At 43.0% G+C, this 285,356-nt stretch overlaps 13 protein-coding genes, 1 long non-coding RNA gene and 1 pseudogene across 29 annotated transcripts; 6 read left to right on the top strand and 9 right to left on the bottom strand.

Moving 5' to 3' along the window:
* Positions 1-8,793: 8,793 nt before the first annotated feature.
* Positions 8,794-28,023, bottom strand: ZFP37 (ZFP37 zinc finger protein). Its single transcript, XM_061201024.1, has 4 exons — positions 27,892-28,023; positions 17,071-17,197; positions 16,629-16,763; positions 8,794-10,304 (listed from the first exon to the last, which is right to left on the bottom strand). Exons 1-4 carry the CDS (start codon positions 28,021-28,023, stop codon positions 8,794-8,796), a joined length of 1,905 nt encoding a protein of 634 aa, XP_061057007.1.
* Positions 28,024-32,072: 4,049 nt separating this feature from the next.
* LOC133097284 (uncharacterized) lies at positions 32,073-39,046 on the bottom strand. Its single transcript, XM_061199180.1, has 3 exons — positions 38,996-39,046; positions 33,459-33,663; positions 32,073-33,146 (listed from the first exon to the last, which is right to left on the bottom strand). The coding sequence occupies exons 1-3, from the start codon at positions 39,044-39,046 to the stop codon at positions 32,719-32,721; spliced, it is 684 nt and encodes a 227-aa protein (XP_061055163.1). The 3' UTR covers positions 32,073-32,718.
* A 63-nt stretch (positions 39,047-39,109) lies between these two features.
* LOC133097283 (uncharacterized) lies at positions 39,110-40,836 on the top strand. Its single transcript, XM_061199179.1, has 3 exons — positions 39,110-39,166; positions 39,230-39,434; positions 39,747-40,836. The coding sequence occupies exons 1-3, from the start codon at positions 39,110-39,112 to the stop codon at positions 40,172-40,174; spliced, it is 690 nt and encodes a 229-aa protein (XP_061055162.1). The 3' UTR covers positions 40,175-40,836.
* Positions 40,837-41,485: 649 nt separating this feature from the next.
* LOC133098263 (poly(rC)-binding protein 1-like) lies at positions 41,486-42,859 on the bottom strand. Its single transcript, XM_061201023.1, has one exon. It carries the CDS (start codon positions 42,842-42,844, stop codon positions 41,741-41,743), a length of 1,104 nt encoding a protein of 367 aa, XP_061057006.1. The 5' UTR covers positions 42,845-42,859; the 3' UTR covers positions 41,486-41,740.
* A 14,940-nt stretch (positions 42,860-57,799) lies between these two features.
* Positions 57,800-61,281, bottom strand: LOC133098262 (uncharacterized). Its single transcript, XR_009702131.1, has 3 exons — positions 60,963-61,281; positions 58,957-59,128; positions 57,800-58,123 (listed from the first exon to the last, which is right to left on the bottom strand). It is a non-coding gene; the product is annotated as an uncharacterized LOC133098262 (long non-coding RNA).
* A 10,779-nt stretch (positions 61,282-72,060) lies between these two features.
* Positions 72,061-73,246, top strand: LOC133097282 (heterogeneous nuclear ribonucleoprotein A1-like 3; annotated as a pseudogene).
* A 5,359-nt stretch (positions 73,247-78,605) lies between these two features.
* Positions 78,606-87,753, top strand: SLC31A2 (solute carrier family 31 member 2). Its single transcript, XM_061201022.1, has 4 exons — positions 78,606-78,662; positions 82,493-82,559; positions 85,463-85,652; positions 86,745-87,753. Exons 1-4 carry the CDS (start codon positions 78,657-78,659, stop codon positions 86,911-86,913), a joined length of 432 nt encoding a protein of 143 aa, XP_061057005.1. The 5' UTR covers positions 78,606-78,656; the 3' UTR covers positions 86,914-87,753.
* A 2,426-nt stretch (positions 87,754-90,179) lies between these two features.
* On the bottom strand, positions 90,180-144,678 carry FKBP15 (FKBP prolyl isomerase family member 15). 3 transcript variants are annotated; one of them, XM_061200091.1, is made up of 28 exons: positions 144,510-144,678; positions 136,033-136,148; positions 131,180-131,264; positions 130,664-130,733; positions 126,834-126,908; positions 126,259-126,357; positions 124,563-124,712; positions 123,605-123,673; positions 122,140-122,286; positions 119,510-119,652; positions 118,969-119,026; positions 114,658-114,765; positions 112,140-112,242; positions 111,548-111,654; positions 109,953-110,067; positions 108,447-108,556; positions 108,030-108,137; positions 107,411-107,505; positions 106,452-106,554; positions 103,028-103,199; positions 100,975-101,111; positions 97,462-97,653; positions 96,560-96,712; positions 95,448-95,576; positions 94,721-94,828; positions 93,765-94,408; positions 92,273-92,360; positions 90,180-90,815 (listed from the first exon to the last, which is right to left on the bottom strand). In XM_061200091.1, the coding sequence occupies exons 1-28, from the start codon at positions 144,560-144,562 to the stop codon at positions 90,738-90,740; spliced, it is 3,615 nt and encodes a 1,204-aa protein (XP_061056074.1). In that variant the 5' UTR covers positions 144,563-144,678; the 3' UTR covers positions 90,180-90,737. The 3 variants fall into 3 exon arrangements, with proteins under 3 accessions (XP_061056074.1, XP_061056075.1, XP_061056076.1); XM_061200092.1 differs by having other exon boundaries at positions 97,462-97,617; XM_061200093.1 differs by lacking the exons at positions 126,259-126,357; positions 126,834-126,908.
* A 6-nt stretch (positions 144,679-144,684) lies between these two features.
* Positions 144,685-175,521, top strand: SLC31A1 (solute carrier family 31 member 1). The gene is made up of 5 exons (XM_061200094.1): positions 144,685-145,000; positions 168,347-168,510; positions 169,018-169,090; positions 170,462-170,630; positions 172,211-175,521. The coding sequence occupies exons 2-5, from the start codon at positions 168,379-168,381 to the stop codon at positions 172,410-172,412; spliced, it is 576 nt and encodes a 191-aa protein (XP_061056077.1). The 5' UTR covers positions 144,685-145,000; positions 168,347-168,378; the 3' UTR covers positions 172,413-175,521.
* A 2,208-nt stretch (positions 175,522-177,729) lies between these two features.
* On the bottom strand, positions 177,730-190,399 carry CDC26 (cell division cycle 26). 5 transcript variants are annotated; one of them, XM_061201016.1, is made up of 4 exons: positions 190,223-190,399; positions 187,321-187,430; positions 186,724-186,817; positions 177,730-178,121 (listed from the first exon to the last, which is right to left on the bottom strand). In XM_061201016.1, exons 2-4 carry the CDS (start codon positions 187,371-187,373, stop codon positions 177,945-177,947), a joined length of 324 nt encoding a protein of 107 aa, XP_061056999.1. In that variant the 5' UTR covers positions 187,374-187,430; positions 190,223-190,399; the 3' UTR covers positions 177,730-177,944. The 5 variants fall into 5 exon arrangements, with proteins under 5 accessions (XP_061056999.1, XP_061057000.1, XP_061057001.1 ...); XM_061201017.1 differs by lacking the exon at positions 190,223-190,399 and adding an exon at positions 189,955-190,104; XM_061201018.1 differs by lacking the exon at positions 190,223-190,399 and adding an exon at positions 189,829-189,943.
* A 92-nt stretch (positions 190,400-190,491) lies between these two features.
* Positions 190,492-206,802, top strand: PRPF4 (pre-mRNA processing factor 4). 4 transcript variants are annotated; one of them, XM_061201013.1, is made up of 14 exons: positions 190,492-190,591; positions 191,363-191,543; positions 193,487-193,673; positions 196,451-196,538; positions 196,948-197,027; positions 197,207-197,300; positions 197,818-197,912; positions 199,377-199,435; positions 199,881-200,004; positions 201,378-201,467; positions 204,074-204,196; positions 204,307-204,414; positions 204,505-204,623; positions 205,146-206,056. In XM_061201013.1, the coding sequence occupies exons 1-14, from the start codon at positions 190,565-190,567 to the stop codon at positions 205,337-205,339; spliced, it is 1,569 nt and encodes a 522-aa protein (XP_061056996.1). In that variant the 5' UTR covers positions 190,492-190,564; the 3' UTR covers positions 205,340-206,056. The 4 variants fall into 4 exon arrangements, with proteins under 4 accessions (XP_061056996.1, XP_061056995.1, XP_061056997.1 ...); XM_061201012.1 differs by having other exon boundaries at positions 190,492-190,597; positions 191,366-191,543; XM_061201014.1 differs by having other exon boundaries at positions 190,535-190,591; positions 191,366-191,543.
* Positions 206,803-209,783: 2,981 nt separating this feature from the next.
* On the bottom strand, positions 209,784-216,056 carry RNF183 (ring finger protein 183). Its single transcript, XM_061200090.1, has 2 exons — positions 215,817-216,056; positions 209,784-210,893 (listed from the first exon to the last, which is right to left on the bottom strand). The coding sequence occupies exons 1-2, from the start codon at positions 215,941-215,943 to the stop codon at positions 210,289-210,291; spliced, it is 732 nt and encodes a 243-aa protein (XP_061056073.1). The 5' UTR covers positions 215,944-216,056; the 3' UTR covers positions 209,784-210,288.
* A 7,165-nt stretch (positions 216,057-223,221) lies between these two features.
* WDR31 (WD repeat domain 31) lies at positions 223,222-247,629 on the bottom strand. 5 transcript variants are annotated; one of them, XM_061200085.1, is made up of 12 exons: positions 247,381-247,629; positions 244,484-244,580; positions 237,454-237,594; positions 236,878-237,010; positions 235,373-235,447; positions 234,511-234,655; positions 234,311-234,411; positions 233,053-233,120; positions 231,943-232,084; positions 230,211-230,373; positions 225,618-228,284; positions 223,222-223,546 (listed from the first exon to the last, which is right to left on the bottom strand). In XM_061200085.1, the coding sequence occupies exons 3-11, from the start codon at positions 237,564-237,566 to the stop codon at positions 228,124-228,126; spliced, it is 1,101 nt and encodes a 366-aa protein (XP_061056068.1). In that variant the 5' UTR covers positions 237,567-237,594; positions 244,484-244,580; positions 247,381-247,629; the 3' UTR covers positions 223,222-223,546; positions 225,618-228,123. The 5 variants fall into 5 exon arrangements, with proteins under 5 accessions (XP_061056068.1, XP_061056070.1, XP_061056069.1 ...); XM_061200087.1 differs by having other exon boundaries at positions 236,878-237,007; XM_061200086.1 differs by having other exon boundaries at positions 247,534-247,629.
* Positions 247,630-255,164: 7,535 nt separating this feature from the next.
* Positions 255,165-280,665, top strand: BSPRY (B-box and SPRY domain containing). Of its 3 annotated transcripts, XM_061200082.1 has the most exons (7): positions 255,165-255,392; positions 258,359-258,457; positions 265,489-265,719; positions 266,913-266,938; positions 272,672-272,796; positions 274,003-274,217; positions 279,723-280,665. In XM_061200082.1, the coding sequence occupies exons 1-7, from the start codon at positions 255,174-255,176 to the stop codon at positions 279,747-279,749; spliced, it is 942 nt and encodes a 313-aa protein (XP_061056065.1). In that variant the 5' UTR covers positions 255,165-255,173; the 3' UTR covers positions 279,750-280,665. The 3 variants fall into 3 exon arrangements, with proteins under 3 accessions (XP_061056065.1, XP_061056064.1, XP_061056063.1); XM_061200081.1 differs by lacking the exon at positions 279,723-280,665 and having other exon boundaries at positions 266,916-266,938; positions 274,003-275,390; XM_061200080.1 differs by lacking the exon at positions 279,723-280,665 and having other exon boundaries at positions 274,003-275,390.
* Positions 276,359-279,939, bottom strand: HDHD3 (haloacid dehalogenase like hydrolase domain containing 3). The gene is made up of 2 exons (XM_061200083.1): positions 279,829-279,939; positions 276,359-278,339 (listed from the first exon to the last, which is right to left on the bottom strand). The coding sequence occupies exon 2, from the start codon at positions 278,162-278,164 to the stop codon at positions 277,409-277,411; it is 756 nt and encodes a 251-aa protein (XP_061056066.1). The 5' UTR covers positions 278,165-278,339; positions 279,829-279,939; the 3' UTR covers positions 276,359-277,408.
* Positions 280,666-285,356: the final 4,691 nt, after the last annotated feature.

Below are 285,356 nucleotides of genomic sequence, written 5' to 3'. Positions count from 1 at the left end.
TTCCTTTGCCTAATCCTGCTTCTCCCCCTTCCTTTCATGGGTATTGATCTTTAAGAAACATCTGAAACTTCAACTCTATCTCAGAATCTGTCTTCAGAGATCCCAACCACAATTGTATGGTGGTCAGAGAACAAACTCTGCATGATTTCAATTGTTTTAAGTGTATCAAGACTGGTGGTGTGGCCCAGCATTTCTCTATCTCGGTGTACATACCATGTGCACTTGAAAACACTGTATATTCTACAGTTGTAGAGCTAATGTTCTAGAAATATCAAGGTTTTTCATAGTGCTCTTCAGGTAGTCTATATCTTCACTAATTTTTTCTGTCTAGTTTGTTCTATCAATTGCCTAGAGGGGGATGTGAAAATCTTCAATTACGACTGTGGAATATTGATATCTCTGTTTAATTCTTTCAATTTCTGCTACATATACAGGCATACCTCATTTTATTGCGCTTTGCAGAAAAAAATGTCTTTCACAAATTGAAGGTTTGGGGCAACCTTGCATTGAGCTAGTCTCTCACTGCCATTTTTCTAACAGCATTTGCTCACTTTGTGTCTCTGTGTCACATTTTGGTAATTCTCACAATATTTCAAACTTTGTCATTATTATTATATTTGTTGTGGTGATCTGTAATCAGTGATCTTTGATGTTATCACTGTAATTGTTTGGGGGTGCCACGAACGTTGCTGTCTTATTTTCGGAAACTGCCGCAGCCATCCCAACCTTCAGCAGCCACCACCCTGATCAGTCAGCAGCCGTCAACATCGAGGCGAGACCCTCCACCAGCAAAAAGATTACAGCTCACTGAAGGACCAGATGATGGTTAGCATTTTTTAGTAATAAAGTATTTTTTAAATTAAGGTATGTACATTTTTTTAGACATAATGCTATTACACACCATAGGCTACAGTATGGTGTAAATATGATTTATATATGCACTTGGAAACTACAAAATTCATGTGACTTGTTTTATTGTGATACTCACTTTATTGTGGTGGTCTGGAACCAAATCTGCAATAACTCTGAAGTATGCCTGTACTTTGGAAATCTTTTAGGTGCATAGACATTTATGTATGTTACGTATTCCTGATGAATTGATCCTTTTATCTTTTTTAATTGGCCCTCTTTATGTCTGATAACACTCTATCAAGAAGTCTGTTTTGATTAAAAAATGGGCAGAAGACCTGAATAGGCAGAAGATATTTTTCCAAAGAAGACATACAGATGGGCAACACACACATGAAAAGATGCTCAACATCGCTAATCAGAGAAATACAAATCAAAACCACAATGAGATTTCACCTCACACCTGTCAGAACGGCTATCATCAAAAATACCACAAATAGGGCTTCCCTGGTGGCGCAGTGGTTAAGAATCTGCCTGCCAATGCAGGGGACACGGGTTCGAGACCTGGTCTGGGAAGATCCCACATGCCGCGGAGCAACTAAGCCCGTGAGCCACAACTACTGAGCCTGCGCGTCTGGAGCCTGTGCTCCGCAATGGCAGAGGCCGCGACAGTGAGAGGCCCGCACACCATAATGAAGAGTGGCTCCCGCTCGCCGCAACTGAAGAAAGCCCTCGCACAGAAACGAAGACCCAACACAGCCAAAAATAAATAAATTAATTAATTAATTTTAAAAAAAAGAATGATTAAAAAAATACCACAAATAACAAATATTGGAGAGGATGTGGAGAAAAGGCAACCCTAGTGCACTGTTTGTGGGAATGTAAATTGGTGCAGCCACTGTGGAAAACAGTATGGAAGTTCCTCAAAAAACTAAAAATAGAGCTACCATATAACCCAGCAATTCCACTCCTGGGTATATATCTGAAGAAAACAGAAACACTAATTTGAAAAGATACACTCACCCCAATGTTCACAGCAGCATTATTTACAATAGCCAAGATATGGAAGCAACCTAAATATCCATCAACAGATAAATGAATAAAGAAGATGTGGTACATATGTACAATGGAATACTCCTCAGCCATAAAAAAAGAATGAAATTTTGTCACTTGCAACAACATGGATGGACTTGGAAGGTATCATGCTTAGTGAATTAAGTCAGAGACAGAAAGACAAATACTGTATGTTATCATTTACATATGGAATCTAAACAATAAAACTAATAAATAAAAAAAAAGAAACAGATTCACAGATACAGAAAACAAATCACTGGTTACCCATGGGGAGGGGGAAGGAGGAAGGGGGAAGGGGAAAGATAGGGGTAGGGGATTAAGAGGTACAAACTACTATGTATAAAATAAATAAGCTACAAGGATATATTGTACAGCACAGGGAATATAGCCAATATTTTATAATAACTATAAATGGAGTATAATCTTTAAAAATTCTGAATCACTATGCTGTACATGTGACATTTATATAATATTGTAAATCAACTATACCTCTACTTTATTTATTTTTTAAAATTAATTTTATTTATTTATTTTTTTGGCTGTGCCACGCACCTTATGGGATTTTAGTTCCCTGACCAGGGATCAAACCTGGGCTCTCGGCCATGAGAGCTGGGAGTCCTAACCATTGGACCGTCAGGGAATTCCCTATACCTCAATTTTAAAAAGTTAAAAAGCTAAAAAAAAAAAAAGAGAGAAGTCTATTTTGTCTGCTATTAATATAGCCATTCCAGCCTTTGTATGCTTACTATTTGTATGATATGTCATTTTCAATCCATTTAATTTTAACTTACCTGTGACTTTTTAAAGTTTGGATCTTGTAGAGAACATAAAACTGGGTCTTGCTTTTTTTTCTCCATTATGTAAAGCTCTGCCTTTTAATTGAAGCTTTTAGTCCATTAACTTTTTAATTTTTATTGGGGTATAATTGATTTACAATGTTGTGTTAGTTTCAGAGGTACAGCAAAATGAATCTGTTATACATATATGCATATCCACTCTTTTTTAGAGTCTTTTCCCATATAGGCAATTACAGTGTAAGTTCCCTGTGCTATACAGCAGGTCCTTATTAGTTATCTATTTTATATATGGTAGTGTGTATGTGTCAATCCCAATCTTCCAATTTATAGTCTGTTAACTTTTAATGTAATTATTGCTATGGTTGGATTTAGATCCACCATATTATTTGTATTGTTTGTCCCCTTTGATTTTGTTCCTGTGTACCTCCTTTCCTGCTTCCATTAGGAATTTTAAATACTTATTAGAGGTTCATTTAAGTTTATCTGTTGTGTTTCTGGCTATACTTCTTTGCTTTACTCTTTAATGGTTTCTCTAGATATTGCTCTATACATCCTTGACTTTCATTCTACTTTCAATTGCTATTATTTATAGCACATAAAATTTAGAAACTCTCTACAATATAGGTCCACCCCCCTTTCTTTATGCTAGAGTTGTTATATGTACTGCATCTAAATACCTTACAATCCACATAAGGCAATGTTATAAGTTTTGTTTTAAACAATCCTAAGTATTTTAAAGAAATTAACAAGTTAGAATAGTCTTTTATATTTACCTATGTATTTACCATTTCTGATACTCTTTAATGCTTCCTGAAGAGCTGAGTTTCCATCTGGTATTATTTCCCTTCAACCCAAAGAACTTTATGGTCGTTGGGGATAAATTCTCTTAATTCATTTATCTAAAATGTCATTATTTCACCTCCATTTTTTCTTTTTTTGTCAAAATTCATTTTTATTAATAGAAAATAAACACTTATTCCAGTTGTTATACTTGAAGTTGCTAATAAAAAAAAAAGAATTTAAAATCACCACTTAATAATCCTGTTTTAACTAAGACAATGAAACTGTGGCTTAAAAAAAAAAAAAAACTATTCAGCACCATTTGCTCCACCTCCATTCTTAAAGGATATTTTTGCTGGATATAGAATTTGAGGTTGAGATTGAAGGTTTTTTTGTTTTCTACAGCATTTTTAAGGATACCGATCCACTGTCTTCTGGCCTCCACAGTTTTTGATGATAAGTCACAAATCATTAAGATTGTTTTTATCAAATATGTGTCACTTTTTCCCCTGGATTTCAAGATTTTCTTTCTTTCTTTCTTTTTTTAAAGATATTGATTTGGAACATGCTCTTCTTTTTTTAAAAATATTTATTTATTTATTTATTTTGGCTGTGCTGGGTCTTAGTTGCAGCATGCAGGCTTCTTAGTTGTGGCATGTGGGCTTCTTTGTTGCGGCATGCAGACTTTTAGTTGCAGCATGCATGCAGGATCTAGTTCCCCGACCAGGGATCAAATATGGGCCCCTTGCATTGGGAGCATGGAGTCTTGGGACCACCAGGGAAGTCCCAAGATTTTATTTCTATCTTTAAGTTATAGAGCTTGTCTAGGAAGTACCTAATCATGGTTTTCTTAATTTTCATCCTGCTTGGAGTTTGCTGAGATTCTCAAATCAGTACATTTATGTCATTTACCAAACTTGGGGAAATATCAGCCATTATATCTTCAAATATTTTGTATGTCCCATTCTCTCCTCACTCTCCTTTTGGGACTTCATCTACATATATGCAAGACATGTTTTTTTGTCCCACAGGTCACAGGTTAATGTCTTTTCATCATTTTTCTCTCACTTGTTAGATCATGTCTACTGATCTATTTCAAGTCAATGACTCTTTCCCCTGTAATTTACATTTGGCAAACTTATCCTGTGAATTTTAAATTTCAGACATTGTATTTTTCAGTTCGAGAATTTTATTTTGGTTTTTCTTTGTAGTTTCTATTTCTTCTCTGAGTTAAAACTCTTTACATTCATTTTGAGCATATTTTATTTCATTAAGCATAGTTATAATAGCTACATTAATATCTTCATCAGCTTATTCCAATTTCTGGGTTGGTTGTCTGTTTTCTTGAAATGGGGTCACATTTTCCTAATTCTTTGAATGTCAAGTAAGTTTGTCTTGTATCCTGGATATCATGAATGATAAGTTGTGGCAATTCTGGATTCCATTATATTTCTTGGAGGAGTGTTAATGTTTTTGTTCTATCAAGTAATTAACATCGTTGAACTCAGACTTTAAATTCTGTCACTGAGGGAGTAGCACAAATGAAAGCTCAGTTCAAAAGACAAAGGGTTAGGAGTTGTGCCATACTTGCATGATTCAGGGGTCAGCCAGAGACTTGTGCAGACTTTATTCACATAATTTGGGTTCCCCCCCTTTGAGTCTCTCTTTTCTGGGATTCTCCCCTCATTTTCCAGTAGCTGTGGTTGCTATGAACTCAGTCTTGTGGTTTTTCATGTTAAAAAAACCTGCATGTTTTCTCTCAAATTATCTCCCTCTACCACACCAACTTCTATCTTATGAGGGTGTCATACTTTATTTAATCAATTAATTGGCAGCTTATGTTTTATCCAACTTCTCTGTGTTCTGTGATAATTATAGTACACCCTGATTGTGTTTCATAGAAGAGATTCCTGGAAGTAGGAGTGCAAAATATTTTCAGGCTTTGATGTATACTGTCAGATTTACATTTAAATAGGTTGTACAAACTTGACTACCAAAAGCAGTGTATGAGCAATCTTGTTTCTACCTCTCTTGCAAACCTGATTATTTTTTAAATCTTGATTTAATAGAAAAATTTCTTACTTTTTCCTCTTCTGTATGTCAGAGGAGTTCAGCATCTTTCTCTCTCTTCCCACACCCTCAGATTCTAAAAAATGTATGCCTGGAATGCTCTTCCATCATATATACATGACTTGTTTTCATATTCGTCAAGATTGTGTCACCACTAAGTAAGCTTGAGCTTGTACCACCACTACCACCATATTTAAAACTGCATTCTCTTACAATTGCATTTCCCTTCCCTGTTTTGTTTTTTGCCATACCACTTGTCACCCTCTGTCATACTCTGTATTTTAATTACAGTTGACTCTTGAACAACACAGGTTGAACTGTGTGGGTCCAATTATACATGGATTTTTTTCAATAAATATATATAGTACTACATCATCCATGGTTGGTTGAATCCTTGGATATGGAACCACAGATTTGGAGGGCCGACTATGGGACATAAGTATTTGCAGATCTTGGTATCTGTGGCTGGTCCTGGAACCAGTCCCCTGTGGATACCAAGGGACAACTATATTTAGATTTACTGCCTGTCTCCCACTCTAGAATTAAGCTCTCTGAGGACAAGATTTCTTTTCTTCTTGTTTTGTTGACTGCTATATCTCTAAGACTTAGAATAGTGCCCAGCATATAGTAGATGATCAATATTTCTTGAATAAAGAAATGTTTTAAAACTGTTAATAATTAATTTTATGGATATATGCCTCCTCCTCTTCTTTATATTGAAGAAATATCTCAGGAACATTTAAAAATATTTTTAAATTTTACTTAAACAATTATTCAGATTAGTGATTCTCAAAGTGTGGTCCCCAGACCAGTAGCATCAGCATCTTCTGGGAACTTATTTAAAATGCAAATTCTCAGGCCCCATCACAGACCTACTGAGTCAGAAATTTTGTGGGTGGGGCCCATTTCTAAAGTCCATGTTTTAACAAGCCCTCCAGGCCACTGTGATGCATGCCCAAGCTTGTGTATCATTGATTTAGACTCACATCTGTATGTCTATTTTCTTTCATTGTTCACTTCTAATTATTTTTAGACATCATTTCCTATTCATTGATACTAAATTTTAATTCATTTTTTACTGCACAGGATGACTTTCAGCATTCATTTTTACTGTTCAGGTATACGTATATTCTTGACTGTCCCAGGTGTGGCACTACCATGGGTTCTCCAAGAGGTGTAGGAAATTTCTAGCCATATGTGCAACTGTTTTATTCTTCTACAAAGTGCAGATTTTCTACAGCTCTGGACAGTGATGATTCATTCTGTGCATAGTGCTAGATTTTCACCTGGTAATAAATTACTGATGGAAATGGCTTTCACATTTCATTTTCTTCCCCGACAGTAAATAAGTTACTTGGTAATGAGAGCATAATATCCGTGAGTTAATCTTTCAATACATGTATGTGCACATGTGCACACACACATGCACACGTTCCATTCTAAATATTCATACTTTTTAATTCTCCAAAATGAGGTCAAGAAGGCAGGCATTGGAATAGGAAATATTTGCAAAGATGGCATTTAATCACATACGGTTGAGGGTCCATAATTATGCCAGGCTAGTATCTAGGTGACATATTTATTGAGAAGTATTGACCATGACTAGACAAGTCTCTCCTACCAACTTATATGTTTATTCTGAGGAATAAATCAGGTAATGCAGTGAATGTGCTGTGAAAAATGTAAAAGGTGACATACGTATCAAATATTATTATTATCTTATATTACAAAACCATTTTTGTCCTTATGTTACTGTTTTTAGTGTAACAACTTAAATTTTAGAACAGTTCAGCTGTATTTTTTAATCTATGACTCATGAGTAAAAATAGGAAAATAGGTTTCCTGTGCAAACCCAAATTGATTAACAGTATCTTCTGGAATGCATGCTTAAGAATGATTCTGAGGCCAAGTCTAAATTCACTCAGAAAGAGTGCAGTGATACATTAACAAGGTCTGCTATTGGGCAAGAACAGGAAGTAGTGCCATTTGTTGCAACACATTTGAAATCCCAGATTGAGGTATTTGTGTATAAGCACTTTGAATATGAGATAAAATGGAGTGATTGTTCAGAAAATCACTTTCATTCAGCTGCAATCACAGTTCATCTTCAGTCTTTAAAAATATGATGAATAAAAGAAACACAGTGCTGAGTTATAGTTGTAATTCATTATTTTAATGAAAGAACATGTTTGATAGGAAAAGCCTTTGTGAATTCAATATCAAATTTAATACCATATCCTCATTCATGAATAAGCATAGAAACTCTTACTTTGTCAAATAACATCGTGGAGTGGGTTCAGTGAAAATTTTCATTAGTATTCATTTATACATATTAAAAGGATTTTAATTGTGAAAATAATATATGTACATGATTTAAAAATTTAAAGAGTATACAATAAAAAGGAGGTCCCCCTCCCATCCCAGACCCCATTCCTGTACTCCTGTGCCCAATGGCAACCACTAATTTTCTTTTGTATTTTTTCAAACCAATCTACTCACATATAAATATACGTATATATACACACATACATACATACATACACACAGACAGGAAAACACACACACCCTTTTGTACACAAGTGGGAACAAACTATATACACAGTTGAGCAACCTGCTTTTTTCACTCAACAATATATCTTGGATAGCATTCCCTACCAGCACCTGTGTGTTCTCAGCTGATTTCCTTCATTTTCTCTTAATTTTGTGTTAATATTTTTTTAACATAGATAATTACCCTTTTATAAAGTTTTCTGCTGATGCAGAGACTAGCAAAGACATTAAGAAAGAGCTGCATGATAGCATCAAAGATGAAACTCATACCAATGGTCACACACATTTATACACGGCAATAAACAGATATGCAAATTCAATTCTCGTATGTGGTGCTTAAGTACACAACACTCAAGCAACTCAGGAATTGTCAGAAAATGTAATTTGTTTCTCTAGTGCTCTGATTGTTCAATTATTAACAATTTTAAAAGCTTTATATTCAATCTGAATATATAGATCATTTATAGTAATTATTTTTAAAACAGTATTTTATCTAAAAGGTTTAGTATCAGGTTTAAACTCTCCATCCATTTCTTCCATGTGATGATTCATTTTCAAATTCTCTCATGTGTAATGAGGTGTGACTTCTTGTTAAAAGCTTTCTAACATTCTTTAAAGTTAGAATACTTCTAAGGTTAAATAAAACCTTTAGTTCAGATTTCCCACACTAATTTCACTCATGAGATTTCTCTTCTGAATGAGTTTTCATATGTTTAGTAAGGGATGCATTTTGTTTGAAGGCTTTTCCACATTCATTACATTGATAAGGTTTCTCTCCAGTGTGGGATCTCTGATGTATAACAAGTTGTGACTTTGCATTGAATGCTTTTCCACATTCATTACATTCATAGGGTTTCTCCCCAGTATGAGTTCTCTGATGTACAATGAGGTGTGACTTTTGGGTAAAGGCTTTCCCACATTCAGTACATTCATAGGGCTTCTCGCCAGTATGAACTCTCTGATGTTGAGTAAGACCTTCAATTTGCTTGAAAGCCTTCCCACATTGATTGCATTCAAAAGGACTTTCACCTGTATGAGTTCTCATATGGTAAGTAAGAGATGAGCTATGTCCAAAGGCTTTTCCACATTCATTACATTTATAGGGTTTCTCTTTAGTATGAGTTCTTTGATGTATAATGAGGTGTGACTTCTTGCTGAAAGCTTTCCCACATTCACTACATTGAAAGGGTTTCTCACCTGTATGAATTCTCATATGTTTAGTAAGGGATGAGCTATACTTAAAGGCTTTTCCACATTCATTACATTCGTATGGTATTTCACCTGTATGAGTTCTCACATGTTCCGTAAGAGATGAGTTATACCTAAAGGACTTTCCACATTCCTTACATTCATAGGGCTTCTCGCCTGTATGAGATCTCACATGTTGAATAAGGTTTGAGCTATGTCTGAAGGTTTTCCCACATTCAGTACATTCATAGGGCTTTTCCCCAGTATGAACTCTCAGATGGTCAGTGAGGGCATGTTTATGACCATGGGCTTTGCCACACTGAATACACTCATATGGTTTTTCTCCAGTGTGAGTTCTCTGGTGTACAACAAGGTGTGATTTTTGGCTAAAGGCTATCCCACATTCATTACATTCATATGGTTTCTCACCTGTATGAATTCTCTGATGGTCAATGAGTCCTTGTTTGTGGCTGAGAACCTTCCCACATTCATTACATTCATATGGTTTCACTTTATTCTGAGTTTTGTCACGCTTAGTAGGAGATGAGCTACGGCTGGATGATTCCTTATGTTTTTCTCCAGTTTGAATTTTGTCCCGTTCAGTATGTTTCTTGCCAGTTTGAGTTTTGTCAGGCCTATTAGATAAGCTATGGTTGGGTAATTTCTCACATTTTTTTCCAGTTTGATTTTTGTCTTTCTTTGTATCAGATAAGCCATGGCTGAATGATTTCGTATGCTTTTTAGTTACATCAGGTTTCTTTTCTACATAATTTCTTACATGACCAGGTAAGTCTAAATTCTTTCCATGTGAATCAAATTTAAGAAGCTTTTTTTTTGAAGGAACATATTTTGTACTCACATTTTTTTTCCTCAATGAACTACATTCATGGCCCTTTTTCTTAGTCAGAGTTGTTTTCTTGAAAGCAACTTCCCCAAGGAGTTTGTTTTGAGATTCCTGGTGGTTCTCTAGCTGGTCATCATCTTGCTGGACTTCTTCTAAAGTGGAATTCAATGAGACATTCTTGTGAATCTTTGCACTCTCATATTTTGGAATACAACTTATAAAGAAATGCCTTGTTGTGGGGCTGAATCTTTATTCAAGCCTAGGATCCTAAAGTGAATGAAATATCAAGTGCAAATGTCCCTGTCTTTTTGGACTTGAGGGGGAAAGTGCTGTAGTAAAAACAGGAAAAGAAAATTGACAATAGTGATTAGAAAAGGCTTTGGCTATTTATAAATATGACCTTGCAACCTGGGATAAAAGATGAAATAAACACAAGGAGCAGTGAATAAAAAACAGATGAAGTTAAAAGCTTGTAATTGTTGTTGACACTTTTTGAAGTCTCTCCTCAGCCCAAGCTGCCCAACTTTAATAACTGCCAATCCACCAATAGTATTTGGCTCTTACAGCCCATCTATATTCATCCAACTCTCCATAGTCACAGTTGGAGACAGCTGGCTCAAGCCAAGATGTCCAATAAGAGTATGTCTCCTAAAAACTTAGACTCTAGTTAGTCTCCACTGGGTGCTAAATTTAAAAATGATATAAGACAAGTACTATAAAGCCACATTTTCCCTATGTAAACAGAAAGTTCATCAGTACAAAGAATAAAGCATACATCCACAGAAAAGCAGAGATGTGAGATCATGTGTCCTCAAAGAGACCATTTGCATAATCCCAGTTCCTAATGGCTTCCCAGTACTGGTTCCAGTCCCCAGCTGAAGTATCACCCCTTAGGGTACAAGAAGCCTTATAATAAATTCCTCCATTTACTTAGGATAGCTCAAGTAAAATTTTGTTATTGCTCCCCAAAGAGCCAAAATAAGAGAAAATAAGGTAAGTCCATCAAAGAGTACTGAACGGCATACAGATGACTGAGGGATTAAGCAGGAAAGGATGTTCCACTGCTACCACCCATGATTAATATAATAATGCAATTCCTGTAGTAAAAAACATCCCACAGTTTCTATGAGTTACCTGATGTTTTTAGCATATTATAAAGTTTGATATTGGCAAATAAACTTTACACCATTTGGATTTACAGCGTACACACACACTTGTTTTCCAATAGTTTGCTATGCAGCACACCTTCCTGTCAGGTCACTCTAATTGCCAATTATAAATTTTAAGCCAATTCCCAACTCTAAGTGATTGCTCACATTCTTTCCTCCACACATTATACAATTATACATTTTGAGATATCTTCTCAATCTATGCTTCCCTTCTCTGAGACCACCACCTACACTGACAGATGTAGGCAGCCATGTTTGTAGTATATGATCCAACTTCTCCTTGAAAACAATTGATTGGACAGTGGTAAACACCAGGCTCCAGCTATTCAACAATTCTCCTAAGAACTTAGAATTGAAACTTGAAGACTTCTGTTAGCTAGATATGGACATTACATATGTAAAAACCAAACAATTTAGAAGTTAGGACTACCATTTTGGGGGTGGCCTTTTTCAGCTATGGACATGGAAAAACAGAAAAAGCTTCAGGATAGGAATCAAAGAGACTCAAAGAGAGAAGCAGATATAAGAGTCCCCATGACCTCAGAAAGAAAGAGATAAAAAGTGAATAGTTATTTTACTAGTAAAAGAACATTACATGGATAAAGTGAAAACTGAGTTCAAACAGAAAAGAGTTACGGTGTTTGAATATATAGCCAGGAAATACTATTACTTTTATGGAGAACTTTTAAGAGATTAGTTCCCATGGAGTAGATCAATTTTTATAAGTATACATAAAGTAGTGTTATACTTATAGTAGGAAGAATTGGAGTTGCCAGCTGCTTTTTCATTTAGGAAATTTTAAGTGATGCAAGCATCCTGAGAGAAAGAGTATAACAAGAACTTTTATGTAGCATGACAAGGCTGCATCTTCCAATGTCCAAGGATGCTGGGGAGAATGGAGGCAAACCTCCTTCTGGGAAGAAAGGGATCAAAACTCAAACCTTTCCCCTTGAGGTGTAACATTATAAGAACCTCTTATTATGATGATTTGGGCTGGTCCCAACTGACATTGGCCAGCTGGAAAAGATATAAAGCATCACAAGAGAAATTTACCATGAGGGAGGGGAGGAGGCTCTGAACTAATGAACTGGTATAATAATAGGGTAATACTAGGGGAGAGCTGGGTCTGGCAGAGCATGTAATTAAGGCTATAAGCTTGTCCTGAATCTGAGACAGTAACTAAGACATGAATTTTAAGCTAAAATGACTGTAACTTCAGAAACTGAAGCATGGAGCTCATTAGACCCAGCAAATCAATGGAGGGAATAGACTAGTCCTTCCCTGAAGAAACTTCAAGGACGATAGAAGAAACTGAGCCAAGAATAGAGTCACTGTAGCAATAACAAAGATGTATGTATTAAATGACTCAGGATTATTTTTCAGTTGTAACACCAAGTATCAGCGAGAAAAGTGAAGACAGCCAAAACTGGAGCCACTAATGGATGGATCAAAAACTCTATGAAGGACTTCCCTGGTGGCTCAGTGGTTGAGAATCTGCCTGCCAATGCAAGGGACACGGGTTTGAGCCCTGGTCCGGGAAGATCCCACATGCCGTGGAACAACTAAGCCTGTGCACCGCAACTACTGAGCCTGCGCTCTAGAGCCCGCGAGCCACAACTACTGAGCCCTCATGCCACAACTACTGAAGCCCGGGAGCCTAGAGCCTGTGCTCTGCAACAAGAGAGGCCACCGCAATGAGAAGCCTGCACACAGCAATGAAGAGTAGCCCCTGCTCACCGCAACTAGAGACAGCCCCCGCGCAGCAACAAAGACCCAACGCAGCCAAAAATAAATAAATAAAATAAAATAAACAAACAAAAACAAACAAACAAACAAAACTCTATGAAGTCTCTTCATTTGTCATTTGAAGGACTGGTCCCTCTGGTCTTGGGAAATTCATGGAGTCTTGAAAAATTCAACGTTAGAAGAAACTTAAAAAGATATTGTGGACATTCTGCTAATTTGGGGACTGTAGTGATATATAATAACTGAATATTTTAATGTTTGGTGGCAACATCTAAGATGAATTTTTTTTAAGGGGGGGATTTAATAATCTACCTAAGAATTGGAGCAATTTAGGTATGGGACAATATGAATCTAATTTGGGTGATATCAGTCAGAACTGAGGGGGGAAAAAAATCAGGAACTGAGGAAAGAATAGTAAGAGGGAAGGCAGAGAGCGAGGATTCATGGGAACTCCATGGCAGACAGGCCTAAAATCCGACCCTGATAAAAACAAGGAAGGTGGAAGGAAGCTCTAATTTAGAAAGAAAGATAAAGCTTTCAATTTCTGACCATCTGAGAATAAGCTATCCTGTAAGGAGGTAAAATATAAGACAAAGGAATTGAAGGTTTATCTGGACAAGATAAATTTATCTTGGAAGTCACCAGTATAGAATAAATAGCTTGTATTTACACAATAGATTATTCCTTTGAGGAAAACAGAATTTAAAAAAAGAATAGATAGTAGAAGACAAAACCTTAGGGACACTTCAACAAAGTGAGAAAGAAGAGCATCTGGTGAAAAAAATTGGTAAAGGAACACTTAAATGATAAAATCAGATTCAAGTGGTATAATTCAAGCTAGGTGGGCAAGAATTTCAGGCTGATCAAAACTATTAAAATATGCACTGGAAGGTTACCACTGCTGACTTTAAAGTCAGAAATTGTTAGAGGCATGGATCCTATGGAATTTGACTGCAAGGGTTAGGGAGAAAATGGAAATAATGTTGGTGGTATAGACCACAGGTCTAGAGCATTTCACAGTGAAAGGGGGGAAATGGAAAGTAATGAGGGGCAGGAGGATCACGCCAAGAGATCTGGATAGAGGACAGATTTAAGAATGCCTGAATCTCTAAGGAGAGAAATTTGATACTATGGGGTCTAAGAGTGTGGGTGGACGAAGGGAGAAAAGCTGAGGATATTAGGGAAAGGGAGGATAATTTTAAAAAGCATTGCTTTAGAGAGGTAAGCAGGAATGGGATTACTTAAGAAAACAGCTAAAAGGGTTCACTGCTCTTTCTCAAAACTGAGCAACAGAGAGCATGGATGAGGAAAGATGGCTATATGGAAGGGTCAGTTAGGCATCTGTTGGTCTGGTACCCAAGGTTTAGAGCCCTGTTTTTCACCTTTTTTCCTACCACAACCCCAGTGGTATGGCAGATTGTATTATTTTTCCCTGTGGATTACACCTCCCAGCCCCACTGCATGGTCATTTGAATCCTCCCTGTGAAAGGAGTATACATTCCTACCCACTTGAACTCGGGAGTGGCCAGGTGATCTGCTCTGACTAATGAACCAATAAAATGTAAGCAGAAAGAGATATCTACCACATCCAATCAGTGATTTTAAGTCATCATATGGTTCCACTCCCTCTTCATTGCCTCTGTAATGAGACCAGAATTTGCCAAATGGGGACTGCTCTTTCAGTGTAGGTCACAAGATAATGTGGAAAAGGGCTGCAGCTTGAGCAAGAAACAAATCTTTCTTTTTGTAGGCCACTAAGATTTTGGGGTCTTTCTTTAATGGGACGTAACTTAGCCTAGGCTGACTGATACAAATGGTATAAGCAAATCCCCATAAGTCACACTGGCTCCCAACTACAGTGAACTCCTATGAGAACCTCTCATGTGGACAGGTTCACAGAAGGAAGAGATATTAGAATCTCCAAGGTTGGAGAATCTTTGTAGTTTGAACTCTTTTTCCCCCAGGAGATTTTGATATTTTTCTACTGCTACTTCCTAGGATCTATAAGACGAATTTAAGAATAAATTATTCAAAGAATTCCAAACCCATGCACCTATGGTCAATTAATCTATGACAAAGGAGGCAAGAATATACAATGGAGAAAAGACAGTTCTCTTCAATAAGTGGTGCTGGGAAAACTAGACAGCTACATGTAAAAGAATGAAATTAGAACATTCTCTAACACCATACACAAAAATAAACTCAAAATGGATTAAAGACCTAAATGTAAGATCAGATACTATAAAACTCCTAGAGGAAAACACAGGCTGAACAATCTTTGACATAAACTGCAGCAGTATCTTTTTGGACCTTCTCCTAGAGTAATGGAAATAAAAGCAAAAATAAACAAATGGGACCAAATTAAACTTAAAAGCTTTTGCACAGCAAAGGAAACCATAAACAAAATGAAAAGACAATCTACAGAATGGGAGAAAATATTTGCAAACTATGCAACCAACAAGGGATTAATCTCCAAAATATACAAACAGCTCATATAGCTCAATATAAAAAAAACAAAAAACAAAAAACAACCCAATCAAAAAATGGGCAGAAGATCTAAACAGACATTTCTCCAAAGAATACATACAGATGGCCAACAGGCACATGAAAAGATGCTCAACACCGCTAATTATTAGAGAAATGCAAATCAAAACCACAATGAGGTATCACCTCACACCAGTCAGAATGGCCATCAAAAAGTCTACAAATAATAAATGCTGGAGAGGATGTGGAGAAAAAGGAACCCTCCAATACTGTTAGTGGGAATGTAAATTGGTACAGCCACTATGGAAGACAGTATGGAGGTTTCTTAAAAAACTAAGAATAGAGCTACCACATGATCCTGCAATCCCACTCCTGGGCATATATCTAGAGAAAACCAGAATTCGAAAAGATACATGCACCCCAGTGTTCACTGCAGCACTATTTACAATAGCCAAGACATGGAAACAACCTAAATGTCCATCGACAGATGGATAAAGAAGATGTGGTATATTTATACAATGGAATATTACTCAGCCATAAAAAAGAATGAAATAATGCCATTTGCAGCAACATGGATGGACCTAGAGATTATCATATTAAGTGTAGTAAACCAGACAAAGACAAATATCATACGATATCACTTATATGTGGAGTCTAAAAAAAAATGATACAAATGAACTGTACAAAACAGAAACAGACCTACAGACATAGAAAACAAACTTATGGTTACCAAGGGGAAAGATGGGAGGAAGGGATAATTTAGGAATTTGGGATTAACATATACACACTACTGTATATAAAACAGAAAACCAACAAGGACCTACTGTATAGCACAGGGAAATATACTCAATATTTTGCAATAGCCTATAAGGGAAAAGAATCTTAAAATATATATATATATATATATATATATGTATGTATAACTGAATCACTTTGCTGTACGCCTCAAACTAACACAATATTGTAAATCAACTATACTTCAATAAAAAGAAAAAATATATATTTTTAAATTAATAAATAATAAAAATGTGAAAAAAAAAGAATTCCAAAGTTACCACCAAGAAACTAGGAACTTACTTCCATTGGCTCCTATTCCCTTGGGTCTTGCTATTTCACTCAGACCACCTTGTCTGGGTCTTTTCCCCTTCCCCAGCCATGGCTCTTCTCCTTTTCCCAACTTGGCTATCATGTCTGGTTTGAGAGCTTGATACCCTATTCATGAGAAAAGATAGAAATTGAGTGTTAGAACAACAAACATTCCAGAAATCAAGCCCTACCATTTAAGATTCAGAGCTTTTAAAGCATAAAAGAACATGTGGCTTCTGAAATTTCACAGTGCAGATGTCCATGTACCCCATCTGAGTAGATCCTCCATTTTCAAGGCAGGAGCACAAGTATTCTGGCTAGTACCCAAAGGGGATTAAAACTCTTTGATTTATAAAAATTAAGGATAAACTTATCCAAGGACTTCAGAGAGAAGGCATCACAGTAGGCACACTTTGAATTACTTTGTCCTTACCCAATGAGGCTAGGTTGCTGTAATTCTCCAGCATCACATCCTTGTACAGGCTCTTTTGAGCAGGATCTAGTTGCTCCCATTCCTTCTTGGTGAAGCCCATAGTCACATCTTTGAATGTTACCGATCCCTGTAACAGCACATTCCTAGTTCAGTCCAATGTTATCCACATCAGTGAGAGATGCAGACAAGATAATAATGACTTTCTCTTACCTTGACCATTCACTGATGATCATAATGTTATACACGGGGCTTTTTTTTTTTTTTTCACACACACACACTGTATTTTATTTTTACAAGAGATAAATAGACTGACACCAAGCATTGTACATGGATGACCACAACAAAAGCAACGATGATTGCAATTACCAAACATGAAACACACTCATACTATGTCATAATATTGACAGTCAGTCCAGTAATCCTCCACTGTAACAGCTCCTTTACTTTGCAGTGAAAATTGATTTGTATATTCTTTGCCTCTGAGTCCTTGTGGGATTTTTTTTTTAATTCAAACAGAAAGTCACAAAAATTATAATCCTCCTCATCAGTTCACTCAGTCCCATGTAATTAATTTTTTTTCATCTTGATCTTTTGTTAGCACTTTTATGAGTTCATCAGTTTTTCATTAGAGTTCTGAAAATGCTTATTCATTCAGTTCAGCAGTACAGTCAGTTACCAGAAACCTGTACTTGTCAGAGTCTTTTCCATGAATTTCTTGAAGATGAAACCCTTTTATAGGAACATATTTGCAAAAGCATCAGAGTACACCCAGAACTGTCTGTAAATGACAAAAGACTTAACAATGACCACGGTTAAAGATTTGATGAAAGTTCATAATAATGCAGTTGACAAGAAAATTAGTTATTTCTAAGATATACATTTTAAAGTAATAACTAGGATTATGACTTATAACATTATACCAGAACATATAAGATTTTTAGAAATTTCATGTAATGTCTGAAACATTTATATTAACATATTTCCATACAAATAACCCAATGAAAGTTTAGTATTAGTTGTTTTGTTTGTTTTTTTATACTGCAGGTTCTTATTAGTCATCAATTTTATACACATCAGTGTATACATGTCAATCCCAATCGCCCAATTCAGCACACCACCATCCCCACCCCACCGCAGTTTTCCCCCTTTGGTGTCCATATGTCTGTTCTCTACATTTGTGTCTCAACTTCTGCCCTGCAAACCGGCTCATCTGTACCATTTTTCTAGGTTCCACATACATGCGTTAATATACGATATTTGTTTTTCTCTTTCTGACTTACTTCACTCTGTATGACAGTCTCTAGATCCCTCCACATCTCAACAAATGACTCAATTTCGTTCCTTTTTATGGCTGAGTAATATTCCATTGTATATATGTACCACATCTTCTTTATCCATTCGTCTGTTGATGGGCATTTAGGTTGCTTCCATGACCTGGCTATTGTAAATAGTGCTGCAATGAACATTCGGGTGCATGTGTCTTTTTGAATTACGGTTTTCTCTGGGTATATGCCCAGTAGTGGGATTGCTGGGTCATATGGTAATTCTATTTTTAGTTTTTTAAGGAACCTCCATATTGTTCTCCATAGTGGCTGTATCAATTTACATTCCCACCAACAGTGCAAGAGGGTTCCCTTTTCTCCACACCCACTCCAGCATTTGTTGTTTATAGATTTTCTGATGATGCCCATTCTAACTGGTGTGAGGTGATACCTCATTGTAGTTTTGATTTGCATTTCTCTAATAATTAGTGATGTTGAGAATCTTTTCATGTGCTTCATGGCCGTCTGTATGTCTTCTTTGGAGAAATGTCTATTTAGGTCTTCTGCCCATTTTTGGATTGGGGTGTTTGTTTCTCTAATATTGAGCTGAATGAGCTGTTTATATATTTTGGAGATTAATCCTTTGTCCGCTGATTCGTTTGCAAATATTTTCTCCCATTCTGAGGGTTGTCTTTTCGTCTTGTTTATGGTTTCCTTTGCTGTGCAAAAGCTTTGAAGTTTCATTAGGTCCCATTTGTTTATTTTTGTTTTTATTTCCATTACTCTGGGAGATGGATCAAAAAAGATCTTGCTGTGATTTATGTCAAAGAGTGTTCTTCCTACGTTTTCCTCTAAGAGTTTTATAGTGTCCAGTCTTACATTTAGGTCTCTAATCCATTTTGAGTTTATTTTTGTGTATGGTGTTAGGGAGTATTCTAATTTCATTCTTTTACATGTAGCTGTCCAGTTTTCCCAGCACCACTTATTGAAGAGACTGTCTTTTCTCCATTGTATATCTTTGCCTCCTTTGTCATAGATTAGTTGACCATAGGTGCGTGGGTTTATCTCTGGGCTTTCTATCTTGTTCCATTGATCTATGTTTCTGTTTTTGTGCCAGTACCTCTGGGCTTTCTATCTTGTTCCATTGATCTATGTTTCTGTTTTTGTGCCAGTACCATATTGTCTTGATTACTGTAGCTTTGTAGTATAGTCTGAAGTCAGGGAGTCTGATTCCTCCAGCTCCGTTTTTTTCCCTCAAGACTGCTTTGCCTATTCGGGGTCTTTTGTGTCTCCATACAAATCTTAAGATGATTTGTTCTAGCTCCGTAAAAAATGCCATTGGTAATTTGATAGGGATTGCATTGAATCTGTAGATTGCTTTGCGTAGTATAGTCATTTTCACAATGTTGATTCTTCCAATCCAAGAACATGGTATATCTCTCCATCTGTTGGTATCATCTTTAATTTCTTTCATCAGTGTCTTATAGTTTTCTGCATACAGGTCTTTTGTCTCCCTAGGTAGGTTTATTCCTAGGTATTTTATTCTTTTTGTTGCAATGGTAAATGGGAGTGTTTCCATAATTTCTCTTTCAGATTTTTCATCCTTAGTGTATAGGAATGCAAGAGATTTCTATGCATTAATTTTGTATCCTGCAACTTTACCATATTTATTAATTAGCTCTAGCAGTTTTCTGGTGGCAGTTTTAGGATTCTCTATGTATAGTATCATGTCATCTGCAAACAGTGACAGTTATACTTTTTCTTTTCCAATTTGTATTCCTTTTATTTCTTTTTCTTCTCTGATTGCCGTGGCTAGGACTTCCAGAACTATGTTGAATAATAGTGGTGAGAGTGGACATCCTTGTCTTCTTCCTGACCTTAGAGGAAATGCTTTCAGTTTTTCACCGTTGAGAATGATGTTTGCTGTGGGTTTGTCATATATGGCCTTTATTATGTTGAGGTAGGTTCCCTCTATGCCCACTTTCTGGAGAGTTTTTATCATAAATGGGTGTTGAATTTTGTCAAAAGCTTTTTCTGCATCTATTGAGATGATCATATGGTTTTTATTCTTCAATTTGTTAATATGGTGTATCACATTGATTGATTTGCGTATATTGAAGAATCCTTGCATTCCTGGGATAAATCCCACTTGATCGTGGTGTATGATCCTTTTAATGTGTTGTTGGATTCTGTTTGCTAGTATTTTGTTGAGGATTTTTGCATCTATATTCATCAGTGATATTGGTCTGTAATTTTCTTTTTTTGTAGGATCTTTGTCTGGTTTTGGTATCAGGGTGATGGTGGCCTCATTGAATGAGTTTGGGAGTGTTCCTTCCTCTGCAATTTTTTGGAAGAGTTTGAGAAGGATGGGTGTTAGCTCTTCTCTAAACGTTTGATAGAATTCACCTGTGAAGCCATCTGGTCCTGGACTTTTGTTTGTTGGAAGATTTTTAATCACAGTTTCAATTTCATTACTTGTGATTGGTCTGTTCATATTGTCTGTTTCTTCCTGGTTCAGTCTTGGAAGGTTATACCTTTCTAAGAATTTGTCCATTTCTTCCAGGTTGTCCATTTTATTGGCATAAAGTTGCTTGTAGTAGTCTCTTAGGATGCTTTGTATTTCTGCGGTGTCTGTTGTAACTTCTCCTTTTTCATTTCTGATTTTATTGATTTGAGTCCTCTCCCTCTTTTTCTTGATGAGTCCGGCTAATGGTTTATCAATTTTGTTTATCTTCTCAAAGAACCAGCTTTTAGTTTTATTGATCTTTGCTATTGTTTTCTTTGTTTCTATTTCATTTATTTCCGCTCTGATCTTTATGATTTCTTTCCTTCTGCTAACTTTGGGTTTTGTTTGTTCTTCTTTCTCTAGTTTCTTCAGGTGTAAGGTTAGATTGTTTAATTGAGATTTTTCTTGTTTCTTTAGGTAGGCTTGTATAGCTATAAACTTCCCTCTTAGAACTGCTTTTGCTGCATCCCATAGGTTTTGGGTCATCGTGTTTTCATTGTCATTTGTCTCTAGGTATTTTTTGATTTCCTCTTTGATTTCTTCAGTGATCTCTTGGTTATTTAGTAACGTATTGTTTAGCCTCCATGTGTTTGTGTTTTTTACGGTTTTTTCCCTGTAATTCATTTCTAATCTCATAGCGTTGTGGTCAGAAAAGATGCTTGATATGATTTCAATGTTCTTAAATTTACTGAGGCTTGATTTGTGACCCAAGATGTGATCTATCCTGGAGAATGTTCCATGCGCACTTGAGAAGAACGTACACGTTCTGCTGTTTTTGGATGGAATGTCCTATAAATATCAATTAAATCTATCTGGTCTATTGTGTCATTTAATACTTCTGTTTCCTTATTTATTTTCATTTTGGATGATCTGTCCATTGGTGTAAGTGAGGTGTTAAAGTCCCCCACTATTATTGTGTTACTGTCAATTTCCTCTTTTAGAGCTGTTAGCAGTTGCCTTATGTATTGAGGTGCTCCTATGTTGGGTGCATATATATTTATAATTGTTATATCTTCTTCTTGGATTGATCCCTTGATCATTATGTAGTGTCCTTCCTTGTCTCTTGTAACATTCTTTATTTTAAAGTCTATTTTATCTGATATGAGTATAGCTACTCCAGCTTTCTTTTGATTTCCATTTGCATGGAATATCTTTTTCCATCCCCTCACTTTCAGTCTGTATGTGTCCCTAGGTCTAAAGTGGGTCTCTCATAGACAGCATATATATGGGTCTTGTTTTTGTATCCATTTAGCAAGCCTCTGTCTTTTGGTTGGAGCATTTAATCCATTCACGTTTAAGGTAATTATCGATATGTATGTTCCTATGACCATTTCCTGAATTGTTTTGGGTTTGTTTTTGTAGGTCCTTTTCTTCTCTTGTGTTTCCCACTTAGAGAAGTTCCTTTAGCATTTGTTGTAGAGCTGGTTTGGTGGTGCTGAATTCTCTTAGCTTTTGTTTGTCTGTAAAGCTTTTGATTTCTCCTTCAAATCTAAATAAGATCCTTGCCGGGTAGAGTAATCTTGGTTGTAGGTTCTTCCCTTTCATCACTTTAAGTATATCATGCCACTCCCTTCTGGCTTGTAGAGTTTCTGCTGAGAAATCAGCTGTTAACCTTATGGGAGTTCCCTTGTATGTTATTTGTCGTTTTTCCCTTGCTGCTTTCAATAAGTTTTCTTTGTCTTTAATTTTTGCCACTTTGATTACTATGTGTCTCAGCGTGTTTCTCCTTGGGTTTATCCTGTATGGGACTCTCTGCGCTTCCTGGACTTGGGTGGCTATTTCCTTTCCCATGTTAGGGAAGTTTTTGACTATAATCTCTTCAAATAGTTTCTCGGGTCCTTTCTCTCTCTCTTCTCCTTCTGGGACCCCTATAATGCAAATGTTGTTGCGTTTAATGTTGTCCCAGAGGTCTCTTAGGCTGTCTTCATTTCTTTTCATTCTTTTTTCTTTAGTCTGTTCTGCAGCAGTGAATTCCACCATTCTGTCTTCCAGGTCACTTATCCGTTCTTCTGCCTCAGTTATTCTGCTATTGATTCCTTCTAGTGTAGTTTTCATTTCAGTTATTGTATTGGTCATCTCTGTTTGTTTGTTCTTTAATTCTTCTAGGTCTTTGTTAATCATTTCTTGCATCTTCTCAATCTTTGCCTCCATTCTTATTCTGAGGTCCTGGATCATCTTCACTATCATTATTCTGAATTCTTTTTCTGGAAGGTTGCCTATCTCCACTTCATTTAGTTGTTTTTCTGGGGTTTTTTCTTGTTCCTTCATCTGGTATATAGCCCTCTGCCTTTTCATCTTGTCTATCTTTCTGTAAATGTGGTTTTTGTTCCACAGGCTGCAGGATTGTAGTTTTTCTTGCTTCTGCTGTCTGCCCTCTGGTGGTTGAGGCTATCTAAGAGGCTTGATGGGAGGCTCTGGTGGTGGGTAGAGCTGACTGTTGCTGTGGCGGTCAGAGCTCCTAAAACTTTAATCCACTTGACTGTTGATGGGTGGGGCTGGGTTCCCTCTCTGTTGGTTGTTTTGCCTGAGGCAACCCAGCACTGGAGCCTACCTGGGCTCTTTGGTGGGGCTAATGGCAGACTCTGGGAGGGCTCATGCCAAGGAGTACGTCCCCGAACCTCTGCTGCCAGTGTCCTTGTCCCCACGGTGAAACAGAGCCAGCCCCCGCCTCTGCAGGAGACCCTCCAACACTAGCAGGTAGGTCTGGTTCAGTCTCCCCCAGGGTCACTGCTCCTTCCCCCGGGTCCCGATGCACACACTATTCCGTGTGCGCCCTGCAAGAGTGGAGTCTCTGTTTCCCCCAGTCCTGTCGAAGTCCTGCAATCAATTCCCACTAGGCTTCAAAGTCTGATTCTCTAGGAATTCCTGTCCCATTGCCGGACCCCCAGGTTGGAAAGCCTGACGTGGGGCTCAGAACCTTCACTCCAGTGGGTGGACTTCTGTGGTATAAGTGTTCGCCCGTCTGTGAGTCACCCACCCAGCAGTTATGGGATTTGATTTTATTGTGATTGCGCCCCTCCTACCGTCTCATTGTGGCTTCTCCTTTGTCTTTGGATGTGGGGTATCCTCCTTGGTGAAGTCCAGTGTCTTCCTGTCGATGATTGTCCAGCAGCCAGTTGTGATTCTGGTGCTCTCGCAAGAGGGAGTGAGAGCATGTCCTTCTACTCCGCCATCTTGGTTAATCCTCTCTCGGGGCTTATTTTTTTACCCAATTTTGCATTTTTGTTTTTGAGAGACAAAAATCATGTTAAGAAATGTCCCTATAATGGACTCAATGTTTGTGTCCAATTCATTGTTGAAACCTTGTCCTCCAATGTGATGATATTAGGAGATAGGGCCTTTGGGAGATAATTAGGATTCAATGAGATCATGAGAGGGGAATCTTCATGAATGGGATCAGTGCCCTTATAAGAGTCATGAGAGAGCTTGCTTCCTGTCTCTGCTCTTTCTGCCAAGTAAGGATCCAACAAGAATTCTGAAACCTGGAAGAGGGCTGTCGCCAGATCCCGACCCGATGTCGGACTTCTAGCCTCCAGAACTGTCAGAAACAAATTTCTGTTGTTTATAAGCCACTTAGTCTACGGTACTTTGAAAAAAAATCCTATGATTATCAGAGAGAAAGACAATTACAACAAACAAACAAACCAGAATCAGTCTTCATCTTTTCTTCTGTAACTAAAGACTATGGAGTAGTGTTTATAGAGTTCTGAGGTAGAAGAAGTGAGACCCTTGGTTTTTATGACCAGTCAAAAAATCATTTATGTTTGGAAGCAAAAGTAAGGTATTTTAGGCATGTAAGGATGCAGAAAGTATATTACCTATGTACTTTAGAAATAAAGAGAAGGAGGGAGGGAGAAACTGGGAATGTGGTAGGAAGAGGAGAGACAGGAGGAGAAGAAGAAGAAGAACGATTTTTAAAAGAAGGAAAATTGGATCAGAATAAAGATTTCAAGATTGGGAAAGACTTAAGCATATACAAGAGAGAACTATGAATAATAAAACCAGTAAAATGTCTAGTTACATCCAAGTAACTTGATAACGTTCTTGTGCAATTGTTATAAAAGTAACCTTAAAATCAAGAGGTATGATGTAAGAAAAATAAGCAGGCATATAACTGGTTGGGGACAGGGGAGAAATTAAAGCATGTTAAACTTCTCCTCTTCTTAGGCAGCTACTGGAGAATTCTGAAACTGATAAGTATACATTCAAACATGTCTGTTTAACATTTAAAGATTACCCCTGACCGCCATAAACCACCAATAAATTAGCTGCATGTGTCACCAATCTCTGACCTCACAAACGTCCAGTCACTGATTCCTATTAACTCCTGTCATTAACTGTCACTGGCCTCCCAATCACTGAGCCAGCATGGCCCTTCCTAATCACTAAGCCTATAATTCCAAAATTACTGATCCCAACAAACCTCCCAATCACTAACAGCAACAGATCTCCCCAGTCACTTGCCCCACAAATACTCTGATTACATATTCCCACAGGTTCCTCAACTATTGATACCAGTGGAACATATCAATCTCCATCTCTGATATCACCCCAAATCCTATCAATCTCCAGTCACTGATGCTAACAGAACTCTCAAACAGTGGCTTTTACAGAAACCCTAATCACTGCCAGTAAACTTCACTACACGCTCACCCTCTTTAGCCATTCCCTTTGCCTGCTTGCTTTAACCAAAACCTACCTGTCTCCTGAGGATTCTGCTCCCTTACAGTGATCCCCGTGGAGGTTGTTTGCCCACCTCCACCCCAACCCATGTACCTCAGGGCCTGAAAATGAAGTAAATTATACTTTCAACAGTTTTTGACTCATCCTTCAAAATCCCTATCTCATTTAGAGTATCACCAGACTTTAACCCATTAATAGTCTGGTTCGATGATTCACTAGAAGGACTCACAGGGTTCAGCATATAGCTGTACTCATAGCTATGATTTAGCACAGCAAAAGAATTCAGTGCAAAATCAGCTAAGGAAAAAGCTGCATGAGGTGAAGTCCAGAGGAAGCCAGGAACAAGTTTCCAAGAGTCCTCTCCCAGTAGAGTCACACAGTACATACTTCTTTCAGAAATGAGTTGTGCTAACACATGTGAAATGTTGTTTACCAAACGATGTTACTAACAAGGGCTTAATTTCCAAAATATACAAACAGCTCATAGAACTCAATAAAAAAAAAAAACCAATAAAAAAATAGGCAGAAGACCTAAATTGACATTTCTCCAAAGAAGACATAAAGATGGCCAATAGGCACATGAAAAAATGTTCAACATTGCTAATTATTAGAGAAATGCAAATCAAAACTACAATGAGGTATTACCTCACACTGGTCAGAATGGCCATCATTAAAAAGTCTACAAATAATAAATTCTGGAGAGGGTGTGAAGAAAAGGGAACCCTCCTACACTATTGGTAGGAATGTAAATTGGTACAGCCACAATGGAGAACAGTATGGAGGCTCCTTAAGAAACTAAAAATAGAGTTGTCATAGGATCCAGCAATCCCACTACTCTTGGGCATATATTCAGAAAAGATGAAAACTGTAATTCGAAAAGATACATGCACCCCTATGCTCACTGCAGCACTATCTACAATGGCCAAGACATGGAAACAGCCTAAATGTCTGTTGACAGATGAATGCATAAAGAAGATGTGGTGTATATATATATATACACACACACAATGGAATACCACTCAGCCATATAAAAGAATGAAATAATGCCATTTGCAGCAACATGGATGGACCTAGAGATTATCATACTAAGTGAAGTAAACCAGACAAACACCATATGATATCACTTATATGTGGAATCTAAAATATGACACAAATGAACTTATTTACAAAACAGAAACAGACTCAGAGACATTGAAAACAAACTTAGATTACCAAAGGGAAAAGGGGGTGGGGGAGGGATAAATTAGGAGTTTGGGATTTGCAGATACAAACTACTATATATAAAATAGATAAACAACAAGGTCCTACTGTATAGCACAGGGAATTATACTCAATGTCTTGTAATAAGCCATAATGGAAAAGAATATGAAAAAGAATATATGTATATATATATATTTTTTCACTTTGCTGTACATCAGAAACTAACACAACATCGTAAATCAACTATACTTCAATTTAAAAAAATGTTGTTTACCAATGTTTGGTAAACAACATTTTTAGGGGTTGCTCAAATAGGCACTCTCTGCCTAGCATATACAAAAGTCCCAGATTCCCAGAAGGAAATCAGGCATTCAGCATAAACCACATGGTTTACATAGTTTAGGCACAGTGAGCCACTTTTAAAATTCCTGGGAATAGTGGGAACTCTCCTGAAATCTAAGTTCTCGGATATTGGCCAGAGGTTAACCTTGCAATCAGACCTTTCTAAGGACAGCTGTTTCAGGTCTTTTATGTCAACTTTTCTGCACGGTCATCCTCCCTCATTCACTGAAAACTTTAACACCAGATTCCTTTTCACCACAGCCCTGCACTATCTCTATATCGATGCAGAAGAGCCTTTCAACATCCTGGCCCATTGTAAACCATCATCATCATCTCTTCCCTTTAACTACTGCAATAAGCTACTAACCGACCTCCCTGCACCTCTGCACGCAGCCCGGGACAATCCAGTCTAACTACCAAAGGCACCGTAATCGCTGGCTCCCCTAGACATTCCCAGTTGCGACCCCCACAGACTCCCCAATCTTTGATACACCACAAAGCCCCCATTTCTGATCCCCATGGCCTCCCAAACTCTGACTTTCCAGGGACCGCCACAGACCCCTCCCCTCCAACCACTGTCACCGCATCTCTCAAACACTGATTTCCTCAAACTGCAGCAGTCACGGACTCCACAGACACCTCCCGAGCACTACTCCATAGATCCCTGAGTGTGCTAACACCATCCCCCCACCCCTGCAAGAGGCCCTCCAGTACCGACTCCAATTCCCGAATCACCTATCTTCACAGACTACAGTAACCCTCCAGTCATTGACGTCCGATTCGACCGCCGCTGACCACCAGACCACCCCACCCCATCATCGCGCTCACCGCGGCGCTGCTCCCGGGCTCCGACACAGCCATCTCCGGGGGACACACGGCCTGTTGAGCCGTCCCTACACTCCTCCTCCGGTCCGCGGTCTCTGGCTTTGTCAGGATCAGGGCGCAGGCGGAGGCCGACATGGCGGCCCCCCAGAGCGCGGCCTCTGCCAGTTCGGCAGCTGCGATGGCGCCGCCCCTGGGTATCCGCCCGGGCGCGGCCATCTTGACCGAGTCGCCGCCGTACAGTGGGGACCTGGCGCTCTCGGCGGGCTAAGAGGTGCGTGGCTCGGCTAGCTGAGATGGTCTCGCAGCGGTGAGATGCAAGCGGGCAAAACCTGGCTCGCAGACTGCTCCCTGCAGAGTGCTTCACTGTGCCTGACAACCCACCCCGGCGCTCAAAGGTTTCAACACTTGAGGACAGAATTTGGAGTTGCTTTTCCCAGTCAGTGCAGCCAGCTGCGGGGAAACCGGGAATCGCACTGCCTACCGCAGACTCCAGAAAGCTGGGATAATGAGAGAAATTGGAGGGAAAAAGAAGAAAAAGCCCAATCGGGCAGATGCCATTGTTTTATAGAGAGAGAACGCTAATCTTTGAAATATATGTCTTTTCATTTATGGTATAAGAACAATGAGAAAACATGAAGCATCAGATTAAGTGAATACATCAATCCTCAGTGAGAACCAGAGTTTGATGGTGATGTTTCAGCCAAATAATCAAGCCCAAATAATCAAGCAATTGGAGTAGACATAGTTTCTCAATGGGCCAGTTCATGTACAAACTTCATTCATTTAACAGTTATTTGTTGAGTTTTATACTATATGCAAGCTAGGTTGCTTGGGTTTGCTAGGTAATGACAAAACTGTAGATTCAGACACAGCCTTTGTTCACCCTTGTGGAATTTACAATGAGGCAGAGGGCTGGTAAAGTTATCACAAATATATTGTTCTTTTTTCCAGAGCCAAACATACCCTGTTTTGCACCTTCCACTTATATGTGCTAAAAAAACCCAAAATACAATGGAGTAAATTAGAAGATCTAATTGGCTTTATTAAACGATTCATCAATGGGGCAGCATCCTATCTAGCAAACAGAAAGGCAATCTGAGGAGCTGTACAAAATGGGGAGCTTTTAAAGGCAGAAAGGGGCTGGGACAGGGGAGTCAAAAACAAAACAAAGGATTATTTCAAGCAAGGTCACTTTCCTTTGAGGGAAAAGGGGGGGAGGGGTGTCCCCAGGCCCAGCAATGCTTTCCTAGTCTTCTGACATCAACTCTAGGGCTTAGCAAAGTATGTTGTAAATATTATGATGCATAGAATCCTAATATGGCCCCCATTAACTCTGCTCCCTAGTGTAATACCTTTGTGAGATCTCCTAACTTTCAGTGCAGGAGGAACCTGTGGTTTGATGGAATATTACTTCCATGATTAGATCCCAAATCAGTTGACTTTGAGTTGATAAAAATGGAGATAATCATGGTGGGGCTGATTTAATCGGGTGAGCCCTTAAAAGTGGCTAGACCCTTCCAGAAGTCAGAAATTCCAAAATTCCAAATGTGAGAAGGCCTGTGGAAGGAGCCACATGGCAAGGACCTGAGAGCAGCGGCTGAGGACTGAGAGTACTTTTTGGTCTACCACTAGCAAGACAACATGGACCTCAGTCCCACAACTGCAGAGCAAATGTTTCTGACAAAAACCTCAGGGAGCTTGGAAGGATATCTTTCTCTAGTGGAGCCCAAGATGAGGACACAATCACCCAACACCTTGATTTCAACTTTGTGTGCCCTTGAACAGAACCCAGCCATACAATGCTCAGACTTCTGATGTCCTGAAACACTGAGATAATAAATTTGTGTTGTTTTAATCCAGTAATTAGTGATAATTTGCTCTGCAGCAATAGAAAACTAAGGACTCAGCGAAAATTGAAGGATAATTGTGATTGAGATTCCTCTTCATCTACTGGAGACACAGCACCTCCCCTGTGTCCCTGACAGAGCATCTTTGAGCCTCACCTTCTGGGTGTGAGCAGTTGACGCCCATCCTCCTCAGATAAAGTCCTGACTTTGTCCTTACAGTACAGTCCAAAGAGGTCCATTACTTACATTAAAAAAAATAACTCTACTTTCTATCTGATCCCAGCTAGTTGTGAGAAAAGAGAGGCAGTCCAGTTTCTCCAGACTTTGCTTTAACAATATCAGTGTTTCCTCACCAATCCAAACAAATCCTAAACTATCTATAAACAAAATGCTGTTCTCTATTGTAACAGCTCTCCAAGCCCTTGATTCTAGTAATTAACTAATCATCCTCATATGGCCCTTAGGAGGCGGTATTCAGAGACAGAACTGGGTGGAAAAGCATAGGAAAGGCAGGGTATGGATATTCCCTGCACTGAAGAGGAGGAAGGGAAGCAAGGAAGAGGGGAGAGAAATGAAGACGATGAACAAGGTTGGTGAAAATAGGTCATGGAATGGTGACGAGGAACTTTCAATCTACCAGAGAAGTTCCATCATTTCTTGGCATGCCAGAGTCCGTCAGTTTCCAGGCTCAGGATAAACGGTGAAAGAGTGAATCTTCTCTTTTTCTTTTCCTTTTGGCCACGCTGCGCTGCATGCTGGATCTTAGTTCCCTGACCAGGGATGGAACCTGCGCCCCCTGCAGTGGAAGCGCGGAGTCTTAACCACTAGACCGCCACGGAAGTCCCAAAAGAGTGAATCTAACACTTGAATCAATTTTGTCAAGACTGTAAGGATCAGTGTGTGGGTTGTATACTTACATGTGAGTTTTTGTGTATGTGCAGACATTTTCAACTGAGTAAAACAATTGTCATATCAAAGAAACCCCAGGAAATTGTCTCTGCTTTCGATGATCTCTACTACCTCTTCTGGTCCCATGACATTCTACCATCTGTACAATTTTAGGTACCTGACTTAGAAACTCTGTTCCCTCCATTAGCCTGTAGTCTGGCTCTTGACTATGAAGACATTCTTACAATAGTCTCTAGGAAATGTCCTACCAACGGACCTTGTGTGAGACTTGTCCAGAAAAGGAAAGAGAACTGTGTAATCCCACCTATCAATGTTTTCTCATGCACGCATTCAATAATTCATTTTCTACCTGTAGATATCTATTGAACATCTATAATGTGCCAGGTACTAGGCCAGGTATTGTGGATACAATAATGGGAAAAATCTTGAAACATGGGTCCCATTCAGGGAGCTTAGGATGCAGGGGAGGAGACGAGTATTATTCAAATGAGCACACACAAAATTAGGACTATGATAAGTGCTTCAAAAAAGATACATGGTGCCATGAGAGCATGGATTCTAGACTTAGAATTATATAAATTACCAGGAAGAGAGGACATTTCAGCTGACATTTGAAGGATGAACAAGAGTTAACCTTTACAGCATTACAGATTGAATAACTGCATTTGCAAAGCCTAGTGCCACCTCCCAACTCTAATCTTCACAAAGAAGAATCTGGAACCTTCCTTATCTCCCCTAGAGCCCTCCTGGGTCTCAAGAACCTCCTTTGCTCCATCCATTATTGGGTCCTCATTCTTCTCCTTTCTCTTTAAGGGACAGGTTCCCTTGGAGAAAATGCCTTCATATTTTCCGTGTAAAGGACGTTGACTCTCATGGCTCGCATTGCCAGGGCTCTTGCCTTGCAGCCCATCCCAAGTCATCCATGCATATCGTTCTATATTATTCAGATGCTGAAGAAGGGCCATGCCGTGCAAGTGGACAACTTTATGGATAGGCACAATACGTCAAATCAGTGAGACACAAAGCTCCATATAATGTCCAAAGGAATTGCTTTTCAGAAAGACATGAGTTCAGATTTTCAGGTTGGTTGGTATAAAGATTGCAAGGTGGCATGACAAATATTCTGTGTCTTGAGGGTGAAGTGGTGGTAACATGGGTTCATATACATTTGTGAACATTTGCTTGATGTATGCACTTACATTGCTGTGGAATCAAGGTTTGTAAGTAAAATCTCTTTAAGGTGGATACAGTGGAGAAAGGAAACAGGAAAGTGAAGGGTAAAGGAAAGATTCAGGACACTACCAGAACACTTGTAAGCACATTCACAAAGTCACACTGAAGAAGGACTGCCAGAGTAAAAAATTTATTGCAGTACATGGAAAACACAATGGTCCATAATAAGTAAAAATGTAATTTTACTTTCAACACCAAAAATCTACAAAGTCCCACATAGAACCCAGATTGCTCATCTGATATAAAGGTTTGTTCAAGGTAGGTTTCTAAGCATAACCTCGAAGAAACCCAATCTCGGGTAAAACGCAAAGACAGAAATTGTTCTTTGCAGTGGAACCTACACCGGAATCGATCTGTCTCTACCTCTATCTATCTATCCATCTATCTATCTATCTATCTATCCATCTCGTCCTGCTCCTCCTCCTTCTTCTCCTCATCCTCCTTTCCCCATCTCTCTCTCTCCTTTCATTTTCCACATGAAACAGGAAAATATGGAGGGATGAAAAGGCACAAATCACATCACTAAGGTTCGCAGTCGGAACCGCAGAAGAACAGAAGTGTTTTCCTCTGAATGCACATCCTGGCAGCCTGTCTTCTGGACACGGGGACACACCTCCCTGAGCTGGGATGCGGCAGGAGCTGATGTCTGTCTAGTGCGTGCTGAACACCGTTCCCGGGACAAGTGGATTTCTGTCCGCTGTGGGGGAAGCTCGTCGCCTCCGGGTACACGATGCTGCCGCGGAGCCTTGCACGGCGAGGCGAGGTGGCGGCGCAGAGTCCGGCTGGCTCTTGGGCGGAAGGGACCGGCCCTAGGAAGGGCGGGGAGCCACTGGGTGCGCCCCTAAGGCGGTGGCGCCCAGGGCGGGGAGGGCTGCGGGCCGGCGGGCCCGGAGCGCGCGGCGAGCAGGGAGTCGAGCGCCGCCAGCGCCCAGTGCAGGGCCGCGCCCGCGTGCGCCAGCTGCCAGGCGAGCCAGGCGCGCTGCGAGGCCGTGGGCTCCGTGTGGCCGGTGGACAGCGGCAGGAAGGCGCCCCCCGGGGCCCGCAGCTCGTCCAGGACCACCTCCAGGGCGCCCATCTGGTTGTAGAGATTGGACGTGAGCGCCGCCAGGGGCGCGCGGGCTTCGGGCCACAGGGTTCCGCGACGGCGTTTGGGGGAGGGGGGCCCGGCCTCCGCCGGGCTGTGCTGGCAGCGTCCCCAGCTCCTGACCCACACCGGCGATCGGGACCGGGTCCTCCTGCCGCGGAGGCGCCAGGGAGTGTGGGCGGAACCTGCGCGGGAGACAGAACGGGAGGGATTCAGGTGATGCGCGCCGCCCCGTGGGTCAAGGTCACCATCGCCCCTTCCCTGTCTCCACTCCCCCACCCCTACGCCCCACACCCCACCACGCCTGACTCTGGTGGCCTCTTCCAGGATCTGCTGGCAACCGGGGCCAAGTCCTGGATGCCTTGCTCTCAGCCCTTCTGCCTTTAGGGGCATCTCACCAGGGTCAGGGTCTTTCTCCGCACCCTGGGGGCTTGGCTTGCCCCTCAGGTCCTTCCCTCACATCCCCACCTCTGCCGAGGCCCAGCCCAGACACCTGCCTCCTCTGCGGTAAAGTCCTGCTCTGGAGGAGTCGGGCGGCTTCTTAGCTCTCCGGTGGGCTGGGGGTGGTCGTCCCCTCACCTTCTCTTCTCCAGGTCCGTTTCCTTGGGGGCGACTGTCAGGGGAGCCATCGGGGCTTCTCCCCCGCTCGTGCCTGGTGACCGCTGTGGGTGGAGAGGAGGAGAGGAGTGAGTGTTCCCTGACCTACCTCTGGAATGTGGGGGAGGGTGGATTAGAGCAGATTCCAAGTCCGACCGCTCCGCCCACCTCCATTCCACCCCGTCCCCCAAACTCTGGTTTCCTCCTGCTCCCCACAGCCTCCATGGGTAGCTCCCTAGGGCCGGGCCTTTCCTGTCACTGTGGCAGTTCCTGAGCTGCCTGGCGGGCATGCGCCTGGAAACCCTCCCTCAAGTGCAGCCCCCGAGGATCGCACAGCTGGTAGAGAGCCCTGGATCACAAGGAATCCGGACTTCACCTTGGGTTTCTCTCACCACTTGCAGTGGTGTGAATGTCACGTCTGGCACCTGTTCCTTTGCTCCTTAGCCCAATATCTTGTGTCTCCCAAACCCTCTCAAGCATCACTCAAAACAAATGTCTGCAAAAAAGAACCTAGAATTTTACCTCCTTTGCTCTGACAGCCCTCTCGGGTCTCAATGCTTCCTATTGCTCTCCGTCTTTCTGAGGGATGTGCATCTCCTCCCTTCTGTTTTAGAGACAGGTTCTCCTTGGAGGAAAGCCTTCCATTTTCCCTGTGGGAAAGACCTTTTCTCTGCTGGCCAGGCCGCCTGCGACTTACTGCCCCTGCCATTTCATCCAAGCCTCCCGGCTGAGCCACAGGTCTGGAGGCCTGGAGAGTGGTCCAGGGAATGACTAGGCCAGCCGAGGACGTGGCCTTTTATGGCTTCCCAGCAACCCCCTGCCGGGTCTCAGATTGGTGCGCAGGAGACCACACCCACCAAAGAGAATTGCAATGATGAGGTTAAGGGCTGTTTGGGGTGTCCCACTGGCTTCCTTGGTCCTCAGGACTTTGTAGCTGTACATTTCAGAGCATTTCCGCTCTCTGCTGTATGTTAACTTCACAAAAGGGCACTTGTTTTCTGGTTTGTTTCACGGTGCTTTTTATCTGTTTGTTTCACCAGTTCTGTGTGTGTCTGCATGTGTTAGCATGGGTCACTCTTATGCCAGGGGTCAACAAGGTGTTGGTATAAAGGACGAGAAAACCTTTTGGTCTGTTTTACTTGCATTCCCTTTGGCCCCTACTCAGGTCTGCCATCCTGACGGGAAAGCCACCATACACACTACAGGATGAAAGAGTATGGTTAGGCCCCAAAATAATGTTTTTACCAAACTTGGGGAAATATCAGCCGTTATATCTTCAAATATTTTGTATGTCCCATTTTCTCCTCACTCTCCTTTTGGGACTTCATCTACATATATGTAAGACATTTTTTTTTGTCCCACAGGTCACAGGTTAATGTCTTTTCATCATTTTTCTCTCACTTGTTTGATCATTTCTACTGATCTATTTCAAGTCAATGACTCTTTCCCCTGTAATTTACATTTGGCAAATTTATCCTGTGAATTTTAAATTTCAGACATTGCATTTTTCAGTTCGAGAATTTTCTTTTGGTTTTTCAGTAACAGGGATGATTGAGCATTCTTCAGTTCCCTGCCTTGTATTTAATTTTTGAATTTACACCTTAGGGAAGATAAGCTTAGGATACAACTTGTACAAACAAGAAAATTGGCTTTTATTTCCCTAAAACCTATATTGGCATAAACACAGAAAAATTATTGTATGTTGCCCTTAAAAGAAAAAAAGAGTAAAATGACCCGATCCAGACTGCTCCCTTAGGATCCTGATCACTGGCTGTAAGTGAATGACGTTCCTCCCCCACCTCTATCTGAATATCCTCCTTCAGTGCTTCTCAAACTGGAACCTGCATCAGAATCTCTTGGGGGGCCCTTGGAAAACAGATCACATGGCCCCGCCCCCAGTGCTCTGACCCTCTAGGTCTGGATTGAAGCCTGATATTTACATCTGTAACAAGTTACCAAGTGATGGTGATACTGCTGGTCCTGGGATCACACTTTATGAACCACTCACCTACTTGGTAGAATTTAAAAGACAAAGGCACTTTTTCCTTGAGGTTACTCATCTCACATGGTCCTGTGAGATATGGACTGAAATGAGCCTTCCAGAATGGGGATGTGGGGCAAGGCGAGTCCTTTCCTCTCTTCACATTAGCATAGATTAGATGGTCATTTTTCTACTTAGAAATGCTGTGAGTAGAGACTATTAAAACCAACCAACCAACCAACCAACCAACCAGCCAATGCCAGATGCTCCGATATAACTGCCTTAGGGAAAGTGATCAAAAAAAAATTTTTTTTTTTTCTGGAAGTGCTTCTGTGCTCATGGCGTGTGGCTGAGGGAAAGCAACAGGTCTCCCTTAGTAACGGCGATGTGGCCCAATGTTGTGGACACAAAGTAAATCAGACCTCTGAAGACAGGAGAGTCCAGAGTGAATGATGGGAAAACAATCCAATTTATACTTGCTATGGGAAGTATAAATACGTGGTAAATGAAGCGAAAGCCTCACACGAGCTCTGCTTGCTACTGTTTTGGTTTCCCTGAAGCCGACAGGACCTCCCCGGCTTGGCTGCTCTGAACCCAGAGGGGTCCTACAAACGCAGGGCCCCGCAGGCGCAGCTGGTGGTAACAGTAGCCTGGTAAGGGTGGGAAGATTCTAGTACAAGTTCCAATGTGTCTGTGCGTTTTCCCTACACCGCCAGGGAATTTCTGAGACCAGTCTGGTGTCTTACAATCCTGACACTATCTACTCAGGGACAACTTCCGATTCCACACGTTCAGGGCTCAGTCTTACAAGACAGCCCCTGCCCCACTTCAGGTGCAATCGCAAGTCCAGGTTGTCAGCTGTGCTTCTGGGGGATCCACTATAGTTCAGAGGTTCCAACGACCCCTCTTGGGTTCAATTAATTTGCTTACAGAACTCAGAGAAACATTTTACTTATTAGAGTATCAGTGTATTATAAAAGGCTGTCACTCAGGAACAGCCAGATGGAAGACATGCATAGGGCAAGGCATGGGGAAGGGGCATGCCTTTCCAAAAGGCATCTCCCCAAATCTCCATGTGTTCACCAACCTGGAAGCTGTCCGAACCCCAGCCTTTTCGTTTTTTTCAAGGAGGCTTCATTACAGGGACATGATTAACTCATTACACATTGGTGATGGGTTCAACCTCCAGATTCTCTCCCCTTCCGGGAACCTGGGGGTTCCGATAAAAAGTGCTAATGCCCTAATCACCACGTGGGGTCCTCTGGAAAGCAGCCCCCAACCTTTGTCGACCTGGGTGCTTTCTAAAGGTCACCTCATTAACATAACAAAACCCATTTATCACTCTCATCACTTAGGAAATTCCAGTGGGTTTAGGCACTGAGCCAGAAACCCAGGCAAGCACCAAATATATATTTCTTATTATGAATCACAACATCCAGGCCAGGAGGACAGCACCTTCCCTGAGTGCACGTGTAGCCCTTAATCATCCACTTTATACTGGTTTTATCTGTGATCTCTTCGGATCTAAATTCTGTGCCCATTAAAGGCAAACCTCTGGGATATATGAAATTTGGATAGTTTGAGCAAAATTATAAAGAATACTGACTCCCCCATGGGAACCTGCTCAGGGAGCCACATTGGATTTTAACACTTCAAGAAGCCTACATTCACGTGGCCAGTCACCATGATTACAGCTGAAGGATTTATTTCCAGACATGACATACAAACCATCCCAATGGTGACCCCGGAATGAGGGGAGAGCAGGGACTTCCAGACACATGAGCACTTGGAATTAATTGCCACTCTCGTAACTCATACACTTTCTAGCAAGATGTGACACCCTATATCAATACGTGGTCCAAGATAACTGGTGCAAAAATATTACGATACGTCTCCGAATCCAAGTAAGTAACAGTTAATGAAGCCTCAGAACAGGTAAGGACTCCATAAGCCCCAGCAACCACAGGACATTCCTTTTTCTTTTTTTTTTCTTTCTTAACTTTTTATTTTCTATTAGAGTATAGTTAAGAATGTTGTTAGTTTCAGGTGTACAGCAGAGTGAACCTTCTCATTAATGGGACTGAGCTCCTTACTCTGAGGTCTGGGTACCTTGAGTCTAACAAGAATAGATTCTGTTTGGCTTTTGCTGGTTTTATCAGCCATAGGCAGCAACAACCTGACCTACAGGTCCCACTGATGTGGTGGAGGCTGTTTTTATAGAAGAGTAGCTGTGCAAACAGACAGATCGGTCTCCATACCCTCCCTCCTGCTCACTCACAGAAATTATTCCATCTACAACTACACTGCCCTTAGAGCCAGGAAATATATCCATCAGGTGCTTCAAAGAAATCATGGACCATTGCTCTCACTGGCTGAGTCCTAGGTTATTTTTGACACTCTCCTAATATGTCTTTTTGTACCCTTTGGACCAAGTTGAAAAAAAAAAAAGTCGATATCCAGTACAAAAGAAGAAAGAGGAGTGAAAAAAAACACAAAAATTAAATTCAAAACTTGATATGTTGTGGAGGGCAGAGGTCCTAAGGCTGGGTGTATGCTGCTGCCTATTTGGGCCTAACCACACTCTTTCATCCTGTAGTGTCTATGGTGGCATTCCTGTCAGGATGGCAGACCTGAGTAAGGGCCAAAGGGAATGCAAGTAAAACAGACCAAAAGGTTTTCTCGTCCTTTATACCAACACCTTGTTGACCCCTGGCATAAGAGTGACCCATGCTAACACATGCAGACACACACAGAACTGGTGAAACAAACAGATAAAAAGCACCGTGAAACAAACCAGAAAACAAGTGCCCTTTTGTGAAGTTAACATACAGCAGAGAGCGGAAATGCTCTGAAATGTACAGCTACAAAGTCCTGAGGACCAAGGAAGCCAGTGGGACACCCCAAACAGCCCTTAACCTCATCATTGCAATTCTCTTTGGTGGGTGTGGTCTCCTGCGCACCAATCTGAGACCCGGCAGGGGGTTGCTGGGAAGCCATAAAAGGCCACGTCCTCGGCTGGCCTAGTCATTCCCTGGACCACTCTCCAGGCCTCCAGACCTGTGGCTCAGCGGGGAGGCTTGGATGAAATGGCAGGGGCAGCAAGTGGCAGGCGGCCTGGCCAGCAGAGAAAAGGTCTTTCCCACAGGGAAAATGGAAGGCTTTCCTCCAAGGAGAACCTGTCTCTAAAACAGAAGGGAGGAGATGCACATCCCTCAGAAAGATGGAGAGCAATAGGAAGCATTGAGACCCGAGAGGGCTGTCAGAGCAAAGGAGGTAAAATTCTAGGTTCTTTTTTGCAGACATTTGTTTTGAGTGATGCTTGAGAGGGTTTGGGAGACACAAGATATTGGGCTAAGGAGCAAAGGAACAGGTGCCAGACGTGACATTCACACCACTGCAAGTGGTGAGAGAAACCCAAGGTGAAGTCCGGATTCCTTGTGATCCAGGGCTCTCTACCAGCTGTGCGATCCTCGGGGGCTGCACTTGAGGGAGGGTTTCCAGGCGCATGCCCGCCAGGCAGCTCAGGAACTGCCACAGTGACAGGAAAGGCCCGGCCCTAGGGAGCTACCCATGGAGGCTGTGGGGAGCAGGAGGAAACCAGAGTTTGGGGGACGGGGTGGAATGGAGGTGGGCGGAGCGGTCGGACTTGGAATCTGCTCTAATCCACCCTCCCCCACATTCCAGAGGTAGGTCAGGGAACACTCACTCCTCTCCTCCTCTCCACCCACAGCGGTCACCAGGCACGAGCGGGGGAGAAGCCCCGATGGCTCCCCTGACAGTCGCCCCCAAGGAAACGGACCTGGAGAAGAGAAGGTGAGGGGACGACCACCCCCAGCCCACCGGAGAGCTAAGAAGCCGCCCGACTCCTCCAGAGCAGGACTTTACCGCAGAGGAGGCAGGTGTCTGGGCTGGGCCTCGGCAGAGGTGGGGATGTGAGGGAAGGACCTGAGGGGCAAGCCAAGCCCCCAGGGTGCGGAGAAAGACCCTGACCCTGGTGAGATGCCCCTAAAGGCAGAAGGGCTGAGAGCAAGGCATCCAGGACTTGGCCCCGGTTGCCAGCAGATCCTGGAAGAGGCCACCAGAGTCAGGCGTGGTGGGGTGTGGGGCGTAGGGGTGGGGGAGTGGAGACAGGGAAGGGGCGATGGTGACCTTGACCCACGGGGCGGCGCGCATCACCTGAATCCCTCCCGTTCTGTCTCCCGCGCAGGTTCCGCCCACACTCCCTGGCGCCTCCGCGGCAGGAGGACCCGGTCCCGATCGCCGGTGTGGGTCAGGAGCTGGGGACGCTGCCAGCACAGCCCGGCGGAGGCCGGGCCCCCCTCCCCCAAACGCCGTCGCGGAACCCTGTGGCCCGAAGCCCGCGCGCCCCTGGCGGCGCTCACGTCCAATCTCTACAACCAGATGGGCGCCCTGGAGGTGGTCCTGGACGAGCTGCGGGCCCCGGGGGGCGCCTTCCTGCCGCTGTCCACCGGCCACACGGAGCCCACGGCCTCGCAGCGCGCCTGGCTCGCCTGGCAGCTGGCGCACGCGGGCGCGGCCCTGCACTGGGCGCTGGCGGCGCTCGACTCCCTGCTCGCCGCGCGCTCCGGGCCCGCCGGCCCGCAGCCCTCCCCGCCCTGGGCGCCACCGCCTTAGGGGCGCACCCAGCGGCTCCCCGCCCTTCCTAGGGCCGGTCCCTTCCGCCCAAGAGCCAGCCGGACTCTGCGCCGCCACCTCGCCTCGCCGTGCAAGGCTCCGCGGCAGCATCGTGTACCCGGAGGCGACGAGCTTCCCCCACAGCGGACAGAAATCCACTTGTCCCGGGAACGGTGTTCAGCACGCACTAGACAGACATCAGCTCCTGCCGCATCCCAGCTCAGGGAGGTGTGTCCCCGTGTCCAGAAGACAGGCTGCCAGGATGTGCATTCAGAGGAAAACACTTCTGTTCTTCTGCGGTTCCGACTGCGAACCTTAGTGATGTGATTTGTGCCTTTTCATCCCTCCATATTTTCCTGTTTCATGTGGAAAATGAAAGGAGAGAGAGAGATGGGGAAAGGAGGATGAGGAGAAGAAGGAGGAGGAGCAGGACGAGATGGATAGATAGATAGATAGATAGATAGATAGATAGATAGATAGATAGATAGATAGATAGATAGATGGATAGATGGATAGATAGATAGAGGTAGAGACAGATCGATTCCGGTGTAGGTTCCACCGCAAAGAACAATTTCTGTCTTTGCGTTTTACCCGAGATTGGGTTTCTTCGAGGTTATGCTTAGAAACCTACCTTGTACAAACCTTTATATCAGATGAGCAATCTGGGTTCTATGTGGGACTTTGTAGATTTTTGGTGTTGAAAGTAAAATTACATTTTTACTTATTATGGACCATTGTGTTTTCCATGTACTGCAATAAATTTTTTACTCTGGCAGTCCTTCTTCAGTGTGACTTTGTGAATGTGCTTACAAGTGTTCTGGTAGTGTCCTGAATCTTTCCTTTACCCTTCACTTTCCTGTTTCCTTTCTCCACTGTATCCACCTTAAAGAGATTTTACTTACAAACCTTGATTCCACAGCAATGTAAGTGCATACATCTAGCAAATGTTCACAAATGTATACGAACCCATGTTACCACCACTTCACCCTCAAGACACAGAATATGTCCGTCATGTGCAATCTTTATACCAACCAACCTGAAAATATGAACTCATGTCTTTCCTAAAAGCAATTCCTTTGGACATTATATGGAGCTTTGTGTCTCACTGATTTGACGTATTGTGCCTATCCATAAAGTTGTCCACTTGCATGGCATGGCCCTTCTTCAGTCTCACTTCATCACTTACTCTTTTTTTTTTTTTTTATTTTTTTTTATTTTTTAACCAATCCAATTTTTAATTTTTAAATTCTTGACATTATAGAACTAAACTGAAATTTATTAACATTCCACTCTTACATTTATTTCTTATCGACAAACAGAAATAAAATTCATGACCCAAAAACCCAAAACAAAACTAAAAACAGGGAAAAGCTTATAAAACTAAATATGGATCCCAGCATTAACAGCTGAACAGAGAATGTGATTTTTAAATTCTTAGCGGATGATAAAGTTGTGTAGAAACTGAACACTTACAAATTATTTAAAACCTGGAATCACTGACCAGAAATTACACAGTTGGATCATGGGAAAACAGCAGAAAGGGGTTATGAGGGAACCTACACTGTTCTAGCTGCACCCCATGCCCTTCTCAGAGGAAAGCCTGGCATTGATTAGATATTGGGCCAGACTAATACTGGCAGCAGAACCAGTGATAGTAACCTGCCTACCAGAAGAGCCTTCCACTGGGTTAGCAATTTTGATCTGGGCCCCGGACATCTGGCGGATCTCATTAATGTTGGTGCCTTGGCGCCCGATTATACAGCCAATTAAGTTATTTGGAATGGTGAGTTCATGGGTAGTTTGAGTAGATGCATCCAAACTTGCCCAATAGCCTTTCACCTCTGGAGAGCTGGAGTCAATTCCGGCGAATCCGGTCCCGCCGTGCATCATGGCAAAGTGAGACTGCTGTCTTGCCACCTGGTTCAGCTTGGCCAGATCGAGCGGAGAAATGGTGTGTTGTCCTTGAATCGAGTAGGCATCTAGAGGTGGTCCCTCCAGGTCATGGGTGGCGTGAGGGTAGCCAGCAGCGTCGCTGCACCGATCTTGGCCGCCCGCGCAGATCACTGGAGAGCTGGCCGGCATGGGCTGGTACGGAATGGTCATGACTCTCCCTTGCGGAGACTGGGAGAGCGTCTCCAGCATGACCAGGCAGATCTGCTTGACACACTCGGTGACAGACTGCGGCACGCCAGCAATGGTGATGGCCCGCTCGGTGGAGTTGGGCAGCATATCCCCCGCCACCTGGACCTGGGCCCCCGTACTCTCGCGGATCTCTTTGATCTTACAACCGCCTTTCCCAATCAGGGAGCCGCACTGGGTGGCCGGCACCACCAGCCTCAGGGTGACCGGGGGCCTGCTGGCCGCCGTGCTGTTGGTCATGGAGCTGTTGATATCTTCTTCCAGCTTGTCGATGATCATAGCGAAGGCCTTAAAGATGGCATTGGTGGGGCCGGTCAGAGTGATGATTCTCTCCGGGCAATTCCCCTCCGAGATGTTGATCCGCGCACCACTCTCCTCGCGGATCCTCTTAACCGACTCCCCTTTCTTCCCAATGATGCTTCCTACTTCCTTTCCGTGCATAAGCAGCCGAATGGTGAGAGTCACATTTAGTCTACTTTCAGTCACACCGGCATCCATGGCGAGCGGCGGGCGGCGTTCTGGGGAGTTCATCACTTACTCTTAATAATACAGAACGATGCGCATGGATGACGTGGTATGGGCTGCAAGGCTAGAGCCCTGGCAATGTCCTGTGATCAAGGTCAGTGGTTGGGAGAGAGTTAGTAGAATTTGTCTACATGTAGTAAACGTTGCTTCTAGGGATCCATGCCTGGATGGATGGGAGGGAGGGTGATTTCTGATTGATGATGGAAAACCTCCCAAACTCATGAGGCAAAGTTGGGGTGGCCAGGGACCTGGTGGCCGAGGTCCATTGCTCACAGAGGCAGCTCTGATTTCTCGGGGTCTGGGCTCTGCACACAGCCTGACATGTCTTGGTTTGGACCATGGCTCTTTTTGATTTCCCCTCTTTTCAGTAAATGAAGACCCTGAAAAAAACACCTCATTTCTTTTTAATTTTACCCTTGGACAGAATCTGTGGTAGAACCAGGGCTTTGTGTCCCCAGGAGTCTCTGCTTATTCTGGGTCTGGTCCCATAGCCTCTTCTCTCAGAGACAGGAGACCCCTGGGGAGCAGGAGGTGGTTCCCTCAGACACAGGTGCTGATCCTGGAGCCTCACAGTTCCTGGCATCATGACTCTGACTTTGACCTTCCTGTTGCTTGTTAAGAGCATTGTGACCTCGAGACTGCTCCAGTCTGCAGATGTGGATTTGATGTCCTTCCCTGTGTAGGGAAAGAGGGAGCCTTGTAATCATAAGGACTTTGCTTATTTGGTCCCCTCCTGGGCTGTGAGTATATCTTTGGGAGGACTTTTCTCATTGCATTAGCTCCACAAGCTACCCCTGTTTTGTAATTTAGGAACTGGTCCATGACTGACTTGTTCTTCAGAGTTTTAACATCCACCTTGTCCTGGAAACACACTCTGGCCTCTGTGACATGCATCTTCTGGACCCTCCCCTGCTTTCCAGTGGTGAAGCCCCTGAACAAATGCCTCATTGTATTTGGAAGGTGCCCTTCAGTGGAGCAGGTGAGAGGCATGGGGATGCCTGGGGTGTACTTTGATATTTCGATTATTTACTATTAGCTTGTGTATTTTTGTGACATTTAGGAGGTTCTGACATATAGCAATGACAATCCATCTTACTCTTCCCCTACATTCTTTTTTTTTAAATAAATTTATTTATTTATTTATTTATTTTTGGCTGTGTTGGGTCTTCGTTGCTGGGCAGGCTTTCTCTAGTTGTGGCGAGCGGAGGCTACTGTTCGTTGCAGTGGCGGGCTTGTCATTGCGGTGGCTTCTCTTTGTTGCAGAGCCCAGGCCTTAGGTGCGCGGGATTCAGTAGTTGTGGCATGCAGGCCCTAGAGCGCAGGCTCAGTGGTTCTGGCGCTTGGGCTTAGTTGCTCCGTGGCATGTGGGATCTTCCCGGACCAGGGCTCAAACTGGTGTTCCTTGTGCTGGCAGGCAGATTCTTAACCACTGCATCGCCAGAGAAGTCCCACCCTTCCCCTACAATCTTAAAGATTCTTTTTAATATTTGCTTTTTGGCCTTTAAAATGATATCTCATTTTGATTTGCATTTACTTAGATTCCAAATACACTAAAACGTTTATTAGGCATTTATGTGTCTGCTATTGTATATTATATTATTTCTTCATATATTTCCACATCTATTCACATTACATTTATCCTAGATCACAGGAGATATGCCTTATTGAGCTGGAGAACTATAGGTTACACACTGAGCCTTATGACCCATGCACTACTATTATCCATATATCAGCAACATGAGGTATAGAGAGATTAAATAACTTGTAGTTTTCCTCTGCTACCTGACGCTGAAGACAAATTGCCTTTGTCACAGAGATAAGAGAAGTCCTGACTAGAAAGAGTTCTTTTCAGCTTTGCTAGGAAAGCCAGAGGAGCTCTACTTAGGTCACACATGCGCTTGTCTGCCTTCTGCCCACAGGGATGAATGGTCTTTGTCTCTGGTGGCCAGTAGAGGGCGTGAATTCCCTCCTGTGATTTCCACCTCCCTACAAAGTCACTAGCGCCTGGATTTTGTTTCTTAGTAGATGCTGCCTTACTATGGGCAGCCCTGGACTGCCCTCATGTCCAAGTTGGCTTTTCTTTTTCTTTTTTTTTTATTTTCTTAGATATAATTGACATAATATAAGCTGGGCATATTTAAACAATACAATGTGATAAACATTGACAAGTGTATACACCCATGAAACCATCACCACAATCAAGGTAATGAAGATATCCATCATCTCCAAAAGTTTCCCTGTTATAGTCCCTTCCTTCTGCTACCTGCCTGTCTCTTACTCTCTCCCCACCAGACAACTACTGAGCTACTTTTTATCCCTATAGATTAGTTTACATTTCCTAGAATTTTATGTAAATAGAATCATGCAGTATAAATGATTTTGGGGGGGTCTGGCTTTTTTCATTCAGCTTCATTATTTGAGATGCACCCCTGTTTGGTTCCTTTTCGTGGGTGAATAGTACTCCGCTGCATGGATGTGCACATTACTTGTTCACCTAATGATAGGCATTTGGGTTGCTTCCAGTTTCTGGCAATACAAATAAAGCTGCTATGGATTTTCCTGTATAAGTCCTGTGAGGACATATACTCTCATTTCTCTAAGCAAATATCTAGGAGTGGAATAGATGACTCATACAGAAGAGATAAATTTCACTTTTTAAGAAACTACCAAAGTGTTTTCCAAAGTGGCCATGCCACCACTGTACATTCCCACCAGCAGTGAAGGAGAGTTCCATTCACTCCACATCCTCTAACACTTACTAGAGTCAGATTTTAAAACTGTACCCATTTCATAGTTATGTAGTAGTATTCAACTGTGGTTTTAATCTGTATTTCCCTAATGACTAAAATACTAAGCATCTTTTCATGTTTTTATCTGCCATCCACACATCTTTTTTGGTGAAGTGTCTCCAAACAAATCAAATCTGTCAAAAATATTGAAAGGAAAAATTTTTTCAATTTAAAGAACATCCGTTCTCCAGCCCCATCTTTTTTATGGGTTGTGATCTGGCTCAGGCCATTATCTGGGCAAAGGGGACATCTTCATGTTCCTCCACCAAAAAGTGAGTGTTTTATGTCTGCCAATCCGGGAGGACAGACCTGACTTCAGGCTCCCCAAGATGCAGGGGCCAGCTCTGGGAGCCAGCTCCAGGGAGCCCTCACCATGGCTGCCTTCCCTGAGATGTCTCTGTGGAGTCAGTCAGTCCTCAAAACATGTGTGGATGAGGAATAAAGGTGTACTGGGGAAGAGGCTGGGATTGGGTCTCACTCATCTTAAACTGTTTCGTGTTCAAGGACATTAAAGAGTGGGCCCCACCCTGGTGCACCCCAAACTGCATAATAAGGGCTTCTAGAAACTGTCAAGGACCTGAATAAAGAAAGGATAACTCTTGAGATGTTCACTTAACTGATCACACATGAACTGAAGGACAGTAAAATGAAAGCACATGAAAGAGTGAGTCCCATTGCCAACCTCCCTGTATGCTGAGTGAAAGACCACATACATCATCCTGGACATGTGAGTATCTGTCATAGTCACTGACTGATGGCCCCAGTGTCAATCTCTATCTAAGTATTACTAAGTCTATTAACTACCTTCTTTCTTATTTTGAGACAACAATAGTCTAGGCTCTTTTTCAACTTTAATCTATGCTCTTGAAACAGTGTGAATCTCCCTTTTTAAAAAGAGCCGATGATTCTGTGAACCTTATGATTGACATCCTTGAGTGTATTTCCTGGGTTTAATATATGGAATTAGATTGTGAGTCACAGTTTTATTGGGTAAATTGTGTTCAAGCAAGAAAAGTGGATGTTAATTCTAAAAACCGAATTAGTGTTTATAATGTAAAAATCAACAGTGCACTTATTCACCAATCTCGTCTCTCAGTTACAGAGTCCAAGCTCATACTGCTCGCCTCATGCCTGGCCAATAAATCAAGAGACAAGTTGCTGGGGCAAGGAATAGCAACTTTATTCAGAAACCTGGCAGACCAAGAAGATGGTGGACTCGTGTCCCAAAGAACCATCTTGCCTGAGTTAGAATTCAGGCTTCCTTTATACTAAAAGGGGAGGGAGTAAAATCAAACATTTCCTGGTTCTGGTCAGCCTCCAGAGGGGATGTGTTAATTTCTTCCTTCCTACAGTCATTCACAGGTGGACGTGGTCAGGATGTCTCCGGTGAGCTAAACTAAGGTATTTTGGCTTAATGCTCATCACCTGGGAGGCAGAGTTGCCAAAGATGGGCCATTATGTAAAATTTAAGTTTATAGGCAACACCCCTTTAGTAATTAACTTGTAATAAAATACAAAGGTTCTTCCCTATTACATCCCCTTCTCCTCAGTCACAAAATTAGACTGTCTCACAGCCTCTTTATTGTTAGGTGCGGCCATGAGACGGAGTCCTGGCCAAGTTTACGTGGCTAGAAGTGATATTTGGCCCACACAGGCCTGGCCTATGAAAACACTCCCCCAAGAGAGGTAACATGCTCTTTCATCCTCTACAGTGAGTGGGATAGACCCAAGCACTGGAGCCAGATTTGAAGCCATATGTTGACAATGGCAAATCCATAAAAAAGACAGTCCTGGGGTCCTGGATCATTGTTAGGAGAAAAGCCATAAGCAGAGTCACTTGATTTTGAAAGCCTACGTTTAGGTGTTATATGAAGCAAAGATAAGCTTGTATGGTGTTCAAACAATATTCACATGTTTTTCTGTTGCAGAAGCTAACTTCACCTTAACTGACAGAAGTCTGTACACCAAAGAAAGTTTTCCATAAAAAAAAAATATATATATATATATATATTTCAAATCGGGGAAATATCAAAGACTCCCTGAAAATTTGCAAAACTAAATGATAAATGTAAATCATAAAGGTAATTATTTAAGGAATATAAATCATGTTCTTCTCTCTAAACTTTTTTTTTGTGGAAATTGAAGATGTACAAGCATGATTTTGGTTTCTGGTATTTTAGATCTGATACAGAAATACAAGGGTAGATTGCCTTCTTGTACTTAGCAAACAATAATAAAATTAAGAGTGTTCCAATTTCACTTTCTTCTTTATTTCCTGATTTTTCGTAGGGATTTGTTAAATGGGAGAAAAGCTCACTTCAATTTCCCCTCTGATAAGCTCCAAGGCACACTGGCTGAATGACCCCTGCTTCAGAGAGCTACTGAGTTCTTGGAAGTTCCTTTGGACAATTCCAAAACAAGTACAAGCCTGAAGAGATTCTACCTTTATCTTCTGCTCCAGTTGTTCCTGATTGTGATCAAAGTTAGAGAGAGATTTATCAAGGAGTCTCTTACCTCAGGCTGCACTGTAGTCCTCTGTCAAGCAGGTTGAAAAGCGGCGGATGGTCAAAACAGGTGCTTCGGTGCCTTTGGGGTTTTGATAATCCCCTGTTCTTCTCCTGAAACTTGAAGTCGGTCCTGACATTATGGCGTGACTTAGAAGAGATCCTTTCCAGATATCTTAAAGCCATGAAGATTTCCTTGCTCTCCAAGCTATGGCACGAAGGCTTGTCCCAGGAAAGAGAACAGGTATGGCTAGAGCAGAGCATCTCCAGGGCCATCAACGAAAACCAGGGCCTCGAAAATTTCCGTGATTCTCCGAGATGGCCGCAAGGAGGCGCTTGGCTTTGTTCGCCACTCATCAACGGCCTGCAGAGGGCGCCCGACTCGCCCCGGGACCGATAGGCTCCTTAGTGGGTGCGGGATCCACGTCCTGAGTCCGGGAGATGTGGCGCCTTTTCCCGGACGAGAAACCCACTTACATTTATCGCAGGTCCGCCTGCGTGACCCCTGGGGGCTGCGGAAATGGTGAATAAAAAGTTGCTTTTCCCAGGCCCTGACTGCCAGGAGGAGCTCGGCTGCGGAGATCTCTCGAGACTATTTTCTGAAAAAATGAGCACAGAACCTCCCGTTTTCCGCGCTTTCCCCATCTTTTGACTCTCGACTTTCTCGTATAACATTTTAGCAAGACTTATTTTACAAAAGTATCCATTTATTGAGGCATTTGGAGAATCCATTTGTTGAGGCATTTGGAGGCTGGAAACCATCACGTGCTGTACTAAGTTTTCCATATTCAGGGTTGTTTCTTGGGAGAGATCCCGACACAAATCCAGAGAAAGGGAAAACATATCCATGATCGGGGCAAGATATACAAATATTGGGGCTTCCGGTTGAAAAAGCTGGGGCCAGTGCCCGCAGAGTCATGTGACATAATCACTTTTTTGGTGGAAATAATGGATTTTACAACCTTGTGTGTACCTGTCACCACTGTTCCTTATATAGCTGACCACTAGCATTATGTCAATATCATCTTTTTCCGTAGTATCAATAATTTCCTAAGCTAGATAATATCTAAATTTCTCTTTCATTTCAATAAAGTTAATAAATCTTTCTTCTGTTGTTATGACAGTATTCTTAATGTGAACATGCTTAATAATCTGACATTTCTGCAGCAAGGAATGCATTTGTCATACAATTAAAAAATAAGTATAGGGGCTTCCCTGGTGGCGCAGTGGTTGAGAATCTGCCTGCCAATGCAGGGCACACGGGTTCGAGCCCTGGTCTGGGAAGATCCCACATGCCGCAGAGCAGCTGGGCCCGTGAGCCACAATTACTGAGCCTGCGCGTCTGGAGCCTGTGCTCCGCAACAAGAGAGGCCACGACAGTGAGAGGCCCGCGCACCGCGATGAAGAGTGGCCCCCGCTCGCCGCAACTAGAGAAAGCCCTCGCACAGAAACGAAGACCCAACACAGCCATAAATTAATTAATTAATTAATTTTTAAAAAAAAATTTAAAAAAACAAAAATAAGTATAATATTTTGCGTCTTACTTTCTCCATGGTATTTCAGATCAAACGTGATTTCTTAGCATTATAAATTCGTTTGGAATTTTATTACACAAATAAGGTGGGGGAAAGAAAGCAATACTAATGGAGAAACACATGTAATGGTCATAGCCTCCCAAAACAGGCTCATTCTAAGACTGAGATTTAATCAAAGGATTATAGAATGCTCCCCCTCCCCCACAGTTTACCGCCATACTAAAAGGAATTCAGTATAACAAGAGTGTATAACAGCTGAAAGAGCTACAAGACACAAACTCTCTCTGAGGAGGAGAATTTATGGAAGCCCAGAGTTCCAAGGGAATGAAAACAAGGACACTAGAGGTGTTTGAAGGCTCTAGAACCTAGAGTTACAGCAAACATTAAGAACAGCTCAACTCCTAGCCCAGTTAACATAAATCTTCACACAAAAGGCCTATTTACCTCAGTTCATATGATTCAATACAACATGTCTGGCTTTCAACAAAAAAAATTACAAGGCATGCCAAAGGGATATTTATTTTTTTTAAAAAGTCAATATCAGTAAGAACAGTGAGCTTTGTGGCATTTTAAATTGCCCTCTTCCATCCTTCTCTTCCCAGTTCCATGGTAGCTTGAAAATCAGCAGGTTCACAACCAAGGTAGCTGTGAAAAATAGCAGCCTACCAGCCACAGGAAGGGACAATTGGTTCAGGAGCTCCCCAAAGCCCCATCTCCAGAGAACTGTCACTATTTGAACTATTTTTCAGCTCCCCGAAAAGGCCTCATTCACAGGCTTGTCTTTATTTGACCCAACTCGGAACTCACTCCATGGGAGAAGCCCCTGTCCCCAGAGAGAGGATCTAAAACAGTCAGTGGCAGTTGTTTAACACCACAGCTGCCTGAAGCATTGATACTGCTTGGGGCAAGCAGAGGCCAGCCAAAAACATAAGGAAAACCTAGGGAATGAGATGCCCATAGGAGGGTTGAAAAGCTCTCGCATATTCTTGGGGATCTAAAAGGTTACGTGTGCGTGCAGGACTGTGCACACACCCAGGAAAGACCTAGGAAGGCCTAATCACTCACCTCTGGCTAACCTTGAGATTGTGCACAAAGAGCAAAGGCTAAGAGAGAATTATAAATTGCTGGAGTATTGAAGACGCGCCCAGAAACACACAACAGACCCTCAGCAAAGACTATGAGACTTACTGGTTCAGTTAATTTAAGGAAATCTCTATCTAATCATTGGCAGACTACTAGGCTAACTGAGTACACACTTCAGTAGCTAACATGACATAAAATACGAATGTTCAGAAGTAGCCCCAGAAAGTCACAAATCAAACAACAACAACAGCATCAATAACAAACCCTAAGGAGATCAAGTTCTGATTTCCAGACTTGTCACATTTTATTGTTTAAAATGCCCAGTTTTCAACAAAATAGTAAAAGACATGCAAAGAACCAGGAAAGTATGGCCCATACATAAGAAAAAAGCAGTCAAGGGACTTCCCTGGTGGTCCAGTGGTTAAGAATCCACCTTCCAATGCAGGGGACGCGGGTTCGATCCCTGGTCGGGGAACTAAGATCCCACATGCCGTGGGGCAACTAAGCCCGCACGCCACAACTACTGAGCATGCGAGCCACAACTAGAGAGCCCACATGCCGCCCACGTACTCTGGAGCCCGCACGCCACAGCTACTGAGCCCACACACTCTGGAGCCTGTGCACCAGAACTAGAGAGAAGCCCACGCCCCACAACGAAAGATCCCACATGCCGCAATGAAGATCCCGCATGCCGCAACTAAAACCCGGTGCAGCCAAAAATAAATAAATAAATAAATAAATAAATAAATACTAAGAAAAGAAAAGAAAAAGCAGTCGAACAACTACCCCTAAGGAAGCCCACACATTGGACTTATTAGACAAAGACTTTAAATCAGCTATTTTATATGATTAAGAACTCAGGAAAACCGTGAATAACTAAAGGAAAGTATGAGAATACTATCTCATAAAATAGAAAATATCAATAAAGAGATAGAAATTACATTTTTAAAAAAGATCCAAATAGAAATTCTAGATCAGCCACACTGGTGATCATTCATGTTTACATGACTGATCTCCAATAAAAACCTTTGACACCAAGGCTTAGGTGAGCTTTCCTAGTTGGAAATACTCCATGCATATTGCCAGACCCTGTTGCTGGGAGAGGTAAGCACAATCCACACAATCCCACTGGGAATGGACAACTGGAAGCTCATACCTGGAACTCTCCTGGACCATTCCCCATGCTTCTCTTCCTTTTGCTGATTTTAGTCTGTATCCTTTCACTGTAATAAACCATAACTGCGAGTATAACAACTTTTCATCAGGGTTCTCAATAATTGCTCTTAATGCTTTTAAAAAATTAACAATATATTTTTCCTAATTTAAACATAATGCTTGTCATACTAGATGTTCATTGTAATGTTATTTAAGGTCTTGACAAATTGGAACCAACCTAACTATCCAACAACACAGAAATGGTGTCTCTCATAGATACAGAAAAAACATGGGTAGTTGCCAGAGGAAAGGGGGTGGGAGGAGCTGAAATAGGTGAAGGGCATTGAGAGGTACAAACCTCCAGTTAAAAAATAAATTAGCCATGGGGATGTAATCTACAGCATAAGGACTATGGTCAATAATATTGTAGTAACTTTGTATGGGGACAGATAGTTACTAGACTTTTTTTTTTTTGGCTGCGTTGGGTCTTTGTTGCTGCGCGCGGGCTTTCTCTAGTTACGGCAAGTGGGAGCTACTCTTCATTGAGGTGCCCGGGCTTCTCACTGCGTTGGCTTCTCTCGTTGTGGAGCACAGGCTCTAGGCGTGAAGGCTTCAGTAGTTGTGGCTCATGGACTCTAGAGCGCAGGCTCAGTAGTTGTGGCACACAGGCTTAGCTGCTCCGCGGCATGTGGGATCTTCCCAGGCCAGGGCTCGAACCTGTGTCCCCTGCACTGGCAGGCAGATTCTTAACCACTGCACCACCAGGGAAGTCCACTAGACTTATTATGGTGATCATTTCATAATGTATGCAAGTGTCAAATCACAATGGAGTACACCTGAAACTAACATAATATTGTACGTCAACTATATTTCAATTAATTAATTAAGAAATGCCGTCTGTAACAGGCAGCCTCTAACATGCCCTACAGTGATCTCCACTTCCTGGTAGTCACACCCTTGTGTAGTCCCCTCCCACACTGCCCCAGGGAGGAGAAGGCTGTGGACAAGAGAGGTGAGCATTATAGTAAGTCCCCTACATACGAACCTTCAAGTTGCGAACTTTCAAAGATGCGAACATGTGTTCGCATGTCCAATCACGTAAGTTAGTTCATGTGTCTGGCATACATTGTCATGGGCGTGCATCCTCTACAAGTGGTTGTGCTTTTGTATACTTTACTATACAGTACTGTGTAGAGTACACTAGCACAGTATCTTTATTTCAAACCCAGGATGTCCAGAAGCAAGCATAAAAGCAGCGGTATATAGACGATTGTGTTAGTTGGGTACCTAAGCTAATTGTGTTGGACTTATGAACAAATTGGACTTACAAATGTGCTCTCAGAATGGAACTCGTTCATATGTAGGGGACTTACTGTGCATGTGGGAGGGTCGGGGGAAAGGGCAGAAAGCAGTGAGGAAGGAAGAAGAGGCCAGATGGCACAGCTGAGGCAAAGGATCCCTTCCAATTCTAAGGCTGCGTTTGGCCAGGCTTGATCCCACGGCTTTCCTTTCTCCTTTCAGCTCTGTTTTCCCTGGTCTGTTCTTTCCCAAGAAGAGAAGAAAATACCCAAATTAGAGGTGAGTCACGGCTGCCTTTTTCCTGAAATACCCTCTCCAGTTTTTTTTTTTTTAATTTAATTAATTAATTTATTTATTTATGGCTGTGTTGGGTCTTCGTTTCTGTGCGAGGGCTTTCTCCAGTTGCGGCAAGCGGGGGCCACTCTGCATCGCGGTGCGCGGGCCTCTCACTATCGCGGCCTCTCTTGTAGCAGAGCACAGGCTCCAGACGCGCAGGCTCAGTAATTGTGGCTCACGGGCCTAGTTGCTCCGCGGCATGTGGGATCTTAGCAGACCAGGGCTCGAACCCGTGTGCCCTGCATTGGCAGGCAGATTCTCAACCACTGCGCCACCAGGGAAGCACCCATCTCCAGTTTTAAAGATTTTTCTCTATCTCTCTTCTCAAGAATAGAATAACGGTATAACATACTCAAGAACAGAAGAATAATATAACAAATATCCATGCTGCTTCCACTGAGAATTGTCACCTCTTCCCTTCCATGGGGGTAGGGAGATCAACCATCATTAATTATCCATGTCAGGTTCTCTGTTAAACAGTTTACATCAATTACTCATTGAAGAGTATATATATATGAGACAGAAGAGGGAGGAGATGTGGGGATATATGTTTATGTATAGCTGATTCACTTTGTTATACAGCAGAAACTAACACACCATTGTAAAGCAATTATACTCCAATAAAGATGTTAAAAAAATAAATAAAGTAAAACTACAGATTAAAAAAAAAAGAGAGTATATGTATATGTAGTGGATAGTAGTATCCCCATTTTCAAGATGATGTGAAAGACACAGACCCAAAGAAACTTCCAGGATCATAGAGATAGTAAGTGGCAGAACCAAGACTGGAATGCAGCTCTCTCTGACCCTGCCACTGCGCCATGCTGTCTCCTAGATCTGTGTCCAATTTACAATCCTATCATCACTGATTTCCCTCAGTGATGATAGGATTATAAATCCTACTGTTGACAGTGAGACTTTTTTTTTTAACTCCTGATGTAAGAAGCAGAACATAAAGCCTTTTGTTTTGAATGACATATCTTTAAGTTACCCGGAATGATTTTATCCGTGTGTGTTAACTAGTTTTTAGTGTGTTTTTTCCTTTGTAAATTATATAGCCCATTTATTTTAAATCTTAGTGTTTATTTTCATCATCTATATGAAGCCTTGCCTTTTGATGTCTTATAAAAATTTTTAAAAATACAACTGTTGGGCTTCCCTGGTGGCACAGTGGTTAAGAATCCGCCTGCCAATGCAGGGGACACGGGTTCGAGCCATGGTCCAGGAAGATCCCACATGCCGTGGAGCAACTAAGCCCGTTCGCCACAACTACTGAGCCTGCGCTCTAGAGCTTGCGGGCCACAACTACTAAGCCCGTGCGCCTAGAGCCCGTGCTCCGCAACAAGAGAAGCCACTGCAACGAGAAGCCCGCGCACTGCACCGAAGAGTAGCCCTTGCTCTCCGCAACTAGAGAAAGCCCGCGCGCAACAACGAAGACCCAACACAGCCAAAAATAAATAAATTTATATATATAAAAAAAAATACAACAGTTATGTGTTCCCTTTGGATAAAAGTTGTAATTACTCAAAAGTGTTTAACTGGAAGTCCAATAACCTCAGGCACTCTCAGGGTTTAAACTGTTTCTTCCAACCCTCCCTGTCCCCAGTGCTTGACTCTCAGAAATGCCAAGTCCAAGTGGCAGGAAGATCTCTGGGTCTGATGATAAGTAAAGACTCACCAAAGCGAAGGGCCTTCTAGCCTTAGGAGTGATCGCTAATGATAGGGAGTCTCTTTCCACTAGGAATGGTGGAGGGTCGTCCAAAGACTGCAGAGTCTGAGCAGGGCCCTTAGCTTGCCTTCATGTGGCTTAGAAATAGATGCTTCCCTGGGGAAGACCCGGCTTTTGGGTCTTCCCCAAAAGCTTGGTGGGGGGGGCACATCTGAACACAACCTTACATTGAGCCAAGAATCTGGTGATAAATGAGATCAATTCCTCAGTCAACCAAGACAGCGTGTTCTCCTTAGACTGGAGTGATGCTTGACAGGTCTTGGAGAGCAGTGTCCAACCCCAAAGATTGATCAGACCCTTTCCAAAGTTTGAACTTCTTGCCTTATAAAGATGCTCAGGGACAAATTCTGCTGTTTATTTCTTTCCTCCTTAAGGATTTTCTTCTCCAATCTTGAAAACATTGAAAATTCAATAACCTGAATCCGTTAACACTGTCTAGTAACTTTCATTTTTTCTTTTTCATTTGTTGTCCTAATAGCAGTGTGACCAACTTGGAAAATAATGAGTCAGTAATCTTTGTTTTCCACATTTGCCAAAATCATCACTTTGGTTTCATTCTTTAAGACTATAGAAAAGAGTTCAGAATCAGGAATTAGAGAACTCTCTTCTTGCTGATCTGCCTATAATGGATTTCATCATGGGAGAATGTCCCCATAATTGATTCATGTAGCTCCTCTGAATCTATTTATTCAACATTTATTAAGTGTCTACTGTGTGTCAGGCAGCACCATGTTATTAATTGGGGATATTCGACCTGGCCTTAAGGAAGTCTACAGTATAGCAGGGGAAGATGTAGAGACAAGTGCAACAAAGTATTGTAGAGGCTGTGAAGTGTTTACAAGGTATGGTGTCAGGGGGTGGGGGGCAGAAGAGGGAGTGGTCAATTCCATTGGGAATAGAGTTTCTGGAAGTTCTTCATGGAAGATGTGATGCTTAAGCTTTGCTTGGGGGAGGCATTTGGGAAAGAGCAGACTTTGAAGCCAGTATCCTCAGTCCAACTGTGAAGCCTGAGATTTTCTAGCTGTGTAACACTGAGCAAGGGAACCTCTGAGCCTGCTTTCAGTTTCTGTAACATTAGGATCATAGTAGCAATCTCATAGTGCAGTGGTGAAGGTTACCTTAAACATATATATTGAACATTGTTGGTGGAGGAGATCAGCAGGGAAAGGGTATTCAGATCCAAACTCCCAGGGCTGGAAGGAACTCCTCTGGGTCAATCTAGTGCCTGAAAACTGTCTGCCCTGGGAGCTGTCTGTGGTGCTGATTTCACCAGGGCTTCACACTCATTATCTTGGGAAGACCTGCTCAGCACTCTGCCTGTGTTGTTCTTCAGGGGTCTGAACTGCTGTCTCCATCTCAGCAGAAGCCTGGGCTCCAACAAGTGTGCAGACCCCACCCCCTCCCTGCCCATTCCCAGCCTGCCAGTTCAGCCCTTCTGTGAGCCTTGTGGAAGAAGGGCTGACTCAGAACCATATGATGGGATAGGGGTTCTCAGTATCCATACTCCTGGTTCTGTAGAGGTAGAATGGGGCAACTATATGGGTTTGTCCACATCCTCCACCTGTCTGAGAAGAGTGCCAGGCTCCAACTCTAAACTTCTGCAGAGGAAACTCAGCACTCCCCCACAAAGCCTAGGAAGTGCTTACCTCCTGCTAGAGCAACTGGGGAAAATTTTGTCCCCCAGGGGACACTTGGCAATGTCTAGAGATATTTTCGGTTGTCACTACTCAGGGGTGGGGGCATTCATTACTGGCTTCTAGAGGCTAGAAGCCAGGGATGCTGCTAAACATTCTACAATGCATAGGACAGTCCCCTACAACCAAGAATTATCTGGCCAATTAGGCCCAAAAACTAGTGCTGAGGTCGAGAAACCCTGCTCTAGGGTTTGAGGCAATTTGGTGTGGTGTCTAGAACCTTACCGGACATCAAGATCTAGCTCAATGTTCTTTATTTACCAGCTATGACCTTAGATAAATCATTGAACTGCTCTGAGCCTCATCTTCTACATATGTATGTTTAGGTTCCTGGACTAGAAAGCCTCAAAGCCCCTTCAAGTTCACACTCAACATGTCTGCATAAATACTTGCTGAGTACACCGCTAGGAACCAACATTCTGTGGTACTATGTACATAAAATATCAGGAAATGCATAAAATGTCAAAAGGAAAGGAACATAATGGGGGGAAAGTGAGAGCTGATAAAAGGTTACTACCCAAATATACACAGAATTTATGCGAATATAAGTGTTCAGATAAAACACAGGCTCTTAAACTTCAGGTGGTGACAAAAAATGACATCTTCACTAGCAATTAAAGAGACACAAAATAAAATAACTACGCCATGTTTGCTAATCTTTTGAAAAAAACAACTCAAAGTGCTTAGGAATGCAAGGTAGTATATGTACTTAGATATTCCTCTGTTTCCCTCTGAACAAACCCTCAGCCTGGGACTATGAAACAGTAGCTACAGAACTGGTTATGCTGCACAATCAAATCATTCCATCATAAAGAGGATACTTAAAGTTTCTTTCTATATCTATAAAAATTTGTGCCAGCCTTTGGACACTAACTGAAACATCAGTTCTCCTGGATTTCAGACCTTGAGACTCAGACTAGAACTACACCATCAGCCCTCCTGGGTCTCCAGCTTGCTGACTCACCTGCAGATCTTGGTACTTGTCAGTCTCCAAAATCATGTGAGCCAGTTCCATATAATAAATATCTTTCTGTATATATAAAAAATTAATGAGGGACTTCTCTGGCAGTCCAGTGGTTAAGACTCTGCGCTTCCACTGCAGGGGACACGGGTTCCATCCCTGGTCGGGGGAACTAAGATCCTGCATGCTACACGGCGTGGCTAAAAAAAAATAAAAATTAATTAGCATTCTAAAGTAAAGAACAAGGTACTAGATTACCCTCCTCCCTCCTTATTCACCAAACAATAAGGCACTGGATTTAAAGAATTAATTTTCAGAATTAGGAATAAACCGCCTTATCACACCTTCCTTTCGCCTCTTAATTATCTTGAATACCACCTTCAGAGTTAATGGGAGCCGCAAAGGGTGTAGAGACCCCAGAAGGAAAGGACTGTGAGTGTACTCTTTAGGAGAGGAAGATGTAAAGCTGCTGGTGTATCTCTTTCCATGTGGAAGTCCCTTTCTGAGGCAGTCAATGTGGATCTTCCTCATTTGTTCCCGTACAAGAGGCTCCTTTATAAGAAAGACCAGAAAGAGGTCACTTCCAGAAATGGCACTTTCAAGCTGATGTAATTTGGAGATGGAGACCTCTATCACACTGGTTTCAGTCATTTGACAAGGATGGGCCACCCTAGCTGTGCCAAGAGGGAGAGGGCACACAGCACAGGAAACATCTTTAATTACCCTTCTTAAAATCATCTTTTCATGATCCTCCATTGCATCACTCTGAGTGTGAGGAAACAGACCTCTTCACTCTGCCTGTAGGTCAAGGAGAGAGAAGTAGCCGACACCTCCGAGGAAAAGGTACTACCAGAGGAATGAGCCTAGGAAGTACTCCTCTGCTGGATACAGAGTGAAGGTGCAAAAGGTGCACATATTTGGGCCTCAGAGAGAGAATGCAGGCGCTGTTGCTCACTGAGCAGTCCTTTACGTGGTACCGACGACATCGCGTGACTTGGGAAGTGTCAGCTGGGAAGAGGCAGAAAAGCCTTACCAGTCAGCAAGGTGATGTGGCTTCCCAGTGAACTGTCAAAACTTGCCAGGGCTTAGGGCTTCACTCTCTGCCAGGCTGTGAATTCATGTAGACAGGGAGCCATGAATGACTTGTTCACCACTGCCTCCTAAGCACAGCTCTGTGCTTGGCACATAGGTACACTCCACAGATGCTTTAAAAAAATTTAAAAAAAAGGTTAAATATTTAATGGAATCTTTTAGGTGAACATTCACATGATACTGGAAAGCATGAACAGGAAGAGGAAATTCTGTTTCTGGAATAGCTATGGTATGATAATGGAATTTGGCCCTTTTAAAATCAACAAATGTGTCTTAGAATTGGGTGAAACTCTCTTATTAGGAAATTAAACTACTTTCTGCAGGAGCACAATTGTTGCACTTCTCATCAAAGTGCTTTCTTTGGTCCCTTACTTCAGTTATTTGATTTTATTTTTTTAATGATGTAATAGTTTGAAGGTTGACCAAAAAAAAAAGGCTGAGTAAAACCTGGGACCTGGATACAATGTCATAATTAAACTGAGAAGTAAAATGTAGTAAAGGAATATGCTTTTATCACTTCACCTAACAGTCCAAAGAATAACTCTTAAGAATAAGGGAACTCTACTTAAACCACACATAGTCTAGCTCAATTTACCCACCACCACCAAGCAACATAGGTAAGTACTATAAAGGACTCACCCAACTCAACAAATCCACCTGCCAGTTTCTACTACATAATTCACTTAGGCTTTATACTCCTTAAATGCAAATGTTTCTGGAAGATGAAATACTAAAAACGCAATAATTTAAATCAAGCCCCATGGACTTCCCTGGTGGCACAGTGGTTAAGAATCTGCCTGCCAATGCAGGGGACACGGGTTCGAGCCCTGGTCCAGGAAGATCCCACATGCCGCGGAGCAACTAAGCCCGCACGCCACAACTACTGAGCCCACGTACTGCAACTACTGAAGCTCGCAAGCCTAGAGCCTGTGCTCCGCAACAGGAGAAGCCACAGCAGTGAGAAGCCCGCGCACCACAACGAAGAGTAGCCCCCGCTCGTTGCAACCAGAGAAAGCCCGCGCGCAGCAACGAAGACCCAACGCAGCCAAAAATAAATAAATAAATAAATTTATTTAAAAAAAGAAAAAAATCAAGCCCCATGATATTCCCTCACCTTTTTTTAGCTCCTTGATATTGTCCCCACCAGGAGCCTGTGATTTACTGGTAACTCCAACATTCTTGAAAACTATTATATAATAAACACTGCGCAAGTCAATACTTAAAGGAAATCAAATTCATAAATCATCATGTGGCAGTCTCAGGATGAAGTTCACAAACAGAAATTCCTAAAATGCAACAGAGTCTAGAGAACTACAGGACAGGAGTAAAACTGACGATGCACCAATACCCTAGCTGACTTCGGGCACTGACCTTCACCCTCTGATTCCAAGATCAGTACAGAATCCTAATGCACACTGCAGACAGAAAAACACAGTCATGGCTTTACCTACCCCTCCTCTGAGAATCTGGAGAAATGTTTCTCTTCAGAAAAAAAAAAACAAAACACAAACCAAACAAACAAAAAAAACCCTACATTTCCAAATTCAATCAACCGGATAACCTGGCAGCAACCCCAGGCTAATCGCAGAGCTCCAAAACAACCCTCTCTCTGACGCCTGTCAACTTCACTGGGCAAAGGTAATCGGCAATCCCTGACTTTCCGGCTAGGTCGGGCCCCATCCAGGGAGGCTAAGCGCAGGGGGAGCTTCACACCAACCCGTCGGTGATAGTAGACTGTGTGCCATTCACTGAGGCCCTTGGCGAGAGGTCCTCCTTTTATCCAATTTGCATCTTACAGCTGACGCCACCCCACCCCCAGCGCTCCAGGACCAGGCTCAACTCTGTAAGGGACACAAGAGTCCAACTCAAAACTCCACTCAGTCACCTAGACCGTCCGACTGGAAGAGGTCAAGGAAAGGAGATGTGGGTGGGAGCGAAGCAAGCTACCTCCTAAAGCAAACCAAGCAAGTCCGCCAGAAGGTGAGTCCTAGAGCGAGAGAGCGATCCTTCTCGGGAAGGCACAGGAGAAAACTTCGTCACGGGGGAAGTCGGCGAGCCGCGGGGAAGGGTGCCCGGGAGTCCCTCCGGGGCCGAGGCGGGATTGGCTCAGGGCTGGGTGTCGGCTCTTCGGCCGGGTCTCGGGGGCCTGCAAGTCCCCGCCGCCGGGCCGGGCCCGCTAGGCTCCGCTCTCCGCCTGGGGCTGCCGGCCAGTCGTGGCCGCAGCCTCGGCCGCGTCTCGGGCCGGACTCCTCGCCGTCCCCGCCAGGTGCCGGGCGCCGGAACTAGCGCGGCTGCCGGGGACGGGGTTCCGACAGGAAGTGACCGGAACCTGTTCTCGCAGCGCGGCGGGATGTTGCCCATGTCTCGGGGGCCCGGACTCTTCCGCGGTCTGCACCAGCGGCGGCGGCGGCGGCTCCTTCCACACACGCGGGTAGGCGGCGGTTGCCTCGAGGGGCGGGAGGTTCCCGTCCAGCCCGGCCTGGAAGCGCCGGCCCTGGAGGCCGGCGGCTAGGGCGGCGACTCGGAACGCACAGCCGGCTCGTCCGGTCCGGGCCCTCGCGGGAGCGCGCGCGGCGGGCGGAGGAGGCCGTCGGCGATGGGGCCCGCGCGACAATCCCATAGATGCTTTTCAAATATATGAACCTATCATGTGAACTCTAAAGTAGTGTTGTAGAAATGAAAGTCATTTTTACGCATAAAACTGAAAGTAGGTTCAGCTTAAACCATCATCTTACTTTGTCTTTTTATTTTCATCGGTGATATTCTTGAACCTCAGAGGTTCCTCAATATTAAATCCACCCAAGGTAGCGCGGTTGGACAGAAGATGAGCACCGTGGTTATCCTTCCAATCACTGGGCTTGCTCAACTGGTTTGGGGTAGATGCACCAGAGGGGTGGTTTAGTGGGAGGGAAAATTAGGTGGCCTGGGAGTTAGGAAACCTGTTTTCCAGGTGGCACCAGGAGCTGTGTGCGCTGTAGCAGGCCCAGCCCCAGGACACAGGATCCCTTTCCACCTTTCCCTTCCCACAGTGCCCATCCCCCTCCAGGAGCTCACACGCAATGACATCCCTGTACCAGGGCCACTTGCAACCCCTCTCCATGTACATGGGAGAGAATTGCTCAAAGAGAAAGCTGCCATGCTGGGCACTTTCAGAATCTGGCCCAGAGTGTTTCTGAACTCAGGGGTTCCAGATTTGTCAGCAGCAAGACTCTGGCGGAGGCAAGTCACTTCTTGGTATCTCTCCGTGGAAAGAAGAGCTGATTCAGCTCCAGAGTCTGGACAGAGAGGGCCAGCCACAGCACCAGGTAGCTCGGGGAGCCTGGGTCTCGGAGTTGGAGTTGAAAGAGCACTGAGCAGGCGTCCGGAGACCTGGAGACTAGTGGGTAAAAGCTGTGAGACCCGGACAAGCTGTTTAATATCTCTGGACTGTCAGCTTTGGGAAGGTCGGTGAGATGATGTATATAAAAAGCACGTTCCTGCATAGCAAGGAAACAATCACCAAAATGAAAACGCAGCCTATGGAATAGGAGAAAATATCTGCAAACCTTATATCTTATACAGGATTAATATCCAAAATATATAAGGAACTCCTACAACTCAATAGCAAAAATCCAAATAACCTGATTTTTTAAATGGGCAAAGGATCTGAAGAGACATTTCTACAAAGAAGTCATACAAATGGCCAACAGGTATATGAAAAGGTGCTCAACATCACTAATCATCAGGGAAATGCAAATCAAAACCACACTGAGCTATCATCTCACACCTGTTAGGATGGTTATTATTTTTTTTAAAAAGGGGGGGTGGTGGTGAAGGTCTGGAGAAAAGGGAACCCTTGTACACTGTTGATGAGAATGTAAATTGGTGCAGCCATTATGGAAAGGAGTATGGAAGTTCCTCAAAAAATTAAAGTTAGAACTACCGTATGATCCAGCAATCCTACTCCTGGGTATATATCCAAAGGAACTGAAATCATGATCTTGAAGAGATATCTGCATTCTCATGTTCATTGCAACATTATTCACAATTATTATAGCTAAGATATAAAAAGAACTTAAGTGTCCATCAGTGGGTGAATCAATAAAGAAAATGTGGTATCTACATACAATGGAATATTATTCAGCCTTAAAAGAGAAGGAAATCCTGCCATCTGCGACATCATGGATGAACCTGGAGGACATTATGTTAAGTAATATAAATCAGGCACAGAAGGACAAATACTACATGATATGAGGAATCTAAAATAATCAAATATACAGAAACGGAGTAGAATGGTGGTTGCCAGGGGCCATGGGGAGAGGGAAACAGGAAGGTGTTGGTTAGAGGATACAAAGTTTCAGTTATACACCATGAATAAGCCCTAGAGATCTGCTGTACAGCTTAGTGTCCATAGTTAACAATACTGTATTATACACTTAATATTTTGCTAAGAGGGTAGATCTTAAGTTATATTCGTATCACAAAAAGTAATAACAAAGAGGACAGGAGGAAACTTTTGGAGGTGATGGATGTGTTTACGGCATAGATTGTGGTGATGGTTTAATGGCTGTATACTTGTCCCCAAACTCACCAAGTTGTATACATTAAATATGGTCAGCCTTTTGTATGTCAATCATACCTGAATATGGTATTGGTTGTTTTTTTTAAAAGCATGTTCCTTTACTAAACAGTTGTCAAATCTTAAATATGCATTGTCTTGCCATGAAGCCTATTTTTCCAATAAGTTCTACCAAGAACTTTATTCTTCCAAAGTTATTCTTTTCACAACCCCCTGAGTTCATTTATCCCCTTTGCACAGAGAACTTTAATGCAGGAATTGTTAACATTTTCTTTTTTGTGAGTCTGATGGACTATGGCTTCTCTCTCCATAGAAATGCCCTGTGTGCTTGCATGCACAGACACACACACACACACAAACACACACTGTTTTGCATATAATTCCTGTGGCTTTTTGACACCCAGAGGTCCATGGATCTGGGTTTTAAAATTCCAGAAAAGGAATGTCTGAGTCCTAAAGTATCTCAGAATCCAGGATTATGATTCTTTTTTCATACTGGCCAAGCCAGTCTAGATAGTGTCAATATCCTGCTCTGCTTCTCAAGCCTGCTCCATCTCCAGGGAAAGTTCACTTCAGACCTACTGAAGTTGACTGTCCTGCCAGAGGTCATACCTTCAAATATCTCTTCCCTTACCCTCCTTGTTCCTCAAATGTCCTCAGCTGGCCTTGGCTCATTGCACTGGTGTGCAATGGAGAAGTAGCTGGGGGTAGGTGGAAGCCTTCTCATGGTAAATCAGGGCTGGGCTCCAGCTCATTTCTGCCTCCAGTGCTCCTGGGTCCTTGACAAACCTGCTTCCTAGATCCCTGGCCAGCACTCCACCCTTCCTTTGCTCTACCCCTGCCCTGGGTCCACCTGCAGGGCCACACCTAGAGAGTCATGCTTGAGGAAATAGACTGCCTCCTAATAGTGAACTCAACTTGATCAGGCGCTCCCAGCAAACACAAGAAGCTCAGAGAAGGGTCACAGTGCAAATGGTAGGAACTCACACTAAGCTTTCTTTCACAGGTGGTGGCAGGTGTTCTACATGACCTGTAAGTGGGAGAGGAATGGAAGTGATCCCCCCTCAGCCTTCCAAAAGTTGGGATCCAGAGTATTGCCCCCACTGTGGTGTCTTTTTGGTGTTTCAGATCTCATGCTAGATCAGTGTCTGAAAGGTAAGAAACTTAGAAGGACAGTGTTCCCAATAGATCAGAATGCAGACGCAGTACCGAGGCTGTGTGTGCTTCAACCCTTCAATTTCACACTTTTCGTGCTGCCTCTAAAATGGGTAGGGATACCCAGATTCATGACCCATTCACTGGACTGTCTCAGCCTGAGAATAATGAAATTCCCATGGACTACTCTGTCTTAGGGTGAAACTAGGCAAACTCCATTTGTAGGCTTAGTCTTCTTGGATGCAAAGTACATTGTAATGAGTTTCTGTACTCCTCACCAGAGAGCAAAGAAAATATTAAAGCTTGTTTGCACAAGAAAGAGCCTAGTGGCTAAAATTCCAAAGACCTCGTGGTTAGCTAGAATTTCCTATCAGATTATTTAGCTTCTTTCCAAATGATTTTTCTTAAGAAATGGGTCACAGGTGTATATTCTGCCTTTTCCTAATAAAGCTTTGATAACATCGACTTGGATATCCAAACTCCTTTGTAAAATTCTGCACAAGTTTCCTGTAAGACAGCACCTCTCCTTGTGTAACCTGGAAGCCTGACAGGACTAGAGGGCATTTGGCTCCAACTGGCATCCCTACCCACCACCTGGCTCTGCTGAACTGCCCCGACGCCCCAGCCGCGTGTGAGAGCTCACCTACTGCGCTCCGGGAAGTCTGTGCCTAGGCTAAGCAGCAGTTCTTTGTAAGTGGGTCTTCTGAAGGAGGGGGAGGGGCAGGGGAAGGCAAGGACAGGGTAATAAGTTACCTTGCTTTGGCCTTACTCCTGTGTCTGAGTCTTTTCTCAAGTGCGGATCAGAATGGATGACATCGCCACCCAGTGGCCAATCCCCAATAAAACAGCATCACATCTCAAGCTGCAATTATCTAGTACGACAGCCGCTAGCCACACGTGACTAATAATTACTTGAAATGTGGCTAGACAGGAAGCAAACCCAGGCAGAGAGTGGGGCCCAGGGAGTGATGAAGCATTCTCTTCTGCAGGTGAGCATCTTGATGCTCCAGGAAGAACTGACCCGGCATCAGCGAGCCAGGGCTGCAAATTCCAGCTCTTCCCTTGCTCTCTAAGTGTCCTTGGAGAAAGCACTACCCTTGCTGGCATCAGTTTTCTCTTCTATCGAATGGAAAGTATTTAACAAGCTGATCTCAAGATCCTATCAAGGCAAAATGTCCCATAATCTCTGTTGTTTCTTCTGTGCACTCCTGACCAAGTGAACGGGGAACCTGTAAGGAAGTGCCTGGTTTCCTGCTCATCACAGGTTCCCACCATTTCCTAGGGGCTCAGGGGCCCTGAGGAGACACACACTCAGTATCTCAGCACAGTTCCCTCTTCACAGGACGCTGTCACAGCAGCACCTAGCCAGGTGGTGATGGTTCTGCCCATTCTACAGATGAGAAAACAGTTTCAGAGGGGCTATTTGACTCATCCAGAGTCAGACACGGACTCACAGGATGTTGATGCTGGAAAAGATGTCTAAAATTAAAGGGAGGTAGTCCTCACTGTCATTTTACTGGTCGGGAGACTGAGGCTCAAGATCATGTGACCTGGCAGCAGCCTTGGTAGTGACAACAATGGAATCCTCAGTTTCTAAGACTCCTAGTCCTACCTCATGCTCCTCATCTGTAAACTAAGGGTAATAATAGTGTCCAACTCATAAAATGGTTATGAGCACTTAGCACTCAGAGGTAAGTTCTCAATAAACACAGCTGGTATGTGATGTTGCCTGCATTCACCTTTTATCTCCAGTTAAGATCTCTTCCTGAGGTCTTTGGCTAGAACTACCCCAGACAGACTTTCCATAAAATAGTCACCTTAGGTCATCTGCAGTGGTGGACCGAGAATGAGTTGGGTGATAAAGATCAGCGAGGGACAAAATTGTTGAAGACATACTGTGTGGAGGGTGGGGAGGTGGCTGTGATTTGGGGAACAATTCTCCTGCAGGTGTAAAGGGATAAAGAGCCTGACAGTCCCCCATTGCAGAGATGAACACAATGGAGAGAGGTACCGGGGTCCAGCTGGCAACTCACAAAGAGTTATCGTCACTGTGTATCTGACTTTGCCCGAAGTCCCCTGAAAGAGGGGCAGCTGAGTCCTCATGGCAATAAGTGCCAGTCATCGGAGCACAAAACGAGCTCTGTGTGTGTTCCCGCTTCTCTCCACATGGTGCTATCTCACATTGCACAGCACTTTACAGTTTATCAAGGTGAGACTTAGGTAGATTTTATCTTAGCTCATCCTTACAGCATCCCTGTGCAGGGGGCAGAGAATGTCTGTCTTTGTTTCACAAGGTTTTCCTCTCATTTTACAAGCTAGAAACTGAGATGCAGAGGTAGTTGTGCAACTTTGTATAAGGTCACACGCGTAGGACATGGCTTAGCCAACACCCAGCATGTGGTCTGAGTCCCTCTTAATCCTGTTGAAGTCTTTACTCCAAAGGTCTGCAACGACCAAGTGACTTTAGCATCTTCCATTGCTCTGCTCAAACCATAAATGCTCTGAGAAACTTCATACAGTTCTGTGAACAGGTCATACTCTTTCTTTGTTCTCTTTTTTCTGTGCCTACTCGGAGCCCTGAATATACTGCCTAGTGTGCCAATTAAAGGAACACAAAGCATTCATGCTCCAAGAAATCTCCAGGCCTTATGATGATGATGTGCCATTTTAAGTGGTCACACTTCTGAAAAATAATTTGTTTCTAACAATTACAAAGGACTCTGGGTATCAAAGAAAATAGCCTGACACAGCAATTCCACTTCTAGGTATTTACCCAAGAAAAATGAAATCATAAGCCTACAAAATCATTTGTACATGATAGTTCATGTACAACCCAAATTTATATCGACAGGAAATAATATATCCACACAGTGAATACTATTCAGCAATGAAAAGAATGAACTACAGACAACATCATGGATGAACTCAGAGACATTAGGTTTACGAAAAGAGCCACATACAAAAGAGTATATACTGTATGATTCATTTCGATGATGTTCTAGGACAGACAAACTAAACTATAGTGATAAAGATAAGAACAATTTTTGTAGAGGGCAAGGGGTGGGAAGAATTATCTAGAAAGGGACACAAAGTAACTTTTTAGGATGTTGGAAAAGTTTATATCTTCTTTGGGGTGATGGTTTTACAGGTGTATATATTTGTCAAAACTCATCAAAGTGTACATTATACCTCATTGAGTAAATTAATAATACCTTATTAAATTATGCATTATTTCTGAAAGTCAAAATTGAGGAAAGACTGAGAGTTGCTTTAGGAAAAATGTATTTTCGCCATAACTCTACTTACACATTTTGTTCTGCATGTATGATTCCATAGGTCAGTGGTTTTATATATGTTCATTATGTGGTCACTTCGGGGAAATTTTCAGAAATCATCCTTGGCTTTTTGCTAGTCGGTCAACCCAGCATCAACTGAGCACCTACCATATGCCTAGAAACATCTAGGTAGTGGATTGGGAATAGAGAAGTAGGTAAGACACAGGTCCATCCTGGAGGAGCCCACAAAGGCATATAGGAAATAAGTCAGAGATCACTAAGGTAAGAATAAGGAAAAAGCACCAAAAATTGTTTTAAAAAAGGTATCCACAAGACAGTACTGTGTCCTTATTATGAGTCAGGGAAACTGAGCCCTGAAAAGGGATTTGGCAGACTGGGAAGGGGAGGACATTCAACTGCAGGGAACAGCTTCTTTCACTCAAACAATATTTAATCCTCATTTATTGAACATCTTGATATGCCTCCTAAGGAAGGTGATTTTGTTTATGCCTAAGAAGGGGGCCTCTGGAATCAGACTGCTTGGGGTCTTCCCTTTACCAGCTGGGTGCCCTGAGCAAGCTATTTGGCCTCTCTGAAAAGATAGGGATCATCATGGCATCCACATCATCAGTTATTGTGCTGATTAGAAAAGATAATCTGTGTGAAGTGGTCAGCATAGAACCAGGTACAGGAAATGTACAATAACTGTTAGATCCCATTATTGCTATTGCCATCCTTAATATATGCCAGAAACTTAGGCAAGCCCTGGAAATACTGAAGAAAACTCCACGTTTGCATTAGTCAGCTTGGGCTGCTATAACAGAATACCATAGACTGGGTGACTTAACAACAGACTTTTATTTCTCGCATTTCTGGAGACTGGGAAGTCCAAGATCAAGCCAGCAGATTTGGTTCCTGGTGAGAATCCTCTTCCTGGTTTGCAGACAGCTGCGTTCTAGCTGTGTCCTCACATGGCAGAGAGAGAGACAGAGACAGAGAGAGGGAATGAGAGAGAGTGCATGCAAGAGAGCTCTGGTCTCTCTTTCTCTTCTTATAATTACACTAATCCCATCATAGGGGCCTTACCCCATGACTTCATCTAAACCTAATTATCTCCCAAGGGCCCCATCTCCAAATACCATCACGTTGGGGGCTAAGGCTTCAACGTATGAATGGGGGTCAGGGGGACAGGAACAGTCCATTAGGTTCTAGTGGGGGAGACAGATAAGCTTACAGATCATTAAAATACCATGCGCTAACCACTTGGAAAAGAAGAAAATTTAGAGATTCTGTGCTGTAGATTATCTTTATTCCTACAGAGGCCCAGAGGAGGGAAATGACTTTCCTGAGTTTCTAGGGCAATAGCACAGTCTGGAGTCAGGCCTCCTGAGTCTCAGTTCAAGGGGGACGTCCCCTACTGTTTATCCCTCTGAAAGAAAAAGACGTATCCTTGCTCCTTCAAATTCCCTGGAGCTCTGATTATAGTTTTCTAGAACCAGGTATCTCTCTGTGACTGGAGAGACAGGCCAGGTGACCTCTTTACCTGGTTCTTGTGCTCAATCCATTTATACAGAAGCAACTCTAGGCTGCTTTGTGGAAGGTGACAACCCCATCTCCCCCTCTGCAAATGAGGCAGGGGCCTGCAGATAGAGACAGTCTATCGAGGAGGGGTCTCAGGGCACAAAAAAATAAGAGGAGGCTTTCAAATGCGGGTCTGAGAGTAGGAACCTGGACAGACTGGCCTTGGGTCTAGAGAGGCACATTGTAATCAACCCTGGCTCCAGCTGGAAGCAGTGCCAGCCTTAGGGCTTTCCAAGTCAGGGACCAGGGAGGTGGTTTCCCACCAACCCTGCAGCATTCGTGTCCCAGGTTTACTTCCTGGGGGCTTTCTCAGGCCAACCGTGAGCATCCAGCCCTTCCTCCTTTCCCCCATCATTTGAAGTGCCTACATGTTCACACACACACACAAACACACATCATTCCAACATTTCCCCACATTCTCAACTCACACATTAGCTCACACAATCTCAGACTTGCCACTTACACTGACTCACAAGTACAGAATCATAAATCTACCCAATGCACGTGCACAGTTACACACGTGCTCAATCATGCATACTCTGACATATACACACACCATACGCACATCCACGTCCTGATCCACGTACAGGTGGCCCCTCATCCACAATGCTCTGCTGACCTCTCCCTGCCAATCACTTGTGATTTCTCAGAAGGGGACATTCAGGCATGTTTGGGAAAGCTGCCTGGATGTCTGTGTACTCACAGCAAAAAATCTCCCTGAACTGTAAACTTCCATGTGGTTCTTTGTTTTGCAATACCAAACCAAAGAGTACAAGATGTCTGAGCAAACAAATAAAGTACCAACTGCTTATTATCTGATATTTAGATTTGCCTCTGAGTCACTGTTGGGACATGACATCATGGGCTAACTTCAACTTGATGGAAAGTGTTCGGGGCCCCTCAGTCTTCCTGCAGGAGGCAGGTGTGCAGGGCCTGGGAGCCCTTGGCAGTTGGAGTGGACAACCTCATAGAGGTGTCAAAGGAGCCCATCAAGACAAGTCCAGGGTCCCTGTGAAGTTGGGCAGAGAGCCTGTGCCTAAGAATTCTCAGAGGTGTTACCTGCTCAACCCTGGCTTCAAGAATGAACACATCAGGACTTCACTGGTGGCGCAGTGGTTAAGAATCCTCCTGCCAATGCAGGGGACACGGGTTTGAGCCCTGGTCCGGGAACATCCCACATGCCACGGAACAACAAAGCCTGTGCCCCACAGCTACTGAGCCTGCGCTCTAGAGCCCGTGAGCCACAACTACTGAGCCCACGTGCCACAACTACTGAAGCCCGCGTGCCTAGAACCCGTGCTCCACAACAAGAGAAGCCACTGCAATAAGAAGCCTGCGCACCGCAACAAAGAGTAGCCCCCACTCGCCGCAACTAGAGAAAGCCCGCGCGCATCAACGAAGACCCAACGCAGCCAAAAATAAATAAATTAACAAATAAAAATTTAAAATATATATATATATATGTGGTCTTTTGTGACTGGCTTCCTTCCTTTAGCATAACGTTTTCATGGTTCATCCACATTGTAGCGTGTATCAATACTTCATTCCTTTTTATTGCCAAATAATATGTCATCATATGAAAGGTGCCTGATTTTTTTAAATGGTAGTAAAATACACGTAACATAAAACTTACCATCCTAACCATTTTTAAGTATACAGTTTCGTAGTGTTAAGCATATTTATTGTGTGCAACCAATCTCCAAAACTCTTTTCATCTTGTAAAACTGCATTTTATGATCTAGCCTCAGAAGCTGTATAGCATCACTTCTGCTGTATTCTATTGCTAGTAAGTGACTCACTAAGGTTGGCCCAGAGGGAACAGAGGCCCCACCTCTCAATGGGAGGAATGTCAAAGAATTTGCAGCTTTTTTTTTACTTAGGAATTTGTTTACTTAGGATTTTTTTTTTTTTTTTTTTTTTTTTTTGGCTGTGTTGGGTTTTTTTGTTGCTGCTCACGGGCTTTCTCTAGTTGCGGCTAGTGGGGGGCTATTCTTCGTTGCGGTGCGCGGGCTTCTTGTTGTGGTGGCTCCTCTTGTTGCGGAGCACGGGCTCTGGGGCGTGCGGGCTTCGGTAGTTGTGACGCGTGGGCTCAGTAGTTGTAGCTTGCGGCTCTAGAGCGCAGGCTCAGTAGTTGTGGTGCACGGGTTTAGTTGCTCCGTGGCATGTGGGATCTTCCCACACCAGGGCTCGAACCCGTGTCCCCTGCAGGCAGGAGGATTATTAACCACTGTGCCACCAGGGAAGTCCCAAGAATTTGCAGTTGTAAAACCACCATACAAGTAGAGATACGTTCATTAGGTTACTCCTTTCTGCCCGTGAATGCCGCCAAGTAAGCATCATTAAATTCTCCCCCCTCTACTGCCATCACGTCTAAGTCAGAGTCTCCCAAAGAGCTGTGGGACTCTCCATTGGAAGTTTGAGCTTTGAAACAACCGATGAGAGCCTGAGGAGCCATTTTGAGCAATGGGGAATACTCACAGACTGTGTGGTAATGAGGGATCCAAACACCAAGCGCTCCAGAGGCTTCAGGTTTATCACATATGCCACTGTGGAGGAGGTGGATGCAGCCATGAATGCAAGGCCACACAAGGTGGATGGAAGAATTGTGGAACCAAAGAAGGCCGTCTCAAGAGAAGATTCTTAAAGACCTGGTGCGCACTTAACTGCGAAAAAGATTTTTGTTGGTGGCATTAAAGAAGACACTGAAGAACATCACCTAAGAGATTATTTTGAACAGTATGGGAAAATTTAAGTGATTGAAATCATGACTGACTGAGACAGTGGCAAAAACAGAGACTTTGCTTGCATAACCTTTGATGACCACAACTCTGTAGACAGACAAGACTGTCATTCAGAAATATCACACAGGGGGCTTCCCTCGTGGTGCAGTGGTTGAAAATCCGCCTGCCAATGCAGGGGACACGGGTTAGAGCCCTGGTCCGGGAGGATCCCACATGCCACGGAGCAACTAAGCCCGTGCGCTACAACTACCGAGCCTGTGCTCTAGAGCCCGCGAGCCACAACTACTGAGCCCGCGTGCCACAACTACTGAGCCCGCGTGCCTAGAGCCCGTGCTCCGCAACAAGAGAAGCCACCACAATGAGAAGTCTGTGCACCACAATGAACAGTAGCCCCCGCTCGTTGCAACCAGAGAAAACCCGCGCACAGCAACGAAGACCCAATGCAGCCAAAAAAAAAAGAAAAAATACCACACAGTGAATGGTCACAACTGTGAAGAAAGGAAAGCCCTATCTAAGCAAGAGATGGCTAGTGCTTCATCCAGCCAAAGAGGTCGAAGTGGTTCTGGAAACTTTGGTGGTGGTCGCGGAGGTGGTTTTGGAGGGAATGACAACTTTGGTCGTGGAGGAAACTTCAGTGGTTGAAGTGGCAGCCGCGGTGGTGGTGGATATGGTGGCAGTGGGGATGGCTATAATGGATTCGGTAATGATGGAAGCAATTTTGGAGGTGGCGGAAGCTACAATCATTTTGGCAATTACAACAATCAATCTTCAAATTTTGGACCCATGAAAGGAGGAAACTTTGGAGGCCGAAGTTCTGGCGCCTATGGTAGTGGAGGCCAATACTTTGCCAAACCACGAAACCGAGGTGGCTATGGTGGTTCCAGCAGCAGCAATAGCTATGGCAATGGCAGAAGGTTTTAATTGCAAAGCTTAGCAGGAGAGGAGAGCCAGACAAGTGACAGGGAAGCTACAGGTTACAACAGATTTGTGAACTCAGCCAAGCACAGTGGCGGCAGGGCCTAACTGCTACAAAGAAGACATGTTTTAGACCATACTCATGTGTATGGACAAAAAAAACCCTCAAAGACTGTATTTGTGACTAATTGTATAACAGGTGATTTTAGTTTCTGTTCTGTGGCAAGTGCCAAGCCTTCCAACAAAGGGTTTTAATGTAGTTTTTTTTTTTTTGCACCCATACTGTTGATTGCTAAGTGTAATAGTCTGGTCATGACACTGAATAAATGTGTCTTTTTTTTTTAATGTGCTGCGTAAAGTTAGTCTACTCTGAGGCCATTTTGGTAAACTACCCCAACAGTGTGAACTAAGAATTCCTTCAGGGCGATGCCAGGTTCTATTACAACCTGCTGGGATGGAGAAGCCATTGTCTTCAGAAACCTTGGTGTAGTTGAACTGACAGTTACTGTGCTGTAACCTGGAGTTCACCATTAAAAGGGTCACCCAAGCAAAGTCATGGAGTTTTTTTGTTATTAATATGGTTGTTGGCACATCCCATGCAAAATATCTCAATTGAATTATGGTACCAGATAAAGTTATAGATGGGAATGAAGCTTGTATGTGTATAATGTATCATCCATTATCATGTGTAATCAATAAACGATTTAGTACCCTCAAAAAACAAAACAAACAAACAAAAAAACACAAAAAACACTGTGCAAGTAAAGCATGAGATCTCAAGGCCCTGTTTGGGGTTATCTCGGGAAGCATCTCAGGTACATTTGGGTAAAATGTGTGCACCGCCCCGGGCCTCCTTTTCCCACTGTAGTTGTGGGGAGGTCTCATCCCGCATCCTGCACATGCTCGTCTGAGGCTGTAACAGCTGCTCACAGCCTTCCACAGTGGACACAGTGCTGGGCCAGGTGCAAGTTGGGGGGCTTTTGTCTGCCACTGACTCACTGTAGACCCTACCCTCTCTCTGGGTGGCCACGTCTGGCCTTCTGGCCCCTGGATTGCTGCAAGAATCCAGGTTAACAGCGAGAGCCTTTGCAAACAGAGAGAAAGTGATTGCAGGGGGACTTGCTCCATGTTTACCCAGGAGGAATCAGGCTGATCTAAATGCCTGAGGTGATCAGTGAAAGGGAGTCACAACCCAGACATGAGCAAAGGAGAGGGCTAAAAGGTAGGGTGCCCTCCAGGGCTCTGTCTCCCACCTGCCTGTCCTCTGTTTAAGTTTTCCTAAGACTTCACAACTCAAGACCAGGGCTTCCTAAAGAAGCGCTCATCTTTTTTTAACCCCCTCTAAACAGGTTGTATGTTTATTTGTACGATTGGTGGTCTCTCTACCCCTGGTCCATGATTTTGGGAGGCAGGGCCACACTTGGGTTTGCTATCATTGTCCCGACTGCAAGGCCTCTTGACCTCTCAGTTGCTCCTTCCCCAAGCTGGGGCATGACCCTCTGTCCTGTCTGTCGCCATTCCCCCCAGGGCCTTCCCCTGGTGACCCAGAGGCCCCTTGCTCCCTCTTCTAGGCTGAGGTATTCTGTGGGTTGGGGAAGGGAACCCCGTTTTACCTCATGCTGCTCCACAAATTATTTTCTAACTTCTCCCACAAACCACCCCAAACTTGCCACACTCTCATGGAAATAAAACCATCACATCTCAGAGGCTGCCTCTGTTTCTGCCACTTCCTTCCTCTGAAGCAATGAAGCACAGAGCGTGTGCCTGCTGGGGTTCATTCACTCATTCAATGATTGTTAATGGACAGTCTGTATTGTGACATGAACTATTTAAGGGACTGGGAGTGCCTTCTTGAATAAAAACACAGAAATCCCTGTTTTCCTTGAACTTCCATATGAGTGCAGAGAAAGGAAGAATGAATAACCAAATTAAACAGGATGCTACACAGTGATGCATACCACGGAAAAACAACAAAGGAGAGTAAGCAGGGCGAAGGATACAAGAGGGATTGTAGTTTTAAATCAGGTGGTCAGGGTAGACCTCACTAAGAGAGTGACATTTGGGAAAGAAAAGGGAAACTGCAGGGAGAAAAACATACATTAAAAACACTTTGGTGATTCTCTGTCCCAGAATAAGCTCCTCACTTTACACATGGCCTTCAGGTTGTCAGTGGCCTGGCTCCTGCTTTTCCCAACCTCACAAAGTCCATGCCACACACACACACACACACACACACACTCTGTCTCCACACTCTGATCAGCCTCTGATGTGCATAATCTCCCTGTGCCACACACACCAGATGCATAATGCTGTGTTATGTATTATGTATGTATTATACATTATGCTACTCATAGCATAAATATAAAATAGTGGAGGTTTGGAACTTCCCTGGTGGTCCAGTGGTTAGGGCTCCGTGCTTCCAATGTAGGGGGTGCGGGTTCGATCCCTGGTCGGGGAGCTAGGGATGCCACACGGCACAGCCGCCCCACAAAAAAAATAAATAAATAAAATAAAACAAAATAAAATAAAGTAAAATAAAATACTAGAGGTTTGTGGAAGAACGAGGGAGGTTAGCTGAATGGAGCTACATGGAAAACATGCAAAAATCCTAGCCATAGAGTGTTCAACCCCAAACTCAAGCTCACTTATAACTGCAGATCATCAGCATGTGAAGGGGCAGTTAGAGGTCATCCATTCCAGAGAGGCCCAGAGAGGGATAGCGGTGCCCATGGGGTCATACAGCCTTATCTGTGCATCAAGGCCAGATATTCTGCAGCAGTAATATTTTGTGCATGTAGGCTTTTCATGAGACCTCAAGTTCCTCTACTGAGCCTCAAAAGGAGAAATGACTAGTTGGATTTCCCCTCCACCAACCGACCACGCATGAGCTGAGCACCCAATTTAAAGGGCCCCTGGCTGACCTCTGTGACACCCGAGGCAGCACCATCTTTTCTGGCTGGGGATTCTGTTCTGTCCCAGGGCTCTGGGTGTGCACTGGAAAGACAAGGGCAGACTCTGTTGCTCCCCGGGAGGAGGGGAGTCTACAGGTTGTCAAGTACGGAATCTGGAAAGAATCTCTTGTCATGGACCAAGGCTTGGCCATCTGTGGTGTTACCTTATGAGCTGGGATTCTGTTCTCTGCCTGGGAGCCAGAGGAGGGGAGTCTCTGGTGGCTCAGAAAGAAAAGGGGCACTTTAGAACTTTAGGACTGTTAGAATCATAACACACACGAGGACGTGAGAACAAAGTGTGAAGGTCATCGGATTGTAACAAAGCCAACAAAAATAGTAAATGAATAAAGCTGTGTTGAAAATCCTTTGATGGGGGTTGGGGGAGTGGGGGAGTGCAAGTGGGGGAGTGCATAGTGTGAAGGTCAAGTCTTCTTATTTCTGTTGCCCAGGTAAGACCCAGAGGGGTGAGAAATTACACCCAAATCACCAAGCCCTTGGAGTCCAAATGCTTCAAGAATACGTCTTCTCCCCATTGCTTTCTCCATGGAGCCTGGCACATCCCTGACAGCAGCGGCCCTCCCTCCCAGACCTCCTCACAGTGCTGGCCCTGTACTCTTTCCCTGAGGCTGCCCCAATCCCTGATTTCCCTCAACCCTCACTGTCTTTCAGACTGAGGCCCTTAGAAGCTGTGTGACCTTGAGCAAGTGGCTTGACCGTTGAAGTGGCTTCCTCTCTTAGTGTTGTTGAACCCAAGTTCGTGTGCTTGACGCACAGTGAGGCCAAACAAACCAAAACGTCAGAGTTTGGAGCAGACATAAGTTTATTGCAGGGCCGAGCAAGAAGAACAGGGCAACTCATGCTCAAAAGACCCAAAATCCCCGATGGGCTTCAGGGAAGCATTCTTAAAGGCAAGGTGAGGGAGGGGCATCGCAGGGTGTGTGATCAGCTGGTGCACAATTCTCTGATTGGTTGATGGTGAGGTAACAGGTTGGTGTCACAGGGGTCAACATTATTAATGCTCAGGCTCCAGTGGGTCTGGGGGTTACATGCTCATGATCATCTAGTAGTTAACTTCTTCTGTTTGGTGGGGTTTTAGCATCTGTAAAACAAATCAGGAAATTTGCATCAGATATTGTTATCTAGGTACTTCAGGGAGGAATTAAAAAGATTCTGTGACTGCCACATGGCTGATTTACTGTTTAAATTCTTACCTGTTTCTCCTGGCCCAACTGCTATTTTTGTCACTACATGTTCACCCTTTCAATCACTAATTCTTGAGTCAGGGGAGGCTTAGGAGACTACAGCTTTTCTACAAAGAAGAGGCAGGCAGAGGACATGCTGGGAGGGGTCTGTCCCGGGAAGGCCCCATGGGGTCCTGCTCAGTTACAACAGAACAGAAATATTTGCTGCTAACGATGACAATAGCTATCATTTTTTGAGCAAGCTCCCACTGCCAGGTTCTATGCTGATAATTTAACACACAAGACTTCATTTAAGCCTTACAATACCTCTATGACATAGATTCTACTATTCTTTCCATTTTACTGACTGACCAGGAAACCAAGGCTCAAAATATAAAGCCATTTGCTGGAGGTCCCATAGCCAGTTCTTGCTGGCTCAGGATTTGAACTGAGGTCACACTCCAGGTTCAAGGTCTGCTAGTAAGGTTCAAGGTCTGCTAGTAAGGTTCAAGGTCTCTGGAAAGGTTTCTCTAAGAAGCCACTTTCCTCATAGAAGGACTGGAAAAGAGTTCTTCTAAATATATTTAGGATACTAAATATATTTTAAATTAAATACTGTTAAAAGTCCCTCATCCCCTATAAAACTTCCCCCAGAAAACTGGATGGGTGAAATGGACAAACAATACAGAAAAATAGAAATACCAATAAGAAAAAAGTTTCCCATCCTAGTAATCAAAGCAATACAAATTAAATTTACAACTGTGTATTGCTTTTCACTTATCAGATTTGAAAAGAAAAAAAAGAAGAATGGCTACATTAAAAGCCTAGGTCATAATTTCTTTAATTTACTTCTAATTTGTTTCTGTTAAGTCCATAGGATGGACTCTTCAATATATAACTTAACATGTGTTAAGCTTCGCACGGTTTATTATAACAAGCACTAAATCTTTTTATGATAATTGCGAAGACCAGTGAAGTGCAAAACAGAAAGGGGCCAAACGGAAGGCAGGAGGGAGTCCGCGATGCTGGTGGCTCTGGCCCAGCGACCCGCTTGGTTTGGGACCTGGGGCTAGGCAGGGGGTCCGGCACGTGGGTGCGCCCGAGGACGCGCTGAGTGGGGCGCGCCGTGGGGACCACAACTCCCAGGCGCCCGCGCGCGCCTCGCCCCAACCACGTGACCACGCTGCCTGTGCTGCGATCCCGGCGGCTGCGGGCGGGACTTGGAGTCCGGAGACCCGAGCGAGCAGACGCGGCCCCGGCGCCCGGCCGCCCAGCCTGCTTACCATGGCGGTGAGTCCGGGCGTCGCCAAGAGGAGCGGACGCGGGGTGGGCGCTGGGGCGGGGTCCCAGGAGCAGCCGACCTCTGGCATCCCGAGGTGCCCGCCGCCCCTGGCCGAGGGCCGGTGAGGGGGTGTGTTGGCAGCCTTGTCAACAGCGGGAACAGGGCTGGGGGCACGCGAGAGGCAGAGCCGGCCGCGTCTTTGGGGTTTCCTTTTTATTTGTCCCTCCTGCTGGGAGTCAGTCCGGCTCGACGAGCAGTCATTACGCGCAGCTGTGGGGCGGCTGAGGGTCGGGGCGCGGTGGGTGAAGGCGGAGTCGAGGGTCCCCTGCTCTGGGCGCAGTGACTTGGGAGAGATTCTGGGAAGGCTCCCACGAAGAGGGAATGCCCGGAGCATTTCAGCCTGAGGCCGGGCGCGCACACCCCCCCCGGGCCGGTTCCCTGTTTTGGCAAGTTCGTGGTCTGATTCTTTTGGGGAAAAAAAAACCAGACCCAGCTGCTTTCCATCCTCCCTACACTTGGGTTAGAAATAGCGTTTCAGATAAACTAGTTTTCTTGGTAGAGTTCACCTGGGCTGGAGAGAATGACAGCTTGCAAACCTCTTTGGTCTTTGAATAAATCATATACGCAATTTTCTTCATCCCATGGAGAATGTCGTAGAATTGAAGATTCAGAAAGCCAACGCAGGTCATTTAGTCAAACGCACACACCCACCTCCTGCCGGTCCTCTAAAAGGGGAAACGGATGGGAAAAGCTTATGTGAAAAGTTACCCAGGGACTTCCCTGGTGGTCCAGTGGTTGAGACTCTGCGCTTCCAATGCGGAGGACGTGGGTTCCGTCCCTGGTCGGGGAACTGAGATCCCACATACCACTCTGCGCGGCCAAATAATTAAAAAAAAAAAAAAAAAAATTCCCCAGTCAGCGGCAGGACAGCGACCTTAATCTTCCCCTAAACTCTTCGGGTTGTAACTGAGGGCACTTTTCTCAAAAGTGTAAGTAACCCCAAATGAGAAAATAAAGAAGAAAGCAAGTCCCATGATTGCTGTCTTCTTCACCACAGCCCCTCCCTAGCAGGGTGGGGCCCTGAACAAGGCGCGGATAACTCAGCTACTGGAGGCCCGGATTTATCCTAAGCAGTGAAACAGAGAGGCCCGCCCCTTGCATATCTGACCATGGGACTATTTAACTGAAAACTGCAGCTCCAAGTTAGGGTGTGCTGATTTGAATCTTTGTCTGCTGTGAAAAGGCAAGAGAGGTGAGTCTTTGTCCCTTCCTGGCTCCTTACTCCCCAGTGGGGTGGACACTCTATATGGACACTTTCAGCTTGGAAATGCTGGACTGTCCGTCTTCCCCTAGCTGCCTCCTGCTTCTCCTTCTTCAGAAGATGTCCTAGCCACCTGCCTCACCGGATGGGTTAGGTGTCCCCCAGGGGTCTCCATTCCCAGTACCCCAGCTGGCTCCCCTGTGCCTCTCCCCCTTGCTGAATACATACACCCCATTGTAATATGTGTTCACTCCCTCTCCCCTAACAGATGTTAGCTCCTTGGGGGCCAAGGACTTGTCTCCTTTATCTCTCTATCTCCAGCACCTGCACCCCCAGCACAGCAATGCTTATTGATTGAATTAATTGTACTGTTTGGTGGGTGTTCAGGTCTATTGCAAAAACTGTTTGGGGCTCCAGAGATAGCTGGCCCAGGCCCAAGGATGACAGAAGGAACCCAGTTATGGAACCACTCTGATTAATTAGCCACAGGGGACATTCCAGTCATGCCAACTGCTTTATCAAGTGAACTCAGAGAAGGGGTAGGTGCCTTTAGGCGCCACACCTCCCTCCACCCCACCTGCAGAGATGGTGCCAGAGGCTTCTGAAATTGAATGAGCACAATTCCAGTATAAATGGAATTTCACAGGATTATTTGTACCCATTTGTTTTTGCATATTAATCTTTTGTGAACATGTTGCCACCTCAACTGATATTCTCTTTGAAATCTTAACACGGGATGTCTCTGGGTAGTAGGACTCAAAATGATTTTTACTTTCTTTTTGGTATTGTTTCACCTTTCTACATTGAGCAAGTACCACTTTCATACTAGGGAGATAAAAAGCTATTTTTATTTTAAAATTATTCAACATGATTTTTAAAAGACTGCCTAGGTTTCCATTTTCGTCTTATGAGGTCTCGGACAAATCCATTCCCCTCTTGGGACTCCTTTTCCCCATCTGCAAATGAGAAGGGGTTAGAAAGGGACTAGAATTGGACCAGATCAATGTTTTCCACACTGAATTTCAGCAGAGCTCACACGTCTCTCCCCTCTTCACCCAGAGCCCTGCGTTTTATAGAGTGGAGTTACAAGGAAGATTTTATTTGCTGGTGTTCCGTGGAAAAAAAGTGAAAACCAGAGGACTAACAGTTCTCTGAGAAAATAATTAAGTCCTGGAGATGTAATGTAACAGCATGGTGACTAGTTAATAATACTGTATATTTGAAAGTTGCGGAGAGTAGATCTTCAAAGTTTTCATCACAAGAAAGAAAAATTGTAACTGTCTTGATGGATGTTAACTAGACTTCTTGTGGTGATCATTTTGCAATGTATACAATCATGTTGTACACCTGAAACTAATATGTTATTTGTCAATTATATCTCAATTAAAAAAAAAAAACTTTCTGAGGACACTTCTAGCTCTGGCGTTTGAGGATTCTAATATTTGGCCATTGTCTTTGAAGGCAAAGGCTTCCACCAACTGATCCCAACTCAGCCAGGATCTCCTCAGCTGGGTGAGCACTGACAGTGCTTCTAGAGCTGCTTCTGCTGGCTGAGGTCTTACCTTGTGACAAGAGGGAAACTTCCGTTCCTTGAGAGGGTGAACTAACTGATTGATCTCTCTGGCTTTAATCTTGCCAAACATAGTCATTAAGCCTGATGCGGGCATTTAGAATCATCATTCAGTTCCCATCTTGTTCTCCTTTCTTGGTCACTGAGAGGCAGCATAGATGGATAGGGCTTTGGCATCTAACTAGGCTCGAGTTTGAATCCCAGTTCTGCCAACTTGTTAGCTTTGTGACCTTCAGCAAATTACTTAATTTTTCAGAGCCTGGTTCTCCGTTTTCCTTCCTGTAAGCTGGGTCTAATTGGCCCTGTCACACAGAAGACTGTGGTGAAATGAGATAATATATGAAAAGCCCTTGATGCCACCCTGAACACAGGGTGGACCAGCTGCTTTTCGAGAAGAGCCTTCAGACAGGTGCTGTGTGCTCATTGCTTCTACCTTCATTCTTTCTATAAGACTGCGTTCATCAAGGGCAGAGACATTAACCTTTGTCCATAATGTTGGGCACACAATTGGGCTCAGCAAATGTTAAGTGAATTTCAGGTGAACAGGTGAGCGGTACAGACTGAAGACAGCTGTCCCTGGGCCCTTCCATGATAAACACTGCTGGAGCAGAACAGCTGGGGCCCAGGGGGTAAGAAGAGGCAGTCATTCCTCAGTCTAGTGCTTCTCCCATTGGCTTTGGAGGGCACAGGGGAGTCATCTCAGCATGACCTGAGAGCACTGTGACCCAGTTGGCCCAGTGAGGATGGGGAACTCCCCACCAACACCTTACTTCTACCTGGAACAGGGCCAGCTCAACTGTAGCTGTACTGCTGACCCACTGTGGGACCCTGGGCAAGTCCCTGCCTTGTCTGGCCTCATTTGGCCCTGATGACCCCTAATGGCCCTTCCAGCACTTAAGTCCAGTGACCTCATTTTCCTGGGCCTTTACAAGAGGTTGCTGGAGAGCATTAGGGAACACAATTTCCACTGCCCTAAGCCCCCTGTGATGCAATCCCTTCTCTTTCAGATGCATTTCATCTTCTCAGATGAGGTAGTGCTTCTCTTTGATTTCTGGAGTGTCCACAGTCCTGCAGGTAAGAATTGGGAAGCCTTGTACCTCCAGGCAGTGGGAACCTGGGTTCTCATTATTGTTATTCTCGGTGGACATTTTAGCGAGCCTGACTCCTCTTGCATAAACATTGAGCGGGAACTTTGCATTTATAATTCCATTTGGAACCACTGCCCTTCAGATTGCAAAGGGTTCTGTTATCTCACTGATGCTCACAAAGGCCCAGAGAGAGGCTAGGGGGTGCAGCTTTCCCCTCTATTACAGGGGAGGGAACTGAAGCCTAGAGAGGGGAAAAGACTCGTCCAGGGTCACACAGAGTAAGCATCAGAGCCAGAACTAGATCAAGGCCTCTTGTTACCTCTTAGCACCTCCCTTATACAGGGTTCACTGTCCAGCATCAGATCAGAAGCCCAGAGCAGCTGCTGCAGCCGTTGACCTCAAATGAGAAGAGTATTCCTTTAACTTGAAAAGGCAGAGTCGGGCACTAATTCATGATGGAGTTATATTTCCACTTAAGTACTTGCATTTTAAAAATAGACTGGTGAGATGAGAGCTTTCACTCCCATGATCCAGTTGTCTCTGTTAGGAGCCCACATCTCCCATTTGCCCATTCTCTCCAATCCTTCTATCTCTTTCTAGCTCTTTATACTTTCTCCTCCTATATACCTTTAGACCCGATTCATATTTGTGTTCTTCCACCTGTTGCCATTTTTACTTTCTGGTTTTATAATCTCTGCTGGCAACCTATGGATGGAAATTGCATTGATCACAATATTCAGTACACATCAGCCACCTACCAGGATCTCTCTGAAACCTGGGAATGGACTATGAAAGGCATCGTAACATAGTAGAAGGAACACAGGCATTAGAAACAGAGTAGGATATGTTATTTCCTAGCTGAGTAGCTTTATTCAGTTACTTAGTGCATTGAAGTCTGTTATTACATCTGTTAATAGAAATAATACATGTTTCTCAAAAGTTATTTTGAAATAGTATATGTGATTTTGTTAACTATAGCTTGCTAGGCAAATTGTAAAATACAAGTGACTACAAGAGGACTGTTCTTAGATCAGTGATGATAATGGCAAAGGCAAAGATTATGAATAATCCAATTCTACACAGCTGAGGTCCATTTAAAACAATTTTAAAGACTGCAGTGTTTTGGAAGTGTCAATTCTTAGTTCTTAATTTATTCATTCAATAAATTTTGTTGAGTACCTTCAAAAAAATAAAATAAATAAAAATAGACTGGAAGCAGCCCAAATGTCCATCATTGCAGGTACTGATCAAATAAATTATGGCCCTCCCTACAATGTGTTACCATTCCAGTAATCTACTGTGGGGTAGACCTAGTGGCTTAAAACAACAGCAGTCATTTTATTATTCTTTCTCAAGGTTCTGAGTTGACTGGGCTCAGCTAAGCAGGCCTCACTCAAAGTCTCTCATGCAGGTATAATCAGACAGTGGCTGGAACTGGAGTCATCTTGAAGAGTTACTCTCATGTCCACTGATTGATGCTGGTTGTTAGCTGGGACTCTCAGCAGGGGTTGTTAGCTGAGGTCCTTGTGGCAGGGCGGCTAGGTTCCAACAGTGAATGAGTGTCCCAAGAGAAAAAGGTAGGGGAGAAAAAAAAAGAGAGAGAACAAGGTAAAAAAAAAAAAAAAGAACTCATGCCTAGTTTTTAAGACCTAGCCTTGGAAATCAGAGAACATCACTTCCATCTTTATTGCTTGAGGCAGTCACAGAGGTCTTCTCAGGCTAAACGGGAGGGAACATGGACCACACCACTTGATGGCAGGAGTGTTGACACTGTAAGATGAGCATGTGGGGTGAGATATAGTGAGGTAGCCATCTTTGGAGAATCTAATCTATCACAGATGTTATGAAGCCAGAGAAATAAGGTAGATACGTGTGAACTAAGGGGAACCCATGCACAATGTACAGCTGGATGACAATGTCAGATGCTGAAGAGTATGCACAGATAGGGTGCTGTCATTTAGACAAAGGTTTATATATACATTGAGTATCCCTGGAAAGCTATATACACAGAGGCTGCTTTAGACAGGGGCATTGGGGTTTTGAGAGACTAGGTTGGGAAGAATACTTATTTTCACTGTATACCCTTTTGTACTGTTTGAATTTGTACCATGTGCATGCAATTACCTGTAATTTTATATTTCAAAAACCTGCATCTTTTGCAGATGATTTCCTCCTGGAGGCCCCCCAAAATACTATAGCTGGACCATTTAGTATCCCTCCACTTGTAAAAGAGAAGTAGCAATTAGCAGTTAATTTTACACAGCAGTTCTAGTAAGCACTTAATGTTTTCTGTAAAATAGCTGATTGGTTTTTTCCCACTATTACAAAAGTAGTACACAGTAGAAACTTAGGGAAATTCGGTGAACAGAAAATGAAAAACTGTATCCTAATTTGCTGAGATAATTATGACTCCTTCATCGTATCTCCTTCCTCCCAGACTTTTCTGTATATGCACACGTAAACAGGAACTTGCTATGCATGCTCCTCCCTTAACAAGAAGTCAGCACAGAGACTTGGGCTGCCTGCTGGGGCGCAGCTGGGGCAGCGGGGCACAGATGGCTTCTCCCCCCACCAAGCCCCTCACCATGCCCCCGCCGATCCCCCCGCCCCCACCGGCCCCTGGCTTTGCCGGGCAGCTTCTCTTTCTGATCTCAAAGCCACATTCCAGTAAGCCACCCCCATCAAGAAAGGGCTGGAGGGGGAAAGAGACAGGAAGTTCTGAGCCCAGCAAGGGTGGGGAAGAAGATGAGAGAGGGAGGGAGAAGGAATGGATTCAGAGTGGCTGGGGGAGGTCCCCTTTTGCCTCCTGTGCCAGGTCCCCGGGGAAGCTGCCAGAAGAGGAGCAGTGCTTGCCTGGCTGGGCCTCTGTAACTCAGCCTCCTTTGACAGGCATGGCCCTTTCGGTGTTGGTCATCTTGCTCCTGGCTGTGTTGTACGAAGGCATCAAGGTTGGCAAAGCCAGGCTGCTCCACCAGGCCCTGATGAGCCTGTCCATCTCCACCAGCCAGCAGCTCATCGAAGAGACAGACCAGAATTCTTCAAGCTCAGACCCTCCCCCAGTCAGCAGAACCCACCTCAGGTAACAGGCTCGGGACGGCGGGGGTTGGGAGCGGGGAGGGCAGAGTCCTCACATTCACCCTGAGAGCTAACCTGGGCCCACAGGGCACTTAGCCCCACTTCCCAGAAAGGAAATTGAGGCCCAGGGAAGGACCAGGACTTGCTGAAGTGCTTACGGTTAGTAAGTAGTGACGTGAACTAGAGCCCAGGTCTCCTAATGCCCAGGCTGGAGCTCTCTGAACGGCCACGTGGGAGGCTCCAATCTTCAGGACTCTGGTGCAGGCCTCAGTCTAGCAACAGGGGTGCCCACCCAGCCCTCCCCCAAATCTCAGCAGGCTTCCTTAGGTCACTATGGCTTCCAAACCCAAGATGGGACCTGTGGCTGTCCCCACACAAATGATAAGAATCGCTGTCAGCAACGTATCCAGCTTGGTGGTGGTGGGGGGGGGGGGGGGCGGCCTCTCTCTCCTTTCTTCCCTTCCTGTTCTGATAGGACAGCCACTTAGGATCCCCCTTCTGCCCTCTCTGCAGCTCCAGCTGTGCTTAATGGGCCTGCCTGTTTCTTACATGAGTGCCTCAAATAGTCACAACCCCGCTGCAAGGGAGGTATTTTCATACCTGTTTTACTTATATATGTTTTACTGATGAGGAAATTTAAGTTCAAATAGGTTAAGACATTTGTGCTAAGCCACAGTTAGTAAGTGGCAGAGCTAGGAATTAATCTGTCAACAAAGTCCATGCTCTTTCCATTGTAATACTGCCTCTCACAGTAGATTCAGGAAAAAAAAAAATCTGCCTTACTGATGATTTTGTATTATCCCTTGTCAGATGTGACAGATTACATATCTCATTTTTCCTTTTTGCCCTGGATACCAGGAAGCTCAGAGCCAAATGTGGTGGAGAAGTGATTATCCTAAACTCCTTGTACAGGTCCCTCTTCCCCTCTCAATCACTGGTTTCTGATATGTCTCTTTAAAAAGAAATCTCTCCTGGGTTAAGCATACAAATTATAAATAAGCTAGTCCTGTAACTCAGTTGCTCTTTCTACTCCCTGACACCAACTCCTAGCTTCCAGCTCATCACCAACATTAACTTGGCTCTCCTTTTTATCTAGGTGGTTCTTGTGTCACTTCGGCCAGTCTCTACTTCATGTCGCTCAGGTGGTCATCGGCTACTTCATGATGCTGGCTGTTATGTCCTACAACACCTGGATTTTCTTCGGCGTGGTCCTGGGCTCAGGTGTGGGCTACTACCTAGCCTATCCGCTTCTCAGCATGACTTAGCTGGTGACAGCTGTGCAGGCTCTGGGGGCTGGAGAGAGCTGGGGCCCCTCCTTCCAGACATTGAACTTCCAGCCCCACGTCTCCTTTTTCTTCTGTTGGCTGTTCTCACGGCATCCCCAGCTCCTGGAAACTTTCAGCTGAAGCCAGCACTTGCTCCCTGGAGTTCAGGGGCCACTGCAGCTCCTCAGCCAGGCTGCAGAGGGCCCAGGCATAGTCTTTCTGTGCCTTAAGAAGGGTGCTGTGACCAGAGGGTGGATGGAGAGACCAGAACCCGGGGGGCAGGTTTCATGATGATGGCAGCATCTGCTGGGACCTGTTTCCCTTTCTTGGGGGGAGAGTGACAGCAGACTAAAGGCAGAGAAGCAGGACTGTCAGCAAGGCTTTGACCTATCCTCCAAATAGAGTGAGCTCCTCCCATCAGACAGCACTGCCTGCAGGAAGATGATACATTAATGGCTTTAGGTGTCAGGGAGCTCTTCATGGCCTTAATGCCCCCCTCTTATCCTGATCCTCCTTCTATGCAAAACCAAGAACTGCACTGAATAATATTCAATACAAATGTTCTTTATTTATTACTGCTCACCCATAATGATCTGGTAGGGAAACATGATTCATCCATTTAAAATACTGAGTAAGCCACAGGGGGTACTGACTGAAGATGCAATAAGCAGTCAAACCAAAGGATTACACTAGTAGAGTTAGGTGGGGCTCTTCAGATATTTGAACCTTTTCACTTTAAAGAAAAGGAAAGAATAGACCCAGGGAGAGAAAATCACTGCTGTATACTGTAATGTCTACACTCAAGTACCTCATGGGCTAGATGAAAGATGGTCTGAAGCTTTGAGAATTTAAAAAGAAATATATTTTAATAAATATATATTTTTAAATAGTCTGTGACTGTTTTTTCTGTTTCTCCTCATTCACACAGCAAGCTCATGTAACCCTGATAACAACTGCAGGAGCTGAGTGGGGCCAGTGGAGCTGGTAGTGCTGGCAGTAGGGCTGTCCAAGGACTGAGTCTGTCTGTCTGCTAAGAGGACAACTCTGTGCTCAGCGAAACCCAGCCCTGAAACACCATTCCCTCAGGCAGACACCCCCAATGCCAGCCTAGTCAACAAACCATTCCCTTGTGCATGTAACAGACATTGATGGTGAACCTGCTATGAGAAAAATAATTGTCACATGGACTATAAACGCCCATGTCAGCACAATTATTAGCACCTTCTCTCCCTGAGGGCAGAAGCAAAAATATATCAAAACCACTTTTAAAAATTTACAGTAAGAAGTAGCTGTAACAAAGTATAGCATGTGATGCCTTCAGTATTGATCAGTGCATTCTCCCCACGTAAGCAGGGAGTTAATTAGAAAGCTGCTCAGTGTCACAACAAGTGTAAGATTTCTTGTCTTGCTGATGGAGGCTCCGGCATCCACTTACGTGTCCTGACCAGCTAAGGCTCCACCCCTGCCCTGGGGCACTGCTGAGATAAGACTCTCCATAGGTGACCAGCAACCTCTTCAGTTTGAGTCTCTTTATTTTTATTTTTTAAAATAAATTTATTTAATTTTGGCTGCGTTGCGTCTTCGTTGCTGTGTGCCGGCTTTCTCCCGTTGCAGCGAGCAGGGGCTGCTCTTCGCTGCGGGTGTGCAGGCTTCTCATTGCAGTGGCTTCTCTTGTTGCAGAGCGCGGGCTCTAGGCCCGCGGGCTTCAGTAGTTGCGCACGCGCTTAGTTGCTCCGCGGCATGTGGGATCTTCCCGGACCAGGGCTCAAACCCATCTGCCCTGCGTTGGCAGGTGGAGTCTTAACAACTGCGCCACCAGGGAAGTCCCTGATAGTGTCTTTAAATGTGGTAATACATCTGAGGCTTTCACAGCATGAAGGGCTTTTTAAAAAAAATCTATGCTCTAGAGAAATGGACTATATGGCCAAGTTAAGCAGGCACTTCAACGTTCTTCAGAGCCAAATCACAAAAGGTGGTATTTTCTCTACTTGAATTTTTTTTTTTTTTAAATTTAACAAACACCTATATAGTGCATATTATGTGCCAGGCAGTGTTCTAAGCACTTTACAATATTAACTCATTTAATCCCCACAATAAGGTCTAAACGATTTCTGTCCTTGTCTTACAGATGAGGAAGCTTAGGCACACAGAAGTTAAATAAGGTCGCCCAGCTAATAAGCGGCAGAGCCAGGCAGCCTGGCCTGCAGTCTGTTCATCAACTCAGATGAGGGTTGAGGCTGAGAGAGTAACTGGCTACAGCAGTGGAGACCGAAAAGTCTACGCTCTGTTTACCCTAATGGGGCAGCAATTCTGTTTCAGGAGAGCTGGGGTGGGGCCCAGGAGCCTATATTTCTGACAAACATCACTGCCCTCCTCCCTCAACCCAAGATGAATGCCGCTGGGGTGGCCAAGAGCCCTGGCTCCGGAATCCAGTGACCAGGATTTGAATTCTTGTTCTGCTGCTTACTAGCTATGTAACTTTGGACAGGTTACTTTACCTCTCTAAGCCTCAGTCTCTCCTCTATAAAACAAGGACAACAGTGTCTCCTGCAAGGGTTGCTGGGGGTGAGACAGTCTGGGTAAAGTACTCCACAACAGTGCCTATTTGTTGAACAACAAAGTTTAGTAAATGGTAGTTTTTACTGCCTCCCAGGCCCACAAATGGGAGACAGGCTCAAAGCTGTCATCAAAAAGGATGATATCAGATCAGATGGCGTGGAATTCAGGTTCCTATCTCATAAACATTCTAAATCAGGGAACATTTTTATTAAAATTATTCTCCTTTTTGAAGACTGGCTGCATGGTCTTTAGAAAATCCTGGAATAAGTAAAATGACCACAGATATTTTCTCACTATTCCCTACATTAGTCCTGGGCCTAAACTCAGAGGGAATGGAAGCTGCTCTCAAAGTGAAGACTCAATCTCTCAGGTGCCATCATGGATGACAAGAGAACACAGGGACCCTCCCACCTTCTCTGCATGGCTTCCTAGGGTGTAGGACTACACCTGCAGGAGCCAGTGGATGACAGGACTGGTCCTCAGACAACCCTGCTGCCCTGAGCCTTAAAGTAGCTGGGATGAGCTGGGATAGCAGAGTGGTGACCTTCTTTGAAAGCCTAAAAGTTCCAGGGTTAAGTACCAAAGGGAACATGTCACAATGCTTTCATGCATGTTAACAAACCCAGATCTGTTACAACTCCTACCCTTAGATTCCCAGAGAGCACAGACTGCCCTCAGAACCAAATTCGATTTCACCCTGAGTCAAGTTTCATTGCAAACATTTATTTTAGTTTTGTTAATTTCAAATATTCATTGACCTCTTATATCAGCTTTAAGGCAGAGAAAAGATACATGTCCCAGGACTGCAGGCAAGGCTGTTAACTGAACCGGGTTTAGATGGTATACTCCACCCTCGGTTCTACCAGGGAGACCTCACCCCAGGTGACAGTCCTGTTGCTGGGACACAGTTGAGTACTGAGAGGCAGATCAGTCTGAGAGTTCAGAGAATCAGAAGCTTGGGAGTGGGCAGGACTCTCGTAGGGACTGGCTGAAGGGGAGCCCCCCAGCCCTTCTTCCATGGGGGACTCTGAGGCAGGACCATGGCGGGCTGCTGACAACCCCAGCGTTCTGCAGACAGGTTCACACTCTGCTTCACCTGGCCAGGCGGGGGCTCAGAAATTGGCTAACTCAGATATCTGAACTACTGTCCTCAGGATGCTCACCTTCACCTCACCCTGTGGCTCGTCTAAACCCAGGGCTGGCTGTGCAAAATCATGCTTAGGGAAAGGTTGGTAGAGAAACCTTTGCACCAGTTTCCTGGGTCTTCATCCCAGCCAGTCAATGTCATCGTCATCGTCATCATCTCCAAAGAGGGGTGTTGGGGGCGGGCGTCCCTTCATGCTCTGACAAAACAGGAAAGAGTAGTCAGTCCTCACTTGTCCCTGCACCAGATGGACTTCCCGCCTGGGCAAGGTGAAGCGACCAGCATCTGTTCCCGGCTCCAGGTTGGAAAGGAGGTTGCTGGTTAGGGTTTTACTGAAAGGACTAACCCTGAGGCCAGCAAACTCTAGGCTTCCAGAAATGCTGAGACAAGCAGTCAGAGAACGGAGGCAATCTTTCAACACAGAGACAAGAAGACCAACTTTGTCTGGCTAATTTTGTCATTTATTTGAGAAACGTGTATTGATTGGACAGGTCTCCTCTCATGTGGTAACTTACACATTTCGTGTCAGAAAAGAAGGGTCGAAGGGGAAAGTGGGAGTAGGATGAAGGAACAGAGAAGCAGAGCAGCCCTCAGGGAAGAGGATGCAGGAGGATGAAGGGAAGCAGGGAAGAATACAATCACATTTGAAAAAACAACGCTGTGGCCTGAGGCGGTCTGTCTGGCTCTGGATGCGGCCCCACCATCTGAGAGAGAGTTGAGCTTAGAGGCTTGGCCACACGACCAAGTGGAGAATCCCGAGATGAAGAAACCCCAGGAACACAGGGCCAGAGCCTCCTACCCCTGGTCTCCCTCCCTCCCTCACACCCTCCAATCAGGTAGGAGGATAAGGGGGATTAACAGGCCTCCGAGGAAACTCTCCCCCCTTCTCATGACTTGAGCCCCTGGCCTTTTTCTTCCGGGTTGGCAGGGAACAGGTCCCATGGGGGCAGCGGGGATTGATGCTGGACATAGGCACACTGAGTGTCCTCTACTAAGGCACCTTCTGCTCTGGTGGCCTTCCCTTTGGATGGTCCTGTGAAGACTGATCATGGGCCAGAGTAGTTCCCAAGAAGTGAGGCTACGCTATCAGGGCTTAACCCATTTTCTGCCCAGGGATGTTGTGACAAAACAAGGCAGCTGATTGGAAAGCAGGCTGATGAAGCAGAAAATGCTTAGAAACAGGCAGTCTTAGTAGGAGCCTGGGGTTGTAGTCCTAGCTCTGCCATTAACTCACTCTATGGCTTTAGGTAAATCATCCTTCTGAGCCTCAGTCTGTTTATGAATGAGGATGCCAGACAAGAAGATCATCAACGTCCTTTCCAATTCTAAAATATAATCCCTTAGCAGAGCTGAGGAAACCTGAGGCTTTAGCACTCTAATACAGGACTAAGCAGCCCAACTTTCTTTACTTAAAGTAGAAACCACTGCTGCATGAATGGAGACTGTGGTCCTTTGTCAAGAATAAAGTGGTATCTGACCATCCCCACCATGCTTACAGAGCTGCCCCCTCCCAACCCCAAGCCTGCTCCCACAGGGCCCTGAGCACAGAGCCCAGGGAGAGGGCCACCAACAGACTCCATTCCTCTTCTCACAGCCAGCAGGGAAGGGCCCCCAGGGAGCAGCGTGAGGACCTGGCAGCGCCTGGGACTTCCTTACCACCTCGTCTTCATCCTCCTCCTCAGCCTGTGCTTTGGGCCTCGGAACTTTCAGAGTTGTCCCTTTAAACAGTTCATCCTCAGAGAGACTGAAAGAAAAACCAGGAAAATCAAGTCATAGGAAAATGTTGTTTCTGCTCCAGGCCACAATGCCCACAGGCTCTGGGGTAAGAATCCAACAGAATCCTGGGGTAATCACCCAGGAATTCCTCCCTCTCCACACTGGCCTCCCAGCACTCTTGACTCCCTCCATAACCTACAGAGTGATCTTTTTTTTTTTTATAATTTTAAAAATAGATTTATTTATTTTTATTATTTATTTTTGGCTGCAGTGGGTTTTCATTGCTGCACGCAGGCTTCTCATTGGGGTGGCTTCTCTTGCTGCAGAGCACAGGCTTCAGGGGTGCGGGCTTCAGTAGTTGTGGCATGCGGGCTTAGTGGTTGTGGCTCTTGGGCTTAGTTGCTCCGTGGCATGTGGGATCTTCCTGGACCAGGGCTCGAAACTGTCCCCTGCTCTGGCAGGTGGATTCTTAACCACTGTGCCACCAGGGAAGTCCCCAGAGCGATCTTTTATAGCCAGTAAATCAGACCACGGCACCCTTCTGCTTAAATCCCTTTAATAGCTTTTCACTGCACTTAAAGTCCAAACTTCTAACAGTGACAACAAAATCTCACATGACTTGGCTCCTAATGAGTTTTCCAACCTCAGCATAACACCACTCTCCTCCCACTCACTGTGCCTTCTTCCTTGATTGTGTCATGTCCTTCCTACTGCAGGGCCTTGCACGTGCTGTTCTTGCTTTCTGCAAATGCTTCTTCCCACTCTTGGCAGGGAAGGCTTCTAGCCATCCTTCAGGTCTCAGCTTAAATGTTACCTTCTAAGAATCCTTCCCTAATCACTCTACCTAAGGTAGAATGATTCCTTCTAATTACTCTATCGAAAGTAGAATAAGCCCCTCTTATCACTCTGTCTAATGTAGAATAACTCCCCCTTTATTCTCTATTAGACACCCTGTGTTTTTTTTTTTATGAAGCATTTGTCATGCATTTATAACATACAGTTGACCCTTGAAGAATACAGGTTTGAACTGCACAGGCCCACTTATATGTAGACTTTTTTCAGTGAATATATACTAAAGTACTACATGACCCGCAGTTGGCTGAATCTGGGGATGAGCCAACTGTAAAGTTACACACAGAGGGTCAGCACCCTTCACCCCTGCGCTGTTCGAGCTCAACTGTGTAAGAGTCTGTCTGTCTTGTCCACCAGACTGTAAGCTCCTCAGCTCAGGAACAACTCTGCCTTGCCTCCCACACTACCACAGTGCCTGCCACAGAGCCTGTTACGAATAGATGCATGAATGAATGAATGAATGAACGAGTAAGCGAATTGGCCAGCCAGGCTCTGAGGATGAGTCACCAGCCCTGGACAAACCAGAGACAACCTCCACACGCAGCTGCCTTGTTCCTGCAACTCTGCCCAGGGGACACACCTGGGATGCTGAGAATGGTGTTCGGATCCAGGCACTGCTCCTACGGCCGCAGACGCTGCCTCTGTGCCGTGCGGCTCCTGGGAGGGAGCAGCGGAGCTAGTGCCATCCTCATCTTTCTGGAGCTCTGGAGCCTGACGCTCTCCTCCTGGACTTTCAGGCCCCACAGCCAGGGGGTCCACCTTCTCGGGGTCTGAAGTCAGGGGCAGTCTCGTGGAGCTTTCTTGCTCCCCGACACAGGCATCTCCCAATGGGCTGGCTGCCAGCGCCTCCTCACCCTCAGAGTCCACAGTCACAGGGCCTGGAGGTGCAGGGGGAATTGAAGCTGGGGGCCCCAGAGCTCTTCGGGAGGGGGGGCAAGCTGGTTCTTTTATCTCTGAGCGCGCCTCTGCTTCCGAGGGCTCCCCTTCCCTTCTCTGTGCATCATCCTGGGGAGTGGGGAGGGCCTGAGGAGGCAGTGGGGCAGCTTCCTGGACCACCTGCTCTGACGGCACCATGGGGGGCTCCCGCCTCTCCCTGTTCAAGGGTGCCTGAGACTGTCCGGAAGCACTCTGAGGTCGCTCCTCTTCTTCTTCCTCTTCCTCTTCTTCATTGCTGCTCTCTCCCTTCTCTCGCTCGTGTTGGTTTAACAGCCGAAGAGTCACCATCTGTTCAAAAGCCAAGAAAGAGGAGAGGATCACTGACCGGAAACAGAGGCACTCCTAGGCACTCCTAGTTCTCCTATTAACACAATTGGTCATCTAGTTCAAGTGACTTTGTTTTTCAGTTAGTTTTTTCCGTTCAAATGACTTTGTTTCTTCCTCTCAAAGGAGGCTGTCCTTATCTGTGCAGGTAAGTCATTCCAGGCATCCTAGTTACTGATGAACAGCCTTGAATCATTTTTTTTACTCAGGATCCCTTAGACGGTACTTAAGCAACAAGATACCCATCTCAGTGAAACAATCGAGAGCCAGCTGTACCTTGATAGTGTTCATGATGGTCCCCAGAATGGTCCTGCCATTGTAAGACTCCTCCAGCTCAAACTCTCCCCGCAAGGACTGAAACACCTGGTTCATGATCTTCTTGACCTGCATGACGACATGAAGAGAGAAAAACAGTATCAAAATGTACACTGCCAAAATCAAGCAACTAAGGGATGCATGTAACTTCCAGAGAGAGGTTTGGAAGGCTAAAATGAAGCCCTCTTAGAACTCTACAGTGGGACACAGCTGGTCAATGACTGAGACACCTAAGGCTGTCACTGTGGAGGGGACAATATTAAATAATGAGCAGCACTTGAGAGGAGGGCTGTGAAGGATGGGTAAGCTGTGGCCTGTGTGCCTAAGACTGCTCAAAGACCATTCACTGCTGCTTTCCTCCCACCGTGGCCACCGCTACAGCTGTCATGGGCTACGAGGATTAGTGGCTAGAAGATGCTGGGCACACTTCCCACTCCTCTCCTGTGATTTAGAAACATTTCCCTTATCTGTCAAAACCTCAGGATAAGGCCCTTTGGGGGTTGCCACCAAAGAGATAGGTTCCAATGGGTTAACTGTGACTTAAGTCAGGTAAGTGGGAGATCGATAAAGTTAGGAAAAAAGCTAACAACACAACAAACTGACAAACAAAAGTTCTTTCTGAACGCCTGATGTGCACATTCAATCCCCTGACACGACATGGCTCATTTCTCCGAAATCTCCAGCTCACCTTCTCTGAGGGGTCAGCGGCAGCAGCAGCAGCTTCAACCCCAGACATCTGGGACTTGCTCTCCAGGTCCTTGATGCGCTGTGCATTTTGCTCTGTCAGGGCTGTGACTTGGGCCTGGAGGGCTAAACACTGCAAAACAGACTGTGGCTGTGGCCTTGGAACCTGGACTTCCAGGTGAAGGTCAGGAAACCCAGGAGGAGGAGAACCATCCTAAGCTTCAAGTGTCAACCTCACATAGGTCTGCTGACATCCACACCCTCCGCCCCCGCCCAGGCCTGCTGACTCAGGGCACTCCATTTCCTCATCACTCAATCTCAACTCACAACTTCATCTCCTCTTTACCAACAAGGTCACTAGCCTTGTTCCTAATCAGGTCAAGAATAAAATAAAAAGGCGGCGGGGGTGGGGGTGGCAGGGTTTGATAACCCTAGTCACACAGACATATGAACAGTGGACATTAGAAGCAACCTATTCACCTACAAGATTGCCTTCCTCATCTCTGAGTCAGATTTTCAACTGGGTACTTTAAGAAACTGACCTCCAGATATGAGGACTTTGGCGCTAAGCCATCCCTCTCTGTCTCTCGTTTTTATGCCAGATGATCCCACCACACCTGTGCTCCAGCCCACCTCAGGGCCTCTGCCCAGAGCCTCTGCCGCCTTCCCCACCTCACCGAAGCTCCTTGTCCTTCTTGACTCTGCTCCCCTAGGCACTTCCTCTTCTGGGTCTCACAGCATTTAATGCTTATCTCTGTTCCTCAGTCTCCCTTTCTTGATTGTGAGATTCTTGAGGAGAGTTCTTTGTAAGCCCTTTCCCTAATACAGTGTCTGGAACCCAACTGGCACTCAATAAATATTTGCTTAATAAATGAAGGATCAGATTATAATGGAAAACACGTTCCAGATCATAAATGCTGCTTTTTCTTTTTCTAGGTCACTGACCTGTCATCCCAAATGAGTATGTGAAAGATTACTGATAAACTGCAGAGCTAAACAAGTATGATTCTGTTTTCAAGCTATTAACATCTTTCAGGTACAAAAGGATCTGCAAGACTTGAACAACCTGTTTGCCTCAAATTAACAGGGCTGTCTAAGCCCAGGGAAAACACCCACCTTCTCCTCAAGATGGAGCAGCTTCTGCTGCCTGGCATCTCTCTGTGCACACGCCTCCTGGTACTGCTGCAGGTGTTCATTCTTGGCAGAGGCCAAGAGATGTTCACACTTGGCTTCCCACTGGGTCTGCAGCTCAGCCTGTACTAGAGACAGCTGCCAAGAGAAAGTAATCCCCGTATGCTGGGGGGTCTAGTCACATCTAAGGAAGCCCGTCTTCAACAAGGCAAAAACAATAAGCTAAGAGCCCAGATTTAGCAAGGAAACAACTGTTTGGAAGACCTTGGTTGCTAGGACTCTAAAAGGTACTCCAACCAGGTAAAGGTGTGACTGTCTAGAGAGGTCCCAGGAAGCCAGGGCCCTAGTATGATCATACTTTTCAGGATCTGGGCCCTTAAACTTTATGGGTTCAGAAGAAACTTATTTTTGTCCAAATTCCCATAGGTGATCAAATTGAGGGCACCAATTCACTCTAATTAAAGAACATACAAACATGAATTTAGGAACTTACAAAAAGAAAGGCTGCTGTCAAATGGACTAGAGATCCAGCTGTGTCCTGCCACTATCCCTGGTTTGCCTGCCTAACTACCTAAATAAGTCCCTTCTTTTCAAGGACGATAATGTGCCTGAAGGATGGTGTCTGGTGGGTGAGGACGTTGGCCTTATGTTTGGAATGTTTTTATAAAGACTTTTTTCCTTCATGTTTTACTTATAGTAAAATTCTCACTAAGCTTTGAAAAAGGAAGAAGATTCTCCATTCGATTCCTGGCTCTTCTTCCACCTTTGTCCAAAGTTAGACCATCAACTACGAGAAATCTCATCCTAAAGGATAAAGAAGAAACTAGAAACTTTTCTGAGTCCTCATGCCTTCCTTTTATTTCCAGAGTGCTTCAGCTTCCCATTACCTGCTCTGCAGCTGCTTGGTCCGTGGACACCCGAGCCTTTTTCAAGAGCTGTCGAAGTTTGTCCAGTTCCTCCTGGTGTGATTTACGAATTTCATCTATCTCCTCCTCAGCCTGACAGCGCTCTTGAGCTGACTTCTTTTTCCTTTCTGAGAGGTTCTTAGGAACAAGAGAACCATCATCAGCTCCAGTTGTCTGATAGAGGATAAATGGAGATGGCGATGGTTGGTGGTGGTAGTTATTAACGTCACTGGGTCCTTACTTCGTTTCTGGAAACAATTCATTTTTTCAATTTAATTTCCCCTATATATTTAACATTCTTGGCTACTGGCAGAAAAAAATTGTGACAAGAAGAAGGAAAACAAGAAGAGCTTTATCTACCATTCTACGAAGAGATGGGGAATATCTTAACAGTGGTGAGGGTAGAGGGAAGTAGATACTTTCACAATCTACTGGTAGGAAAATCACAATCCTGTGAAAGGACCTTCAAAATACGCACACACACCCAGAATTTACACAAATTATAATTTAAGGAAGCAGTAGATCATGTTCATAAAGATAACGTGCTACAAGGATGGTCACTGCAGTAGTATCCAGAACAATGAAAAACTGAAACAGCCCCCCAAATCAGAAAGAACTGGTTTTTAAAAAACCTGATAAAATCATAGAAGAAACTGAAAATATAGACCAAGATTTATCCCCTAAAAAGGCACTAGGCCAAAAGGACTTTACTAGAGTTTTATTAAAACCTCAGAAAGAGGTTGTTCTTTTCATATTTAAACGGTTTCAGAGCATAGAAAAAGACAGAACTGTTCCCAATCCACTCAGTGGGGCTAGTATTACCCTGATATTAAATTTATAAAACATCAAAAGATACTATTAAATAAAGTTAAAAAACAGCAAACAAGAAAAATATTTGTAACATCTATGACTGACAAAGGATTAGCACCTTTAATAGTGTTTCTAAATCAAACTAATATTACAATAGATAAAATAGCAAAGGACATTAAAAAGAATTCACAGAAGAAATACAAATAGGCATTAAATATATGAAAGCTTTAATACTACCAAAAACACATATTAAGACAAGATAGTATATTTCACCTATCAGACTATAAAGATTAGAAAAATTGATACGTGCAGAGTTGGAAAAAGTATGGAGAAATGGGCTTGTTCACACAGTGCTGGAAATGCAAGCTAACAAACTCTTCAAGCATAATCTGGCAATATTTATTTCAAAAATTTAGATGTTAAGCATTCTTCTCTGATGCAGCAATTCTAATTCGAGCGATCCATTTTATGGAAATGCTCAAATGAATTTGCAAAAATAGTTATATAGTACAAAGATGTCCACAACAGCAATGCTTGAAATAGTGAAAAAAGAGAAACATAAATATCCATCAACAGGTGAATAGTTAAATAAACTATGGTACAGCCTCACAGTAGACTACTATGTAGTAGTTATAAAGAATGAAAATTAAAGACCTAAATGTAAGACCGGACACTATAAAACTCTTAGAGGAAAACATAAGAAGAACACTCTTTGACATAAATCACAGATCTTTTTTGACCCAACTCCTAGAGTAACAGAAATTAAAACAAAAATAAACAAATGGGACCTGATTAAACTTAAAAGCTTTCGCACAGCAAAGAAAACCATAAACAAGATGAAAAGACAACACTCAGAATGGGAGAAAATATTTGCAAATGAAGCAATTGACAAGGGATTAATCTCCAAAATATACAAACAGCTCATGCACCTCAATATCAAAAAAACAAACAAGCCAATCAAAAAATGGGCAGAAGACCTAAATAGACATTTCTCCAAAGAAGACATACAGATGGCCAAGAGGCACATGAAAAGATGCTTAACATCACAAATAATCAGAGAAATGCAGATCAAAACTACAATGAGGTATCATCTCACACTGGTCAGAATGGCCATTATCAAAAAATCTACAAACAATAAATGTTGGAGAGGGTGTTCAGAAAAGGAAGCTTCTTGCACTGTTGGTGGGAATGTAAATTGATATAGCCACTATGGAGGTTCTTTAGAAAACTAAAAATAGAACTACCATACGACCCAGGAATCTCACTACTGGGCATATACCCTGAGAAAATGATAATTCAAAAAAGACACATGCACCCCAATGTTCACAGCAGCACTATTTACAATAGCCAGGACGTGGAAGCAACCTAAACGTCCCTTGACAGATGAATGGATAAAGAAGATGTGGTACATATATACAATGGAATATTACTCAGTCATAAAAAGGAATGAAATTGGGTCATTTGCACATATGTGGATGGACCTAGAGACTGTCATACAGAGTGAAGTAAGTCAGAAAGAGAAAAACAAATACTGTATATTAACGCATATATTTGGAATCTAGAAAAATGGTACAGATGAACCTATTTTCAGGGCAGGAATAGAGATGCAGATGTAGAGAACGGCCGTGTGGACACAGGGCTGGGGGAGTGGGTGGGAGATTGGGACTGACATATATACACTACCATGTGTAAAGTGGATAGCTACTGGGAACCTGCTGTATAGCACAGGGAGCTCAGCTCGGTGCTCTGTGGTGAACTAGACGGGTGGGATGGGGGTGGGTGGTGGGAGGTCCAGGAGGGAGGGGGTATATGTACACATACAGCTGATTCACTTCCTGTACAGCAGAAACTAACACACCACTGTAAAGCAACTATACCCCAATTTAAATAAATAAATAAAAATAAAAATAATCAACACTGCAAAAAAAAAAAAAGAATGAGGAAGTTCTCATTCTTATTAGTATAATGGCCACAATACAATTTTTTTTTAAAGTATTAAATATGATCCCAGGGGCTTCCCTGGTGGTGCAGTGGTTAAGAATCCGCCTGCCGATGCAGGGGACACGGGTTCAAGCCCTGGTCCGGGAAGATCCCACATGCCACGGAGCAACTAAGCCCGTGCACCACAACTACTGAGCCTGCGCTCTAGAGCCCGCAAGCCACACCTACCGAGCCCACATGCCTAGAGCCCGTGCTCCGCAACAAGAGAAGCCACCGCAATGAGAAGCCCGCGCACGGCAATGAGGAGTAGCCCCCACTTGCCACAACTAGAGAAAGGCTGCGCACAGCAACAAAGACCCAACGCAGCCAAAAATAAAAAATAAATTAATTAATAAAAATAAATAAATAAATAAATACGATCTCATTACTGTTAAAAATGTTATCAGCATACATATATGGATGTACATTTATTTTATACATACATGTATGTATGTGTATGTATATATTATATACACAGAAAACAATCTGGAAGAATAATCATATATCTTTTATAGTTGTTGCCTCTAGTGTATGAGAGGGGGAAAAGATAAACTTTATTTTTTATTTTATACTTTTCTGTATTATTTGTATTTGTTACAATGAGCACATGCAACTGTAATTTTTCAAATGAAAATAAAAATGTTTATTAAACAGCTAACCCTGGCCACTTGGGCCCAACAGAGAAACTTCAGATGTAGAACTTACCTTTTCCAGAGACTCCTTCTCAGCTCGAAGGTCAGTCAGCTCCTCCTCCAAGGACGTCACCCTGAGTTCCAGTTGTCTCCGGCTTTGCTTTTCACTCTTGAATTTGGACTGTGCTTGCTCAGAGGTTTCTTGGAGCTCTGGGATATGACAGCACAGAGACTTGGCTGCAGAACCAGAGCTGCAGTGGGTTGTATGGCATCCCAGCACCGCCTTCAAAGCTGCATTCCATCATCTCCCAACCCTACCACACGAGCCTCTTCCACTCACTTCCTCCAGCATCACCTCACTGACCAACAGCAGGTTTATCAAGCCATAAACTGACTCCCCCATCCATCCATATTTATCTCTGCACCTACATGTCACCTTCGACACATACAAAATGGAAGAGAAATGTTCCAAGTGGTCAGAGACCACCTTCGGAATATTACCACTCCCACAATTCCATTTCAGTCATCATCTCAACACACTGGACTCAACACATTGAGATCTTTGTTTAGTAGTGGTCCAGGCCCTTTCTCACTGCCTGGGTAAGATATTCTCAACTCTCTTGGTAGCTGGGACATTCTACCAAGAGTCTGCTTTCAAAACATTCCTTCTCAAATAAAGCTATTTGGAATATTTCTTAAAAATGTAATGCATCAAACAACAAGGTCCTACTGTATAATATGGAGAACTACATTCAATATCCTACGATGAACCATAATGGAAAAGAATATTAAAAAAAGAATCTATATATATGTATAACTGAATCACTTTTCTATACAGTAGTAATTAACACAACATTGTAATCAACTACATCAATAAAAAATAATAATAAAAAAATTAAAATGTAATGCATCAAAATTAATTTTGTTGGAAAACTTTTGAGATCCTTATGGTGCCCTTAAGGTAACTGTCACAGGGCACCACAAAAACAGGAAAGAAGATATCTGTACGACATTCAAATCTAAGATTTTCCCTCAAGTGCGCCCAAGTGATGCTCTAAAAAGGAAGGGATTTATCTTCAAGGTATCACTTCACCAACTGACATCAGTGTTTTTTAGCTTTCTTTTTGGGCAAGTTAATTTTGCTTTTTCCTAACTCTGCTGCTATTCCAGCCACACCCCACCCACTGGTCCCATCTGTGCCTTCCACATGTCTTTCTTTATACAAAGTGGTGGATGAATCAACATGCCAGTCTTCACAAATCTGCTTTTCAAGTCACCATGTCTTGAGCAGCACCACTGTGCCAGGCACTAAACTAATACTAAGGGAAGGACTTTACAAAGATGAGCAAGACACCATCCTTGCCCTTCAGAGGCTTGCATTCTAGAAGGGAAAACACATATAAGTAGTGCTGATCAAAGGCTATCTCTGATAATGGGCATAATAATGCACTCGGAGATGAAGGATTTTAAAGGAGATCAAATATTCTAGGGAAAAAAAAGGGAAAGTTTCTGAAAGAGGCAGTTTTTGGAGAGAACTGGAGGCAAATCTTGGCGATGGTGGGCACACCAAGTCCAGAGAATAGCATGGATAAAAAGCAAGGCAAGAAATACAGGATGTGTTGAAGCAGCAGGCTGGCTAGTATGTCCAGAGCTACGTTGAATTGGGCAACATACAGGAAATAAGCCAAGGTGGAGGGGCCTTGGGTGCCAGGCTGAAGGACTGCAATCCATGCTCTAGGAAAGAGGCAACTGCAGCAGGAAGCACCTGCTTCTTAAGCTTCTACTGAGTCACAAGTTAAAGGAACCCTTCAGTTAGATTAGTTAGTCACAAGTTAGATTAACTCTTCAAGGCCTATGAGGCCAATCCTAAGTACCAAGGATACTCAACACTCGCCCAAACAAAGCAGAACTGTGGCCACTGATCAACTCTAAATGGATAGTCAGTTCTTCTGTTGTCCTTTATGCCAAACAATCATGTAATAGGTTTATACTGGTTCACCTTAACCTTTAGCTCTGTCCTTCACAAACTTCATTAGCATTAAGCCAAATGGACTGGGAGGAAGGAAACAGTGTAATTCTTTAAGTTTACATTGTCAAAATCCCAGCCCCCTCCAGCAAGGGCATACCTGAGAGCTCTGCCTGCAGTTTGGCGAGTTGGCCCCTAAGGAGGTCCGTCTGCTTCATGCTTTCTGTCAGCTGTACCTGCAGCTCCGTTTCTTTCTTTTGGTGGGCGGTCATTTTCAGGTGTAGATGAGAGACCTGTGCAGTGGCTGCTGCTAACTCTTCCGTCACCTTGGCCTGAACAGTAACAAAGTACGATGTCACTTTAAACATGGTGATGGCCCAACCTCACATACTCTGTGCTGGCCGAACTGGTAGGAAGATAGCTAAGGCCACCTTCAACCTGAATTAAGCCCAAATCAAGCCCTCAAATGTGCCAGGTCTCTGACTCAGGAATGCCCTTGCAAAACTTTGTCCTTAGGAAATACTATGCAAGAACACAAAAATTTTGCTACAAGGATGACTGATGCAGCATTGTTTATAGTTGCCAAACAATGGAAACAAAAAATAATTTAAAAAATGAGCTTAAGCAAATTGATGTATCTATCCTGTATGCAACTATTAAGAATAGTGTTATGAAAAAATACTCAGTGGCTTGGTATACAGTCACCGCCTATTGTTAAATCTCACCAATCTGATACATGAGAAATGGTATTCCTGCCATTTTCTAAGTTTCCTATAATGAACAAGCATTTTTTTTAACAAGAAAAGGGTATTTTAAATTTTAAATTGAATGCCTTTGATGGCAATCCACTTCTCAGTCTACAACTTCTCCCTAGCACTACTGTACGAATATTGGGTTGGCCAAAGAGTTCACTTGGGAACGAACTCTTTGGCCAACCCACAGCAGTACTATAAAGATCGGTCACGTGAGAGTAACTGCTTTGGGGGTTCTTTGAAGAACAGTGGTAATAAAAGAAGGGAACACTCCAACTTCTTTGACTGCTCAATGCATTTTAAATGGTGCTCTGTACTGGCCAAACTGGAGCTAAATATTCCAAGTAACATCCGATGAAGTCAAAAAGACTACCCTGGAAAACTGTCTACAGATATTCTGTTTATGAAGGGCGATGATGAAAATGATAATTAAAAGGATGGTCAATGAAAAGGAATGGTAAACAAATGACAAATATTACATTCATTTCACCTGAATTGATGTGCTCCTGTAAAAAATAGGAGAAATCAGATGACAGGAAAGGCAGTGAGTGACTGCTCCGCTGGTTTTGATTTTTGGGCAGCAGTGTATTTACGGGGTTGGACCATCTCTCCTATACTATTACACTGCTACTACCATTACTCCTCCTATACCACTATACTTTACATGCATTCTTACTGCTGTCTACTTTCTTATTATCACTTGTCCCTTCTTAGGGTATTCACTGCGCCTACCTCAGTTTTAAACATTTATTCCAAAGCCTTAATCAGTTTTCTAGCTTACATTTAAAATCTGATATTTTGGCTCTCTTAAAGGTGGGGGAAATAAAACAAATTGTATACAAAATAAAAAGAAATAAGCTATGAATGAGTATCTGAGTGTACACTGGCAAAGGCTCTCTCCTTGACCACACTTCAAGTTAGGCTCCTCTAAGCCCATGACCTTGTTCTCCTCTCCTGTCTTTGGCCAGACCAGCCCAGTTTTAGCAAGAATCCCTGCTAAGTCAGTTTAGAGTGAATCTCTACCCTTGATATATGATCAAAGTTCTCCATCCCAACCTTTGCTGTCTAAGTCCTTGGCCTGTCGTTAGCAAGAATCCCCCTACCCAGGATGTCTCCTCTTAGTAATTTTCCATCCACTGACCCCCCTCACTCTGCTCCTTGGCTGTAAATTCCCCACTTGCCCTCTTGCCCTTAACTGTATTTGGAGTTGAGCTCAACATTTCTTCCCTATTGCAATAGTCTTTTTATTTCATTTATTTTTTTTGCCACACCGTGTGGCTTGTGGGATCTCAGTTCCCCAACCAGGGATTGAACCCGGGCCACAGCAGTGAAAGTCCGGAATCCTAACCACTAAGCCACCAGGGAACTCCCATCTATTGCAATAGTCTTGAATAAAATCTTCCTTACTGTTTTAATAAGTGTCAGAATAAATTTTTTAGTAACATGCGACCTTTAGAGTGAGCTCTAAGATACTTATTTTTGCTGTTCAGCAGGCTTAGGTTTTCATCTGTTAAACTCAGAGGACAATGACAGTTTGGACTTCCAGACAGAAGAGGAGTTTTCACCTGCCGCAAGTAGAATCAAAGTTTTACTCACTGTCCTGCCTCAACTGGCCTAACAGAAACTGAACTAACACAACGCTCAGAGGGCTTTGCATCTATCGTGGCTCCAGAGTTCACTGATATCAGAGGGAAGACCACTTGCACAGGGCCTTGCAGCAGCTAAGACCACTGGAGGAGATGAATTCCAGAGGAGAGGCAGTGGGGTGGATGGTCACTCTCACCAAAGAACAAGCAGAGCGGAAAATCACTCAAAAGCTCTTATCTCAAGTTATAAAGTGCATTCCATTCAATTTTCATGTTTTCAAAAAAATTCAAATAAAAATATAAAACACTTCTTAAATCTGAGAAAATAGCAGATGAAAGGGTTGCAATCTCCCAGCTGATGAGGGGGAGCCCAAACAAGAAGGAACTCATTTCAGAAAAACAGTGTCACTGGAGGAAAGACAGGAGGAGTGGGGCTTCCAAATCAGTCATCTCAACCCAAGACCCACAACAGTCTTCCTTCCTTATAGCTACTTCAGAAACAGGTCAAAATACCTAATTCTGAACTGACTGAAGTCAAACAGCAATGCTTTAAAATGCTTTGGCAGGGCTTCCCTGGTGGCGCAGTGGTTGAGAATCTGCCTGCCAATGCAGGTGACACGGGTTCGAGCCCTGGTCTGGGAAGATCCCACATGCCGCAGAGCGACTAGGCCCGTGAGCCACAATTGCTGAGCCTGCGCATCTGGAGCCTGTGCTCCGCAACAAGAGAGGCCGCAACAGTGAGAGGCCCGCGCACCGCGATGAAGAGTGGCCCCTGCTTGCCGCAACTAGAGAAAGCCCTCGCACAGAAACGAAGACCCAACACAGCCATAAATAAATAAATAAATAAATAAATAAATAAATAAAAATTTTACAATGCTTTGGCAGACACAGATGAAGGAGCAAACTAAACAATCTCAAACTTCACAATAAATATTTGTTATGTGGCATAACAGAAATCGTCTGTTGATTTTTTCAGCAGAATAGGATTAGTTTCTAATAAACTGTATAATCCTCACCTTAACCAGATTACTAACATCAGTGATTATTTCTGAGTCAACTTATTGTAATACATTTATACAACAGAAATGTGGATGTTGGATATATTAAAAATCTGTTGGAAGATTTCTAGTTCTCTTCTCAATGATGGCAAAAATTCTGCTGAAAAGCAAACTGGTAAGGACGTACAGAGGACACTCCTTGGCTCTACACATCCTGACTTGGGCTTTTCTCTCCCCAGTTACTTTACCTTCTCTTGCTCAGCATGCAAAACTCTTGCCTGTGTGTTTTCTGTGGCAGTCTGGAGTGAGTTGTTCCTCTTCTCCATCATCAGGTTACTCTGCTCAACATACCTGTGAAATAAACAGGGAAAAAGAAAACATTTATCAAGCACTCAATGCATACCAGGTATAACCCAATGTATCAACACATTCAGTCGTTAGAGCATTGCTCTATACCTTCATCAGGAACAATCTGAAAGCATTTTGTTTTCTGAAGATCTGCAGTAATCAAGTTTGGAGGCAGGAACCTGGGCCTGGGTGAATTGCTTTGAATTTGCAGAATGAAGAGGAGAGGAATTTGAACATGTGTGGTGAGGGGAAATAAGAGAGGAAAGAGACAGGAGTATGAAGGCTGCAAGGAGGGAAGAAAAGAAAGCCACTCCCCTTCCCCCTTCCATGTGGGAGACAAGAGACACTGGAGAAGAGAAATATGGGAGGATGATATTTTAAAGTGAAATGCTATATGCTGTGTAACATGTTCCCCTGACCCCTCCCCACACAAAAAATTTTCAGAAGGATCTAGAAAAATTATACAATGCTTGGGTTTTATATGGAAATCAGTGAAGTTCTGGTTGATAAAATAAGAGTCAGCCCACACAGAAGAGAGAAGAGTTGACATCAGGAGTTTTCTAGGCACTAACACTGCTTTTACAGATGAGGAAACTAGAGCCGGCGGGAATAAATAAAACGCCCAAAGCCACACAACAAATGAGGAGCAGAGCCAGGATTCAAACGCAGGTGTGCATTACATCACAGCCTCCTGAAATCCCGCTCAATCAACAAGCAGTAATTCACATGACAGGCAGGAAACAGAAAAGAGCAGAAATACACATAAACTTCTGTAAACAAACATGCTTATTTAACTTGGGCATTTACAAACTAAACCCTTTTTTGTCCATCCTAGCCAGTGCCCCGTACCTGTCATTACCTCTGATTTCGTTCAATTAGTTCACTAATCTTGTCATTCTGTTCTTCTATCCGACTGCTCTTTTCAAGGATCTCTTGCTTCAATCTTTCATTTTCCTAATTCAAAATATATGATGTTTAACTTAAGTTTTTAAGAGAAAAGCACCAGATAAAAGGGAATCAACTTGAACTGACAGGTGATACTGTTACATATCTGAGAGAAAAATCTAGAACTTATGTCCACATAAATATAATACTTAAAACAATGTATCAAATTCTAACTGATGGATACAAATCACTACATCCAATAGACTAAATGTATAAATGGCTATAAAATGAAGCGGAAGCTTTGGAGTATGGTCAAAAAAGAAATGTTTCCTTCTGATAATAAAGTGATAAGTCACTTGGAGTAATTAAGCCATAATGGATTTTCCAGAATTTCCCAACTCCGTGTAGCATTTGTCACATGCTCTTATTCCTGGAGTGGAGGTTTCAAACAGTAGTACATCTCCAGAGAGAGCAGGGGCAAGATCTCCAGGTTGAGTGCTCTGTTCTTTTTTTTTGGTTAAATGATATTCTTTTTTTTTTATTAGTTATCTATTTTATACATATTAGAGTGCTCTGTTCTTGATCACTCTCACCTGAATAATTCGTTGGATATTGCTCATAATCATGCTTGTTTCCATTGTCACTGACATGCTAGGAATGAGCAGGGAATTGCCAGTGCTACGTTTCTGTAACTCTTCAACCTACAAAAGGAGTGTCAGAAAGACTTTTCATGAAATTTTTAAAAGGAGAAATACAATTTACCCAAGGTCTGACTACTTTTTTGAGGGGGGTTAATAAGTTTCTGAGACAATCTCCAACGTAAGCAGGAGTTTTCTTCTGCTAACTGGATCCCCAAATAAAACGACCCTTCTAGGGAAATAACTACTAACTACTATGAATACAGGAAACCAGGAGGAGTTTACCTATAGCCCTGGTTGCTCCCTGTTTGTATCCCCTCTTTATACCCCCACTTTCAACACAGCCCCTTAGTCATGAGATGACTCAGTCACCTTAGTCATGAGATGATCCATTTTATCAGCCACTTTACTGACTGCCATTCGAATTTCAGTGTTATGTTGCCGGGCTTCAGTCATGAGAAATGAAGCCATGTCACCTGATCCTGAACAGACATAAGCCAAAAAGAAACTTATGAAACTGTAGCAGAGGATACTCTATGAGGAAAAGCCAACAGCTCTATCAGCAGAGGAAAAAAAGAAACGAACATTTCCAAATACTGGAAAATGCTGTAGGTGATTTACACTGTCAGGAGAAGATGGAGAGGGGTTAAAGGCAAAATGCTCCAAAGCTAACAATAACTAGCTATCCTCTTGCAAAATGCATCAAGTGATACAGTCTGGTTCAAGGGCACAAGTAGTGCACTAGCAACTCAGATTGCTTCTCCATTCACCCAACTGCATGCCAGGTATTGGACCAGGTACCAAGGATCCAGCAAGGAATGAAACACGGTTCCTGCCCTTGGCAAGGTCAGTCTGGTGAGGAGACTCACGTGTAAACAGATCATTATAACAGAGTGTTGTAAGTGCAAAGAATGAACCATGTACGAGGTTACAAGGTACAAAAGAAGCACAGAGAAAAGCAAGATTAACTCTTTGGTGACACACGTATACAGTTATGTCTCTGGAAGGAGAGGAGAGAGGGATGGTAACAGGAAGGCTTCACAGAGGAGATGACAGATTCAATGGTTTCCCAGATGGAGAAGGGCAGGGCTTCCAGACAAAGGATGCACTCAGGAAACCCTTACCACTCCAGGACCATAAATTTCATCGTCGGATATACTTGCTTCTTCCTACCACTGTCCTAATACCCAAAGTGATTACTGTACAAAAGACAAGCTGCAGAACAAGAAGGCAGGATACCACCCCAGCTGTGTGCATTTTATTTTGCTTTGTTTTTTACACTAGGCAACCACACTTGCACATGTATACAAGATATCTGAAAAGTTACCCAAGTGACTGTTTCCTAAGGTCAGGGGGGTTTAATGATGGAAAACAGTAACTTCACTTCACACCTTTTTGTGTTGTTTGACCTTTTTATAAAAGTATATTCTTTTCACAACTTTAAAATTTTAACAAAATAGCTTTCATCTGAGATACTGAACAGTCATCATGTTTTCTCCCAATTTCCTCCAATGTTTTACTCTTTTACTATTAACTATGAACTCTACAGAGCAACTCTGAGAGAGGAATTAAAAAGGGCTGGCAGGAGAAAATGCAAGAAACAAAACACAGAAACTGGCCATGAGGGTTTTTGTGGGGATGATGTAAATGTTCTAAAGCTGGATTATGGTGATAGCTGCACAACTCCGTAAACATACTAAAAAAACCCATTGAATTGTACACTTAAAACGAGTGAATTTCATGGTATGTAAGTCATACCTCAACTAACTTGTTTAAAAAAAAGAAAAGAAAAAAAGGGCAGAGATCTACTGGAGTCAAAATGAAAAAAGGATGGGAGGGAGGAAAGCACAGCAAGAGCAGAAGATGAGAAACTCCTACCTTGAAAATGAGGAGACTGAGAGAGCGGTGCGGGGTACAAGGGCCGAACGGGCTGCAGCTGGGAAGCAACAGCTGCTGCCTGAGGATAAGTGTAGGCTTGCATACCTGTATAGGGCTGAGAAAATGCCAAGTTACAGATGGCTCATAAAACAGTCATCTCTCTCTTTTCTGCTTAATTTGTCTTGGATGGAATAAAGTAGATAAACTGGAAGGAGACTCAAACTTATTGAAGCTGAAGATGTATGAGACCAGGGCTTGGTATTGGGTAATAATTGCAGCAGGAGAGTCATGTATGTAATCCAGTGATGCCTGGTCACTAAAGTCATACCTAGAGAGTGAGGGAAGCGTGTCTCAGGTCACTCCCCAGTCCTCTTGTGATGATTTAATTAAGTAGGAACTCATCCCCCGGCCATTGGGCCTATTGATGGTCTAAAAAATTTTAAAACTAAGCAAACGATGCTTGGTTTCATTAAGGTAAAAGAAGAGGTGTTCACTGCGATTCCAAACTAAAGCCACCAGTTTCCAAAGGATGCCTCTCCCCTTCTAGATTCTGATGCTTATCTGTATGACCAAGAGCTCTCATTTTCCTCTGAGCCTCAGCCACCTCAACTATAAAATGAAAATAATAATACCATTTCTTAGGGTTGTTGTGTGGATTAAATGAAGCGATATATAGGTAAAGTTCCTAACAGCTGGTAAGTAAGTGCCTGGAAGACAATAAATGCTCAATAAACAGCAGCTATCATTTTAGTGATGATGGTTATTCTTCCTTGAATTAAGGAAATCCAGCTCATTTCCAGGGATTGGTATAACCACCCATCCATTACTAAAAAAGAATCTTAGTCTATAGGATATAACTCTCCATTAGGTCCATTCAGGAGTGGGGAGAGGGCCAGGTAGGACTTTTCTCAATTCTGATACACCCCTTCCTAATGGGGCATAGCTTGGCCACCATCACTCTGATCCCTCCATCAAGAATCACCAAGGAAGTGAGGGTCTGTTACCATGGGGAGTGAAGTCTTAACCATCAAATGTGTCAGGGCAAAAGAAAGAGTCCACTGTCCGGGCAAACAGTCAGCAGAGGCAGACAGGCTGTTGCCACTGCCTTCTGTGAAAACAGAAAAGAACCTACTTTTAAGAGCTCACTTTTGGAGGGTAACTAGACAAAGAGTTCAGCTGTATTTTCACACAGCCTCCATCCACTGACCCTCCACCACAACCGTTCTGCTGAGTGGAGTGCAGAATCTTGGCCTATCAGCTGTTTGACAGAAGAGAACACAGAAGACTTGAATCTATAGCCCTCAATTAGACATGTGTGAAAAGGAAAACAAACAAACATTGCTTGGGCTTTTACTATGTGCCAGGCCTTGTGCCAGGTGCTTTGCTTGTTCTTGCACGAAATCTTTACAACCACCTATAAGGTAGATAATCCTTTGCTTGTTTGGACATGAGAAAGTAGGGGTTCAGGAAGGAGAAAAATTATAAACTCTGTGAGGAACTGGTACAGTACAAATCATGCAAGAAGAAGAAAAGAGACGGACGAGAACCATAATCAATTATAGCTTATAACTGATACGGTTTAAAAATGTCGTTACCTGAAAGGACTGGGTGTTTCCAGATACAGCTGAGTGGGAATCATGAGATGCAACTTGCATCAAGGCAGCAGACGGTGTTTGGAGCCCAGAAACAGATGGCTGAGGTGCTAAGATAAAGCAAGAAGTTTTCACTGTTATCCATCCCTTGCTTCTTGGTACAAGTCTGGACTATCACCTTTCACACCATCACCCTTCAGACTTGACCACTTCTCTCACCTAGTCTCCTAAAATCAGCTCTACTGGAGTCTCAGCAATGGGCTAGTGGAAGGAAATTGGGCATGCTCAGGGGCACGTGACTCAGACCTACGATGCCATCAGCTGACAGAAAGTGCAGAATTACACACAGGGAGATGGCTCATTAGCTGAGTACCGATTTCCAAAACTGACAATGCAACATAGCAGAAGACACAGCAAGCAGACCAACTACATCTCCAGGTCTGCAAATGCCCTACCCAGGGACAAACTGACAAGTTTTATACTCTAGTTCAGTTCTCAATACTAAAACAATGCAGCCTAACATTTTAAGGAACAATGATGACAACTTCGGTACCGACCCAATTCAAGGTCACAGAGCCTCAGAGAGGTTCCTTACCTTGTGAGGTCATCTGTGGGAGCACTGGATGGGCTAGCTGAAGAGAGGGCTGGATGGACGGAGTCACCATAGGCTGCCCAGCTCCTCGAAGAGCATTCACGTCCTGCAACAGCATGAGCATTTTGGTTACTGTGTCTATGGGTCCTTAATTGAAGACTGAGGGTGACTGTCCACCCTAAACCTGCTTACAACCAGTGCTTTTAGGCAAAGAAGAGGAAGGAAAGGCAAGCAGAAAGGCAAGAGTTTAAGGTGTGGGCTATGGGAAGAAAGCACTCTATTATATACTGCAGTAGGATCCCTTCTCCCTGTAAATTATATCAAATAATCATAGTTAATTTCCAGTATAAGTTGTTGATGTTATTTTGTCTGAAGCAGCTAGAGTGACTGCTCCCCATAATGTATCATTTTGCAAACCAGCAGCTAGCTACCTTAAGACTGACCTAGTCTGTTTCCACAGAATTAGGGCCCCTTACAAGGGAACCCAGGGAATAATGCAGCCTTTCTCTTCTGCCAAATAATATACACAGACCTCAAGGTACTCACAGAAAATCAGAGTAGGATTCACTGTGCCTCATTACAATGCTGTTTTTGACAATATAGTTTTAGAGTGTTTTCCCCTCATTCTTTCTCTTCATAAAAGCAAAGCAATGTTGGTCCCTACTATAATTCTAAACAAAGTTAACATACAAACATCTTCCTGATTCATTCAAGGAGAAGAAAAACTTGAGGCACAATATACAGTGACTGTGATCTGCTATGCTACAGTTCAAGGGCTGAAATCTCTTTGACATTCTTTTACTTCAGAACTTCCTCTTGTTTCCCAATATTCTCAGAAATGTATTATGCATTTCTGGAAAAGCATCCCAGTTTTACATCATTACATAAATCAACCTAAATGTCTAACAACAGAGTAAAAGGAATCATGATAAATCAATGTAACAGAGCACTGGGTTATCTTTAAAGGTGATAAAGCTTTGTTTTATTTATTTACTTTTTTTATATTACTGATATTAACATAAATGTTCATGATGTAACATTAAGTTAAAAAATCAGATTACGAAACAACATATAAAGAATGTCCTTTTTGTTAAATATGTTTCTTCTTTTTAATTTACATTACTCTACAATGAATAATTAGCACCTAAAAATTTTAATAAGAATATTATCTTATCCAAATTTCATTTCCAGAAACCAGATAAAAATCAATCCTATAACAGGTCCCAGAAATCCTATCTTCCTTTAAAATGTTAAATCTAAACAGAGCTTTTCCATAAAGAAATAAAATTGTGAAAAAACAGAAAGCCTATTTTGAAAATATTTTTCCTCAAAAGCATCACGCTTGCTTTGTTTTACATCAATATCAAAGAATCCTAAAAATTAATCACTGTTAAGTGTTTCAATTCAGTTGAGAAAGAATTATTTTATTCAATAAGGAACTAACCAATGGGAAAATAACTTAGTTGGAATTAAGTTACTTCTCACCATTCACCAAATTCCAGATGGATTAAATATGAAATAATAGATCTGAACATATAATAATAAATATTTTAAAAAGACATGTGATGTTTACAGTATCTGAAAGTGGGAAGGCTTTCTAAGCATAATGTCAAAAGCAAAAAACAAAGGGAAAAATTGATAGATCTGATTGCAATAAAATTTTTGAACTTCAAAAAAATCATGCCACAGGGGACTTCCCTGGTGGTCCAGTGGTTAAGAATCCGCCTTCCAATGCAGGGGACATGGGTTTGATCCCTGGTCAGGGAACTAAGATCCCACATGCCGCGGGGCAACTAAGCCCGTGCACCCCGACTGCTGAGCCCGCGCGCTCCAACTACTGAGCCTACGCGCTCTGGAGCCCGCGCCACAACTAGAGAGAAGCCTGTGTGCTGCAATGAGAGATCCCGCACGCCGCAACTAAGACCCAATGCAGTCAAAAAAAAATTAATTAAAAAAAAAAAAATCATGCCACATACAAAGCCAAAAGATACAACAGTGGTTTTTTTTGGCTGCACCTCATGGCTTGTGGGATCTTAGTTCCCCAACCAGGGATTGAACCCGTGCCCTTGGCAGTGAAAGTGCTGAGTCCTAACCACTGGACTGCCAGGGAATTCCTACAACAGTGTGATCTCCGTATTAAATTACATCAGTGGAAAAATCAACATTTCCCAAGAGAATCTAAACATTCAATCAACAAATATGAATTCATTCTTTTATGGGTCGGGCATCATGCTGCCTAAAGGCTGATGTTTGCTGACAACAGAGATTCTAGTTGAAAGCTAAATTAACTACTTAAAACTGCCCAGTTCTTGTGGCAGATATACAGAATTGCTTCCATTTCTCAGGGGAAGTGATAATTATAGCAGAAACACATGTACCAATACCAACCTGTATCATTTTGAATATAAGTTCTCTAAATAATGATTCTGGGTTAGAGGCAGAAAAAGCAATAATTTCAGTTAAAAGAACAGAAGACACCAACATCTGCAATATTCATTCTAAGACAGCCAGTGGGACATACTTCAATTTCTGAATCATTGGAATCCAGCTGTGGTGGAAGAATGGGCAGCATGGGCTGGCCCATTTTAGCCATCCGAGAGATCAACTTGGCCTTGACTGTATCAGGATTCTAAAAAGAGAGGAAAGTCACAAAAATCACTGTAATCAAGGTTCATTACCTTCAGTTAACTCTACGTCTTTTGGCTCTTATATCAAATCTTTCAATAAGTTCCCCCTGCCTTATCTACTTGAAACTATCTTCTAGAAAATGAGAATTAAAGATTTCTTGCCTAGACGCATACATGGGTCACAATTAATAACAGTAGGAAAAATAATTCCCTATATGTTGGAATGGACAAAGTGGTTTCATCTGTATTCCTTCACTGCAATCAAGTCTCCCTTCCAGGCATAAGTATTCTCATTTTACAGATAAAAAACTAAAGTATAGATTAAGGGAGGGAGGCATTTTAGATAATAGTAACCTCTCAAAAGCCCAAGAGCAACTCAGCAGATAAATATTCAGAAGAGATTTAGGGCAAAAAGAGAACAGGAGCTCTGTGTTCTAAATTCAGGTTCATTTAACACTGACTTGGCACTGATGACATACTAGTCCCTGAGCTAAACGCCTCTGTATGCATTAACTGGTTCAAAGTGCAGCCTTCAGAGCAGAGTGTATACTCCTAAGGGTGCACAAGATGATCTAATGAGTGTAAAAAGAAATGACCATAACCTCTATTTTAAAATTATTTTTAAGCTACAGTAAACATCAGACATTAAACTTGTTTACAGGGGTGGAGAGTACTTTATGTATATAATTTGTAAACAGACATATACTGAGAGGGTGTATCATTTTTTCTTAACTAATGGAGACACAATCAAAAAAAGTTGGGTCTATCAAAAGAGGACTAGTTATATACACCAATATTCACACAATGGAATCTTGCGATCTAAAGATAAAAAAAAATGAGGAAGCTTTCTATATACTAACATGGAAAGATACTGTTATTATAAAAAGGCAGATAATATATATAATATGCTATTTTTTTGTGAAGGAGGGAGAATAAAATATACATTCCTATTTGCTTACATCTGCATAAAGAAACATTGAATACATAAGAAACTAATAAAAGCAGTTACCCAAGGTTGGGGATGAGATAAAATAGAGTACATGGGGGCAGGGGTAGGAATGGGTCTTCTCAATGTATATCTTGTTATATTGTTTTGCTAACTTTGCCATATGAATGTAATTACCTATTCAAAACAACAAATAAAAACTTAAATGTAAAAAGAACAAAAAGATGGTTAATTTTATATTATGTGAACTTTGCCTCAAAAAACAAAACTGTAAAAAAAGAAAAGAAAGAAAAAAAAAGGTTGGAGAGCACTAGTCTACCAAAAGTTACTGAAGCTTAGAAATAGGTGACAAAAGTAGCTGTGTCTCGAGACTACAAAAGAACTAATACTGAACAATTGTTGTGGCTATTCAAAGATCTGAGATTATAAACTGTTTTTCAATTTTCTTGATTCTCTGGCTTAACCTTCTGGGTTTAGATCACTTTTTACACATATCAGATCAATTATTTGCTTAATTAATTCCTGCTTTGGACTGAATATAAGCAAGTAAACTAGTGTTGGAGAGAAATTAATCATCAATTTCACTCCATACAATTATCCTGTTTCCCAATGTGGCAGGTGAAAGCCACAGAGCTTTAGAACTTGAAGCACTTCAGCTATCATCTCATCCACATGTAGCAAACTCAGATGCCTTCACGGACCAGGCAGAGCAGCAGCAAACACAGTGTACATCCTCCTAAAGGTCTTCAAATCCAAACTTTACTATAACAGTATGCTAGTCTTCTCATGTTACAGTTGGGGAAACACAGAGGCCCAGAAACCTGATAGAAGTCAACTAATTGGTGAATTAGTGTAGAATTCCTCTGAGAGGATGAAAGTATGAAGATATGTAGCATTAGCAGTAATTATGATAACGGAGCTAATGATAATTGAGCTCTTACAATATGCCAGACACAATACTAAAAACTCCATAGGCATCATTTCATTTAAACCTCATAAAAATCTCGAGAGATTACTGAAGACAAGCTCTATGTAGGCTTTGAGCTTAGTGCTTTATAAACATATCACAAGAACACTTAGAGGGGCTGTGAGAATTATTTCCTTTTTTGTTGTTTTTTATTTATTTTTTTAATAGATCTTTATTAGAGTATAATTGCTTCACAATACTGTGTTACTTTCTGTTGTACACCAAAGTGAATCAGCCATATGCATACATATGTCCCCATATCCCCTCCCTCGAGACTCCCTCCCATCCTCCCTATCCCACCCCTCTAGGTCATGGCAAAACACCGAGCTGATCTCCCTGTGCTATGCTTCTGCTTCCCACTAGCTAATTATTTTACATTTGGTAGTGTATATATGTCGATGCTACTCTCACTTTGCCCCAGCTTTCCCATCCCACCCCGTGTCCTCAAGTCCATTCTCTATGTCTACATCTTTATTCCTGCCCTGCAACTAGGTTCATCAGTACCATTTTTTTTTTTTTAGATTCCACGTATATGCGTTAGCATACGGTATCTGTTTTTCTCTTTCTTACTTCACTCTGTATGACAGACTCTAGGTCCATCCACCTCACTACAAATAATTCAGTTTCCTTTTTTTATGGCTGAGTAATATTCCATTGTATATATGTGCCATATCTTCTTTATCCATTCATCTGTTGACGGACACTTAGGCTGCTTCCATGTCCTGGCTATTGTAAATAGAGCTGCAATGAACACTGTGGTACATGACTCTTTTTGAATTATGGTTTTCTCAGGGTATATGCCCAGTAGTGGGATTGCTGGGTCATATGGTAGTTCTATTTTTAGTTTTTTAAGGAACCTCCATACTGTTTTCCATAGTGGTTGTATCAATTTAGATTCCCACCAACAGTGCAGGAGGGTTCCCTTTTCACCACACCCTTTCCAGCATTTATTGTTTCTAGATTTTTTGATAATGGCCATTCTGACCGGCGTGAGGTGATACCTCATTGTAGTTCTGATTTGCATTTCTCTAATAATTAGTGATGTTGAGCATCTTTTAATGTGCCTCTTGGCCATCTGTATGTATTTCTTGGTGAAATGTCTATTTAGGTCTTCTGCCCATTTTTTAATTGGATTGTGTATGGTGTTACGTAGTGTTCTAATTTCATTCTTTTACATGTAGCTGTCCAGTTTTCCCAGCACCACTTATTGAAGAGACTGTCTTTTCTCCATTGTATGTTCTTGCCTCCTTTGTCGTAAATTAGGTGACCATATGTGCGTGGGTTTATCTCTGGGCATTCTATCCTGTACCACTGATCTATATTTCTGTTTTTGTGCCAGTGCCATACTGTCTTGATTACTGTAGCTTTGTGGTATAGTTTGAAGTTAGGGAACCTGATTCCTCCAACTCCGTTTTTCTTTCTCAAGATTGCTTTGGCTATTCGGGGTCTTTTGTGTTTCCATACGAATTGTAAAATTTTTTGTTCTAATTCTGTGAAGAATGCCATTGGTAGTTTGACAGGGATTGCATTGAATCTATGTATTGCTTTGGGTAGTATAGTCATTTTCACAATATTCATTCTTCCAATCCAAGAACATGGTATATTTCTCCATCTGTTTATGTCATCTTTGATTTCTTTCATCAGTGTTTTATAGTTTTCTGAGTACAAGTCTTTTGCCTCCTTAGGCAGGTTTATTCCTAGGTATTTTATTCTTTTTGTTGCAACGGTAAATGGGAGTGTTTCCTTAATTTCTCTTTCTGATTTTTTGTTGTTGGTGTATAAGAATGCCAGAGGTTTCTGTGCATTAATTTTGTATCCTGCAACCTTACCAAATTCATTGATTAGTTCTAGTAGTTTTCTGGTGGCATCTTTAGGATTTTCTATGTATAGTATCGTGTCATCTGCAAACAGTGACAGTTTTACTTCTTCTTTTCCAGTTTGTATTCCTTTTATTTCTTTTTCTTCTCTGATTGCCGTAGCTAGGACTTCCAAAACTATGTTGAATAAGAGAGGCGAGAGTGGACATATGAAGAAGCTGAAGACCAGAGAAGTCAGATAATTTCCTCAAAGCCACATGCTTATAAGAATAAAGATTTCAATCCAAGTCTGTCGATGCAGAAGCCCAAGCTACTTTATACTGACTCTCAAGTAAGGGAAAATGAATAAAGTAACCACTGATTTCTAGCCTAAATCAACATTTTTCAACATTTTTTTTTCTCTAACCTCCTATACCCTAGGCACATGAAACCCTTCTAGCCAACTGGGGATGAGGAGATAGACTTATATACTCACTGTATTTACTGTAAGCTGTTCACTGAGGGAGTTAGATTTGGAACGAAGAACTGACTCCCTGAAAGCAAATAAGACATATCCTGAGATAAAAACAAAATCCATAATCACGAGTCTAGATTATACTGTATAAACAAATTGTTTTTTAAAATGTTTGCCAATTTAATCGCTGTAAAACAGAGTTTTAACTCTTCTTTAGTTTGTATAATTTCTGAAAGCTAGTGAAGATGGACAATTTTCCATTCAAATGCTTATTATTTACATTTCTTTCCTTGGATATATATTTTGTGTTTATGCCTTCTGCCCGATTGTCTTCCAGAGTTTGGCAGGTATTCTTTTATATCTAAGTTAGTGCTTTTATAGAGTATGAATATTAATCCTTTGTCAGAAAATCTGATGCAATTACTTTCCCCATTTCCCTCATCCCATTTTTTCCCAATTATTTAAAATTATTTTAGTTTTCAACTATACCCCTATTTCTGAACCCCTCTAAGAATCATTTACATGGACAATAAAAGAGCTTTATACAACTCCAGTATCTTACCCTGATTTGAAAGGAACAGATGTGGACGGTGACACAACAGGATCAGCAGAGAGGTTGTCAGCACCAGGTATGGGTGAAGGGGCTGCAGAATCCCGGGAACTAACACTGTGCCCATCAGAGCCGGAATCTCTAGCAAATTTGACCTAGGGAAAGATCAACCACAGATGGAACAGGCTAATAGACCACAAAAAAAGGCATGCTTCCCCCTCCATTCTCCTTTCATTTTACTTATTCTTCATTATACAAGTCATTACCTATTCACTGTAGGCAAATCAGAAAATGTAGATAAGCCAAAAGAGAAAAAAAAGGTAACAATCACCTGCTATTCAACCACTAAGCAATAACGTTGTTAGAATCTTGGATGTAATATTTCCCACTTATATTATCTGTGTGTGTAAGTGTGTGTTTTATAACAATGGGGCCATACTGTTTTGTACCCTGCTTTGCTCACTCACTGATATATTAACATATTTCCACGTTAACTAAATTATTAATTGACAACATCCTTTTTAACTACTGAAGAGTATGTCTAAGGGTCATGCCCTTAACTGCTATCATCTACAGGAAAAAGTCTCCAAAGGATTTTGGGAACACAAGTCATAAATATCTATGTTATCATAAAATATATTTCACCAATTCCTAGTTGTTGGATATTCAATTTATTTCTGATTTTTTCTATACAAACAACACTTCTAAGAATAGCTTTATCTCTCTTCACACATAATCATTTCCAAAATACAAATTCCCAGAAGTGAAACTGTTAGATAAAAGGTATGCTTATTTTTAAAACTTTTGATATATACCATTAAATTTCACACCGTAAAGGGTGAACTACTTTATACTCCGTAAGTAGTATATAAATCTTTCTTAACACTCTTGTCACATTGGGTATTATCGTTCTGTATCAGCCTTGTCAGTTTTTTGTGTTTTTTTGGCCACATCTCACGGCTTGCGGGATCTCTGTTCCCCGACCAGGGACTGAATGTGAGCCACGGCAGTGAAAGCCAGAATCCTAACCACTAGGCCACCAGGGAACTCCCCCAGCCTTGTCAGTTTAATAATCAATTTGTAATTCTTTGATTATTGGTAAAATAGGGTATTTTTTTCTTATGTTTACAAAATGTCAGTCTTAATGGATTCAAAATGGTTTGTTATCTATTACCACCCTTGACTTCCTCAAACTCAAAGGAAAATTGAGAAAGAATATAAAAGCTGTGAAAAAGGCAGCTGGAAGCACGTCAGTCAAAGAGGGCTGGAATGCCGACCAGAGATAAGGGTGTTCAATTAGGAAAGGGTCATTGATAAAAAATGCATATCCTTTGTTGCAGCAGGAATAATCACCACAGTGAGGATGGTCATAATATTTATTTGCATTGTACTTTATAGTCACAAACATTATCACATTCAGACCTAATAATCACAGTATAAAGCAAACAGAGTCTTTTTTTTTGCTGGGGGGGGAGGGGGAACATTAATTAACCACAATTTGTTACAAACTTTATTATAGAAATTATTCTTGATAAAATTTTTAAATGGTACAAAGGGTAGAATGTAAAAAAGTAGAAGTTTCTGAACTCCATTTCCATTCTCCAGAGAAAATCATTTCATTTCTTTTAATGCCTCCAGAAATTTTATATGAATATATAGGCATATATATATATTCATTTGTATACACACACAGACACACACACACACAAACACAAGATCATACTACCCATACTGTTTTTTGTTTGTTTGTTTGTTTCAATTTATTTTTGGCTACATCGGGTCTTAGTTGTGGCATGCAGGATCTTCATTGAGGCATGCGGGATCTTTTGCTGCGGGGCGCAGGCTCTTTGTTGTGTGCGCAGTCTTCTCCCTAGTCGTGGCGTGTGGGTTTTCTCTAGTTGTGGAGTGCGGGTTCCAGGGTGCGTGGGCTCTGTAGTTTGCGGCACGCGGGCTCTCTCGTGGCGCGGGAGCTCAGTAGTCGTGGCACACGGGCTTAGTTGCCCCCCGGCATGTGGGATCTTAGTTCCCTGACCAGGGATCAAACCCGCGTCCCCTACATTGTAAGGCGGATTCTTTACCACTGGACCACCAGGGAAGTCCCCCCATACTGTTTAGCAACTTGCTTCTTTCACTTAAAAATAGATTTTGGATATTCTTTAAGAACTACATAGAAGTCCACTCTATGAAGAACCATAATTTAACCAGCCTCATAATAATAGACACTTAAGCTGTTTCCAGTTTTTTACTATCACAAACAACGTGGCAGAGGGAGGAAACTATGTATCTATCTCTATTTATCTATCTATATACAGGTATCTTTGCACTCTTATGTAAACATATTGATAGCATACACTTGTAGCCAAAGCATTACTAAATCAAAAGGTGTGAACATTGGGCAGGAATCACTATTTTACAGATAAAATAAAAAGAAGGTTAGTGTAGAGAAGTGACTATGAATACAGAGCCAAGAAGGACATAAACCTTGGCCTTTAGATTCCAAAGCTGTTGTTCTTTCCAACTACACCATTTCTACTTAAAAAAAAAAAAAGATCTTCAGAATCTTTTCCGACACATTTATTTATTCATTTTACTTAACTAGCAAAGAGGACTCATCAAACACAACACAGCACAATTTCACTCACCCGCCTAATCTCCACCTCGAACACCAGGATCGAGTCTGTTGATGGAGTCCATCCTATTACCCCTTCAGAGCCAGCAGCGCAGGCTGGAGGGATGATAAGCAACCGCTTCCCTCCTTTTTTCATGCCCACCATTCCATCCTCCCAGCTCTTAAGGAATCAGAGAAGAGGAAAAGCTCATCAGATACAAACCTTTTCATAAGACAAAACAAAGTACAGGATCATCGGGTTTATATTCCCCCCTCCCCACTGGTTATAAGAACATCTAGAATACTGCTTCTCAATTCACTTGTAAAAGCCAGCATATCCAGGGCTGTATGAAATATGCTTACCTTAGATGATAAGAGAAATTGGAACAGAAGAATGGCATTAAAATAGAAATAAAAGCTATCACTTATTAAACACATTTTTCTAAGTACTTTGCTAAGTGCTTTACTTCCATTATGTTGTTTAATCCCTAATATAACTTCATAAGGTTAGTAGCAATATCTCCATTTTACAGAAGAGAAAATTGAGGCTTAAGGAGGTTAAGTAACTAGCCCAAAATCAGTTAGTAAATTGTTAAGCCAAGATTTCAACACTAGATGAGTCTAACTTTAAGGGTCATGCCCCAATTGCTATGATCTACAGGAAAAAGTTTCCAAAGGATTCTGGGAAAAGGAGTCATAAACAAAGCTATGGAGAAAACCATTCTGCCACATGGATAAATGAGTACTTCACAATGCATCAGTACGTCTTGACGCAATGATACCCCACATGTGTAATATACTCTTTTTTTTTTTTAATATTTATTTATTTGGCTGCGCCAGGTCTTAATTGCAGCACATGGGATCTTTGTTGCCACGTGCTGGATCTTTAGTTGCGGCATGCAGGCTCTTAGTTGCAGCATGCGGGATCTAGTTCCCTGACCAGGGATTGAACCCAGGGCCCCTGCATTGGGAGTGTGGAGTCTTGACCATTGGACCACCAGGGAAGTCCCTAAAATACTCTTTACTTTATAAAATACTTCCACAGTTGCTGACGAAGAAATTCACAACATGAACCCAGGTCCTCAGACTCCAATCCCAGTGTTCCTCCTGCTATGTTGTACTTGCTTCCCACCATGATTTAAAGCATCCCAGACAGATCAGAATCACCCATTACGATACACTTCTAGAAGAAACAGTTTCACCTCTTTCTCTATTAGGCGATAGGAAGAATTTAATAGTTCCCTCAGAACCACAGGATGAAAAATAAAATGTAGGGACTAGAGAAAAGAAATGTACCCTTCTTCAATATATTGTCTCACAGGTAAAAATTTCCCAAATGTAGGTAACGTAGCACATTTTTCTCTTCCTATTTTTTTAACCAAGCCTTTCCAGATTCTCCAAAAATATACCCAGGTTAGAAATTTTACAAAATTCACTCTAAATTAAGCCCACTGCAACTGATAAACCCATATATAATAAGAACACAGTTAAGCCTTTACCTTGATGACTTTTCCTGATCCTAATTTCAGGCGAAGCAGCTTATCTTTGTTAGCAGTGGAGTCAAAAACCTGAAAGTTGATCAAAATAAACAAGATTAGCCAATTTCAAAAATAATAATAATCATTATGATATTCAACTTAATACACACCAGCACAGTACTTCTGAAATAGGTAATGTCAAATAGACTGGAAAAATACTTCTTAAAAGACCTGAAAAGAAGAGACCACATCATGGCTAAAGGTGTTATCACACTGAATATCTCTGAGGCAAGGATTTTCCAGGTTTAGAAAAAAATAAACTTCTCCTACCAAGTGTTTAAAAATATTTTCATCTATAAAGAATTTTCAAATAAATTATCTCATTTGATGCCAACAGCCATCCTGCCAAGAAAGCAGGGTGAGCACCACTAAGCTCCATTCACAGGGAAAATAAATTAAGAGCTTAAATGACTCGAGAAGGTCAAGTTAGGATAAAATTGGGACCTGAATCCACATTTTTTGGACTCATAGTCGAAAGCTCTTTCTATCAAACCACACTACTTTTGAGGGCTTAATAATATAAAAACAAAACAAGCCCAATCTATTCACAGTATCTAGTATAAGAAAAACGGAGAAACAACTGTGAGGAAAGTCTAAAAAGTTTTAAGACCTAATCTCATAAGAATATATTCAAGTTTAAAACTGGTATAGGAAGAGACATACATATGAACAATTACCAAAAATGATACTTGCAAAACTGGTTTCCTTTCTCTAAGTAGAAGAGACATAGTGGCACTGAGCAGATTTTACACATTAGCATTTCATGGCTATGCCCCAAAAGCAGTTGTAGAGACTAAAGCAGGGCTCCTAAAAGATTTCTATTTGCCAAAAGCAGCAATTCATAGTAATAATATCTTACATTTGAATAGCTCTCATGCTATTTAAATTACAAAAGAACTTGCAGGGTACATTTTCTTACCTGGCCCAGTCCGTGATTCTGAAAGAGCCAGCTGGTATAGGCCAATTCCAAAGAATCACCAACTTCTACAGCAGGGCCTTCTACTACAATAAGGTCCTGTGACAGCACTGAATCCAGGGAAGAGGTGCTGTTGCACTTGGCGATGCATACCTGTGCGAAGAAATCAAAGCAGCATAAACTTACTTTAAGCTCAGTAAGTACTCACTCAGTTATTGCTAATGTTCTTTTCCAAACAGTGGTACCCACTAGCAAAACAGATTACATGTTTAGAAGTAAACCATTCCAAAGTCAGTAATCTTGCCAGGAATTAAAGTGCCTAAGAAGTATGGTTTTGGAGTCAGACTGTCTGGGTACAGATCTGGGCACTGCCACTTATTAACTTGTGACCTCAGCCAAATAACTTAACTCCTGTGAACTTTATTTCAGAGGTTTTTTGTAAGATGGAGATAAAAGCTTTGCATATTTCCTAGGGTAGTTATGAAGACTGAGCTAATACAAGTAGAGTACTTGGCACAGTGCCTGGCAAATAACAGTAAGTACACAATAAACATTAGCTATCATTACTATACTGATTTACTGCTTCAGTGTTTGGGAACCTGTGAAAGCTAGGGGAGCCTCTAAAAAATTTCAAAATGCATTTCTAAAGACAATAAAATAAAGGCCCTTTACAAAACCATGCTGTATTCCCAGAATCCATCTCTCTACCACCTACAGATTTACCCATATTATCTTAGCACAGATCCTAGGCAAGGAAGTCAGATACATCTTTATGAATAATTTTTCTATAGTCAATGTTTAAACATAGTATACCTTAGAAACTTGCTACTCATTTTCTTTAAAAAAGTTTCATTATTGCAATCACATAAATGCTAACTAAAACAATGAGAAGTCATTTTTTATCAAGCAAATAAGACTAAGAAGGAAAAAAGATAGTAATTCTAAATGTTGGCAAAGGCATAGAGAGAGAACTGACAGGGATGTAAAATAGTACAATCTCTCTGGAAAGCAGTGTGCCAAAGTGTATACAGAACCTAAAAATATATGAACTCTTTGATTCAATCTTTCACTTCTTCTAGCCTAAGGAAATAATCAGAGGGGAAAAAAAAGACAGATTTGTATACAAAGATGCTCACTACAGTATCATTTATCTCAGAGACTGAAAATAATCTAACTGCCTAAAAGTAAGGGAATGATTGAATAAATTAAGGAACATTCATGTTATGCAGCTTTCCAAAATGTTTCTAAATAATTTTTCATGAGGTGGGGAAAGATGCATTTTACATCATTAAATAAAATAAGCAAGAACTCTTAAAGGACTATAACTACTTATGTAACTTATCAGTAGAAAAAAAAGAAACATATTAACAGTGATTACTTTGGGTAGTAAGATTATGAATGATTTTTTTTTTTAAATGCTTTTCTAAATTTTCTATAATGACCATGAAATAACTTTAAAAAATTCTCTTAAACCACTATTTTAAAAAGATAGTTGTGTTTATTCCTTAAGATAATTTATGAAGTGGAAAGTGTTTTAAAGATGTAAGTTTACATTTAGCCTTTTTTTTTTTCTCCTTAAAGTCTCATTTTCAAGCAATTTCAATAAGTATTCTTATTATTTCCCTAAAATACAGTAAGCTCAACTGATGAATTTAGCGGGTTTTTTTATGCTTGTCACTAAAAAATATATAGATATTACCTGTTTATTGAACTCCACAGCAGCCTTTTCAGACTCAAACATGATGGACCAGTTTTGTCTCTGGTCATCATAAAAGGTGCTATAGTTATTGGGCCGAACCTGGGGAAAGGAGAAATGTTGGGATAACTCAACTGCAGGCAGCATAGCAGATAAATCTGGCTGCCTAAGCTCATGTAGAAGGGCCTTGACTCAGGTGGACCCAAAGAGAGCTATCAGGGAACTTTCTTCTTCCCTCCCACCCTCCACCAATCACCCCTTAGTCCACATTCCCAGAAGGAAGCCAAGAGACCTTTCCAAGAGGTTCTGTTAAGATATCCACTCTGGGGAATTCCCTGGCAGTTCAGTGGTTAGGACTTGGTGCTCTCACTGCTGGGGCCCCGGGTTTAATCCCTGGTCGGGGAGCTAAGATCCCCGCAAGCCACAAGGCACAGCCCGAAAAAGAGAAAAAAAAAAAAAAAAGCTACCCACTCTGCTCTCCAGAGCAGAAGTAGTGGATCTAATTCCCACCAGGTATGCACAGATCAATCTCTCCTATAAACCAATCCCAAAGGATTGATGAATACAGGAAGCCTTACCATTAGCTCAAAGTTCAGATGAATCCTGGCAACAGTAACTGGCTGTTGCTGACTGATATAAAGAAGAATCCTATACTGTACTCAAGCAAAGATGGGCAGGAAAAAAAGAGAGAACAGAAATTAAAAGGCAATACAAAATCAGCAGTAAGATGTCAGGAGTCATGCTTCATACAGGCATAAAACTCAAAACTCAGTTCATCCCTTAAAGCTTAGTTTAAATTACATCTTCTCACCATCCACTTTAATCTCTTCTCATTTTGACCCTACTCTTTAACTATAGTTAGCTATGTCTTTATTTTATTGGTGTTTTTATTTGTATGAGGGGTGACTACGAGATATACAAATGGCCAACAGGTACATGAAAAGATGTTCAACATCATTAGGCATTAGGGTAATGCAAATTAAAACCACTACAAGGTACCACTTCACACTTATTAGAATGGCTATAAAAAAAAAGGAAAAATAATAAAGTGGTGGCAGGGTAGTAGAGAAACTGGAACCCTCATATATTGCTTGTGGGAATGTAAAACAGTATGGATGCTGTAGAAACAGTCTGGAGGTTCCTCAAAAAGCTAAACAAGGAATTACCATATGACAAAGCAATTTCACTCCTAGTATACATGCCAAAGAACTGAAAACGGGGACTCAAACATACACTTACACATCAATGTTCACTGCCTGTTATTCACAATAGTCAAAAGGTGGAAACAACCAAGTGTCCATCAAATGATGAATGGATAAATTAAATGTGTTATATACATACAATAGAATATTATTCAGCCATAAAAAAATAATGAAGTTCTGATACATGCTACAACATGGATGAATCTTGAGAAAACATTCTGCTAAGTGAAATAAGCCAGACAAACACTGTATGATTCCACTTATATGAAATACCTGGGGTAGGCAAATTCATAGAGATAGAAAGTAGATTAGAGGTTACCAGGGAATAAGGGAAGGGGGATGGGGAGTTATTGCTTCATCATTACAGATTTTCTGTTTGGGGTGACAAAAAAGTGGAAATAGTGGTGATGGTTGCTCAATACTGTGAACGTAATTTATGCAACTGAACTGTACACTTAAAAGTGGTTAAAATGGCACATTTTATGTCTCCTATATATTTACTACACACACACACACACACACACAGAAATTAAAATTCAACCCAGAAATTAAAATTCAACCCCAGAAGGGAGGGAGGGACTGACTATGGGGGCTCATATACAATCTTGCACCAGAAAGGATTTTCTTTACCCTGTGTGGAGCAGATAGAGTGAGGAGCTAATCTTATAGACTGAGCTGGTCAGGAAAGGATCACAGATTTATTAAGAGTTGGTCCATTTCTGGTTGTCCCTACTCTCGAGCACTATCTTCGTAGGCTTTTGATTAAGAGTCTGAAAGGTCTCTGACTCCTCAGTCTTGACTTTTCTGCCCATCAGAGATTCTGAGCTGAGATTCTTTAGCCTCCTCCCCATGAAGCTCAAAGTCTAGCAAATGTATTGAGAGGAAGGTTGTTGCTTTCCCACCCTACAGTAGGATTTTATCTCCTATGCCCCACAAGATTGCAGAAGTTTCCCTCTGCCTTTCTTGGACTTCCACACCACCCCCAAACTCATTAAATGTCCCATGGGGAAAAACTGATCTTGTGTTTGGAGCTCCTCTAGTTTTTACCAATGTCTCTTTCCCCCAGTAGTCTCTCTCTGTTTGGGACATACCTGATGTTTAGTCTACTCCTTAGCATCAGCAAAGGACCCAAGGGAAGGAAACACTCAGCTCATTGGCTCTTTCCTCTCAAAATTTTAGTTCATCTAGTCCTCATAATTTCCATAGCTCTCTAATGAATTTTAAAATATAATTCTTGCAATTTATCTGTCTTTTTATAATTGTCACAGTAGGAATGTTGCCTGCCACAAAAAGCTACATCCTATCTGGAGGTGAAGGGTGATGAAGTCCCAATACCAGATTTTTGAAATCCAAATGGCAACCCCTAATGAATTAATAGATCTAGATAATAATCAACAATGGCTGCTGCTAACATAACAAAATGAGAGACAATCAGACATTATTTACCTCCCAATGGGAGAATGAAAGAGATTTAAGGAACATAGTAACCAACTACAATGCATGGACCTTATTAGATTAAAACAAACTGTTTTTAAAAAAAGGGAGAGAGAGATAATCAGGGAAATTTGAATGCTAACTGGTAGTGAATGAGATCAAAGAATTATTGTAGGTTTTGTTCAGGTGCGATAATGGCGTAATGGTTGTGTTTTTAAAAATCCTTACCTTGTAGAGATACATACTAAAATATTTATAGCTAAAATTGTATGCTGGAGATTTATTCACAATAATCTGAGCAGGGGAAGAAGAAAAGCAGGCTGCAGTTGAGATGAAACAAGATTAATAACTGCTGGAGTCTGGTAATGGGTATCTGGGTGTTTGTTATTCTAGACCCACTATTTTTATAGGTGTTTCCAAATTTCCAAAATTAAGCTTTTTGTTCGTTTGTTTTTAATACAAATGAGTGTTGTCCATTATGTTAGTTACCCTGAACAGGTCATCTTCTGTCTCAGTGTCTCAGAGTCTCTGAGGTGCATGGACTCCATGTTACCTGGACTTCTGAAATTCTATTATTTCTTTTCTTTTTCATAGATTTATTTTATTTATTTGTTTGTTTGTTTATTTACTTTTTGACTGCGTTGGGTCTTCATTGCTATGCACGGGCTTTCTCTAGTTGCGGCAAGAGGGGGCTACTCTTTGTTGCGGTGCAAGGGCTTCTCACTGCAGTGGCTTCTCTTGTTGCGGAGCACAGGCTCTAGGCACGCCGGCTTCAATAGTTGTGGCTTGTGGGCTCTAGAGCGCGGGCTCAGTACTTGTGGCGCATGGGCTTAGTTGCTCCACGGCATGTGGGATCTTCCCGGACCGGGGCTCGAACCCATGTCCCCTGCATTGGCAGGCGGATTCTTAACCACTGGGCCACCAGGGAAGCCCTTTATTATTTCTTATGCGTATTTCAACAATGTTCAAAACCTTCTGGAGCAGAATTTGAAGCTAGACACAACCCACACAAGGAAATCAGTCTCCGCACTTCTATCCACATCTTTTTGACTCAAACCAATATTTTGCTGTGTGATCGACTACCCAACTCATCAAACTTTCAAAGGATAAATGGTGGTCATGCTCTAAGTGGTACACTAAATGTTGTTCACTACCTAAAAAAAGGATGCCCTCGGTAAATGGTTTACTCTGAAACTCTCCAAATTCTTAAGCTAGATCCATTTCACAAAGGTCAAACTTAATGATTTTGAGCGGTTGAATTTGTTTTAATGCAAAACAGTAAGCAAAATGTGACTATAAATGTTATTATATACCTAACATTAAAAATTCACATTCAGGGCTTCCCTGGTGGCGCAGTGGCTGAGAATCTGCCTGCCAATGCAGGGGACACGGGTTCGAGCCCTGGCCTCGGAAGATCCCACATGCCGCGGAGCACCTGGGCCCGTGAGCCACAACTACTGAGCCTGCGCGTCTGGAGCCTGTGCTCCGCAACAAGAGAGGCCACGATAGTGAGAGGCCCGCGCACCGCGATGAAGAGTGGCCCCCGCTCGCCGCAACTAGAGAAAGCCCTCGCACAGAAACGAAGACCCAACACAGCCAAAAATAAATAAATAAATAAATAATAAATAAATTAAAAAAAAAAATTCACATTCAGTACAAACAATCAATCTAATCCTCTGATATGTAAGATATCAGACAAGTCCCGATAAAAACCAGCTCACTGATATGATTTGGGACACTTGAATATACATGAGACAAGAAGGCAATCTTACCTCTCTGGCTGTGTGATTTCCCAGGACTGCAGCACCAAATTTGCCTTGCTTTACATATTGACCATTTGTGCTATAGAAGCAAGAAAAACAGGTATTAATACTTCCTTCAACTAAGTAGAACCAGCTTTCTTTTCTGCCATATAAAGTGGGGAATCTAGTCATTCAGCCTCTAGAAAGGGACAGAGGTGAGCAGTTTATAATTTAAAGCTCATATACAACTTCTTTACTCTTTCAACATCTACTATCCATGATATCTCAGTGAAGTGGCTTTCTCTGAGCGCTTAAAAAGGCAGTTGTTGAGGGTATAAGCAGTTCCTTGAGAGAGTATACAAGATAATGGCTCTTCAAAGTTTTGTGTGCAAAATTCTCCAAATGAAACATTAAAAAGCATTACTGATACTTTGTCTACGGCAGGACTGAGTAGCCATTTTGCAATGAACAGAAAGGCTTACTGCAAAAAGCAGGAGCTTAGCCCACAACCCCAACTTTATAAAGTGTTCCTTCTCAGCTACTTACTAGCGATATGCATGGACTGCTGTTGCAACCAATACTGTGGAAGTGCCTGCTGTGGTGGGTGCTGTTTTTGGTGTCGCCTGATTTCCTGAAGACGAAGAGATGAAGCAGAAAACAAAGTTGTCATTCGTTTCTTGCTTGAAACTGATTTTTAACCATTAAAGCAGCTTCAAAATTCTTCTTTAACCTTGTAGTTAGTGTTATAATGCTTTCATGACCATTGTCCTCATTTGATCCACAAAATGGTCCTATGGTTGTGTCTGGGGATGAGGGAACTGAGGCTCTAAGCCCCCAAGTGCCTTGCACGATGACAGTAGCAAGCCTAGGACTAGAACCCAGGATTCTGGCTCCACTCCAAACAAGTCTTTGGGCTGGAAGAGAAGCACTGTCTAGAAAGCAAGGTCACATTCCATCTTCCTTTTCTCCTTCCAATATTTTGACAGCTATAATAAATAAAAATGAAGTTGTTTCCCCTTCCCTCACTTCTGGGGTAGAAAACTTATGATATTCAGATTACATCCATTACTTTACTTTCGCAGTGGTATAAAGTAACACTAACATTTAAAAATAGTGTATTTAGAGTATATCGCGTATTCACACTCACCACATGAATCTGTTGAGAACACAGGCATGGCCATAGCAACCAAGAACTTATTTTCAAAAGTATCTTTGTTTGATTCTTTTTGTTGTTATTAAAAACAAGACAACAGGCCCAAAATGGAGTCACTTAGGCTAAGACCCACCCCACCAAACAGAGATTCAACATAATTACAGTTTTGGCTCCCCCAGAAATGGAATCTTAAACCAGAATGATCTGATCAGCACTAGTTAGGTAATCTGTTTGATAGACCTCTGCTACTCCCTAAAGGAAAGTAACCTTGTAATAAGCAACACACTTTTTTGCCTAGTGTTACACTAGACTCCCCCTTCTGCCTGGTTCCTGCTCCCTTCTGCCTATAAAAGACTTTCATTTTGTCAGAGCCCCTATCTACTAGATTGGACGCTGCTCAATTCGTGAATCGCTGAAGATAGCCAATAAGATCTTTAAAATTTACTCAGTTGAATTTTGTTAACAGTATTGAAATACCTTTTTCTGGTTATAGAGTACATGCACAACTGTAGAAAACTTAGCAAATACAGAAACACATTAAAAAAATGACCTATAATCTCACCACCCAAAAATAAACATTAATAATAATGATGTATTTATTCCTAGTCCTTTTTCTATACACATAAACTTTCCAGTCTTTTCATCTTTTTTTAAAGAAAATTAATGATTTGACAATCTCCCTTTTTCACTTAGTGTAAGCATTTCCTTATACTTTTCAAAACAGTCTCCAAAACACAAAATAGTCCTAAAAACACTTTTTGATGGTTAAATACTATGTTGACTCTACTAGAATTCATCCAATTTCCTATTGTTTGACATTTCTTTGGGCTGTTTCCAATTTTTCTCTATGATAAATAACACTATGATGAGCATCCTTAAAACGCACATTTTTGTATGTACCTCTAATTACTTTCTAAGAATTAATTCCCAAAAATGGAATTATGGCATGCAAGAGTGTGAAAATTTTTAAGGTTTTGTTACAACCTGCCCAAATGCCCTTGAGAAATGCCATTACCAGTTTACACTCCCACCAGCAGTATGAGTAGGCCAGCTTTGCATCCCTGCCAGCAGGAGGAGATAATCTTTCTAAATCTTTACCGATGGGATACAGGTGGCATTAGGGAAAGGGGAATGCCACCTCACTGTTGTTTTCATTTGCATCTTTGATTACAGGGAAGGAGAAATTTAACATTTTCTATAGATTTGTATTGGCCATTTACTTTGTTTTATTTTGATGAATCACCCATTTTATGTTGTTGGCTTATTTTCCTAGTCTGGGTTGTTCTTGTTTTCCTTATTCTTTTGTAAAAACCTACAACATAGTTTTAAATTCAATCAGTACTTTCCAGTTGTATGTAATGCTACAATAAAACTTTTCTCCTGAGAAGCAGTGAATACCAAAAAAAGGAGGAACTAAGGCCTCAGTTATCAGGCCAAGTCTGAAACACAGAAAAATTACTGTCTCCCCAAGGTCAGCCTAGCATCCTCCTTCAGGTTAGTTCAACTTTTCCCAGTACACTCTCATCTCCCTACTTAACGCCCTTGTTCATGGATTTGCTAGAGGGATAAGTGAGTCAGATGCCACAATCACGTGATCTTCTCATTGGTTAAGCATTTCTTCCTCTCGGAAATCAGTATTGTACAGATTCTTGAATTCCCTGCTCATGAGGACTGCTTTTAATATGTATTTTCAAATTTTTTTTTTTCCCCAAGGAAAGTTTTCTTGAATTATAGTTTTAGGTGCCTGTTTTCCCCCCCTATTTTTTTTTTTTAATTCTTCAGGGAATATACATATGTATATTCCACATGTTGGAAGTTCTTTGCTATCTTCAATATTGGTCACTTTCCTTTCAAACTTTTTATCTCTTAAATTTTTTCTTATTTTAAAAACGTCCTCCTGTTAACCTTCTATTTCTCTTAAGGCATAATCTGTTGTGTTTATTCATTCTTGTGTTCCTTCTAGTTTAGTCTTCATTTCTGAAATAATTTTTCTGACATCTCTAATTCTTGCCTAAGTCCTGTCACTTACGTCTGAGATTTTAAAATTCTCACTTATGTTCTCATTTCATGTCTTATGTTACTTTCTTAATGGTAATAGGTGGTTGTAGTTTTGATCTATTCAGTAAGAAACATTCTCACAGAGTAGAGCTCTCACTGTAGGGATACTATTCTGTTCCTTGCTCTTATAATAACTTTGCATGGAGTTTGACTCTGATACTCTTCTATTGTTCATTTTTATGTGGAATTTGCTTTTCTGAACTTTTAGACAGAGGCATGGCTCAGGGTGGCTTTCCTAACTTTATGGAACTCACTCTTCTGTTGCCATACAGAGTTCAAAAAAGCGGGAAGAGGGGGCTTCCTCCTGAGACTTCCTGATTCTATTCTAGAGCTACTTTTATCAGGATCTTTTCTTCTTCACTTTTAATATCCTTATCCTCCTTCATTTTAATTCCACTCTCAGCAGGTCCTACTCAGGGTGGGGACCTCTCCTGGAAGGTCACCATAGTGGATGAGTTTCAACACTTCATAGGAGCAAGACTGCTCCTGTTCTAGTCACCATCGTCAACCCCTTGTACTTACCCATAACTAAAATGGGCAAAATGCTTTGCAGTTCCAGCTTGGCCTGCCACATTTCCCATGAACACCTGTTGGCTACTTTGGGTTCGCCCATTCTCAGATTCAAATATTCTCCCATTGCTTCCTTGTTTTCTCCCATGCAAATGTTGACACCATGCAAGCCTTGTGTCCATACCTGCTTGTATTGGTGGGGTTCATGAGGATACCTTTTCAATTGGTTTTATTGTAAATATTATCCAAGGTTTGTCCAGTTGCTCTGTTTTTCTAGAGATCTGAAGAGATTCAAGAACTATGCTGCAGCCACCTCCTTCCCCAAAAAGACTTGTTATATAAATACTCCTTGAACAGAGAATGTCTCCTGTATTGCAAGTTTTTATTTTATTTGTAAATGTCTACATAAGACAGAAGTATAGGTAATTTTTAAGTTGAAATACCTCTATAATTCCCCTTTAAAAGTATAATTAACTCATAGTTGTTGTTTTCTAATTTTAAAAAGCAAGTTACTTCATTGGGTGGGGACTGAGATTGTTTGTTTTTATCCACATTCATTAACCCAACCACTTTAAACTGAGTTAGAAGTACACTGCTGAGAAGAGATGTGCCACAGGAAACGTAAAAGCATAGCCTACTAGAAATCTGGCCAGGTTATGGCTTGGAGAACAGGGCCAGCAATCCACAGCAAAGCTGCCAAAAGTGACAGGTAAGACTTAGAGCAGGGGTCAGCAAACACTGTATGTAAAGGGCCAAACAGTAAATATTTTAGGCTATGGGCCATACAGTATCTGTTGCAACTGTTCAACTCTAAATATCCTAACAACATCCTCAGTGTTTGCATTGCACCTAGCATGTAAAAGACATTCAATACTTTCTTCTTCATTCAACAAATATTTAATTTAATGTCCCTTACCACCTGTTCTGCTCTGGGCTATTTCTATCAGTCCCTCACTCCTCTTCAGATTCTTACACAAAGACAGCAAAGTGTAGAGGATGGCAGACAAGCTTTGGAGTGAGTCGGATCATCAGGGTTCAAATTTCAACTCTGTCACTTACTGCTGTCTGACCTTAACCATGTGCCTAAACCTCTCTGAGCCTCTAAAATGGTGGTAGTCTCACCTATTTCACAGAATTGTTGTGAGAATTAAATAAGACAATCTAGGTGAAGCACCTGAGACCAAACACATAGCAGGTATTTTAGAAATATTAGTCCCCCCTTTTCTCCTTTCATTCAACAAATTTTCATTCAATATGTCTTGTGTTCATCCTGATGAAATGTTCAGGGGATACAGCATTGAGCATCATTCTCTAGTTGGGAAAAATTCACGGTCAGCATACATCTAACCCACCCAGGTGAAAGATGGGAAAAGCAGCTCTTCCTTCTTGCCAAAATATTGGACGGTGCCTACGTAGAGCACCCTGGGCAAAGTTTTGGAGAGTGGTGTCCACATGGGGCAGAAGAGCTTGCCTGTGACCTTCCTCCATCAGTTTCCAAAAAACAGCATACTACCTAGCCGCCGGAATTCAGGATCTCAGAGCTCAGAGCAGCATGCACCTCACTGGTGGTGAGCTTGGCCAGACTGATCAAGGAGGGATGACCTGCCATGTCACTTTTAGAAGGTTGTTTATCATTCCAACTAACCTGTCAGGGGCCAATCCTAACCTCTTAACTTACCTGTTGGTGCTGTTCCCTGGCCTTTCTTAGGCTGCTTTGGGGCTGTGTAGTGGAAGAATTCATTTCCATGGCCAGCAGCTGCCTGATCCAGTCCAAAAAGAGAGGCCAGTCTGGTACTGTTAGTAGAAAATGAAAATGACATTTCATGTGACATATCTCAAACCTGGAATCATTATAAAAGCTGCTCATGCTCCTACCTCGAACAAATACCTCCTTGACTATATATCCCACCACTCAATATCAGAAGCGGCAACTAAGTCTCTTTGAAATCAAGATTGTATCTCTGATATGAACAGCATCAAATGACCTTGCCCATCCACAGGACTTTGGTCAAGGCATCTCTTCTTTCTGGACCTCAGTTTCTGCATCTGTAAATTAAGGTGATTAGTCCAGGTGCTCTCTATGGTCTCTTCAAACTGTACATTCTTGCCTTTAGCAAGTCATAGTTTCCTATTTTTCATTAGTTTATTACATTGAAGTAAAACTGTATTACAGGGAATTCCCTGGTGGTCCAGTGGTTAGGACTCCACGCTTTCAAAAAATAAAAAAGAAAGAAAGAAAGAAAGAAAGAAAATCACCTTTAAAAAAAAAAAACCGTATTACAAACTTACTGCATCAAACATAGTCCCATATATGATTTCATCTTTTATCTTTCACAGCAGAACCATTCTTTTATCATCCCTTGTGATGAATCTTATGAACTATTCCACTGAAACTGCTCTTATTAAAATCACCAACAACCTCTTTGTTAATAAACAGTTTATCGGTCCTTATCTTATTTGGCTTTCATGCTGCCTTTTTACACTGTCAACTAACTTGTTCTTCTTTAAACAAACTCTTCTTCGGACTTCTGTGGGGATACCTGCAGGGATGGGAGGAGGGACCAGCCCAAATAAGACATCAATAAATGTTAATGGGATCCCTCTCTTATTGTCTTTCCATCTCTCTGGCTCCTCATTTAACTCCTTGGATTCTTCTACTATTGCCCAACCTTTAAATATCCATGTCCCCAAGATTTCATACTCTCTCTCCCTTGGCAATCTAATTTATTTACCTTGATATCAGTGCTATCCAAATTCTGATGGTGCTCAAATCTGTATTCCTAGCCCAGAATTTGCTCCTGAGTGCAGACAACACAGACATCCCACAGGGAACACAAATGCAACATGTCCAAACCAGAACTCATATCCTCCAATGCCTATTGCCCAGCAAAACCTGTTCTTACTCTTGTGCTCCCTCTCTTGATGAATGACATTTTGTGTCAGGATCCTCAAGACTGCCCCCAGGCTCAGTGATTTGCTAGAAGGACTCACTGGACTTACCATACAGTTATAGCATGATATATTTTATATATATATATAAAATATATATATATACTCAGGGCTAAGGTCTATTACAAGGAAATGATACACACCAAAATCAGCAAAGGGAAAAGGCACACTGGAGCAAAGTCCAGAGGAAACCAGGAACAAAATTCCAAGAGTCCTCTTCCAGTGGAGTAACATGGGACATGTTACATTCCTCCAGCAATAAGTTGTAACAACATGTGTGAGAGTGGTCTGCCAGGAAAGCTCATTAGACACTCAGTGCCCAAGGTTTTTTATTGTGGGCTAGTCACATAGAAACCTTCTAACATGTACCAAAATTCTAGACTCCCAGAAGGAAGACAAGGTTCAGTAATAAACCATATCGTCTGTACAAACAGTTTAGGCACAGTGAGCCGCTCTTATTTGTGGAAAGCTTTAGTGTGGGGAACTATTTACCAATCGAGTTTCCAGCTGCCAGCCAACCCTGTAAGCAAGACTTTCTAAGAATAACGGTCTCAGGTCTACTATGTTAACCCTTTTCTGCAAACATCCACAACCAAAACTGAAATCTGGGCATCGACCTTGACTTTTCTTTCCCCTGGTGTTCATGACCAATCCTCAAGTCCATTTGATCTTACTTGCTATTTCTCGAACTCGTTCACTTCTCCCCAGCCTCACTGCCACTTCCCTACTTCAGACCACCATCACATCTACAGAGCTTGAATTCCTGCAGCCACCTCCTGTCTCATCTCCCTGCCCTGGTCGTGTCTGCTTCTTATCCATCCTTCCCACTGCACCCACAGTGACCTTTCTCAAAACCAAATTTGACCAAGTCTCTTTCCTCCTTAAAACCCTCAATGACACCTCAATATTACCAAGATAAAAGTCCAAACTCCATAAGACAGTTTTACAAGCCCCTTCAAGACCGCACCTCTCCTTACCTCCCCAGCTTCCTATCTGACCATTTCTCATCTCCAACTGCGTGCTACAGTCACACTGTGAAACTTTTAATTTCTCATATAAGGCAAGATCTTTCTAATCTCCAGCCTTTGGATATGCTGTTCTCTCTGCCTGAAACATTCTTCCCCTGGAAGCTGACCCTTAATCTCAAAGTCTAGGTTAGGTGATCTTCCTTGAGGCTCCCATAGAACTCTATACTTCATTCATTCAAGAAATATGCATCAGACACTGTGTTAAGTGCTGGGTATACATTGGTGAGCAAAACTCGGTTCTATTTTCAAGTAGCTTATATACTTTAACAAGGGAATTAGGTATATACTATATAATTGCAAACTATAACATGAGATATATAACAAGCAGCTGTTATATGGAGTTACACTCCATAGAGATTAATAAAACTTATTCAGTCTTTATCATCTAACATGGTAATTGGTTACTGTTAAATACTGAAACATCCCAACAACTTTTTTTGGTCTTTTTTCCCTGATAATTTTAATGTATAATACATACTAGCATTTTGCAAAATAAATTTAATATGATTTGAAACTATTACCTTGTTTTCTCAAGGTAGTGTTGAGTTTCCTGTAAATGGGGCCAACAATGCCTACTTTAAAGGACTATGAGGTTTAAATGATATTGCAATTGTAGACAGCAGTGCTGGCCTACATTAAGACATCAACAAATGCTAATGAAATTTAGAAAAGACCAAGAGTTCTCCTTTTACCCAGGGCAATCTGAGCAGATTCCCTAAAAGAATAAGATTCTAGGAAGTTGAGCAATGCCTTTAACCTTGTAAAAAATTTACAAAGCTTAGAACCTAGTTAAGATTAACAGATTATGCACAAATCATTGATAAGAAAGAATGTGCTTGGTAGCTTCAGTAAACTATGGGTATTGGATTTGCTGTTTTAATTTTGCAGGTGCGTTTTGTTTTTTTTTTCAATGTAAAGACAAAACTGTTGCAGGTAAACTAAGTTTCCACAGATGCCCCAAAGGCCAGCCAACTGATGATTGCAAAATCAATCCAAAAGCCAGGTCAACCTAATTATCTTTCAGATTAATTCCATTTTCTATTAATTTTTTAAAATGAACTCTACACAGTCTTAGGGGCATAGGTTTTTTGTAAATTATTACACTTTCCACTTCTGAAGTGTTTTCAAATGTACACATCTCCCCAACTATGTTAGCAAGAATGAGCTTGCTAACTCTGGACTTTAGTCTCTAAGTTTATAATTCATAGGAAAAGTCATTCCAGCATTAATCACATTTAAAAAATAAATGTTGGACTTCCCTGGTGGCACAGTGGTTGGGAGTCTGCCTGCCAATGCAGGGGACACGGGTTCGATCCCTGGTCCAGGAAGATCCCACATGCCGTGAAGCAACTGAGCCTGTGTGCCACAACTACTGAGCCTGCGCTCTAGAGGCCGCGAGCCAGAACTACTGAAGCCCGTGTGCCCTAGAGCCTGCACCCTGCAACTACAGAGCCCATGTGCCGCAACTACTGAAGACCTCACGTTCTAGGGCCTGCGTGCCGCAACTACTGAGCCTGCAACTACTGAAGCACACACGCCTAAAGCCTGTGTTCCGCGACAAGAGAAGGCACCACAATGAGAAGCCCGTGCACTGCAATGAAGAGTAGTCCCCGCTCGCCGCAACTAGAGAAAGCCTGTGCGCAGCAACGATGACCCAGCACAGCCAAAAAATAAAAAAGATTTGTTTAATTTTAAAAATTTAAAAAATAAATGTTAGCCTGTGCATTTAGTTATCAAAGTCTTATCTAACCTTAATTTTATACTCCTTTTCTTTTCTCATTAAAAACAGTAATACAGGGCTTCCCTGGTGGCGCAGTGGTTAAGAATCTGCCTGCCAATGCAGGGGACACGGGTTCGAGCCCTGGTCTGGGAAGATTCCACATGCCGCGGAGCAACTAAGCCCGTGAGCCACAACTACTGAGCCTGAGCGTCTGGAGCCTGTGCTCCACAAAGGGAGAGGCCGCGACAGTGAGAGGCCCGTGCACCGCCATGAAGAGTGGCCCCCGCTCGCCGCAACTGGAGAAAGCCCTCGCACAGAAACGAAGACCCAACACAGCCAAAAATAAATAAATAAATTAAAACAAAACAAAACAAAACAAACCCCCCCCCCCAGTAATACAGGACTTCCCTGGTGGTGCAGTGGTTAAGAAACTGCCTGCCAATGCAGGGGACACGGGTTCAAGCCCTCGTCCGGGAAGATCCCACATGCCGCAGAGCAACTAAGCCCATGCACCACAACTACTGAACCTGTGCTCTAGAGCCCGCGAGCCACAACTACGGAGCCCGCATGCCACAACTACTGAAGCCCGCGAGCCTAGAGCCCATGCTCCGCAACAAGAGAAGCCACCGCAATGAGAAGCCCGCACACCGCAACGAAGAGTAGCCCCTGCTCACCACAACTAGAGAAAGCCCGCACGCAGCAACGAAGACCCACGCAGCCAAAAATAAAAAACCAAACAACAAAACAGTAATACATGCATTTATGATGTATCAGTGTATTTTAATAAATGGGGACTCATTCGGTTGTTCAAGTACTTCTTTTGCAAACTGTGGTATCAAACATTTACTTCTATAATAATAATAAGGCATACAGGCAGTCTGGTGGAAATCTGCTTGCCTGATTTCAAATCTAGGTTCTTTTACTTTTTAGCCGTTTGACCTTGAGCAACTTTCCTCTCTCAGCCTTAATTTCCCATTTGTAAAATGAGTATAATATTAGTAAAAATTGCCTCAGAGAGTAGTAGAAAGAAATTAATACAATACTGTATATATAGTACTTAGTACAGTACCTTGCACAGAGTAAGTACACAATATGTTTTATACACATGTGTACACATCCTATTACCTTAAAATGTCGATTCAACTCAGATACCTCTAGAAGGAAGAAACCATGCTTGATCAGTGCACAAACTGACCTGCAACTATAAGCTGACATTAGCATAAATACAAACTACAGGATTGGGAAAAGTCTCAAAGATCACCTAGAGCAACCCCATTATTTAATAGACTGGGGAATGGAGAGTCAAGGATGGTAAGTGACTTGTCCATAAAGTCACACTCCTAACTGGGGGCAGAATCAACATCAGAATCTAGGCTTTTCTGTATCTTTTACAGAACTTAAAAATGCTTTCTGATGATCAGTTCCAGATTTCTTTTTTCTGCCTCTACACTGGTGATTTATCATCATTATGCTAATCAGATTTGCCTACATATAACTTTTTTTTTTTTTTTTTGCAGCGCCGCGTGGCATGTGGGATCTTAGTTCCCCAACCGGGGATCGAACCCACGCCCCCTGCATTGGAAGCAGGGAGTCTTAACCACTGGACCACCAGGGAAGTCCCTGCCTAGATATAACTTTTATATAATCTACAACACAAGTATATACATTACTGGCCCCTTAAGAATGCTTTTTGATTATCATTATTGGATTGTTTTATTTTACTACTAAACTGGAAGTTTCTAAGGGGCAGGAACTGTTCCTTATTCCTATCTGTATTAGCTGAAGCCAAGTACCATATACTTAGTAGGCATTCACATATTTCTTCATTTCAAAGTCTCAACGGAAAGAAAGGGCTAAGACCAAAAAAAAAAAAAAAACCACAAACCTCCTGATTACCACTTTACTATTGCTAGGTTAACCATGGACCAAGAGGCCTGGAAATTTGGAACACAGATTATCAATCATCTAGACAGCCATCCTAGGCACTAATACTCTCACTTCTATTAGGCTTGACTATCTTAAGTGGAATCAAGTAAGTCACACATTTAAGTCAAGATACTTAAAAAATAATAATCAAGTAATATTTACAGTAAATTACAGTTGTACAAGAGGAACTGAAAAGCAGCCGCAGTACTCACTGTCATATGTTTTACTTCCTTAGAGAAAACTGACAAAGGAATAGCTGAATCACGGAATGTTGGTGAAACTTTCTGTATTCTCAATCTTAAACTTGATTTAGTTTTTCTGGTTATTACTGGGAACAAAAATAAGTTACCTGTATAACTTTGTTTACTAAGCCTTTTATCATTCAATTAGCTGTTGTCTGTGTTTAGGAGTACAGTCTCCTGCCTAGAACTAGTTTCTCAGGTCCTTGAGGAGCCTGCACAGGAAATCAGCATAGCTGAGCCACCAAAAATTTATCTCAGGCCAGGAACCTGGAGAAGAGCACATGACTGTGGTTATCCACCCAGGAATTTTCAGTCAGCAGTGTACTGCTTGTTGCATCAAAGCTGGAAGCCCTAAACTCTACTCAAGATTCTTTAATAACCTATATGGAAAAAGAATCTGAAAAAGAATGGATATATATATATATATGTATAATTGAAACACTTTGCTGTACACCTGAAACTAACACAACATTGTAAATCAACTATACTCCAATATAAAATAAAAATTAAATTAAAAATAAAGTAGGGAGCCCTAACATTTACAGACTTCCCTCAAAGACTTTCACCTAGTGAAGAATGTGAATTTAAAGTATATCTTGTGGGCTTCCCTGATGGCGCAGTGGTTAAGAATTCACCTCCCAATGCAAGGGACACGGGTTCGAGCCCTGGTCCGGGAAGATCTTACATGCCACGGAGCAACTAAGCCCTTGCGCCACAACTACTGAGCCTGAGCTCTAGAGCCCACGAGCCACAACTACTGAGCAAGGCCGCACTCCGCAACAAGAGTAGCCCCCGCTCGCCGCAACTACAGAAAGCCCGTGCGCAGCAACAAAGACCCAACACAGCCAATAAATAAATAAATAAATAAATTTATTAAAAATAAATAAAGTATATTTTGTAAACTTTCAAAAGGCACAGCCATTTACAAAACAGGTTTGCCTGAAAAAACATTAATTCAAATGGCTGACTACATAGTCAACAGCAACAGGCTGGATGTGTGGAAATAGTGAATGTTTTGGGTGGAGTAGGGAAAAAAGGAACCAAAGCACTGCTTAACTCTAAAATAATTGAGCAACTGAAAGAACTCAAGGGGGACCTAAGTGGATGGAGGACATCCAAAGTGAGGGTAGGGGTGGAACAGGGCAGTGAGAGTGAAAAAAGGACTCAGGATGGCTAATGTAGAGCTGATCACAGTGTAAGTCAAAAGATCCTATTTAAGACCAAAAGAGAGCCAGTGTCCTTTTAGGTCAATCACGTACTGGACTCTCCACCAGGACTAGAAGCAACCTGAGACCAGAGAGAGCAGCTTAATCATTTTTGTAACCTCTAAGTATTCAGTAGAATGAGGAGTATATATTGGTGTATTCATCATTCTTCAGTACATTCTTAAATTGGTTAAACAGATGTTCAAAGAAAGACTCTGCAAGGATCAGAACTTGGCAGCTCACAAGTTTGAAGGCAGTCAAGCTGTTTACTGACACAACACAAGGGAAAAGGCTAAATTGATTAGTGGAAGAGAGAAAGCCCTGCCTCTTGAAGACCTGTACCCCAGGCTAGTTTATATAGTGACTGGGGACAGGGGACAGCAACTGCAGTTTCTTACACTGGTTTTAAGCTTTACAGTGCAATTTCACAGTCATTATTCACTCAATAGGCACCTCCTGAGCACTCACTGTGTGCTAGGAACCATGCCAAGGGCAGAACACTATGAACAACGTTAACAGTTCTTGTCTTGTCAGGGCTCAAAATCTAGTAGGTTCTGTGTACAAAGATAAAGGTAAACACACCTAGTTGTGGGAATAAGTAAGAGAAAGCAATTTATTCTGCCTGGTGCCGTGGGAGAAAGGAAAGCACCAAAAAAGGTGACATCCGAGCTAGGCCTTGAAGGATGCTGAAGCTGACGCACCAGCGCCAATTCTTAAGTGTCACCGCCTTGTCCACGGAGAAGAGAAAGTCTCATATAGGCACCAGCTGACTCATAAAAACTCTGAGACGGGTATTTTCATCAATAATCACCCCCATTTCACAGAAGGAGAAACTGTGACCCCGAAAGCAAAAGTCGAACCCCAGGGTCCTACCGCGCGTAGTCGAGATGCCAGGTCCAGAATCCAGGTGGACAGACGCAGCACAGCTTCGAGCTCTGCCTGGATTCTGAGACCTGTGGAGCACCGGAATGTGGCAAGGCTCTGGACCCGGAAGTTGGGAAGAGGTCTGATAAGAGAGCTGCCCCTCCAACCGTATGGCCAGGATCTCTCAGCCACGCCCTCTGCCCCACGCGTGTGTCACTCACCCGCCGCTAGGCGAGAGGAAGTCGGTGTCGTCTTCGTCGCCCGCACCGAACATCGCGCCGCCTTTCGCCCCGCTTCGGGAAGGAAGTCGGAAGGTTTCCAGAGCCTTTCACCGCCGACGTCGTAAAACGCCGCCGCGCCGTGCTGTTTTCCGGCAGGACGAACTCTCGCACGGTGACTCGGCCAGGAGGAGACTAGGTTCTGGAGAAGGTGGAGCAAAGGCAAATGAGAGGACCTGGAGGGGGAGGCACGCCGCGTGACGAAACGCTTCTCCGGCCCTCAGAGGCGGCGAGACGCACAGGCGCTCCGAAACCCTGCGCGGCGACTGGCCAGAGAGGCAGGGGGCGGGGTAGGGGCGGGAATCGGCGCTTCGGTGGCGGTCTTGGACACGTCGAGAGGGTCAGAAGTGGAGGGGGCTTCTGAAGAGTCCTGGGGGTGTGACAGAATAAGGTTCTGAGAGGGAGGCGCCGGTGGCGGGACTCGATCTGGGAAGGTAAGTCCTCTCCCGCCCCTCTCGCAACCCTGGCACGAGCACAGTTCTTTCCCCTCCGAGACGAGGACCTCCACGCCACTCTTCTCAGCTCGGCGAAAGGAAGAAGGGCCCGGGACTGGAGGTCTGGAGACCTGAGCTTTCGGCCCGGCCCCCATAGTGACATAACCGGAGTAACCTTGGGGCAAGGTATTCCGTGCCTCAGTTTCCCCGTCTGTAAAACCAGCCTGATTCCCTCTGCCGCTTGTCCCCTGTGGCCGCCCTCGCTATTTATTCAACGGGCTATTTGTCTAGTGCTTCTGTGTGCCGACTGGTCAAGAAGCTTTAAGACCTCAGAGGTCATCGAATTCAATCCCAATCTTCTCATAATCCCAGACTTTACAGGTAGGGAAAGAGAGGAACTAAGCACTGGGATGACTAGTCCGAGGTCACACAGAGTAAAGGGCAGACTGGGGCTGGATCCCTAGTCTCTTGATTCTGGAATTAGCGGGCTGCCGGGTCAACAAGAACCTTACCAGTCCTTAAGTACTGTATTCTCTCACAGAGTGTTTATTGCTCCACTGTGGCATACATCTGGAGAGAAGTCCCCTCCCTAGAGTCCACCTATGCAGGTGATCAGGAGAGCTGGAATGTTCTGGGGGTGGGTGATGGAAAGGAGGAAACTTCAGAAGCTGAAAACCCCCAGCACCAACCTTGGCCTGGGTTTTGCTTAGTCTTCTTGGCACAGACCTAAGACAACATGAATTGCTGTCGACTTCTCTGCCTCCAGTTTCCACCCTCTCTGTATCTTATATATGCATTTCTTTGGTTAACCTGGGGTCATTCTTGGAACAATCTCGGGGTAGGCCTGGCTTAGCGGAGGTGTGGATAAGCAGATCATGTCCCACTGTAGCTTCTGTTTCTGTAGATCTCAGGAGTGCTTTCACTCTGGGCTTCTCCTCTCAATCAGATTAGTACAACAGGTGTCCCTTACCTGAATGTTTTAATCTGTTAGCATGAAATCAAAGTGAAGTGGTTGGTAGCTCCTTCTCAGAGATTTTATACCTCTTGGCACTTGCCTTGTTCTGCTTCTTATTATAGTTTGTGTGCTTCTACTAAATTGTAAGCTCCTCAAGGACGATGACAGTTTTATTCATCTTGGTGTCTCCTGTGTCACAGAGCACTATGCCTTCTTGCCCGTAATGGGTCCTCATTAATTCTTTGTTAGACCAAGTAGTGGAATTCATCCTTGTTTCCTTATTCCTTAATTTATTCCCTTAGGATATTTTTTTCCGTGTGACCCAGAGAGCCCAGCAATGGCTCTTGCCTTTTATAGGTAGCTTCCAGAAAGATAAAAATGCTGTACTAGCTGTGAACTGTCTGGGTTGCTTAGTCTCTTGTGTCAATTGAAGATGATTTTCCTATTGTTTAAAGCTCTAGGGGAGGGGAAAGAGAAATAGGATAGCTAAAAATATTATATGTAGGTCTAATTTTTGTTAGTAGAGTATTCCTCTGTTAAACTGAAGGATAGGGCTGTTGTCTACTTCCTGTGTTTATTTTACAGATTAAGATGGTTAAAGCAGTGAAGGCTGACAGTGTTAAAGCAATGATGCAACTGGAATTTAAGCACTGGAACTGGAACCCTTTGTGGTAGCTCTCTGTTAAATGTGAGCTTGGCTACACTCAGGAAAAAAAAAAAAAGAATAAGCTGCATAAGTAACAGCTCTTTCTTACCCCTCTCCCCAGTACTGGTCATTGTCATTCCAGCACCACAACATCTGAATAGTGCTTTTTAAAAATGCTAAAGGGGGGGAAAATGCTAAAGGGGATCATTGAGCACTTATTTTGCATTCTTGAGTTGGGGGTGTTTTTATCCAGGCTGTTTAAGTCGCCTTTCTAGATAGGCTGGAATCCTAAAATCTGGATAAGCCTTTTTGGTGATGGAAACACCACAAATATGGGTGCCCAGATCGCCACTGTGGGACACAGCTGCTGGTTCTGATTGGCAGTATGAGGAAGGGGAAGATAGTGGTGAGGCTTCCTCAGTCTTCCAGGCTTTGAACTGCAGGATTGAGTGTACCTAAAAAGCCACTGTCTTCCTGAAGTAGAATACTGGACTAGGAATCAGGAAACCTGAATTCCTGTCCCAGCCCTTCTAACTCGCTCTGAGCTTGGGCCAGGCTCCCGAAACACTCCCAGTTATCTATCAAATAGTACTGCTGGGAGGTAAATAGGCACAACCCTGTCTCAAGTTTGAATAAAGCATTTTTGTTTGTTTTGCTTAAGTATACAGCTTTTAGATGTGTTTATAAAATGTATTGACCCCCTGAAGATTAACCAGAAAGCATCAATTTTAACAATTCCTTGAATTATCAGCAATTTTGCTATAATTTAGATGACAATTTTTATATACAGGTACACCTATATTAATCTGTTCTGGTGGATGCATTTTAAAATTAATAGTTTAAAATTATAACCAAGTTAGATCTTAGATGTGGTGTTAAGGATGTGAATTGAACGTAGGTTTGGGGGGGTATAGTGTTCTTTTTGTTCAGTCACTGAAACAGAAGAATGTCAGAACACAATTCAAGAAACATCACCTGAAAACCTGCTATGTATACACGCTGTGCTGGGTGTTGCCTGGGATGAGAAAATGAGTAAGTCATTGTTCCTGTCCTCAAAGTGCTTATAGTTGAATAATGGCGATAATTGAAGTATACAAATAGCCATAATAGAAGATAGAGCAAAGTAAGTCTCATAAGTAGAAATTAATGATTGTAGGATATCAAAGGAAGAAGAGATCAAATCTACATAGTTTGGAGGAAGGTGTGGGTTAGATAGTGGGCTTTGAAGATGAGTGGGATTCCAAGTGGAAGTAAGGAAGTAAGGCTTTCCAGGTTGAAGGGAAAAGTTAACTGAAAAAAAGTAAGTGAAAGCAGGGAATCATACAGATATTAGTTACCCGTAGATCTTAAACATTTTATTTTAACTTAAAACTTAAACATCTTTTTGCCATTCTTTTGACGTAAGTCTTTTCTTGGAGTGTGGGTCTCAGGGATCTGCAAACTACAGTGTGAGGGCTAAATCTTGTCCTAGCCTGCTGCCTGTTTCTGTAAATAAAGTTTTATTGGAACACAGCCTTGCTCACTTGTTTATGTATTATCTGTGGCTACTTTCACATACAAGGTAGAGTGGAGTATAGTTATGTGTATCTTTATCTAGTCTTTCCTAAGCTTTCAACTTGTATAGCATAGTAGTTAAATCTCTGGAGCCAAATTGTTTTGCCATTTTTGAGTTGTATAGGCCTTGGGCATGTTGTTCAGTCTCCTCCTTTTTGAAATAGGGACAATAATAGTATCTAGTTCCCAGGGTTCTTATGAAGATTATATGAGTTAATTCACGTAAAACACTTAGAACAGTGCCTGGCAGGTAGTAAGTACTCAGTTAATATTAGCTGCTGCTGTTGTTTTCCTCTTCACATTTATACTTCATTGCTTTATATAATACTTTATTAAATTATATATTTAGAATAATAAACACAATTGGCATAAATTGTTTTGTGAATAAACACAACTGACACCCTCAATAAGCACATAATTTCACTGAGAGGGAGAGCAGAAGTGTTGCTCCCATGATACTGGAGAATAGCCTAGCTAATGTGTGATCAGTTAAATTGGTTAAGAGAGTTCTGTGCAATAGTTTGCTAATAGTTTACTGTTGTCTTAAACAGTATACATAGGGAAATAGTGGATTAAAGTTGAAAAGGAGACCAGGGCCGTATTTGTCAAATACCTTGAAGGCCAAGCTAACAAGTTTGTACTTAGCCCAGTAGGAAATGGAATTTTTTATTTTAAATGACCTCAATCCAGTTTTCCTTTTGATTATAATCTCAGTTTTGAACTGAGAAAAATAAATGTTCTAGACTGAATGTGAGTAAAATTAAATGACTTCTCTAAAGGTAACAATGTATACCATACTCTTTTTTTTTTTTTTTTTTTTAATTATTAGCACCTTTAATTATTATTTATTTTATTTATTTGGCTGTGTTGGGTCTTCGTTTCTGTGCGAGGGCTTCCTCTAGCTGCGGCAAGCGGGGGCCACTCTTCATCGCGGTGCGCAGGCCTCTCACTATCGTGGCCTCTCTTGTTGCGGAGCACAGGCTCCAGACGCGCAGGCTCAGTAGTTGTGGCTCACGGGCCTAGTTGCTCCGCGGCATGTGGGATCTTCCCAGACCAGGGCTCGAACCCGTGTCCCCTGCATTGGCAGGCAGATTCTCAACCACTGCGCCACCAGGGAAGCCCTACCATACTCTTAAGAGTCTCTGATTCTTAAGTCTGTTCCTCTCCTTGTTCCAGTTTGCCTCTGCTATTGATTCTTCTTTTTGCCTTCCTCACCAGACATGCCACAAAAGAGAAAAAGATGACATAGTTATCACTGAAAAAGTAAGTGTTTACAGCGACAAGATGACTTCAACTAGTGGAAGATGTCAGATAAGTCAATAACCAGGCAGCACCCAGATAACTCTGCCATTTAAAGTTGGCAAGCCAGGCATGGTTGGGGAAAAGGGAGGGAAGAGAGAGGGCAGGTTGCTAATTGATGCCTGCACTCCCACATGCAGCTTTTAGCATAAAAAAGCCATTAAAAAAATCAAAAGTTTCCTGTAGTTTGTGACTAAGTATGAGAAGTCAGCAAGGGTCTGATTCTTAATCCATTAAAGTGAGCAGTTTATGCCAGAAGAAATCTTAGAGTAGGCACTGGGAAGGAAATGCTTTTGAAGTTCCATTGCTTTGAGTAATATCATTTCATGATTTAGGTAACATCCCCAAGCAGGGGGGGGGCCCATCCTTAGGAATACAAAGCCCTGCAGAGAAGGAAAGGGTTGAGAAGGGTCCACCCTACCTCTTTTCCTTTGCACAAAGGCCCTAGGCTTTTGTATACAACCTGCTTTTGTAGGCTGAGGACATTGTGCAATACAGCATAATGAGATAGAAACCTGCAGTACAGAAGTAAATAAGAGAAATGATTTGGGGGGAACACATAAAGAGCAAAACTCTAGCAACCAGTAAAACATTAGTGGGACCTTTTTTTAGCCAGTTTGAGTCTTTCCCTAAATAGGTAGTAGAGTTATTATAGAACTATACAGTGTTTGTATAATTTTGAAGCAGTTTAGAGCATCTAGAATGTATTCGTTCAGTTTATGAAATGAAAGAAGAGGAATGCTGCTAACTGTACCCGCAGGCACCCATTCCTCTCTCCTACCTTTTCTAATGGCTTTTTATCAGTTCCCACACAACCCTGTGCATAATCTATATCTTAGTATATCTCATACTGTATTTTAATTATTTGTATATATCCCTTCTCCATCAGACTGCGCTTCTTGAGGATAGGGTTTCATCATAGTACCTTCACTCAGTAGGTACACAATAAATTTGAATGAATGAACAAACAAACGAATGAATGAATGAATGAAGAGACCTAGTTCCTCGGGTCACACAGATAATAAGCCCCTAGAGCCAGATATAGAACCCAGGTCTCCTGATTCCTAGCCCAGTACTTTTCTACCATGCCATGCAGCCTCTATCTGAGGTTTTGAACAACTTTTCTCTCAGAGGGAGGGAGGAGTAAAAAAGGAAAAGGTAAAATGTTTTCTATTTTCTGCCTCTCACCAAATTAATTCCCAGCATTCGCCACAGGCAAACCAACAACACTGTGATCTAGACGATTGAAATCCCGTATAATATAACTAAATGGAAGGTTTAGCAAGGGGGACCTTTGTCTGCCTTTGATTATAACAAAGAGGCATTTAAAACAATGCTTTGCCAACCTATACATATCTGACTAGCTAGTGTTCTTTAAATCAGGCTATAAGAGTCTTTGTGTTTTAAGTGACATGAAAGTGAGCCCTATGTGTGACTTGGACGTCTCATTTCAGAGATTAATTTTGTCCTCTAATGAGAAAGCAAGCTACCATTAATAATATCTCATATTTACTGTACCTTATAATTAGGAAGTATTTTGACATATTTTATTTGATCCTCACAACCTGTGAGATTGGCAGGGTGGGTATTTTTATATCCATTTTGTAATAAATGAACTAGTACATGTTGAGTTTAGGCGATTTGCTTAATGTCACATAGCTAATGTATGGCAAACTTATGTCTATAGTTCAGAGTCTCTGATGCCTAGTCCAGGGCTGTCTCTACTCTTATCAAACTTTTTATAAAACACTCAGATCTTTACATAAATCATACTTAAGCATTCATGGTTAGCATGGTGGAAATGTGTCAAGACTACAAAAGGATCCAGTAAGAGGGTTATGAAAGGGTGCATCTCGGTATTGCTTTATTCCAGGATGTGGCTTAGCCAACAACAAAAGGTATCAGAGAAGTAGAGTATAGTAACTGGGAGATCCACTCCCCATTGGACTTAGGCCCTTCTATCGTTGCATAACTAAAAGACCTTTTCAGTTTGTTTGTTTGACATATCAAATTTGAGTTGTCCTATTCGGACCAGGCAAATAAAAGCTTTTCCAAAGGCCTTTGTGAAGAATGTAGTTGTACATTTGATCTTCTTTGTACAGAACGGTGGGAGTGGGCAAGAGAAACAGGAGCTTCTATATTATTTGCCACTAAAACAGGATATATAAAGTTCAGAAACCCCTCCTACTTAGCTGCTTCCTGACAAACTATCTGGAGAAATGGGAGTGTTGGGGAAAGTAGCTAGCCTAGTGTTACAGAAGCAACGTATGAGAAGCAGATGTTATAGGTTCAGTTGACTGAAGAGTATATTAGCATCATTATTCAATGACCTAGGCCTCAGTTTCCCCATCTGTAAAATAAAGGAGTTGGACTTGATAATTTAATTTTTTAGTAGGAAATATATTCACATGGTTCACAATTCAAAAAGTACACAAGGATATGTAGTGAAAAATGTTGCTTCTAATTCAACCCACATCTGACCAGTTGCCTTCCTAGGGATCACAATGTTACTACCTTCTTATTCCCCCACGCCCAGAGGTAGTATAGGTGTTTACAAATAATATGTATATACTTTTTTCCCTTTCAAAACTTTTTACAAATGATAGCATATAGTGCCCCTTCTTTTTTCATCTCATAAGCTACCCTGGAGATCATTATCAGTATACAAAGAGCTTCCTCATTCTGGTTTATGGCTGCAAAGTAGTCCACGGCACATCTTATAATGTATATATTTTCATTGCAAGATGGCGCTTTGAGCATATCTCGTTTCCTTCTCAAAATCCTAATGAAATGACTTTAGAAATATAAAAATAAGAAAAAGTATGATATTGTGATTTATAATGAATATACACTTGTTCTTCATCCCATTTCTGGCTCAGAGCTAACACCCTTGGAATTTCCTAAGTGACTAGAGCTATAAAGGTGTCTTTTGTTAATAAGGTGACTTCTCTGAGGATGGGGGCTAGTTGCCTGTGAAGCCAACCAAAGTGACTAGAGGGTTGGAACTTTCAGCCCCTGACTTCCTGGGAGAAGGGAGGGGCTGGAGATTGAGTTTAATCAACAGTGGCCAAATTGAATCAATCATGCCCATGTAATGAAGCCTCCATAAAAACCCAAAAGGACAGGGTTCCGAGAGCTTCTGGTTTGGGGAACCAGAATGCTTCCACGTGCCACCATGCCGGCCCCAACCTACAAGGACAGAAGCTCCTTTGTCCAGGACCTCACTATATATATCTCTTCATCTGGCTGTTGATTTGTCACCTTTAATATACTTTGTAATAAATCGGTAATCTAGTGGGTAAATGGATTTCCTTAGTTCTGTGAGCCACTCTAGCAAATTTGTAGAACTCAAGGAGAGGGGATTGTGGGAGCCTCTGATTTATAGCCAGCGGATCACAAGCACAGGCTTGCAATTGGCATCTGAAGTGAAGAGCAGTCTTGTAGGACTGGGTCCTAAATCTGTGCAATCTGATGCTATCTCTGAGAAGATAGAGTCAGAATTGAGTTGAATTGTAGGACACCCAGCTGGTGTTGGAGAATTGTTTGGCAGTGGGGAAACCACCCGTAAAAAAAGTATCCTTTATCATTAGAAAACAGAGAGAAAGAAGCCTGAAACTTCGAGACATTTCAAAGAATATAAATGCAGATTGGAATCAAATTGAAACAAATTACTGACCACCTGATTCATTATAGGTGAAGAACATCCCTCCCTGTGAAGTGAAGTGGATAGAGTTCACTAGCACACTCTGAAAACTCCTAAAATGAGAACAGCAAAGGTTAGAAAGAAAGGTTAGCTATGGAGCAATGGGCGAAGGACAAATCAAAGGATTTGGGGGATTATACCTATGCCAAGTTTAGAAAGAACAGTAGATTAAGAAGTAACGATAATGACTATTTATCGAGGGCATGACGATTTATCGAGGGCTTACTGTGTTTAGGCACTGTGCTAAGTTGGTGTTTAAATGCACACTGTCACGAGGTAGGTGCTACTGTCATCCCTATATTAGAGGAAACTAACTTCCCCTCTTAACCACTATGCTGTTGCCTCAGTGAACTCTTCGTGACAATCCTGTGAGGGAGGCTACTTTTATTACCTGATTTTAGAGCTGAGGCCCAAAGATATTAAGTAATTTGCCCAAGGGCCCACAACCAGTAGGTCCAGTTTTACCAGTTAGAGAATAACTTGCATACTTGGAAAGCCGCCATAAAAAAGAAAGAGAAAATATCTCTTCTGCCCACAGCTTCCTCCTCATGTTCTTTTTTGTTTGTTTGTTTTTAGTGGCCTATTCAGGATCTCTAACTGAACTCCCATTCTCAGAAATGCAGGAGTTGATGGTTAGGGACAGGCCCTGGAGTGCTCAGCTGGGAACAAATCTTAACTTCATTAATCATGCTGGGAACTATATACAACATTTTCTTCACACAGAAGGTTTTTTGTTGTCTTATTAGTCAGCAATAAAGTCTGTTTTTCTGATAGTTCAATTCCTGTATTTCACAACTAATCTAGAAAAATAGAACTGTAGAAGATATATAACTTCCCCTTCATCTGGAACTCAGATTTTATTCACACAGTGGGTGAAAGAAACCTCTCTCAAATCCCAAAGATGAGCCATTTGTTATTAAATTTAGTGTTAGCCCAGAAAGTTCTTTGATTAGTAGGTGGTGGTGTGTGTAAATTCTAAGTGAGACTGGGCAAGCTTTGTGCCCTTTTGGAATATCAGAATAAACAAATGTTTTATTTTAGTTCCTGGTTGAATCTTGACTTTCTTTCTTTTGTTTTTTTTTTAGCTCCCTCTTCTTAAACATACAGTCATTAGAGCCTGTGTACTATATCTATGTTGTACATCTCTGTAATTCAGAACTTTGGTTCTCAAATTTTAACGCGCATAAGAATTGCCTATATATCTGGATATATACCTAGAGTCTGAGACCCCATTCCCTGAGAGGAGATTCAGTAGTCTGGAGTGGGGTCCGTAATTTTCATTTTTAGCCAAACATCTCAAATAATTCTGATTCAGGCGGTCCTTGGACCATACTTTGAGAAACCCTTGAGTTAGGAGGGAAGCAATTAACATTTATTATTTACTATGTATGTTATTAATGTGCCAGTCGCTTTCATATGTATTTTTACATTTGATGTTCAAAAAAATTGTGAGATTTTATTAACCCAGGTTTATGTGTATGTATTATCCCCACAAAGTTTTAGTAACTTGTTCTGAGCTCCAAAGATGGCATTGCATTATGACAGTCAGCAGTCTGACTCCAAGAACCAGGAGGGCTGTTGCTCTTAGTATTTCTGCTTTAGGTATTTCTCAGAAGAGATGATTGTATAAGATTGGTGAATTGGAAAATATTAGAAAGTGATATGAACAGTCTGTTAAGTTAAAGCCACTGAAATGTTGGAATGTCTAAAGCAGATCATCTAATATTCAGAATGTTCCTAGAAAAGACAAGTATGCATTTGTTCTTCTTTGAAACGATATTATACACACCTAAACTTTTCTAATTGAAATAGGCCCTAAAGATGAGTTATTCTATTTCTTCACTAAGGAAATTGTGACCATAAAGATTAAATTGCTTAATGTAATGGAAACACCCGATCTAGAACCCGGGTCTTACTTTCTTTCAAGTTGTAATAATTATAAAGGTTAAGGTAGGCTACAACCCATACGTTGCCTGAGAATTACTCAGAAGACTATTGAATCAATGGTTGAGAGTGATGACTCTTTGTGACATTCACCATTTGAAAGTTCACACAGAGGCATAATAATTAAAGGTGTTCTGGTATTTTAAAGGAGTAGAATAAATGGTGACTTTTTTTTAACGGTGACATTTTTATGAGTTATTCTTTAAAAGTTCTGTTTCTGACACTGAAAATATATAGTAGAATGGCATTTGGGGCTTTTGTGAATTTTAATGGAATGCTGAAATGTGGCCTGGAGCTCAGGCTATGTGGAAGTCCATTCTCACTTAGAGCTACAGAGGCAGAGCAGCCAAGAATACTGCAGGTAATAGTTTTAACACAAATTGTAGGCCATAGCATGGTGTAAAGTGTTGCAAGACACAACTACTCTGGAGGTAGATAACTAGATTTAGCTCCTCCTGGACAACTTAATGGGGTTTATAGACTTGACAGGGCCCTTGGATAACTTGATCTTTGTTTACCCCAAATGTAGGGAATATTCACTTGTGCCTCCCAATAGAAATAGGTCTACATTTCTTTCTAAGCTCCCTAAAAACTATAACTCTGTTTCCTTATCTCAATTTTTCAGAATTGCCCCCATAAAGTAAAATAGCTACCTTTGTGTTAAGAGACAGGGATGCAAATAGTTGGGTAGAAGTACAACGATACAAGTAATAGGTCACCGGACTTGAGGTCAGAATCTGGATTCTACTTGCAGACTGCCTCGAGACTGACTGACACGTGACCTTGGCTAGTCAGTTAACCTCGTGTACCTCAATTTTCCAGCTGTAAAATAAGTAGCTATTCTTGTTTAATCCAGGCCTGTCCTTCATGTGGAGTTAGGTCTAGAAACATACTACATTGTGGTAGCTCAGCAGAAAAACCTGAGAACATGCCAGAAAAGAAAATGAAGTTACTATTGGGCCCAGACTTAAAATCATTCAATCAACAAATATTTATTGAATACAAACGTAAAAGGTGTATTAGATTGCACATAGCCTAACGTAGGCCTTACAATGCATTCCATAAACAAGATGTGAGTAGTTTTCTTCAGCCTTGTTTTTGAGCACTCATAGAACATAATAATAACAATAACTCACAGAGTAATAATAATGCTTTTATGTATGTTATATGGTCTTTTTTTCTCTCTCAGTATTTCTTCCCATTCATTATCTTATTTGAATCATACAATAACCCTAAAGGAGAACAAGACAGATGTTATCTCATTCCCCTGAGTTTCGGATGAGAGGCTAAAACTCAGAGATCATTAGTGGCTCTCAAAGAAGTAGGGTGTTTCTGCACCCCAGGGGATGTTTGGCAAAGTCTGGAGACATTTTGGATTGTCACACATGGGACAGTGCTAATGTCATTCAGTGAGTAATGGCTAGGGATACTTACTGTTAAACATCCTACATGCACAGGACAGCTCATACAGCAAAGAGTTATTCAGCCCCAAATGTCAATAAGGCTAAAATTGAGAAACTGACATTGGTGTTTTATCCAAAAGAATACAAAGTGACAGAGTTGGATGAACCAGAATCCAGATCTTGGACTTAGTCTAGTATATTCTCCACTGCCCTTAGCATTAAAAACTGCAGTCACATAAATTCTGGATTTATTGCTAATGTTTCGTGGAGGTGTGAGTGAAAAGTGGGGTTTGTCATATATCACTGTTAAAGGTTTCCATGTATAGTACAGATTGTATAATCCAATAAAAATCTACTAAACACTTGCTGTGTGTCTTACAGTCTGCTGTCCATGTCCCACTGGGAGCTTAGTCTACCTTCATCATATTTTTTAACTTATTGAGCAACTACCAAATTTGAGTAATTTACCCAAATGGTATTGAAATCTGGATATGGCCCCTTTAGCAGCTTCTATGCATAGTACCTACTGCCAACCTAAAGACTCATGGGACTTTTATAGGAAATGTCACCAAGATACTCAGAGAGAAATTAGCAGAGCCAGGATTTGGATCTTATCTGACTCCAAACTCATGCTCTTAACAATATTCAGTAAGCTTAACTCTCTCCTACAAAAGGTGATGTGTGACTTTAGAAGCTCTTACAACCCAGGATGGTCCTTGTAGAATATCCTTCAGTTTTGCCCCTCAAACCATTAAATAACCCAGAAATTAGAAGGTTCTTCTAATCCTTCTAAAGTTTTAACAGATGTGTTTCTGGATTCTGGCAAATTAAAGGATTATGGCCAATGGCTCTGTAAGGAATTTTTTTTTTCCATCTGTGAATGCCTCACAGAAAACTTGAGCAGGAAATATTGTTAGGGAAGAACAAATAAAGGCCACTTATTCTACACAGCAAAGTATTCTGTTAAAATATAAATCTGGTCACATCACTCCCCTGCTTATTACGCCTAAATAGCTTCCTGTTGCCCTTGGAATAAAATTTAGTCTCCTTTTAATGACCTATAAGGCCTTCTTCAGTATACCCCTTCTGCCTCTTTCTTCAACCTCATTGGCCTCTCTTCTCACTCAATGTGTTCTATTCATACTGACCTTGAATGACTTTGATTCTTTTCTTGCCTCAAGGGTGCTATTCTCTGCCCTTCTACCCAACTCCAGTGATTTATCAGTCTGTTTAAATGTTACCTCCTTAGAGAGGGCTTCTCTCTTCTCTCTCCACCTAACCCCCTCCATCTAAATTAGTTCTTTTACTGTTATTCTCCTATCACAGTACCATGTTTACTTCCTTCATATTACTTATCACAATTTATAATTATATATACGTATACATATTTATTTGTTTCCATATTTAATGAGGATTCCTCCTCTAGAGAAGGTTCCGCAAAGGCAAGAATCTTGTCTTCTGCAGCTGGCTCCTTGTGAGTAGATATGAAACCTACACGGGTTTTGTAAGAATTAAATACATTTTGAGTGAGTGAATATTTGTCCAGTGTTCTTCCAGGTGCAGTAAGGAGGTATAAATTAGTTACTTGCCCTCTAAGAACTTGCTGTGTATATATGGTATTTTTTATCTCGTATTTTAAGAACTGTAAGTCAAATTTTCCATAAGAGAAGATTGCTAGAAAAATTCAGAAAACAGAGAGAGATTTCTTCTGTCAAGAATTCAAGGAAAACCTCATAGGAGAGGTGGCATTTTAACTCAGCCTTAAAGAATGAACTAGATTGTAAACTCAAAAGCAGGGGTCGTATTTTAACTTTATCCTACTTCTGACACATTTTAAGTGCACTGTAAATGTTGAATAAATAATGATAGGATTTGCTCATATTCAGAAAATGGGGGGGGGGGTACTACAGAGAATGACACGGCCAAAAAGGCATACAAGTGTCAAAGTACTAAATTTATTCAGGAAAATTGAGTAAATCAATTTCAGTGGAATATTTGAATGTGAAGAGGATGAGATTGGGATAAGGCTGGAAAGTAAATCTGTAACAGAGACATAAATGTCATGTAGTGAACATAAAATAAGTGTATCAATATGAGAAGTTGGAGGTGAAGATACTTATGTGTCTCTTTGCAGAGAGATTAGTTTCTGGGAGTACAACCTAAAATGCAAATTACAGCTTGAGAAATACGTGCAAATGGTATCTGGACACTAGTTTAGGTGGGAGTACTGGTTCTATTATCAACACCATCACCAAAAAATAGCAAAATGCAGGCTCCTATGAACCATCTCCTGTACTTGGCTTGGCTGGAAAGAGAGTGTTTGTTTCCTTATATTTCTGTAAGGGAAACATCCCAAGGGATGTGTTTGTGTTTTTTATGTTTTTTTCCCTGTAATTGATTTCTGATCTCATAGCTTGTGGTCAGAAAAGACGCTTGATATGATTTCAATTTTCTTAAATGTACTGAGGCTTGATTTGTGACCCAAGATGTGATCTATCCTGGAGAATGTTCCGTGCACACTTGAGAAGAAAGTGTAATCTGCTGTTTTTGGATGGAATGTCCTATAAATATCAATTAAATCTATCTGGTCTATAGTGTCATTTAAAGCTTGTGTTTCCTTATTAATTTTCTGTTTGGATGATCTGTCCATTGGTGTAAGTGAGGTGTTAAAAGTCCCCCACTATTATTTTGTTACTGTCTATTTCCTCTTTCATAGCTGTTAGCAGTTGCCTTATGTATTGAGGTGCTCCTGTGTTGGATGCATTTATAATTGTTATATCTTCTTCTTGGATTGATCCCTTGATCATCATGTAGTGTCCGTCCTTGTCTCTTGTAACATTCTTTATTTTAAAGTCTATTTTATCTGATATGAGACTTGCTGCTCCAGCTTTCTTTTGATTTCCATTTGCATGGAATATCTTTTTCCATCCCCTCACTTTCAGTCTGTATGTGTCCCTAGGTCTGAAGTGGGTCTCTTGTAGACAGCATATTTGTGTGTCTTGTTTTTGTATCCATTCAGCAAGCCTGTGTCTTTTGGTTGGAGCATTTAATCCATTCACGTTTAAGGTAATTATCAATATGTATGTTCCTATTACCATTTTCTTAATTGTTATGGGTTTGTTTTTGTAGGTCCTTTCCTTCTCTTGTGTTTCCCACTTAGAGAAGTTCCTTTAGCATTTGTTGTAGAGCTGGTTTGGTGGTGCTGAATTCTCTTAGCTTTTGCTTGTCTGTAAAGCTTTTGATTTCTCTGTTGAATCTCAATGAGATCCTTGCTGGGTAGAGTATTCTTGGTTGTAGGTTCTTCCCTTTCATCACTTTAAATATATTGTACCACTCCCTTCTGGCTTGCACAGTTTCTGCTGAGAAATCAGCTGTTAACCTTATGGGAGTTCCCTTGTATGTTATTTGTCATTTTTCCCTTGTTGCTTTCAATAATTTTTCTTTGTCTTTAATTTTTGCCAATTTAATTACTATGTGTCTCAGCGTGTTTCTCCTTGGGTTTATCCTGCCTGGGACTCTGCGCTTCCTGGACTTGGGTGGCTATTTCCTTTCCCATGTTAGGGAAGTTTTTGACTATAATCTCTTCAGATATTTTCTCTGGTCCTTTCTCTCTCTCTTCTCCTTCTGGGACCCCTATAATGCAAATGTTGTTGCATTTAATGTTGTCCCAGAGGTCTCTTAGGCTGTCTTCATTTCTTTTCATTCTTTTTTCTTTATTCTGTTCCGCAGTAGTGAATTCCACCATTTTGTCTTCCAGGTCATTTATCCATTCTTCTGCCTCAGTTATTCTGCTATTGAGTCCTTCTAGTGTATTTTTCATTTCAGTTATTGTATTGTTCATCTCTGTTTGTTCTTTAAAATTCTTCTAGGTGTCTGTTCTTTAATTCTTCTAGGTCTTTGTTAAACATTTCTTGCATCTTCTCGATCTTTGCCTCCATTCTTTTTCCGAGGTCCTGGATCATCTTCACTATCATTATTCTGAATTCTTTTTCTGGAAGGTTGCCTATCTCCACTTCATTTAGTTGTTTTTCTGGGGTTTTATCTTGTTCCTTCATCTGGTACATAGCCCTCTGCCTTTTCATCTTGTCTATCTTTCTGTGAATGTGGTTTTTGTTCACAGGCTGCAGGATTGTAGTTCTTCTTCCTTCTGCTGTCTGCCGTCTGGTGGATGAGGCTATCTAAGAGGCTTGTGCAAGTTTCCTGATGGGAGGGCCTGGTGATAGGTAGAGCTGGCTGTTGCTCTGGTGGGCAGAGCTCAGTAAAACTTTAATCCGTTTGTCTGCTGATGGGTGGGGCTGGGTTCCCTCCCTGTTGGTTGTTTGGCCTGAGGCAACTGAACACTGGCGCCTACCCGGGCTCTTTGGTGGGGCTAATGGCGGACTCTGGGAGGGCTCACGCCAAGGAGTACTTCCCAGAACTTCTGCTGCCAGTGTCCTTTTCCTCATGGTGAGACACAGCCCCCCCCCCCACCGCCTCTGCAGGAGACCCTCCAACACTAGCATGTAGGTCTGGTTCAGTCTCCTATGGGGTCACTGCTCCTTCCCCTGGGTCCCGATGCGCACACTACTTTGTGTGTGCCCTCCAAGAGTGGAGTCTCTGTTTCCCCTAGTCCTGTCGAAGTCCTGCAATCAAATCCCGCTAGCCTTCAAAGTCTGATTCTCTAGGAATTCCTCCTCCCGTTGCCGGACCCCCAGGTTGGGAAGCCTGATGTGGGGCTCAGAACCTTCACTCCAGTGGGTGGACTTCTGTGGTATAAGTGTTCTCCAGTTTGTGAGTCACCCACCCAGCAGTTATGAGATTTGATTTTATTGTGATTGCGCCCTTCCTACCGTCTCACTGTGGCTTCTCCTTTGTCTTTGGATGTCAGGTATCTTTTTTGGTGAGTTCCAGTGTCTTCCAGTCGATGATTGGTCAGCAGTTAGTTGTGATTCCGGTGCTCTCACAAGAGGGAGTGACATCCTTCTACTCCGCCATCTTGAACCAATCCTCCTGTTTCTTATATTGTAGTAGCCTGGTCCATTCATGTTTGCCTGGAAGGCATAGATGATTTAGAGATTGGAAAGTGGGTATTTAAAAAATTAAGTTTGTCCTTAGCATGCTTTTTCTTGAGAATGATAGCCCTCCATTATTATATAGCTGGATAATTCTCCATGTAATCAATTCCTCCAAACAGGCTTCTCATCTCCTTTGCTCAGCCTGAGCAGCTTAATAAGGTGGAGTGGACATATGGAAAGATAAAATTTATGGTAGAAGGGGGTGACCTTGAACCAGTATCCAGATGCAAAGCCTTTCTTCGTCTTATTCTGATTAGAATCGAATCACAGGTTTGCTTTCTGTCTTTTCTGTGGATAGTTAGAAAGAGATTCTCAGGGCAGCTCCTGAGTTATCGTCTTTTTTACTAAAATAGGTATTCTTAGCCAAGAACTTCTGTGCAAAAGAGCTACTCTCACTAATTTATAGCTGCTCTTTTATTCTTCTAAAAACTTGTCAGTCCATGGAGCATTTCTTGTTTGCCTAGATCATTGGCCATTCATAAATGAAGGCCCTTTAAGTTTTAAGTGTAACTGTTTGAAGTAGTTTTCCCCTTTATGTCTCTGGCAGTTGGTTACTTTTGATGCATCCCATTAGTCTGATGTATGAGTAATACAGACATAGACTCTGCTTATTACTTGAATATGTAGACTGTGCATAGGTTGGTTTCTTTCCACAAAAAGTGCTTTCGAGGAATCCTGCAACTGGTTTATTATCTTTGCTATTGTTACTTCTCTTGCCTGATAAACAGTCATTTGTTCTTATGTTCCCTTAAGGTCATTATTACTGAGACCTTTTCAAGGGCAAGCATGGTAGCCAGGCTTAGATGACACGATGGCGTTGGCCTAAAATGGCTCCTCTTATATCAAAAAGCTATATCTGGCTCTTTTCTCTGGGGACTCCCTACACTATCTGCTTACAGTAGAGCTCGTTTTGGTATATGGTGAAGAAAGAGAAAATAATATTGAAATCTGCAAGTAATCACTAAATTAATTCTTTGCCAGGTCTATCAACATCTTTCTCATCTCAACCCAACCACTGACACAAAGAAAAGCAAGTGAGAATTTGTTGTTGTTTTAGATGATCCCTTGGAATTATTTTTATTATCAACAAAGGCACAAAGTTAGAAGAGAAAATGGTAGCCTTAGTTTTATTGAAGGATTTTTTAAAGGATAAAATCTAAGTTTTCTTTCTTTCTTTCTTTTTTACTTTTTTGGTGGTAGTGGTAGTGATGGTGGTGGGGTTTTGGCAGTTATTCTCCAGAGTTCTGTCTTTATAAACCTGCGATTGTAGCAAGTGCCCTATCAACTCCTATCACCTGCCAAATTTAGTCTGGGGAGAACTGTGTGTGTTTGATTTTTAAGGTCTTTTCCATTTCCTTTTTTCTCATTGGCCTGACTTATCTTCTCACTACCTCTACTGCCTCATTTTACTGAACTGTTTTTAGTACACTGATACGGCAGAACTTTGGGAGTCAAAAGTTTTTGCCAGTTCTGGCTAGAACCTGTGTAAACCTATGATTTACTCAGCCTGATACCTTTTGGAAATGAAACTGGTGTAAGTATCCTTATGATTACTGCACCTCAAGAAGGACACAGGCCAAGGAAAGGCAGCTAAAATATCCAAAGCATGGTGTGGTTATATTCAAACAATTATGACCACTTTTCTGCCAGTCAATTTGGAGTAAGAATGTGAGGCCAGGGCCTAGAGGATGAGTGGAACAACATCATAGCCATCAACAGGAAGGATCTTCCCCATATATATTCATCAAATTGTATTTCCCTTCCCTGGGAACTACTACATTTTTTTCTAAACAACTCCAGTGTATTGGCCTGGAATGCCAAGTTATGGAGAGGCACCTAAGCCCTATTTGTTATTGCATTATATCAAAGTCTCCCCTTTATTCCTGCATCTCCTTTACCACCTCCCTCCCCCAAAGAACAACGTAAGTGCAGAATTCATAAAGCCATAGGAGAATTTCAAAGTTCACCTATAGAGGCACTTGAAACAAAGCCAGAGCCATATCTCAGAATATCTGCTGGCCCCATACAGGTCATAAAAAGGCAGGATTAGTCCAGTGAAACTTGTTGCTTGATCACATGAACATAGCCCATAGGCATGAATCCCTGTTTATGGTAGTATATTATCTTTGACCTTGAATTTCCCCTATCTGTGCTTGCCAGAAGCTTGTGTCATCAATCATAAATAATGACTACAGAAAGCAGAAGAGTGACTAGATAGATTTCCCTTTGTTTAATGTTTTTACAAATCCAAAAAGGAACATGACCCTAATCATTTTTTGAAAATATTTATTTATTTATTTATTTGGTTGTGCCGGGTCCTAGTTGTGTCAGGCAGGCTCCTTAGTTACAGCATGTGGGCTCCTTAGTTGTGGCTCACCTGCTCCTTAGTTGTGGCATGCGAACTCTTAGTTGTGGCATGCATGTGAGATCCAGTTCCCTGACCAGGGATCGAACCCGGGCCCCCTGCATTGGGAGCACAGAGTCTTATCCACTGCGTCACCAGGGAAGTCCCGACCCTAATCATTTTAAGAATAAAAACTTTCTTCCTTATCATTGAAGTCAGGAAAGACTGGAGGCAGTCTCCAAAAGAATTATCTGAGACTCCAGATTACATCTGTCTGAGCTGGAGGAGAGGGCCCATGTGGCAGATGTATGACCACTTCTGTGTAGTCTTTTTGTGGGGTCTAATCTCCATAGTCCCTATGGATTATTGTTTCTTATTCATCATTGTGCAATACCGGGAAAATAAAAGAGAATTTGAAGTTTAGACTAAACCTGTTAGAAGTAAGGTCAGTGCTAAGACTCAGAATTGGGTATCAGAATTTAGCCTTCTTGCTAATTCCCTAACTTCTGTCTATAAATTGATATTTATTTTTCTAGAGATGCTAGATTTTGCAAAGAATCTGGCCCTGTAGTTAAGCTTTACAATGTGTGTGTTGAGGGGGAGTGTTGGCAGGAACAGAGGAAACTTCTTTTTCATGATCCTCAGAAGTAGACTGAGAAGGAATTAGACCCTTGAATACAAGGAAGTTTTGAAACCTATTTTTATAAATACTGCACCATACTTATTAAATGGAGGAAAGCGGAAGGCAGAAAGAAGTGCAAAGCTATATGGCATTCAATGTAGAATGTGCCATTTCATTTTCCATATCTAATAGTATTCAGGGCAATACAAACAAGTTGGCATATAGCCAACTTCAAGTACCCAGCTGAAGATAAATGTTCCCTAAAAACTGAATAGTGTAAAGCCTTCCTGAGAAATAAACTTCTCACCTATTTCGTATGAACAAATTTCCATAGAAACTCATACTTGATTTTTTTCTATAGCCAATTCCTAGACCATTTCTCTTCTATTTCCTTAAAAATCAAAGAAGTTTTCTATGCTAGAAGAAGGAGCTATTACGAACTATCCACATGTGTCGATAGTCACTTTGTGGTCTCAGGAGACAGGATAGGCAGAAAGGGGCTTGAAAGTGGTCTTGGCTGGCATACTCTGCAGGAGAGAAGCTAACAGAAAACTGACATTTGCCTAGGATTCTGTTATAAGAAATCCATTGTTGGGAATTCTCTGGCGGTCCAACGGTTAGGACTCCTTGCTTCCACTGTAGGGGGCCCAGGTTCAATCCCTGGTCAGGGAACTAAGATCCCGCAAGCCGCATGGCAGCAGCCAAAAAAAAAAAAAAAAAATTAAGATAAAGGCTTTTTGTTTTTTGTTTTGTTTTGTTTTTGCTGCAGGGCATGCAGGATCTTAGTTCCCTGACCAGGGATCGCACCAGTGCCCCCTGCAGTGGAAGCACGGAATCTTAACCACTGGACCGCCGATTTTTAAAAAAAAAAAAAAGAAAGAAATCCATTGTCCATCGTCAATGAAAGGAAATAGATTCTATTCCTGCTCTATTTCCTAGTATATTTCAATGTGAAATGTATCCTACAAGATGACACTTCAAAATAGGTGCATACTTTGAAAGGCATTCTTGAGATTCGGGCATATGAATTACTGGGTCACTGATATGTCTGAAGAGGTTTGATTACGGGTCTTCACTGAGCAGGTGTCTCTGATTGGTAATGAGGTGCCTGAACAATTAGGAACCTTGGGTCTTCAAAAAAACCTGTTGATGGGAAGACTCTATAAAAGTTTATCAGGGAAATCAAGGGTACAAATCTTAAGTAGTTTCTGGTGCTATGTTCTTGCTTTTTAAATTGGCCTTTGCATTTCATCTTATGCCCCAAAATGAAAATTATGACTGTTCAGTTTCCCCTTCTAGCTTTTAGCCTTGAAGCTCCATGAGGAAAGAGTCTATATCTGGTTCATCTCTGTATGTCCCTCAGTCTCTTACACCAAAAGGCGCTCCACCAATATTCACTGAATCAAAGGCCAGGATTCATGTTGATAACATGAAATGAAATTATCCTTTATGGTTTTCTTATGATATAATCATTTTCTAGACCCTTATTAGAAGAGAACAAAATTTGCGACTTCTACTCTTTATGAGGATGTGCTATCAATTTTCTTGGCAGGCAAAAGGCTTTTCATTCTTATTTCACTTCATTTGCTTGGTTCAACATCATAATTTATGATCACTCAGATACCACTGATCTCTCCATCCTACTATGTTTCTTTATCTGAAAACTGCTGTCCTCTTACCATTTGTTCCATCATGGAAACTTTTTGTGTGCTCTCACTTGTTGATTATTTTTGTGTGTATTCTTTTTTTTTTGCTGTTCGCTATAAAACCTTTGTGGACAAAGATCTTATGATGTCTCTCTTTGTACCTCCAATCTAGTCCCTTTATGGCAATGGTATTAATGATACCAGCTTGTCCAGCTCCCCGATTATGAAGTAATAAAGTGTCTGGCATGAAAGTTATTTAAATTCAGAGTTGAATTTTGATTATCGGTAACTGATGCTTTGCCTTTTCCTTTGCTGGAAATAAGAACCTATTTTTTAAAATTAATTTATTTATTTATATGTTGGCTGCATTGGGTCTTTGTTGCTGCGCACGGGCTTTCTTTTTAGTTGCAGGGAGTGTGGGCTTCTCATTGCGGTGGCTTACTCTCATTGCTGAGCACTGGCTCTAGGCACGCAGGCTTCACAACTAGGCACGCCACAACTTCCGTAGTTGTGGCACTCGGGCTCAGTAGTTGTGGCTCGTGGGCTCTAGAGCGCAGGCTCAGTGGTTGTGGCGCACGGGCTTAGTTGCTCCGCGGCATGTGGGATCTTCCCGGACCGGGGCTCGAACCCATGTCCCCTGCATTGGCAGGCGGATTCTTAACCACTGCACCACCAGGGAAGTCCCAATTAAGAACCTATTTTTTAAGCTTGCTGTCATAGAATCATAGGATAGGAGTTGAAGAGGGGAAAATAGATGGCTGAATATTTGTGCTTTTGATTAGATATCCAAGACTCCCTGAATCTGTATAAATTTCCTATCTAAAGTATGCCTCTTTTCAACCTCTTAGTAATACTACCATATTACCCTGTTTCTTTCCATCACAGCACTAATCACCCCATGAAAGTGTTCTGTTTACTTTATTGTTTCTCCATCCTGTACCGTGTTTGTCTTATTCACTGTTGAATTACTGGCACTTAGCTCAGAGTTTGGCCTGTAAGAGCTTGATAATAAGAGGCACACTTAGGCTCATGAACATGAATACCTACTTGGAATTTCTAAAGCATTCTTTCCTCCACAAACTGGAGTTGAGGGACACTAAGATAATCCTCCCTCGCCACCTTCCTCAACTCCCCACTCCCCACCCCAGCTACAGGAGTTTTTGCTCCTTGGATTATGTCTCAGATGGACTTTTGCAGTAAAATAGTGAAGTGGTAGTAAAGACACAAGACTGAATGTGCAGGTTGTCTAGACTTAATTTAATAGCGAATATCCAATTTATACCTTGTTTTCAGTGTTCTCAGCTCTAATGCCCTGCTGGAATTGATACTGTATCTAAATTCAGAGCACACTGCTTGCCTAGGGCAGCAATAGACCTTTTCTTCTAATTTAAATTAGCTGAAGGCTGGTTGTCCTATATGTGAAAATGTATTCTTAATATCCTGATTGAACACAGGCCATCCAATTAGGTGAATTATCTTGAAATACTTGCTTTTTATCTACTGACATTTATGCTTAGAAAAGCAGTTAAATTTCATTAATGGCATCAATTTGTCCATTATTACAAATTGTTTCCTGCAACCCGAAGAAGATACTTTTCTTCTCCTTATCTCATATTTAAATTTGAACATACATTGAACATATCTAGTAAAGGAACGATTCTGCAGAATAAGAGTTAGGTTTCTGATAATGTATAACTGATTCACTTTGCTGTACAGCAGAAACTAACACAACATTGTAAAGCAACTATACTCCAATAAAAATTAATTTACAAAAAAGAGTTAGGTTTCTGAAACCCTACGTGCAAATCCCTTTTGCCACAGTCTCCAGAGGTGATCCCTATTAGTACAGTTACTTCTCTTTCCATCTGTAGATTATAAAAAATAATTCTGAGTAAAGAGGCTAGGAGAGCACGTATTCACTGGCTGAAATCCCACATAGACAAAGTATTTATCAAGAATCAAGATTTGGGGACTTCCCTGGTGGTCCAGTGGTTAGGATTCCGTGCTTGCACTGCAGGGGGCACAGGTTCGATCCCTGGTCAGGCAACTAAGATCCTGCATGCCGTGTGGCTTGGCCAAAAAAAAAAAAAGGACAAGATAAAACATCATGAAGATTTTTTTTAAAAATCAAGATTTTGTATTTTTAATTGTTATATATAATTCTTTTTCTTAAAAGAATCTTCTGCTGACTCAACTTTTCCCGGAAAAATGGGCCATTTCCACCACATGGGGATGAGCATGGGGATGAGCAGTGGGGACGACAACAGTACCATGGCACCTTCTCACCATCACCCGACCTCTTCAGCCTCCCACTCCCATGATCACATGATGATGATGATGGTAAGTGCCACAGGAGAGGCAGCCCAGGCCCTTTCCCACCCACTTGGGGAATAGAAATAATCGAATTTTAGGACTGGAAGATGATTATCTTTAAAGATCAATTTACCAATGAGAAAAAACTAAGGTAGACCTAGAGAAGTCAAGTGATTTGCCCAAGATTATGTGGCAGGTTAGTTTCAGAGCCACACCAGAACCAAGATTTCTATGGTTCTTTCTTCAGTATTCCTTTCTGTCAAAATTGACCTTTTTCTGGATTAAGTTCTGGTCTTTTACACTTTGTGTAGAAAAGAGAAAAAGACAAACGTTGATGGTGGGGACAAAGGAGAGTACATGTGGAGAAGTGCCTGTGGTAATACTATACTATAATGAGGGAGAAAGCCTCCCACTTAAGTGAATGCCTCTTATTACCCAGAACTGCTACTTTTAAATGTTCTAAGCTTCTTGACCTGAAATTCTCATGTAGAAGCTTCAATTGTTTCTAATTGACACGTTTTGGTTTCCTGGCAGCCTATGACCTTCTACTTTGGCTTTAAGAACGTTGAACTATTGTTCTCTGGTTTGGTGATCAATACAGCTGGAGGTGAGTAAGCCATCAGGTTTTGTTTGAAGGTGACACTCACATGAGAGACAGTGACAAAGAATCTGGAAACCCAGCACCTCTTCCTGCCATAATTACTGAGTCATTATGGTTATGATTGTAATCACCTTGCTTCCTATTTCCTACCTGGAAGGTAAGGATACACGGTGCTTATTTTGGTCCTACAGTAAACCTCCCTTAAATAGCATGTGTATGTTTTAGAATTTCTGAAACATAATTTAGATACCAGGTAGGAGTCTTTTGCAGACCATTTCCTTTCATCTTTTTCCAGAGTGTTTCCTTGTTTGATAAATTATTGATCTTGGATATAAGACTACAGTTGAAGTTCAAATGACACAAAAAGCATTATATATATACATACCACAAAATAACCCTAGCTTGAAAACTATTAATCAAGTACAATCCTTCCAGTTTACAGATAAATTAAGCTTCAAATAATGAAATGATTAGCCCTAAATCACATAAAGTTAGTATGTCAGAGCTAGGACAGGGACCTAGGGCTTCTATTCCTGCCTAATCCAGTGCTCTTTCTAGCTTACCAAACTGGTATACATCATTCCCGACTCTTGGCCCATCTTAGGGGCAGTCCTAGTTTTGGGGTAGCTAATCACCCATTTTTTGTGTGTCTATAATGTTGAGTTGGTGTGCCTTAAATTCAAATTGCACAAGTTCAGTAGTCAGGTGGACCACTTTAGGTACAAGATAAATCTTTGGACCCACAAAATCAATTTGTTTTGGGAAGAAGGGAAGCATTTAATTCAGGTAGTATGTTAAATCAGTTTTGACTACATTCATATTGTTACCAATGCTTCACAGTGAGAAAGACTTAGATTGAAACGCCCATTCAAGAAATTGTCAGCACTTTAAAGTAAGTTGTTTTATTCCTCTTTTGCGTATTCTACATTGTGTGTTTCAGTGTGACAAGGTAATTTAATGACATCAAGCAGCCAGACCAAAAGGTTATTGTTGTTCATTTTTTTGTATCTTAATCAGAAAATGAGTATGATCTGCAGTGGAGGCAGTAGTCCTCACTAATACCATCTTAGTTCTTCTCTTCCATCTGTGTGATTGAAGAGGTAACAATATAACATACTCTGAAATTAAGAGTAGAGAGTAGCGGTTTTTCAAAATTCCCTGGCAGTCCAGTGGTTAGGACTCGGTGCTTTCACTGCTGTGGGCCCAGTTTCAATCCCTGGTCGGGGAACTAAGACCCCGCAAGCCACGTGGCATAACCCAAAAAAAAAAAAAAAAAAGAGTAGCAGTTTTTCTATGTTGTCTTTCTAGCTTGGAGAGCACACCAGCTAATGATTTTGCATGTTTGACATTACCGCCATCTTTTCCCTCCCTACTTAGAAATGGCTGGAGCTTTTGTGGCAGTGTTTTTACTAGCCATGTTCTACGAAGGACTCAAGATAGCCCGAGAGGGCCTCCTGCGCAAGTCACAAGTCAGCATTCGGTACAATTCCATGCCTGTCCCAGGACCAAATGGAACCATCCTTATGGAGACCCACAAAACTGTTGGGTAAGAAGATTGAACAGATCCAGATGGAAGTTCTGGAGAGCTGAATTAGCTAAATAGGAAAGCAGCTATTTTATTAGCAACAGCCCTCTTCTTGAGTTAATGATTCTATATGACCTTGATCAAAACTGTTTTTGGAGGCTTGGGGTTGTGGGTCATTAGCAGGCCAAAAGAGGAATGATAGGAACCCTTCTGCTAATATGAACATTTATTCGAAATTTTAAGTATTGGTCACTTTAGAAGAAGGAAAAGAATCCATATTTTAACATATTAGCCAAAATAATAATAAACAAATTAAGAAATTTCAGGTCAGGGTATAGAATGGCAGAATCCAATTCATTCCTTTCTATAAAAAGTTGTACCTGCCCAGCTGTAGTCTCATTTTGTTACAATGTAAGACTGTACTAATGTCTGTATTCCACCTAAGAAAGTATATGGATGACCATTTGTTTTTCCCACAGATTGGCAAATGCTTAAGATTTAGTTAGAATAGAAATGTAGGTCTTAAAGCTAAACTGGAATTCAAGGAATCCTATAGACCAATGTCCTGCTCTCAAGTAAGCACAATATTATTTATTCCAATTGTACCAGTGATTGGGCTTATTGAGGGCCAAACATTGTGACTTAACTAAGGTGAGAGAACTAGTAAGTGACAAAGGGGATCAACAGCCAGGTCTCCTGATCCCTAATTAAAAACTTTCTACTGTACCACCCAACCCTCAATTCTATTTCCAATTTTTTTTTTTGGCTGCGTTGGGTCTTCGTTGCTCCATGCTGGCTTTCTCTAGTTGCGGCGAGCAGGGGCTACTCTTTATTGCGGTGCGCGGGCTTCTCATTGCAGTGGCTTCTCTTGTTGCGGAGCACGGGCTCTAGGCGCACGGGTTTCAGTAGTTGCAGAACGCGGGCTCAGTAGTTGCGGCACACGGGGCCTAGAGCATGCAGGCTTCAGTAGTTGCAGTGCGTGAGCTCAGTAGTTGCGGTGCGCCTGCTCTAGGGTGCTCGGGCTCCAGTAGTTGTGGCGTGCGGGCTCAGTAGTTGTGGCGTGCGGGCTCAGTAGTTGCGGCGCACGGGCTTAGTTGCTCCACAGCATGTGGGATCTTCCTGGACCAGGGCTCGAACCCGTGTCCCCTACACTGGCAGGCGGATTCTTAACCACTGCACCACCAGGGAAGTCCTCTATTTCCAATTTTTTAGAGTATGAACTCTGCAAAGGTGGAAGGCCTGAGAAAGTTCAGGCAAATTAGTATGGGAGGGTGTGGGTCATCCCTTTCAGTATCCAAGGTGGAGGTAAGTCAGCTTACTCCTCCTTCCTCTCCCCTCCTCCTGAAGAGCATTCCTCCTGCTGCCATATAATCATATCTGGCCGATGCTTATTAACCTCACAACCCTATCATGTTTCATTTCCAAGGACAATAAACAACCTGCAGAGACACAAGTACCCGTGAGTTGCCAGGGTGGCTGTGAGAGAGTCCAGCTCAAGCTGAGCTCATGACTACAACTGTTGCCCCTTTCTCCTGATCTGCATGCAGAGCTGCCTGAACACTCCTGGGGCCCTGACTGTTGTGTCCCTGTTTACTCTCCAGGCAACAGATGCTGAGCTTTCCTCACCTTCTGCAAACAGTGCTGCACATCATCCAGGTGGTCATCAGCTACTTCCTCATGCTCATCTTCATGACCTACAACGGGTACCTCTGCATTGCTGTAGCAGCAGGGGCTGGCATGGGGTACTTTCTCTTCAGCTGGAAGAAGGCAGTAGTAGTGGACATCACAGAACATTGCCATTAACGTCTAACTCTATGGTGTGGCCTTATCGATTGCAGTGGAAAGCAGTTCAAGACTGGAAGACAGGATTCCAATCTTCTCTTCTTGCTCCTTATCTCCTTACACACACACACACACACACACACACACACGCCTGTTCAACAGAGGTTTAGCTTACAGTCTCTGAGCTTAAGTGGTAACCTCCCTGCCTTTTTTCCCTAATGAGCTGAGTTTCCCATTTCTCTTGAGATGAAGCCACCCATGAGATGTCCTCTCCTCCCCCATTATCTTAGATCCAAGTTGTATGTTCTTATCTAATCCAGGTAGCTTTCTGTTCGATGGCTTGATCACCTGCTTCCTTTTTTAGTCTTCTGTTCTTATTTTTTTTTAACAGTTTGCAAATTTGGTGGGTTTTTCCTGGGTCAGTGATGGAAATGGATTAACTTTAGCCAGGATTGATGGCAGGTGAGGAAAAGTCTTGCCCAGCTAAGCCCAGAACCCAAACTTAACATTTAAAAATATGTTCTAGTCTTTGGACTCAATGAGTGGGAGACAGATTGTGCCTTTCCCTAGGTGTGACATGTTGCACTGAAATCTCTGTAGGGGGCAGAGAGGTGGTTTGAGACTGTATAAATACAGGCCCAGACCTTGCAGAGTGTGCATTCTTGGGGGGCTGACTCATCAACTTGTGTTCCCACTTAACATTTTGATTAGAATGAACTTGTCAATCAAAAAAAAAAGATGACAATCAATTTGAGAAAATAGATATTTTAAAATGAAACCATTGACATTTGACTTGGTACCTTCGTATGTCACAGCTGAAGTAAGAGTTTAAATAATTTTCTCCCATTATTGTTTTCATGTGTCTGCCTCTAAACAAGTGGTTTTCAAACTTTAGCATGCATCAGAATCACCTGGAGAGCTTGTTAAAGCCCTGATTGCTGGGCCTCGACCCAGAGCCCCCAAATTGGTATTTTTAACAAGCTCCCAGGTGATGCTCCTACTGATGATCAGGGGACCACACTTTGAGCATCTCTGCTTTAAACTGAGGGAGTATCACCTGGTGGGTGAGCTACCTGGTACTGGGCACAGGAATTTGACTTGCTATTAGTTGGTGGTGTTTCTGGGCTTAACTCATGTACTAAATGCTGCTGGTCAATACTTAATCATTCCACAAACATTTATTCAGCCCCAACTGTGTTTTTGTGCCCAGGCACACAAGCACAAAGGGCTGTAGCCAAAGTAACTTTTATTAGCATGTATGAAAACACTAGTCCTTATTCTTAAAGATCTGTAATTTCTTGGAAATGGCTTGAAGGTTGAGAATCTTTGATCTGCAATGTAAATCAGCCAGTCATGGGTTGGAAGGGCAAAAGCCCAGCCCTCTCTTTGGAGAGGCCTAGGGTGTGGTCGGCTGATGGGCCGACGTCCATGCCCACACCAGCCAGATCCTCACTCTCTGCATGACCATCTTTGTTACTCTCGGGGGGACTTAATTAGATCACAAGTGGCCAAAAATACTTTCCTCAGTAAGAATCACATTGGATTTTTATTCTGTTGTTAGTCTACGCCGCAGTCTTGTTCCCAGTCCAACCTACCTCTGTAAAGTGACTCTTCTTGTGCTGGTCTATTAAATCCTGCCCTCCTTGGTGCTATACTCCAGTTGTGCCTCAGGGCAGGAGAGACAAAACACAGCTATCCTGTTGGCCTCTTGTGGTTTTGAAGTTTGTACTTTCTCTGTTGGTGCCAGTTAAATATTGGAGGGCGAGAAATGTGTACTTCCGTGGCTTTGAACCAAGAGAGGGTTATGAGCTTACTGGATCGAGGTTAAAATCTAAGAACCAACATTTAGAGTTTTATGTTTTTCTCTCATTCCAACCCCTTGTAGTGCTGATACTTAGCATAAGTAAAGGGAATGACAGGTACTGATAAAAATCCAACATTAAGGTACAAATAGCCTGTTATTGCCTCAGAAGCCAAGGAATAATAAAACCCTGAGAAATCAATGTTTAGTAGTGACCCGGGTACTCTCTAGAAATCTTGACATGATCTGTTATAAAATACCCTTTCAGGAACAGGACCTTATCAGTAAGGTAAGAAAAATCAAGGCCAGTTTAGACAAAATGCTGTGAATTTCAAACTCTCAGAAACATCAGTTTGGGACAAGTCTTCGGGTATTCAAGATAGAGTCTCATGAAAAACCTGAATTCTAGCGATCTTGAGCTAGGTTGCCAAAGGAAGAAACTAGCGAGGAAAAAAAAAAAGTAACGCTTAAATTCTATCTTTCTTGAGCTCTTGGATTGTGATAATGATCTTGTTGACTTTCATTTCTGTAACCCTGTTCGTTTAGAATTTAGTGCCTGACTTCTTTGTTCCTTTTGAATCCAAGTTTCTCTTCCTCCTGTTCACAACTATTAGAAGCTGTATCCCCATATCTTTGGCCCCTTATTCTGCTCTCCTTTTCCCTTTCTTTCAGTCTTTTATCCCATGTGTCTGGTTTATTAAATCTCCCTCACCCTCCTGATGCAGTGGATAATGCTGTGCAGTAGATGTGGATATAGATACCAACCAGAAGTTGTAAAACTTGATAGAGACCCTAAGCACACTTTGAGGAGCAATTGTCCCACTGGAATTTCTATAAGGCTGAGTAAGGGGCTACCTGGTACCATGCACAAAGTTACAACATCTTAGGTGCCGTCTCCAATCTATGGTGGAAGAACACTCAGCCCCACACTGCCCACAAACAGAGTCCTCTCTGTGCACCCGGGAATTAGAGATGAAGGTTTCTTCACTACTTCTATGGTGGGGTTGTCTGGAGTTCCCTTTTAGGCTGTGGGGTACTGGTTTTGGGTTCTAGCCACAGGGGTTCCTTGTAGAAGCTGGAAGGGGAGTTAGCAGGGAGTACACTTTCATGTCATTTAATGTTGATCCTGCCCTCTCCAGCTGCTTCCTTCAGAAGATACACCTAAAGATACAGAGTCCGCATTTCATATAATGCCTTAATCATTGGGTCTACAATTAATGTTGACTGTTTTAGATTGTAAGCTCCTGGAGGGCAGTATTGCTGTAGTAGGAATGTTTTAACAGTGTCATGTGCAAAAGAACAAATAAATATTTTGATTTTGTGATTCTATGCCTGTCTTCTACCCAGAGTGATATCAGAATAAGTGGTCTCATCATTGTCCACATGGAGTCTGGTCATTATCGTCGGTTTTTAAGATGTCCATCTTTTAGGTGGCGTGATCCCTTTATGTTTTCATCTCACTCTCCTCCTTCTCTCCTACTTTACATGACAAGCCTTGTACATGCCAGAAGATCTACATGACCTTTTGCACAGGAGACAGGGTCTTCATGAAGCTGCAGTATCTCAGTATACCAAGGATTCCTGAATTTAAAAGCGAACTTGTCATATCATAATCGCTTCCCTGTGTTTATGCTGTCAGGCGAGAGGCTAGGAGTTGGCCCTGCCTGTCCGCTTTGTGCCAGAATGGTAGTGTTTTGTGCCTTTCCTGTTGGCCCCCAGATGGGCATCTTGCCATTCAGCACCACTCCTAGACTGTAGTGTGACGAGCATGGGCTTTGGAGTCAGGTACACCTGGCTTTGACTCCTAGCTCCACCACTTACTAGAAGTGTGACCTTAGGCAAGTTATTTTAATAATCCCTAAGCCTTAGTTTTCTCATTTATAAAAAGGCAATAATAGTACCTATTTGAATTAATCTCCTGATTATTGTCACTCCAGCTTTCAGGAAAATGAAAGGTACGTGCTTCTGGCTGCAGTTGGTATCTCTTCACAAGCACTTGACCATCTTCTTGGGTTTGGGCAACCCAGAAATGAACACTAGGACCTAAGAAATAAAGAATCAATGCATGTGATTTCAGTGGTGTCAAAAAAGATTTACAGGGAATTCCCTGGTGGTCCAGTGGTTAGGGCTCTGCGCTTCCACTGCAGGGGGCACGGGTTCGATCCCTGGTTGGGGAACTAAGATCCCACGTGCCGCGGCCAAAAAAATAAAAAGATTTATAGCTGCTGCTCAGATTTATTACTAATCTGGTAATTGCCTCATTCTTTATAAATAAAATAGCATGGATATTTCCTGACAACTGAAACAGCAACCTCTCACTCTACCCTGAGGGAGTGAGACCTACTAGTGGGAGACCAGGAAAGCAGTGTAGCAAGGAGGTTTAGAAGCGCAGGTTCAAAAATCATTCTGCCCAGGTTCAAATCTCAGCTCTACCCCTTAACAGCTGAGAATTAGTTTTGCCTTTATAAAATTAGGTTAAAGTACTCACCTCATAAGAGCTAAAGATTAAATGAGATAATCTAAAAAAAATTAAAAATAAAAAATAAATGAGATAATCTGCATAAAGCACTTGGTACAGTGTCTTCCACCCAGATTCCTCTTGAGTATTGGTATCAGGAGGCACCATGTTTTCATGCTTCTGTGCCTATTCAAGCTGGGAAGTCACAGTGACGTGTTGAAGCAGTCTTGTTTGATCCTTTTCTTTTTTTCTTTTGCCCTTCCAGACTGGCCTTTGTAGGATTCAAAATAATCAAACTCAATTTCCTTATCTGGAGCCCATTCTTGCTGTGTTTTCAAGATTAAGATAAAAGAATGGAAGATCCCAGATAAAACTGGAAAAACAGAGGTTTTGTAAGAATGGTTGGAGGAAGAAGGGAAACTATACATCCTCCTCTATTCCTGCCTCTCTCCCACAGTCTTACTTCCCAGACTTAAACTGCCCCAGAAAGGCTGGGTAAAATCCTGCTAACAGGCCTCTTTGGAACTGATGATTCCAGAGGTTCTTGCTACCACAGTTAGCAGTTCCCAGCAGTTGAATTAAACAGTGAAAACAATAAGACGTGATTCTAAATTAGCCTCTGAGCTGCCTCGCAGATTGGCTCGTCAGAAAAACTTAGGCGATTTGGGAAAGGAAGGAAAACTGGAATGACGGTAATACTGATACTCCACTGCCTGTCCTCCCAAAATTACACCCAAACTGGTTACAATGCCATTCTGTAAAGATACTGGAAATCCACAACTTGATCGAGTTTATACAAAATCATGAGAATCTAATTTCCACAAGGGCAGGGATCTTTGATTTGTTCACTGATGTTACCAAGTGCCTAGAATGGTACCTGGCACTCCCAATAAATACTTGTTGAATAAACGAGTTAAACAAAAATCAGTGACAGGGATCAACTGGAAATGTTCTGTTTAGGGTCTTTTAATAAAGATGGGAAAAATGATGTAGCAATTTAACGGTGCTATTATACTTCATTAAGGATGTCGCACACTTTTCCAAAAATAGATTTATTTTTAAAAACAAAAATCAGACAAGTTTATCGAGTCAGATTTTCCAGAGACAAACCAGAGTTTGAATTTCAGCTTTCAGAGTGAAAGTTAAGCATCAGAAATCTCATGCAGAAGTATCTCTCTCTGCAGGACGTAAAATATTCAGCTTGACTGCAAGCACTCAGTTCTCTAAATCCTGTTTGTATTTCTGCCATCATTTTACTCCATTCCAGGGCTCTGGCACACAAGATAATCCACCTCTAAAATTCAAAACTTCCAAATTGAGATGAACGATTGTTGGGCTTGGGTTGGGGTTTATAACCAATTCGATCATTAATCATTTGTTCCCTGCCCTTGGGGTCACTGCCGAGCCCAATGGCACCTTCTCCATCACTGCCTCCTACAACATCCACATCTTCCTTTTGTTTCTTACGGGTCTGAAAGTATAAAAGTTTTAGTATTAAGGCAATATTCTATTCATTAACAAACATTTATTTAGCATCTACCATGTATTAGGCACAGGGTAAAGGATAGGGTTCGGGTCTACAGAACAATAAACTGAAATCCTAGGTTTAGATGGTTAGGGGCACAAGGGGGATACACGGATATAGTGATAAAGGATGTAACCCCTACCCTCCAGGATGTCACAGTCTAACAGGGAAACAGGTAAACAGACCATTACAACACAGGGTGATCAGGGCTATGACAGAGGAAAGTCCACACAAGAGATGGAAAAATAAAGCGACCAGTAAAACAATAACCACCAGAAATTAACAGCTTAGCTGACTCCATGAGATTTAATGTAACGCAGGAAAACAAGGTTTTGTGCTATCTTATCATGAGGCCTGATTTGGGGAATTCATTTTGTTTTCAGATAAAAGGTTTGGCTCTTAAGCCACAAGTAATTGCAGAATTCACAAAGTCTATGTCTCAGTTTGATCATTTTCAAAGAGAAAAACTAACACCCCACAACTACCACTACCTGAGAGTTCCTTACCAGAAGAATGGCTCCACTACACTAATCCCTGGAATCACTGCTATTCTTCACCACTTACTGCTGAACAGTGAGCATTTAAATGCCAGTGTCAAAGTATTATAGTGAATAAGTGAGGTATTACTTTTTATATATATACAAACATAATGACCTTCCTGAGTTACACTCTAGGCTACATTACCCAATAAATAACATTAGAAAGTTCTCCCCAAACACCTTTGTGAAAACAAGTTCTAGAAGGCAAAGAATGATATCGTTTCATCTTATAAGCCATGAGAAAGTCGGAATATCCAAGTAGAGTGAAATAATTTAAAAGGCTTCCCACTGTGAACAACTGCTGACTGTTCCAAAATCCAGAGTCAGGGCTTCCCTGGTGGCTCAGCAGTTAAGAACCCGCCTGCCAATTCAGGGGACACAGGTTCGAGCTGTGGTCCGGGAAGATCCCACATGCCACAGAGCAACTAAGCCCGTGCGCCACAACTGCTGAGCCTGCGCTCTAGAGCCTGTGAGCCACAACTACTGAGCCCACGTGCCACAACTACTGAAGCCCATGCGCCTAAAGCCCATGCTCTGCAACAAGAGAAGCCACCACAATGAGAAGCCCATGCACACGAGGAAGAGGAGCCCCCGCTCGCCGCAGCTAGAGAAAGCCCGTGCGCAGCAACAAAGACCCAACACAGCCAAAAAAAAAAAAAAAAAAAACCAGAGTCATCAAAATGTAATCAAACTAATTTCAGTAACAAATGAAATACCAGTTTTCTACTGTTTTCATTTTAGTGCAGGGCAAAAACTATCCCTCTCTCCTAAGTTGCTCTAAAATGGGTGAAACCCATTGGATGACTGCCTTTAGTAGAAAGACTAAAAACAACAAAAATACCTAGGAATAAATTTATACCTAGAAATAAATTTAACTAAGAAGGTGAAAAGACTTGTACACTTAAAACTATGAGATATTGTTGAAAGAAACTGAAGAAGATACAAAGGAATGAAAAAGTATTCCATGCTCATGGATAGGAAGAATTAACAGTTAAAATGTCTATAACTATCTAAAGCAATCTACAGATTCAATGCAATCCCCATCAAAATCCCAACAACATTTTTCACAGAAATAGAACAAAAATTCCTAAAATTTGTATGGGACCACAGAAAACCCCAAGTAGCCAAAGCAATCTTGGAAAAAAAAACCCCAAAGCTGGAGGTATCACGTTCCCTGATTTCAAATTATACTACAAAGCCACAGTAATCAAAACAGCATGGTATTAGCAGAAAAAGAGACACACAGATCAATGGAACAGAACCGAGAGCCCAGAAATAAACCCTCACACAAATGGATAATAGATTTATGACAAAGTAGCAAAGAACATACAATGGAGAAAGGACAGTCTCTTCAATAAATGCTGTTGAGAAAGCTGAACAGCCACACGCAAAACAATGAAGCTAGACCACTATCTTACACCATACACAAAAATTAACTCAAAATGGATTAAAGACTTGAATGTAAGACCTGAAACCATAAAACTCCTAGAAGAAAACATAGGCAGTATGCTATTTGACATTGATCTTAGCAGTATCTTTCTGAGTATGTCTCCTCAGGCAAGAGAAACAAAAGCAAAAATAAACAAATGGGACTATATCAAACTAAAAAGCATCTGCTCAGCAAAGGAAACCATCAACAAAATGAAAAGACAGCCTACCAAATGGGAAAAGATATTTGCAAACAATTTATCTGATAAGGGGTTAATACCCAAAATATATAAAGAACTCATACAACTCAACAACAAAAAAACAGACAACCCAAGAATCTGAATAACCATTTTTCCAAAGAAGACATACAGATGGCCAACAGGCATATGAAAAGATGTTCAACATCACTAATTATCAGGGAAATGCAAATCAGAACCACAATGAAATATCACCTCATGCCCATTGGAATGGCTATTATCAAAAAGACAAGAAATAATAAGTGTTGGAGAGGATGTGGAGAAAAGGAAATCTTCACACACTATTGGTGAGAATGTAAACTGGTGCAGCCACTATGGAAAACTGTATGGTGGTTTCTCAAAAAATAAAGAGTAGAACTACCATATGATCCAGCAATTCCACTCCTGGGTATATATCCAAAGAAAACACTAATTCAAAAGGATAAGTGCACCACCATGTTTATCGCAGCATTATTTACAATAGCCAACATATGGAAACGTAAGTGTCCCTTGACAGATGAATGAATAAAGAAAATGTGGTGTATATATATATATATACACACACATACACACAATGGAACACTACTCAGTCATAAAAATTACTTCAATTAAAAAAGAAAGTAACTCAACAGTGAGCTGACTCTGCAGAGTCAAAGTTCAGTATAAGACTAACACTTTATGAGACTCATTACAACTGAAGTTTGAACCATAAAGGGCACTTCAGGAAAAGAGCAGAGTGTGCATAGGCACTGAGATTAAAGATAGCTCAGCAGTGGAAGATAAAGTGGAGAGATGACCAAGGACCAGATCACAAAGGGCCTTACATGCTATCCTAAGGAATTTGGACTTTATTCTGAAGGCCAATAAAAGAATTTAAGTCTTATCAATGGACATCTAATACCGCGGTGTAAGGCTATACTTAAAAATACATATTGGGGCTTCCCTGGTGGTGCAGTGGTTAAGAATCCGCCTGCCAATGCAGCGGACACAGGTTCGAGCCCTGGTTCAGGAGGATCCCACATGCCGCGGAGCAACTAGGCCTGTGTGCCACAACAACTGAGCCCACGCTCTAGAGCCCGTGAGCCACAACTACTGAGCCCGCGTGCCACAACTACTGAAGCCCACGCGCCTGGAGCCTGTGCTCTGCAACAAGAGAGGCCATCACAGTGAGAAGCCTGCGCACCGCGATGAAGAGTGGCCCCCGCTCGCCGCAACTAGAGAAAGCCCGTGCGCAGCAACAAAGACCCAGTGCAGCCAAAAGTAAATTAATTAATTAATTAATTAATTTTAAAAAGATACATATTGAACTCCTACTATGTACTAGATGCTGGGAACTCAACGGTGGAGAAGACAGACATGATTTCTACAATCAGGGTTCCTAATGTAAATGATTTTACAATAAACAAAGAAATCATTATAAATTATAATAAGCTCTTAGATAGCCTCAACCACCAGAGGGCAGACAGCAGAAGCAAGAAAAACTATAATCCTGCAGCCTGTGGAACAAAAACCACATTCACAGAAAGACAGACAAGATGAAAAGGCAGAGGGCTATATACCAGATGAAGGAACAAGATAAAACCCCAGAAAAACAACTAAATGAAGTGGAAATAGGCAACCTTCCAGAAAAAGAATTCAGAATAATGATGGTGAAGATGATACAGGCCCTCGGAATAAGAATGGAGGCAAAGATCGAGAAGATGCAAGAAATGTTTAACAAAGACCTAGAAGAATTAAAGAACAAACAAACAGAGATGAACAATACAATAACTGAAATGAAAACTACACTAGAAGGAATCAATAGCAGAATAACTGAGGCAGAAGAATGGATAAGTGACCTGGAAGACAGAATGGTGGAATTCACTGCTGCGGAACAGACTAAAGAAAAAAGAATGAAAAGAAATGAGGACAGCCTAAGAGACCTCTGGGACAACATTAAACACAACAACATTCGCATTATAGGGGTCCCAGAAGGAGAAGAGAGAGAGAAAGGACCAGAGAAAATATTTGAAGAGATTACAGTCAAAAACTTCCCTAACATGGGAAAGGAAATAGCCACCCAAGTCCAGGAAGCGCAGCGAGTCCCATACAGGATAAACCCAAGGAGAAACACGCTGAGACACATAGTAATCAGATGGGCAAAAATTAAAGACAAAGAAAAATTATCGAAAGCAGCAAGGGAAAAACGACAAATAACATACAAGGGAACTCCCATAAGGTTAACAGCTGATTTCTCAGCAGAAACTCTACAAGCCAGAAGGGAGTGGCATGATATACTTAAAGTGATGAAAGGGAAGAACCTACAACCAAGATTACTCTACCCGGCAAGGATCTCATTCAGATTTGATGGAGAAATCAAAAGCTTTACAGACAAGCAAAAGGTAAGAGAATTCAGCACCACCAAACCAGCTCTACAACAAATGCTAAAGGAACTTCTCTAAGTGGGACACACAAGAGAAGAAAAGGACCTACAAAAACAAACCCAAAACAATTAAGAAAATGGTCATAGGAACATACATATCGATAATTACCTTAAACGTGAATGGATTAAATGCTCCAACCAAAAGACACAGGCTTGCTGAATGGATACAAAAACAAGACACACAAATATGCTGTCTACAAGAGACCCACTTCAGACCTAGGGACACATACAGACTGAAAGTGAGGGGATGAAAAAAGATATTCCATGCAAATGGAAATCAAAAGAAAGCTGGAGCAGCAATTCTCATATCAGATAAAATAGACTTTAAAATAAAGAATGTTACAAGAGACAAGGAAGGACACTACATAATGATCAAGGGATCAATCCAAGAAGAAGATATAACAATTATAAATATATATGCACCCAACATAGGAGTACCTCAATACATAAGGCAACTGCTAAGAGCTATAAAAGAGGAAATCGACAGTAACACAGTAATAGTGGGGGACTTTAACACCTCACTTACACCAATGGACAGATCATCCAAAATGAAAATAAATAAGGAAACAGAAGTATTAAATGACACAATAGACCAGATAGATTTAATTGATATTTATAGGACATTCCATCCAAAAACAGCAGATTACACGTTCTTCTCAAGTGCGCACGGAACATTCTCCAGGATAGATCACATCTTGGGTCACAAATCAAGCCTCAGTAAATTTAAGAACATTGAAATCATATCAAGCATCTTTTCTGACCACAACGCTATGAGATTAGAAATGAATTACAGGGAAAAAAAGGTAAAAAACACAAACACATGGAGGCTAAACAATACGTTACTAAATAACCAAGAGATCACTGAAGAAATCAAAGAGGAAATCAAAAAATACCTAGAGACAAATGACAATGAAAACACGACGATCCAAAACCTATGGGATGCAGCAAAAGCAGTTCTAAGAGGGAAGTTTACAGCTATACAAGCCTACCTAAAGAAACAAGAAAAATCTCAAGTAAACAATCTAACCTTACACCTAAAGGAACTAGAGAAAGAAGAACAAACAAAACCCAAAGTTAGCAGAAGGAAAGAAATCATAAAGATCAGAGCGGAAATAAATGAAATAGAAACAAAGAAAACAGTAGCAAAGATCAAGAAAACTAAAAGCTGGTTCTTTGAGAAGATAAACAAAATTGATAAGCCATTAGCCGGACTCATCAAGAAAAAGAGGGAGAGGACTCAAATCAATAAAATTAGAAATGAAAAAGGAGAAGTTACAAAAGACACCACAGAAATACAAAGCGTCCTAAGAGACTACTACAAGCAACTCTATGCCAATAAAATGGACAACCTGGAAGAAATGGACAAATTCTTAGAAAGGTATAACCTTCCAAGACTGAACCAGGAAGAAATAGAAAATATGAACAGACTAATCACAAGGAATGAAATTGAAACTGTGATTAAAAATCTTCCAACAAACAAAAATCCAGGACCAGATGGCTTCACAGGTGAATTCTATCAAACATTTAGAGAAGAGCTAACACCCATCCTTCTCAAACTCTTCCAAAAAATTGCAGAGGAAGGAACACTCCCAAACTCATTCTATGAGGCCACCATCACCCTGATACCAAAACCAGACAAAGATACTACAGAAAAAGAAAATTATAGACAAATATCACTGATGAATATAGATGCAAAAATCCTCAACAAAATACTAGCAAACAGAATCCAACAACACATTAAAAGGATCATACACCACGATCAAGTGGGATTTATCCCAGGAATGCAAGGATTCTTCAATATACGCAAATCAATCAATGGGATACACCATATTAACAAATTGAAGAATAAAAACCATATGATCATCTCAATAGATGCACAAAAAGCTTTTGACAAAATTCAACACCCATTTATGATAAAAACTCTCCAGAAAGTGGGCATAGACGGAACCTACCTCAACATAATAAAGGCCATATACGACAAACCCATGGCAAACATCGTTCTCAATGGTGAAAAACTGGAAGCATTTCCTCTAAGATCAGGAACGAGACGAGGGTGTCCACTCTCACCACTATTATTCAACATAGTTTTGGAAGTCCTAGCCACAGCAATCAGAGAAGAAAAAGAAATAAAAGGAATCCAAATTGGAAAAGAAGAAGTAAAACTGTCACTGTTTGCAGATGACATGATATTATACATAGGGAATCCTAAAGATGCCACCAGAAAACTACTAGAGCTAATCAATGAATCTGGTAAAGTTGCAGGATACAAAATTAATGCACAGAAATCTCTTGCATTCCTATACACTAATGATGAAAAATCTGAAAGAGAAATTATGGAAACACTCCCATTTACCATTGCAACAAAAAGAATAAAATACGTAGGAACAAACCTACCTAAGGAGACAAAAGACCTGTATGCAGAAAACTATAAGACACTGATGAAAGAAATTAAAGATGATACCAACAGGTGGAGAGATATACCATGTTCTTGGATTGGAAGAATCAATATTGTGAAAATGACTATACTACCCAAAGCAATCTACAGATTCAACGCAAAAAAAAAAAAAAATTATAATAAGTGCTATGAAATAAAAGAATAAAGTACTTTGAGAGACCCTAATGAGATGGAGGCAGCATGGGTAGGAATGATACACCTAAGTTGGATAGGGTCAGAAGAGGCCTCTCAGACTGAGGAAGTGACTTTCAAACTGAGACATGAAGAAACAGGAAGCACTCCAGGCAGAGGAAAATAATACGTGCAAAGGCCATGAGTTATAAATAGTTTGGCATATTCAAGGAAATAAAAGAAAACCAATGTGCCTAGGGTACAGAGGGCAAGGCAAAGAGTGACAGAAGGTGAAAGAACATTTAAAAGCTTGTAGGCCATGATAAGGAACTGAGGTTTTATTCCAAGTGCAGGAAACCACTGAGGAGTTTTAAGCATGAGAATGACATGATCTGAAATTTTTTAAAGATCATTCTAGACATCTGATGGAGAATGGATTGAAGACACAAAAATGGAAGTAGAGAGACAACTTGGGATGCTACTGAAATTGTACAGAGTTGATGGTTATTTGGACTAGGGTTCTAATGGTGGAGATGAAAAGGTACGGGTAGATTCCAGAAATATTCTGGAGGTAGAGCCGAAGGATTTATGGACAGATTGAATATAAAAGGTGAGGGAAAGGGAGAACTCAAGATTGACTCTTAGGTTTCTGGCTTGAGCAACTACATAGATATTGACATAGGGAACTCTGAGGTGAAACTGGTTTGAGGAAGAAATCAAGAGTTTTTTGTTTTAACATGTTAAGTATAGTATGCTGAATAATGACCTCCAAAGCTATCAGGTCCTAATCCCTGGATCCTGTAATTGTTGCCTTGTATGTGAAAAGGGTCTTTGCAGATGTGATTAAATTAAGGATGTTGTGATGGGGACATTATCCTGGATTATCTGGGTGGGCCCTTAATGTCAACACAGGTATCCTTATAAGAGGGGGCAGAGGGAGACTTCACAGACAGAAGAGGAGAAGGCAATGTGATCACGGAGGCAGACACTGGAGTGATATGGCCACAAGTCAAGGAATGCCAGCAGCCACCGAATACTGCAATAGTCAAGGGATAGATTCTTCCCTAGAGCCTCTGGAGGGAGCATGGTCCTGCTGACATCCTGATTTTGGATCAGTGATACCGATTTCAGATTTCTGGCCTATAGAACTGTGAAAGCATAAATTTCTGTTGCTTTAAACCACCAAGTTTGTGGTAATTTGTTACAGCAGCCACAGGAAACTAATACATTATGTTTAAGATGCCTGTAAAGCATCCAAATAGAGATTTCGAATAAGCTGTTGGTATAAGAATCTGGAGTCCAAAAGTTAGAGTTATTGTTTTAAATATTCCTAACGGTTTGAAAGTTGCACTCTTACCTCCAGGTCCTTTCGAATGCTTTCAAACTCCTCAATGTCATCAAGCTTCAGCTCCAGACGGGTTGGTTTTCGTCTCAGCATAATGAAACCAACACTAAGGGACAGACCCAGTGAACTATCAGCTGTTAAAAATGGCAGAGAGGAGGAAAAATTGGAAGGGATAAATCTCAGCTACAAATATGTTCAATTTGTAAGCATGCACACTAAAACGAATGGTGATACAAAAGACTCATTTGGATTCACACATTGACTTCTAAGTCTTTACGTGTATAATTATTACATTTTTATTACGTGATGGAGATCCACCACTCTGTAATTCCCAAAAGCTCTTTCTTCCAGAACTTAAAATAGCAAGGTGCCTGTAAAAGAGGATTCTAGGCAACAATCACTTTAATTTCATGCTCCATTCACAAAGAAATATTCTAGCTAAGAGAATAAAGTTAAAATATCACATTTTAATTCGGTACAGTTAGTAGGAGAGTATACAAACCATTAAATTTGATCAACAACAGTATGTGGGAATTATGAGAGATTTGTGATCACTCCCAAATGCTAAAATGAGTTTACTAAGTCTTATGAAAACTCCCTCTAACTCACCAATTCACAGGGTTATCCTCAGGGTCTAAATAGGTCCTAAATGGATAGGTCATTCATTAAACAAACAGTTCTTATGCTCCAGCTACAGAGTTAAGAGGCATAGTCACAGTCTGTGGGGAAAACAAACACATAAATGGAAAATTGCAGTGTAGTGTAATAAGAACTCTGATGAGGGTAATGCAATGGCATCACACAGACACACAATCCAGTGGGGTGAACAGGGATGTGGAAGACTTCCTGGAGATGATGTCTTAGTTGCCTTGTGAAGGGCAGGCAGAGAGGATTAAAGGCATCCCAGGCAGAGAGAACAAGTATGCACAGAAGCTCAAGAGAACACTCTAGAATCTGAAAACCCAAAGTAATGCTTATGCTTTAAAAAAAAAAAAAAAGAGCTGGGTTTTTTTAGAAGAAAATAAAACTCCCTGAGTTTAAAAGCTGTTGATGGCATCATCTTTATATTCTCACAGCATCCAGTAGAGAATGTCTGCAATTACCAGCCATTAACTGTTCTGTTGAATGAACTGGCTACACTCTTCTTCTACATTCTCATGTTTATTCTAACACAGAAATACTATGATGCTGGCAAAATTACCCCTATTTTACAGATAAAGTCTAAACTGTTCAGTTTGATTAGTAAATGTCAACCTCCTGGGGAATTCCCTGGCGATCCAGTGGTTAGGACTCCGCGCTTCCACTGCAGGGGGCACGGGTTTGATCCCTCTCCAGGGAACTAAGATCCCGCATGCCGCAGCAGAGCAACCAAAATAACAAGTCAGCCTCCTGTGAAAATTATATATAGGTCACATGGTGAGGATTAAATGAAAATGATGTAAGCGAAAGCTCCTTTAAAATATGTACAGATATAAATTATTATTACATGTATCTAGGATATAGCTAGGGACTGTGAAGTATACAAAGGAAGAAATGTCTCCTCCTTCTACCATGAAGCTTGGGACAGATACAAGTGATGTTATCAACACGAAACAACGGCACATTACATTTCAAATTGCTTTGTACTAAATCAGATACTATCTTTTTTTCTTTTATTATTTTTTTATTGGAGTATAATTGCTTTACAATGCAGTGTTAGTTTCTGCCGCACAGCGAAGTGAATCAGCCATACGCATACACACACCCCCTCCCTCTTAGCCCTCCCTCCCCCCCATCCACCCAACTAGGCCATCACAGAGCATGGAACTGAGCTCCCTGTGCTATACAGCAGGTTCCCACTAGCTATCTATTTTACACATGGTAGTGTATTTATGTCAAACCTAATCTCCCAATTCATCCCACCCTCCCCTTCCCCGCCATGTCCACACGTCCATTCTCTACGTTTGCCTTTCTATTCTTGCCCTGCAAATAGGTTCATCTGTACCATTTTTCTAGATACCACATATATGCGTTAATATACGATATTTGTTTTTCTCTTTCTGACTTACTTCACTCTGTATGACAGACTCTAGGTCCATCCACATCTCTACAAATGACCCAATTTCATTTCTTTTTATGGCCGAGTAATATTCCATTATATATATGTACAACATCTTCTTTATCCGTTCATCTGTCGATGGACATTTAGGTTGTTTCCATGTCCTGGCTATTGTAAATAGTGCTGCACTGTTGGTGGGAATGTAAATTGATACAGATACTATCTTGATTCCAAAGTAGACAAAAGGTAGAGGAAGCCAAAGTTCCAAGGGGGGAGAATGCTTAAAAGAAAAAACAGGGACTTCCCTCGTGGCGCAGTGGTTAAGAATCTGCCTGCCAATGCAGGGGACACGGGTTCGATCCCTGGTCCGGGAAGATCCCACATGCCGCGGAGCAACTAAACCTGTGCGCCACAACTACTGAGCCCACGTGTCACAACAACTGAAGCCCACGCGCCTAGAGCCTGAGCTCCGCAACAAGAGAAGCCACCGCAGTGAGAAGCCCACGCACCACAACGAAAAGTAGCCCCTGCTCGCCACAACTAGAGAAAGCCAGCCCAGCAACGAAGACCCAATGCAGCCAAAAAATAATTAATTAATTAATTATTTTAAAAAAGGGAAAAGAAACAACTGTGATACATTTTAACTTTCCTGCAAACTATAAAAAGATCGCCACTAGGGAGCAGTATAGAGTAATGGGTAAAAGTGCTTGTTCTGGAGGCGAAAGGGCAGAGGGCACAGATTCTAATCCCATCGCCACTGATCTTGGACCATCAGCTTCACCTTTCACTAGATCTTGGTTTCCTCGTCTGTACCTGTACTCTATTGTTGTATGGATTGAATGTCGTATTGCAGCGTAAATTCCTGTAACATAACCTGGCATTTAGTAAACGCTCAATAAACAGGCATTATTATTGTAATTGTCCTCGGGGAGGGTAGGGGGCTCTGTCCAGCTCGGGAAACACCAATATTTTGACCATCTCCAACCCCGACACGGGGACAAAACCTTGTCTTGTCCATCTCTGATGCCCCAGCACCCAGCGCACCCAGGGCTGTGCAGAGTTGCTGGCGTGCAGTTTACCTGACGCCTCACATTCATCATCTCACTCTGAGTAAGATAGACCGGGCTGAAGACAGCAAAAGCAGGCCTTGGCTCCTCCGCCAGGTCTTTATTTTCCTTTGGCGCTAGAGGGCTCTTCGAACTTACCCTCTCGCCACTGCTCAAATCCACCGAAAACCCACCCAGCTCAGAAGAAACCGCCGAGAGAACTTCCTGACAGCGGAAGAGAATAGCACTCCTTCCGCAGCTCCAGGGCCGCACTCGCTGGTCCAGAGCGAGGGTTTCCATGGCAACATGGTCCTTCGCTCCCGTAGGACTTAAAGCCCCTCGCAGGGCCCGGAGCGACAGCAGGCCCCGGAAGCCGTCTCTTCACTCCCCGAGTTCAGTCCGTAGCCGCGCGACTCGCCGCACCTACCTCTTTTCAGACCTGTTCAGCCCGTTCCCGGAACCTCGGCGCTCACCCCGAATCTCCGGCTAAGCCAACTGGACTACACTTCCCAGACTGCTCTGAGTCTCTCTCCTCGCAGAACCTCGTCCTCCGCTTGCTTTTCTCGGAGGCTCCACGGAACACACCACTCGACGCGCCCAGACTCTTTCCTACTACGATTCCCATCATGCTCCACGCCGCCCAGGGCGCTGCGTCCGCCCGCGGCCCACTTCCGGTAGGTGTCGTAATTCCGTCTTCCTGGGCGCGCGGTGGATGGTCTGAAACGTAGAGAACGGCTTTTGGTGGGGCTTCGCGGCACCGGAGCCCAGCATGGCTTCCTCACGAGCCTCCTCCGCGGTACAGGTCTCAGCTCACTCTGGCAGGGAGCGCGGGGGGGTGGGGGTCCCTGCGGAACAGGGCCGTTAGGGAACGGGCTACGGCGGTGGAGGGCTGAGGAGGAAGGCTGCCAGACTCGGTCTGGTCTTAGAGAGCGGAGCAGCGTTTTCCTGATCCCTGAGTGCTTTCCTATTTAGCTCATTTTCAGCTCTCGCTGCAACCCCGAAATGTAAATACCTTTTCCGTCTGGTTCAGAAACGGAGTTCTGAAAGGGAGTAGTGTCTTGGCCAAGATTTATGACAATGTCAGACCTCTTAATTGTAATGAGGCCTCCTAACTTCCTATCTACTGCTCCACGTCTGAAAACGTTTGAAATATATAGACAGTAACTTTCTAACTTGTCCCCCTAACCATCGCGTTGGTTATTTCAGTTATTCTTGATATCGCCTGTGATGAGCAGTAACCCTGGAAGTTTCGTAAAACCCAGGAAGAGATTTCACTTGCAACTGAATGAAGTAAACATGTTCCAAAGCACGCCTTTGATAGAAAAATCACCAAGAGAAATTAACTAGTTTTATCTATCTCTTCCTATCTGCAAAACTTAAGTGACCGAGAGACTGGAATCACCCCCCGACCACGTCCAAATCAGGGAAGACACATCTTAACTGGTGTCCAATTTGTCTTGTCTTTGGAGAAGAAATAGGATTGCAGCTCTGGATAAGCTTCATCCTTCTGGGAGGTCTAGTAAATTGCTAAGATTAAGCTTTAGGTTAATCCAGGTCTTTGATTTAGCAGGCAACCAAAACTAAGGCATCTGATGACTTAGTCGCTCCTGTTGTGAAGAAACCACACATCTATTATGGAAGTTTGGAAGAGAAGGAGAGGGAGCGCCTGGCCAAAGGAGAATCTGGGATTTTGGGAAAAGAAGGACTTAAAGCAGGAATTGAAGCAGGGAACATTAACATAACCTCTGGTAAGATGCAAACTGTGAGTCCGTCTTTACCTTTGGTGCTCAAATTATCTGTAATGATTACCTTCTTAAACTTAGATATCACTAGTTTAGTGTCAAAAAATTTCAAATATTAAACTTGCATCTATCTTAAGGCCATACTCTCTGCCCCCTCCACTTAGTATCATCTGGAGGACCTTTTTCTTAAAACCTTTTATACAGTTTTTCTTCTATGAATTGTTAGTAATTTTACTAGGAATTTATTCATTGTGTATTTGGATTCAAATTGATTCCATTTGTCTTCTGGAGATCTAGCATAGTTCTGGCATGGGTTTGGAGCTACTATGGTTCATAATATTCTCCCTTTTTTAGTTTTCCAATTATTTTTCACCCAAAATGAAATACCTCTTTTAAATTATAAAAGTAGTAGCCATTTTTATTTTGAAAGAAATCAAAATACAAGTTTTTTTCCATAAATGAAACCATGATAAGCAAATTGTTTTGTAACCTGCATTTGTCATTCTGTATACTGTTGAGGATATTTTTTCATGTCAGTAACTAGTGGTCCACTATGTTTTTGAAATAAAATTATTCATGTTTGTCATGAGAAATTTAGAGAGTACAGAAGGGTATAAAAAGAGTTCTCTGCAGATAGGACTTCTGTCAAGTTTCTAATGGATCCTCCCATACATTTTCTTTTCTATACACATGCACTTTAGTGACTTTTTAAACCTTTTATGTTATTTTAAACATAACTGCATCACTACTGTACTTTTCATTTTTCATCGAAATGCTTGTATTTGGTGTGAGTTTTAAAACTAGCTGATAGATTATCCAAAAAACCTTACAGTCAAAGAATATCATTTTCATGGTAATTATTTCCAATTAGTGTCCCTATACTGAGACTATTTCAGAGAGTAGCTTTGGCAATTGTTAAAATAATGTTTCTATTTTATCATGGATAGAAAGCCTATATAACTTATTTGTTAAAGAAGCTCCATACTCTTATTGTCTCATGCAAGCTATGTGTTTATGTAAGTTTGCCAAATGAAAGAAGCTGGCTTCAACTATTTTCCTACCTTTTAAAACCTCGTTTACTTTTCTGTGTTTGGCATACTTTATTTATTTTTAATTAATTAATTATTTATATTTTGGCTGCTTGGGTCTTCGTTGCTGTGCACGGACTTTCTCTAGTTGCGGGGAGTGGGAGCTACCCTTTGTTGTGGTGTGCGGACTTCTCATTGTGGTGGCTTCTCTTGTTGCAGAGCACGGGCTCTAGGTGCGCGGGTTCAGTAGTTGTGGCTCGCGGGCTTTAGAGTGCAGGCTCAGTAGTTGTGGCGCATGAGCTTAGTTGCTCCGAGGCATGTGGGATCTTCCTAGACCAGGGATAGAACCCATGTCCCCTGCATTGTCAGGCAGATTCTTAACCACTGTGCCACCAGGGAGGTCCTGGCAGGTGGATTCTTAACCACTGAGCCACCAGGGAAGCCCTGGCATACTTTAGTAAACTGAGAAACTGTAAAGTTTGTAGTAGATTAAACAGTTAACTTTCCCTAGAGGCATACAGACTCCAATTGTAAGAAATTATTTCTGGGCTTCCCTGGTGGTGCAGTGGTTGAGAGTCTGCCTGCCAATGCAGGGGACACGGGTTCGATCCCTGGTCCGGGAAGATCCCACATGCCACAGAGCAACTAAGCCCATGCGCTACAACTACTCAGCCTGTGCTCTAGAGTCCACGTGCCGCAGCTACTGAGCCTGCCTGATGCAACTACTGAAGCCCACACGCCTAGAGCCCGTTCTCCACAACAAGAGAAGCCACTGCGATGAGAAGCCCGTGCGCAGCAACGAAGACCCAACACAGCCAAAAATAAATAAAATTTAAAAGAAAAAAAAAAAAGGAAATTATTTCTTTCTCCCTAGAAAGAAAGATCTGGTGATTATGCTGATGTTGCCGGTTCTTTTTACAGGAGAAGTGTTTGAAATTGAAGAGCACATCAGTGAGCGACAGGCCGAAGTGTTAGCTGAGTTTGAGAGGAGGAAGCGAGCCCGGCAAATCAATGTTTCCACAGATGACTCAGAGGTCAAGGCTTGCCTTAGGGCCTTGGGGGAACCCATCACACTTTTTGGAGAGGGTCCTGCTGAAAGAAGAGAAAGGTGCCCTTTCTAAATATCTACTCTCTTCTTTTTTAATCACAGGGTTCCAGTTCCAAATTTCTGTTGGAATTTGTAGCTAAAACTTTAATAGAATGTCTCAGATAATGTTGACAGAATACCTTATTAAGTTGCATTAATATGTTTTAGCCCATAATTTAAGTCTTAGGCCAGTTTTTATTCCACTACTAATTTTTCTTTATAAACTATGAAGAAGATGTTAACACATTCCCTCCCTTCCTCTCCTCAGTATGGAGTTGTGAGTTGGGTAAACATTTGTCACTGAACTCTGAAAATTTAAACAACAAACGCATTCTTTGTCATTAACATAAGTCATAATGATAAGTGTTTTTTGGATGTTATTGCAAAAAGACACTGTCCTCATATAGTGCTCCTCTTGTGATTTGGAAGTTACAAAATCTCTTAGTGACAGGCTAGTCCTATGCAGTTATGCGGACCTGGCCTGCCTACCTGCCTCTTTAGGACTTGGGGCTCAGCTATTCCTCACTCATTACATTTACTTTTTTAAGGCCCTTACCGCTCATTTACTCTTCAACCTACTGCAAACTGATCAACCACTACCACATTGAAATTGCTCTTAATTAAGGTCATCAACTCATCTTTATCAAGAATAGCCCTAGTACACTGCCACCTATTCCCTCCTTCAAACACTCAGTTTCCTTGGCTCAGAAGACCAAATCATCCTGGTTTTCCTACTGTTTCTCTAGCTAATTCTTCTAAGCCTCTTTTTTTCCTGTTTATAAACTGATTTTTGTCCTTATCCTACACTAACCCTGAGTGATCAAATCCATTCCCATGGCATGGTTTACTCTGTGTATATATATTCTGGTGACTTCCAGGTCTCTGTAACCTAGATATTCTATAGGTACTCAAATTTGACATGTCTAAATTGAACTCATCTGTTTTCCATCCTTTTCCTGTTCTCCTTGCAAATAACAGTACCATTCACACAGTTTTCAGTTGAAAACCTGCTCACCTTCTGTGTAACCCATCAGCAAAATCTTGTCTCTTCTACTTCTGAAATGTACCTCCAGTGTGTCCTCTTTTCTCTACCTCCATTGCTTTCACATTTAGACTGTTGTAGTAGCCCCAAATGTGTTGTGTTAATTGTTTGCTTAAAATCCTACAGTCTTCTTTTTTTTTTTTAATTTTTTAATTTATTTTTATTTATTTTATTTTTGGCTGTGTTGGGTCTATCATTGCTCTGTGCGGGCTTTCTCTAGTTGCGGTGAGCGGGGGCCACTCTTCATCGTGGTGCACGAGCCCCTCATCGCGGTGGCCTCCTGCCGCGGAGCATGGGCTCCAGGCTTACAGGCCTCAGCAGCCGTGGCACGCAGGCTCAGTAGTTGTGGCGCACAGGCCCAGTTGCTCCGCAGCACGTGGGATCCTCCCGGGCTCGAACCCATGTCCCCCACATTAGCAGGCGGACTCCCAACCACCGTGCCACCAGGGAAGCCCCCTACAGAGTCTTCTTATTAAACTTAGAGAAAAAGCTCCTAATCATGCTCTTCATCCTTGCCTTGTGCCACTCTTCCCCAGTTTACTAGACTTAGCAGCCTTAATGGTCCTCCTGGGGTACTCAAGCTCTTTTGCTGTCTTTCTACTGAATTTTTCTCTTTTTGTCCCCCTCTCTTGCCTTTTAGAGCTTTTTTATTCTTTTGGTTTCAGCATAAATGCCACCTCAAAAAAGCCTTTCCTAACACCTGACCCCTTGTAAAGTAAGTCCTGCCATTATTAAGAAAGTAACATACTTTCTTAATAGCCTTTCAGAGGGTTTACTTCTACTGTTTATTGTTTGTCTTTTCCACCAGCAAAGTCTGTCTTATTGTGTCCCTTAAATGAATGTCTTGAGTCCCCACTGCCACTGTCTTGATTCAGTCCATAAGACTCAGGGGATACAATAGTATGCTGTCTGATTTCCCTGCCTTTGTTCTTCCCTCTTCAGTCCATTCTCCATACTTTTCCAGGGGTCTTTTTCAAATGTAAACCCTCCTTACCATGGCATTAGGAGCTCTTTGTGACCCGGCCCCTGCTTAGATTTGCAGCCTTATCTCTCACCAACCCTTTCCCAGTACTCTGTGCTCCAGCCATATTGAATTGTTGTGATTCCAAGTTCAACATGCTTTTCTTGCCTCCAGACCTTTACATTTGTTGAACCCTCTGCTTCAACTGTCCTTTCCCATTTTTGACCCATTGACTTGATTACTTGAGGACTCAGTTGTGGTAACATATTCTCCATGAAGCCTTCCCTGATTCCCTCCAAGCCTAGGTTGTTTACTCCTTTTATGATTCCCTTAGCACCATGCACTTACCACTGTCGTAATACTTACTGGAATGTACTTTAGTTCCCCGATACTTTCTGTATGTCCTGTCCACCCCTCACTCCCTCACCCCCCACTATGCTACTTGAAATCAAGGTCTGTTTCTTAGTCATTTTTTATACTTAGCACCTGAGCAGTATCCAGCACATTGTGGCATTGAGTGAAGGTTGTCTGTATTCACAGCCTGAGTGGTAGCAGTGTTGGGGCTAGTTGACTCTAAGTTTAACAGGGTAATTGCTTTTAGTTCAATTTAGGGAATCTTCAAATAAAGACTATTGAGTGAGAGAAATCACACTGGAAGTTTAGGCATCACAACTTGACCCTTAAAGAAGGTTGCTTGGGATTTGAATGGTGAGAGAGTAGGGCAGGCTTGCTGCCTTCTTAGATATACTTTTCACAGTCTTAACTCTGTTTAAATTCTGATCTTTTTTGTTACAGGTTAAGAAATATCCTTTCAGTGGTCGGTACTGATGCCTTAAAAAAGACCAAAAAAGATGATGAGAAATCAAAGAAGTCCAAAGAAGAGGTAAAATGTGTCTTTGGCTTCATAGTATAAACATGCAGGAAACAAGGGGGTAGTTCTCTCATTTTCTGTTTTCTGTGGGATAGGGAACAGGGGGAGTTGGAGACTCTACTGTTCCGGAGTAGTTGTTGGCAATAGTTTGTGGTTCCTTTGTAGGTATAAATGGAGATAAGTGAGTTCCCCATTCAGGAAAGAACCATAGCATTCCTGGTGTCACTTTTAACAAGTAACCAGAAACTATCCAATAAGAGTTCATAGAAAGAAACACAAGGGAAAGCACATATACCTGATTTCATCCTATTACTGAACTAATTCGTCTTTTTTCTGGGCAGTTAACCATAGGGAATTGACAGCTATGAAAGGGGCAGGAATGCTTCAGACTTGACATTTCTGCTCTTAATTTAACTTTCAGTATCAGCAAACCTGGTACCATGAAGGACCAAACAGCCTGAAGGTTGCTAGACTGTGGATTGCTAATTATTCACTGCCCAGGTAAGGAGAGCCTCGAGAAGGAGGAAGAAACATACTTTTTCTTATTTCCTCTCAAGGACTGAGGAGCTGGTTTATAATGAGTGTGGTGATTAATTGAAATTGAGTGGCAAAGAGACTTGTATGGACCTTTGTTTCCAACCCATTTGCTCAGGGTTAATAATGTTATTTCTGTGTCACAGGGCAGTGAAACGCTTGGAAGAGGCCCGTCTTCATAAAGAGATTCCTGAGACAACGAGAACCTCCCAGATGCAAGAGCTGCACAAATCTCTCCGGGTAAGATGCTCTCGTCTTATATATATAATTGTCTAGTGTCTTAAAGATTCTTAAATATTTATTAGATGCTCTACTTTGGCCCACCTCTAGCAAGTAAAGGCAGCTATACTTATTCCTCTCTGCTTACACTGTTGCTGTTTGGGAGGAACCATCAGTTAAGGTGGCAGGGAACCTACTGTGCTTTGTACTAGGCAGAGGCCTATGGTTCTATTCTTTAATGCTCCCTTTTAATATGTCAGACTGTACTTTAGATCTCGCCATGGCCTTCCTGTTTGTATTTAGCTGACATAGAAGCTAGTGGTACTAAGACTGTAGAAGACAGCATGCTGGAGTTCCAGATAAGCCTTGACTCCATTCATTCGTATAAGTGTCTCCTAACAACAACAACAAAAAGGTGGTAGAAGGTCCTTGGGAAGGGTTAAAACCGGAATGGTTTTTGTTTTTGTTTTTATGGTGGAAAAGCCAAGAAAGTCTTGGGTTAGCCTGTTAATGATCCCTTGTTTGTCTTTTTTTTAAGTCTTTGAATAATTTCTGCAGTCAGATTGGGGATGATCGGCCTATCTCCTACTGTCACTTTAGTCCCAATTCCAAAATGCTGGCCACAGCTTGTTGGTAAGTCCCATTTTACAGTGACATTTTTTTCTACATGGGGTTCAGGGGAAAAAATCAGTATTTGTCTTAGAAGCCCATTCCAATACCATTTGCCTCTGCTTCTCATGATCACACCAAACTAGAGATGCTAGTGGTTACCCATTGTAGTTTACAATATAGCCTTCAATTAGCAGTTCCTACTGTTCACAAGGTACCCCAGAGACCCATGACATGTCAGTCATATTCTTGGGATTAGCATCATTTTGGATCAGATAGTGAGCTTATAGACTAGTATACACACCTTGATATAACTTTTCTTTTCTGGTTATGTGACCTAGGCAAGATACTTAATCTCTGTAAGCTTCACTTTTGTCATCTGTAAAGTAAGGTGAGATAATGTTTGTAAACATTTTGCCTTGATAGTGCCTAGTATGTGGTAAGGACTCAGTAAACTTGAATTATTGTTTTTATCTTCATTTTGTTTTCTACTCACCACATATGCAGAAAACTCTTAGGACGTGATAACTTTGTTGTTTTGTTCTATTTAGTTACTTAGTTGTTCTTGAGGAACATTGTCATCTAGTGAGGGGGAAACTCGCTTGCATTGTGCGCACAAGAACTACTTGACTAGGCAGAAATTGAGACTGTGGTTCAGGAGAAAGCCAGGGACCTACACAGATCCCTCCACCTCTCCAAGCCTCAGTTACCTTCATTATAAAGTAGAAATGAGTATGTGTATAACTGACTCACTTTGCTGTACAGCAGAAACTAACACAACGTTGTAAATCAACTATACTCCAATTTAAAAAATTAATTACAAAAAATAAAATAAAAATAAAATAAGAAAAAAATAATAAAGTAGAAATGATCATTCCTGCCTTTTATGTACCTCACAGGTCTGTTATAAGGATCATTTGATGATAGATATGAAAGTAATTTGTTGTAAATTTTCCAAAGTAAAACATTTTTAAAAAAATGTAAGTACTTTGGGGACTTCCCTGGTGGTCCAGTGGTTAAGAGTCCGTGCTTCCACTTCAGGGGGCACGGGTTCGATCCCTGGTTGGGGAAGTAAGATCCCTCATGCTTCACAGTGCTGCCAAAAAAAAAAAAAAAAAAAAAATTAAAGTACTTGGTAAGCAGCAAAATGCTATTCATATTTAAGAAGATAGTATCATTATTAATATTAATGTTAGATAGTTTAATTTGTCCTACCTTCCCTCAGAAATTGATCCAGAAGTTAAGAAGAGCAACTTGTGCTATAACATTTACAGTCCAGTAGAGGCCTCTGTTTGCATGGGACCTGGATGTAGCTTTCTTCTCTAACCCTTCAAATGATAAGGCTTTTCTGTTTCTTTTTCTGTCTGCCACTGTAACATTTTGGGGGGGTGGGAGGGGGGTGAGAGATTGTCCTTTAGTAATGTTACCAAGGTACCTTTTCCTTCCCAGACCAACCCTGGCTGAGATGCTTTCCTTTGTGTTTGTTAGGAGTGGGCTTTGCAAGCTCTGGTCTGTTCCTGATTGCAACCTCCTCCATACTCTTCGAGGTGAGTTAGAATCTTGTCTAAATCTCAGTCTTTTTCTCAGCGTGAACTCTGTCAAGCAATACAACTCTAAAACTCTGCCTGACACTGAGACACACAGATTAATTCTTGATTTGATTTGACTTGGTTTGGTTTTCTCTGACTGCAGGGCTGGATGATAATGACTTCATACGAATACCACTTTTCTCTCATGTCCAACCCCACTCTGGCATTTACAATCTCTAAACCAAGAAACATTTTTTTGTGTGTTTAGCTTTTTTTAATGCAATTTATATTTTAATTTAAGTTAAAATAGTTCAGTTTTTTAGTAGTTGAATAGCTACTTTAATACTCTCTAGGTCCACATGTCCTCTGATATGTGTATATATAATATTTGTCATGTCTGTATTTATACTTAAGTTATAAGGGAGCAGGAACCCTTTAATTTTCATCTCTTACACTCCTTCAGGCCATAACACAAATGTGGGAGCAATTGTATTCCATCCAAAATCCACTGTCTCCTTGGACCAAAAAGATGTCAATCTGGCCTCTTGTGCTGCTGATGGTTCTGTGAAGCTTTGGAGCCTTGACAGGTGAATATTACCCTCTGTCCACACTGCAGTCGCTACAGTAAATAGTTGATTGGTTGGCCCTTGAGACTTAAAAATCTAGCATTTAACCCCAGAGATGCTCTGAGTCAAGGTAACTTGTGTGAAAATAGAATGGAGGATTTTTTTCTTAGACCTTTTCTCACCAGAGGAGTTGTGTCAGGTTTTCCTTCTTTGTTAACTTTGTACCTTGATTTTTGCCTCTAACATAGTAGCCACTGTTTCCTGGCTCCAGTTATTCTGGAAGGATCCATTATACCTCCCATGCAATAGATTGACATTGGAAAAATGCACTATTTGGTAGCTTGACTAAAAATAATATTTAGACAGCACATTGGTTCTTAGCAAACAGCCACAGGGGAGAGGAAGGAGGTTCTGTCTGGCGGTATTGCCAAGGAAGTGATGTCTTCTCCCAATAGCATCATCCTTTACCTAGACTACATTTTCCAATTACAACAGTTTTATTTTTTTTTAATGTGTTTGTGATTATTGTTTTCCAAGAAATTTTTGGAAGCACTTTGTTTGCCTAAAAGACATCTGAATTCAGTTGCTTAGTTTTCTTTCTTTGGGAAAGCACATGAGGCTTTTGTTCCAGGATTTTGTGAGGAGCTAATTAGTGTCTCCACTCTTTGCCAGACAAGATCTTACCTGTGAGCACAGCAAGTTTTAATTGGCTTTGGTAATACATAGCAATATTTGTTCCCCTAGGGCTTTAATTAGTTCTGTGTATGCACATTGACAAAGTTCCCTTTTTAATTGCCCACTTTAGGGTTCATGTTTATTTCCTCTTGCTGGTGTTCAGACCTTCTTTCTGTCCTTGCTGGTAGTAGAATTTAATGGCCACCAAAAGGAAACTAAGCCTCTGTTTAGGAGTTCCTTTTTTCATGTGGATCCTTGGACAAGCTGAAGTTTGAGATAAATTTATCTGTAATCCACTTGCACCAAAACTTTTTGATATAGCCTTGCATCACTATCAAAGTATGTTTTCTTTCTAGAATCTCAGCGCTCCTTTGGTGCAGAGAGCTTATTTTGCTTGTCAGGCTGAAATATCTTTTATTTTTCTCTAAGCAAATGATATAGCATTAAGAGTTTATTAACATAGTGAATTGAAATAGTGTTTATTGAAGTGCAGTTTTGCCCCGTGGGCACATGAAATAGTCCCAAAGCTTTTATAATAACCTTGGGAAGTAAGTTAAATTATCATTAGCCCTAAAAGTTTAACAAATTACAGGTTTAGTTACAATTTGGCCTGTCACACCATGCAGAATGGGTGTATATGTGCTCAACAGTTAATAAATTCAATACATATTTACATGACTGTAAAATAGTTTACTTACATATATTTGATTCCTTTTCAGTGATGAGCCAGTGGCAGATATTGAAGGCCATACAGTGCGTGTGGCCCGTGTAATGTGGCATCCATCAGGACGTTTCTTAGGTACCACCTGGTAAGCCATCCTCTTATTGTTCTATCCATACAGGCCTGTGGCATCTTGTTAACCTTTTATGGCTAAACTGCCAAGTAAATTTTTAGAGCAGAGATCTTCAAGAGATTTTCTTGGACTTCAATAAATCAGAATCAGAAAAGAATATATGACATAGTTAGGGCTAAGTGTATTTGGTTTTAAATTGCAGTTAATCTGAAATTTCAGAGTCACTGACTCCCGGAAAACTAGAGTTTTTCCCTCTTCTCTTTCTTGGCCAATACTAGAGGTGTTTTTTTTTGTTTGTTTTTTTTTTTTTTTTTTTGCTATAGAGTGTAATTTCTCTGCTTACAAATCAGTCTCCTTTTCTGGTTCTATAAATTCAATGAGGCCAGAATCTGTTAAAGAATTTTTTGAGATACAATTTACATGCAATGGAATGGATTTAAGTGTGTAATTCAGTCAGTCTTGACAAATGCGTACACTCATGTGGCCCACATCCCTGTTGTTGGAGGTCCAAGGGAACAAGAGGTGCCCACCAAACTGAGAAGGCATCTTGAGATTGAAAAACACGGCCAGCAGCTCCATATATCCAATGGATCCGTTTATTATAGGGTCACTTACTCACAGGGTGGGATCTGGCAGACAGCAGTCCAGAAGCATTCACAGCTGCACTCTGCAACCCCAAGAGACCATTGAGGCAATTTTATAGTTAACCTAAGGTATGGGGGTACGTGTTTGGAAACAGGAAGTACATTCCTAAGTGAAGAATGGGTAACTAATGGGTGCTGGGAATATATCAGCAAAGGTCTTCATCATTGTTTGAGGACTAACAGAGCATAGAGGCCACCTGGTCCTAATGATTATTAAACAATATCTATTAACTACAAAGCCCTTGACTACAGGAAAGTGACTTACCACACAGTATAGTTCTGGGTAGGGTCAGCAGAAGGACAGGAAGAACTGTACAGGCCAAGACTAGTGTATGCTCATAGCCATAACTAGTCAATAGAGAGAACATTTGAATCACCCCAGAAAGTTCCCTTATGCCCTTCCCAGTCAACCCCTGTTCCAAAGCAACCACTGACCTGATTTCTGTCACCATAAATTAATTCTATCTATTCATAGTTTATGAACTCATTTGTGTCTGGCTTCTTTTACTCAGCATAACATTTTTAAGATTCATTCATGTTGTTGCATCTATCAGTAATTCCTTTTTATTGCTGAGAAGTATTCAATAGCATAACTCTGCCACAGTTTGTTTATTCATTTTCCTATTGATGGACACTTCGGCTGTTTCCAGCTTTTGGCTAGTCAGAATAAAGCTGCTATAAATACTCTTGTACAATGCTTTTTGTGGATGTGTTTTTCTTTCCTTTGTCTTGAATAAATACCTAGGAATGCAATTGCAAGGTTATAGCGTAGATGTATCTGTAACTTTTTTTAAACTTCCAAGTGGTTTTCCATAGTGTTGGTGCCATTTTACATTCCCAGAATTCTGGAATTCTGGTTTTTTTCACATCCTTGCCAACATTTGTCATTAATCAATCTTATCATTTTGCTCAGTTTAGCAAGTATGTAGTGAAATCTCATGGTTTCAGTTTTTATTACTCTGATGACTATTGGTGTTGAGTAGTTTGTCATATGCTTATTGACTATTTGTATATTCTCTTTTGTTTGGTGTCCAGGTGCTTTGCCCATTTTTTTTACTGAGGGTTTTTTGTTTGTTTGTTTTGTCTTTATTTCCATATGTATTACAGTTCTACCATCATTTATGGAGGAGACTTTCACTATTGAAATTGCTTTGATGGCCTCATTGAAAATCATTTGACCATGTATATGTGGGCCTATTTCTATACTCTCTATTCTATTCTATTGATCTATTTGTTTGTGATTGATTTTTATATGCCCAACATTCAGTTAAGGACCCAATAAATGCTCAATGAATGGAAGGACATAACAGTGAAATTAGGGAAGAAAGAAGGCAACAGAATCTTTGCTGGGCCATTCTAAGGAATTCTGTTTTTAAAACAGCCACTGAAGGGACTTCCCTGGTGATGCAGTGGTTAAGAATCCGCCTGCCAATGCAGGGGACACGAATTTGATCCCTGGTCTGGGAAGATCCCACATGCCGCGGAGCAACTAAGCCTGTGCGCCACAACTACTGAGCCTGCGCTCTAGAGCCTGCGAGCCACAACTACTGAGCCTGCGTGCCACAACTACTGAAGCCCGCGTGTCTAAAGCCTGTGCTCCACAACAAGAGAAGCCACCACAATGAGAAGCCCGTGCACCGCAACAAAGAGTAGCCCCCGCTCGCCGCAGCAAGAGAAAGCCCACGTGCAACAATGAAGACCCAGCGCAGCCAATAAATAAATAAATAAATGTTTATAAATAAATAAATATAAAATAAAATAGCTACTGAAGTAGGTTTATAGGAACCATGGTTTCCCAGTTAGCACCCAAGACAGATATGCCTAGTTGTTGAGACATTGTTTATGCCAGAAAAGAGCTTGTTAATATGGTTGTATGAGTAGTTTCAGAAACGTAACTTGAGCTACAACTGTATATAGCACTTTATACATTGTAGGAACTGAACATCTGCTGGTTAATCGTTAGTTTGACTTTTTTAGCTATGACCGTTCATGGCGCTTATGGGATTTGGAGGCTCAAGAGGAAATCCTGCATCAGGAAGGCCACAGCATGGGTGTGTATGACATTGCCTTCCATCAAGATGGCTCTTTGGCTGGCACTGGGTAAGGCTTCTTCCACGTAGCGGGGGCAGCTCCGTAGTCTCACCTCTTAAGTATGCTTGCTTCCACAGAGAACTGGATTCAAAATGTTCATTCATAAATTATTTTGTCAGGGGACTGGATGCATTTGGTCGAGTTTGGGACCTGCGTACAGGACGTTGCATCATGTTCCTAGAAGGTCACCTGAAGGAAATCTATGGAATAAATTTCTCCCCCAATGGGTAAATAAGCTCACTGAGTGAGGGGTGGAGAGGGTTATTGGTCAGAAAGTACTCTTTGTTTCTAACTTCAATACTACATCTGATCCACAGTTACCACGTTGCAACTGGCAGTGGTGACAACACCTGCAAAGTGTGGGACCTTCGACAGCGGCGTTGTGTCTATACCATTCCTGCCCACCAGAACTTAGTGACTGGTGTCAAGTTTGAGCGTAAGTTTTCCTCCTGTTGTAGGCCTAATTACAAGACAGACAAATTGCACTTCTGAGGAATGCAGTCCGGGTGTTAAGACTTGAAAGTGGAACAGGAGAGAATTTGGACTCTATTGAAGGAGCAAATTATAATCTCCTTCCCTCCACCACACTTTCAGGCAGAGCTATGACACAGCCTGCATCTTGTTCCTAGGAAGTAAAGACTTCCATGAATGTTTTGCTTCATTTTTTTTTTTCCATGGAAGGTCCAAGCACGGAATCCTTAATATTATTCTGAATAGGTTGTCTATCAGGAAAAGAGCCAAAAGACCTTAATAATGTTATTTGTTTCCCTAAGTCTGCCTGTAGTTGTCTTCTTTTTCGTAGAGGTCTAGTAGGAATACAGATCAGAGAGTTGAGTTTTTCTGAATGTAGATACCTTCTCTTTCAAAATAGTATGTTCTGGCAGATTTTGGGTCTTTTATTTTCTTATGCTCTTTTGAGTACTTGAATTCCTGAAGCAACTCCCCTTTTCTTTTGTAGCTATCCATGGGAATTTCTTGCTTACTGGTGCCTATGATAACACAGCCAAGATCTGGACCCACCCAGGCTGGTCGCCACTGAAGACTCTGGCTGGCCACGAAGGCAAAGTGATGGGCCTAGACATTTCTTCCAATGGGCAGCTCATAGCCACTTGCTCATATGACAGGACCTTCAAGCTCTGGATGGCTGAATAGGCAGGACCATGGAAGAAGGATTCTAGCCTCACTCTCTCTTTAGAGCCATTTTCAAAGGAAAGGAATTGTTGTGTTTTGTTCTATCATGTATTTTGCTAATTACCATGTATAGATCCTCAAAAGAATTGGATTTCCATGTCAGCTCCCACTTCAAGCAGGCAGCCCAGTAATTTTCATCTTCAAGCCCTGCCATGAACTTTGTAGACATTGTTTTTATTAATCTTTTGTTTGAATGCCCTATTGCTTCCCTCACAGCACTCAGGATTGTGACTAACTCCATTTTTAATTCTTGAAACTTGGCTTTCCATTACATGGTACATGCTTCAGGACTACATGTGACCCAGAGAGCAAGGTGGCTGGACTGTATTCTGGAAGCCCTCGAGTAGAGAGACACACCTCACCATGCACTGGCTAAACTGTGCCTGACAGAGCAAGAACCCTGAGAACAGAAGGTGAAGAGGTAGACCACAGCTATGCTTAGGGTTCTGCATTAGAGAATATTTTACCTCTTCCTGTTGAGTTCACTTGGAATGCTAACTGCATTGGGAAGCTCAGAACTGAACATTTTCCTCGTCAGAAGATGTCTTCCATTTTGCTTTCAAGTTTGGCATCCTTTGTGTTACCCAAAAACTAGGCTGTTGTGTCAAGATTCAATGAAATTTTTAGAAAGCAAACATGATGTCTCTATTGTGCAGGTTCTTTTCTATTGGTTATTTAAAGGATGTACCCTTCATGTCGAGGTAACTCTGGAAAAAAATCCCTAATGGGTATTCCTAAACATAAACTTTTTCTTTATTATACACTTGCTACAGAGTAAAATCCTATTTAAAAAACTGCCCTTTAAAGAATTATCTTGCATAGTTAAGTATTTTCTGAATCCTAGGCATTGGTCCACAGAGGTCCCTTTTTTTTTTAGTTTGAGATACAGCAAATGATCTCAACTATGGCGTACTCCAATTCTGTCTCCTTAGTAAGCATTCTGTTAGTGATTTTTTTAAAAAATGGAGGGCTGTTGCATTGTGGGCGAGACTACCAGTGAACTGTATCTGGACTCTATAATTCTTACTCATTGGCCAAGCAGCAGTTACTTTCAGCTCTTTCCACCCCAGGTATACAACCACTGAACTCTGGAAATACACAATAAATTCACACAAAAATAGAGGAATTGGCAAGAAGAAAGGATTGTGTACAGAGAATTCAAGAAGGGCTTATATGATGGCTTCTCCTTGAACGTTCAAAACACTTTGCTGTTCCAGGGAGGATGAGAGTGACTTTGTCTGGCTCTATCGTGCAAACTAGGAATGTGTGATATGAAGCTAAATAGTCTGTTTGATCTGATTTCAATTATAACCAAGTAGTTGCATATCCTGTGTACCTGTTAAGCTTCTGGATTATCAGCTCTATTCTCTGTTGGGCACTTCACTGTTGTTTAAGTATTAATGGGCTCTATTTCCTCCATAGTTAGCCATGAAAAGAAATTTTCATTACTACCTTTGTAGTGTGTTTAATAATGAATGTTAGTGTATTAGCGTGCAGCTTTCAAATATAGTGTGTTAAAGGTTTTCAGTTTTTCAAGTTGAAATCTTACCGTTTGTTCCATTAAACTTGTCTTTTTTTTTGCGGGGGGTGGGTGGTTCCAAGAGATCTAGAGGGGTAGCAACTGGGTGAAAAGATTTCATCTAAGCCTTTGGCCAGACAAATGTCTTGCAGGATATACACTTCCTTACTGGGAGTATCATTGTCCAAAAGCCGTTAGCTGAGGAGCATATCCCAAGTGTGTCATTTCGTGCTAACGGTGAGACAAACGTCACCGCCATCACTTAACAGGACACTTACCGCTGTCTAGACACCGCCAGGCACATTCAGACATCTTGTTTAATCCTCACAGTCTTACGAGTTAATTATTATTCCCTCTTTTACAAAAAAGCTGAAGTTCAAAGAAGTTAAGTAACTTGTTCCAGGTTACCTAGTTAGTAAATGGTAGAGTCTGGTCCGTCTGTGACCTTATAAGAGGTTTCATAGGGCTTTACTGAATATGTTGGCAACATTGGCCAGACCAAAAAAAAGAACCAGTCCAGCCAGCATGGCCTGTTCCCTGTACAAAGCCTGAACTTTTTAACTGCTCCACCTTTTTTTTTTTTTAAACTTTTCTTTGCATTTATTTTTTGCAGCATTTATTCCCAGGCCGTAAATTTTTGTTTCTTCTGGGATATCTTTTTCTTCTGTGCAACCTCCTCTTCTGGTTTAGGAACAATCTGTTCCTTTTCAGTAAGGATCATCTCAGTGTGGCAGGGAGAGCTCATGTATGGGTTGAACCGACCATGAGCTCTTTAAATCCTGCGCTGCATCTTGGGGGCTTTGTTCACCTGGATGTGCTCAATGACCAGAGAATCTGCCTCTAAGTTCAGCATTACTCTCTGCATTTTTGAGAATGTGCAGTAAAAATTCAGCACTCTTTGGGCCACTGACCCTGCATCCAGCCCCACTGTTTGGCCTGGGCACACCTACCAACTCCACCATTGTAATGACAGAATGGCACACATTGCTTCTGTAAAGTGACATCCTTCAGATACTTGGTGGCTTTTCGGATATGCATACCCTTAATGGCCTGGACGGTTTCACGAGTGTTCTTAAAGTGAACATGAAGATTTGAACCTCTTGGTCACCTCAGACCACTTACCGGGAAAGCCCGCTCTACCATTTATACTGCCCTTTTGAGGAGTCACTGCATCTCTTACTCTGACTTCATGCCAAAGGGAGTTAATTTTACCACTTCTACCTTGTGAACTTGCAAGGAGCCTATAGTGTTATTCAACAGGAAACTATGTGCATCTTGCGACAGATGATATTTTGTTGTGTAGAAATGTCTTCAGCATTGCAACATGTCTTAGCATCCCTGACCTCTGAGGTACTAACAGCCAGAAGCACAACGCACCCCTGCATTGGGGTACCAAAGATTCCTAAATGCTCTCTAGAAGGATGGCACTGCCCACCGTTAGAACTATTGAATGTGAAGACAGAAGATGCCACAATGTTAGGTATATCCTTCCCTATCCCAGAAGACTCAAAGCTGTGTCTTGTTTGGTGAATCAGCCACTCCAAGAGTGTAAGTTCTATTTTGACTGAAAGGCCTCCACCACATGCTAGCTGGGTGACCTTGAACAAGGTAGCTAAACTTGGGGAGCATCAGTTTCATCTGTGAAATAGGGGTAAAGCCTGCTTAACTCGGGAGCAGTAGTCCCTAGTACAGAGGCAAGTGTTCTTCCCTGAGCTTCCCCTGGCTCCTCTCTCTGTTCCTCGTGGCTCTGAGAATAAGGTGAGATCATTGCCTAATTTACCCAGCACAAGAGTTAAGGAGCAAGGATGTGTAAAGAAATGAAGTCAGTGGGGAGACGTCAAGTCCCAGCTTTAGTATAATTATCTTCAGTGGTGCAAATGGAGAGGTAGATGCTAGTCCCCTGGCAGGATATGTAGGCGGCTTTCCAGTTTCATAATGGAGAACTTTTTCTTCACAGTGGAGCTTAAGACTGTTTGGTTTTACTAAACATGAAGTATGTATGTCTTGGCTATTTTGGAATATCTTGTACATTAAGACCCCTAAGAGTTTATAGAAGCTGGTTTCATTAAACTTACAAAATGTTATTTAGAGCAAATAAAACCAATTTCTGGCCTCTGAAAGCTTATTCTACAAATCCCAAAAAACAAAATGTTATCTTTTTGTGATGGTGTTTTAACTGCTTTGAGATTGTTTCAGAGCCCTGAGCCACCAGGCAGTATTAAAAGTGAAGAAGAAATCAGGGTTTTAGATACTGCAGAGGTGGCAACCTGTAGTCAAGCAGCATTCAAATTCTATCTAGTTTTCCTTGGTTCCTAGATTCTGTTATGTAAAGTGAAAACCAGAATCCCCTGCCTGCATGGCCTGGGATGGGAACTAAGGCTTTTACTCTAGCCGGGGTTTCTGCCTTACCTCTTTTTTTTTTTTTCTTTTTTGGCCATGCCACACGGCATGTGGGATCTTAGTTCTTCGACCAGAGATCAAACCCGTGCCCCCTGCAGTGGAAGCACAGAGTCCTTACCACTGGGCCACCAGGGAATTCCCTGCCTTACCTCTCAAGGCCAGAATTACAATGGTTAGAGGAGGGGAATCAGAGCTCCACCCCGAACCTACCAGGAGGAATAAAAATCTCTTCCTCCAAATCCCGGATTTCTTTTGATCACTGACTCTGGTTTCTTTCACCTTTAAACTTTTCTACTCTTAACACTCTATAAACCACACACTGACAAGAGGTCGTCTTGTACAAGAAGCAGCTGAGTGAACGTGCCCTCCTTGCTGGTAAGGACTCTGCCACCCCTGGCTCATCCTACCCTTCTGTCCCCCTAGTTCTGACAGAGGACCAGCCAACTCGTTGTTGAATGAGTGAGTGAATGAATTAATGAATGCAGGCCATTTTTACTGGGACTAGTGGCAAAACATCCAAAGAGAAAACTGAAAGGGAAAGACAAACACATTTGCTCACAATTGAAGTTCACTCTCCAAATTTTTTAGCAACAAATAATAGAAAGAGCAACTCCAAAAAATGTGAACTGAGTTCAAAGCAGCTCCAGTAAGAAATGCAGCTTGCTGTCTGAGTGGGTCAGGTTCCTGGATGCCATCGCCCAGCCCTTTGGTACAACATGCTACGTAGCCCTGTCATCACAGATCTGCTTCTCGGCCCTTCCATGATCCGTGGTTCACACCCAGAGCTGTCTGTATCTTTTTCCATTCGCTTTCAGAGGTTCTCATTATAGTAGGACTCTCTTTGTTCCCAGAAGCAGATGCACAGCCTAGCCGATCCCTGGATTGTAAAAAAGAACAATACTACAAAGGAAGACAATCCCAAATGAGGCTCTGCAGTCCTTATACCCAGCAGCAGCCAAGAAAGGCTTGGTTCTTTGTCTGGAACAGATGCTCACCCCACACCCCCAAAAAACTGCTTGGTCCAAAAGATGGAGAAGATGAGCAACAGAGTGACACTGAGGATGACAGCCAGCAGGTAGGCAAAGATCCGGAACTGCGGGTTGCGGAAACACCCCCTCAGAGAGTCGTGGCTGGGGCTGGGGATGGGGATGGTGGTAGGGGCCACATCCTGGGGCCGCCCAGTCTGGCTCCCAGGCCCGGGGCCGAGTTCCAGCGTGTAGACCCGGGGCTGGTGCAGGAAGTAGCGGCTCTTGGGCTCGTCCTTGAGACAGAGCTGGCGGCCTTCCAAGATGATGTGGTGGGGCTCCAGGCGGAGCAGGGTGAGCACGGCAGTGTCCGTGGGCAAGTCAGTGACAGGCTGTCCGGAGGCCAGCACAGTGGGCTGGCGACAGAGCGGACACAGCAACCGGCGCCGGGCCGGAGTCACCAGGCTGAGGTGGGCCAGGCACTCCACGCAGAAGGAGTGGCAGCAGTCCAGCACTTTGGGGGTGTGGAACGTGTTGTTGAAGGGGTTCCAGCACACAGGGCACTCAGGCTCCCGGCCCTGCTTCTCCGCCATCCTCAGACCAGACACTGGGAGGTCTGGCAGGAGACGTCCTGGCAGAAAGGGAAAAGGAGCGAAGGAACACCCATTAAGCTCCGTGCCTGTACTTGGCCCTAGGCTGTGTCCTGTGGGTTGTTAAAAGGTATTATCACCCACATTTCACAGATGAAAAAACTTAGGTTCAAAAGGTGAAGTGAAATGAACTTATCTACAAAACTGAAATAGAGTTACTAATGTAGAAAACAAACTTATGGTTACCAGGGGGTAAGGGGGGCACGGATAAATTGAGAGATTGGGATTGACATATACACACTACTATATATAAAATAGATAACTAATGAGGACCTACTATATAGCACAGGGAACTCAATACTCTGTAATGGCCTATATGGGAAAAGAATCTAAAAAAAGGATGGATATATGTATATGTATAACTGATTCACCTTGCTGTACACCTGAAACTAACAGGTGTAAATCAACTATACCCCAATAAAAATTAAAAAACAAAAAATGAAGCGATTGTTTCAGATCACCCAGTTCCTAAGCCGTAGAGTTAGGTCTGGTGCTACTGCAGCATCCCCTCTACCGGGCCCAGGCCTGAGCCACCCCACCATCATCGAGCTCCCGCTCGAGGAGCCGGCACCCTGGCTTTGGAAATGGATAAAAATGCTCCTTGTGCTGCATGTGATTGCCCTTGGCCTCTTGGGCTCCAGGGAGAGGGAGAGGAGCCACAGTCAGTGCTTCGTGCTACAGGGCAAATATTTCCTTCCCTGCTGCCTCAGATCCTGACTAGCACAGAGGTGGGCTTTGTGAATTCCCTGGTCTATCCCTCCTCTGGGGGCAAATGCCAGGCCCTCTCTCCCTCCTCCCCTTGGGCTGCAGGGCCAATCCTCAGAGCCCACTGGCCCAGCCTTTGTGCAGGGCACTGCACTGGCCTGGCAAGGGGGCCTCTGGGAAGGCTTTTCCCCTTGACCTGGAAACATGGAGAGGCTCCCCTGCCCAGATCAGCCCTTCCAGAGCCTCCTCCCAAGATTTGGCCTCCCCTGGCTCCTCCTCCCGCCCTTTGTCCTAGAAACTCCCAGAGCACCCACCTGGCCTTCCTTGGCACTACGGTTGTCAGGCAGACTACCCTGAAGGGCCTGAGGCTCCAGCCTCTTCCCCTCCAGAATCTGCAAAGCTTTGGGAGACTGCCTTCTCACCACCAACCCCGGGACCCGTCTCCATAGCAGCGTACACACAGCACCTGGAGCTGCCAGGTAGCCCAGGCTGCAGTCTCCCGAGCGCACCTGCCTGCAGCGAAGGCCAGAGAGCTGCCCAGGTGGCGAGTGGTGAGGTGAGGCACCAGTGTTCCCCTGGGGCGTGGCAAACAACCAACCCTGGAAGCCAAGTTATCTGTGAGATTGTGGGCGGTCTCTTCAAGACCTGGGATCCCTGGCCTGGAAAGGCAGGGGTGGCAATTTCTTTCTTCTAGATTGTGGAGAGGGTAAGTGAGCTTTCTGGGCTTTCTCTCTCCTGGGCCCTCATTTCTCTTCTAAAATGGCTGAAACCTCCTTCTCAAACAAAGGGGCTGCCTGCCCTGCCCTTCAATTGCTATGAAATTCACCTGCTGCACAGCCTGAAGTCTCTGAATACTCCCTGAATATCAGATTCAACAAGTCCTCTCCCATCCCCTTCTGATCACTTAATGTGCCCAAGGAGCTACACCCAGAACATGCAAGCCTGGCTGCCTTATTTGTCCTTAGAGCACAGATGGTCAGCCTGGCAGGCACTGACCGCTGAGATCTTGGAGTCCAAGACTCAGCCCTCCCACCACCCTTGGGACTTAAAAGTAGGAGTCAGGGAGGAGCAGTGCTCCAGCCCCACGTCCCTATTTCAACCAGAAACACTTGACTTTTCTCATGTTGGTCATTTGAACAAGTTGAAGACTTGAGCTTCTGAGGAAAAAAAAGTTAAAAAACCTCTTCTCCATCCTAACCACTCACTTTGCAGATGGGAGGCAAGAAGTGACTCTCACCCAAGGTCACCCACTAGTTAGTGGTGACACCTGGACTTCCAGGCCACCACCATGCTGCTGTCAGAAAGGTAGAACCCTCACCCATTCAGTCCACCTGCTGGATGTGTGTTATTAACTGGATAGTGAGTGTTTGCCTTTCACTAGGAGATTCCTCGTGGCCAAAAGTCTCTCATGGTAGGAATCCAGGAACCGTGCAGGGGGGACTTGGGGGTAACGAGTCTCCCTTGTGCCCCCGATATGACATCATCTACCCTGACTGAGTTGGCGCCTGAAGCAAAACCTGCTTACATTCTCACCCGTGGCTTCCTGGTTTCCTTCTAGACCCTAGACCTCTGTCACTGCCTCGTGACAGGGAAGAGGAAGTGATGACATGCAGGAGGAGGACGGAACAGCTCTGGCTGAAGCTCGGATAGTTTGCCAAGGATCCTCACCAATGAATGCCTCCTTCTGTGGACGATTCGTCCTTTCTACGAGCAGTCATTGAGTTAATGAGAGCTCGCCACATGCCAGGTGCTGTGCTAGGCACTGGGTAAATAATGGGGAACAAAATAGACATGGTCTTTGACCTCATGACATTTAGAGTCTAGTGAGGGAAAGAGACATTTAATGAGTGATGGGCAATAAATACACAATTTTAATTAATACTATAAAGGACAAAAAGGAAAATGGGCTTAGGGGACTTGTTGCTTCAGGTGAGATCACCAGGGAAGCTTCCTCCAGAGAGGTGATATGAAAGCCAAGACCAGAGGATGAGAAGAATCCAGCCCTGCAGGGTGGAAAAAGAGCATTCGAGCTCAAGGGAACAGCATGTGCCAAAGCCTTAGGGTGAGAAAAAGCTCTGTCGTTGAGGAAGTGAAAGGAGGCCGGGTGACTGGGGTGTAGTGGGTGGGCCTGGATGGGGAAGTGGCTTTTAGGAAGAAGCCAGAGAGGCTGCCCTGGAGGCTGGGGAATGCATCTGGGTTTTATTCTAGGGCTGAGCGTGTGTGTTTGTATGTGCTTGCCGGCAGGGTTGGGGGGTGGGGGGTGACCCGATCCTATTTCCATTTTTAAAGCAACATTCCAGCTGCAGAGCAGAAGACAGAGTGAAAGGGATGAGTGGAAATGGAAGACCAGTTAGGGGCTCTAGCCGTGGTCCAGGTTGGGATGGTGGGGCTTGATGCATGTGAGGCGTTGGTGGAGAAGATCAAAGGGATGGGTGAAAGATATCTTTGCAGATGCAATCAAATATACTTTCCAAGAAGCAGTGGACAGCATAGATTCTAGAACCAGGTTGTCAAGGCTATTGACCCCCAACACACTGCTTGTTAGGGCTGTGATTCCAAGTGAACTGTTTAACCTCTCTGTTCTTCAGTTTATTCTGAAAAGGAAGCTAAAAGTGGTGCCTCGGAGGGTAAAGCTCTTAGACAGAGCCTGGCACCCAGTAAAGACTGTATATGAGGTGGGTTGCATTATCCCTGCAAATGGATTTGAGAGAGAGGAAGGCTCAAGGCTGACTGAGGCCACGAAATTTTCTGCATTGAGCTTTGAGAAGCCCCTGAATTCCAGAGTGTGTCAGAAGCAGACCTTTAGTATTTATCAAAGACCTTAAAATATACATAACCTTGATTCAGCAGTTCCCCCACTGGGAATTTATCCTGTGGAAATAATCCAGGACCTGTGCCAAGATTTGGGTAGAAAGCACGGCTCTAATGGTTAAAAATTGAAAACTGCCTAATTATCCAATAGTAGGACACTTATTAAATAAATTCTGCTCCATCCATACAAAGAGACATTCTGCAGCCTTTAAATGATGTGATAAAACATCTATTGATATGGAAATACATCATGACATGTCATTAAGTGAAAAGAACCATTAATAAAACCATATTACAGTACGATCTAATTTTTCAATATATGTGTGCAATGGAAAAAAACGTGTGGAAAAACAAACACTGAAATGTCAACAGTGGTTATCTCTAGGGGTAAGATTATAGGTTTGTTAGTTTGTTTGTTTTTAATTCTCTTGCCTGAAATTCTAACTTTATTGCACTAAGCTTGTATTACTACCCTTAAAGATCTTCCCCTCCCCACAAAGCAGACTTCCATTTTCTGAAGTTCCATGGCCAAAGCTGTAAAGGGATGCTCAAGAGGAGGGATGATCACTGTTGAATCAGCACCTGGGCCCTTATCTGCCATGGTCACCTCAGGCCTTGTCTGTGGTTTCAGAGTCTGTCTCCAGGAGGGACTCTGGCCACTTATCCACCAACGACTCACTCTCAAGCCAGAACATCCCAATACCACCCCAAAGACATCGCCTCAGTCTGTGACCAGGTCAGTCAGCCAAATATCCATTGTCTGTAGCATCACCCCAATACTTGCAACCTCCAGAGGAGAGAGGTGAAGAACTAGCATTTTTATAGGACTTCCCAGTTTACAAAGGGCCTCAGTCCTGGCCGGGGTCTAAGTGTGGCAACTCACATCTTGATGGTATAATTTGCCTTTTACAATTTTTTTTTCCATTTGCATAGACCATTTGATTCTGTAAAACCACCCTCTGAAGGAAGCAGGATCAGGAGTCGACAGTGTGCAGCTATGGAACCAGACTTCTTTGCTGTGAGGTCTTAGACAAATGGCTTAACCTCTCTGAGCTTTGTTTTCCTCTGTAATATAGGCTAATGATCTCACCTTATGAGCTTGCTGTGAGGAAGGGATAATGACTGTTATGTGCCCAGCAAAGCACAGCAGATGCTCAATACATAGGTAGCATGCTATTTTTACACTCATTTTATAGATGGGAACATCAAGGCTCAGAATGGTGAAGTGACTTGCCCAAGGCTTCACAGCTAAAGAATGGCTGAGCTTGAAAGATGATCCCAGGAGCCCTGCCTCCCAGGACAGCGTTCACCCGGTCGGTGGACGATGCTGCCTCTCAGGATGCAGGGCCCTGTGACCCGTCCCTCCACGACCCTCCCTGGTTCCTTACCTGCTCCCTCAGCGCCTCCTCCACCTCCTCCTGCTCCTTTGCCTAGCACGGCCCTGCAGCATGTGCTCTGGGCTCTGACTTCTCCCTGCCTGGTTTCCAGGCAGTTGTGGGCGTGCCTCATTTGCATGGTCTTCAGGAAGCTCTCGGCCAGCTCTCCATCTCAGGTTTTTCTCTCCTTCCCTCTGCTGCCTTTGGACTGTCTGAGCCTACCAGGGACAGCCTGGAAGCTTTGGTTTCATCCTCCTCCTGTGAGTCACTCTTGCTTTCTCTCTAAGGGGGTCGAAGTCCACTCATCTTTGCAGGCCTCTGTTCTGCACCCGGTTGGTCTCCTGCATCACCTCTGACTGCACCGCCTTGGCTCACACACAGCCTTATGGGCAGTTGACAGGCAGGCAGGTTGTCTGTGATGCCACTTCTGCCCCTCGGTGCAGATCGATCCTTTCCTACTCTGCGCCCTGCAACTAAAATACAAAGGGCACTTGCAAAATATTGAGAAAATTATTTAATCCCAAAGGAAAACCATTAGGGGAGAGTCACTGAAGCATAAGCCTGAAGAGCCTGGGTTCTCAATCAAGTCAGATTTCTGGGTCAGAGTCAAGTCCTCGCTCAGAATCCAAACTCTACTTACTAGTGATGGAGACTTGAGCAAATTAATTTCTCTAAATATTATTTTTCTCAGCTGAAAATGGGCATAATAATTTTACCTATTTGATCCACAGGTTAAATGAGATAATGCATGCAGAGATCATAACACAGTGCCTGGTACACAGTAAATGTTAACTATTATTAAGAGACGATCAGGCAAATCACAGAAAAAGAAATACAAGTGGAATATATATGTAATTGTTCAACCTCATTTATAATTAGAGAAATTCAGATTTAAAATAAGATACTGCTATTTTTCCTATCAGACTGACAAACATTAACATAATATTAGCTAAAACCTGCTACCATTATTAAAAGTAATAATAGCAGTTTATGTGCTTTATTAAATGCTTCTGATCTGGGACAATGAATCCTCCCAACACTCCCACAAGGCACAATATGGATCACATAAAATAAATGACTTGTCCTAACTCTTCCACAGATAAGGAATCAGAAGCTCAAAGCAAGTAAGGGGTTTATTTGCCCAAGACCTCATGAGAAGCAAGTTAAAGAGCTGGGACTGCAAGTATGACTCTGAAATCTGTGCCGTTGCCTCACTGTCTCCCAAAAGTGTGTTCATACGATCCATCTTTTGTTCCCTCTCCTATTCTCTGTACATATGGTCCTCTTCTTTTATTCCTTTACTGACCATTTAAATTGGGGTTTGGAGAATAAACAGAAATAAATGTATTTTATGATGTAATCAAATGCCCTAGTCCCCTTATTTTGTGTTTTAAAATTTTTATTTTAGAAGAGGTAATACATTTGCATGTTCAGCACGAGAGGTTTCATTTTGCAATGAAAATGTTGTTCTCCCAGCTACCTAATTTCCCTAAAAATTAAGGAATTATACTATCAGTTTCTTGTGTATCTTTCCAAAGATGCTTTATGAACACACAAGCAAAACTCCTATGTCAAAATGTCTATGTATTCCTATTCCTCCTTTTTACACAAATGTGCATTTGGTATGCATGGTTCTACACCTTGCTTTTTTCACTTAACGATGTATCTGAGATATCATTCTGTATTAGTGCATAGAGCTTTTTCAGTTTTTTAATGGTTGTATCATATTTCATTGAATGGCTGTACCACAGATTACTTAACCATTCCCTTATTGATCTAATCCCTTCATTTGTTGTTGTTTGTTTGGTTTTTTTTTGGCCTCTCCTCAAGGCATGCGGGATCTTAGTTCCCTGACTTGGGATTGAACCCGGGTCCCCTGCAGTGGAAGTGCTGAGTCCTAACCAGTGGACAGCCAGGAAGTTCCCCTAATCCTTTCATTTTAAATATATAAATATTGGCTGGAAAAATAAATGCCAAAATGATTGCAGGATTTAGATTAGCCTTGAATTGTCTGAAAAATAGCTGTGTTCTTTGGGAAGTTGTAGATCCCTAACAAAGACCTCTAAGCATTTTTCCTCTTTCTGAGCAGGAGACAGAGGGATGCCTCAAGGCATGACCTGGTGGCCTGGAATTCCCTCTCAGCCCTAGAACGCCCTGCTTTCCAGTATCACTTCTGGTTAACTAAGGTTAGTGAGAATTCAAGACACTGATTCAGCCCAAAGGATCTGGTTCGTATTTGAGAGTTTGGAAGCCATGCTTTCTGGCAACTCATGCGAACCAGGAAGAAGTTTATACACTTTTACATAATAATATAATTCCCTGGAAGTATCCAAAAGATATGTGTGATATTGTGATTTATAATAAGAAATATTTGGCCTTCATTCTATTCCTGGCCTGGGATTGAACCCACGCTCCCTGTGGTGGAAGCGTGAAGTCTTAACCACTGGACCGCTAGGGAAGTCCCTTATTTAAAATGCTATTGCAGAAGAATTTTTATTGATCTGTGAAAATGGTCACAATATACTATAAATTGAGGGGGGCAAAGCAGTTACAAAATGTTATAGGTATGATCCAGATTTTGTAAAACAAAATTTATATATAAAGCCTGAAAGGCCATGAGACAAAATGTCCCAATGGTTATCTCTGCGTGCTAAGTTTACTGGTATTGCCATTTTCTTCTTAACTATATTTTCTAAACTTTTATTAATAAATATGTATTACTTTTGCAATAGGAAAATTCACTTGGAAAACAAGGAAGTCTGAGTTTTCTGCAACCCGGGAATCCAGAACTTAAAAAGAAGCAAGGAGGGTGTGTAAGAAATCAGTCAGGGCATTGCAAGCATTGACATAAAAATAAAATAAACCATGGCCCTTTCCCGGGTCACTGCTTGTCTAGTGAGCAAATGCATTATCATTAATATCTCTGGGTGGTCAGGGCTAGGGAGTACTTTGCAAACAGTGGAAAATTTTCCAGGGAGATACCCAGGATAGATAGTGAGCCATCTCAGGAATTTGAGGGTTGAACTAATTTAGTTCATGCTTCGGAGGTGAGGTCAGTCAGCTGGAAAAGCACCTCATCTAAGCAGTACCTTGGAACCGGGTGAGTGAAGAGTCATGAGACTTGGTGGGGCCCAGCCAAGGTCGGGAATGGAGGCGGAGGGTGGCATGAACCATGTGGGGAGGAAGAGACAGCAGAAGGCAGTAAATGGGCAGTGGAGGATGGAGAAAAGACGGTGACGAGGCAGGTTTTGGTCAGGTGATCAGTGTTGAGCAAGCTCCCACCCCCGCCAAGGGCACGGGGCAACTCTCCCTGTGGGACACCACATTATCACTTGGAGCCATGCCTTAGGCTTATCCGGAGGCCAGAACAGTCCCAGCAGCAGAGGCATCACCTGGAGATTGGTAGGAATGCAGAAGCTCAGGCCCACTCCAGACCTACTGAATCAGAATTTGCATTTTCACAAGATCCCCAGGGGGATTCAGAGACACACTGAAGTATGAGGACTAATTTAGGAAAAAATATCTCCAGTATATGCTCCTTGACTCATCCCGGGTACTTTTGTCTTCAGGTTCTTAAAGACTTCTCAAGGATCTGACACCAGGAAGAAGATGTCCCAGACAGGGCTGGGTGAATCTCAGCCTGGGAATGGACACCGTCCCTCCCTCCCCATTTCCTGTGTGCAGCGTCTGAGTTTGTTTTACACGTCACAATCCTCATACAAAACCCTTGGGGCCAGATGTGTTTCAGAATTCAGAATTTTTCATATTTTAGGAAGATAATATGATGCATTTACCATATACTAGTGAGACCTGAGGCAGCACCTGGTAATCAAATGCATTAATATTCTGCAATTTATTTTTTATTTTATTTTATTAATATTCTGCAATTTATTATAAAGATTGATACCCAAAAGAATAAGCACCATCAGGTCAATTTTAGCACCAAATTTAATGAAAAAAACCTTTGTCTCCAGAACGTGGGGATTTTAGCATTGTGGATAAGGATTATGAACTGTTTTATTATTTTATTTTATTTTAAAAATGTGTCAGTTGAATAAATTTAGAAACACTGATATAACACTATTTCCCAGCCCTCGTTTACCTCAGACTTAGCAGGAACTACAGGATCTAGATATTCTTTCAAATATAAAGTAGTTCACATAATTCCTTTCATCAAGCAGGTCACATCTGGCATTGTTATTCCCAGATCAATTCAAGGCATTCTGTGAGGAGCGATTGGATTTTGATGAAATTAAGAATTTATCCCAGCTAACATCAATGCGAAATGTCAGAGCTAAGGCTGGACCCCAGGGCCTCCAGCTCCTGGTCCTGCGCTTTCCTCCTCTCCCTTCATCTGCCTTCCCCTCCCCTCTCTGTCCCCAGGCAGAGGGTTCCCGGCTGAGGACACAGGACAGCAGTCCTCCTGCCCATGCCACCTGGTGTGTTTAGAAACACAGAACTGCAATTGGACGGTTCTTCCTCCAGCTGGGCTGTGAATGAAGCATCTTGTCTTCCAGTCCCCCAGACTTGCCGCCACATCAGGGTGGCAGTAATTGCCCCCTGAAGGTCCTTGGAGTGAGTTGGGCCAGGCACAGCCAGGTAAGTCCTGACACTTACTCTGAAGCCTTTCTCCACGTGACCCCTGGCAGGAACACAGTGGCAAAAAGTTGCAAGAGGCCGTTTGTACAAGGAAGGGCCAGGGCAGTTTCCAGGAAGGTCTCAAAGGCCTTCTCCAAATGCCCGGAGAGAAGGCTCCCGGGCCAAAGTCCATCTCTGCTCTTGGAATGCTCAGCTTGCAGTACGGGCAGAGGGATCCTTTCACGGGCTTTTAGTCGAAATCAGGAAGCCGGGCCCCTCCCTCCTTGCTGGGTTCCCGGGGCCTCATGGTTTGCACTCTTCTCTATGGCACTTTCTCATTTGTGCTCGTCTCTACATCTGTCTAGTTTCCCTTCTCTCATGGGAGTTTATTCTTTAACTTTTATTGTAGTACATGTCCAATATGGAAAAATTAGGCAACTCAGATGAATATAACACTGACACTTAGGAACAATCTAGGCACTATTCGAGGGGCTCTACCTGAATCGTATGACATCCCTGATGACAACTCTGTGAGTAGGTGCTACCATCATACCATCTCCATTTCACAGATGACGGCACTGAGACACAGATTAAGTCTCTTGCCCAAGGTCGTGAGGCTAAGAAGCGGCAGACTGGGATTTGAACCAGGCATGGTGGTGCTGGAGTCCACGCCCTAAATCCAGGCCACACTGCCACCTATAAGGAGAAAATAAACTCACCCAAAATCCTACATGCAGAGATGACCACCGAAAAAATAAAGCTCAGGATCCAAACAATGTGAAGGGTCTAACATAAAGCCCTCTCCACAATAAATAAGACTGTAAAAATAACATCTTCTGGATGAGAGGCAACTCAAAGTGGTTTTTGTAATTGTATTATTGTATTCTTATTATCACATGGTTCAGACAAATGGGTCATAGAATCTTCAGTATGAAACTTGAATTATGGTTTCACAATAAGAACTTTTCTACGGATGGTAATTAGAAAAATTCTTTCTGGACAAAGGTATGTTTATCATAGCCTTTCAGTGTATAGCCTTTCAGTCTCTTTATAAGTATTTTTTTTTTAGAAAGATTTTATTTAATAATTATTACTTAATTAATTAATTTTTGGCTGTGTTGGGTCTTCGTTGCTGCACGCGGGCTTTCTCTAGTTGCGGCGAGCGGGGCCGCTCTTTGTTGTGGTACGCGGGCTTCTCACTGCAGTGGCTTCTCTTGTTGCTGAGCACGGACCCTAGGCGAGCGGGCCTCAGTAGTTGTGGCTTGCGGGCTCAGTAGTTGTGGCTCACGGGCTCCAGAGCGCAGGCTCAGTAGTTGTGGTGCACGATCTCAGTTGCTCCACGGCACGTGGGATCTTCCCGGACCAGGGCTCGAACCCGTGTCCCCCGCATTGGCAGGCGGATTCTTAACCAATGCGCCACCAGGGAAGCCCTTTATAAGTATTTTAAATGCAAATTTTTTTCATACATTATTATAAAATATGTCATACTCTATGTACTGTTTTGTAGCCTTTCCGCTTATCTTTCCACATCATAAAATAGTCTTCTACAACCTTTTCTTCAAAATGAAAATAGTCTTGTTTTTGATCATAAAAGTGACAAAGGAAATAACAAATTTATGTATTTGCTTGTAGTATATGCGTGAAATGTCTCTGAAAGAGTACAGTAGATGCTGGTAACGCTGGTTACCTCTGGAGGGAGCCAGATGGAAGGCAGACGTGGATGAGAGGGAGACTTTAATGTATAAACTCTTGCACTCTTGATTGTGACTATGTGAATGAGTTATCTATTTCAAAAATAATTAAGTTTTTAAAATGAAACTGATTTATCCTCATTACAAAAATAAAAAGGCATAAAGTAGAAGATAAATTCATCTTTAAACTCAATACCCAGAGATAACACTGTTAACATTTTTGCTCTATTTCTTCCAGACCTTCATCTATGAATGTATAGACATATGTGCAGATATATTTTTACCAAAATGGGATGAGGCTGTATGGGGCTGTTTTGTCACCTGTGTTTTTCACTTAGCGTGAATCATGGACAACATTTCATGCAGCCCCATTTTAAATGTGTACAAGGTTATTAGTCATGTGAAGGTGGCTGGTTTCCAAAAGACTATTTCTGGATGGACTGAGAGTCCAGCACCTGGACCTGCAGTGCTAGTTGACACCAGTGTTATTTTATTGGAAGACTCAGATGAAATTATGATTGTGAAAGTAGTTTGTGTAGAGCATATAAGGTTTCACTGTTAAAATTCTGGCCTGTTAACTGGAGGTGTCAGGAAGAAAGGTAGAATCAAAACCAGCTGGTCCAGCTTCTTTCTAATGTTGGCCCGTGGAGCTGACACTTCCCTCATACAGTCTTCAACATTTACCCACTCATCTTTAAAACTGAGGTTTGCAAAGTTTAAGAGCACAAAGTGTTAGCAAGGGTATGGAACAACGGAAACTCTGCTGAAGGTCCTCCACAGCTGGTGGGAATGTGAACTGTGACAAACTTTTTGGAAAAGAGGTGGTATCTACTAAAGCTGATCATGCACTCTACCCTGTGGCCCAGAAAGGCCTCCCCTGGTTATACAGTGAATACAATGCCTGCATATTTCACCAGATGACATACTAATGGAATGTTCATAGCAGCACTAATTATAAGAGCCCCAAACTAGAAACACCCATATGCCCATCAGTAGTTAAGTGGATAAATTATAATACTGTCACACAATAGCATACTATCAATGTCAATCTATCTCACAAACATGTGGAGCCCAAGAAGCCTGACGAAAATTAAGAGCATATATTGTTTCACCTAACTCTACTGCTGGGTAACAAACTGTCCCAAAACTTAGTCTTAAAACAATTTATTGTTTTTCATGATTCTGTGGGCTAGCTGCGCAGTTTCTCTTCTGATTTCATCTATGGCTGCATTCAGCTGCAGGTTTGGCAGGGCTGGAAGGTCCAAGGTGACCTTGTTCACATGTGTGGTGGTACGGGGTTCTTCTCCACAGGGCCTAGGTCACTCCCTGACGTGGAAGCCTCGGAGTAGCATTCCAAGAGGGTGAAAGTGAAGCTGCAAGCTCTCCCTAAGGCTGAGCCTCAGACTTGCATAGCATTCGTTCTTCTGCATTCTGTTGGTCAAACCAAGTCAGAGGCCATCACAGATTCAAGGGCTGGGAAAATAGATCCCATCTATTAATGAGAAGTTACTTTGCAAAGGGTCACACATACAGGGATGGGAGAAGCTTGTGGCCATATCTTCCATCTACTACAATATGATTCTACTTATATAAAGTAGAAAAGCAGACAAAACCAATTTATGCCGTTACAAATACCTTGGCAGATAGTTCTGAAGGGGAGTATGAGGGAGGCCATCTGCGTTCCTGGATGTATTATGCTTCTTCATCTAGGTTACTAGAGTGTGTTCAGTTTAAGAAAATTCAGCCAGCTATAAACTTAAGACATTTGAAACTCTGTGATGGCTAAACTTGAATTAAAAGTTTATATATGTGTGTGTGTATGTGTGTGTATATATATGGTGGCTTAAAAAGAATGAAGTTCTCTTTCAAGTCACAGTACAGCTGGTCAGGCTGCTGGAACAGCTCAGCTCCTGGAGGTTATTTGGGGCCCCAGCTTCCTTCTTTCTTGTTGTTGCATCATCTTGTCCTTATCTGAATAGCTGAAGCTGTTGCTGGCAGTCTGCATCCCACCTAGTGGGAAGGGACCCAGAGGGGAAATCCTGGACAAATGTACTCCTTTTGAGCTAATAGGGTGGAAGTTACATCACTTCCACTCACGGTCCACTGACACCAACTTATTCTTATGGCTGTGCCTAGCTGGGAATGCTGTCTTAGCTGGACTGCCCGTGCCAAGAAGTGCCCATTTCAGGAACAACTAACAGTCTGCTGTATTTTAATGATGAAGCTGTTCTTTGATAATTATGCTTTAAAAAGGCCATTCAGAAAAAGCTAAGTTCCTTTATCTCAGTGTTAAAAGATTAAAAAAAACAAGTGGGGGCTTCCCTGGTGGTTCAGTGGTTAAGAATCCGCCTTCCAATGCAGGGGACGTGGGTTCGATCCCTGGTTGGGGAGCTAAGATCCCACATGCCGCGGGGCAGCTAAGCCCCCTGCGCCTCAACTACTGAGCCTGCGTGCTCTAGAGCCCGTGCGCCACAACTAGAGAGCCCGAGCGCCGCGACTAGAGAGATGCCTGTGCCGCAACAAAGAGCTCGTGCCCTGCAATGAAAGATCCCGTGTGCTGCAACTAAGACACGGTGCAGCCAAATAAATAAATAAATATTTAAAAAACAAGTGACCTGGGTTCTATACTTGCCATTCCTGTGTCAAAATGAAGGCTGTTACAGACTGAAAACAACACGTCTCTCGATACCAGTGCTGAAAACACACATCTGAAGGTACATTTCTGCTGCTACAGCTAAAAGATCGGACATTATTTCTGTTTCAGTGACAGTAAACTCAGAACTCCTGGGGAACCTTCTTTAATAATCACTGTTCAGGAAGATAGTGATAATGGGGACTTGTCTGATACTTTGGGGATACCGATGATATTCACTGCATCACAGTACTTGCTCGTAGCTATTTTAAAGAAAATAATCACTCTTTTCCAGGTTATTTTTAACCTCTTAGTAAAAATAAAGGTCCTCTTATAAGATAGTGTAAGCCACCAAAAAATAAATAAAAAGGTCATTAATAATCACCATGCATTTTTCCTTAAATATATAAATATTTTCAACTTATATAAGTAAATATATAAATTTTTAAAAAAATTTTAAATATAATTGGCCAGATTCCAAGGGTTTATATACTTTCCTAGAAAAAACTTGGACTTCCCTGGTGGTCCAGTGATCAAGACTCCACGCTTCCACTGCAGGGAACGCGGGTTCGATCCCTGGTAGGGGGACTAAGATCCTGCATGCCGCGCACCGCGGCCAAAAAAGAAAAAAGAAAAAAAAAAAAGAAAAAGTCAACTGTCTTGGGAAAATTCCTTTATATGATTTTAGAGGAATAGCCTCTAAAATGAAGTGTTCAATGCACAAAAGAATGCATTTTAGCAGCCTGTATCTTAGGTGCTGAGAGTACCTGATTAGAGCATATAAGACTGAAAAATCCTATAATACATTTGGATTTATTAACCTATTTTCTACTTAAAATGCACAGATAAGGAATTTTTATATCAAGCATGTGTAGAGTGTAGGGAAACATTTATTTATTTATTTTTATTTACCTTTGGCTGCGTTGGGTCTTTGTTGCTGCATGCAGGCTTTCTCTAGTTGTGGCGAGCGGGGGCTACTCTTCATTGCAGTGCGCGGGCTTCTCATTGTGGTGGCTTCTCTTGTTGCGGAGCTCGGGCTCTAGGCGCGTGGGCTTCAGTAGTTGTGGCACATGGGCTTAGTTGCTCTGCGGCATGTGGGATCTTCCCGGACCAGGGCTCGAACCTGTGTCCCCTGCGTTGGCAGGCGGATTCTTAACCACTGCGCCACCAGGGAAGCCCGGGAAACAATTTTATTGGTAATAGAACTGGGCTACTTCATCAGAGCCCTTCTATTTTCTCACATATGTTCCCGCTGTTCCCCTTTCCTGGGACCCCTCCCAACCACTCCCTTGGATTTTCTGTCTTCCTTCTAGAAGAAAGGCTCACCTGTAGCACTAATAGTTCAGGATTTGCTAGGACTTTCCCAGAGACACCTGTCTACTGCTCCCAGGCACCTGGCCAGGAGGATCTCCTTGGAGCCAAAAAGTTAATAACTGGTCTAGAAAATACACAATGTCATGGCCTACAAATTTCTAAAATGAACTTTGTGACATCATGCAGAGGCAAAGGGGTGAGGAGGAAAGTCAGGCAGACCCAGGCCCAGATCTCAGTTCTCCCCTTCTTCCCCACGCGAGTAACCTCGGGCAGAGGACTGGATGTCCCTGGGCCTCAGCTTCCTCATCTGTGACATGGGAATAACACAACTGCAGTGAGGATACATGTATTCAGCCACCTGTAGGTGCTCAATGATGCAGCTTCCTCTCCCACCACCCACTTTGTCCTTTCAGAGCTCTAAGATCCATAACTTAGGGAATCACAGGGAAGCTGAACAATGGCTAAAGGTTTAGAAAATACCATCTAAGGAGAACGGGTGAAGGAGTGATAAATGTGTTGTGTGAGCGTTTAGTCTGGACAGAGCGGGCGGTAAGGAGTTGTGGCTGCCATTTGTAAGCACCCACTAGCTTGCTTGGCATTTAACACAGTCGAATCCTTGGAACAGCCCTGTAAAAAAACGTCTGATTATGAAGCTCCATATTATAAGTGAGGAAACTGAGGTTTTATAACTTTCCCAAGATCATCCAGCTAAATGGGGAAATGGAGAGTCCAATTCAGGTCTGACGCTTTGCACGAGCTTAAGATTCTCCTGCCTCGTGACTGGAGGGCAGCATGGGGGAGGTGGCCCCAAAGAGGAGCAGGAGGGAACAAGGAAGATGGCTGTCAGCCACTGGTATCAGGGACAGGCAGGGGCCAGAGAGGACGAATGCTAAATCTTTCTTTGGGACTCATCAGAAAGGGACTCTCCAGGCCTCAGCTGCCTTAGGTATGGACCTGCCTGACGGCAGGAGTGACTGTTTCCTGGAGGAAAGCAGGCCTGTGAGCACCAGGCTGGGGACTGAGCTCCCGGGGGCCACACAGACAGAGCCGAGCATCCTGCCCCTCCTCACCGAGGGGGGCTCAGTGGCTGGCACAGTTGAATCCATCTTTCTGCTTTTTTCTATATGTTCCATTGTTGTTGCAGAGATTCCCTTTGCCTTATTCTGGCCATTCCCCAGAAAGAGTTATATAAAACTAAGTAAAAATGTTAAAATATACAAATGCAATTTTTTTAGCCTTCATCTCTCCGTTTTCTTATCCACGGAACGGGTTTGATAACTCGTCTAACTGTGGGCGAGGCGCTGCGGTGGTCGGCCTCTTCACGCCAGTGCAGGTCTCGTGTTCGTGTAGCCCTAGCACCGGTCTAGGGATTTGCCACCTCCCCTCTGCGACTACGCCGAGTAGAAGCGAAGGCTTTTGCTTTCTTGCCCTAACTTTGATTCTTCACATTGCTGAGGGGCTGTGGTTAGAGCTTAATCTCATGTCTACAATCCATTTCCTCCATGGAGCTGCACTATTCTTTCCCATCTAGATAATTGTGAGGCAACCAAAACTGAGTTTCTCTCTCCGCTGCATTTTCTTCTTTCGTGGAGACATGGAAAAGATCAGTTCAATAGACTCAGACCTATGTTCTGACTCTCACAGACAGAGGCCTATCACTCTTACACCTACAGGTCATCATTCCAAGCCATAAACTTTTTTTTAGAGAGAGATACACATTCCATAGACAGAACGCGGTCTGTCTCAGAAGGCAAGACAGCCTTGGGAGAAACACACGCCACGGACAGAGTGTGGGCCATCTCAGAAAGCGAGAGGCCCATAAACTTTTTTTTGAAGAGCAGTCCCCAAAGCTCACTAAAAATTGCATTTGGATTTAACTTAGTTTGAGAACCTTATGGTTGAGTCCATATTTCTAATCTCTGCGCCTGATTTTGAACCACTAGACTTAAATTGACTTCTAACACTGATATACCTTCCAAGGGAGCCTAAGCAAAGAACACCAGTTCCACATGGCCCTCCCCCCAAGAGAACATGGAAAAACACAAAGTCACACTGAGTAAGAAGGGGCCACAGTTTGCTATTGTCCAGTGAAGGTGTCTTGGCCTCAGAATCCTGCCACTTCCTGCAGTTCCAGCCCTCGGCTATGGTCCACCCTGAGTAAGCGAATTCCTCTGCTGAAACTTGCACACAATAAGGAGACGGTGTCAGCCACAGCCAGGGAAGTCAAAGGTCCTGATCCATCCAGAGACAAGGTGAAAAGGCAGGCTGGGGAGGAAGGGGGAACCAGCACGTTAGGCCAAGAGTGCACATATCATGAAAGGCAGTGTCTTTGTAAGAAACCCCCAGAAATAAAGCACATGCTATGTGCATCTAACCCAGATGAGAGAGGCACTGCGTGCCTCAGAGGAACGTGCACCAGCGGGGAAGTCAACCCCAAGACGTCAACCCTAGAGAATGGCACGTGGACCCAACAGGACATACACCACCTGGAAGTACGTTGGACAACTGGGGCCTCACTGCAAGGCCATGTTAAAATGCTACCCTCAGACACCTGCCCAGAGAACAAAGCATGGGTCAGTGCAGAGAAAACAGATAAGAATACTGATCTTCAGCTGCTGGCTCCCTGGGGTCTCGCTCCCTTCAGGACAAAGGATGATGGGGGACCTGAAGGGCAGTCTGAGGCTGCCAGCTGACCCAGTCTCCTCCATCTGCATCTTGCAGGCTGCTCTTCTAAGAGCTACACTTGCATGCCTGGCAGGCAGGGCAGCGCTTTCACACCTGGTTCTCCCTGGTCTCAGGTTTTTGATCCCTGAATCTAGAACAGCTGCTTTCCCCCTCCTCGCACAACTCCACGGGAGGGTGCAGCCAGGCTGCGCTCACTGTGGAAGTCTGGCTTGTGAGCCACTAGACGTGATCCCATATCTTTTCTCTGAGGGAGCGACCCTATCCTCCCCTGCTGGGAGCTGAGTTTCTGCGAGATGACTGTCGAAGGGATTTGGCTTGAGGTTCTCTAAATTAATGTTATTCCTGTGTCTGGCAGAAGCCAGTGTCCAGGACAGAATAGCACAGAGGCAGTGGGGTGCTGGTAAACTGGCTTTTTGGAAGGAAAAAAAAACTACCTTCATTCATAGCATTTGCCAGTTTTCATGGTGTAAATACTCCCACCATGACCATATTAAATATTCCTGAATATTTAATAATCAGCCAGTAGGAGCTGGTTCCAGCGCACCACTGCATCGAGGACTCTGGGCAGCTTGTTCCCTAAACATCTTTTTCTCTGGTGCTTTGAAGTGTCACTACCTTACTGCGATCCCAAACCTTAGCTGCAGATTCAAGAAAGGGCAGAGTCTTTCTGAGACTATCCTTACCCCACTTCACGCCCTCTGAGCTAAGGCTCTCATTTTAGTCCTTGAAAATGAATTTTAAAATGGCAATTCTTGTTCTCTTTTCCAGACATTTTGAGCATCACAAGTTAAAACCAGATGAGGAACTTCAGGTAGAAAGAATAAAAGAATCAAAATACATTTGAGCTCTCAGGAACGGATCTGTACAACATGATACCAGGGGTTACATGGTGACAGCTCCTAGCAGAGATTGGACAGAGATTCTGGCCTCTTGGTGTCATCTCTTTTTTTGTTTTTTAATTTTTTTTTTAAAGTTTATTTGTTGTGATTGTTTATGAGCTATTTCTATATATATATATTTTAATTTATTTTATTTATTTTTGGCTGCGTTGGGTCTTCATTGCTGCGCACGGGCTTTCTCTAGTTGCGGCGAGTGGGGGCTACTCTTTGCTGCAGTGCGCGGGCTTCTCATTGCGGTGGCTTCTCTTGTTGTGGAGCACGGGCTCTAGGCGCGTGGGCTTCAGTAGTTGCGGTGCGTGGGCTCCTAGTTGTGGCTCGTGGGCTCTAGAGCGCAGGCTCAGTAGTTATGGCACACGGGCTCAGTTGCTCCGCGGCATGTGGGATCCTCCCAGACCAGGGCTCAAACCTGTGTCCCCTGCATTGGCAGGCGGATTCTTAACCACTGTGCCACCAGGGAAGCCCTTGGTGTCATCTCTTAACCACTATGGGACTGGGCAGTGGCAGGACATGGGTGGCTTTGTATATGCTGAGCAATGGAAGAAAGAGTTTTAAGGAAGCCTGTAGGACTTCATGTACCTTTGAGAAGCATTAACAGCAGGCTCCTTACCTCCACTGTCTTGGTTCCAGATCTTCACCTTGCAGTCATGCGATGAGGTAGCTATCACAGGCATCAAGGCTAATGCTCTTGGTAGAAAGACACAGGATGCTACAGTCTGGAAGTGCCCCTCATACTCACAGATTCTGTTCCGCGTCTGCCTTAGGTCCCACAACTGCAAAGTAATGACAGAGGCTGGCTCACACGTACATATTTCCCCAGCTTTAGACATGCTTCATTCACTGATATCCTCTCCCCGGCATCTCATGATGCACCTATTCCCTCCACTTACCTCCTCACAGACACCCTTATCTTCATCCATCCCATCCACACACCCAAGCATCCAGCCATGCAGTGACTATTTCAGCAACAACTATGTCTCAAACAACCCAGGTTAAGGATGTGCCAGAGGGTTGTTGCCTTCATTATTATCATCATGGTTAGTGAAAGCTCCGAGTCCTGTAGCACGATGGGACAGAATGGGGTTCTTCTATGACAGCTCAAGAGCTGCCTTATATCAGCCTCTTGGCATCTGTGGGTCCTGTGGGGCCCCATAGTTAGGAGCACCTTCTCATAAGTAAATACAGGTGCAGACCTTCCGATTTAATGCCTAGACACTGAATCTTGGTATAAGAAGACTAGATTCTATAACAAGGGAGACGATAGTCCTGCCAGACCACTCTTGTTGATACAAATCAGACCACACCTGGAGAATAATGCTCATAGACAAGAGCAAATGGAATTGTTCCCAAAAAATAATGAAATCACTGGACACCATGTCATCCAAGGAACAATTATAAGAGCTGGAAATGCTTAGCTTGGAGAAGAGATACTACATCAATAGCCTGGGATTCAACACCTCAACCTATACCATTTACTAGAAGTGTGGTCTTGTACAAGAGATTTCAACTTGCCGTGCCTCTATTTCCTCATCTGTAAAATGGGAACTATAATAATACCTAACTCACAAGGTTGTTTTAAGGATTAAATGAGATAATGCACTATAATGTGCTCAGCCCAGTGCCTTGCACATAGTAAGTGTCCAATAAAATGGGAACTGTAATTGTCCTATTTGGATTATAGATAAGCCTTTTAACTGATATTTTACAATTAGAAATACAAGGTACTGGGAATTCCCTGGTGGTCTAGTGGTTAGGACTCTGTGCTTTCACTGCTGTGGGCACGGATTTGATCCCTGGTCGGGGAACTAAGATCCTGCAAGCTGTGTGGTGCAACCGAAAAAAAAAAAAAAAAAGAAAGAAAGAAATCCAAGGTACTTTGGAGGAGCCTAGGCAATCTATCCCGAAATTAATTGCAAGGAAAGGTATATGGGTTAGGGATGGGGTGGGCCCTCAACCAACACTAGAGCTCCAAACTTCCCGAAGAGCTTGAACTCCTTTACTGTGACCACACGTACAGTGGGAACACACTTGGTTCTTCAAACAGTCCCTCCCCTTTCTAAGCTCTGTTGGGAGTAGGGACATTAATAGGCTGGTTCTGTATTTAACGCCTTCCTATCTTGACTCTCATCACGTTCCTCTTTTCTGCGACCAATGCAGAGAGCTTAGGCAATGGTGGTTTCTTGAAAGAAGTGTCTGGAATGCAAAGGATCACTGACAGTATCCACTTGGAATAGGCCTGAGACATTAGTAGAGCCTGCCTGTGTAGCCCCGTACAGGCATGAAGCCAGAGGAAGTCATTTCTCATCAGCAACCAAACACCTGGACCTTGCACAGTCTCTCACCGTGGCTTCACAGCCTTCCCCTCCAAAGCCGCTGCTGCAGGAGATACACTTGTGTCCATCCTCACTGACCTCGCAGTAGGTCTGGATGTGCTGCTTTGCGGGAAATATATGAGCTACCTGCAGCCCCCGACTGTCCCATAATCTGAAAGAAATTACAGCAGGGAATGGGTTTATAGTAAATGTGCTGAAAGGCACCTGTAATAGCCTGCTAACGTCAAAGTCTTGGCTCTTTGCTGCTTTGGCCAGTCAGAATGGAATGCCGTGATTTACCTAAAAACAGCAACATGAACCAGATCAATCTCAGAGACTCCAAAGCTGGCAGGAAATAACCAAACTGAATGACATCTGAGTTCTTTCTATTTTGAGATCTAATTAACAGGAATTTAGACCAAGTATCTTAATTGTACAAGTTAATTTGTTAATTTGGTCCTTTGGGATACTACTTTCAACAGATAAGAGAATATTTCTGTGTCTGTGATTTAAAAAAATTTTTTAAAGATACTTATCATGATGGAGAGGAGCAGTCATCATTCCAGAATCAGATACAAAAGATTTACAGGTCTTGGCCAACCTGAGCCATGGGGTCTACTGGGACTGTTTTGTTTTGCCTCTTGTCTCATTTTTACCTCTTTATCTCCTTCCTACCATTTTCTAAGTAGAATCTCTTCTGAGATCCAAAGTTTCTAGTCATGCTTTCTAGTCTAAGAAGGATTTACTTCATCTGACTTGCCTGATGGTGATTCTGACCCTGCTCCACAGGGAGGGCTTCACCTGAGGGCTGAGTGATTGAGAACATATGGAGCCAAGCAAGGGCCACTTGAAGGGGTGGGACGAGTGAGTGACTGACTCTGAGGTTACTCTGAACACGTTTCCACAGTGGGCGCTGGCAGAATCAGCTGCTTGGAAACCGGCCAGAACAAGCTGACCTCCTGCCACTCAACCTCTATGCACATGATCCATGGGGCCAGATCAGAGAGACCCCAGCACTGGCGAGGGGCAGAGGGGTGGAAGGAGAAGCAATGTGGAGAAGCAGAGTAGGAACAGAGTTATGTAAGCATGGGAGCCACAAACCTTCACCAGAAACACTTTCTTGCTGCTTAGTAAGCCCACCTGATGGTTTTATCTTCAGAGGTCTGGAGTATATAAGGTTCTCTGGGGACCCAGCACAGGTGAGTGACCTGGAAGAAGCAAAATTTTCAAAACTTCTCCATATCATGTCATTCCTCTGCTGTAATTCCTGTAAATTTCGCTAAATAGCATCTCTGCCAGCACTTCTCAAAGATGCCGAACCTAGCACATCTGACTTAGAGGGATTTTATGTTTTGCAGATTCCCACCAGTCATGCTCGACCTGCAGTTCCTAGGTTATCAGCAGCAATGGAAGCAGCTGGGCCAGCTGTGAGCCCCAAAATGCATGCAGGCACTCTTAGAGTGCCTGAAACCCAAACACCGCTGGCTGGGTAGCACCTAAGGAGAGCAGCCACTGTTCTAAAGTGGGACCAATGAAACCCTAGCTCAAGGCCTCATAGGGTTCAGGAAGAGTGTTCTTGTTTTGCTTTATCCCTGCAGCCCCTGCTGGACAGACATGAAACAGTTTTCCGAACAACCCAGGGTAACACGATTTTCTTTTCTTCCAGAAACCTGCACAAATATGGAGGGGCACAGGGCAAGCACATGTTTCCATGGGCAGTTGTCTTCAAAACTGGAAAAGATGACTATGACTGACATTTGACAACCACTAAAGGACATTACCATGTCAGGTGATATAATTCTCCCCATTGTATAAATGAAGACACTGAGACTCTAAGTAAGTTTCTTGGGGTAGTACACCTAAAAAGTAAGGAATCCATGATTTGAATCCAGGTATGACTGACCCCAAAGGCTGTGGAGTTGATATACCAGTTTGCTACCAGAAAACACTGGTCTTCATAAGCAGAGCAAATTACACATACAGCAAAAGGTCATCCTTATTTCTCTGCATAATGTTACATATACAGAACACACAATAAGCATAAACTGTGAGCTCCTGGAGCCCAGGGACTGTGCCCTGGGTCACTAACCCTGCTTCTGGCACAGTATCTGGTCCACAGAAGATATGGAATAACTATGTTTTGAAGGAATAAGTGAGGACACCATTTAGAACTCCAACATAAACTAGTGGAGCTGTTCTCTGGGGTGGAAGAACTTAAGAGATCATCTAATCCGATAACCCTGAGAGGCCGGGGTCTGACAGAGAGTTGAGGGGTGAGCAGTAATTAGGACCCAAGCCTCTAATGCCTGGTCATGCGTCTCCTGATCTCTTTCCCAGGCCCTTCCTCACTCCATGCTCCCTCCTGCTGCCCTGCTCTGTACCAAGTTTGAGTTCGTACCAGGTTCCTGGAGACTGACGCTCTCTCCACACACTCTCCGGTCCCCACGTCCCACAGAAGCAGGGTGTTGTCACGAGAGCCAGTGCACAGCTGTGATGTGTCTTTGGAAACAGTGGCAAGAAGATGGTCCATGAGATAGGCCTGGAACAGGGCTTTTCAGAAAGTACAACGGTGTTGGGAAGAGATCAGCTTTACCTTACCTGGACTCACAGCCAATCCAGTGACCACCATGGTGTGGCCGGAGAACTGCTGCCTTGGTTGTGAGGAGCCTTGCAAGTCCCACATCATGACCATCTTGTCGCGAGAGGCACTGAAGAACTGGCCTGATTTGTGAATACAAGCTATCTGCTCAAGACAAAAAAGCTCCAGTGTGTTTGTTTCACTGGACTTGAAAATGGGAAAAAGAGCTGGAGATAAGAGTGCTAGAGCCTGGAGTTCTTTCTCAGGCTGGTTCCAAATGCACTGTACCTGGTAGGTAAGTATATTCTGTGCTATGTGATTGTCGCTGATGCCTAGTTTCATTATGATGGAGTTTGCATCTGAATTTTTAGTTCATTTAGGTGGGCTTCAGAAAGGTGAGTTATATAAATTGACATTATCGTTTTCTCTGGAAGCTCAGTCTACCCTGTAATGCTCTTTAACAAATTAATTTTTATTTAACTGTTGTTGGCTTTTTAAAAATTTCCCCAACTATACTAAAAGGTTCCTGAGCATGGAGAGTTTGTCATTTCCCTAGCTATAGTAAACACTCAGTAAGCCTTCAATACAAGACCCTGTTAGGCTAGGATATGTCAGAGAGAGTTAATCTCAGCTTTCTCTATTTCCCACTTGGGCTATGAAGGGCTTAATAATGAAACAAAAATTGTGTCTACTATACCTGTAACAATAGCTAAGTGAATGGTTTGCTCTTCTTTTCCTGGAGTAGGGCTTCACACCATCAGATGAAGCCCCAGCATTTTTCCTTAACACTGAATATTCAATCACTCTTACTACCTAGAGCTATTAGACATTCCTTTATTCAATTCCAAATTCCCTCCATGATAATAGTCATATGACAATTACCTTCGTGATTTCACGCTCATGTCCTTTCAACCTTTTCACCACATTTCCAGTTCTCCAGTTATAGGCCACAACTGTCTGCAGAGAGTCATTAGAATATTTTAGTTGAACTGAATTTTAGTTTAACTGAAACAAGCCTTTACCTCATTTTCTACCTAATTTCTCCCTCTCTATCAAGGTTTTATTGTTGTTCGGTCCTTATGCCCCCCTACTTTGAGTTCTTCTGTCTCTCCCCAAGCCACTGGGCCACTCCTCTGAACCTTACTGATGGGTTTGGGATAACACTCCCCTGGGGGAACTGATTTAGGTTGAGGTTCTTCTGGTTGTAGATCCTGAAGGAAAATCTACATGGGATTAGATTTTTTTCCCTAAAACTGTATCATACTTTTTTTTTTTCAAATTTACCATCTTAATCATTTTTAGGTGTATAGTTCAGTAGTGTTAAAAGTATATTCACATTGTTGCGAAACAGATCATACTTTTTTTTTTTAATTTCAAAAAATGTCATCCATAATCCCATCTGCCAGAGAGAATCATTGTTAAAATTTTCTTTCCATCCTTTTTCCAGGTATATACTTTACTATTTTATTGTATTTCTCCCCCTAAACAGGATTTCAGAGCATTCTCTGGCCCAGTCTCTGTAGTTCATTGCTAGGGAATAAGGAGCGTGTTAGCACTTGACCTAATTCAATCCCAGTTTCTTAATCTGCAAAACAGAGGATAATCCTTCCTCTATCTACCCCTCACAGGTGAGGATCATATAAATAAAATTTCATGTCTAAGATGATATAGATGTTAAGACAAAATTCTGCCAATTAAATGGTGATATCAATTTTTAGATGCATCCTGATTTCAGAGGTGTTAAAATGTAGAAACGTGCATCTTAGAATCAAGGAAATACAGTATGAAAATGGAATTTGAAGATTCTAAATGGCTACTGAAAATTAGAGGCATTATTTATTACGAAATAATCAACATTTTTGCCAGCAAGAGCCTAGGTCCGAGTGCTACAATAGATCCAAATATGAGGGAGAGAAAGCAAAGAGATTTAAAGTGACAATGGGAGGAATCACGATGCACACCAGTGTAGACATTTTGGCAAAAGAGAGGCATAAAAGAGACTAGAAGTTTCCTTTTGCTGATAAATAACTCCTGTGTCTGCAGGTAGGTTACAAATGGACAGGCTGGAATAATGATACTTGTCATTTATAAAAATCATGTGGGTGGTCTGGCAGAGTACCAAGCGTGTTACCATTCAGTCCTCACAACGGTCTTGTGCAGTTGGCGTTACTATCCCCATTTAATAGATAAGGAGACTGAAGCTCAAGAAAATTAAAAGACTTGCCCAAAGTAATACGAAGTTGCAGAGCAGGAATATAAACCCAGTCTTTCTAACTCTAAAGCCCATATTTTTAACACTACTCAACGTTGCTGCCAGAAATGCAGGGTTCCCTTCCCTTCCCTTCTCTGCAATAAGCTGGTTCCCTGGGAAGCACTGCACACCCCACCTTATCTTTTCCTCCGGAGACACAGAGGTCTGAGTTCAGAGCAGCAACAACAGAGACGGTATCCACGTGAGCTGGGCTATACTCTTGAAAAGCTTTAGTTTGAATTCTCTCGTCTCTAAATCCATCGGGCCTGCTAAAGAGAGGATGGAAAATGAGGGGCCTAATGGTATAGGGTGCACAGTGGAGCAAGGGGAAGAAGAGTGTGGGCTATGGTAGGAATTCAGGCCAGGCTGAGGAGAAAGATAGAAAAGGAGTAGAGAAAGGAGACATGCTGACATCACCAGAAATGGTATTATTAACTCTGTAAATGCTCAGAATGAGTGAATGACTGGAATCTGATGAAGGAAGAAGCCTAGAGTCATTGCTCACTCTAGAGATGATTCCCAAAGATGTAGGGACCCTCTCTCTGTGGCTGCAGACACTATCTACTGAGATGTTTCTTATCCAAAAGGAAACAGACCAAACTGACTGTTCAGGGAAGGTCATCAGTGATGGCTCTGGGCCTTCTCTTTCTTTAGTGGAGAATTGTAATGTGGTGTAAAACTTGGGATCCCACTCAAGGGAGGACTGCTGTACCTGTATTTATAAGTGCTGTATTTGAGTTTGCTCTGCAGTTTCCCCATCACTGCACAGAACCTGCATGAGACCTTCTGGGGAAGAGCTCGTTTCAGATGGCACCTGAGTAGCATCCCATGTGGCTGCTGGAAGTTGTGTTTCCTGTTTAGTAAAAAGAAGAATACACACTGTTAACTGTGTTAGGCACAATAATGGTAGGTAGTATGGTTATGTAAAAATCCTTTTTTTGAAAAAGACAAACTGTAGGTATTTGCTTTCCTCCTTTTCCTGCCTCACTCTTATGGCCCTGGGAATGCATCCACCAATACAGCGTTAGCAGATAAACAAAAGCAAAAACAAAACTAATTTTGAAAATATTAAGATGTTCCCCAGTAAGTCAAACATAGAATTACTATGTGATCCAACAATTCTACTCCTGGGGATATAGCCCAACGAATTGAAAACAGGTGTTCAAACCAAAATTTATACATGTATGTTCATAGCAGCACTGTTCACAATAGCCAAAAGGTGAAAACAACCCAAATATCCATCAATAAATAAATGAATAAACAAAATGAGGTTTATACATACAATGAATATTATTCAGCCATAAAAAGGAATGAAGTACTGGGAATTCCTGGCAGTCCAGTGGTTAGGACTCTGCGCTTTCACTGCCAAGGGCCCAGGTTCAATCCCTGGTAGGGGAACTAAGATCCTGCAAGCTGCGTGGCCCAGCAGAAAAAAAAAAAAAAGGAATGAGGTACTGATACATAGTATAACATGATGAACCTTGAATACATAATACTAAGCAAAAGAAGCCAGTCACAAAAGGCCACATATTGTATGAATCCATCTATATGAGATATCCATAATCAGCAAATCTATAGAGACAGAAAGCAGATTAGTGGTTGCCAAGGGATGGGGGAATGGAGAGTGGCTACTTAATAGGTACAAAGTTGCCTTTGGGGCAATGAAAATGTTCTGGAACTAGACAGTGGTGACGGTTGCATAATGTTGTCTATGTACTAAATAATAATAATAAATGATAATAAATTGTATGTTATGTAAATATATTCTGCCATAATAAAATAAATACTAAGAGTGTGTATTTGAAAATAATGAGGGGGTTCCCTGGTGGCCTAGTGGTTAGGATTCGGGCTTTCACTGCTGTGTCCCGGGTTCAATCCCTGGTCAGGGAACTGAGATCCTGTAAGCCACAAGGTGTGGCCAAAAAAAAAAGAGAGAGAGAGAATAATTTACACCAGTAATAAAGCTTCCTGAAAAAGAGCCTTAGTTATTCTAAAAGGCTATATAACCTTCCTAGCTTGCCAGATTGCTATTAAATAATTTCGCTGTGACACTTCTCTAAATCAGTGTGCCAGGGTCATGAGGTTATTCTGTAGTAAGAATGAGATGTGGGAGACAGTGACACTAAACGAGACAATACAGCTAATGACCTGACCAGCAGTTCTCAAAGTGTGATCTCAGGACTGCTGGGGATTCCTGAGACCTTTCAGGGAGTCTATGAGATCCTCCTTTTTCCAACTATGTCTCTCTGTGAGGCCTGATTTTCTTCTTATACTACAACCCAAACAACATACTGCAATAGATTGAATGCAGAAGCAGATATGAGACTCCAACTGTCTTCTGTTTAAGCCAAACTGTAAAGAGATTTGCAAAAATGTAAAACAATACCACTCTCTTCCAACCAAAATTTTTTGTGTTTTCAAAAGTATCTTTATTTTTCGTAAAATTGTTATGTTTACATGCAATAGTTTTATTTTTTTAATGAGTTAATATGTAAATATTTTAAAAATATCTCAGCTTTAATGTCAAAAGGAGGTGGCAGAGTAGAATCCAATCTACAAGTTATATAAACAAAGGCTGTTTGAGGTCCCCAGTAATTTTTAAGAGTTCAAGGAAGTCCTGAGGCCAAAAAATTTGAGAACCACTGGCCTAGAAATTAAATAATGTCAATAATGGATGATACACTATATTCAAATAAAAAGAATTATTAAATGTTTTCTAGATTTACTTGCATCACCCCCAACAACTAACAAGGTGAGAACGAAAGAGAAAGAGAGATACTCATGCATACACTCATTCAGGGAACACCCCCTAAGCACCTAATCTGTTCAGGTCCTATACTGGTTGCTGGTGAAACAGAAAAAAAAGAGACCAGAAGATGCGGCCAGTGTGGACATCTGCTAGGACTGAAGGTACGTGACTAGGACCTAATCTCAGCTACGCTGGGTAATGTTCCTCTGCAACTAGCTGTTCCCTGAGATGCCAGAGGGTGGAGGTGGGAGAACCCAGTCCCCATCTCTTCTGGGGCTCTGCTTAAAGAAATTCTAGGAGATGAGTTTCTTATGGGAATGACCAGCCTACCTAGTTCTAGAAAGAACAGTCTACAGGGAGAAACAGCAGATAAAACTCACCAAGTATTCTCCATCACATCATTACCTTTTTTTTTTTTTTGGCCGCATGGCATGTAGGATCTTAGTTCCCCGACTAGGGATTGAACCTGGGCCCCCTGCAGTGGAAGCTCAGAGTCTTAACCACTGGACCACCAGGGAAGTCCCATATCATTCCTTTTAAAAACCACAGCTTTCCACAGTATGGAGGTTCCTCAAAAAACTAAAAATAGAGTTGCCATATGATCCTGCAACCCCACTCCTGGGCATATATCTGGAGAAAACTATAATTCAAAAAGATACATGCACCCCAATGTTCATAGCAGCACTGTTTACAATAGCCAAGACATGGAAACAACTTAAATGTCTATCAATGGATGAATGGATAAAGAAGATGTGGTACATATATATAATGGAATACTACTCAGCCATAAAAAAGAATGAAATAATGCCATTAGCAGCAACATGGATGCAACTAGAGATTATCATACTAAGTGAAGTAAGTCAGAAAGAGAAAGTGATACCATATGATATCACTTATACGTGGAATCTAAAATATGACACAAATGAACTTATTTATGAAACAGAAACAGACCCACAGACATACAGAACAGACTTGCAGTTGCCAAGGAGCCGGGGGGGGGCGGGGTGTGTGGGAGGGATGGATCAGAAATTTGGGATTAGCAGATGCAAACTATAATATATAGAATGGATAAACAGCACGGTCCTACTGTATAGCACAGGGAACTATATTCAATATCCTGTGATAAACCATAATGGAAAAGAATATGAAAAAGAATGTATATATATGTATAACTGAATCACTTTACTGTATAGCAGAAATTAACACAACATTGTAAATCAACTATACGTCAATAAAATAGATTAAAAAAAAAAACAACTTAGGGCTTCCCTGGTGGCGCAGTGGTTGAGAATCTGCCTGCCAATGCAGGGGACACGGGTTCGAGCCCTGGTCTGGGAAGATCCCACATGCCGCGGAGCGACTAGGCCCGTGAGCCACAATTGCTGAGCTGCGCGTCTGGAGCCTGTGCTCCGCAACAAGAGAGGCTGCGATAGTGAGAGGCCCGCCCACCGCGATGAAGAGTGGCCCCCACTTGCTGCAACTAGAGAAAGCCCTCGCACAGAAACGAAGATCCAACACAGCCATAAATAAATAAAATAAATAAATAAATAAAATTTAAAAAAAAAAAAAGAGGGATGGGAGCCAAAATAAATTAAAAAAAAAAAAACAACACTTAAAACAAAAAACAACAAAAAACCCACCACAGTTTTCCAGAAGAATTTCAGCCTACATTTGAAAGTTGCCAGAATTGACCTCCTGACAAGAATAGGTAACCAGTGAGAAATGGAATATTTCCTGCCATGTCAGTAAACAAAGGATGTCACAGTCATCAGCAATTGCAGCCACAGCCTATGGTGAGCTGGTAAGCCCAGAGGAAATTCAGGATATGAAAACACAGGATACTGGACCCAGTATCCTGCATATCAAAGGAGTGATTTCAGGGACTTCCCTGGTGGTCCAGTGGTGAAGAATCAACCTTACAATGCAGGGGACACGGGTCCTGGTCGGGGAACTAAGATCTCACATGCGGCGGGGCAACTAAGGCTGCGTGCCACAACTACTGAGCTCTTGTGCCTCAACTAGAGAGTCTGCATGCCCCAAACTACAGAGCCCATGTGCCCTGGCGTCTGCGTGCCACTGCTAAAGAAGAGAAAACCTGCATGCCACAACTAGTGACAAGCCCACGTGAGGCAGGAGGTAGATGGGCTCCAGGCTAGACATTTACAACTGGCCTCCTGTTCACACTTCCTGGGGTGAGAAGAAGATGGGCTCCAGGCCGGACATTCATTACCAGCCCCCTTTACATTTCCTGAGGCAAGAGACAAACGGGCTCCGGACTACACATTTATGACCGGACTCCTGTCTATATTTCGAGATCTGCACCTCAATATAAAAACCAGCAACAGAAATAGGGTAAATAACCGGACATTGGACATTTTTATGGCAGGGACAGAGTAGGACTAAACCCTGCTAAAAGATCAAGAGATCATACATCCTTAGGGCATGGAAAACATTGCACATGCGCAGAAAGGCTCCTTGGGGGTCAGAAAAGGGGGGGGGGCTTCCCTGGTGGCACAGTGGTTAAGAATCCGCCTGCCAATGCAGGGGACACAGGTTTGAGCCCTGATCCGGGAAGATACCACATGCCACGGAGCAACTAAGCCCGCGAGCCACAACTACTGAGCCTGAGCTCTAGAGGCCGTGAGCCACAACTACTGAGCCCGTGTGCCACAACTACTGAAACCCGCCCACCTAGAGCCCATGCTCCGCAACAAGAGAAGCCACCACAATGAGAAGCTCGTGCACCACAACGAAGAGTAGCCCCCGCTCGCCGCAACTAGAGAAAGCCTGCACACAGCAATGAAGACCAAAAAAAAAAAAGAGGGGGCACCACCGCATAATATGTGATGTAATATGTGATGCTAAGGCTGTCCCATAGGCCTCTGGGCTGTAATCCATCTTGGAAAAACGTTGCGCACACATGTTGTAGAGACTCCTAAGGCAGGTCAGGTGTGGAAAAAGAAAAGAGATAATTGGCCAAAGGTAAACAAAGACCGGAAGAACTGCCCTGTATAAATGACCTAACCACTTCTTTACTGTGCTCTTCCTCATTAGGGAGGACGCCCACACCCTTTCTCTCCGGGTGTGCATCTCTGCCTTGCTTCTATCTTAACAAACTTTCTCTGTGTGCTCTCCCACTTGTTGCTGTGCTATGTCTCTAACGATAAACTTTGTACCTGTTTTTACAGTTTTGCCTCCGTGAGAAATGCACTTTTCACTGGGGGCAAGAGCCAGGGGCTGTGGTGGCTAGGATTCCTGGTTTTCATCCAGGCTACCCAGGTTCAGTTCCTGGGCAGGGAATTAAGATCTTGCTTCACACCACCACTCACTGCTGCCTCTCCGAGATTAGGCGCACCACAATTAAGAGCTGGCGCGCCGCAACGATGATCCCGCATGCTGCAACTAAGACCCGACGCAGCCAAAAATAAATAAAACACATAAATAAATAATAAATAAATCTTCAAAAAAAAGAGTGATTTCAGTGAACCCAGACTCTTGCATCTTCCCATACCTAGAAAAGCCCTAAATTCCTTAACTTGACATATATGGTTTTCTTTAATTAGCAGTAATCTTTTGATGTTCCCGACTACCTGCCCTTTGTTGCAAAACTCCTATATAACCTAGCTCCCCCCTTGACTCCTCGGAGCGGTTCCCTCAGGGCTACTTGAGATGCTGCCTCCCGGGTTGAAGTCCTAAAAATTCCTGCCGAATAAAATATAACTCTCAACTTTTAGGTTGTAAATATGTTTTAAGTCGACACCAGTATAGAAACAAATGCAGTGGAAAGAACACTGTGAGTGGCATCAAGAGCCCTGGGCTCTAGCCCCAGCCCTGCCTCATCTCACTGTGTGTCGTTGAGCTCCTCTATCCTCCCCTCTGTGCCTCAGCCTCCTCATCTATAAATGAGGACACCAGATTAAATGATTTTTAGTAGACTATATGCTCCATAAGAGGAAGGACTCTCATATTCTTTGTACTTCAAGTGGCTTGCACAGTGTGACAAACACATCTGTTGTGAAATAGCGAACCTAAGGTCTCTTCTAGTTCAGACATTGTAGGATTCTCTATAACAAGCACAAGTGTCGGCAGACAGGGCAGAGGGTCCCCAGAGGAACGGAACCAGACATAACTTCTTTGACATAAGAGAAGCCATTTTAGGCCTAAGCCATTTTGTGATCCAAGCCTGGCCACAAGGCTCGCTCTTGACCAGGTCAGGGAGATAATAAATCAGTTGTAAAGACTCCCAGTTCTGTTTTGAAGGTAAAGGTTAGCCTGAGGCACATTCTTGAGCTATTATGCAGGATCCAAAACCCCCTCAAGCACTCAACCCCAAGACTAACTGGAACTTAAGGAATGATGGTGCTGACCTTTGCTGACCCTGATGACTTCAATCAACTAGAGCTGAAACTCTGTCAGCCTTTACCCCAATTCTATGCTGAATTCTCCTCTGCTCAAGCCCCTCATGAATATGCATACACCACCTGAGTCCTTTCATAAATATGCATGCACCCTTATCGTAAAACTTCCCCAATTTTGCTGTTCGGAGAGGCACTGTTTTGGGAAATATCCCTGGTGTTCTTGCTTTCTGCAAGTACTAAATCCTTCCTTCTCTCCAAGCTCTTTGGCTTGGTTGTGTCTTTTGGCTTGACACCCACCAAGAGGGGAATCCAGTTTTTCAGGTAACACAAATATGTCCACAGGAAAAATTTCAGGACAGTTTTCAAAAAGCTTGGAATGTTGTATTGTTTGTAGTTAGACAGAGGTTGCAGGGCTTCCTATCTGCCAACCTAACCCATTTTTCAACACTGTCATCAAACTAAGGACAGATGCCATCCATAGATCTAGGTCATTGGAAACTGCATATGCTATAAATGGATTGGCTCTGCTTAAAACTGATTGGATTCTTAGCTGGTATCTTCTGAGAGCCATACTTCCCATCTGAAGTGTATTCATGGGACATTCTAAGGAAAAGAAAACCTTTAGACTTACTTACCCCCAAACCAGTAGGATCTTCTCGGTGAGCTGCCGTATTCAATACTTTTGTAAAGTTTATCCTTTGGAAAATAGTTCAGGCAGCCACTTCCTAATCTCTGTAATTAGTGAAAAGACACTTAAATTAATCTCTTCTCTAAGCATATGTTTGCACAGAAAGGAGATTTACGAGGTAAATAAGAGATTGTTAATTAAAGAGATTAAGTGTAGTTTTCCCTCACAAAGGAAGAGCTATTTTGCAAAATTCCAAGATTTTATAACTGCACATTTCCAATAATTAGGGAAACTATACCATAATGTTAATTATACAACTATTTTTAAAATATGCAAAATAGGATATATTTAAATTCATCATTAAATATTTTAATTTTACTCATAGTACTTCTGTTCATCAAAAATCTTCAGAGGTGACTGCTTACTTCAGGGCTTTCTGTTTTTGTGAGAAAGGCAATTTCTCCTGTTTAAAATAATACTTTATTAAGTATGAATCATAGAATTTGAGATGGAAGTGCTTTTCAAAATCATCACATATAAACTCTTTATTTAAAGATCTGGAGAAAGTGGGCAGAAACATCATTTGCTCAAAATTCTAACTAGGTAGAGCTCCTGATTTCTGGCCCAGAATTTCCATTATCAACATCTACAAAGAAGAAACACAGTTTTATTGCATTTTAACAACTCTATTTTGATGTGGACCATTTTTTTTTTAAGTCTTTATTGAATTTGTTACAATATTACTTCTGTTTTTATGTTTTGGTCTTTTGGCCCCGAGGCATGTGGGATCTTAGTTCCCCAACCAGGGATCGAACCCACACCCCCTGCATTGGAAGCAGGTTGTCTTAACTACCGGACCACCAGGGAAGTCCCAACAACCCTATTTTAAGAATTCAAATAAATTCTAATTATTGATTGATAGCATGGCTTATTCTAATAATTAAGAGCAGCATAAAGTAGTCAGAATAATATTTAATTAGGTGCATTAGCTTTGAAATGAGGCCTAGGTTTGAATTACAGTTCTACTGCGGCCTAGGGCAAGTTGCTGAGCCTCTCTAAGTCTCAGTTTCCTATGTGTAAAATGGGTAATAACTATCATTGGGCTTCTGTGAAGATTAAAAATAGCACTTAAAATGTGCCAAGGACCATTTAAGCGCTTTATATTTAACTCATTTAATCTATTCCACAAGCCTCTGAGATACATGTTGTTACTATCCTCATTTTGCAGATGAGAAAAGTCAGGCACAGAGATGTTAGGTAACTTGCCCAAGTTTACAAATAAGTTGCAAATAAGTGCCAGAGCTGAAACCTGAATCCAGGCATTCAGACTCCAGAGGCTTTGCTCCCTACCAGCGTACTATACTGCATCTCTGCAAAAGCTAGTGCACTTTAAACTCTTGGTTCAACCTGGCAAACTGTTAGTAACAAATGATGACTACTAGCATGATTACTAGATTAACAGTGATAGCAATGCTGAAAGCAGCAATTTCACTCTTATTAATTCTACTCTTAATACACATATATTAAACTTACATTACAAATATACACAGAGAACATATGCAAGTGGAAATGAGTCTGGAGGATATTAAACTGAAGCCAATGATGTCTCCTGACCAGAGTGACTGATCACTCTAAGGCTAAGAGTTCATTATGTTAGATATTATATAGCAAGGCAATTTAAAATCTTGAGAACAAAATATATGTACTTGAATAATGTCCATGTTGTAATTTATTATGAATAGACTAAGAAATGAAAATACTGTTCAGTTACCTGCCATGGTTTATATTGTGAACATGCACTATACTTGACAGGAGGGATAATGTCTTGTTCATTTTTGTATTTGTACTTTAAACATAGCCTGGGAAAACAGATGCAAGGCAAATATCTCTTGAATGAATGAATGAATGAAATACTAAGGTGGGAGAGTCTGCTTGGCAAGAAGCTTTTTAACGACCCAACAACATGAAGCCCTTTGCAACTCTCCAACAACAGATCCTTCAGGCGGTTACCCTGCCCTGTCCCAGATATCAGGCCTGGAAAGGCTACAGAGGACTTGGGAAACCCTGCAACTCAATATGGCTCTCAACGTCCTTGTTGGTTCCAAGGTGGAATCAGGCCTAAATCTCTAAATCTGAATCCCAGGACCCATTTCTGCCCCAATCTGCTTTTCAAAGGCTTTGAGATACTCAGTGGTCACTATTTTTTTTTTGGCCGCACCACGCCACATGTGGGATCTTAGTTCCCCGACGAGGGATCCAACCCGTGCCTCCTGCAGTGGAAGCTCAGAGTCAACCACTGGATGGCCAGGGAAGTCCCTCAGTGGTCACTCTAAACATAACTCATAGAACACTCTTTTAACTCTCCAGTACAACATTCCTTGATATATTCCAGAATATATCCACCTGTCATTTTCCATGAAGAAACTGGGACTCAGAGTCATGAGTTGCTAAAGGTCACACAGGGGCGAAGCTGGGGTACTGGACCTTATTCAGCTGGACTCCTGGTTCACTGTTCATGTAAATGAAGATTTCATATCCCCTTCCCTCTCCCCAAATCTCCCTCTGCACACATCTAAACTACACTCTGGAAGACCAAGGAATCTAAACCAAAGCTCAAACAGAAACAAAACCAGAAGCAAGTGGGAAACGGTCTGATTTGACCCACTAATGGTACAGATAGGGGAAACCGAGGCTCAGAGAATAGGAAGGTCTTGCCCAAAGTCATTCATGGAATCAGTACTAGGTCAGAACTCCCAAGGTTGCCCCAAGTTTTGGGGACAACCTGTGCGCAGTTTTTCCTTTCTGGCTGTTCAGATCACAAATGCCCCTCGCCCTCTCTAAGCGTATGGCCAAAGCTTATTTTTGATGGGGGTCGGGAGTGGGAGTGGGTGGAGGGGTATTTACCCAAGACTGGATGTAACGCCACCCAACGCAAGGCCGGCCAAGGGAACCCGCTCCCCTCTTCGGCCAGGTAAGCGGCTTCGGCTCAGAGAGAGCGAGGGCTCCCACCTCCCCTCCCGCCAGCTGCGCCTTTTCCTCCCGCCTCGGGCTCCATACCCTCCGGCCGGCCGGTCGGGCTGGAAGCTGAGGCCGACGGAGGACGTCGAGCCGGAGGGCACCCGCGGCCTCCAAGCTCCACAGCCTCCCGCGCCTCCGCCCTTAGCAACAAGGCGCGCGTCGCTAGGGCTGGAGTTCCGCCGAAAACCCTCCGGGCGCCCTCGCCGGCCGCCGAACTGCCGTTCCGCTCGCCTGACGTCTCCCGGGGTCGAGCCGAGCGCGCCCCGCCCTGCTTTCTTATTGCAACAGTGCGTGGACGAGGTTCCAGAGAATAGGATCGATGTGCCCAAGACCGCGCTGCCAGAGAATCTATATAATCCAAGGAAAGAGGGTATCACTGTAATAGCCACGGAGAAAGCACTTAATAAATGTCCTCTTTTAACTTATTCTTTGTCCAGATAGAGATGTTGCTTTATTTCTTTGGCGTTTTCCTTGATACCACCCAGGCAGAGATCCCTCTTTGTATACTTCCCCGGGTCTCCCACTTCCCTATTCCTTTCATTCTTTCGTTCATCAAACCTTTATAGCCCATCACCATAGCAAAGAGCCCCCGCAGTACTTCTTGAGGTCCAATGGGAAGACAGTTCCGGAAACTGACAGCAGCTACAAGACAAAGTTTTTGTAGTTGCAGTCGAATTGCTTCTAGACTAGAGTCTATTCATCTCTGTATTCCTAGTACAGAGCACAGGCTTGTTGAATGTTTGTTGAATGAATGAACAAATGAATGAATGAATGAATGGCAAGGACCTTAGCCAACATTTCTTTCACACCCTAATAGGTGCCTCCTGCAGTGCTGATCTCCCAGCAGAACTGCCTTCAATGACGACTTGTGCAGTTTCTGAAAGTTAGGTGTCTGTGGGAACAGAGGTTGGGATGGTGAGGGAAATGTACCTTCGTAGAATGTCAGGGCTGGCCATGGCATCTATCATCCAACCCAGAGAGGGAATCCCCTCCACAGCCTCTCCATCAGGGTTCCTCTAGCCCCTGTTGATGCTGCCTCAGTGTTGATGCTGCCTCAGTGTTGATGCATTCATTACTTTATTAGTCAGTGGCCTGTTGTTAGGAGACCACCCGCCTGACAGGAGATGTTGTCACTTGCAACATTGATCTAGTTCAGAGCTGAGGACTCTCCCTAGAAACTCAGTAACAACCTGGCAATCAGGAGAGACTGATTGCTTTGCCCTGGGGTACTGGGCTAGGCTCAGTGCAGCTACAGAGTTGACTTACCAGATCCCTGCCCGTAATATGCTCTGGGGATGCAGCCCCTCTGGAAGATGCTTTAGGCTTAAGGCACCTGAGACTCCCAAACTGGTATCTCTAGCCAGACTTCTCCTTAGATCTGCATATACACCTGCTTCCTGCCCATGTGCACCTAGCTGTTTAAAAGACACTTTGTCCTTGACATGACTCACACTGGAAACATTATCTTCCCCTCAAACCTGTTCTTCCTCTTTTCTCTCTGAGTACTGGGCACCACCATTCATCAATCACGCAAGCCAAGGATCTAGGAGTCATTTGTAACTTCACCCTCTCCTCTTTGTTCTAGAACAAACCCCGAGACCTCTCAATTCTGACTCCAAAATATCCTAAAAATAAAAATCTCTCCACTTCTCTCTACCCACAGCCCTGCTTCAGGCCAACTCATCCCAGGGTGTAACGGATTTAAAATGGCCACAAATTTGTTGTAGCTTCTCCTATCAGAGCTGGCCTTGTAACTTCTTTTGACCAATATAATGTGGTGGAAGTGACATTGTGTTACTTTTGAGTTTAAGCCTCAAAAGTTCTAGTAGTTTCTGCTCTCACCTTGGAACACTGCCACCATGGGAAGAAGCCCAGGCAAGCCTGTTTAAGACACATGGCCCAACCAATAGGTAGCACCGAATGCCAGACATATGGCATTTGAGACCATCCAGCCCCAGCTGAGCAATCAGATGACTGCGACCCCAGGAGTAACCATCAGAAAAACAGCCCAGCTGAGCTCAGCCCAGCCCAATTTGCCAACCCACAGAAATGTGAGCAAATAAACAGTTGCAATTTTAAGCCGCTAAGCTTTGGGATGGTTTCTTATACACAACAGATAGCTAATATCCAAATTCCTTCATGAGGTCTATAAGGTTTGGTATATACCTTTTGAGTCTCATCTTCCACCTCTACCACCCATACTATATGCTACAATGGTCGAAACTGCTTGCAGCTCCTTGGCTTTTCAGCTGTCACCTGTGAATCCTTGCATAGTTGTTCCCTCTGCCCAGGGCTCCTTACTTCCCTCACCTATCTCTGCCTAACTATTTATCCTCAGCTTACAGGCCATCTCCCTCTCTACCCTCAAGTCTTGCCTACCATTCCTGTCTTCCTCCAGACTGAGTTAGCCATCTTTCCTTTGTGCTTACAAAGACCACACACTTTCCCCAGCCTAGCATAATTTCTCATTTGCTTGTCTTTCTCACTTGACTGGGAGTTCTGTGTGGGCAGTGACTGATTGATTACACCTGGATCTATTTCTGGTGTCTAACCCAGGGTCTAGCACAGTGCTGCAATAAAACATTCTACTATGATGTTAGTGCCCTGTATCTGCACTGTCCAGTACCTGGCCCCAAGCCACCTGTGGCTACTGAGCACCTGAAATGTAGCTAGTACAACTAAAGAACTGGTTTTTAAATTGTATTCAATTTTAACTTTAACTAGCCACATGTGGCTAGTGGCTATGGTATTGGACAGCACAGTTCTAACACATAGTAGATGCTCATTGAGTATTTTTGGCATGGTTGTATTTTTTTCTTCTCGTCCTTTTTTTTTTTCTTTTTAAACAACCACTTCTGGTCATTACGTTCACTTCTCACCCTCCAAATACTGATGCATATAAGGATAGAGGTGATCCTCTATGATGTTAAGATTTCTTTCCCATGGTTGTATTTTTTTTCTTTCTTTTTTTAATCATTGAGTATTTCTGAATAAAAAATGAAAGAGGAGGACAGTGATGGACAGCCGATTAGGACACAAGATGGAACGCTGTGGGTGTAAGCAACATAAGTTCACGTACCCCCTCCTTCCCCTACACCTTTCATCCCCTCGGCTTAACGCTACCAGTGCCTCTAACTCTGCCTTGTATAAATATAATCCTAGTTCTTGGCTTTTTACTGCCTGAGCTGGTTATTCTCTCCTGGACTTGCCCAGTTTGATATCGTCTCTCCTCTGAAGTGGGCTGGTCCTGAGAGCCTTCCGGAGACAAGATCTGGTCTCATCCGGTCCCTTCTGGATCTGGTCTGGCCAGAGCAGAGAGGACTCTGTCTCCTCAGGGGCCTGGACTTCACCGCATGTGGTCTGAGGCTGTCTGCCCTGGCAGGCTGCCGAGTCCCTCTGAAAGGTGACAGCTGAGGCCGGCTGTGCTGTGAATACATCACAGGAGAAAAGAAGTCACAGTGTCGAGAGTCTTTTTGCCACTGCTGGAAACCATGCAGACCCCAGTCAGATGATTTCCAGCCCTGACACCAGAGACAGGCAGGCAGACAAGGGCTGGGTCTGCCATTAAGGAGCAGGCCTGCGGGAGAGTAAAGGCCGGGAATTTTCCTTTCCAATAGACTTTCCCGAATGTTCACTAATAAAAAGTTAAAAAAAAAAAAGACCAAAACCAAATGTCATAAGCAAGTGAAAAGTCAGATTATAGAGCAGAATGTACAGATAATCCCAATTTTTAAAAAATAAATACGTTCCGGACTTCCCTGGTGGTGCAGTGGATAGGAATCCGCCTGCCAATGCAGGGGACACGGGGTTCGATCCCTGGTCCAGGAAGATCTCACATGCAGCAGAGCACCTAAGCCCGTGCACCACAACTACTGAGCCTGTGCTCTAGAGCCTGCGAGCCACAACTACTGAGCCCACGTGCTGCAACTACTGAAGGCTGTGTGCCTAGAGCCCATGCTCTGCAACAAGAGAAGCCACCTCAAGGAGAAGCCTGCGCACCACAAAGAAGAGTAGCCCCTGCTTACCACAACTAGAGAAAGCCCACTCACAGCAACGAAGACCCAATGCAGCCCAAAATTAAATAAATAAATAAATAAATAAATGTGTTCCCACCTATGTCATATAGTAGGAGCTAATGAATATTTCATCATGTGTGAGGATCTGTAAATATACTGGTAGTACAGTTTCAGAATGTAAATTGTGTACGGTTCTTTGGTGAGGGGAGAGAGCAGAGTTCATGGTATAAAAAGAAATTTTGCCCTTGGTTGTCCCTCTGCATGGAAAGCTCCTTCCCCAGATATTCTCACAGTTTGCTTGCTGTCTTTATCTAGGGCACAGTTCCAGTGCCACACCTTCAAGAGACCTCCTCCATCATCCTTTCTAGATCAGCACCTCCGTCAGGCCCTCCTTCCTATAACAAGTGAGTCTTTTTCGTAGCTCCTATCACTTACCAACATTATATTGCACATCCATGTGTTTTATTTGTCCTGGAGAGTAGACTTTGTTCTTCTTTACTATTGTATCCTCAGTGTCTTAAATATGGCCTGGCACATAGGTAGATGCTCAATAAATCTGTTGAATGACTAAAATGTAACAAAGGTGTCCATTCTTCTCTGTCCCCTGCTCACTGTGTCCTGTCTAGGCAAGCCCTAAAGTTCAAATTCAGCCCTCCCCCTCCCACCAAGGCTCCAGAGGTCACCTTAGAGCAGCAGCTTGCAAACATTTTTGACCATGACCCTCAGTAAGAAATATATATTCAATCCCCAGTGCTCACTGAAACAACCAAAAAACCCTTACTATGAGCAATGTTTTCTGCTTCCTTTCATTCTTTTCTTTCCTTTCGTCTGTTCTTTTCTTTCTTTCTTTCTTTTTCTTTTTCTTTCTTTCTTTCCTTTTTTCTTTCTTTCTTCCTTCCTTCCTTCGTCCCTTCTTTTTCTTTCTTTCTCCCTTTCTTTTTCTCTTTTTTTTAAAATAAATTTATTTATATTTTATTTTTGGCTGCGTTGGTTCTTCATTGCGGCGAGTGGAGGCTACTCTTCGTTGCAGTGCGTGGGCTTCTCATCGTGGTGGCTTCTCTTGTTGCAGAGCACGGGTTCTAGGCGTGTGGGCTTCAGTAGTTGTGGTGTGCCGGCTCAGTAGTTGTGGCGCACAGGGTTAGTTGCTCCGCAGCACGTGGGATCTTCCCGGACCAGGGCTCAAACCCAAGTGCCCTGCATTGGCAGGCAGATTCTTAACCACTGTGCCACCAGGGCAGTCCTCTTTTCTTTTCTTTCTTGTCTCCACCATCTTAGGGCAGTGTTTCTAGGAGCAGCCATAGGGCACATTTGTAGCCTAGTCTGAGCACAACTGCCACAAATGCAGATTCCTGCATGACATGACACACTTGTGAATGAGAATCACAAGTCCATGACACACTTGTGAATGAGAATCTTACTGGGAAGTCTGTATGCTTAACTACCCCTCTCCCCCGACCACTCCAGGTAATTCTGAAGTCTGATAAAGCTTGAGAGCCACCACTTGGGAGTTTATGAGTATCCTGAGGCTTCCCGTGGGGACATATGTTGGGCAGGGCCTGATACACATTAAGGGAAGCGGCTGATCCTCCAGTTCCAGTCTAACTCAGCACCTGAGTGCTGGAACAGATGATTCCAATTTTATGAAAGTAAATCCATTCCGACCTAAGCCCCTTTCACTGTCTAGTCCCTCTGCCTGGGAGCACTTCTGGGGATTTTGCCCTTGCTTTCCTGCCTCCAGTCCTCCTAGGGCTACCACTGCTCTAAGGCCACACCCAATGAAGGGGCCCCACTTTCCCCAAGGACCTTAACCCCTTCTTCTCTCCCTGCTCTCCCCAGTCTCTTTTCCCTCCACACAAAATCACCTTCTGTTTTATGTGTTATTACCATATGGTTTAATAGCCCTCCGCTGCTTCAGCCCTTAGAATAACAACAAAAAATTGTAGCCACAATGTCTATGGTGGCTCATTTCCATCTCCATCCCCAGATGAGGGCAACACTGTTACGAGGACTTCACCCTTCCACCGGGATGCACTAGAAACTTCTTTTCATGCCAGGAACACTGCACCCCCTTAGCCAAAGAATCTTACACAATTTTCATCCTGAAAACTTGCTACAAGTATATTTACAGATCCTTACATGTATAATAAAACTTTTATTAGCCCTAGGGTATGCCATACACCCAAGCTAAGCACTTTGCAGATAAGAGCCCATTTAATTCTTGAAGCAGCTCTCAGGGATAGATACTATTATCGCCCCCATTTTAGAGATGAGGAAACTGAGGCACTAAATAATCTGACCAAGTTCCCATAACTGTAAGTGGTGTAGATCTGGGGCTGAAGCTGTAGGCGCTGAGAGAAGGGAAGGATTCTCTTCTCTTTGTATAGCTGTCGCTTAGAGAGGCCTCGGGGTTGAGGTGCCTGAGCCCCAACATGCAGCAGGATGTAGTGATGTGTTTCTTTAGCATTTCGTTCTTAACAAGTGTCCAGTTTCTGAACTCAGAATACCCTCTGTCACCCGAGGTCTGGCCCCTTCTCCCTTTGGCTGAGTTCTCTCCTCAGCCCTCTGCCAAGACCTCCTAAAGTGGAGGTTGCGGGCTGGGGAGCTGCACTCTCCCTGTATACCCAGGCAGACTGGTTTGGATCCCCCGCAGAGGGTTCTTTCTGGCTTTAGATTCCTTTATCAAATCCTAAGAAAAAAAGCCCCAAGACAGCTCAGGTATTATTAGCAGTACTTCCTTCTGGGGATGGGTTTTTCATCCATGTGCTTATTTGCACATTCTATTTTCTTCAGTAAAGATGCATTACTTTTTTCAATACTAGTTAAAATTTTTTTTTCAAATTAAGAAAACTTGGATGTAAATGCTTTGGGGAAATCAGCCTAACACAGATGTTCCACATTTGGCCTTGATATGTAATTTAAAAAGTATGAATCATATTACCACAAGTCAAACTGCCTGAGTTCCAATCACACCACTACCAAATAGTAACTGTGACTCCCCCTGGCAAGATCCTAAATCCTCATAAAAATGGGGATCATAGTAGTACTTTCCTTGTACTATTAGCAGACTCTTAGCAATTGCAGCCACTGTCTTAGCTCCAGATACTGTTTTGTGTTTTAACTCATTTAATCCTCAGCACAAGTCTGTGAGGTAGTTACCCACGTAATGCCCGTTTTGCAGGTGAGACACTGGAGGGTACTCAGCCAGTAAGCAGCTAAATGGGATTTGAGCTCACACAGTCTGACACCAGAACCTAGCTTTAAGCAACTTGTTTAAAGTTGCCTGTCAAAAGGAGCTGTTGTATTACATGATGGAATGCTTGTAAAGCGCTTAGCAAAATCCTGGCACTTAATAAGTGCTCAGTTAATAGTGCTCAGTTTCCTACAATCACATAATATTTTGTGTTTTATGTTTATTATGAAACAAACACACACAAAACGCGATTTAATTCAGCAAAAAATCTAAAAGACTGCTGAAGCGGGCGGGGTCTGTCCCGGGGTGGGGGCGGGGTGTGGGCGGACGCCCACCCGGCTGCGAGAGCCCGGCGGGAGGAAGAGCCGCGGCCAGCGTGCCAGGCGCTCGGCGGGGCCCGGGGGCGGGGTCAGGGAGGCCCCGCCCAGCCGCCACCTGCGACAGGTGGAGCGCGCGGCGCCGGGCGCTCGGCCATGTCAGTGGAGAGTGCAGGGCAGGGGCCGTGGCCCGGGCCGGAGCCGGGGCCGGGGCCGGGGTCCGAGCCGGGGCCGCTCTGCCCCGAACACGGCCAGGCTCTGAGGTGGTTCTGCTGCTCTGAACAACGGCCCGTGTGCGCCGCCTGCGCGGGACTGAGCGGCCGCTGCCGGGGGCACCGCATCCGCCGGGCCGAGGAGCGCGCGGAAGAGCTGCGGGTGAGCGGACGTGGGAGCTGGTAGGCGGCGGGCTCCGGAAGAAGGGGGCGCCGGCGGGGAGGCGCTGGGCGAGACCCGGCAGGGACCCAGCAGCGGGTCCGGGAGTCCAGGCTCCGCAGTGGCACTGGCTGTAGAACGAGGCGGTTAAGGGTGTGGCTTCTGGAGTCAGGCTGACCTGAGTTCGATTCCCACCTCCATCAGGTCCTCCCTGTGAGTCTCGTAATCTCTGAGCCTCAGTGTCCTCATTTGTAGTTTGGGGGCATTTATTAGAGTTTTTGTGCGATGGGGCCGGCCTTGGGCAATAACGGGCTCCACTGCTCCATTTGCCCGGGACAAGGTGTGCCCCAGCTTCCGCCCCTCCTCGCTCCTTAGCCCCTCGGCTCAAAGCCCTTCCCCTCATCCACCCTTCAGGCTTCCTGGTGAGGTGGTTTCTTTTCCCTTCCAGGATTGGCCTGGACTGTACTTCAAGCCGATTTCACTTGGGTAAACGGAGCGGGCGGGGAGGATATCGGGAGGTTCCTACTGGAACCCTTCATCTAGGGTTTCTTTCTCCCCACCTCCACTTCCAGCTTGGCTCCAAGCTAGCCACCTTCCTGTCACCGACCTCCCTTGAGATTGGAAAGTCAAGTCACCATGGGGCTTCCTGCCTCCTTCCACACCAGCTGTGGTCCCTGGGGGTTTCCTTGCAATTTGATTAACCTGCTTGATTCTCCCAACCTCTCCCTGGAGTTCTGCCCAGCTGTGAGGCCAGAGGGCTCAGACTGGACAGTAATAAACATACCTGACAGGGTGCTGGGACGAGGGATTCAGTTATTCAACGGCACCTGAAGGCTCCTGGTTGGTCCTACTTGTCACCACTTTCCCCATAGTGATGATGAAAATAAGCTTGGATAATGTGGTATAATGAACTTGCACAATGGATAGAGACTTTGCAAGTTCCAAAGCACTTAAATATCCGTTGTCTCATTCCAACCAGACCTTTGAAGCAGTGGCCCTACATTTTACAGATGGGGGAACGGAAGCCCAGAGAGGGGAGTAACTTTTTCAAGGTTCCTAATGTTCAGGGGCTGGACCAGGGGAGTCACTGACTAGGCCAGAGAAAACCACCTCTGCTTCAGTGGTTGGAGGGAGGAAGTGATGCTAATGGGAGTGAGAATTTAATAAAACCTTAAAAACAAAAGTTTCCATCAAGGCTGAATCTGAGTGGTAGAAGGAGTGAAGGCTGGGCCAGGGTGGCAGGCCTGCTGCTTGTTTTGGAATGCACTCTGCCCTGGAGCAGGGCGCCTTCCCTGAACCCTGCTGAGGCCCTTAGCATATTCATCTTCTTTTCCTGGAGGGAGATGTGTCTTGCCCTCTCTCCCTCCAATTCTGAGTAGACTGTGGCTTTTCTGCAGGCTTCCCCTGTCCCTCCAGCCAGCAAAGAAATTTTGCCCCAGGGCAAGATTGTTACTGAACTGGGCAAAATCAGCCCCAGTTCAACAACCTGTCTCTTACCTTCTGGATACCTGCCCTGTAGCTTTTCAGAAGCTAGTCTCAGTTCCCTCAATCCTACGGTGTGTGGTGACCACAGCTTCCTTCCAGTCGACTCAGTTCTTTAACTGTGTATTTGGACCGGTGAAGTGTAAGACTGATTCCTAACTGTGGTTGGAAGGATTTACAAGAGCTGCCTAGAAGAGACAGCTGAGTCGCCCTTTGGCAGATGGAACTGGGGCAAAGCTCTCAGGGGAAATGGTGCAGGAACTGCTGCTTGGAAGGGCTCCAGTTGTTACCTGGAGAAATGGAGTAGCAAAGCAGGGGCCTGGCCATGTCTCCTTGGGCAAGTCACTTCTCTGTGAGCCTCAGCTTCTTCATTTCTAAAACTCTCCCCTGCTCTCATGGCCGATGCTCACAGCTTCGGGATCTGTGAGCTGCTGAAACTCTTGTGACCAAGGAAGTGGGTGTTCTTTCATTCAACAAATATTTATTCAGGGCCTTCCATGTATAGGAACTCTCTTCCAGGTAGTAGGACATAGAGAACAAGTCAAAGTCATGGTGCTTATGTGCCTGAGGTGGGGGAGGCAGATACCAAAAAAAAGGTAAACAGACCCATGATATACAGTCAGAGAGTGAAAACGCAAGGGAGAAAAATAAGCTAAGTAAGGGAATGGGGTGTGGGGATGGTCAGAGAAGGCTTCTGAAGAGGTTACATGGAGTCGGGGAGCAAGACATATACGGGAGAAGACTGCTGGAGACAGAAGAAACAACAGGTGCAAAGGCACTGAGGTCAGGACAAGTTTGGTGTGTTTATGCAACGGTAAGAAGGCCAGTGTGGGGAGTGGTAGGAGGTGACATTGGAGAGATATGCAGATATGCAGAGTCCCATCAGTTAGGGCCTTGTTGGCTAAGTTCTCACTGTGGGTGTATTGGAAAGCCATTGGAGGGTTTTGAGCTGGGATGAGACCTGATCTGATTTCCTTACCAAAGGTGGCAGTGGCTACTGGGCAGGGGGGGATGGGTGGTGGTCAAGAATAAAAGCCCAGTTAGGAGACTCTAACAGCAGTTCCTGTGAGAGATAAAGGTGATCTGGGTGGAACAGCAGAAGTAGAGGAGACCAGAAGTGGCCAGAGGAGAGAGAGAATAATAAAGGGCCACCAGATTTAAGGATAAAGAGGGACGTGGGGCCACAAAAGGGGATGATGGACAGTGAAAAGTGCTAAGACTAATGTATTGGTGACTCCATCTAAGCTGAAGAATTGTTGGAATGGAGATTCTAGGGTACGTGATCTAGAAGGATGGGAAGTGGTGGGCAGGGTGCAGGATCCTTGAAATGAAGATTTTGGAAGTTGTATAGTTTTGAATAATGATGAGGTCTGAGATAATGACCATGGGAGTGGGTGGCTGAGGTGGGGTAAAAGGAAAAAAGTCACTGGAATGGAGTGAATGGACCAGTGTGGATCAAGACACCATGGGTGTCATTTGTGTTGCAGAACAAGATTGTGGACCAGTGTGAGAGGCTGCAGTTACAGAGTGCTACCATCACCAAGTATGTGGCTGACGTCCTGCCAGGGAAGAACCAGAGAGCTGTGGTAGGTAATTCTTCTGCTTTCCCCCCTCCTCTGGGCCCCCTCCTAGGATAAGACCTCAGCCTTAGGGGCTTGGACCAGTCTATGGTCCCTTCCCAACCTCACAGACTCATTGTGCTGTTAGCAAAGTTGGATGCCCAGGAAGGATGGTTTCCCCTCTCTCTGAGCCTTGGTTTTGCCATCTGGGCAGAGTGGATTATTCCCATCACATATTTGGTGCAAAGACTCCGATAGAAGATGACTTTCTTCAGGTAAAGGATCAGGAAGGGTAGCATTCCCTTATCATCTTAATTATTTTGTGCTCAGCCCCAGTATTATAAAATAACCTATGGATTTTACATTGTGTATTCTTTATGACAATCTTATGCAGTAGATGGTAGTAACATCCCTGTTTACAGATGGGGAAATGGGTCCCCTAGAGGTTAAATGACTCACAGCCTCCTGCCAGAGTCAGTTCTATGAGCTGGGTCTTCTGACGCTCAGCAGGTGATCCCTCTGCAACACCTCACTGCGGATCCTTTATTCAGTTGACTCATTGCCACTGCTACATCTTTACTCTCAAGTATGCCCTTCAAGGGCAGGGGCTATGAATTTCTTCCTGCACATCCCCTCCCTCATTCCCCCAAAGTACGTGGGACAGGCTTGGCACTATTTTAGTATTGGGTTGGCCAAAAAATTCGTTCAGGTTTTGCCATACCATCTTATGGAAAAACCCGAACGAACTTTTTGGCCAACCTAATTTAAAAAATAAATGATTTTGATTGCAAGGAACAGAACCCAGTTGAACTGGCGTAAGCGAAACAGAGAATTTCTTGGCCTGATAAAAGAGTCTTTCAGAACCTAAAGGGGACTAGAACCAGGAACGAGCAAGCTGCTAGAAGTCTAGGCAGCTGTTCTGTGTACATCTCTGCTTCTCTCTGCATGATGATTTCTCCCTCTCTCATTCTCTTTTTCCTCAGCCTTTTAATTTTCTTGTCTTAAATGCACTGGCTAAGACCTCAGTACAGTGTCAAATAGAAGCGTTTGTCGGGGAATACTTACAACATTTTGTCATTTATTTAATTATTTAACAAATCTCTGTGAGCACCTACCACACACCAAACACTGTTGGTCTATGTGCTAGAGATTCCACAGTGAACAAAACATACGAAAATTCCTGTTTTCATGAAGCCTACATTCTAGTCAGGGGAGAGGGCTAATAACAAATAAAATATATGCTATATCAAAAGGTGATAAGTGCTATGGAGAAATATAACAGGAAGTGGGATTGGTCATGTTGAGGATGGGGGTTGTAATTGCATATGCTGTGATCAGGAATCCTAGTTAAGAAGATTGATATTTGCACAGAATTTACGGGAGGTGAGGGAATGGACCATATATCTGGGGGAAGAGTGTTCCAAAAAGGGGGAAAGGCAAGTGCAAAAGCCCTGAGGTGAGAGTGTACCTGGCAAGTTGGAGTAGCAGCCAGGAGGCCTGTGAGGTTGAAGCAGAGTGAACAAGTGAGAAGGCAAAGGAGATAAAATTAGAGAGGCGAGCAGTGCAGGGAGCTGGGCAGAATCCTCACCGGTCAAAAGGCTGGGTAAAAGGCTGGGACTTTGCCTTTTATTTGGGGAAGGTGGGAAGTCATTAGAAATAAGACAGTATGACTTAAGATTTAAAAGGAGGGCTCTGGCTGCTTTGTTGAGAAGTAGGCAGCAAAGGTGAAAGCAGGGAGACCAATTAAGAAGCTGTTGCAGTAATCCAGGTGAGAGACATGAGTGGTTTGGACCTGCGTGATGGTGGTAGGAATGGTGAGAAGTAGTATATATATATGTGTGTGTGTGTTTTTATTTTTTTCTTTTTTGAAGGAAGAAACCTCAGGATTTGCAGATAGATTGGATGTAGGCCATGAGAGAAAGGGAGGAGGGGTCAGGATAACTCTTACTTTTTTTGATTTGAGCAACTGGAGGGATGGAGCAGCCATTTAACAAGGTGGGGAAGGACTGCGTGTAGAGTGATGGTTGGTGGAGGAGGAGATTAGGAGTTCAGTTGTATATGTGTTAGGTTGGAGATGCCTATTAGACATCCAAGTGAAGATGTTGAATAGGTAGCTGGATATATGAGTTGGGAGAGGGCTGGGCTGGAGACATAAATTTGAGATTCATCAGTGTACAAGTGAGTGTATAAAGTGAAAGCCATGGGAAAGGATGAGATCACTAAGTAAATAAGTGCAGATAGAAAAAAGCAGGGGAACTTCCCTGGTGGTCCAGTGGTTAAGAATCTGCCTTCCAATGCAAGGGACACGGGTTCGACCCCTGGTCAGGGAACTAAGATCCCACATGCCACAGGGCAACTAAGCCTGTGTGCCACAACTAGGGAGCCTGCGTGCCACAACTACTGAGCCCGCGTGCCACAACTAAGACCTGACACAGCCAAATAAATAAATAAAAAGTGGAAACAACTTAAAAAAAAAAAAAAAAAAGCAGGGGTCCAAGGACTGAGCTCTAGGGCACTTCAGCCTTTAACCATTGAGAAGATAGGAACAGGCAAAGTAGACCAAGAAGGAGCAATCAATGAGCTAGGAGTAAAATAAGAGAGTGTTGTGTCCCACAGTAGGTTTCAAGGAGGTGGGGGAGATCATTGGTGTCAAGTGTTGCAGAGAGATCAAGTCAGGTGAGAAATGAGAATGGACTATTTAGTAACATGCTCATCACTGGAGATCCTGGCAAGAGGAGTTTTGTAGAGCATTGCCTTGAAAGTTTGATTAGCGTGGGTTTCAGAGAGGATAGGAGAAGAGCAATTTGGGATAGTTGGCCTAGATGACTCTTAAGGAACTTTGCTGTAGAAGGGAGCTGAGAAATGGGATGATAGTGGAGGGGGATGTGGGATCAAGAGGGTTATATGTTTGCTTTGTTTTTAAGATGGGGGAAATTACTCTGTGTGTGTATGCTGATAGGAATTGTCCAGTAGACAGGGGAAAATTAATGATGCAGGAGAAGGGGGATAATCTGGTATAGCAAAGGGGGTGGGATCTAGTAAATAAGTGGAAGCGTTGGCCGTAGGTAAGAGCACGGGCAGTTTACCCACAGAAATAGGGAAGACAGAATGTATGGACACAGGTGCAGGTAGATGGGTGGATGATGGGCAGAGCTCATTGAAGTTCTCTTTTGATTGCTTCTATTTTCGTTATTATTTTCTCTTTATAATTTTTTTCCTTCAATTTTTTAGGGATTTACTCTGTTGTTTGTTAACTTCCTGCGTTGAACACAGTCTATTGACTTGAGTCTTTTTTCATTTTCAAAGTGAGCATTTAAGCTCTATATTTCCTTCTAGATTGACAGAGGGACATTCCACAATTTTGATATAGTATTTTCAGTTTCATTCAGTTATAAGTATTTTAAAATCTCCATTATGACTTTCTTGTTTTGCTATGTTATTAGATTTTTTATTATTTTATTAATTATTTATGCTTTAAAATTTCCAAATATGTGGTTTTTTTGTTTTTGTTTTTGTTTTACTGATTTCTAACTTAACTGCATTGTGATGTGTATGATAGCAGTTGTTTGAAATTTGTTGAGACTTGCTTCATGCCCTAAAGGATGGTCAATTTAGGTGAACGTTTCACATTCACTTGAAAAAATGTGTAGGATTCTATATATGTCTATTAATTAAGCTTATTAATAGGTTCAAATCTTCTCTATATTTACTAATTTTTATTGCCAGATTTATTTATTTATTTATTTATTTATTTTTTTAAACATCTTTATTGAAGTATAATTGCTTTACAATGGTGTGCTAGCTTCTGCTTTACAACAAAGTGAATCAGTTACACATATACATATGTTGCCACATCTCTTCCCTCTTGCATCTCCCTCCCTCCCACCCTCCCTATCCCACCCCTCTAGGTGGTCACAAAGCACCGAGCTGATCTCCCTGTGCTATGCGGCTGCTTCCCACTAGTTATCTATTTTACATTTGGTAGTGTTGCCAGATTTATTGATTACTGGCAAAGGGCATTTATATTTTCATACTATGCTGTGAACTTGTCTATTTTTCTTTATAATTCTGTCAATTCTTTTTATATTTTGGTGATATTTATTAAATGTGTATATTTAGATTTGTTATATATTCCTGGTAAAACATCCCTTTTATCACTTTGTAGTGACCTTTTATGGTCAGGAATTCTTTTTGTCTTAAAAACTATTTTGTCCTTTATTCGTTACTAGGCTAACAAGTGTTTTCCAGATATACTGCTTTCTTTCCTTTTACTTTCAACTTCTTATGTTCTTATGTTTTAGGTGTGTGTCTTAAAACTGGATTTTGTTTCCTTTTTTAAAAAAGTCCAGTCTGATAATCCCTACATTTTCTATGTAGTCCACTTTTTCTATGCTTTTTTTCTTCCTTTCCTCCCTTCTATTGAGTTAATCAACCCCTCCTCCCTCCTTTTTTCCCTGTGCTAGCTTGAAAGTTATACCTTCTATTTACAGTCTATTTTTGGTCCCCTTAAGATTTTAACACAAATAAATACTCAGTGTCTAAAATGAATCAACCCGAATGATACAAGTACCATAAGAATGCTTTCAGTCAGTAACCCCTCAGGTCTTACATGTTGTTGTCCAATATTTTAGTTAAAGTACATCTTTTAATAATTCCCTCATTCATAGGAAGTTTTCCATTTTCATTTATTTATTTATCTATTTATTTATTAATTTATTTAGGCTGCGCCGGGTCTTTAGTTGCGACATGTGGGATCCTCATTGCAGCATGCGGGATCCTTTGTTGCAGCACGTGGAATCTTTAGTTGCGGCATGCGGGCTCATAGTTGCTACATGCGGGCTTCCCAGTTGTGGCATGCATGCGGGATCTAGTTCCCCGACCAGGGATCGAACCCAGGCCTCCTGCACTGGGAGCGTGGAGTCTTCCCCACTGGACCACCTGGGAAGTCCCAGAAGTTTTCCATTTTTGATCAGAGAGGTCTTTATTGTGCTCTAATTTTTGTATGATGGTTTAGATGAGTATAAGATTCTAAAGTAAATCACAAGCCCTATTCAGGGCAGCTAGTTGAGTCCTCAGCTCTTGATTACACTGGTTTTCAGTTTCCTCTCTACTTTTGGACTCCAGGGGATTTCCTTTCCCGAGCTGCCAGAGTAGCTTCACTTTTTTTTTTTTAATTTTATTTATTTATTTATTTATTTATTTATTGGCTGCATTGGGCCTTCGTTGCTGCGCGCAGGCTTTCTCTAGTTGCGGCAAGCGGGGCTACTCTTCATTGCGGTGCGTGGGCTTCTCACTGCGGTGGCTTCTCTTGTTGCAGAGCACGGGCTCTAGGTGCACAGGATTCAGTAGTTGTGGCTTGCAGGCTCAGTAGTTGTGGCTCGTGGGCTCTAGAGCTCAGGCTCAGTAGTTGTGGCACACAGGCATAGTTGTTCCGCAGCATGTGGGATCTTCCCGGAGCAGGGCTCGAACCCGTGTCCCCTGCATTGGCAGGCGGATTCTTAACCACTGCGCCACCAGGGAAGCCGTAGCTTCGCTTTTAAAAGGAGGTTTTGGGCTATTTTTCCAGCACTTCTGTGTTTTGTTCTGGGAGGGATTTTAGTTTATTTAGGCATATCTTTGGTGAGCAAAGTTTTCTTTTTTCTCTGCTATTTTTTTCTGGGAATGACTCAAGAAACATGTTGAAATTGACTGCAGCCTTCTTGTCCGGGAGTATCTGATGCATATTGGGTCTGTCCTTGATCCTGATCACAAAGTACAAATGTGGCCGCAGAGACCCACCCATGGGAAAGGCATTGAAGTGGGATAGAGAGAAGAGCAATATCTAATGTAATCAAATATTTATGTGCTGGGCCTTGTTCTATTTACTTTATATGTATTAACTCATTTAATCCTCACAATAGCCTTATGAGGTTGGTACTATTATGATCCTCATTTGACATATTAGAAAACTGAGGCACAGGGAAGATAAGTAATATGCTCAACGTTCCACAGATAGTAAGTGGAACAGCGAAGATTTAAACCCAGGCACTGTTTCTACAGCCTAATTTCCTAACCACTGCATTATGTTGCCTCAAAAGAACACTGGAGTTGGAGTCTGAATCTCTGGGTTCACTTGGCCATTCACTCAGCCACTCTCTCTTCTCCATTGGGCAAATTGTGGGTCTCAGTTTTTTCTGAAGCAGGTCTTCAGGGGCAGGGAATGAGGAGAGCTGCTGGCTACCTGTGACTTTCTGGCATGAAGGAAACAGTTCTGCTCTCACTTGTCTGGCAAGAGTGCAGGAGCTTCATGCAACAATGCCTTTGAGGAGGATTGGTTACCAGATGGCATTGGTATAGGGGAATAGTGTTGGACTGAGAGTCAACAGAACTGGGTTCTAACCCCTGCTCTGCCATTGACTTGGCATGTGAGCACTACCAAGAGATTTTTTACTAGTTGGAAGAAACTTTCCCATTCAGTCATTCAGTAAATATTTGAGCACCTACTCTGTGCTAGATGCTGTGCTACCTGCTAGGGGACACATGTTAACTTCATTGACTTAGAATTGATTTCAGCCCTCCTGCATGGAAGGTGAGAATTCTATCATGGAAGCAGTTAGAATGAACAGATTTGGGAAGTAATGAGCTCTTTGTCCTCAGCCATGGTCAAAATATTAACTGGACTACTGTTGGTGTGTATCCTGTTGATGGAGAAGACTTTTTAGTCCTTTCTGCTCTGCAATTCTATGATTCTCTGACCTTGGTCTCTTGACCTTGGGATTCCCAACTGTGAAAAGCAGGTGATTCCAGCTGATCTGTAAGTCCTGCCCAGCTCTTTCATTCTGTCATCTTAGCTCCATGAGATATGGCCTGGATGTCTGGATCTCAAAGTTCTTTACCCTAAACCACATTTGGGAAATCTTAGGGCTCGGATGGTTTAAGCACTGTTTAAGCACTGCCCTTACTGTACCCATGGCAGACATTGCTAATCAATCTCAGCACTCCTTCCGGCTGAGCCCAAGCCCTCCTAATCTTGACTGGGGCTCTGCCAGGACCCGACTCTTCGTTTTATCTTTTGTCAGAGCACAGCCAGTGCAGCACGGGAACTGGTCATCCAGCGGCTGGGTCTGGTGAGGAGTCTGTGTGAGAGCGAGGAGCAGAGGCTGCTGGAACAGGTGCATGGTGAAGAGGAGCGGGCCCATCAGAGTATACTGACACAGCGAGTCCACTGGGCCGAGGCACTGCAGAAGCTCGACACCATCCGCACCAGCCTGGTGGACATGCTCACCCATCTGGATGACCTCCAGCTGATTGTAAGTCAGGCAATGGTGAAGACACAGCCAGTTGGCCAGACTCCCCCAAGGTCTGAAAACATCGAGAATGTTTATTGGTAGGAAGTAGGTGGAAAGTGATAATTTGGAGAATGTTTATTGGTAGGAGGTAGGTGGAAAATGATTAATTTGGAAAAGGGATGAGACAGGGCAATAAAACTATATAGATTTTTTTTTTTTTTGCACTTGGTAATTATTCTTTCAATAGTGAGCAAATATTTACTGAGTGCTTACTGTATGCTAAGCATTGTGCTATGGGGTGGAGGTATAGGCTACAGCTGTCAGCAACTCACAGCCTTATGGAAGAGACAAATGTATAAAACTGATAATTAGGATATGGAGGGATACGTGCTATGGTAGAGGGCACTACTGGGATCTGGGGCCCCTGCAGTCCAGCCTTGAGGGAGTGGTAGTCAGGGAAGGCTTCCTGAATTAAGCAACTTAGAAGCTGATGCCTGAAAGACAAGAGTCACAGCTTTATTAAAGGAAGTGGGGAGGAGGAGAGAGACCAGAAGCTCGAAGAGAGAACACTGCACTGACAAGGGGTCCACTGCAAATACAGAGCTCATCCTCACTCCTAACACCCAGAAATTACCATGGCCAATATGCTGGTACATATCCTTTCAAGGTATTTTATATAGATATGCAGGTACCTGCAGTTCTAAGGTGACAGTGCGCCATCTGAGTAGATGCGTCAAGCAGAGAAATGAGAATGTGGAACAACCGAGCTGTCCCGCTGCAGTTCAAGGGGGGCGATTTCCGTGACTGTCCCAGATTGTGCGTTCATTTCATTACACAGCTTCCATGTGCCAAGCACATTCTACCCCAAACGTTGGGACAGTCACAGCAGAAGATTCAGAAAGAGTCCTAGCCGTTGAGCCGGTGACAGGCTTGGTGGGGGATGAAATGTTGAGTAAATATGTGATTGTCCTGAAGTGTAGCTGAGGGAAACCCAGGATGCCATGGGACACAGGGAACAGAGGGGTTCATTGATGGGGGAGGTATGTGAAGAAGGATCCATAAAGTTTTGTGCGGGGTCTTAAAGTAGGAGTAGACGTTTGTATTCTAGAGTTTGTCCACGTGGAGCCCTCCATGCAAGTTGATTATATTTAAGTCTTGATGACTGCCTGCTGGGTTTCTGGTGCCAAGCCTGACTCTGCTTTCTTTTCTCACAGCAGAAGGAGCAGGAGATTTTTGAGAGGTGAGTATGGGCCCCGGTATTTGCTTGGGCAGTCACGGAAACCATGGCCTTAGGCCTCTACTTAGTCCATTGCCGTCAGGCCCCGCTGCTCCTGGGAGGAAGCTCATGGCGGGCAGCTGAGTACCTTCCCTGAAGCCAGGCTCAATGGACAAGAGTCTTCCTGCCCCTAGCTTGGAGAGCTGCTTTAGACCCATGTGGAAGGGCAATGAAATAGATAATGAGTCAGAGGCTTGCCATGGGCTTTCTTAAATATTATCCTATTAAAAAATGTACAGTCACCCTGTGGGAGGGGTTTCCCACCCCCATCTACAGATGAGAATGCTGAGGCTCAAAGAGGGGAAGGGACTTGCCTAAGCCCCAGAGCTGGGGCTTGGACCCACACCTGACACCTGACCCAGTACTGTCTTCTCTACCTCACTTCCCCTTTCTCTGATGAAAGAATCTTTGAAATTTAAGTCTGCATTACCACTCAAAACTTCATTTTAATTATGCAATAATAAAAGAATTTCACCAGGCCCTAACTGATTCTGAAAGGTTCTGAGATCCAAGAGCCTGAGGAAGTGGCCGAGAGGGTGTAATTTTCCAGGCAAAGAAATTAAATTCTTACACTGTGTGTGTGAGATTTCAGAGCTGTACTTGGGGAGCACAGTCCATTCTTCTTTATTTTTATATTTAAGTTCAATAGCAATACATGTGCATAGGAGAAAGAAAAAAATTTTCACCAGTATAAAACCATTTAAAATTAAAAATGTCTCCATCACCTCTTCCCAATCCTGTTCCCAAGTGGTGATCAGTTTTAACAGTTAGATGTGTGTCTTGTAGGCTTTCCTATGTTTAGTCATAGGAGAGTGTGTGGGATTTTTTTTTCCTTTTAAAATTTTTTTCTGAAAACGTAGACGGGATCGTTTCATACTTGTTTTATAACTTATCAGGCTATCTATCTTGGAATCTTTCCATATCAGTACATTTATATTTACCTCACTTTTTGGAAAGTCTTTGAACTATTCCACAGTACAGATGCTCCTAAATTTAATTTACTGTCTCCTTACAATCTTTCCATGCTTCTGCTAGTCTTCTCTTTCTCCTTTATCTTCATCATCTTCCTTTAGCAGTCTGTCCTCAATATCAAGCTGATCTGATTTTTGAAAAAATGTTTTATCTTTATTTTTTGTTTTGAAATATTTTAAACTTACAGAAAAGTTGCCAAAATAGTATAATGAACTTAGAAATATTTTATTTATTTATTTATTTATCTATTTATCTATTTATTTTTGGCTGCTTTGGGTCTTCGTTGCTGCGCGCGGGCTCTCTCTAGTTGCGGTGAGCGCGGGCTACTTTCCGTTGCGGCGCACGGGCTTCTCATTGTGGCGGCTTCTCTTGTTGCGGAGCACGGGCCCTAGGCGCACGGGCTTCAGTAATTGTGGCACGAGGGCTTCAGTAGTTGTGGCTCATGGGCTCTAGAGCGCAGGCTCAGTAGTTGTGGCACATGGGCTTAGTTGCTCCGCGGCATGTGGGATCTTCCCGGACCAGGGCTCAAACCTGTATCCCCTGCATTGGCAGGCGGATTCTTAACCACTGCGCCACCAGGGAAGCCCTGAACTTCGAAATATTAATTGATAATATTTGGCCACATTTGCTCTCTCTGTTTCTTATCTGTCTCTTCCTGTCTGTCTTCCTGTCTGTCTGCCTATCTATCTATCTAATGTATATATAAAACAACTTTTTCTTTTCTGGCCTATTTGAGAGTAAGTTGCAGAAAGCACGACTTTTAATCCCTAAATACTTCAATGTGGATCTCCGAAGAACAGACATTCTCTTACATAACCACAGCATTCTTATTTATTTATTTAATTTTGGCTGCGCTGCGCAGCTTGTGGGATTTTAGTTCCCCAACCAGGAATTGATCCCGGGCCCTCAGCAGTGAGAGCACGGAGTCCTAACCACTGGACCACCAGGGAATTCCCCCACGGTGTATTTATTAAATTCAGGAAATCTCATGTTGATGTAATACTATTATCTAATATACAGTATGTATTCAAATGTTGCCAGTTGTACTAAAAATGTGCTTAACAGTGTTTGGATTTTTTCCCCCGATCCATCTACTCTTTTTAAATCTGTAATTGTGCCTTAACCTTTTATTTTCTAGACACTTTTAAAGAGTCTAAGGACAGTTTTATAGACTGTCTCGCAATTTGAGTTTATTTAATGTTATCTCATGATTAGATTCAGGTTATGCATTTTGAGCAGGAATATTTCATAAGTGATTTGTCCTCAGTCCATCATACCAGGCGACACATAATGTCATTGCCTTGGGTAGAATCTGTAGATTGCCTTGGGTAATATGGTCATTTTAACAATATTAATTCTTCCAATCCAAAAACACGGTGTATCTTTCCATCTGTTTGTGTCATCTCCAATTTCTTTCATCAGTGTCTTATAGTTTTCTTAGTACAGGTCTTTTACCTCCTTAGGTAGGCTTATTCCTAGGTGTTTTATTCTTTTTTTTTTTTTTTTTGGTATTTTGTTCTTTTTGATGTGATGGTAAATGGGATTGTTTCCTTAATTTCTCTTTCTGACAGTTTGTTGTTAGTGTATGGAAATGCAACAGATTTCTCTATATTAATTTTGTATCCTGCAACTTTACCAGATTCACTGATGAGCTCTAGTAGTTTTCGGGTGGCATCTTGAGGATTTTCTATGTATAGTATCATGTCATCTGCAAACAGTGACAGTTTTACTTCTTCCTTTCCAATTTGGATTCCTTTTATTTATTTATTTTGTTGTCTGATTGCTGTGTCTAGGACTTAGTTTGCTTGTTTATTCACTTATTTAGTATCAATATAGACTCATTGATTCTTATTTTATTCAGTGCATTATAATCTGTTAGTACTATTATTAATTTTGATCTTCAAAGTCTCCCAGATTTGGCCAGTAGGAGCCCCTTCAGGCCAGATCCTGTGTCCTTTTGACAACTCCTCATCATTCTTTGAGTACTTTCTTGCTTTCTGGCACAAGAAGATATCCTAGGCTCAGCGTGTTCTTTTCCTGCCTCAGCCTGGAATCAGCTAATTTCTCCAGGGTGTCTTGGGTTTTTTTACTGGGGAATCGTATTGAAAAACCAAGATTGAGGCATTAGGTGTGTTCATTGCTCCTGATGCGCCATTGCTTCCAGGCCTTCCCAGTGGACAGCATACAAAGCTAGGGAGTGTGTGTGCATGTAACTTTTTTATTCTTGAGTTTGTATCACAACTTCTAATTCCAGTCAAACACCACAGGATTTTTCCTTTGCCTTCTTTTATTCTATATCTATGTTGTTCTTCTTTCACAGTGAGAACCTTGGCTCCCAACAGCAGCAATATATTTATTCATTTGTTCAGTCCTATGATACATGCAGCATTGTTTGAGAGTTGCTAAACCCATAGTATGATTGACAAACCTACTAGTAGAGTTCAAGACTTGTTTGTAGTCCTTTGTGTCTTTGTGCCTTTAGACTGAGGGTGCATACTCTCAAAGTAGAGTCAGCCCTCCATTTCCATGGGTTCCCCATTCATAGATTCAACCAACCATGGATTTGAATGTTTTCGAATCTGCAGATGGGGAACCTCAGATACAGAGAGCTTGACTATAAGGGACTTGAACACCCCGTGGATTTTAGTATTTGTGGGGGGTCTGGAACCAGTCCCCCCAGGATATGGAGGGATGACCGTACTGTTTTCAAAACCTGTTTGTTGGCCCCCAAGGTTATTTCCACATCCGTGGCTGAGCTCAACCCTGGCCTGCCACGGCAGCAGGTCCCCCTGTACAGACTGGGTATTCTGTTCCTGGCCAGGGCCCTGCTGTGTCCCAGCCCCACTTCACTCCCGCTCCTTTGGGGTCACGAGTTTTCTCTTCTGTACCATGAGGTACCTGGACCAGGTGGTTCTCTAGACTCTAGTGTCTACGATTGGCCTCAGATTTGCTCTGATGATGATTTAGCACGGCAGACACCAGCTCCTATTTCCTCCTCACCTGTTGGCTGGGGCTTCTCCAGAGCCAGCCTCAGTGCTTTGAGAAGATGGCAACAGAGCCTCTCTTGTCCTGACCACAAGGAGCCTTTGTAACCAGAGCCTGCTTTCAGCTTTTCTAGGGCTCTGTTAACCTCGCTCCTCCCAAGCCAGAGCAGTCAGTGTCAGTCTTAAAAAAAAGAGCTCACATCTATGAGGAGACATGCCCCACCCTCTCCCCCCCCGACCCCCATCCTCTGTTTATGGACAGAGCCACAAGATTTGGGGAAGAGAGTGTGTGCTGTCACTTCTCTGCTGCCTGAGCTCAAAGGCCATCTTTGGGATTAGAGGCAGTGGGAACAAGAGAAGCCACTGCAATGAGAACCCCGCTTTTAATATATTTTCTACTAAAAATCAAGCTGTCAAGACAGGAAAATATTACCGGTTTTGTTATGACAAGAAAAGAAGTAAGAATTGTGAATTCACAAAGGATGAAAACACAAGACATTGATCTCATTATACATACAGTATTACAATAAGCTGATTAGCTGTGAACTATTAAAACATTTAAGACTTCACATACACACATGTACCTTGAAACAAGAAACACAGGACAATTTTAATCTTTGATATGTCATAACTACCAAGAGAAAGAACATCACTGATTTGAGTCTAATTGTTTTCTTGGCATACAATCACTATATAGGCCAGGCCTAAAGCATACTGTATATTGTTAAAGACATCTTCAGGCAAATGTAAACGTTCTCATTTGGGAGCTTTTTCTCCCTACCCAAACTGGCTTTCTCAGAAGCCAGTTCAGAGGTCTGTGAAGCCCTGTGGCGAATGCTCACTTTGCCCCACACCCCTTCAGATTTTACTTCAAGTCAGGGGAAAGATTATGTTGAATGGTGCCTGGATCCCAGCCTGGGTTTGTTCTGTTTTTGCATGGAGGCAAGAGTTGAATCCAGGTCTTCTTTTTAGCTTGAGTGCTTTCTCTGAATCTCCGTTCTTTCCTGTCAAATGGAATAACAACTGCCTCCCAGGTTATAGCAAAGATCATAGAGATTCTCTATAGAAAACAGCAAGCCCAGAGCCTGGCTGCTTAATAAATGGCAGTACTCCCCTCCTAAGCATCTTATGTTCCCAAATCCCTTCCAACAAAACCCAGTCCCCCCTGCGAGCTGAAGAGAGGTAGTTATTGGGAGCAAAGTGCTATGTCTACTTTATGGTTGGGGTGATCACTGATAGTTCCTTCTTGCGTGACCCTTCAGGGCTGTTTGCATTTTAAGAGCAGAGGAATGGCTGTACCTTCTGACCACACCAGTAGATTTTGCTGCAGTAGGTTTTGTAGGAAGGCAAGATTTTCTCCACGCAGGTCAGTGGAGCGGAAAGACTGCGGCACAGAGGCTCAGGTCCTCCTCCCAGCTCTGCTGCTAACTCACCAGAGACACTGGCAAGTTGCTTCCCCCATAGAACACACTGACTACAAGTTCTGATACTGGCACCAAGTACTTACCTCCCTGTAAACCGTGTGCCTTGCTGGAATTAAGGCTCCAGGGCATAGAGGGAATGCCCACTTCTCTTTTGGCTCCAACCCCCTTTCGGGGCTCCTGTGTGGGGCCTGGCTGCCATTCTTTGTGTCGCCCTCGTGGGAAGAGGATTTGACTTCTGTCCCCCTCCTGTATGGATCCAGATACATTTCCAGAACCTTCCTAAATCTCTATTTTTTTTTTTTCTTTTCCTGCATAAGGACGGAGGAAGCAGAGGGCATTTTGGATCCCAAGGAGTCGGAAAAGTTAAACTTTAATGAGAAGTGCACTCGCAGCCCACTACTGACCCAACTCTGGGCGACAGCCGTTCTCGGGTCCCTCTCAGGTTAGGAGCTGCTGGAGCCTGGCACCAGTTGGAGCAACTGGGCTTCTGTCTGTCTGTCTGTCTGTCTGGGGTTTGCTGCTGGGTCACAGTGGGGACCAGTGCATCTGGGATCTCAGCTTGAGCAACCAGTGATACTGGATGCAGGCTTGTCTATGGAGTCAAGGTTCTGGACAGGCCTGGGGCAGCTGGGCCAGGTCCTCCCTGTTTCCACACCAGCCTGCTCTGTGGTTGGGTCTGGGATAAATCTTGTTCCTGGAAATTACGTCCTCCTTAAGTCCTGCCCTAGTGCAAGAGCTCAGTATTATTTCTTGGAAACCTAGTTTCTCTTTAAGAAGATATAATTGATGGGCAACTGGAGAGCATCTGGAGCGAGAATTGAGCTGCCCGGATTCGTCTCACTTACTAACTTAACATTGATCAGGCCAGCTAACATGGTCTCCTGCCTCCAGGAATTCCCCCTGAGTGGGAGGGTTCTCAAAGCAGGCTTCCCCCAAGCTAGATGGAAGCTTCCACACTGCCCATTGTGGTATTTTCACAATTCACAGAAAGGTTAGGTTAATGGATTGAATTTTTCTCAGTTTTAATCCTCGCTCCCTGCATGTTATCCCTAAAACGTTAGTACAAGCTATAGCTCATCTTCTCTAGATTCTGGTATCCAGTAGTGCCTGATCTGCCAGCAGTCCCATTTAGGTAGTTGTAGGAAACTGTATATCTGATGCTTCCAAGCCTCCAGGAACCATGTCGCTAGGACAAGTCTGATCTGGAAACTGCAGATATGCCCAACTAGAATGCGATATGATCAGTGTTAGATGCTAAATGTAGGAACAACATGCTGGGTCTTCATTTTCCCCCTGCCACCAACTTGGTGTGTGACCTCGGGCAACTCGCTTCTCCTCTCTGGGTCTTATATCTATCAAAGTTAACAGATGAGGGTCTTGGACTAATAATAACTACTGTGGTCATGGCCACAATTTATTGAGCACTTATTAATGCTCGGCACTTTACATGCATCATCTCTTTTGATCCTCACATCCACCCTGTGATAAGTCCTATTCTGATCCCCATTTTACAGATGAGGAATCTGAGGCTCAGAGAGAGTAAATGGCTTATCTGCCAGTGAGTGGTGAGGAAGCGCTTTGCTACGTGGCAGGGCCAGGTTAGGGCTGAGGGTGGGCCGTGGGCAAGTCTGAGAATTCTTTCTGGCAGGCACGGAGGACGTGCGTATCAACGAGAGGACTGTCAGCCCCTTCCTGCAATTGTCAGATGATCAAAGGACCCTGAGCTTCAACGCCAAGAAGTCCAAGACCTGTGCAGATGGCCCGGAGCGCTTTGACCACTGGCCCAATGCCCTGGCCACCACTTCCTTCCAGGCTGGGCTGCATGCCTGGATGGTGAACGTCGAGAACAGTTGTGCCTATAAGGTGGGTGTGGCCTTAGGCCAGCTGCCCCGCAAGGGTTCTGGCAGTGACTCTCGTCTGGGCTACAATGCCTTCTCCTGGGTCTTCTCCCGCTACGACCAGGAGTTCCGTTTCTCACACGATGGGCAGCATGAGCCCCTGGCACTGCTGCGCTGCCCAGCTCAGCTGGGGGTGCTGCTGGACTTGCAGGCACAGGAGCTGCTATTCTACGAGCCAGCGTCGGGCACGGTGCTCCACACCCACCACGCGTCCTTCCCTGGGCCCCTCTTCCCAGTCTTTGCTGTGGCTGACCAGACCATTTCCATCGTCTGCTGACCTTTGGCCATGGGGAGACCAGGTCTACCTCCCCACCACCCTTTCAGGCCATGTTTCTACCCAGTGTCTTTTTCCCAGATGTTGCCTGTGCCCAGTGGGCAGCTTTTAGGAGGGGTTCTGGGTACAACCATTAAAAGCTGGGCATCTGTGGGGAACCTGCTACTCCCTGGGCCTTGGTTTCCCAAATGCACTGTGCATCTGCCCCTCTGAGGGTGTCTTGTTCACCACTTTATCTCTGGCATCCAGCATGGTACCTGGTGCATAGTGAGCATGTGATAAATCTTTGGCCAGCAAGTGGACGGATGGATGGATGGATGGACAGGTGACTGGATGCATGTGGTAGACTCTTCTGGAGCAGCACTGCCCCCAGTAGATGCCGTTCTCTGGCAGAAAAGCCTGTGGCTGAAGCTCTGTCATCCCCTCAGTTCAGTGTTTCTCAGTCCTTTTCATGACATGGCATACAGAGGAAATATTTTTCTAGCACAAGGACAACCTGGAAGGGATTTAGAACTCCTGCCAGGCTGCTGTTGGCCAGAGGACTCTGGCCTGTAGGGCTGTGTCCTCCCCCAGTTTTTGCGTAGCCACTGGGAAGACTGAGGGGACCCTGTCTCCAGGTAGCCTGGCTGCGGCACACCCGTCGGCAGTGCTGCCTCGGACTAGCCAGGGCTCCAGCCAGCACCCACCCATGGCAACAGGGACGAGCTTTTTCCCCAACTGCAGCTGATGCGTGCTCCCAACGAATGCCTTCTCTAACATAATGTGGGGACCAGGGTGAGGCCTTCAAGCCAGAAAGGGCTGAGGGAGCAAGAGGGCCAGCCTTAGGGAACATGTACATTATTAAAGGTTTTCAAAGATTGAAAATTTCTTCCATGTTCTTTGTTGGTAATTGGGCAGATCCCCCAGGTGCCAGCTCAGATCTTAGTGGTATGTTTGCTGGGAAAGGGATATCTTCCTCACCCCCATCCACATTCCCAGGTGTAGGCGGGAGGCAGCTCAGCATACACAGCTGAAAGAGCCTGGAGACAGGGTTCTGTGCCCTGCATTGCGGGGACCAAGGGCAAGTCCCTTCCTGTCCTCTGAGGAGGTCACTTTAGAACAGTGGTCCTCCCATTTTGTTTCATCTGGGAACACAGTTCAAAGGCAATCTTACCTGCAACTTACCTGTAAGGCTCTTGGGCTCAAAGATGGGGGCCAGAGCCCTTCCCACTCTTCAGTTTGCTCAATAATTTACTTGAAACACTGGGTGGATCAAATCAACTTTTTCAGTTGACATGACTTCTGAGGCCCTTGTAGCTCTGAAACCACAGCTCATGACCCATCTCCTCACTGCCTGACATTTGGGAATTAATGTTGGGTCACCCGGCCTCAGCACCAAGCCCAAGGAAGACAGACCCACAAGAGGTTTGGCCAAGTCTGAGAAGAGCTTCCCTGCCTTTGCCTGGGCAGTCTCTGCTCAAACCTGGGTCAAAGCCAATTTCTTCTACTTGGCACCCAAAGGCCCCCAGGCCATGCTCCCCCAACCACCAGTCTAACTCCCCACAGCAGTCTTCAGTCCACAGTTTGTGGGCCCACTGCCAGGAATGCCCCTCTTATCCCTCTGCCCATCTACCGGCCACCCCCAGCTCAGGGTCCACTCCAGAGCCCTCCCTGCCTGTTGGCACCAGAACATACACTGTGTATGCCTGTTTGTGTGCTTTTTACCTGTGGTACCCCTTGTGCCTGGTACTGGGCAAGGCACAGGTGTCCAGTAAATACGAAGTAGAGAGGTGTGTGAAGGGGGAAAGGCAGGAAGAGACATGGAATTTCTTTTTTTTTTTTAAAACAGATGTAACTTTATTTATTTATTTATTTATTTATTTTTGGGTGTGTTGGGTCTTTGTTTCTGTGCGAGGGCTTTCTCTAGTTGCGGCAAGCGGGGGTCACTCTTCATCGCGGTGCGCGGGCCTCTCACTGTCGCGGCCTCTTGTTGCGGAGCACAGGCTCCAGACGCGCAGGCTCAGTAGTTGTGGCTCACGGGCCCATTTGCTCCGCGGCATGTGGGATCGTCCCAGACCAGGGCTCGAACCCGTGTCCCCTGCATTGGCAGGCAGATTCTCAACCACTGCGCCACCAGGGAAGCCCGAGACATGGAATTTTAAAAGCCCAACCTACTTCTTCAATCTCCAGTGATTCCCCCCGTAGTCCCTGCACTCCTGCCACCTCATGCTCCAGTCCTTGTTCCCTGTGCTTTCCCACCCCCAAGCTATTCCTATGACTGGGGTGCCCTTCAAGACCGCCATCCTTAGGACACCTTCTCTATTCTCCCTGGATCTCCACTGCATTATGTCTTGTGTGACATGGATCCCATTCTACTTGTAACCTCGCAGTCAAGCCAATGGGCTTCGGAGTCAGACACGCCTAAATGAGAACTCCAGTACCTGCAGGTACTAAGCTCCTCTGATCTCAGGCTTCTCAGGGGAAAGAGTCGCAGAGGCTTCAGGGCCCGAATGAAGGGTCCCAGGACCTCTGCTTCAACCCTAGCAGTTTCTCATTTTTCCTGTTTTGCATGTTGGGGTTCCACATAAGCTCTCCCATGACGAAAGGCCCTGCTGCTAAAAAGAAAGTTTTAAAGTGTTGGTTTTGAAGCTAGTTGGGCCCTCATGAATCTTGTTGGAGGTGAGGGGGACTCGTGGTAGAAAATGGACGCAGGTGTGAGGAATGAATCATCTCAGAGACCAGGAGCTGGTTAGTGGGGCAGGGTTGAATGCCCCGCATTCACTGCTTTATAGTCGGAATGCATTATGGTGGCTGCAGGGGGAGGGGTGAAGGCCAGATCTCAGGGAAGGAAGGGGCTCCCTGTCTCCAGTGTTTGTTGGGCCCGACCGCTTCCCTCGCCTGACTCAAAGCCCTGGGGGTGAGCCCTCCAGGCAGTCAAGGGCAGGCAGGAGATGGGACAGTGAGGGGAGGATGTGTTCTTCGGGTACAGAATCCTTGACCGCAGGGTCCAAAGGCTCGGGGCCAGCCACCAGGAAGCTGTGCATACCTACGGCCCGTGCTCCCTTGTAATCACATTGGTAACTGTCCCCAATATGGGCTGCCACCGCCGGTTCCACCTGAGCAAGGCGCAAGGCCTCATGGAAAATGCGGGGATCGGGCTTGGGCCAGCCGGCAGCCTCGGAGGTCAGCACAAAGTCGAAGTGTTCCTGCAGACCAAGACCCGCCAGGATGTCCTCCAGTCGTCGGTCAAAGTTGGAGACCACTGCCAGCCTCAGACCTCGTTTTCGGCACCCCCTCAGGGTGGCCTCAGCCCCCTCCAACACCTGCCAGGTGCGGGAACTGCTGAAGTCCTCGTACAGCTGGTCAGCGATGGGGGCCACAGCCTGGGCATCCCGAACGCCTGCCTGGTGGAAGGTCTGCAGGACCACATCCAGCCACCACTGGCGGGAGGTGAGGCCGCGGCTCAGGCCATAGCTGGGGAAGCTGTGGCTCTGAGCCCTGTACGCCCGCCCGAAGGCCTGTCCCAGGGCCGCAGCCTCCACCTCCAGCCCGTGGGCCCGGGCCTTGGCAGCATATTCCTCCCCCACGGGGTGGCGGAGCCTGAGCAGCGTGTCCTTCACGTCCCACGTCAGCAGTTGTAACTGGAGCCGGCGCGCCATGGGTCTGCAGGAGGGGGGCCAGGCCACCCCACTCGCACCTCTGCCTCAGGTCCGGGGGCCTCTAGGGGAGGTCGAGCTGGACGGCACCGCGCCGAACAACCTGATGGTCTTCTCTTTCCAGGCTTCGTGGGTCAGATCTGCTGGCACTTAAGTAACGTCTTCACAGCAGAAGATCCTGGAGTGTGAGGGCAAGTGAGGTGGAAGTTCAGGCCTCGGAGTCCAAGACAGACTGGGTTCAAATTCTGACACTGCCAACTCACTGTGTGACCCTAAGAGTGTCACTCTCTGAAGCCCAGTCTCTTCAGGTGTAAGAGCACAGTGACTCAACCTCATAAGACTGTTGGACTAAATGAGATTATCTGTTCATTCCACCTATTATGTGCTAGATGTTGGGAAAGGGACAGATTTCTAGGCCTCATGGCATGCACAGGCATTAAAGAACAGGGGATACAGCTATCGGACAAAGAACCACATGAATACTTAAGCATAACGAAGACAGCATGTACCATGAGGATATCAATCCAGAAACCCAATTTAGTCTTTGTTGTCGGGGAACTTCCTAAGCAAGTGACGTTTCAGTGGAGATCTGAGAAAGCCTATTCAGGAAATGGAGGTGATTAAATATTCCTGGCACTGGAAACAGCAAGTGCAAAGGCCCTGAGGCAGGGCAAGGAGTCTGGTGCTTTGGGTAGATAGGGGCCAGCTCAGGCAAGGCCTCGTAGGTCAGCTAAGGAAACAATTATTATGACTGCTATTACTATTGTTCGGAATGTGAAAGACGGCAGAGTCCTTGCAGACCATCTGACCCACCCCTGGACTGTTCAGCCAGGAAAGACTGAGCCAGAGAGGGGCAGATATTTGCCTAAGGTCACAGCCAGCCAGCGGCACAGCCAGGACTAGAACCCAAACCTCCACATTCTCTGGCCAGTACTCCCTTCCGCTGCTTAGACGTACGTACTTGGATTTAAATTAAAAAAAAAAAAAAAAAATCTGATTTTAGTGAACCTGTACAGCCCAGGACAAAAGGCAGGACAGAGCAGCCTGTTCCTACCTGTCTTAAAGCCTCTCTCAGCCCCAGATGATGATGCCTGCCTGGGTGGAGAGCCAGTGAAGGATTACTGAGCCAGTGCACAGAAAACAAATTCCTCAGCCTAAAGTCTAGAGGCTGGACGCAGCTTCTTGCCCCAGACGGAACTGATTCCAGACACCCAACCTGTTCAGCTAAAACCTGAGGGGCCAGAGTTCAGAGTGCTGCCAAGTTGTTGCTGAGGGACGGACTTGGCTGGTGAATCTGGGGACAAGCCCTAGAGGAAGTTTGTCAAGGAAATGAATTTAAGTCAGTCTGGAACTTAGGGAGACCCGTCCAAAGACCCTCTCACTTTGCAGATAGGTAGACGGAGGCCCAGAGAGGGGCGGGAACTCGTCCATAGTCACGCAGGGAGCCACTGGCATAGCTAAGACTAGAACAAAGGGCCCACAGCGTTTTCCATTTCTGGAAGCCGAAGTTGGGGCCTGTGGCTGCAGGCCTGAATTGCTCACCCTCCCTCCCCACCTCCAGGGCTCGGTGGCGCCAAAGTCCAGGTAGCCTGCTGCTAGAGCGACATCTCTACCCCTGCGGTATGCAGCGGAACCTCCCGCGCCAGTGCCCGGGGCACATGACCCACCTGCCTCGCGGGGAAGCCGGTCAAGAAGGAAGCCGCAGCCGCACGCCCGCTCCGGAAAGGGCGCAGAAGCTCGGCGGCGCCCCTCTTCTCCCGTGTCCCAGCCCTCCGCCTGCCTCCTCCGCCTCGCCCCGCCCCCTCCCCTCCGCCTCGCCTCGCCTCGCCTCGCCCCGCCCCGCCCCCTCCGCCTCGCCTCGCCCCGCCCCCTCCACTTCTTTCTGTCCTCTCCGCTAGCTCCCGCTGCAGCTTCACCTTCCTCAACTCGGAACTCTAGTCCCCCCTCACCGTGCTCCTCTGCCCTCCCCGTCCCTTCCGTGACCCTCTCTGCCCCTTCGTAAGACCCACTCCTCCTCCCAAGGATCCGGACACCGCCCCCCCCACCCCGGAGGTACCCAGCCTGATTTGGGAGGGGGGGATTTGGGTCCCGGTCTGGCTTGCTTAGTGCTGGGTAAACTTGGGCAAGGCGCTGCCCCTCTCTGGTCTGAGTCCCCCGTCGGTACTAGGAGGGAATTGCTTTCAGGTGGAAACCTGTCTTAACCCAAGACAATTTGCTGAGGGTAGAGTCCTCTGCAGTAACCTGCTGATTTTTTTTTTTCTTCTGATGAAAAAAAAGTTGTCGTGTTCATCTCAAAAACGTTTGAAAATACAAAGTGTACAAAGTGAAAAGCAAAAGCCCAACCTCATTCATTCACTAACTGCTTATTGAACATCTACTCTGTGCCTGACCCTGTTCTTCACGGAGGATATAATGAGAAATAAGACGGGGTTCCTGCCTTCATGCAACATGGCATGGCAGACAAAAATCAAGATTTCAGAAGTGGTAAGAGCTATGGAGGTAGAAAACAATGGTTTCATGAGCAGTGGCGGGGGGTGGGGGGGGTGGGGGGTGGGGCGGGCCTCTTTGGATGAACCAGTTAGGGGAGGAGCAAAAGATCTGAATGGCAGCCAGGTGAAGCTTAAGGACAAGCACAGCTGAGCAAGGGCAATGGCCTCCCCATTTCCCAACCACTTCCCAGGGATTGCTGCAGTTTTGGTTGTTATGCTATCAGACATTTTTCTAGGAGCACACAAATATGCATGCAATTTTCTTTCTTCCTTCCCTCCACCCCCCCTCCTTTTTTTTAAAATAAAAACAAAACATCCTCCTATATGCCAAGGCTGGTCTGTTCATTTTATTCAGAACCGCCTCACCCTCACTGGGCTCAGGCCTGTGAGGAAATACAAAGTTCAGAGTCACAGACCTTGGCTGGCAAGGGAGAGCCTGACTCCAGGCCTTTCTCTTTTTCTGAATAACTTTTTCAGCAGAGAAAAGGGAGCCTTGCATGTCACAGGAAATCCAATGACAGGTCCTGCTATTTTGAAACAAGCTTCTTTTTGATTCGTCAGTTCAAAAATGGGTCCACTTCCTGGGTATAGTTTCCTTCCTAAGGCAGATGACAAATTCCTAGAGGGTTTCATCCTTTGATCTACCCTTTGTGGACTCTGGCCTGGTGATTGCTCCTGGAGAGACCTGGCATGTCACAATACTGGCTGCTGGCTTAGGTTATTTCTCTTTGAGAAACCAAGCTTCTTTTTTTTTTAAAAAACATCTTTATTGAAGTATAATTGCTTTACAATGGTGTGTTAGCTTCTGCTTTATAACAAAGTGAATCAGTTATACATATACATATGTTCCCATATCTCTTCCCTCTTGCATCTCCCTCCCTCCCACCCTCCCTATCCCACCCCTCTAGGTGGTCACAAAGCACCCAGCTGATCTCCCTGTGCTATGCGGCTGCTTCCCACTAGCTATCTATTTTACATTTGGTAGTGTATATATGTCCATGCCAGTCTCTCACCCTGTCACATCTCACCCCTCCCCCTCCCCATATCCTCAAGTTCATTCTCTAGTAGGTCTGTGTCTTTATTCCCATCTTGCCACTAGGTTCTTCATGACCTTTTTTTTTTTTGTCCTTAGATTCCATATATATGTGTTAGCATACTGTATTTCTTTTTCTCTTTCTGACTTACTTCACTCTGTATGACAGACTCTAACTCCATCCACCTCATTACGAACACCTCCATTTCATTTCTTTTTATGGCTGAGTAATATTCCATTGTATATATGTGCCACATCTTCTTTATCCATTCATCCGATGATGGACACCTAGGTTGCTTCCATGTCCTGGCTATTGTAAACAGAGCTGCAATGAATATTTTGGTACATGACTCTTTTTGAATTATGGTTTTCTCAGGGTATATGCCCAGTAGTGGGATTGCTGGGTCGTATGGTAGTTCTATTTTTAGTTTTTTAAGGACCCTCCATACTGTTCTCCATAGTGGCTGTATCAATTTACATTCCCACCAACAGTGCAAGAGTGTTCCCTTTTCTCCACAGCCTCTCCAGCATTTATTGTTTCTAGATTTTTTTGATGATGGCCATTCTGACCGGTGTGAGATGATACCTCATTGTAGTTTTGATTTGCATTTCTCTAATGATTAATGATGTTGAGCATTCTTTCATGTGTCTGTTGGCAATCTGTATATCTTCTTTGGAGAAATGTCTATTTAGGTCTTCTGCCCATTTTTGGATTGGGTTGTTGAAACCAAGCTTCTTACATGAGGGCTTTTTCCTTGAGATTCTCATCCAAAAGCACTAAGTAAACCCAGGCTGGGCCCACCAGACACACATCTCTCTCTCTTTAAAATTTCATTTAGGGAATTCCCCGGTGGTCCAGTGGTTAGGACTCCATGCTTGCCAAGGGTGCGGCTTCAATCCCTGGTCAGGGAAGATCCTGCAAGCTGCGTGGCATGGCCAAAAAAAAAAAAAAAAAATCAAATTTCATTTACTTATTTTTTAACTTTTATTAAAATATACATAGAGAAAAGTGCAAAGAAGTGTATATATATCCTTGAATTTTTACAAAGTGAACATACCTATGCAATCAGCACCAAGACCAAGAAAAAGAACATCTCCAGAACCCTGGTGTCCCTGTCCTCTCCAAGTCACTTACTCCCATGAAGGGGAACCACTACCCTGACTTCTAAATGCATGGTTATACTTGTCTTTGAACTGTATCTAAATGGAATAATACAGCATGCACTCTTTTGTCTTGCTTCCTTTGCTCAAAATTTTAGTTGTAAGATTCATCCATGTTGCTATGAGTAGTTACAGGTCATTCATTCTCCTTCCTGTGATATCCCATTATATGAATACCCCACATTTTATTGTTGATGGACATTTGGGTTATCTCCAGTTTTTGGTTATTACAAATATTAGAAAATGTTGCTATGGACATTCTTGAACACACCTTTTGGTCACATGTGTACACATTTCTGTTGGGTAAATCCCTAGATGTGGAATCACTAGGCTATACATATGCGTATGTCCAGTTTCAGTAGATGGGGCAAGTTTTCTGAAGTGGTTTTACCAGTCGTGTGAGATTCCACTTGCTCCACAGTCTCAAAAATTGGCATTGTTCGGCTTCCCTGGTGGCACAGTGGTTAAGAATCCACCTGCCAATGTAGGGGACATGGATTCGAGCCCTGGTCCGGGAAGATCCCACATGCCGCGGAGCAACTAAGCCCGTGCACCACAACTACTGAGCCAGCGCTCTAGAGCCCACGAGCCACAACTACTGAGCCCACGTGCCACAACTACTGAAGCCCACACATCCAGAGCCCATGCTCCGCAACAAGAGAAGCCACTGCAATGAGAAGCCCGCGTACCACAATGAAGAGTAGCCCCCGCTCGCCACAACTTCCGCGCAAAGCAACGAAGACCCAATGCAGCCAAAAATAAATAATTAATTTTTTAAAAATTGGCATTGTCTATTTTTTAAAAAATTTTAGGCATTCTGATGGATGTATGGTGGTATCTCATTATGGTTTTAATTTTAATTTCTCCATTGACTAGTAAAGATAACACCTTTTCATGTGTATTGGCCAAGTTTTCACTTAATTTACATGAATAACATGAATATATCCTTGTTAGATATAATACATGAATATAAAAATGCACTTCAAGCTAAGGTAATACATAAAAGGAGAAAGTCCCTCTAAAAGCAATCCCTCACCTCTACCCCTTGCAATGCCTCCCCCACTTCTGAGCACTGGGCTTGGAGTTAGGAGACCTGAATCCAGCCTTGGTCTGCCACTGACTTGTGTGAATTTGGACAAGTCCCCTTTTTGAGTCTGTCTCTCATCTATAGAATTAGAGTGGTTACTTAGATGGTCTCTAAGGACCTCTTTACTTTGATAGTCTGAGCACTGTTTCCGTGATTACAAGACACTCCATGTGGTGGGAACGGCCATTTGCCCGCACATCCATTCTCTCCATCTTCCTTAGTAATTGAACCCCTGAGTTTTAGCTGAGCACAGGGCTGCCCCACCAGGCTCTATTTTCCAGCCTCCTTTACACAACGAGGTGTGACCCTGTGACTAAGTTCAGACAAGGGCAGAATGGTGTGTACAACTTTCAGGTTGGGCCCTTGTAAAGAAGCGTCATGCCCTCCATTTGCCCTTCTCCTCTTTCTGCTGACTGAAAAGAGGACCTGATGGTGGAAACTGGACCCACCATCTATGATCACGAGATAGAAGCCGAGATGTGCTGAGGATGACAGAACGAGGCAGGAGCCGTGACCCACCACACCATATAGCTGACATAGTCTGGACTACTTAGAGAGAAACGTATTTCCATCTTAAGTTACTGTTATTTTGACTTTTGTTATAATTACTACACTTGAATCCTGACTAACACAGAGTGATGGGGGAATGACTTTAAACTGGGTGTCAGGGCAGGTTTCTTTGAGGACGTGACACTTAAACCAAGATATTAACAATGAAAAGGAAACAGTCATACAGATTTTGGGGGAAAGCATTCCAGGCAAAGGGGAGGACCATAGGTGCAAAAGCTCGGAGATCCCACCAGCCTTCCGTGTAAGGAGGGAGACCTTGTCAATCATGGTGCCACATCTCCCATTCCATTGTTTATAGGGACTGAACGGAGAGGCTGGTTATGTGACCTGAGCAGGGCCAATCAGAGACCTCCAGAGATTTGCTATGTGGATAATGGGATAGAAAGGATCTGTCTTTCTCTGGGATTAAGGATCATGTTGCTGTCAAGTGGCAAAAGCCCATCTTAGAATAAAGCCAAGCTGAGGCAAACACATATGAGAGCTAGGAAGGGACAGAGGTCTCCATGAGAGCCTTTGACCCTAGATCCAGCTACACTTGACCTTATTACAGCCCAATTATGGAAACCAATTAGTTCCTTTTTTGTTACTGAATTAAGTTTCTGTCACTGGCAACCAAGAGTACCCAGAACAATGCAGAATATGGGGTGTTGTAAGTCACAGGCCCTGATGTGTGGAATTGGCTGGCAGAGTCCACATGGGGCATATAATAGGTCAGGACTCCCCCTTCCCTAGTTGGGAAATTGGTAGTAAAATGTTTGGTTAAAATGCCTGTTGTTTTGGGGGACCCTCAACCATAGGCCCACTGAGGCAGTTTTAGGGACTTTTTTTTTTTTTTTTTAAATAAATTTATTTATT

This window comes from Eubalaena glacialis, chromosome 9 (assembly GCF_028564815.1).
Source record: "Eubalaena glacialis isolate mEubGla1 chromosome 9, mEubGla1.1.hap2.+ XY, whole genome shotgun sequence".
Lineage (NCBI taxonomy): Eukaryota > Metazoa > Chordata > Mammalia > Artiodactyla > Balaenidae > Eubalaena > Eubalaena glacialis.
This window is presented reverse-complemented; position numbering and strand designations above follow the sequence as displayed.

Bases quoted from the DNA above. Each gene is read 5' to 3' on its own strand.
- ZFP37 (XM_061201024.1), bottom strand. From the start codon at position 28,023: ATGTCGGCCTCCGCCTGCGCCCTGATCCTGACAAAGCCAGAGACCGCG. The intron at 16,764-17,070 runs GTAAGGACAAAG...TCTCATGAATAG, and splicing joins CAGCAACCTAGCCTCATTGG to GGTATCAAGCTCTCAAACCA. The intron at 10,305-16,628 runs GTAAGTTCCTAG...ATTCCACTTTAG, and splicing joins GGGAATAGGAGCCAATGGAA to AAGAAGTCCAGCAAGATGAT.
- LOC133097284 (XM_061199180.1), bottom strand. From the start codon at position 39,046: ATGCGCCTGGAAACCCTCCCTCAAGTGCAGCCCCCGAGGATCGCACAG. The intron at 33,664-38,995 runs GTAGAGAGCCCT...TTCCAGAGGTAG, and splicing joins CCCCGAGGATCGCACAGCTG to GTCAGGGAACACTCACTCCT. The intron at 33,147-33,458 runs GCAGGTGTCTGG...TCTCCCGCGCAG, and splicing joins AGGACTTTACCGCAGAGGAG to GTTCCGCCCACACTCCCTGG.
- LOC133097283 (XM_061199179.1), top strand. From the start codon at position 39,110: ATGGAGGCTGTGGGGAGCAGGAGGAAACCAGAGTTTGGGGGACGGGGT. The intron at 39,167-39,229 runs GTGGGCGGAGCG...TTCCAGAGGTAG, and splicing joins GGGGACGGGGTGGAATGGAG to GTCAGGGAACACTCACTCCT. The intron at 39,435-39,746 runs GCAGGTGTCTGG...TCTCCCGCGCAG, and splicing joins AGGACTTTACCGCAGAGGAG to GTTCCGCCCACACTCCCTGG.
- LOC133098263 (XM_061201023.1), bottom strand. From the start codon at position 42,844: ATGAACTCCCCAGAACGCCGCCCGCCGCTCGCCATGGATGCCGGTGTG.
- SLC31A2 (XM_061201022.1), top strand. The intron at 82,560-85,462 runs GTAAGAATTGGG...CTCCTTTGACAG, and splicing joins GAGTGTCCACAGTCCTGCAG to GCATGGCCCTTTCGGTGTTG. The intron at 85,653-86,744 runs GTAACAGGCTCG...CTTTTTATCTAG, and splicing joins GTCAGCAGAACCCACCTCAG to GTGGTTCTTGTGTCACTTCG.
- FKBP15 (XM_061200091.1), bottom strand. From the start codon at position 144,562: ATGTTCGGTGCGGGCGACGAAGACGACACCGACTTCCTCTCGCCTAGC. The intron at 110,068-111,547 runs GTAACGACATTT...GCATTTTCTCAG, and splicing joins GAAACACCCAGTCCTTTCAG to CCCTATACAGGTATGCAAGC. The intron at 108,557-109,952 runs GTAGGAGTTTCT...ATGTCTGTTCAG, and splicing joins TCAGTCTCCTCATTTTCAAG to GATCAGGTGACATGGCTTCA.
- SLC31A1 (XM_061200094.1), top strand. From the start codon at position 168,379: ATGGGCCATTTCCACCACATGGGGATGAGCATGGGGATGAGCAGTGGG. The intron at 168,511-169,017 runs GTAAGTGCCACA...GTTTCCTGGCAG, and splicing joins ATCACATGATGATGATGATG to CCTATGACCTTCTACTTTGG. The intron at 170,631-172,210 runs GTAAGAAGATTG...TTTACTCTCCAG, and splicing joins GAGACCCACAAAACTGTTGG to GCAACAGATGCTGAGCTTTC.
- CDC26 (XM_061201016.1), bottom strand. From the start codon at position 187,373: ATGACCTATCCATTTAGGACCTATTTAGACCCTGAGGATAACCCTGTG. The intron at 186,818-187,320 runs GTGAGTTAGAGG...TCTGTCCCTTAG, and splicing joins GAGGATAACCCTGTGAATTG to TGTTGGTTTCATTATGCTGA. The intron at 178,122-186,723 runs GTAAGAGTGCAA...TTATACTTTCAG, and splicing joins GCATTCGAAAGGACCTGGAG to ACCCGTAAGAAACAAAAGGA.
- PRPF4 (XM_061201012.1), top strand. From the start codon at position 190,565: ATGGCTTCCTCACGAGCCTCCTCCGCGGTACAG. The intron at 204,197-204,306 runs GTAAGGCTTCTT...TTATTTTGTCAG, and splicing joins GGCTCTTTGGCTGGCACTGG to GGGACTGGATGCATTTGGTC. The intron at 204,624-205,145 runs GTAAGTTTTCCT...TTTCTTTTGTAG, and splicing joins GACTGGTGTCAAGTTTGAGC to CTATCCATGGGAATTTCTTG.
- RNF183 (XM_061200090.1), bottom strand. From the start codon at position 215,943: ATGCAAATGAGGCACGCCCACAACTGCCTGGAAACCAGGCAGGGAGAA. The intron at 210,894-215,816 runs GTAAGGAACCAG...CCTTTCTGCCAG, and splicing joins AGGAGGCGCTGAGGGAGCAG to GACGTCTCCTGCCAGACCTC.
- WDR31 (XM_061200085.1), bottom strand. From the start codon at position 237,566: ATGCTACTCAGGTGCCATCTGAAACGAGCTCTTCCCCAGAAGGTCTCA. The intron at 237,011-237,453 runs GTACAGCAGTCC...TCCTCTCTTTAG, and splicing joins TACAGCACTTATAAATACAG to CAGGCCCGATGGATTTAGAG. The intron at 234,656-235,372 runs GTAATTGTCATA...TGTCTTGAGCAG, and splicing joins ATGAGCGTGAAATCACGAAG to ATAGCTTGTATTCACAAATC.
- BSPRY (XM_061200080.1), top strand. From the start codon at position 255,174: ATGTCAGTGGAGAGTGCAGGGCAGGGGCCGTGGCCCGGGCCGGAGCCG. The intron at 265,720-266,912 runs GTAAGTCAGGCA...CTTTTCTCACAG, and splicing joins TGGATGACCTCCAGCTGATT to CAGAAGGAGCAGGAGATTTT. The intron at 272,797-274,002 runs GTTAGGAGCTGC...TCTTTCTGGCAG, and splicing joins CGTTCTCGGGTCCCTCTCAG to GCACGGAGGACGTGCGTATC.
- HDHD3 (XM_061200083.1), bottom strand. From the start codon at position 278,164: ATGGCGCGCCGGCTCCAGTTACAACTGCTGACGTGGGACGTGAAGGAC.